This window comes from Apis laboriosa, unplaced genomic scaffold, assembly GCF_014066325.1.
Source record: "Apis laboriosa isolate Shangri-la unplaced genomic scaffold, ASM1406632v1 scaffold13_cov153, whole genome shotgun sequence".
NCBI lineage: Eukaryota > Metazoa > Arthropoda > Insecta > Hymenoptera > Apidae > Apis > Apis laboriosa.
This window is the reverse complement of record NW_025221370.1, coordinates 3,533,929-3,820,541: the sequence shown is the minus strand read 5'-3', so window position 1 is coordinate 3,820,541 and position 286,613 is coordinate 3,533,929. Positions and strand designations below refer to the sequence as shown.

Here is a 286,613-nt window from a genome sequence, read left to right as displayed (position 1 = left end):
ATAATTTATCAAATATATTTAAAAAATATTTAAAAAAACATTAACTTTACATACAAATAATTTTTAAATCAGTGAATTCTTAAAAATTCTTAATATTTTTAAATTATAATCATTAAAAAGTTAGAAAATATAAAAATTAACAACTTTTTGTATTCCAAAATAAAGTTTTATTTATTAGAATTATTTCGAAATTTATTGATATAATATATAATATATAATATCATATAATAAAATACATATATAATATATAAAAATTACTCCAATATTAATTGATATATTGATTATTTATTTTCATAAAAATAGAATATAATTTATGTTACATAGTTTAATATGAATTTTTATTTCAAAATCTATTTGAATTGATTCAATCTTTTTTTTTACTATACATATTTTTTACTATATAATTTTAAATACAACTCTATTTCCCCTAGATTTTGATTACGTATGATTTTATTTATATGATACATAGGATTATTTTTTCATAGTGAAAAAACATGTGTCACATTTTCTTTCTATTAACCTTATCTTAGAAAAGTTTAGATATCTTTTTATGCAATTTCTTTAAAATTAATAATGACAAAAAAGCAGTTAAAACGTAAAAGAATCGAAGATATTAATAAAGAGAATATACCAGATATGGAAGTTTTACCATTAAAAAGAATGTCAGATGAACCATTATCAAAAAAGGTTTGAAATTTTTATAATATAATAAATAATTTAGATAATAAATTTAAAAATAGTGTACGAAGTAAGTTTTTAAATGAAAAAAGAAAAAAAACTAAAATAAGAATTAGTCTTTTAAATTTATTATATAGATAAAAATATAGATATATTACAATTGATAATTTTTTTTTTATTATCAATTACAATTACAAATTTTCATTTTATAATGAAGGTAAAATGGATTAATAGGCAGAGAGTTCTAGTATTTGCTACTAGAGGTATTAGTTATAGACATCGTCATCTTATGAGTGATTTAAAAACTCTTATGCCTCATCATCGTTCTGAATCTAAAATGGAACGTACTAAAAACTTACAAATAGTTAATGAAATGTGTGAAATGAAAAATTGCAATAAAACAATATTATTTGAAGGTAGAAAAAAAAGAGATTTATATTTATGGTTTTCTAACATTCCTATAGGACCAAGTGTAAAATTTCTTGTTGAAAATAGTAAGTATTAATCATTTTATTTAATTTATAGATTAAACTTCATAAATTAAAGTTTTATTAGAAGTAATTTTAATAATATAAAAAACATAATGATTTTATACATACATATTACAGTTATTTATAGTTACAGATATTACAGTTTATAAAAAAAACTTATGTTACAGTTTATACTATGGCAGAATTAAAAATGACTGGAAATTGTTTAAAAGGTTCTAGACCATTATTATCATTTGATGAAAATTTTAACACAAAATTACATTATACTCTTTTAAAAGAATTGCTTATTCAAATTTTTGATGTTCCTAATCATCATCCTAAAACACAACCATTTTTCGATCATATATATACATTTACTATATTAGATAATAGAATATGGTTTAGAAATTTCCAAATTTTAACAGAAGATGGTGGTTTAGCTGAAATAGGTCCTCGCTTTGTATTAAATCCAATAAAAATATTTACTGATAGTTTTGGTGGAGAAGTACTTTGGAATAATCCAACTTATGTTTCTCCTGCTAAGGTATAAATATTATAATTATAATAATTTTAACATCATAAAATTAAAAATTCTAAATTCAATAACTTTTTAAATTATAGTTTCGACATTCTTTAAACAAAAATAATATTAGTAAATATATGAATAAAATGGACCAGAAAATAATACAAAAAGTTAATAAACCAAAAGAATCTTATTCATTGAATCCTATGGATGAGATATTTAAAGGTGATCCATTAGAAAAAGCAATAGAATTGCAACAAAAAGAAACAAAAGATATACAGACTAATGATAATAAGCAGAAAAAAGTAGAGAATAGAAATAAAAAGAATTTAGAAAGGAAGATAAAAAGGACTACACAAAAAAAGAATAAAAAAAAATCAATGTAATATTCAAAAATTTATATTATATTAAAATATTAATAAATTTTTTATAAAATATTTATATTTTTATTTCACATACATATTTAACATACATATTTTATAAAAATGAAGTTCAAAAATTTATCAATTTATATATTCAAAAATGTTAAAATTATATGAATTGTACAAATGAAATTTAATATTTTTTTTGTTCAAATTTTATATAATTTTTATATTCTTCATATATATTTTTTATAATATTTTTATAAAATTAAATATTTTAATTATATGACTACTTTATATATATCCATATTAAAAATGATTATTTATAAATAAAAAAATGTAATCATTTAATTTTTAATAATAAGGATATAATTTAGATTCATATAGTTGAATTATTTATGAATTATTAAAAAATTTACTTATATTTTTATAATATAATGAAAATAATATCAATTTGTGAGGTTTTTTTTTTTTAATTTATCAAAGTATTAGATTTAAATATAATAAATAAATTTAATAATTATCTCTATTTTTTTCTATATTTTTCTATCTTTTCTTTATTTGCGACACTCTGAAAATGACGCTAAATTCTTATCTATCTCTTCTATCTATATTCTCTTCTATCTTTCACTATTTATTTCTCTTATTTTTCTTAGTGAATGATTATAAAAGAGATATTGGATATCAATTAAAAACACTTTCATCATTTTAAAACTATAATATATTTTAATTTTTAATATAAAAAAATATTACATTTAAAATTATTTATAAGTCTTTACAGTATTATAAATTATGCCGATACATATTTGTACTTGATTTAGTTACATTAAAGTATATTTCATAAAATATTTTGTGTTAAAAAATTTAATAATATAAAAAATTTAGTATTTATTACATAATATTAAATTTCAAACTTACATTTATATTTTAATTAAGAATTATGTAAACAATAATGCTTATTTTATATTCAAATATAACGCTCAGATAATTTAATTTATATTTTGCAAGTTTAATCAATATCACAATCTTGTAATGTTTTAATTTTTTTCCCTCGACTTTATTAAATAATAATATTTATAAATCTTCGATATCAATTTTTAGATCTTTAGTTTTACTATTCATTCATTATTCATATTTATTTTTCATTGTATAGAAAATTGTATATTTTATATTTATAATATAATATTAATTCTGAAAATAAAAAACTATGTATCTTTCTTGAAAAAGATGAATGTAAATATTCATCGCGTTATTGATATATGTTGATATAATATAATAATATATTTTTTTATAAAAATATATGCTATTCTAAAGATCTAAAAAAAATGCATGATTTGTCTTTCTTACATTATTAAGTACCATAAAAATAAAAAAAAATTATATTCATTAATAATTTTTATAATATTATAAAATATTCTTCATAATTTATAAGTAATATGTTATAGAAATACTAAAAATAAAATTATGTTTATACATTTTTTAAAATTATATTAAATTGATAAAAAATTATTAGAAAGTCTATATTAAAAAAAAAAAATATTTTGTACAAACGGCAGTAGTTGTTAGATATATAAAAAAATGTTATTGTTATTTAATTTGATTGATTATTTAATTTGATTGATTACTCAATCTAAAAATAACTATTTAATAATTCATTCATAATCACATATACATGTATCATAATTTTATAAATGATTTAAAGCTATATAAAAATTATTTAGAAAAGAAAAATTTAGAAAAATTATATGATATACATAATAAACATCATTATAATAAAATATGTATAAACAAATATTGTTTTAGTATTTTTAATATTACTTATGTATTCATTGGTACTAATTCGTGTACTTGTTGACCATTTGCACTAGTATTAGATCCAATTTGTGCTAAGGCTGATTGACGCCATTTTCCATTTTCCCCATTTAAATTCTTATCTTCACAGATGCAAAGAAACAACGTGTCTATCACAGTCTAGAATAAATCATAAAAGTAATTAAATATAAAATAAAAAAATAATTTATATATAATCCATTTATATGGATTATATATATTATTATAATAAAATATAATATAATAATTATAAAATATAATATACCTCATAAAGAGAAATGATACAATGAGCAATAAAAAATGCAAACACACAGACAATAAATATTGGAGCTGCATAAAAATGTAATCTAGGATCTTGTTTCATAAATAATAATCCAATACTACCAGTCGCAGCCATAACAAAACATTTACCAAGAAATAAAATAAAATCACCTACTCCATTAATTACTGCTATTTGTAAAGCATTATTAATAAGAGCTGTAAATGCCTAAAAATTTAAAAATATAATTTATTATTTTTAATTCCATTATTTTATAAATATATAATAAATAAAATAAGATTGAAATTATAACACACAATTCTAGCTGCATTACAAAAGTGTGTTCCTTCAATAGCAACAACAGTATATGCATTATGGTTCATATATCGAATAAATTTTTCTAAACAATAAAAACAACATATGCAACATTTTAAACCACATTGTGCACAAGGAGATGTCTCTTTATTTTTTTCAAATCTGTGAAATATTTATATTACAAATTATAATAGAAAAAATATAATTTTATAAATAATATATATTTATAATATTAAAATTAATTAAACATACTTAGCATGAAGATATGTCAAAATTAAACGAGGTAATTTAAAAAGTGTTATCAAAAATGAGCCACAAGCTACAGAACCTAAGTGATAACTAACTAAATTTCCCATAGCAGCACATACAGGAGATGCACTAGCATCTTTTCCTCTAAAATAATAAATATAATTCTAATAAAATTGTATGTGTTACATAGATATGTATAAAATAATTATTCTTATAATATTACCTAAAATACCAATGAGCAACAGCTCCTGATATTACCATATCTTGACAAGAAATAATGAATTCAGATGTCCATATTAAACCTATGATATATACCCACCACATATATTTTATCCAAGTTGAATCCACATATTCCACAAGTGTAAAAGCTAAAACACTTCAAAGTAGTAACAAATACTAAATTAAAAAAAGAATGCATTATATATATTAATGTAAACTTACTTTTAAATGAATCAAGGGAAAAATCAAGTTTTTTCTCTTCAATAAATGTATTTTTTTCTCTAATTAAACTCAAATTTAAAGGATCAAATATATGATTTTTATACATCTGTACAGATCTTGTACCAGGATAATCTACAATTTTTTAAATATTAATTTTTTTTTTGTAAATATTAATTCTAATTTGAAATTGTATAAAAAATTAGAACACTTACTAGCTGTTGCAAGACAAAGAATTACAGTTATCCAAAATGTAAAAAATAATATCAAAGCAATAAATGTTAATAAAGGTTGAAACAATAAACCTGGTAATTCTGCTAAACATTTAGCACTTTCTTTAAATAATGCTGTCATAAATTCAATACGTTTACGTATTATACTTAGAAGCAACAATAAAATAATCTGAAATACATAAAAAATTCTGAAACAAAATTTTTAATAATTCATAAAAATAATAGTTAATCATAATAATTTACAGTTATTATTGTTGCAATAATAGAAAAAGCAAGAAATGCTCTTTCATTTCTAACAGATTCCTCTAAAAGTTGATTTGGATCAGTTTTATCTAAAGTTTTTTTAATTTCTATATATGTCCACCATAATAATATACTTCCACCTATAAAATCATATATAAATTTTATTGAATTATGTTTTTACTATTTTATATTTTAATAATTTACCTATAGTTGTTACAGTGACAAGAATCATCACAATCCATGTTACAATATTTGCTAATAAATGAAATATAGCAATCATAAAAAGAGATAAAACTGAAATTAAGTATTTCATTTAAATGCTTAAATAAAATTAGTAAAATAAAATTAAAAGATATTAAACTAGCAATATGATAAATCATACCAAAAGCTAAAAAGGACAATGATAATATTTCTCTCCATGTTTTATATAAATCTCCTAAAATTTGTTCAATAATATCCCATGAATTGATAAATCCATATAAATTAACAATTACAGTTTCTCCTACATCTTTAATAGCTTTAGGAATACAACGATTAAGAACTGGTATACTATTGTAAACTAATTCAGGGCAAGAACCTGTTACATTTTTTATATTTCCATTACAAGCACTTAAATTACTGCCTGGCTTATCATGACAAAGTTGAGATCCTGTTTCCTTATAAAATTTGCATATATCATTCATTGTTGTCATAGTTCGATCTGGACATTTTTTGACACAAATTTTTAAAGATTGTGTGACATTATGTACATCCAGAAAAAATAAATATCTAAAATTATATTGATGAAAGTTTATAATATGTTTATAGAAATATATTATAAGAAATAATAATTTTAATGTTAATACTTACGGTTTATCACTAGTATCTTGTCCAGACAATTCCATACTACCAAATTTTGGATTATTTTTCATACCACAAGTATTTCCAAAGCTGTCATATCCATTTATGAGTCGTAAAGGATTACCATAAACAAGAGCAAAAGCTGCTATTAAGATCTGTAAATAATATCTATATTAATGAAATTTATATTTTATTATATAATATACAATTCCTTAATAAATAACATTTAATAGTATTTTTTATATTATATACATATAATTTTAAAATACATTTTTTTTTAGTGAGAAATTTAATTACCATAAGAAACCAAAATATAATAAAACAACAAAGCCAAAAAATATCTGTACATCCTCGTACATGTGTTGGATTATGTCGTTGTTCATCATCATCATCTCCTGAACAACAAGACATTTTTTAAAATTTTAAATATTACGAAATACTATGTTAAAAACACTTGAGTGAGATATAGTGTTTAGTTTCAGAACTACTCCCTTCATTGAATCACCTTGAAGTTATCTTCAATTATTAATACATTATATATAGTATAATAATTTCTTTTTAATAATATATTTTTTACATATTTTTATATTATTTACAACAATTTAAAGAAAATGAAAAATTATCAGATTAAATATTGATTAATATTGATTAATATTGTAAAAAAAGATAGATATAGAGAAAATAAAAGATACAGGAGATTTAGTTTCGATATACGATCTTGCATTTTGCATAAAGTAAATCGTCTCCAAGGTAACAACAATATCTATTATTTTATCTAATACGTCATATGGATTACTACAATGAAGATTATAATAACTTAATTTCTTTATTTTAAGTATGAAATGATTAGTTTAATGTAAAATATTAAATCATTCAATAATAAAAAAGTTTAATATTTTAATTGTTGAATATGAGCACTTCATTTTCTAGCACGTTGTTTATTTTAACAAATAATATTTTGTTATAAATATGATTATTGATATTAAATTATATTACTTAGAAATATAACCTATATCATTAGATAAGTGCCAATCTCAATATAAATATTGAAATATAAAAATTAAAATTTAAAACTAAAATAGTTTATTTGTTTAATTTATAAAATAATAAATAACTTTTGTTTAAATATTACATTATTTTAATTTTTCTTTTTTTTTTATTTTATATTTTAATAGTATTTTTATTCTCAATTTAATGCAAATGAAAACTATTAAAGTTTCATTTTACAGATAATAAAATATAATTTTAATAATGGAAGAAGATAGTGGTAAGAGAATGAGAGGTAGAACTCGTGGTAGAGCTCGTGGCAGAACACGAGGACGAACTAGAGGTAGATCTAAGAAACAAGTAAAGGTGAATTTAAATAATTTTAAAATTTTTAATTATTTATTATATAATTTATTTTCTTAATACTTATATTTGATTATAACTTATACATAACTTACATATTTAGGTCATTGAAAGTGATGAAGAAGATAATCCTCAACAAGTAGAAGAACCTCCTGTGGAAACAACTGGTACAGAACTTGAAGAACATGAAGCTCCATCAACTCAACAGCTTCCTTTGGAACAACAGTTTGATTTGGAAGCTGATATATCACAATTAGAAGCTCCAACTTTTACAACCATTAATAGAGGTCCTCCAGAACCAATGTTACGTTTAAGATGGGATCATAGAGTAAATCTCATTGGAGAGAAAGTATTAAATCCTATGATACATTGTTGTGACAAGTGTTTAAAACCAATTCTTATTTATGGACGTATGGTAAGAGTTTTTTTTGTGTATATTAAAACAAATTATATTATAAATTATATATTTATTATAAAATCCAATTTGGTAAATTTTTAATGCTTAAAATTAATTATAAAAAATATGAGAGTTATAACATATAATCAATATATCTTTAAAATAAAATAAATTATTATAAAATAAATAAGATTTATTGCTGTGATTATTATTATTTCTTAGTTTAATATTTATAATAATATTTATAAATATCACATATTTTTATATATTTTAGATACCTTGCAAACATGTCTTTTGTTTATCTTGTGCTAAAAGAGAAGATAAAGTTTGTCCTCGTTGTATGGAAAAAGTTTCTAGGGTAGAACAAACAGGTTTAGGTACTGTGTTTATGTGCACACATGGTGGAACAAGATATGGAAATGCAGGTTGTAGAAGAACATATCTTAGTCAAAGAGATTTGCAGGTAATTTCTTTTTATTTTTAAATATTTTGATCATTGAAAAATATTGAAATATATTGTTTATAGGCTCACATAAATCATAGACATATATCAGCTCCACCACAAGTTCAAGGCATGCAAGTGGATCCTCCACAATATGTGCATTCTAAATCAGAAATAGAATCTCAATTAACAAAAGTTTCATCAGTTGCTATGCAAAATACTCGCATAAAATCAGTACAATCTCATATGGTTCAACCAATAATGGGAAATGATCCTAGAGTGAATTCAATGGTCAATCAAGCACCAGTGGAACATAGACAACAACATAGACCACAAGCATTACTATCAATGCAAAATTACAGTCAAAATTCTGCACCTCCACCACCAAATAATGCTCCATTAAGAACGAATCTTATAACTGTGCCTATTCAAGATACAGCTATAACAACACATGATATACATACCCAACAAAGTCATCATTATTATCCTCCTCCACCTCCACAAGTTAATTATGGAGGATATAATGTACCACCTCCTGTTTCTCAAACACAACAATATTATCCACAACCTCAGCATCCTGCCCAAGTATCTTATGTGCCACCACCACCACCACAGCAACAGCAATATGTATCTTCAACACCAACTTCGATAAGACCATCTCCAACAGGATATATACAGGACCCATCATATGGTCCTCCACCTCCACAACAACAAGCTCCACCACCACAAACTCAATGGTCACAGCATCAACAACAATTTTATAGGTAAAGAAAAAATGTATTATGGAGAATTGTATAATATAAATTGTGATAAAATTATTATGGAAGCAATGATAATTAAATATGATTGTAAATATCAATTTTTTAAATGTAATGTATCATTAAGAAATATTCAAAATATTTTATACTTTTCAAAGATATATAATCGCAACATTCAATGGCGAAAATTATATAATCTTATAGAAATAAAATTATTTCAATCATGTGCATAAATTTATTTATTTCCCATTTTTTAACTTTACAATAAGCTAAAAAAAAAGAAATAAAACTAATTTTAGATTTTGGGAGAATTTGTAACAAAGAATAAAACAATCTTATATAATATGAAAATGATATATACTTATTATTTATATACATATAACAAATTAATATAAATTAAATAGAATTTAATAGAATATTAAAATTTTAAATAAGTATTTCTATTACATATTGCATAATTCAATATTAATTTTTATAATAATTTTATCCTATATACGGAATAGGAAAATACGAAATATATATTTTTTTAGTAAAATTTAATATTGTACAGACTATAACGATTTTAACATATGTACAAAACTGATTATATATAACATGTACATATATAATGTGTAATTAGTACATTATATTTTTATAATGTATTTAATGAAATTAACAAAGATTCATTTATTCATACACTCAATTCTGGCCTTTCGCTTCTTAAATCTAGTCATATTTGTAATAATAAATATTAATTGAGACAGACTAAAAATCGTATATTAAGAGTACTTAAAAATTTATAAGTATATTTTTCAGTGGAAGGCCAAAATATAAATAACATACATTCTTAAAAGACAGTTTTGAATCATACATGAAAATAGTTTTTAATCTTAATCCATCACGCACATATTAATGTATTTATCTATGTATAATTACTGCATCATTATGGTGTCTTGTTCCCTTCACGTTTTACATCAATTCTTATATTTACAACCTATTATTATATCAAATATTATCCACATTGCTATATATATAAATGTATATTTATATATATATATTTATACGAACTACTTTCCATTTACCTTTTCATGTATATATTTTTAAATAATTATGTTTAAATTATAATAATCAATATTTAACAATTGCTTAAAAATATTAAGAGATGACAAAAAAAATCGCAACATATGTTTGTGGCACAGCAGTTGATTTTTTTAATATAATATAAAAAAGAATACTATTTATGAACAAAATATAAATAAAACATATAATAAAATGTATTTTAATTAAATGAATATCTGTACCTAAAATGCAACTGGAATATTAATTATTTTTTAATTATATTTGACAACATTAATAAAATAAATTAATATAACATGATGAAATAACATATCAAATGATATAAATTTATGTGTAAAGTAATTATACATGTATGAATATTAAAAATTTTATAATTTAGATAATAGATCAAATCTTATTTATAAATTTATGTTATGTACTTAGGTACAGATATAAAAATATATCTTTTTTAAAATAATATGAAAAGAATATATTGAAATTATTTCGTATGAAATAATTATTCTAAAAATTATAGATATAATGCAATGATACATATTTTTTTAAAAAGAAGTCTTTTGATACAAAAAATAAAATATACTTCATATTAAGATTCATATTAAGATTTTGTTAAAATATGATTTTAAAATAAGCTGAAAATGTTTGTATTTCACAACTGTTATCTGATTTCAACATGTATGTGTATTATATATTAACATTTTACACTATACATAATGTTTAATTGTAATTCTTTGATTGTATAAAATATTTTTCAAACATGTTAATGAAGTAATAATCTTTTCCAAATTTAAATCTGTTTCTAATAAAATTATTTTACAATATTATACTGGAAGCCAGTCTACTTTTATTCATTGTTATTAATAATTTTTATTATTCAGTTATCGCTGAATATTAAAGATGGACAATGCTGCAGTTATACAATATTTCAGGACTTTTAACATGTTTGTTAAAAAAATTTAAATTAATTTCTTATCATTCACAGTATTGAATTACATAAATAGAGTTTATAATTCTTAGTAACAAAGAACACGATTTTCTTGGAAAATATCATCACAAACTAGTAAAATCCTATATTTTTTTTGTTTAAGAATCTTTTAAAGATTACATGCACAATCGATAATATGGCATTATAATTAATATAGATAAATTAATTTATTATATTATATGCTAATTTAATAATATAAAAAAAGATTAATTTCATGTTTACAAATTTAAAAATATATTTGAAATTGAAAGTTAATTAAAAGCTACAAATGCCAAGGCACATTTTATATTTATTTATTTTTTGAATTTATCAAAAATTATTAACAAATGAATTTTTTTTATGATTTGATAATAAAGTTTAGAAGTATTTTTTTATATTTTCTTTTCTATTAGACTTTAAAATTGTTTCATAATAATATTTGGCTTATATGTTAAAAAAATTATTATTTTACTAAATATTGCCACATTATCAATATTGTTGCAAATTGTTAATATTTTTTTTAAAAGTTTTTTAATATATTTATACATAAATTTGAAATCAGTCTATCTGATGTGATCACGTATTATTAGTAGAAGCATGATTATGTATGTTAACACTAACTTGAGGAATGAGAGGAGATGCAAGTGGTTTAGGTGTAGTGGTATCAGGAATTGGGATTGAAACTGCAGGAGGTACTGGAGAATGTTTTTTAGTTCTTTCTTGTTGCCATGGTTTTGCATGATCCTTACTCAATCTTTCACTTAAGGCTTTTAATGCTATTTGCCTGTAAATTATTATTAAATAATTAAAATTATTAAATAATTTAAAATATTATTATTTAAAAAGTAATCTTTAAATTGTAGTTAAAATTTGCTTTTTATTTTATATTGTGTATGTATTTTTTAAGTAAATAATTAGAAAAAAAATCAAACCTTCTTCTTTCGCTATCATGTGGATCAATACCAGGAAGATTTATAATGAGACCAGGTGGAGCATTGGACATATCAAATCTTCTAACCACTTTTCTACAAATTCCAACTCGTACAAAAAAACCATGTATTGTATTACTTACAACTGCTATTGGTGGTTGTAAGACATTTGGAAAGAAACTATAATCAAATTCATATAATATTAAAAATATTTTGTCTCAACACACACACATATACACACATACACACATAATAAAATATAATTTACCTTGCAAATGTAAAATTATCAGCCATATCACCACGTGTACCATTATTATGTTTTTGATAAAATCTAAGATAAGTCCATGATATTAATAAACCACTAAGAAACATAGTTGGATGAGTGCCTTCTAATAGTCCAAAAAGCCATAATATCACTCCCATAATCCAAACCATTAATGGTATATTTCTATTTGTAATTTTACCAATTGGTGTTTTAACTAAAATATGATCTGGCATTATTTGTTTTACAGCTACTGTAACACCTATAATTTTTCTCTAATTAATTTATATATATTTTATATGATTAATGATATTATGATATTTTATTTTATTATATTTACAATGTAAAATATATAATAAAATATATTATATGATATGCATATAATGATGATAAATAATTGATAATAAAAATTTATTTTATACAAAGAATGTACCTGCAATATATCCAGTTAATCCATGGATATGTATATCAAATAATAGATCTGGATCATTGGTGCACATATAAAGAAATAAATAAAATAAAGCTGACAGGACAGCGACGCCAAAATTAACGATAGCAAAAAAAGTCATCATTTCCATTGCACCCCATAAAGGTTCAATCAATTTACCACAAAGCCCTACTGTAACGATATCCACACATACTTCCCAAAAATGTATTTCAAGAAAACAAAAAGTAAATGCTGTCCAGATCCAAAAAACTGGAGGTAGTAGATAACCTGGTGTCACACTTAACAGACGTACCGTCTCCGTAGAAAAAGAAAGGCAATAAGAAAACAAAACTACTACGCATATAAATTTCACACTGGTGCTGGTATTTCCCAAAAGGGCAGCAAATTGTTGTCTCAGATAGGGGATATTTCTACCCAGGCCCTTTATTGCTGCCATTTCTATTAAGCAGCTCTCTTAACCTCTTTGAATCAGAGAGCCACTTGTACTATGACTTGACGTTCGTTACATATAGATCAGCCACATTGACTTCTACTTTTATATATCTATCAATGTAAATAATATGAATTACAATTTCTCTATTTAGCAAACGTATTAATAGAAAGGTATATATTTTAAATATTAATAATAATAATAAATATAATAATAATTATAAATATATTTGTTTATTCTTATTACACAATAAATCAAATATTTTTAATATATATATACGTATATTAATATTATATACATATATATAATAATATAATAAAAAAGATTATAATTCATTAATAATTATATATTATATATATTATATGTTTAAATGATTATGTTTTGTTTTTCATTGATTAGTCATTGATGTTCGACATTTTTAAACACTTTTTGGAGAATTTGTACAAATTGTTTTTATATTAAAAATTTATTATTACAAATTTCGGTTCTAAGTATGTGTGAAATATGTACTGTTTTACATGATTATTTTGCGAGCGTTCACAAATGTTAAAACATATCATACAGGTAACCAGAAAAATTTCGGTAAAAAAAAAATATTAACTAATATATAAATTTTTAATTAATTCATATAAAAATTCTTATGATATATTATTTATTTATGTTATTATAACAAGATACAAATTTTCTTAATAAATGCCTGGAGTTTGTCCACGTTGTAATCGCGAGGTTTACTTCGCAGAGGAAAAATTAGCTCTTGGAAAAGTTTGGCATACGTTTTGTTTCTCTTGTCGTTAGTATCATAAATTATTATTATAAGATTGATCCAAGATAATTATTTTTTTCCCTGTAATGTTTTTTTCATTATTTAATTATAAATGAAAGTTGTTTGAATTTATAATTTATAGGTAGCTGTAGAAAATTACTCAATAGCTGTAACGTCGTGACACATCTTAGTGAATTATTTTGCAAGAATTGTTATATTCGTCTGTTTTTATCCACTGCGAATCATGCAATTAAAGCAATACCAAACTCGTCTGCAACTTTAGCACTTTCCAAGGAATTATTAAATTGTTACTGTTGCGACGCAGAAAACTCAATCGGTAACGCGTCATTAAACAGAAATCAACATTATCAATCCGACAAGTATAGACTTCGTGGTGGAGGAAGTGAAGTTGAGGAAACAAATATTTGTCTTGAGGAAGAAAAAAAACATTTCATAGAAAACGAGTGTGCAAATCTAGGTATTGTCAATTCGATGACAACAATTTGTGATCCGCCACCCAGTCCTACCGCAATAACTACGTGGTACAATCGACAACATTCTAGGTTTCGCAGGTTTAAATTTATTCTCGACATATATTTTCGTTTTTTTTTTGGTTATACCGTCTATATATAAATGCCAAAACATTAAAACATTCATTTTAAAACGTCTTGTTAATGATATCTTATTAAAATAGTACGTTGTCTCCGGAGTGGCAGAAGAATAACACTAACGCGAAAGATTGTCGATTTGAAGTGCAGAAACAAGATACAGATCAATTTGAGCCAAAGACTTCGTTTAGTAATAATGAAGTCAACATTACAGAGGCTCAGTTAAGGTATATAAAATTTTCTGAATTTTCTGTATCCCTATTCTTCCAGATTTTTGTAAACTATTTCTGAAGAAATGTTTAGCAGTAAGCGCAAAAATAATTGGATATATTAGACTAGCATTTACGTTGAATTCGTATTTACCACTTTTCATCGGAAACAGAATCCGTCGGTAAGATATCGGTAGTTTAAAATCTTTTTACCGTTATAGTTAATAGTTTAATTTTCATGTTGTGTGTCATTAATTTTAAACTTATATTTATTTCTATATATATTTTATATTTTTATTTTAAAACTCCAGTGCAATGGCAATTCGACAAAATAAGGCTTTCTAAGCGTAGATATTTCCAGCACAGATAAAACTCAAGTGACATCTATCAACTGGAATAATAAAATTAACAAATACGATCCCGTATACGAATTTAGTGCCAATAGCGTCACTATTCCGTCAAGACGAAAATTTGCGTATCCGCCGGTACCACCGCCTCGCAATCCGTTGCCTTCCCGACGACGAGTCTCGTTCTACGACGTCGTCTTCGGGGATATGCGCGGAAACGACCAGAATTGTATCTCGAAAATGCAAGATGATCATCATAGGCCCTGTTGCAATAATGATAATAAAAAGGAATACAATAATTCTTTCGACATTTGGCAAGCGGACGAATCGGTTGGTAAAAACGACGGCGGATACGAAAATATTAATGTAAATTATACCAAAGATAGTGGCAGAATGCATTTTGAAAAAAGCGCGTCGGACTGTGGTGAAGAAGACACGTTAAGTAAATGCAATGACATCGAGAAGAGTCGTGGACAAGATCATTGCATCGAAGGTAATTCAGAATCGCGCGCGTACAGAATAATGAACGAGAAAGATGATGCATCGTCGAAAGAAGACGCTATGACGTACGGTCATCAAAGTGGCCCGAATTCATCGAACGAACTTGATGATAATGAACGAATGCGGGGAGGATGCGGTGGACCGTGCGGACCTCGTGTTAGACTTCCATGTGGAACAGTGAAAGTTGAAACTGCTTGTCTTTGTAAAAGTAAAAACTATATTTCTGGAAAATACCAGTTTAAAATTATTCGTGCATAAAGAAGAAATATTAGGTGGAATTTTAATTTTTATATTTCAGGAGAGCCAGAACCATGTCGCGTTGTGACATCTTGTGCGACTTGTGCTACAACACCATGTGCCGATAGACGTAGTTGTTGCTCATCGTCAAGTGATCGGCCAGTTTGCAAAAAATCAATTATTAAATGTCGTCCACCGTGCATCGGAGAATCTCCAACTTGTGGAGGAGGTGGATGTTGCGGAGGTGGATGTCGTGGTGGTTGTGGAAAACCTGGACAAACGTGTTTACCGAATCCATCAAGACTTTGCACGACACCTTGCCGACCGTGTTCACCTTGTTCCCCACCAAAGCCATGCGCTCCACAAATAATTTGCTATTGCGGTCAAAAATGTGGAAATTGTTGTGGAAGTGGGAATCGTGCATGTTGTTGTCGGTAAGAATTTTTAATATTGACTCTTTATATCGATACTTTAATTATTAATTTTTTTTTCTATATATATATATATATATTCTATATATATATTTCTATATATATATATTCTATATATATATTTCTATATATATATATTCTATATATATATTTCTATATATATATTTTCTATATATATATATATATATATATATAGATCAAAAAGTCCAGTATGTCGAAATCGAAGCAGAAGATGTTGTAGTACCGAAAGGGCTGAACCAATAGTCATTGAGTCAGGATGTTGTCGACCGAAATCTGGTTGCGAATGTTTGGGTGGAGGAGTTGATTGTCAACGCTGTGGACGAAAAGTATATCAAGCTGAAATGCAGGTAATTTTGATTTTAATTTTAAAAATCAATAGTTTTTTTGTTAATTCACGTTGAAACACGTGAACGTTGAATACCGTTCAAGATTGTATCCGGTATGCCGTTTCATAATACATGCTTCAGCTGCTACTGCTGTAGAAAACCCTTGGAACCGTTAACATATCAAGAAAATTGTGGGGAAATTTATTGCAAACGTTAGTGTAAATTTCGAATTTTGTAAATTTACTTGTTCTTTATTATAATCAATAGAATTTATTGTAGATTTTATATTTTAACTTCATCTTCGCTATTTAGAATGTTATGTTCGAAATTTCGGACCTCAAGGATATGGATACGGCGTGGGACCAGGTACATTACAAACTCCTATGTGAAGTTATTATACAACATTAATTAACTTTATTATCTCAAAATTAGTTATAAATAACTTATACATGACAATTTTTACTTCATAGTTTGTATTTCTTTTTTATAATTCATTCATTAAAACATAATTTACAAAATATATAAATATTTCCTCTTGATATAATTTAACATTTATAAGAAAAAATTACTATTAATATGAAAACTTTTAGTTCATCAGAAATCTTATCTTACTATCAATCATTTTATAAAAATGATAAAAGGATTTAAATTAAAAGCATATAATATAAATAATATATATATATATATATATAATATATATAAAATAAAAGATATAAAAATATTAAATGAAAAGGAAAAAAAGAAAAATAAATCATAAAAATATTAGAAAACAAAATCATCGTCCACTGTTTGAAGATTCCATACATCTATATTTATAAAAAATAATACAAGTATATATACAAATTCGTAAACGGATAAAGCAGAACAACAAAATGATTATTTTTCCGTGGAAAATAAGAACACACGAGAAAGATCGTACACTTTGCAAAACGGGGAAGAAAAAGAAATAAGAGTATTTGTCGAGTAGTTTTATTGGTAAAAATAAAGATAGAAAGAATGGAAGAACGGAGTTGGATTCTGTGAAAGTACAGGGTATGAAACGAAAGCAAAGATATGAGAGAAAAAGAAAGAAAAAAGAAAAAAGAGAATAGGAAAGAGAAAAAGATGAAGGAAGAAAGAGTGAGTGGTTGGTTTATTGAGTCTCTCCTCTTAGTGGATTGTGGAACGCGGAATGTACGCGGCACTGCTGGCTAGAGGGGCGTTTATATAGCTTTCAAGCGCAGGAGCTTAATCTAATTTCAAATATAAATCTGTTCTCTCCTCGTTTTCCTTCTCTTTCTCTTTCCGCCTTCGTTTTCTTTCTTCGACCGATTCCTCATCCATATAGCAGCGTGCCCGCCCGCTTATATTATCCAGCTGGCTACGAATCTCTTTCGCTCTACCTATCAACGTTATAAGACACGCCGATTTACTTAACTTCGACGAATTATTAGCCAGATAGTAGAACATTCCTCGTCTTCTTGCAATAAGCAGATATACATTTATTTGGACATTTAATTCAATTAACTTAACACTTTTAATAAATAAGTAATTTCATTCATACGATGACGATGAATTGATTAAAAAGTGAAAAATAATAATTGTACAAATTGGAAATATCAAAACGATTTAAAGAATAATAAGAAAAAAATTGCTTATTAAGTTAAATTAGAATAAATATTTAAATACAAATCAAATATTTCTCTGATTTTTTAGAAAATTGTTTATAATTGTATAATAGAATTTTTACATAACAGTGCAAAAGTGTATAGAATTACATGAATAACGAGTCAAGTATTTTCTCGATGTAAAAGAAAATTCGCCTAAGGCTGGAATTTTTTGATACACAACACAGTAACGTGGATGCACCTGCGGTCAGGAAATCGAGAAAATATCTCCTCGGTTCGACGATCGGCTCGCTCAGTCTTTTGCGCGCGCCGCTTACTCTGAACGGTATGAAAATCAATTATTTCGTTAATTCGTGCGTTACATTGGCTGTCACGAAACCATCACTGTGAACGACAGCGGCCCAAGGCACTATTTTTCAATTCCCAATGTCGCCCTACCTTTTCGAACGTATTTCCGTCTGATACGTCCTCGCCATTTTGCGGCCTTATCTCTTTGCTTGGTTTTAAGTATGTTTTATATTCTAGGAAGAAATACTGTGCGATCAAGTACAAAAATTACAATGGGATCACTTGAAATTCATAAATGTATTCAAAAATTCGATTTTCTAAATTATTTCTTAATACATCGCGATTAAATAAATTAGGTTTCAGGTATGGAAAAAGATTGAATATTTAATATTTTAATGATTATTTATTTTATCTATTATATCGAATTTTTATAAATAGATAATTATAATAGATAATTGTTTAAGATGAAATTATTTAATTAAGATATTTAACTTGTTAATTGCAGAATGATCGAATGATGATTTATGGTATTTTTTTATTTAACATTTAGTTGCTTATTGATATTTGGATATATCTAGCAAATTTTGAGTGGAACATGGGAGAATGAACGCGACAATCGAGGGTAGTATCCCATGACGTGGATGTCATGTGAAATTCTGGTACGTTAAAATTAATATCTCCCATTTGTCAATGGCCGATACGTTTTCGTTGTACAATGAAAACTGGCTAAAAAGGGGAGCATACACAAATGTTAGACCCCAAAATGTTCCCTAAACATTGTCACAACATAGCTAGGTAACCTGGAAGGGTATCCATAGAAGTCACATTATAAGATATTATTCTTGTAACATGTTATAAATTGATTATTTAACACGAAACAAGCAGATAAAAATAATCTTTTCTTCCTTTTTTTCTTAATCGATAATAAACATTAATTACCGATTTCATAAATAATAATATTTTAAAATTCAAATTTTATAATAATTTTATATAATAATACTTTAATGAAACAATTCGTTCTTTATAAAATGATAACGAATAAAGATTATAGAATAAAGCGTTTTGTTGACGCGAAAAATGAATAATTGTTTGCAGACTATGGAGGATAATAGTGATTTTATCCAGCGTATCGAATTGCTGGACATGTGGACGCAACCGTGAAGAATCCATGCGTTTCAAATGGATCGCAGTTTATTCAGTATTCTGATTTAGAAAGGGTTCGAAATTATACACCCGACCACGTAAGTGTTTCAGTTCTTAACGATAATCGCCCATAAATACTAGATCAATGCAAAAACGTTCAATTGCAATTCTTCTTAATTCAAACGAATACCATAATTTTTGTATTATGTTCAATGTTCAATGATGATGAGAATGAGATGAGAAAATAACGAGATTGAAATAGGAAAGAATTTCATCTTCGATATCAGTAGCATAAATAAAATTCTCATTTCGTGTGCAAATTGAATCAGATCAGAAAGGATACGATTTAAGGAGCAAGTCGTAAGGATCAGGTAATGAAAACATTAAGAATAACAACAATAGATTCTGGTAAGGGATTTTTGATATGGACGAACGTTAGCTAGCCAGGCGCGTGTGTGTACCGTACACATTTAATTTGCATCGTATAAATCGTGTTTCCGGTCGAGCACGCAATGCAAACACGCGTTACGTTTACACCCTCGGTCCCTCACTGCGTTTTCGATCCACCATTTGGGAGGAACAGAGAGAAAAGGAACGCCGTAGAGACGCGCGCGCTTTTGCATGCTGCCACGTATTGTAACCCCGGTAATTTATGATTCGATAAATAAATCAGCCACGTTTTATCCGTTCTCATTCTCTCTTTTCGTTTTCTCTTATTCTCTCTTTCAACCCCTGGCGCCGATTTCTGCGCACACTTGTAAGATGATTTTGGGGGTTACGCCCAGTTTACCATCCGTGGATCTTCCTGGGGTGAAATCAACCCTTTTTTTTCCCTGCATCTCTCGACACGATCGTGTTGTACCTGTGAAGATTCTTTGGAAAAGATACTCACGATCTATTGTGGATTTATTAGGAAAAAAAAGTTGATTCTATCCAGCAAGAATTATATTTTATTTATAATTGGAATTTACAATTTAATGACCTGATTGTTATTTTTTATAGAGATCTCTTTTGGATAAATAATATAGGGAATTCTATAACGTTAGTTTTTATAAATATAATATTTTAAATATCATCATCAATCATGATGTCTTGAAATATCGTATAGTAAATTATTTATTAGCAAATCATTACCAAATGATTGAAATACATTAAGGTAAATTTTAGAAGATTTAGATAGAAACAATATCTAAAATTCTTTACAATTTTTAATGTAAAAATATATTAATGAAATTGCTCTTAAACGAGATTGCTCTTATGTTTCATGATTGTCCATCTCTCACCGATCATGAATATTCATACCATTATACATTTGTTTATCGCTCTATGCGTCGGTACACCGTGCATATATGCAAATAGTAACAAAATACATTCATTTTATAGTCATCAATACGTTATATACGAAAAACGTTCCTCTCGATAAATTCAAAACAATGACAATGATAACTTTGATAATTGGAAATTTTATTAAAATTCTAGAGGTACATAATTAATTGATCAACCAGAATATCGTGCGTTTGCCTATGCTGACAGGTAATTGTGGCGGAGAAGCGATCAAAGGCGTGTATATTGTGAGTTGCTCATACATAGGAACGTTTAATCTTTATTTAAGGAAAATTTAATCGACGATGTATTCAAAGCTTAATTTCCAAGGAGACGTATACTTAACAAATTATCTTCGATAATTAATATTGGTCAGATATAAAATAATCAATTTATAGTATTATTATATTACTGGATATTGAATTGAATGAATAATATATTGATATTCAATGTAATTAAATTGTTAGCAAATTTTTATACACGAATAATTCTTTCTCGTTTTATTTAATTGGCAATAATTTCATTTCAGTTAAGATGAAGAGATTCGATGAAAATGAATCCGGCTTAACGGCTTCTATCATTTTCTAATGTATCATTGATGGTATAAAAAATCTTTGGTTTTATACAACGTGGTCCGTCAAAGACCACGATTCGATTTTGATACCTGTGTTACACTCTGATCGATTTCTCGGAAAGGAGAAATAAATAGAAGAGTAAAACGCCGTCCAAAATTTACGAGCGGACCCCGGTCTGTTATGGCTCCCGTGTGGAATCAGACCGATTTCCCTTGGCGTTTTTATTATTTTCTGATAGCATGTTTACGAGGAAGGATGAATGGAAGCGTACTTTATGAGACATGTATGGGTTTTAGATTAGGTATGATGATGCTTTACAAAATTTATATATATATATATATATATATATTACTGTTTATAGGCTCAAAGATCATTCGTATATATTAATCCATTATTATTTTATGGGGATCGATCATGTTTCCGTTGAAATTATAAACTGTGAAAACATGATTTTAGCATGGAAAAATTAAAAGAATCTTCTCTTCATTTGTTACTTTTATATAAATTTTTTTCTTTTCTTTTCTTTTCTTTTTTTTTTTTTTTTTTTTTTTTTTTTTACTAATTAACATTATTAATTTGGTTTTTAAATTCTTAATTTATATTAATTTCATCTTCTTTCATATCTGTAACTCTTTCAGCAATATGCGATATGTACATAATTAAATTGAAACGTCTGTCAAGTTTCTGACGTCTGTCAGGGAAAAAAGTGGAAAATTACTTTTAGCAAGATGAAAAAAGGGAATGATCGAATTATATAATTAGTTCCAATTATTAAAAATATTCATTGCCGTGTTTAAAACTCGACACATCGATTAATCGTGTGTTACAATTCTTTTTTCGCCTATCCATTTTTCGAGCTCGCGCGGGCCAAGGAAAAAATATGGTTACAAGTTATTAGCGGATCGGTTTTTTCGAAAAACAGGGAACAACTCGCAACCAGTAGCCCATACGTTGTATCGGTTCCCGACGAGAGAGAAAGAGAAAGAGAGAGAGAGAGAAAGAGAGAGAGGGAGGGAGGGAGGAAGGGAGGGAGGGAGGGGGGAAGAGAGGAGAGGGAAAGAGAGACAGGGAGGAGAAAGGAAAAAAAAAGGGGTTGGAGCGTAGAGATGGAACGGAGGGGGAGAGGGAAGAAAGAGAAACAAAATAAAATCAGAACGGTGTCATATGCGCCTGCTTGCATGATAAATGTAGCGATTTAAAATCGAAATTTCTCTTTTCGTGTGCACGAGACCCGACGTTTGACTAATGGTCCCGCATTAACTATTGGAGCATTATAGAACCTGGCCACGTTGAAATTTTGAAAAATACATTCGCCCCGACAAGAGATTAATATTTTGTAGCTTTATCTATGCTCCGCTGGGCCGAGTTCTACGCGCCCGTGTCGACCGCGTTAATGATAATGATCGCGGGCATCCATCCAACCATTTTTCCCGCCCTCCATTGCCCGAAATTTCCGACCTAAGTGAAAGCAACTTGACCGTCGTGCCAACCTCTTCTTGGATCAGGATTGAACCAAGCGATAATTGTACTCCCTGGTGCGTGCTTCGAGCACGTTGAATTTTAATATTTTTAAAATTAAATGGAGATTGAAGATGGAAATGAAGTTGGATATTACAAATTTTTATCGTTAATAATATCGTATATAAAGGATATAACTTAATGATCTAAGTTTTATTTATATAATACATGGAAGAATTTTATGCGTTTACCTCGCGCAGAGAAACGTGATAAATCGAGTAAAATAATGCGTTACGCGTTAGCATGGTAGTATAAAACGCGTTAAACGCGTTCACGAAAGGTGGTAACCCTTTTCGAGCTCTACTCGACAAAAGTAGTGAAGAGGAATCGAAAGGAGACCACACGTACGAAAACGAGGTCGGGTTGACACTCGGGGGCACGTAACCACCCTGTCTATTGTGCACGGACAGGGGTGGATTTGCCCAATGAACTGTGTTTTACCGAGCGTAAAATATCCCCATTCTTTAACCCGTAATGCTTGCCGCGTTCCTCCGTGAATCGCTCCTTTATCCCATACAAAGTACGAAACCATGAAAGGTGGGCCTCCACGATCAATTCGAAGAGAAGAGAAAAAAGAAAAAGATATTTGCCGCTTTGGAGAATTAACGTTTAAGAGAACTCAGTCTTAATAAACATTGTACAATGATAAGATAAGAAAAATCGACGACGAATTTATATTCTCGAGGATTGAAATTCATCGTTTGTTGTTCCTTAAATCGTCTCCGCGTGTTTCGCGATGATCACTCGTCCCGGTGAAAGATAAATGGCGTAATGGTCGATAACAAAAAAATAAAAGGAATAAGAGGGTTGGCGGGTCTCGGTTCGTTACGACGATCACCGTGCGGACTGGAATCACGGGCGGAGGGTGTCCGCCCCGTCCCACGTTTTCAACCCCTCGCAGAAAGTTCGCGCTTAATATTATTAAATTGAAGGACAATGGCGGTGGCCCGTGGCACGCGACGTTTAAACGATTTTAATAACATTTCACGGAGATTTTTTTAATAATATGATAATAAAGGGAAATGAAAGAAAACGCTCAAGGGATTATTATCATTCTGTCACGGGGTGGGGGGAGGGGCTCGATCCGCGCTTCGCTTCTCTGCCTCCATCTGCCGTATCGTATCCCTCTCCCTTTTTCACCCGTCACCCAACCTGCCGCTTCGATTCTCATCGCCAGATATACCGGAACTTCTGTTTCGTTTTCGTTTTAATATTCTGGCCCAGAAAGGATCCAGTATCTTCACCTCATCGCTCCCACTCGTTCATCCACGATCCGCCTTTCGGCCCTTTTAATTTCTCATTCTCCCTCCCCCGCGCTTTATCCGCGATCCTCTTTTATTAAGAGGTGGATAAGTTAATATTGGCCACGCTCCATGTTCATTCCTGTGTTTAGCGTTTCAATTAAAAGCGTCTTAAACGTGTTTACGATGGAAAATGCGACGTGTTTCTTCTAATGATTCTTAAGAATAATTTAAATCGTTTAAAATAATTTCCATCGAACGATATAAAAGAGTCGTATCGAAAGATTATACGATATTTTTAGTCGATTTTTTTTAATTGTCCGTCCGTATCGAAATTATTATGCATACGTTTCAATTATTATGACACGAATATTTATTTATTTGTCAGGAGGAAGAAGTGTTTCGAGAATTGAATTGATTCGAAGATCAATGGTAAAGATTGCGGCGGAATTTCGGTGAACCAGGTGTCAGTACAGGGTGGCAAGTCGTTTACGAAACTGTTTGATCGAACGGTGCGAGGAAGTCAAAGAATGCTTACAGCGGCCGAAGTAGAACGAATCGACATCATTAGCGGCGGCCGATTTCTATCGTGATGGATGCGCATCGGGCCAGTTGCACATTTATCTAACGACAAATAGATCCTGCCTTCGAGACGTCTGCAGACTTGTTTTGCATGGAAAGGTGTATATATATATATATATTAAAATCGTATTACTATTGAAGGTAAAATTAATCTTACACCTATGAATTAAATTTTCAATTCAAAATTCTTTTCATTATATATTTTCTCGATATTTTATAGAAAATAAAATTACAATTGGAATGGAATCGAAGAAGGAAATGCGAGAAAAGTTTGCTGACTTAAAGTTTGCGAAGAGGAACATCGAAGAGAGGATGCGAGAGGATTGACAAATTCAGAGATATATAAGAAAAAAAAGAAAAAAGAGGATGCCAGGACGAAGTTGGACTAAATGGCCGAGGCAAGGACCGAAATGTTTCGAATAGAATGGACTGACGCAACGAAACGAAAGTGGATGACAGATCGTCTCTCGTCGTTCCGCGAATAGGCATGCGATGATGGATTATGGAGAAGCGACCTACGCCGTTGATTCGTACCTATAGACACATCGCACCTTTGCGTCCGTTCTCTCCACTGACATTCCTGCAATTGTTCTCGAATGGGGTGGTTTTTCCATGCCTCTGCCTTTAAATGCTTCGCAAATCATCGCCCAATTTTATGGGAAGTTTTTTTTCCTCCGTTTGCGGCACTGATCGACGGCTAACTGTGCTTTTCATCTCGCATCTTCGTTCTTTACTTTTTTCTTTTCTCTCATTCGCTAATCTAAATTCATTTTACTCTTCCTATTTATAAGATTAAATTCTTCTTATTATAAGATTATTTATAAGATTAAATTCAACATCAATTTATAATTTTATACGTAATTTTTCTAACGATTAACAAGTGAAATGTTATTTAGATGTTCCCCTGCGAAATATCCAACTTCTGAGATATTAAGAGCAACGAGACGGGGATGAACGATCGGGAAGAAATAATAAACGATTGTGAAAATCGACAAGTCACGTCCCGTCGCACGATCCACGATCACTTTCACAGCGTGATCCTCCCGATCTCCGGATGAATCGAAGGACCCATCGTGTGTAAGGGGTGCGCGCCTTCGATAAAGGGACGTTATTTTATGCCTCTCTATCCATTCCACTCTGTCTATACCTCTCTCCCTGAAACCCAACAATTAGTCGCCTGCTTATGTCCGTGATTAATGGACATCTACGAGTGCAGCAGGCGTGTTCCAATAGCGGACGATGAAGAAGAGATGAAGAGAGAAGGGTGAAAACCGAGATGGAGAAAGGGGGCGATAGAGTTAGTTGCCAGTGATGATAATATTCCATTAGGTCCTATTATATTCATGCGTGAGCCTTCTTGCGCAAATCTGTACACACCTTTCTTTTATTACTTCTCTCATTCGTTTCTTTGCCTCGTTCTTCTATTTTCGCTATATTTCTATTCTTCTTGGTTGAAGAGTATTCCATCTGTCATTTTTCTTTTTTTTCTTTTTTTTCTTTTTTTTTTTTTTCATATTCAAAATGTTGCACATCGAAATATTTTTAACTCTTTCAACTTCTAGAAAAGAGATAGAAAGTTTCGTGTGATTTTTCTAGGAATCTAATTTATTTTTAATCTAACAAAGAAAATGATGCGAATCATCTGTCTCTTGCTACGTTTTGAAATGCTAGAATAGGAAATTTTAATTGGAAAGAACGGTATTATTTTCGGTTAAATTCCTTTTCATCGAACGTTTTACGAATTTTATAAAAATCGCGCGGCCATATGCGGTGAAAAAAACGTTTCGATAACAAGCTACACACATTCGCCCTGCCTTCTTTTTTGCAATTTGTTGTATAAGTTGAGGAGACAAGTGGGAATCGGTGGAAAGGCAAATACGCGTCTGCATGCATATGCAGGAGATGAGCAAACTAACCAGCCGCCCATTCTGGATGCCACGATCACAAAAGAGCGCGTCACGAGCTCTGACACTATTGCCATTCTAAGCAAACACACAAACTGTCTTTTCCCTTTTTTTCTCCCTTTCTTTCCTTTTTTTTTTTTTTTTCTCTTTTTTATTTTTCTTTCTTATTTCTTTCGTTCAGCTCTCGTGAATTTACACAGCAGACACGCATGTAAGGATAATATTTTGAATGTATAATGAACGGCGCATCGCGAGCCGGTACGGCAAAAAATCGAGCAAGAACGATATTTGCGCCAAGATCCGCTCGGTTCATGCGCCGCGAATAAAGAGGTATAGTATATTCCTCTGTTTCTGATTTTTCTCTTCGCTAAAATTCTCCTTTCTGATGAGAAATAAATTAACTTTAGCAATGAAAGGAAAGCTTTGTTACGCGGAACGAATGTAAAATCGTTTAGGTAAATTGTATTATTATAAGGTAAAAGTAGAATTTCGTTTAAATATTAAAAAAAGAAAAAAAAAAAGGTATTGTAAAGTCGGATTATTGATCGATAACTAATAGATAAATAATTTAATTTGTTTCGCCTAGGAATAACATTCGATAGATCTGCACAGATCTGTCTGCAGATAAAGTTTGTGTAGATGGTAAGCGATGTTGTAAAATTGTTGTTTACGTGTGCGCTCGTCCGTATCTTCGTGGTGGAATAGCAATTAATTGGTGAAAATGAAGCATAAAATCAGCAAGGGGCGAAAGATATTATGAAATAAATTAGAGATAATAATAGGTAATTCGCTTTACAATTATTCTAACGCTGCGTAGATTTATTGAAGACATTTATTTTCCGATAGTTATTATCTTTATTCTGGAATTACGTTATTTTTTTTTTCACCACGATCTTTATTTTAGATATTTTGATGTAAATAAGAAAAATACACAAATTTCTATTCTACAAATAACAATTTTTCCGTATATAATAGAAAAATAAATTTCATTCTGAGAATATTTAATTCGTGATAATTTTCTAACATGCTTAAACGATCTCAAATATTTCAAATATTTCTTTCTAAAGATAATTTTTAATAAAGGGAAATTAATTTTCCTTATTCGAAATACATCGTTGAAGAACGTTAAATCACGCGGAGCCGACAACTCTATGACAGCTACTTAAAGTTTGCGGTTTCCCATAGGACTATTTGGCCAGATTAGTCCCGCTAAGTGTGTTCTAATCCTGTTAAAATGTTTGCCAACAGGGAGGCTTGGGAGAACATTCGAATCGTTTCTCCTCTTACACCGATCTACACGATGTTCGTTTATATTTGCACAGCTTGGTCAAACATTGGAGTGTGCCTTTTAGTAACCCCGACGCCTCTGGCAAAAAGAAGGGCACGACGTTATGGGGATTATATTAAACGTGCATTCGATCGAACCTATTGTGATCGAAGAATTTTTTTTTTTTTTTTTCATAAATTTTCTCGTAAAAAAAAATTTTCATAACAATTTCTCAACCGATTCCAATATTCACCTTGTATTATCTTTTGCATCCAAATTATCCAAGTTTCATCGATAAATACCATGCATAACCTTCTTAAGATAAAATCCTAGTGCCATCGACTTTTTTTTTCCAATGCTATCAGTAACCATTATTATTCGCATAGAGGAGAAATAATCGTAACATTTGGGATGCATTCTATAGAAAGTGTCTATGTATAATGTATTTCCCCCTTTTTTTTTTCCTCTCTGGCTGAAAAAGAGAAAATTCAGAGGAGATTAGGCGCAAACGTCAATTTATACATCATGAAACGATGGAAAACGCGCGACAGACGTAACTACGAGCGATGTGTCATAATAAAATTCTCGACTTCGTGTCAGGGCGTAAGGCGACTGGCATTATGCCGATTCTATTATATGCCATATTATTGTCGGTCACCCCGAAGAAAATGACTGATGACAGCGAGCTTTCGTACGTAATGGACGTTGGAAAACGTCCGTGTGTCGATCCTTACGTGCGGGAATCATCGAAAGGACAGAGAGAGGAGAAAAATGAAAAAAAAAAAAAAGAAAAAAGAAAAAAGGACCGGTGTGAAAGGAGGATCGAAAGGAGGGGGGAGGGAAAAAACAGAAGTAGGCGGCATAATTCGAATCGTTTTCCGAAAATGTGAAAAAAAAAAAAAAAAAAGAAAGAAAAGAAAGAACGCAGGGGTTACAAGCGATATAGGGATTTTTTCACCGAATTTTTTATATTTCTTTTTTCTCTCCTCGTTTTCAGGAAAAAATAGGGTAAACGTTGCTCACACCCAATCGACTTCATTGTCGACGACCTGACCTCATCGCCATTATTGGCCAGCCTATCCATGAACGTCTAACATCCCGCAAATGTACCGGATTAACTGACTCCTGTTACAAATGCCCTGACGATCAGTTGAAAGTAAGTCGATAGAATAATGTCTAGCGTGTTATTATATTGTAATTTCGATGGATTCACGATTTATTTATTCTATTTATATCTTTTAGATTTCTTTGGATATTGATCGATGTTGTGAATTTATTGTGAGCAATTCGGCAAGTATATGAAACGTATGTGAAATTGTGAAAGTTAAATGACACGCGTTAATAATCGAATAAAACACAATTGGCTAATAATAATTAATTTCAACATTGATTTAGACTTTTAATTAATCGATGCTTTTATTGGTATCTTTCCTTTTTTTTTCACTCTAATAATCGAGAAATTATCCCTTCTTTGTAGTCCACGTACGTGTACTAATGTGGAGGTATAATTATTTCATGTGGGCGTGTATAGTAATAATAACGAGCCAACTAAAGCTCCCTCTTTTGTACCTCCCCTATTGAGGAGGATCAGTCGGAGGAAGCGAGGTTGGGGAATAAGAGGCAGCAGTAGCGTATATTATAAAGGTGTTCTTAAACTCCAGATTTAATATTTTCTTACGCAATCAATTCGTTATCATTAAATTATACAATATTAAAATCAAACAAATCACAAAGATATCACAATCATAATTTTGTATGATCAAACAAAATCATAATTAAATCATAATTAATAATTATACATCCATATTTTTAAGAAAATCACTTTTCTTACAGACATCCTTTCAGATAACTTTCCTATCAAAGCTTTAAAATCTCTTATCCCCATTTTCTTAATCTCTTACTTTTAACTCCCTCGATCTATTCACCCTTCGAATTAACCCTTCGTACTACTATTCCTGAAATATTTCTCACGTACATCCTTGTACATTTTATATACCATTTAAATCTATTAACGTTGCATGCTCCCTGTCGTCGTTCGAACAGCAAATAAACCTTCTGTCAAATTTTCTGTCGTAGGTGTGCCGATGGAGCGCGGCCATTAATACACCACTGTGTTGTGAGAGGAGCACCGGAAGGTAGGAGGAGGAAGGGAAGGTGGTGGCGTCTGTTCGGAGAAGAGGCGACGAGAAGAGGGTCGTCGGTGCACGGTCGAGAGAGGGTGAGTACCAAAAGAGGACGAGAGTGAGAGAGGGGTGTGTCTCAACGCCTGGCCGCGACATCACCAATTAGTCACCGACGCTTAAAAACAGCGGGGGCGCTCCACCTACCTTGCAAGCGTGCGAGACTGCATCCACGAGGAAGCGCATTTTATCGCGACCGAATGGACTGACTTACCACTTGCGTATCGGCCGTGCACCGTGCATCCCTCTGCCGCTTCCCTTTTGTCTCTTTATCGGTGTAGCTAATCAACTGTCGTATGACGATCCGGGGATATCGTCTAATTGGATCTTATTGGATTATCCACGCGGAGCTACAGCTTTTATTAAGTTGTTTCATTTCTTTTTATGCAATTCTAAAGTAAATATCTGATACCTCGATTATATCCAATATTATATTATATTAATCCAATAATTGCATTTGATTTCTTTTCTGCATTTTTTAAGTAAGTAAATTTTCAAGTTTCTTTTTTTTCTCTTTATACATATAACGTGTATTAAAAGTTTTCTAAAGAGTTATTAAGAAGCGAAATAGTTGTAATGTTTAATATTAATATTGTAATATTTTTTGACGTTTGATTCGTTATATCGTCGTATATAGGTAGATGGTTGAAAATGTGAAGAGGAAAGGGAGAAGAGGGAGAAAGAAGAAAGAAGGAATCGGTCAGAAAAATTGTGGACATTGTCGAAGCTCGTTTACCGTCTGGACATGAATATGCCTCTAGTATCCAGGTCCAAACTGTAGATAAGGGTGAAGAAGTGAAGTGAATACAACAAGGGGGTGCCGTAGTCAGGGGTCTTGTGTGTAGCATAGCAGCTGCTATTGACACCTCGATACCCTGACTCAAATGGAACCAACCAACTCGCGTTGCAGGGCATAGCTTTGCTGTGTAAGGTCTAAGGCTGCTTCTATGTCCGTACCTTTCTCGCATGTACCGTTACCATTCGTGTATACGTGCGCAATATATACAGAAAGGGTGCAACAGACGATGCAATTGAACAAACTCTCAAGTCGGTCATCTTTGCGCCAACGAACAAAATTTATGCACGAATTTTGTATTCTCACTCGATACAATTAATATTATTGAAATATATATCTATATATATATATATACATGCTTTCCATAATAAGTTAACAATCTCTTTTAAACAAGTAAATTAGATTGTTCATTGCTTTGATCAGCGTATTTTTAAAATTTGTTAAAGAAGTTTAGAATTTAATTTAAAAAGATTGACACGCATATATTCAACTTTGAAAAACTGCTCATGAGTATCCGAAATATATTTCACTCGTGAATTAAAAATTATTCTAGAGATTAAAATATTATATAACGCAGATGCGCAAACTCCTATTAACAAGCAATTACACTGGTTCCCAGGTTACATTAATTATCCTTGATATAAAGGGTAGTCATTCGTCGCTAAGTATGATACCTCTTTGTCCACGATGATCCGCTCGATTGAACGATTAAGGTCCCGGCATTCTTCAGGATAGACGCAATAAACAGCCCGTGCCCGTTCGTTTCTGTCCCTTTCGGCATAATTCGGTAATTAAAACCAGGAAGCAGAGGACGAATCTGGAGCGGTCGTATTTTCGGGCAAATTTGCATAACCTGCTCCCGGTAACGCCAGGTAGTTGAGCGAAATAGAGACAAGGTAAGCTAATGTCGCGGAAACTTTTTATTGCCGGATCGAAAGAGGCTGGATAAGAGGCTTTGGTATCCAGTTGGGAAAAAACTTATTTCGTACCTATTAACGTCAACGTACCTTGTTATAATTTAGCTTGCTCCAACTTCTTTTAATAATAAGTCGTTCATCAAGTTTCTATTTTATGTTATAATAATATTTATCAAAATAATTTTGTTCCAATCATTTTTCATAATTTAACTTAATCTTGTAAAAAGACAATTGACGTAGTTTAATAATTAATATAGCATAGGATGATCTTGATGATTAAGATCTGTTATTTAGATTTACAGTAATAATATTCATAATATTAACATATGCTTGGGTAAGTGACAGTTTTCATACGACTTCTCTTTGCCTGAACTACTCCACTATATTCTTATTGATTATAGGAAGAAGATAGAGAATGAGGATTCTATATATCTTTTCATATTTGATCAATCTCTCGTTCGATAAATTAGAGTGACTCCTATTGACACGTTTCGACCATATGTTTATCCACTGTCCGGGGATCAGGATTCGGTATCGAAACGATCTTGCGGAAGAGATCGTAAAGGGGACTACTTACAACGGGCCAGGATGTAATCGTCGACAGATTAAATGCAGACAACGATTTCTACTTGCATATATAACTCGTCGTACCATATACTTGGTGGCACGCGACCGATCCATAGAAATCCTTTATAGAGGCGGCGTGCGGGTGACATTTCTGGACGAGTGTTCCTGACTGCCGAGCGACATACATACGCGAAGACAGATAGCAACTATAATACCGTACGTTTGACCTTCCCATGGAACATCATCGTGCGTGGGCCCTTTAAGGAGGTATGTAATACTCCAAGGACCATTTAGATCGATTATCGTCGGGTGTTACTCGTAACATCTTGCGAATCATTATTCTGTAACGATGAAGTCATTTCAATCATGAGACATTTTGACAATCGATTCAGCCCCTTCGTGTATCGCTATTAAGATAGTTTAATAGCGATTATTATTTCAGGAATGAACGTTGTTCTAATTAATCTTAGAACTCGATTAAAATTAAGAAAACTTTGAACCGTTATAACTTCCGGAAGATAGTAACTTCCGGTCAACGAAAGGAAAACCATTAGAAGCGCGAAACCTTCCTCTTTGAAATCCATTTTGATTTATCCCGATACGACTTCCGGTTACCGAGATATCGTCGTGTAAAGAAAAGGGTAATTATTAGTCGTTTATTATCTTTGTCCTTCTCGCTCCGTACCTCTTACTGACCTATCCCACGCTTCAAACAAGCGATAGACGCGATTCCTAGAAAAACATAGTACTCATTTCCAGGAAAAAATATAGGTCACTGTGTCGTGGGCCCATTCATAATCGCCTGCATCGTCTTAAGCAGCATGGACACTTTGAGTGTTTATATCTTGGCAACCAATTAAGATATCGGGATAAAACAAACAGCGACTTCAATGGCATGGTTTCCTCTACATTCTGAGTGGATTTTGATGACAAAATTTCTTTTTTTACAAATGAAGAAATCAAAGTTTCATTCGTCGCTTTACATTTTTTTTTTTAAGCATACGTTTTACGTATGTTATGACACGTTCTCTGTACCTTAATTGAACAGGTAAAAGTCCACAATTCACAAATTTCTTAACTTTTATATATTTTATAACTTTATTTCCACTTAGATCCGGAATTACACGAAATATGGCGAGAATTAAGACGGCCCCGAAAAAAATGGAAAGGAGTCGAAGAAAAGGGAGGGAGGTGAGCGATGGAAAGAGAAAGAGTAGGGGAAAGTCACGGGTAAATGGAAAACTAATAGGACGTCCCGACAATGGGTTTGGCTTGATTTTCAAGCCGCAATCAGCCGCGGTTCCACGTTTTCCTGGTTGGCGTTTGTTGTTCGGTCGCTCGTCAGCCGCAGGCTGCATCGATGTGTACGTCTCTCTTTTCTACGTTTCCGTACAGGTACACGACTCGATTTTATACGCGTGTGCATGCGTGCGTGGATGTGTGTCCGCGCGGAGGCCGCATTTTTCCACCGGCACCTGCAGTTTAAATAAACGGACCGCCCACGCTCTTTCTCGCTTCCACTTGGACCGATCGAATGAAAAACGAAGGAACGAAACGACACGGCAGCCAATCGGTGAAAACAGGTGAATCGCCGGATGTTAGGTATACGCGTAATTCTGCCAACAACCAGGTATATGACGCGCATGTTCGTATCCTCTGCCATTTTTCTTTCTTTCTTTTTTTTTTCTTTTTCCTTTTTTTTTTTCTTTTCGCCAGTATCGCCATTTACACACGTCCAAGATTCCTTTCGAACCGATCTTCCCCCTTTTTTTCCCCCCTTATCGCGATGCTCTTTTTATCCTTCCCTTTTTTTTTAAATTTTTATAAAATTATTTTAAGGAACAGGAAGCAAAGGGATGTTGGACAGTCAAGTAAATGGTAATAATTTTCCAAGAAGATTTCCATTTTCGATATTATTTCGTGGAAATAACGAGCTGGTTGACGTTAAGCTGGTATAACTTTCCTAAGAAAGTACTTGTACGAGGATGAATTACAATTCAACGATGAAGTGGGTAATAATTTCTATTATACCCACGCAAGTTCTAGTGAAACTTTATTGTCGGGATTATTTCATTGTCCTGGAAATCGCGAATCGGTTTTAAACATTCGTAATTAAATATCGTTATTTGATGATATTGATGATGTCTCGACCGTGTTTCAATAAGGGGAATATCTTAATTGGTGGATTCAGCCCGAAATGGGACTCGATCACAGATCGGTTTCCAAAGCTATTCGAGGGGGAGGGGGCTATCCCTCGGAGGGATTCGTATATCTCCCTCTCGATAAAGAGCAAATACCCGCGTCTGAAATATATATCGGGCCGTGTATCGGCACCGCATTACGTTATGCTTAGACGTGCGCAACAATACAGTCATATAGGTCGGATATAAGCTTCGAGGCTCTTTCATCTTATCGCGGTATCAACGTCAAACGCACCAGACGCTCGACTCGACTCGACTCGACTCGACTCGCCTCGCCTCGCTTCGCCTCGCTCTCTCACTGGTTTCCACCCATTCTCATTCTCCGTACGTATCCAGGCCGAGCCAGGAGTCAGTATACCTAAACCTAAACCCTGACTGCTTGTAACGTATCGCCTTTCATCGCGTACGCGTGCAGTTTCGATTTAACTTCTGGAAAAGCGGTGAAAAGATTTCAAGGTTTTTGCTCTCCGAGACAATTTGTATCTTTGCGACGAATATGCGATGCATAGTTAGAATTTCGATGGATCTTTCTTTTGTCGAAGTTTGCAAGGTTAGGAAAAGGAAATTCGACACGAAAGATGTAGCAATGGATCGATGAAGGAAACGATGGACGTATTATTTATAATCCTGTATGATTAAAGAAATTTTTCAGCAATTGGTACATAATTGGGATTGATACAAATGGATTCGTTAAATAAACACGTGTTAGGGACGATTTAGGGGCGGCGTAAAAGATATTGCCTCGAAGGTTATTCTCTTTTCTCGTCTTCCAATTGTACTTTGCATACGGATGGACTTCAAAGCGAATGGATTCGTTTCCGCGGTCCCCCACGCGCAATAAGAAATCGAACCCCACGTATTACGGGATCGAGATGCCCCCCTCCGTTGAGCACACGTTCGAAACAGAAGCGGTAAAAGTGAAGAGGCCACGTGCTAGTCAGACGCCGGCCGTGGCTTCCAAACTGTCGAACCGCGTAATTCGTGAATCTTCGTGTCGAGCGAATTAACGCGGATCCAATTTACTATCCGGTCTAATGCATAAATTATCCAATCGTTGTACACTACTGGTCAATATTTGGATATCAATTGCACATACATAAATATACGGATTTTCTGCTAATTTCGTTAATTCGAAATAATAATTTTGCGCCAATTGCTTAATTTTTAAAGATTTTCTAAACGACATTCCACGATTTCTTTTCGCTTGAACTCTTCGATTCCGGGTGAACAGTTCTAAACTTTCGATTAATATACGTAATCGGTCATCGTTTCTCGAATTTTTATTATTAATACCGACGTGTATCACCGACGATCGAGACAATGTGGTATCCGATGGAACGTCGTCGAAACGTCATTCGGCCTTTTTACCAAAAATCGCGTTTCAAAGCGTATCGTTCTGCTCTTTACTTTTTTTCCTCTCCCCTCCTCCCCCTCTTTCTATCGTTCTTATTATTGCGATATCGCGGTACCCAAAAGCTGCTTATACCGAGAGAAAATAGCAGGCATCGACAAGTTGAAACCGATCGACGAGAAACGTCAAAGTGTCCGCGCACGCAACGTCGGTACGCGATAATATCGTTAACCCTCGACTCCCCGGTTAGACTTGTTTCCGCAAACCTGATAATCCGTGATCAGGTTCGACGTATACGCTCTCCACCTACGCCTATTCAACCGCACCGAGGCGAGGCGCACGGGAGAGAGAGAGAGAGAGAGAGAAAGAGAGAGAGAGAGAGGAGAGAGGAGAGACCCGGTTTCCCCTGGTCATACAGATACAAGGGGCCACGTACGTATGTGGGTACCCTATATCTATAATCTGTCGACGTATTGGGCACTGAGATTTGGCGGACCCCCTCGACTCGACTTGCGATTATTCAATTCATCGGCCTGTCAAAAGCACCAGTGCACGCTGTGTTCCCCGATCGTTCTCCCTTTCTTCCTTCCACCTACGCCTCTTTCGCCTCTTCCTTTCTTTCTCCCGCTCTCCGCCCTCCCTCTTGGCCCACCCCCTTTGCGCGCTCCCTTTCGCTCTTTTCCTCTTTTCCCTGGCCTCCACCCCAACCCCCTCGACGCGCACTCCACGGCCCTCTTCCTTCCTTCTTCGCCCCGTCTCTCTTTCGCCCCGTGTACACACGCCACCCTCCCCCTCCCCGTCGTATATCGTACACCACCGCCAGGGTGGAGGAACGATTAGGAGCAATACGTTGCGATAACTGCCCCTAATATCTCGGCACCGCTGCCATACGCAATACAAATTAGGGAAGCGTACCGTGAAAGCACGCCGGATATTTGATTCTACGATTTTCTCGTGGCCCACCCGCTCGCCGGCGATTTGCCACGAATCTGCAACCGATTTCTCCTCCCCCCACCCTCCTCCTCCGTCTCTCGATGCGCGATCAATTTATTCGATTCGCGAACGGATCCGTGGCGAAAGGTATTACCTCTCCCCGTTATCGTGCTTCGCGTTTTTGCTTACGAAATATCTCCTCCCTCCTCCGATTTTTTATATACGAAATTTAACGTTGCGCAACCGTTGAGCAAAGATAGTGTTTAAGCGTCTCGTAGAAATTTCGAAGATCGTTTTTCATCATTCTTCCTGCATTCGACACGGTTTTTGTTTAAAGCTTTTTGAAAGGAGGTCTCACGGCCTCCGCAAATTGACAAAAGCAAAAATGGAGTGGGTCCTCGCGCGGAAGGAAGGAAGGAAGGAAGGAAGGAAGAAGGAGCGAAAGAGGAAAGGGAAAAGGGGGGAGAGGGAGGGAGGATTCGTATTTGACCGCCGTGAAAACAGCGGCGGTGGCGGGCCCTCACGGCGCATTAGCTGTCATCGCCTTCATCCGACGCTTTCATCGCCCGCCACGTAACAAATGATCAAAGCGTCAACGCGGATGCTGTGAATGGACCACAGAATATCCCGCCCCGATTTAAAGGCCTGGACACCGCGTCCATCCTAGCACTTGGCGCCCCCCCCTCCCCCCTCCCCCCTCCCGTCCGCCCCCCTCTCCTCCCTCCATCCAGTTTATCCATCCAGCGGTCGCTTCTCCATTCGATTCGCGTGTAATTGGCATAAAAACCACATTTTAAATTCTCCCATTGGATAACCGTGGCCCGTTACCGGGCGGGGTCCGATCTGTGTGTGTGTGTGTGTGTGTGTGTGTGTGTTGCTCGTTCTCTCGCCGTGTTTAATTAATTCCCTCCACCCCCCTCCCTCTCCCCCGCCCCTCCTCCGCCTCTCCTCCTCCCCGCCCTCCAATCCGGATTTTCAAACATAAAATGTTTGAACGAAACGAATGAGGTATCGGGGTTAATTAAACCGCGGCATAATACGATACGATATCGTTCTTCGGTTATAGTTTTATTAATTTATCAACCCCCTCTTTCCCCGGTTCCCCGAAAGAATCGCGCGAATTTATTAAATCTGTCCTTGATATAAAAATTAGTAGTAGTAGTAGAAGTAGTCACCGACGTCACTCGTTTAAGGGTGGAAAGAAGGAGGAAAGGGAAAGTTCGGCCTTTATTTAATTTTCAATCGGATTGAATAGAGAGAGAAAGAGAGAGAGAGAGAGAGAGAGAGAGAGAGAGAGGATAAGTAAAGCTATTTTTATTGGTCGCGCTAAGATTCTGATTACGCGTTTACTTTCACTTTACGAATCATAATTATAATAAGTGAATAATGAAAACAGTGAAGAAGTTGCAGAGTAGTTTACATCTTTCGACGTAACACCTTCGATAGTTTTATAAATCGGGTATTAATTATAGGAACGCGTAAGGCGCGCCGCAAAAAGGGGGGAGGTGGGAGGAGAGAGAAGGGGGCCACATCATCGATTAAACTCCCCGAACGTTTACAGCGTGTTTCCCCTTTGTAACGTCGTAAGTAGTGGAGTAACGGGGCGCGGACCGGTGACAGCGTAATTAATTTCACGTGCGGAAAGTTGCATAATGAAAACGCGCAAAGTGGGGTACGCGTATAATCCTTCCCGCGTGTGTCAAACGATGCCGAAACGGCAAGAACAATACCCGCGGTGGAGGAAGCGAACCCGCGATTATCGCTTATATTCCCCTTTATCCGTATGCGCCTTCCACGTACACGCATACACCATGCATACACGTATATTCGTATGCAAACTGTCGGCGAGCCCTGGAGGAACTGGGAAGGAACGCGAGGGGGTGGGGGGTGCGCAGGAGAGAGAGAAGTATTCCGACAAAGCAGAGGCGGAGACAGATTTTAACCGGGCAACGCGTGTGACGTGATATTAATTAACACGAACCCTTCGAGTCCTCTCTCTGTCCTCTCCTCTCTCTCTCTCTCTCTGTTTCATGACCTCTGTCACTTTTCTCCCTTTCCATTCCTGCTCCGCTCACCCTTCGAGGCGACGAAGAGGAAGGTGAAGAGAGAGAGAGAGAGAGAGAGAGAGAGTGTTCAAGTGTCATGCAAGTCGCACATATCCCGCAACGAGCGGGAAAGGTTCCTCTGGCACCCGAAACAATTTGCAACGCGACTTGATAGCTTGCCCTTGGACGATGGACAGCCTGTGTAATTTCGTCGTTCATTTTAGAGAGTGATTTTAGAGAGTGGATTAATAGAAGAAGAAATTGGGGAAACTCTGTCCTCTGATACGGATTCGGGATAATCGTCACCGCATATACGAATAATCGTAGCAGATGGAGGATTTAGTGGCGCGTTGATGAAACGATTCTATCTTTGCTATCTTTCCTTTTAATTTATTCGAGATGTAAAATTGCAAGAAAAATCTTTTCCAATTATTCCTTATTTCGTTTCACGATTTAAGTTTCACGAGTTAGTGAATACACGGGAGGAAGCTTCCGGCAATACCGATCCGTAACGTGAATCATGGCCGCGAACGCGCGAAGCTTTTTTAAAAAGCTCGGCTGGCTCTCGAGCTGGTGGACGCCAGGCAAAAACGGCGCGAACGTGTCTATGACGCGCTATAGAGATCGCCGTTTCGAAGGCTGAGCACGACCGGACTGGAAAATTGTTTTCTCACCCTTTCCTCGTCGATCTTTTCAGTACGGCCGGGGGGGGAGGGGTAAAACGGCGAAACGTCGCCTCTTTTTTTCCCCTCTCTCTCCCCCTTCCTCCCTCCTTTTTTTCTCCTCTTTCTTTCCATCACATTTTCCTTCGAACGACATACGTGACCGCCGTGTACACGACGCTTCTTTAACGTAGGTACGAGAATCACAGACCTGTAAACTTCTATTCTTCCTTCCCATTTTCTCTCTTCTCTCTTTCTCTCTCTCTTTCTCTGTTTTCTTTCTCTCTTTTTTTTTTCGGTTTCTGTTAACGAGAACGAATTAATTTTCGAGCTGTTGCTTCGGTGAAGTAACGCGGCCAGGCTTTTGAATTTAATTAAAATTTTGACAAATTAGTCCCTCCAGCTTACGCGGGGTTACGCTTGTACGTGTGTGGACGTTGCATTTGTTGGAAACAAATTCTCGCAAATAAATCGTACCACCGTTTACCGTTGATTATTTTTTTCTCTCTCTTTCTCTCTCTTTTTCTCTCTCTCTCTCTCTCTCTCTCTCCTTTCTTCTTTTCGCCGAATTTTATGTAATAACGCGGCATACAGCGGAATATAAGTTTGAAAATTAAATTTCCGTGTCGGTGGTGCGAGTTTTAGGGTATTACGAGTTGATGGTATATAATTAGGATTTATATTTCGCGCTTTGTGAACGAATAATGGTTCAACGATAGTTTTATAACGTTGTTAAATTCTACGATTATGCTTTCTTTTTTTTTTTTTTACTTTTCTCTTTTCTTCAGTCCAAAATTCAAAGTCCAAATGATAAAGATACATATTTTCGAGTCTTTCTTTCGAAAAGATTAGATTTTCGTGCCGATAATTTGTTTTAACAGAATAAATCTTCTTCAAACGTATACATGGAATCAATCCTAAGTTTACCAAAACTTTTCAACGTTTGATAAAAAAATAAATCCAATCTCTTCATATATTATCATACGAGTGATTCAAAAGTTGAAAGTTGAGACAAGTACGCTTTAATAATACATAAATTCAATTTGTTTTTCTTTCTTTCTTTCTTTCTCTTTCCCCCTCCTTTTTTTTTTTTTAAATTGCAAAATGAGAAAAACTCCGGATTTTCTTTCGTATGGATGTGTACGATACGATGTACATCGATATATAGCGAGAGTTCTCATTTCACCGAGATATCGGATTTTTCCCCGGCCACCCTACTTTCCCTCCACCGCTTTCTTCTTTATTATCCTTCTATACCGACTTCCTCTCTCCTACCGTTCTTTATCCCAAACAAAGCAATCTCGAACCCGTAGCGGCAGCCCCTACGTGCGACTGCTAGGTGACAATTTATATACCCGCCCACCTATATAACAACTTACTCACTCGATACGTCTTTCTCGCGCGCGAAACGTTTTCACAGTTCCGCGCTTTTCTTCCGTCTCTTGTAAAAAAAAAATATCGAGACGATATCGTAGCAAATGGATTAATTTCTTATCGAGAAATATCATTTTTTTTTTACAAGCATGATAAACAGCAATCGATAAATTAATTTGTCGATATATGAAGGTATCGCGTTGGGGACGATTGTGTTACACGATCACGTGTCGTGGAAATAATATTTTTTTTCAAATTTCGTAAAGTAATAAAATTTATTTTTCCCTCATTTTTATTCGAATGATCGAAATTCGAGATAGTTACGTTACGTAAAAATTATTGTTTATTTCGATATAAAACGTATATAAATGTTTGACACTTATTCATTTTTATAAATCGGATCGATCCCTCCGTAATGATACGTTATCGATAAAATTATGGTTATCGGTTATAATTCAAGGAGACATAAATTTTTCCATTTAGATTTTATTTGCATCGTTCCATTGAAGTCGTGAAAGATCGAATTTCCCCCCCTTTCAAAGATCGTATATGAAATTATGCCGTAATAACAAGTGATTAGAACAACGTATGGAAGTCGATACGTGTATGCACTTAATGCCACGTTATTGAGGAGGGAGTGAACGTATCCAATAAAGCCGATTTCACGCGCGATTCTTCGTATCCGATCCGCGTAACAATAACTGAGCGGCACATATACGCTTACGATTGTTCGTCTCGAATTGTATCGAGAGAGTCGGCACCACGATGGAAAGTGGCGTAAATACACGTACACGCGTGGATACACGGGGTTGTTACGGGATAAGAGACATAAGTCGGTGGCGTCATATGCTTATAACTGCCCCCTATCAGAATAATATTATTACTCGGGCCCACCCCACGATTATCCTCGTGACGCGAGATCGTTTACTCCTCTCCCTTCCGCGATATTCCGGAAAATTGTTACGTTCCTGTGAAAAGAAACGCTTCGAATCTATATATATTCGTTCGTCTTCACCTCCCCTTTTCTTTTTATGGAAATTCAAATTTCGCCGAGGCTGATGAAAAAAAGATTCGACATTTTGGAAAATTGCTGCGATGAGGTTTTCGTTCATTCGTACGTTCGTTTTTCACCTCCCCTCCTCCCTTATTTTTTTCTCTTCCAAATCAAATTTCACACCAGAAAAAGGGGAGAGCATCGAAGCTTTCGTGATATTTCTCGTGAAAATTAGGAATCGAATCGTAAGGGTGTTTCGAAGCTTTCGTTTCATTCTTCTCGTTTCATCGAGAAACTTTGAAAATTTTGGAAAATTTCGAACGAGATTTCATATAAATTCGTTTCGACCGAGGAAGAAGAAGAAGAAAACGAAAAGTTTTCGCATAGCGCGAAAATCCTCGGCACTTTACATGTTGACTGGAGGAATCTTGATTCCCGGTCCCGGTACAATTCATCGGTTGTAGAACTTACCGCTTAAATATCAATTTGTAAGAGGCGGTTGCCTGATTAGCATTAGCTAGAGGAGAGCAAAGAAGTTTCGACATCAGGAAAGTTCAAGGATGCAAATCGGGGTAATATCGCGGGGTGCCGGCAAATGTAGGGAATTCGTAGTTTCCCGTCTCGTTGACACCCCTCCCCTCCCCCTTCCCCTTTTTCCTCGCTCGATACAATTTATCGCAAAACTCATTAAATCATTAACTATATAATTACAATGAATAAACAACCATCTTTTTATCGTTCCTCGATAAATTTCATCAAATTAATCAAGATTAACGAAAGAAACCGATTAAGAATCCTATTATTAGAATTCGTTATAAACCTAAAAGTTGAACGATCAAGATGTAAAAGGAGGGGAGGAGGAGAGGGAAGGAAATTATTATCTCTTAGGAAATCCTAGAAAGAAAGAAAGAAAAAAAGAAGAAGAAGAAAAAGGAGGAAGAGAGGGAATGAGAGAGAGAGAGAGAGAGAGAAGGAGAAGCGAGCACTTCGCACCCAAAAACCGTATTATTCGCCCATTTTGAAACTTTGATATCCCATTCCGAGGTGGTTGGATGAATGAATAATTATCTGCCGCTGCTGGTACAAAACGAATCTTTTTCCCAGCCTCTCTCTTGCTGCAACCCCTTACCCCGGGAGACACTTTGCGGGGGGGAGAGAGGGAGGGGAGGGGGAGGGCGAACCATTTCCACGGAATCCACCTCCAATTTATATAAGCCGTGGCAACCTCAACCCCCCTTCCGGAACTCTTATAATAATTCCACGATTCCTCCCCCCTCCCCCTCCTCTCCCTTTCCATGCTTGGAAATCCGGGCGCGCGATGTTCATTTCATTATTTTTTTTTCCTTTCTCTCTCTCTCTCTCTCTCTCTCTCTCTCTCCTCCCTCCTTCTCCATCCCTCTCGGTTCCTCTTCCTTCGCGAGCATCGCGAACCCGTCGTATACCCGACGTCGGTATACCTCTCGTCACTACCAAACCACCACCCTGTCCACCACCACCCTCCCGCCACCCCCGGTGAGCCCGTTTCGCACACGAGGGAAGCCACCACCATCGAACGAGCTGAGAGGGTGATAAGTCGTGACGTCGACGAGGTAGAGGTGATTCCGAAGGGTAGGCGTGGCCGTGGCATCCCACCCTCTGCAAGGGGGTGCGAGGGGTCGAATGGAGAGGAAAGGGTGGCTCGCGGTACGCTCCCGTTGGCTGCACCACCCTCCACCACCACGTGGCGCGAGCAACGTCGCTGGTGGACGCCGGTATAGAGGTTGGAAAATCGGTGTAAGAAAAACGGCGGAGAGAACCATCGTCGATGGAACCACCCCTCCTGTTTTCAGGCCTCTTCTCCGCTAGACGATTCTACTTAAACCTCCACCTTCCTCCCCCCCCCCTCCCTTCCATTTCTCCTCGACGTGTTCACGACTACCCCACGCGTATTCCAAATCACGCTCGCCCTCCGCTCTTTCTCCGCTCTTCCTCGCTCCTCGTCCGCTTCTTTTCCATCCCGATTATTGTTATTTTCGGGTGTTTCGATGACCCGTTAAGGGAAGGAGACCGGTGCAAGGTGATGCTCGTCTTCGACGCGATCGTTCAAGATTTAGATCCTTTCTCTCCCTCTCTCTCTTTCTCTCTCTCTCTCTCTCTCTCTCTCTCTTCGTTCGGATGAACAATCGGACAACGAACACACGGACAATGTCGGTTATGCTCGTTAATTTGATTAACCACGCCGACATATCCGCCGGACGAAGGCGAGGATGGTTTCTACGCGTGTCGCGCGCAAGAGGAGCGACAATTGAATCGACACGTTTGATTCGAGATCAGGGGGAAAGAATAAAGAATTTCGACGTTATATATTTTCGTCTGTTTTGCCGCGATCCGTTTAATTACTATTCCCGTAAGGAAGCGAACCTGTGTTAACGGGGGTAAGGGTAGGTCAGATCGATCGTGGACGATTGCCAACTCGGAACTCTGATTATTATTAATACCATTATTGTTATTATTATTGTTATTATTATCGCGATTACTATAATCGTTATTATCACACGGCCGATGATAATCGTTAACGATAACGGTTTAAAGCTCGGGGAGGGGGAGGGAATGGTGGCCGGTACGAACGGGTCGCCGCTATATAATTATATACTTACAAGAAAATCACATTGCGCGAAACGATCTCGTCCGACACGTACGAGAATACGGGCGCGCACGTGTGCACGTGTGCGGCGGCAGTGTGTTACCCGGCAATAGACGGGCGGCAAGGTATCTAACCACACCGATGAAACGACACACACACACACACACACACACATATACACACACGCGTATATCCAAGAGCGTTGATAGTGGTGAGAGATAATAATGTTGATAAGGGTGTAGAGAGAACCGCTCTGCAACCCCTACCGGCTAAACCGAACGAATATATAAGAGCGAAAAGGACGTAACAAAAGTATGCGTGTATGTGTGTGTTTGTATCGCGGTGGGGGAGAGGGGGAGAGGCGAGAAGAAGAAGGACGGGCAGAGAGGGCGAGAGCGAGCAAGAGGGAGTAAGAACAGAGGGCGAAAGAAAGAGGGAGGGAGAAAGGCAGGCAGAGGAAGAGAGAGAGAGAGAGAGAGAGAGAGAGAGAGAGAGAGAGAGAGAGAGAGAGAGAGAAGACGCGTAGTCAGAGGGGTGAATAGGCGTGGCTACGGACTACCCTCGAAGCACCCGATTGGACGGACCGTTGGTCTGCTTCGTCAAATAAAATCCAATCGTTAGGACCAAAGGAATGCGAGTCTCCCTTGCTTTTTTCCACCCTTGCCACTTGGCGAGCCACCCCCTTGCTCCTACCCACTACGTGCCTCGGCTACGTGCGCCCTTCCTTCCTTCCTTGCGCTCCATTCCTTCGTCTCGGCCTCCGTCCTTTCCCTCCCGCCCCCCTTACTCGCTCTCCCTCTCCCTCTCCCTCCCCCTTCCTTCCTGTTACCTTTAAACGAGGGGGGTGCGCGCAGCGCCGTTTGATGGGAGTATGATTTTATTACGGCATTACCGAGCGAGCCAAACCCCGAATTGCTCGGCTTATAGTCTGTATTATCTCACCTAAGAGGGAACGAGGAGGGGCGAGTGTGTGTGTATGTGTGTGTGCACGCCGGCTTTTCCTTCCAAGGGGTGGAACGCGGTGTCGAGGAGGGAAGGGGGGAGGGAATGGGCGACCAAGGGTACAGAGTAACACACTCCTTCCTCCCTCCACCCTCTCCCTGTGTGTGTACACGTAAGCCACTGCCGCGTATACGTTAAAGGGGGCTGTTTCGAGAATCACGGCGGCGCACGGGGAGGGGGCAAGAGAGGTAGCTATATGCCTTTGTCGGCTTTCATTCGAGGGTTGCACGCTCTCACGTTGCGCTGCCACGCTCTCTCCCCGAGTACTCTATCACCCTTCTCTTTTTCTCTCTCTCTCTCTCTCTATCCCTCTTTCGGTGTCGGGTCCCTGCGCTCGCATGCACGCCAGTTGACATTCCGCTGCCGAAATCGCACGTTCCGCCACCACCACGGGATATAATCACCTCCGTGACAGTCGCTCCGCGCGCTTATACGTTACGCATCCTTGCGCGATATAACGACCGAGATGACCGAGGTGGTGTCACGCTCCGTTTCGTCCAATCGCTTTGTGATTTTCTTGAAGTGAGAAGATCCATGAGGTGATCTCGTGCGTTGATCGAGACGGGGGATCGATCCCTGGAGGCGAGGAGGACCATGGGAAGATCGTGCCGATGGATCGGGGCGAAGTGAAGTTTCGCCGTTTCCCCCTTCCGTTCTTCTCGTTCTTGCGTTCTACCGTGAAATGTGTAACGCCGATTCTGAAAGATCGTGAAAATTATCTTTGTTGTTTGTTCGTAATCCGTTGTTTTGGAAAGAAGGGAATCGGTGAAAAGGGCTCGTTCGTAGACATTTCTGTGCGATGAAATTTTTGTACGATAAATATCTCGTGAAACGGTAGAAATATACATCCGCGATACGTAGAGGATCGACTCGACTTCGTATATCCGAACCATTCGCGAGAAACAGAGTTTGGGAAACGATTAAGAGTTGTTACATAGAGTTCCGAGTGAGTTCCCGGGAAGAAGAAACGAGAGGACGAGAAGGCGCGTACATCGTGATCGAATTCGGCAAAGGGGGGGCAGGGAGGGTGGAAAAGCCAAGGGAGGCCGTGATATGTTTCCTTCGTCAGCGGCGATGCTGAAGAATCTGCAACAAAGTGCAATGACCTCGCCCTTTTTAATGGAGAACTTGCTCCAGAGCAAGGCGGCGCCCGGCGCCGATCTCACCAGCCTGACCTTGAACTGGGCGGCCAGCCTGGTAGCGAGACAACGGGAGCGCGAATGCGAGGCGAACTCGAGGCACTCGAGGGAGAAATTGTCTCCCTCGAGCGCGAGCCAGGATCAGCTGGATCAACGATCAACCTTGGGCGCACGTGGCACGGACAGAGGGAACCCGATGATCGAGTGCGGCATGAGGGAGCAGCAGAGAGGATCGTCGGGGAGGATGGTCGATCGGCAAAACGATCGGATGCACGTCATCCGGGAGAAGGAGGGGATGGAGAGGGGTCAGATCGCGTACGTGGACGTGGACAACGAGAGAATCGACGGCCACGTAATCGTGGATCGGCTGTGCGCGATGGAGAGGCTCTGCAACGAGAGGATCGAGAACCGATCGAGCTCCGCCGTTGACTCGTGCAACTCGAACGTGGACGAGGATCAGATCGGTATCGAGATGGACGGTGGCCTCCAAGCCGAGAGGGAAAAGGACGATGGCGGGATCCTAGGTGGCGAACGCGTGACGGCGTTGCAGGCGGACAGGCGGTACGACCTTGGATGCAGAAACGTCATGCACACGTCCGACGAGATGACGATTCAAGGGGAGAGAGAGGTGGCGGTCGAGCGTGTGGTCGACAGGATAGGCGAGAGAACGACCACCGCCTGTTCCTGCGGGGACGAGCAGTGCTTAGGACCCGCATGCAGGACCATCCAGGAGAAGGAGAAGCCGCAGCTCAAGTTCAGCGTCAACGCTATACTCGGCGGCAATCATGACAGGCGACCGCATTCGGGTAATTGTTCTAACTCGAGGCTAGTGGCTCCTGTTCTAGGTTTTAAGGTTTTCGTTCGCCTTCTGATCATCAACGTCAACGCGATTCTAGTAATTCCGTCGAAAATAATAATAAATCTTTCGTGGGTAAATGTTTAGAGGAACATGTAGAGGAATTTCGTTTTAACATATCTTATCGTCGATTATTACTCGACCATTATTATCGTTCGAATCTCAATTTTCGTTCGCGTTTCTTTGACGATCTCTGATTAAATTTTTCAAAGTTATCGTTTCAGTTAAGTTTCAGAGGATTAAGGGGATAGATAGATTTTAAGGGGATAGATTTCGGATTGATCGAGAAAGTGTCGGAAGAATCTTAGCGTCGTCCCTAAGCGTGTTGAAACAAAGCTCACCACAAATCAGTGTCGCCGGCAGATTTCTGTCGTCGGTCCCTAAATCTCATCCGCACACCCTCAAGACGAGACGCAGCGTGCGTGCAGGGTGGAGCAGGACGTCAGCTGGTCCGCCACTTACCTTCACCCCAATATTAAGCCCTTACGATTGGTGCCTATAATATTAGACAAGCGGCAGGATCAAATGATGTATTACCGTGCCTCTTATCGCGTTTCCTTATTCACAGTAATTCCGGCGACGTCGTCTCGAAATTGGCCGATCTATTACCGAATGGTGACGCAATCGTACCGTGAAAACGTCACTATATACGGGTGTGAATACATTTCTTCGAAGCGAAACTCTCAAGAATTACGTTCGACGAGGGTATTCTTTCTTTCGTGATATATTCTCTCTCTCTTTCGATCATCGGGTGGAAACAATTCGAAATTCGTTTTTTCACGAAAAAAAAAAAAAAAAAGAAAGAAAGAAAAGAAAGGGAACGAAAAAAAACGAGAAAACACGACACGGTGGTATTTCGAACCACTTCAGTGTACATCAACCGTACGATCTCTTGCATCTCTCCCCCGTCGTTCTTTTTTCCCTCCCTCCCTCCCTGCATCCTTCCCTACCACTAACGAGTGATTGACACGAGTCGATAAAGTTCATGCACATACGATAAATACATAAACGGGGAGGGGGAGGGGGAGGGGGGGAGGCACGGGAGCGGGATAGAATCAGTTAGGAAGGCAAGAAGTGGGAACGAGACGGAAAGAGAGGAACCGAGCGATGGTTCATCAGGAGGGGAGGAGGGGGAGGTTGGACGAATGTAGATAGATGGAGAGGCAAATGTTGCATTTAACATTGGCGGATTGCATGCATGCGCCTGGTAGAGGAGGAGGAGGAGGAGGAGAAGGTAACGTTGGCGAGATAGAGAAGAATAGTCGGGGAAATTTGGTGCGCTCGAAATAGCGGAGGGGAAGGGGGAGAGTTTCATGCATTTGTCGGATAGCGGATGCATTGACCGTGCCACGTGCATGTGTTACATCCCTTCCCCTCCCTCCCGCCTCCGGATCCATCGCCTCCGATAGACCCTCCAGCGTCCATGAGCTGTCCCTCCCCCCCCCCTCCCCTCCTCACCCCTTGATGCAACTCATCCCAAACAACCGTCCACCACCCACTTTCAACCACCCATCTCCTCCTCCTCCTCCTCCTCCTCCTCCTTCTCCTCCCCCCTTTCCACGAGCGGTGGTAGGGTACTATCGTTCGGTCCGCTCGGTTTGTACGTCATGTCGAAATGTTGTGAAATAATTGCGCGAAAAAGTGATTGGCAACAAACTCGAAATTCATCGACGGGACGCGAACGAATGCCGTGGCAACGTGCAGTTTATAGGGTTGGAAAGGGGTGAGGGCGGAGGAGGGAGGGGGCTCTCGCACGGTCTGGAGTGGATGGGCGTTTGACGGGAGAGCGACGTTAAATTTCGAATAGCATTTTCGCCAATCGTTGTGCGATTTACCAGGTCCTCGCACTCTTTCACGCTCCACGCTCCCTGTCTTTCTCTGTCCCGGTGCTCGTTCGCCCGACGCGTACGGATCTCCGTCTCTCTTCCACGGGGGGAGGGGGGGCTGCCACGCTTTCATTCCTCCTCCTCCTCCTCCTCCTCCTCCTCCTCCTCCACCTCGCTCCTCACTCCTCAGTTGCCGCCTGGCTCTCGTTGTTGTTTGTCGCTATTATTGATATTTTTCGATATCGAGCGTGACATGACCGGAGACTCGTGTAGATGGATGGCGAAATGCGTGTACCTCGCGTACCTCGTTTTTATTATTTTCCGTTCTTATCCATTTTCTCTTTTTTCGACCCCACTTTCTAAATGACGCTGCGCTGCTAGGAGACACGACATTATATCGTGGATGTCATTTTCAAATGACGTTGATTAATTTTTATAATATAGCATCGTATCCTTCTATCTTACTTTCCCGTGAGAAACATGAATTTTACACGAATATACGGAAGGGGAACTCCGTTTTAAATTGGGCCGGGGAACGGGACGAGAGGCTAGCTGTCGAAAACTCTCGATCGAGTTAGCACATCAGACGTAATAAGCCGGCATGGAACGTCAGAGGCCCGCTAACCATACGCCAAGGAAAACATCGTTTCTCTCTTCTCCTCGTAAATCGTTTCGTTTCCCTCCCATTCGGGGAACCTGCATCGGTGTCTACTTAATAATGCATCAAACGCCCTAATCCCAAAGAATAACCACCGATATGTTGTACCTAGGTCGCGGGGTGGATCGAGTTTGGGGTAGTAGAAACCAAGGGAGGATCTTTAAGCCCGGGCATTAAAGGGAAGAAGAGAGAGAAAGAGAGAGAGAGAGAGCGAGAGAGGAGAGGAAGAAAAGGGGGGAGGAAGGAAAAAAAAATAGCACAACTGTAACAACACTGTTCTCGGATCCATCCTCGACCACAGGGTTTCGAGGTTTAATCTTCTCGATTTGAACGGTCTCGTGAAACGAAGAAGGAGAGGGTGAGTCGAAAGGGAAAGAGATAAAGAGAGAGAGAGAGAGAGAGAGAGGGGGAGGGATAGGATTCGCGAAGGGTGTAATTCGAAGGAGGTGGAGCAGCTTAAAAAACGATTCCCATTCAATGTTTCCGTTGGAGGTTAAGCCGTTATTAGTTGGCCAGGGCTTGCGATCCTGGCAGGCGGGCTCCTCTTATTGGCCGGATAGGAAAACAACGATAAAAGGCGATGAGTATTTTATGGGGTACACCGACACAATAGGACGTGGTGTATGGGCCATTGTTAAACCATTGTCTGGCCGGAACGCAAGGCAAACCTCTCTTTCTCCGTTCGATTCCTGGCTTCTTGGTCCCCGTGAAAAACGTACCGTGTGCGCCTCCATTATTTTATTATTTTCAAACACGTCGCCTTCTCCTCCTCTCTCCTCTCTTGTTTTCTTTCTTCTCTTGGTTAAATTGGGCGTGGCGACTGAAAAAAAAAAAAAGAAAATATGTTACAAATACGTCGAACCTTCAATCCTCTTAGAATAACCAGAATTGAACGATTGATATTGAATGATTGTATATCTTCTCCTTTTTATATATATATATATATATTTTTGTGGTTTAAACAACTATTTGTTTATTTTTAATGCATCAGTCTTCTTCTTTTTCTTCTTCTTTTTTTTCTTTTTCTATCAGATAGACGATGATTCAAAATGAATTTTTGTTAATAATTTTGCGGGAATTTTCGTTGTATCGTAAGGATCTCTCGAGGGAGGATTAAATACATCCAAGGGATATATTCTCACGTACCAAATATTCGAGTATTTATACCGAAGGTGTTGAAGCGTGCGTCAACAAGAGGTTGGGCTCCGCCTGGAGCTGTTGAGGAGGGTTTTAGTCGGGGGTGTCAGCTCGAATTATGCATCGCAAGGAATACAACGACTTGAGCATTCCGTCGTGCGAAGATCCTGAACCTTGGGCGTTTCACTGGGTATTGGGCCGTGAAAAATACGCTTTTGCTTCCACGTGTAACGCTTCCAATTAAAAACCGATTTCCTACGACTAATTTTTATTACTCGTACATTTTACAACAAATCGACAATTTTGTTTGTGAAAACACAAGTTTTCGTTTATCTGTGCAGAGAATTTTCAAGGACTCCCACCGGAAGCGATACCAGCGTTCCTGCAGAATTTGCAAAATTCTGCGAGTTACAATATCGCGAAGCCAATCGCCAGACCCGCGGCTTATCATCCTTATCACAGGCCGAGTCATCAACCCCCCCAACGTCATCTACCGCCCAATGCTCATCACACGTTGCAACAATTATTCTACAGAGGACCATACCTGACAGGTAAATATTTCCCTCGATTTGCTCTTATAAAAAGATCCCTCTCGTCATCTTCTCCTTCTTTCATTTCCGTCTTTATTTAATCATCTAATAATTTCCTCCAATTTTCGATCAAATTAACATTAAATGTCCTAAATCCAAAGAAAAAAGTGCGAATAATTATTATTATTCTCCGTAATTACATCCATAATTAATCCGTTGCGAATGTTCACTGAGGAAAAAAAAAAGAAAAAAGAAAAGATGAAATAAACGAGGGAGAACGTTTGTTGTAAATTTGTTCGCAAAAATAATAAAAATAAAAAGTTTATTATATATATATATATCCTCGTTGATTCTGGAGGAAAAGTTAATAAACAAGCTGGACGCGAAGCGGAAACACAATCTCGATGAACATTTAAAACCGAAACTTCCGCACATGGCGCCAAAGCGTATAAACGCGGGCACGTGCACGGGCACGGGTTTATCGAATATCTTGTTATAGGTAGGCTCGTATGGGACATGGAGTGCATATGAAGTGCAGTGAAAGCACTACCATATTATGTACATGCACCGCCACAAGCAAAATGCACGCATGCAACAAGTGCGTGCAAATATCATCGGCGCAGATAATACTGTCATGCTCAGCTTGGCAATATTGTACAGATACGATCTGGAGATTCAATTGCCCGTTCGTTATTAGATGACTTTGATTCAATTATTATCGGGGGCCCAAAAATCTTTGATGATCTTTTCGACCAATCAATTTTTCCTATCGAATCCTATTTTTTTCCCAACTCCTTGATTAACCAGAGAAACGAGAAAGAAGAAGAGAGCATTTCTTTTTCTTTTCGTGTAATGTACAATTGTTTTAACGATAAAATTAATCCTTAATTTTTCCAAACACATTTTCCAATTCTTCCAAAAAATTATTATTTTATTATTATCGATCGAATTACTTTTTACTACAAAAAATATATAACGTATCACAATATAATATCACAATATGTATACAGGATACGAGTTATATCGTATGTGTCAATTTTTCGACGAAATTTAACACTGCCATGTCATCACTCGAATAGTGAATTGTGTATAATCGGTAGTTGCCGGTTCCGGAACTGGAGGTCATCATCCGGGTGCCCCAGGTGGCGGGACAGCGTTCCCAGGTGCGATTCAAGGTGGTCTGGGCGATTTTGCCAGCACTGGCCTGGTATTTCCATGGGCGACGAACGCCCGTGGAAAACCACGTCGAGGAATGATGAGAAGGGCGGTTTTCTCGGATCTTCAGAGGCGCGGGCTTGAGAAGAGGTTTCAAATTCAAAAATATATCAGCAAGCCGGATCGTAAGAAGCTGGCTGAGAAACTCGGTCTTAAGGATTCCCAGGTAAGGAAAAATGTAAAGATAATTTTAATTTTAGCGATTTTATTAATCGAACGATCGAGTAATTAAAGAGAGAGAGAGAAAAAAAAGGAAAGGAGGAAAAAAAGCAGATTATTTTGTAGATAATAACGATTACGAGATAATGGCATCAAATATGCCATTATCATATATTCAGGTAAACTTGCGTGTATTATAATGTGCACAGGCTTGTCATGATCAAGCGGTTGCCTTCGCAGCCGCATGAATGGGCAACGTGATGCTTAATACCGCGTTTAATGATCTTAATAGCGTACTAATTTACTGATCCAACTATCGAAGCGAACACTTATTTATCGATCGTTTCCACGATGAACAATTACACGTTATTAGAAGGCTAATTTGTTCGTATAAATTATTATACATATTATTAATGGAAATAGAAACTCTCGTTCAAAATTATATTTTCGAATTGGACAAATTTTTTAAGATAATTGATCGATCGATTTATATAATTATAACCAATTTAAATTCCGATATTTTGGACGAAAGTTATTCAATTTATCACGCTTTATTATTAGGAGATTCGACAATGGTTATTTACGTGTTTATAGTAAACGTGTGACGAACGATGCGATTCTCGAGATTAATAGGGAAACGCATGATTAAGAAATTAATCCGCACTAGGAAGGAAGGTTAGTCCGGAATATATGCCACTTAATGACCTTATTAGAGCACTAATCGTCGCTTTAACGAAGTACGAAACCCTCTGTTTCCAACGGAGAATTTAATTCACCGACGGAATTGCTCTCTCTCTCCTTTCAACAACTCCATTCACCGAATTGATAGAGACTAATGCTCAGATTTCGCCGAACAAACTCTCATACGTTGAATATACATCAATTTCTGAAAACTTCACCAAATAGGCTTCCATAAATTCTGATATGTTTAGAAACGGGACAGGATATGAAATAAACGAAAATAGCGACTCAATCCGAAAGAAATTTTATTTAACCGATCAAAGAGATCAGATATTTTACATAAAATAAAGGAAATTAGTTCCGTGCAACATGATTTTTTAAATAAGAAACAAATTCCAACAAACGTTTATAGCATCACCGTTTTCTTTTAAAAATCCAACTAACTTTTGAAATAACATTCTCGAAATTGCAAAGTTTTAAAGTCTTCGAATCGACCATCGAGTTGTAAAAATAATCAACGAGATTCAAATGGAAAATTTTTAATTCTCAAACGATCATCGGCCAAAGTATCATCAAATGCTCGCAATCGAAAACAATAAAGTATATATGAAGAATAAAGAATCATTTTCTGGACACATATTAGAAATCGCAGAAAGTTTGAAGTCGCAAAGTGACGATCATGGAGGTGATCACGCGAGATATCATCATCCGTATGTATATAGAGGAGAGAAAGAGCGGTGGCGTAGGTGCACATGGTGTTAGAAGCGTATAATAGCCCCGGTTTGGGGTTAATCGGGCGATGCCAGTTCATTAGCTGCACACGTACACCCCCACACGGGGTGCACTCGTGTGGCGCACACATCGACTCTCGTCGTCGCCGTCTCTAGCAGGCCGGTTCTGCTGCGGCGACGTTAATGAAACTAAACGATGCCCAGAAAACGGCACTGTAAGTTAGTTTCATTTGATTTCATGAGCGTAGTTTCCGCTCTGATACACTGGGATGCGTGTTCTCGTTAGTTTCGTTTCCTGGTAACCAACGTTCCAATTCCGCCATAGCCGTTCCCCTGTCCCCCCCTGAAATTATTTGTTGTTTCGTCGTTTGAACGATGTTCACTAATGTAAAAATAAAAGTAAAATTGTCGAGAGTAGACACTGTGATAAGAACCATTATACGATAATAAATCTCAATATTCGAAAGTTTCATTTATTTTTGATTACGCGTATATTATTACATGTATAATCGTATTGCCAATAGTTGTAAAGTCAAGATTAAAATTCCCTGCGAAAATTTGGCTTTCGTCCAACAGTACATATATATCAATCTAAACGGATAAAATGATTCGTGTTGGATTCTGGATTTCGAGAACTGTTTTTTACCGAACGTACGAATCTATTTAATCGTAACGGGACGTAATGAGAGCATTTAAGAGGAGAAGACGAATTAGGAGAAGAGATTTCTCTAAATCGATCGCTTCTTTAATTAAACTTCTTTATTTAAACTTGTTTCGATCGGTTGAATGAAAGAAAAGATCCATCGAAGGTTTGCATCAAACAATGGTCGGTTTTTTTTTTATTTTTTTTCTTCTTATTCGAAATTCGGATCTCTTCTCATCGTGTTCGTAACTGGAACGATACATTTTGCATAAGTACGAGCATAGGATCGTATGTAGATGAGGCGCAAATAAGGGTAAGAGATAACCATTGGTTAGGGAAGGGTCGAGTAGAGGGAGATGAGGTTAGGAATAGAGGAGAAAGAGGATATACAGAAGGAGAGGAAAGGGCATATATTCTCATGTATAATTCACACCTCGAGCGCCATGCCTTCACCGCCATTGGTTGAAGCCCACTCTGGCTGTGGTTTTACGAGAAAATCTAAGGACCACGCATACATGTGCATGGATATCTGTATATATACGTACATACGGAGAAATACTTATACATATATGTGTAAGAACCAACCGGTACTTTGGAGTTGAAGTAAATTGGCGGTTCTTGCGAATCCGAATAATGCAAAGAGTTTGTCTCCCTTCCTTCATCTTCTTCTTCTTCCTCTTCTTCACCCTCCGGTCCAATCGGTGGTGGAACAATTGATAATATCAACGTGGAGATATATATAAGGAACTCTTCTTCTTCTTCTTCTTTTTTTACGATTAAAGGCTGCCGCATTTTCGAACGAGATTTCACGAGCTGTCATAATAAAATGGTTATAGGGGTTGGAAGTTCATTGATCAGCAGAATATTTGATAATAATATTGTACGATGAAGAAAGATTGCTTGAAGAATATTGTTTTATTTCAATTTATATTATTTTTAATCAATCTCTAATCTTAAAATGTCACGGTTTTTTCTTAGCGTGAAATTGTGATACAATTTCAAAAGATACGTAATTGATTTTTTTTCAATCATTTTTATTTTCAATCCTTGATTCTTCGATTAAATTAAAAAGGGAATTGTGGGTTAAAAGTTGTCGAGAATTAGAGAGAGATCTTTCTTTCTCTCTTTCTTTTTCTCTCGCGATATTGAGAGTAACAATTTTATTTTTTGAAACGATGAACCGTTAATGTTTGTATCGTCACGTAGGAAACGGGACAAAAAGGAAAGGAAAGAACAATTTCGAAGTTGTTGGAGGGTATGTTGAGTGTTGTGCGATTTGAGGAGCATGGCCTGCGCACTTGGCTGCTATCTAATATCACGGTTCACCACACGAACACCCATAAAAGCGATTATTGTCCGATGATGGCTTTCTCTTCCCTCCGGAGTTCCTCTTTTCTGTTTCTCTTAATAATGTTCAGCTGCGAGCACCAGATGCCGAATTTTACCTATCTCCTCCAATAACTTCCTAGATGATTTTTCGATCTAATTTATTAATTAAATCCAAAATTCCATTAACTTTATCAAATAATATAGAGGAAGTAACAATTATTATTAATAAATCATGCGATGTAACGGCATTAGTTAAATTAAATACAATAGTAAAATGACGAAAAATAAATAAAAGAAAATTTTAAAGATCAAAGTTTCTAGAAAAATTTCTGCTTAAATAAATATATAACGAGAAAATAAGAAAATGGTTCTTTTTAAAAAAAAAAAAAAAGGAAAAATCATATAAAAAATCCCGTTCAATGGAGGAATCTTTTCCTATTAAGTTTCGTCTTTTATCGTATTTGTAATCATACCGGTTTTATGAATCTTTCGTGAGATTTAATTAAAGACTTGCGGTGTACGGGTGGATGATAATAATAAAGCTTTTCCAAGGGGTGGCCCGTACTTTGAGAAAAGGCGAGGGGGTGAAGAAGGGTTCGGGACAGGAGAGAAGAGAAGGCAAGGTGCCGTCGTTTCGCTCAGGTTCGAGTCTTCACTACAGTTTATGACGAGGGTGGGTCTAAGAGGGACGTCGAGGGTTAAAGGGGGATGACTAAAGTAATTAGTGATGGTGAGCGACCTCACCCTTCTCCGTACACCCTCCTCCGTCTTTGTTCCTCTTGATTTCTTTAACGAGAAGAAAACGTCCATCGCCAGTCTTTTTATATATATAAAAAAAAAAAAAATAAAAGAAAAATTAAATACTTAAGAAGTTACCTATCCCTTCTCGTTTTCATATATATCCCGTCAATCTTAATTCACCGTTCCTTTTTCGTGGTGAATATATATATTTTTAAAGGATATATTTCGACGAAAAAGAAGAAAGTTAATCGTTAAATAAAGATTCTCGATATATTCTTCCCTTTCCTCAATTCTTTGCAACATTTCGAAATTCGTATTCTTTGAAAATTCCGAGATGTTTGATCGAATCAAAGAAAAAAAAAAAATGTTTAATGTTCAACTTGTTGAAAGTAAATATCATCCCATACTTTTCACGTCGAATTTTTACGCTACGGGAAGAATATAAAATCGGGAGAAGTTTGTCAGATTCATCGTGGCACGGTGAATAAAAAAAGAAAGAAAGTTTCAAATCCTATCACGGAGGAGGAAGATCGGAGGCGTAGCCCATGTCAAAACCGTTCGTATCGCCCTTGGGCGGGATTCATCATCAACGCGTCGACCTTAAATTAACCGGAATTAAGAGCATCGAGCCACTTTTGTGCTTAAGACGTTTCCGTCGGGCAGGCGGAAGCGCAGGAAAAGGTAAAGAGAGGAACCGCGGGGCTTGTTATCTTTTTAATAATCAAAACCGACGGCACCACGACGCTCTTCTTCCTCTTCGCAAACCTTCAAACCTGCCAGAGTCACGTATCCGATGTTAATTCGTAAAGAATAATTTTTTAATCCCAACTTGTGCTATAATTAAAAAAAACACTTGCCTTGTTCATCTATATTTTACATTTTCTATAAATATATTTTTATTTCTTCTTCTTTTTTTTTTTTAACAATTATTATTATTCGAAATTATAATCTTTAACCACGATCCTTCGAAACGTAGATTTTTTTAATTCAAAGTTATATATTTAATTGAATATAAATTATGTAACAATAAATGATTATTTGAAATTTTTATTGAAACTTTTTTCACGTTATTGTCTTTTTTTTTATCATAAATTTCAAATAATCGTGATAAGGGATAAGGAGAATAGGGGACGATATCGTGTTAATTATAAAGATATCAGAACGGTGATGCCTCTTCGTGAGATCGAGTGGAGAATGCTAAATTAAAACGCACCCTCCATCCTTCCATCTTTTTCATTTCTTTATCTCGAAAATAAGGGACCTTCGATGATCGAAATGTCTTGAAGATTTAGCGAATTATAAAGGTCGCGCGAAGAATGGCTCGCATTCGGTGTTACTGACAGCCCTATTTAGTCTTCCAGCGAAAAGGAGGAGGCTTTAATTTTAAATCTGATTAAAAGGGACGTATACCGCTTATTGAATTTTTATTTTATAAAAATATAAGATTACGCGCGTGTCGTGGTATTTACATCTTAATACTGGGATGGATCCGCGGGCAAAAGAGGAACAGCTTGCTCTTTCCCATGAAACCGACACTGTTAGATAGATCGACCATTAGGGTTGCATTTCACCCGAATATCGAGTTTCCTGAATTCCGTCGGTCAAATCAATTTGTACCCATTAGGGCCGTGCTTCTTTTGGATCGGGTTTACTTTGACCAACCTTTCCCTAGAACAATCGGCCACTGTTCCCTGGTGACGAAGGATTTCACCATTTTACTATTTACTCGATAGTCGATCTTCTATCCCGATTGGAAAACACAACACGATCTTGTTTGTTTCATCACTTGTCCACTCGATACGGAATCTTTTTTCTTTTATTTTATCACGGATAAATTATAAATCAAAAAAAATGTAGATTTTCTTCTAAAATGGAATCAAAATCTAATGTAAATAGAATATGAAAATAGGATAATTTATATAATTTTTATCTATAAAAGATCTCAACGAATCTTTAAGAAATCATCAGAGGATTCTTTCTCGACAAGGAAGAAGGATCTGAAAGTTGGAACGAGTCATCGGTGAAGTTGGTTTAAACTTGCACCGGTACAGTCTGGGATGGATATTAAAAACAAAGGCCGCCTCTTACAGGGAATAACATGAATATAACGTCGCGCAATATCTTACAGCTTTAAGCTGTTCGGCTTAGCCCGTGGACCTTCATGCATTATGGATTTTACTTTGAGAAACCGCCACCAACCTCCTCCCCCTACCTCCCGCCAGAGACGTCAGACGAACTAAGAAACCATGAATATACAATATCGCGGTATGCATATAGATTCATCCTTTTGTGAATCAACTTTAATCACTTTCCACGAAACTAACGATGCCTCGAGAACGATGATGAGAAAGAAGATCGAATAAAATCTTCCTGGACTCGTTTTACACACTACTCGAAATTTCGTCCCTGTGTTGGGAGGAAATCGAGAGAAAAATATAATCCACTGCTCTTATCAGGATGAAGAATTATTGATAAGAATTGTTGATAAAAAACAATATCTAGTACGTCTCGTTCTTTGAAAAGTTTATAACCGAATATTATCAATAATTCTTTTTATTTTCTTTTTGCCAAGTTAATTAATCAGCAATTTTTATACGAATTTCCACGATCCTTCCCTCGATTTGTTAAAATTATGTTAAAAAAAGTTAGCAGGAAGATCGTTTGATTCCCCCTGTCACATATCCTTTAAATCGACGTTCAAACATCTTCACGTGTCGCGATCGAATGCGTTTAGCATCGTTGCCACGACATTTCGCCCGGAAATATCGGTTCCCATTCGTGCCAAATCGTAGCCAGTCACAGTTGTAGCTGTGTATGCACGTACCATTGGCACGCGGGCGAATTCCGGATTCGCGGATCGTGCTTCCAAGTAAAAGTCGCCGCGAGATCGACGCTTCGTTCCTTTCCCTCCTTTCGTAAAAATTGCCGAATCGTGTCTAATAAAATCGTGCGGGGTTTAGAGAGCGGGTTTCCCGATCGATGAAATTTTCGATTGGCGAAAAGGAAATTAATTTTCCTTTGATTCTTTATTGCACAAATGTTTAAGATTAAATGATCAAAAATCGAGAAATAACTTGATTAAATTAAAAAATACTATATATAATAATTTGTATATATTTCCAATTATTATTTCAAGATGGAACCTGTCACGTACAAGCGGAATATTAAAAAAGAGATGGGACATTTTAATGAAATGGATTATTACATAAATATATCATAACAAGCTGAGAAATTGGTCCAGAAAAATTGTGTCACTGTACTTTCGTCGTCACGAGGAATGGATTAATCGAACCTGATAGATCCAAGGATAAACGGATTAACACTATCGTTCTATAAGCGGAGGGCTCAATTAAAGCATCACCGATGGAACGTGGGCTCCTCCGATAAATCCCTCCCCACCAGTAAGAGTCGACTTCCTTTCCATACATCAGCCAACCCTTCGGCCGCAGAATCGCAGCTTTGCGCCGTACCTCTTCCTCCTCTTCCCCCCTTTCCTCCTTTTTTCTCCACCCCTCGCCCACTCGCCCCTCCGTTGACCGCACCCCTCTCTCCCTCGAAAAAAATAAAATAATCCCTCTCTGGCACCCTACTCGTGCCCGCTTCTCGCCCCTTTTCTCCGCCTCCGTGCCCTTCGATCTCCTCGCCCCACCGAACGATGCCACGGCCAGGTTGGAGGCGGCGGCGGTGGTGGTAGTGGTGGTGCTGATGGTGGTGGTGATGGTGCACCCTTCTTCTCTCTCTCTCTCTTTCTCTCTCTCTCTCCCTCCGATGCACCGCACCACTTGGGGCGAAACGAGAGAAAGAGAAAAGTCGGAAGAAGGAGGAGGAGGAGGAGGAGGAGGAGGAAAGAACGATGCACAGAGAGGGGCGAGAGGTTATCGAGAGGGGTGGAGAGACAAAGGAGAGGAGATTATATACGAAGGAAGAAGAGGAAGAGGGGAAGAAAGGAGTGGAATGGAGGGATGGCGAGCCGGAGGATCGTAGAGCGAGCGTGACTGAGGGGTAGTTCTGAGGCCGACGTCATAATCGATCGTCTTTTATTAAACTGCGCCAGATGGCGTCACCGCCGCGCACCGAACTACCTATCGTACTTTGTGTATATATGTATGTGTGTGTATGTATACGTATGCAGGGAGAGAGGACGAAAGAGGGTGAGTCGTAGGGAGATAAAGAGGGTGGCCCTCGTGGTTCTCGCGGAGGTGGGGCGGAAGTAAGGGCGGTCGCGCGTGGCCGCGAGGAGAAGGGAATGGAGGAGAAGACTCGGAGGTGGGAAGGAGCGAGGGTTAGAGGGTGGTCGAGGAAAGGAGAGACCGGTAGGCTGACTGCAGCCAATCGTTTAACGATTACCCACTCTATAGAACGCGTTTCGGATGTCGTTCGTTATTCCTGATCCTTTCGTATCCGGTCCCGATCCTTATCGCGTATCGCGTGAAACGTTTCCGGTTTTCCTTTCCTTTTCTTCCTCTCTCCCTCTCTCTCTCTCTCTCTCTCTCTCTCTCTCTCTCTCGTTTTTTTCTTTTTTATTTTAATGGGAATCGTGAAGGATTGGAGTTATATTCGCCTTATATTATCGGATCCTCAGGATGGTTTCGGGGGTGATGATTTAGAAGCAGAGGGGGGAAGTTTTTTTCTTTCTCAAAGGGGATGAGGAGAGAAATTTTACGACGATCGAGTGTTTTCTTTCCTGGTCTCTGAGGTGGGATATATCGGGGACGGGGTTGGTGTTTAATCGAGGAGAGGATAGGGGGGTGTTTAAGGATTTTGAATTGGGGAAAGGAGGGGGAGGGAAGAGGTGAGAGGGGCGCGCGAACGCGTGGCCTCTCCAGCCAATAAGTTAACGATTAAACGTGATTCCGGGGGCAGGGAGGTGGTGATGGAGAGGGAGAGAAATTGAATCGAGGGGCGGTGAAGCGATTCGAGTAATTATTGCATCGAGCGTGGCTGTTCGAGTGATCATTGATTATGATATTCGAATTATCCGTAGCTTTGTTATTGAAATAGCAATTATGGCCATTAATGGGTAATTTCAATTATGTCACGGTTCGATAAGGAGAGATCGGCGAGAATCTTGTTTCGGTTAAAATTTTGGATATAATTTTTTTTCTATCTCGCGAACGAGAGGGGATATTATTTTCGAAGGGAAAATTTGACAGAAAGAGATTGGAACTTGGATTTACAAAATGATCGAAAGTTGAGGAAAGGTACAGATATGTATATATATATATATATACGGGACAGAAGCAATGAAAAGCGTGAACAATGGAATGATTCGAATTCTACGAAAAGCTTGGCGTGTCTTTCACACCCAGGAACGGAGAACAGCTTTGTTACTTTTGTTATACAGTTCCCGAACCTGTCTGCCGCTGACGGGACAATCAATCACCGTCGCCACTTGCAAAACGTAAAACGGAAAGAAGGAGGAGAAGAAGAATCGGCCGGAACCGGAAGTACGGAAGTACGAATCCTTTGATTCCGTTGGAATACATTCCACAAAATTTCCGCTCGTTGAGAACTTATTGTACGATAATCGTAGAATTATCGATGAATTTCTCTTGCTTCTGAAATCATTCTTCTAAAATTTCCTGCAGTAAAAAGAAACGTTAAATAGCAGTGAATAAATATCGATATTATCTCGTTTTTCTTTTTCTCATTTCTTCTCTTTTCTTTTCTTTTCTTTTCTTTTTTTTTTTTTTTTTTTAATATGTACTCGCGTGGCAACTCGATCCCCTCCTGGTTTTCATTTTCAAGCATTCTCCTGGATGGAGTGTTCAACCCTAAGCGAGCAACGTCTTGAGCTCGATATTAATCCACCCTCTTATAATCTTTTTCGTTCGTCGAAAGCATCGGATTTCAAGGGATTTTTGCCTTTTAAACGGCTCGACGCTACTTTTATTTTATCCGATAGTTCGACACTTTCAAAAAAAAAAAAAGAAAAAAAGGAAAGAAAATTTCGTCGATATATTTTTCGGAAATCTATCATCCCAAGGTGATTCAAACACCAAATTACAAATCATTTTAATTAATCGGGCGTTAAAAGTGGAATTTTTAAACAGAATTTTTATGCAAAACGTCAAACCAGATCGACGTTTGTGAAATTTCGCGCAAAAATTGTAGATTGTACTCCTTTCAATCGATCATCGAGCAATAAATGACCGAATCAATAAAGAACAATTTATATCAATTATTGAGATATAAAAATATATAAGACTCTTTTTTAAATATTAAAAAAATTCCAAATTTACGCGCGTAATTATTTAAATATCGAATAAATAAAAAAAAATCAATCTTTCGATTAGTTTGAATTATATACAAATTATCTATATTTATTTCCACGAAATCGTTTATCGCAGAATCGTTTGATCACAAAAATTCGTTCGCTCCAAATCATATATATATATACATATATTTTTTTTTCACACTGTGTCGAGTTACATAATGATGATGCAATAGTATTTTCGTGTCAAAAACGATAATTTGGAATCATTCAAAAATCTATCTATCGAAATAGATGAAAGTACTGTTAATAGATCTGTAACGTTGATTTCAATTCGATGAAAAAATTGGATCGAACGACGAAACGAGAGAGAAAAATTGATTCCAAATTTTGGACCAGTATCTATTGAAGATACAACGCGGAATTTACCCCACTGCGTATTAACACGTCGAATCGTTAGGGTTCGTGCATCGTGTCAAGTGCACACACCCCGCCAAATGAAAATACGAAAACAATTTGGGTAAAATTAACCCTTGGCAGATCCAGATATAATTTTCTCACCTACGTACTTAAAATTTGTTTATCCACGTTTTCGAATTCAAAAATGATTAGAAAAAGTGTTCTATTTGGTTACTATATATAAAATTTAAATACGTTTCAATAAATTTGATGAGATTCAATCTAGAAATTGTAAATTGAAAACATGGATCAGATTTTTCGTGTAAATTTTGTTAAATCTGATATATATTATTTAAATTTAGCCACGTTTCTACTTAAAAAAAAAAAAAACGAAGGAAGAAAAAAAATTGATGAATAAAAATAAAAAAAAAAAATAAAAATTGAAGGAAATAAATGAAAACAATAAAAAGTATGTAACAAGAAGAAAGATGCATTGACGCATCAAGTTCGTTCACATTTCAACATGTCAGTTGCACGCAACACGTTCGCCAAGTTCCATAAAATGTTCGACGAGATATTAAAGAATAATAAACCTTTTTTATCAATTTCTCGCCCTTCCTACTACCAACAGGGTCAAGCAGTATTAATAACGAGGCAGCTGATGTCAAGCGCAGATAATGTTGTTGAAAAGATTTCAAAAGTTGTTAATAGTTCTGTTTAAAACCCTTTTTAAAACACAATATCGCGTCAAATAACGAATACGAATCGTACGAATATTAATGCCAATGAGTTTCCTTTTGTCTCTGAACGAATCCATCGACATTAAATCATTTTCACTCTCTCTAACTCTGCACAAACAACATCTCTGCATCGATCGATTTTAAACGATTTTTAATTTATCTCCGCCAGACTCTTTAAAATTCTTACCAAACCAAATCAAAAAATTCCAAAATTTAATCCTTCAAATTAAGGAAAAATCGTTATCGAATATTCTTTCATCTTCCTTAAACAAAATTTTGTAAACTTACCGAATCAAAAAATTCCAAAATTTAATCCTTCAAATTAAGGAAAAATCGGGAAGGTTATCGAATATTCTTTCATCTTTCTTAAACAAAATTTTGTAAACATCACATCTTAATTATTTTCTTACTTCTTAAAATCTTCGAGATCGGGGGGTGTGAAGTGCATCCGCGCGATTAATTAACGGATCATATCCATGGAACAAAGTGGGGGAGGGAGGAATGAAAAATTCGAAAAGTAGTTTAGATAAATCAATTCGCGGCCAACGCGGGGTCAACGTTTCGACGTTATTATAGCTCAAGGCTGTAATAAAGTGGCGAACGGGAACACAGGTATCGGGGAAGTGAAGGGTGGCACGAAGGAGAGGCGAAACTGGCTGGAAAAGGGATACAAAGGGTAGGGGTACGGAAAATTTTCAAAGTTCATGTGCGTTTGACGTTGGCTCGTTCGACCGTTCGGTAATATGTATTATGGTCTTTAATAGTGGATGAAAATGACTGAGAGAACTATGAGAACGACGCGTCCTTCCTCAATCTCCTAATTCCAGGAATTAGCGTTTGTGGAATTACAAAAGAAAAGAAAAGAAAAACTTACGCTTAAACAAATCATTTAAAAGAACGCCAATTAAATTTAATTTTTAAATAGAGCCATTTCAATGGAGTTGTTTGTCCTATATTATTTATAACATTTTTTACGTTTTATATATTCTTTAAATATAGTTTAAACCATCGTCAAGAATATTCCTAATAAAATTGTTCCTAATATTGATTCCAAGAAGGAATCGTCAAATCGTAGCTTTATCTTTATTACGATATATTTATTACTAAATTATTATAATTATAATTATAATATTATTATAATTTATTACTAAATTATTTAATTTATATTATATCACATAAAATGAACACGTTTCGAATTGTGTGTGTCCAGGTAAAGATCTGGTTCCAAAATCGGCGAATGAAGTGGAGGAACAGCAAAGAGAGGGAGTTGCTAGCAACCGGGGGTTCACGAGAGCAGACATTACCAAACAAGAACAATCCTAATCCTGACTTAAGCGACGCCGATGGAGATAGGCCTCGATTGGATTTAAGCGACGTGAGTCCTTTGACGAGTCCACAGCGGCCGGAAGAACAAACAGAGAACGAGGAGGACGAGGAGATCAATGTCACGTGATGAAATTCCAACGAATATCCTGATGCGAATGTGTTCGTTTGATGGGACATGATCCGAGCAATTCAGGATTATTATATGAGGAGGACAATTTGCATCGATCCGGTGAAATTCGAACTCGAGTTTCATATCCGGCTAAATCGTAATCGAAATATATCTTTTTGATGAAAAATAATAATGATTCTCATTACAGATTTGGACGGAATATTCCAAATGATTTATAATCGAGATGATAAAATTTACGATATCCGATTGTTTTACATTGTTGATAAAACGATTCGTATATTCGTACAATTTTAAAATTGATGTATTTTTCCGAATTGATCGAATGATTTTTAATCCTGCACCGTGATACGATCTTTGTATTTATAATGATATTGTCTTTTTTTAAACTGGTGAAACTGATCTTTATATAAAAAAAGGAATTTTATTTTTTACGATCAATCTCTTTTTTCGATAGGCATAACATTGATGGTGTTTCAATTGATGTTAATAATTATTTTGAAATTAATTCGTACAACAAAAAAATATTTACCAACAAGAACATACAAATTGAATTGAAATATATATTTCTGTTTATTGAAATTTTTCTCTCTTTTTTTTTTTTTTTCGAAACAATGGAATTTCCATTAAACTGAGAAATGTATTATATTGTAAGTAGAAATGGATGTAAGTTTGCGTAATTTTCTGTAAGGTATCGTATAAGGTTGTACTAGACGTAACGTTACGATTATTATTAAGATATGTACCTAAATTTTAAGCATCATGCTCTCGGGCATCGAAAAACCAAATGTAATTATTCATTGTGATGCATTATGATCTATGTAATATATTGCAATAAAACTGTCTATGCTAATTACTTCATATCTTTTGTGGTTCATAAATAAAAAAATTCATACGTAATTATATAAAAATTTTATATTTGCATATATAATAAAAATGTACATTAATCGAAAATATTATTTTATATAATTATATAATTTAAAATTTTAATACATTTACCATTGCACGAAAAAAAAATATATTTATTTTGTAGATAGATATAAAAATAATTAATAAACAAATCGCAATATTTTTTTTTTTTCTTCAAACTTGAACAATAGCTTTACCAATATTCTTTCCTTCTAACATTTCAACAAATGCATCAAACATATTATCGAAACCCTTTACAATGGTTTCGTGATAACGAATTTTTTTTTCGCGTATCCATTGAAGATTTTTTTCTATACCTTCGTTCCAACGATTGTCCCAACGAGTGGCCAAAAAACCTTCTACCTTTAATTCATTAAATACCATTGTTGGTTGAAGAATCGTCGCTTTTGGTAACGATGAAGCATCAGCGTGATACGAAGAAATAGATCCACAAACAGCTACGCGGCCATTGAGTTTCATTTGATACATAACAATGCTAGAAATATCTCCTCCCACCTATTATTATATAACATACGTAATAATAATAAAATAACAATAAAATTTAAACATTCATTACATTAAACATTTCATTATATTAAAGAAATACATTGTACTTACATTATCAAAATAGCAATCGATTCCCTTTGGTATAGCCTTCCTTAAAGCAATATCAAGATTTCCTTCTTTATAATTAATAGCATGATCAAAACCAAGCTCTTTCACAAGCCATTTACATTTTTCATCCGAACCAGCAATACCAACGACAGTAAGTCCAAGAATTTTTCCTATTTGACCAACATGAGAACCAACAGCTCCTCCAGCTCCACTTATAACAAGAGTTTCACCTTTCTTTGGCTTGCAAATTTCCAAAAGACCAAAATAAGCTGTATTCCTGGAATAACAAATATATATATATATATATATTAAACATAAATAATATCAATCTAGTTTATGAAAAGATATTAAAAAAAAATTCAATATTCAAATAATTAATACCCTGGCATTCCTAACATTCCTAAATATAACGACATTGGCAAATCTTCTAAATCAGGAAGTAGTCTTGGTTTTTTGAATTCATATTCTGCATTACAACGAAATGGATTTATAATTGTATGTGATCTCCAACCGACATCAGCGATAATCTTTTTCCCCACTGGAAAGTTTGAATTCTTTGACTCAATAATTTTGCCTATTTGCGAGCCAAGCATTATTGAACCCACTGGATATCTTAGCATATAAACTCGCATATAAGGATCCACAGAAAGATATTCCGCTTGAATAAGGAATTCTAAAAGTAAGCAAAATTAAATGTAAAATGTTATATAGTTTTTAATATATATTATATTATAAATACTTTATTTATTAAAGAATAATTATGATAATTTCAATTTTTTATTTTTACTTTATTTTATTTTATTTTTTTCTTAATAATCATCATATAAATTTTATTATATACTTAAAATCCTGAATTTCGAAAATTTAAGCGAAATCACTAAAATTCTTCATTTTTTTTTTAATTCATTCAAATTTTTTAAAATATGTTCAAATATGAAATTTATCAGATGTAAGATTTTATTCGATAAATTCGAAGAAAATTTGTATCATCACAACTTTGTAAGTTATCAATTATAATAACATTAATTTAAAATTTCTTTTTTTTTTAATTATTATTTTTAAAAATAACATTTTATTTAAATTTTCGATATGATTATTCCTACAATATTTAAAAAATACATAAAAGTATTAGTTAATGTAATAATGTACAATTTTGCATCAACATTATTACATAATTACAATGTATTCCATCAATATAGTGAGTTGATAAGTTTTTTATCGAGTTCATCTACGAAAAAAATTGAAGACATCGAAATATAGCCGTTACGAAACTATTCATTTTTTATTCGAAGCATTTTTTAATATTATGGAAAACAAACGAGATATTTAATAAGGAAGATCGAAATTTCCTGAACGAATAAAATTTTTGGTCAAAAATTCGATTTTGTATTAGGAGAACATGATAGAACAGGAGATCGCTTTTTCTAGGAATTTTTCGCAATTCTTAGAAATGATGTCAAATTCTCGGAATTTCTAAAATTCTTGGAAATGACGTCAAATTCTTGGAAATTTCCGAATGATCGAACGAACGAAACTTTTGGCCAAAAAGTCGATTTTATATTAGGAGAACATGATATTATAGAAGGTCACTCGAAAAATTTTTTCAGGAATTTTTGATAATTCTTGGAAATGACCTCGAATTCTAGGAATCATTAAAATTCTTGGAAAAAATTAAAATTCTTTCTATGAATTATAGATTGAGTGAACGAAATTTTTATCCAATTTTTCTTTATATGGGGAAAATATAATATATAAAAGAGGTTTTTATATATTTATTGTTCTTATAATTAATTTTTTATCATTCTTCTTAGTATTGTAATTTTTTTTAGAGTTAGTTAAAGTTTTAAAATATTTTTCTTACAATTTAAATAAACAAATTTAAACATTTACTTCTTGCATATTTATCTTCTATCATGAAAACTCCTAATATAAAACCATTTTTAATGCATTTTTCGTTTTCTTAATTTTTAAAGAATTCAAGAATACACTAAGCATTTGTATTGTATTTTTATTATTTGGAATATTAAAAAATATTTCAAATAAGAATTAAATAGTTTCAAAAATAATATTATGTAATTATTTTTCTCTTCAAATAATACACGAAGTATAAAAATTAACTTGCTATATTTAAATAGAATTATATATTTTTAATACATAAGTAAAAATAGTATATTATTTTTACTTATAAAAATAGAAACATAAAGATAAAATATAGAATAAATTTAAAATGTATTTTTTCTTTCATATCTTGAAAAAGGATATCTATAATATCTATATTTTTTTTTTACATTAAAGATTAAAATGCATTATAATTTTAAAAGAGAAATGATAAAAGGGGTTTAATTGATATCTCATACTTCGACTGTAATCATTATATGCTAAGAATTATAGACAAGGAGAGTAAATAATGAGAGAAAGATAGAGATAGGATAAAAATATTGATATCAGCGCCATCTTCAGAGTGCCGCAAATGAAACATAGAAAGAAAGGACAGAAAATTGTGGGAAAAGGATAGAGATATAGTAAGAATTGACCATTAGCGCCATCTCTCGAGTATTAAGGATATTTCTTTAAAGATAGGATAAGGTAGAACAAGAATTGAGAGTCAGCACCATCTTCAATATTTTTAGAAAAACAAAGTTTAAAGAAATATGCTTGACACTCAAGAGATGGCGTTGATAGTCAATTCTTATTTTATCTCTATCCTTTTCCCACAATTTTCTGTCCTTTCTTTACATGTTTCATTTGCGGCACTCTAGAGATGGCGCTGATTTCCTCATTTTTAACATATCTCTGTCCTTCTTTTACTATTTGCTCTCTTTGTTAATATTTATTCAAAAATTTGTACATTCAAAAGATATTTTCAATTATTATTTTCTAAAATTAAAAAAATTATAATAATAAATAGAATATAAAATATAAATATACAAAAGTGATATATACGTATATCATATATATAAGTGATATATATGTAAATACATATACTTGTAATAAATACTTGTAATAAAAATGTATTAATATATTAAAAATAAAAAATTATAAATTATTTATTATATGTGTATTTAGATACACATAAAATAATGCGTAAAATAGATACTTTTAATAAATAGGACTAATATGATCGAAATATAGTCAATAAGAATTAACATAATATTAACAGTTGATCTTCAAATGACCTTAAAGATATTCAACAAATAAAAAATAAATAGTATAGTTGTATTTTTTTTTTTAAATTTTATATTTTTTCTAAAAATACGTTATTTTATGAAATATTTAAATTAAAAATATCTCCATAAATATATATATATATTAAATATATTAATATGATACAATAATATTAAATTTTTACCTCCATTCTGAAGACTAGGTAATTCTTCTTCAATTAATTGTAAATCTGATTTTTTCGGTTTTCCGTTAAAATGTTTTAACACAATAAATTTTCTTGCTTTTATCATTTTACTTTAATATTTGTAATAAACAATAAAAAATGCAATTATTTTGTAAATTTATTTTTTACAATTTTATGCAATTCACAATATGATTTAGAAGAATATCACTTGAAGATAAATACGATTATTCATTATTACGAAAAGATAAAATGTATTAAAAGTCATGCACAGCTAACGAAATATTTTTTATATACGAATATATCAGTTGCTATCCTACTCTACTAAATGATAATTGGAACTGGAAATCATACGAGGAAATGACGATTGAAACTCGAATCATACCAACGAAATATTAAATTTTTTAATTTTAATTTTTTTTATATTTCATTAATGTAAATTTTATATTTCTTTAATATACAATTATAATATCATATCTTTCCCAATAATACAGTACAAATATACAACATATATATCAAAATGTAAATATTATAAGATTATATACTTATATACTTTATATATACTTGCTTTATATATATATATTCTAATTGTGAGATTAGTAAAAAATAACACGAGAATGCAATGTATAATTATATAATTATTACTTTATTTAATAATTTACATATTTTTAAAAGAATAAATATTTATATTTTTTAATATCTTTAATATTTAATATTTAATGTTTAATACATAACATTGATATATTGCTTTACATAGATAATACATATATATTATATAATATTTAATATGTACTTAATATTTAATAACATATATATAAGTTACTTTAGAATAAAGTAAATATAATATTTATAACATTTATATTTTTATAATTTAATATATTTAATATTAATTTTAAATTTATATATTATATTTAAATGAATATAAATATTATTTTAATTTCAACATACATTTTTTATTAAATAATTAAATATATTTAAATTTTTAATTAAATTACTATGATTTATTAAAAACATTTATAATAGATTATAATATTTATATATGCATAATTTTCTTAAATATTTTTAATGGATAAAAATCTATTTTTTTCTTTTTCTATTATATTTTAAGTTGATTATTCTAACAAATATCAAAATTAATATAATAATTATTATTATTATACATAATTATTATCATTATATTACAATATAATATATCTTCTATATTTTATTAACTAATGTTATATTAAAAAGAAGTACTTTATTAGATTTATTATTAGATTTAATAATTATGTTCTATTTTATTTATATATATTGCATGATATATATAAGAATTTCATTAATTTCATAATATATGATATTTTTCTTAGATTATGTTTATTTTATTTTACAATATATTTTTATAATATCTACTTTTTATAATCTATTTATTTTATAATATGTTATTTTAAATACTAATAAATTAGATTTTTAGAGAATAAGAATTTCCTATTCATTAACAAAAATCTAATCTATTTATTACATTTATTAAAAATAAATTATTATAAATATATTAAGTTAAAATTTATGTAAAATACAATCATTACACAAATAATCTTTATTTTGACTAAGTTTTAAAATATTTAAAAATTGTACTTAAAATGATTAATTATATAAAAAAAATTTCTTAAATTACACTATAATTAGTAACATTATAAATCTTAATTTATTAATAATAGAATATTGTATATTTTTATATTGTAATATTAACTATGCAAAATATATATTTATAATTTAAGAAAATATATTTAGTTACATAACATAAAATACTACTTCTTTCATTAATTTCCATAATTTTTTATTATGTCTTGATATAATAAATCTCAATTTTTATATTTATTTTAATATAATTAATATAAATAAACTTAAAAAAATTAATTTTTTCTACAAAATATACTATATATATATATATATATATATATAAGATTTACAATTTAAAATAAATATAATTATACATTTATAGTATATATACACATGTTCTAAATGTATAGCACTAATTTTTTTTATATGTTTATATAAAAAAGCAAAAATAATAATTTAACTTAAAAAATATAACTAAATAAAAAAAATTTTTTAATATTTTGCATATTAAATTTTGCTAATATTATCTTTTTAAATATTTTTATATTTAAATTCAATTCTTATTTATCTAAAAGACAAGAAAAACAAAAAACATTAGAAATGTGCAAGTACCTGAAATCATCCTATATTTGGATTCGAGTTTTTGGATTTAAAAAAATCAGACGAGTTCGAACAAATACCTGTAACATTAGAATGAACAGAATAATCCAATTTTTTTAAAAAATTATCGATACCTGCATATACCTAGATAATATACATATATAAATAAGTACCGGAAAACGAGATATAAGAATTTTCATATAACTTAAATATTTTGTTATACATAATATTGAATTATTTACTTTAATTATGTAATTTAATTGATGAATTAATATAATGCTATTATTAATATATTATAATAGATTTACAAAGACTATTTTTTAACATGTTGTATATTTATATTTCAGAATATTATTATGTGATATATGTTGTTATCTCATTTTTAATATCTCTAGTATAAAAGTATTCTGTGTTTGGTTATGAGAGTTTAATTTATAATAAAATTATATTATAACTTAAATTATAATTTATAATAAAATTATATTTTAAATATATTTTAAATAATTATACAACATGTTTAATGATACTATTATAATAATGATACTATATTAAAAAAGATTAATTAAAATTTGAAAAATCTGTTTTGAGCTTAATAGATGGTGTAGAGATTTTTATCTGTGGTTTTACAAGATCTACTGGTCTAGGGTGTTTTTGTGCTTGTTGATGAGAAGATCTAACTGCATTTTCTAATTTAGTTTTTAATTCTGTAGATTGTGACATTAACATTTTAAATTCCTAAAATAAAAAATTTTATTTAAATAATTATAATTTATATATATTTTAATTTCGAGATATATTATAATATACATTGTACATTATAATATAACTTAGATACCTGAGGATATTTTGGTCCTATTTTATTAAGCCATTGAAAACTTTGTTGATGAAGACTTAATTGATATTTGGAAGCATGTTGTAGTTGATCTCCTTCCAATAAATAATTAATTAGGATTGGCACAAGTAAAGTTAACATCTGTATGCCTAGATATTTATAAAAATAAAATATTAGAAATAATAAACTTACAAGAATTAATAATATATTTATATTTAATACATTTAAACAAATAAAATATATTTTATGATATAAAATATGATGAAAATATATTACATTGTATAATTATATTGTTTTTCCACACACCTTGTAAAAGATCTCCTGAATAGCATGTAACATACTTTTTATCAGCTTTTTAATATCTATATTAATATACTATTATATAACACTACTATATAACTATATATACTAATCTGATATTAATATACTATTATATATTGAATTTATAATAAATGAAATCAAAATAAAAATACAAATAAATATACATACGATGTGAAAGATCAGCAAGTCCTATAAGAGCTTCAACTGTATTAACACATTCTAAGGTGAAAGACAATCCCACATCAGTTGTGACTTGTTTACTTTTATCACTATATAAATATTCTACTAATCTTGGAGCTAATGCATGAATATAAGGAGTACTTATTATACGTTCTGGATGTAAAAATATTGTTCTCAATGTTTGAACGCATTTTAATTTAACCTGTAATATTTCAAGAAATAAGAATATATGTATATTAAATTATTAATGATACATAAAATATTTTTAAAATAATAACCATTATATTTTCTGATTGAAAAGCGTGTCTAAAATGATTTATACACGGAAACTGTAAGTTCGGTGCACTCACAACTTCAGGCGATGCATGAAGAACAAATACTGCAATTCCTAACATCATTGCCACTTCATCCATTTTTGTTTCATCATTTCCTATGAATATTTTTAAAAATTATTAATTAAAAAAACATCTTATCATGAAAATAAATCTTATGTAATTTTAATTTCCAATACCAGTTTTAGCGAGGTCGATAATTTTAGCAAGAGCGCTTTGTAAAAGACTTGTCCATTGTTCTTTACTTTTATGATCTTTTGCATATTTATTTGTAATAAGGTTTTTTATGCAATGCAAAGCTGCATGAACTGGTGCATCTGATGTTGTTTTATTGCATTCATTGTCAGTACGCACTGCAGTTTCTCTAATTACTCCAGTTGATAAATACAATAATGTTGGTAAAATTGCTATTGCTCCTAATATTCAAAAATATGTATTAAAAATAAATATTTAAAATTAAATATCTTATTTAAAATTAAATATTTACCTTGGGGAGAACAAAGAGTAGGAAGAGATTCCATTATATTAAGTGTAGCAGCTATAAGTTTCCCACTTTCTTCAGATGGCATATATCCCTTTTGAGATAAAATTGCTGTAGTTCCACCAGGATTAGGATTTAATGCTGGTATTTGTCGAACCAAAAGACACAAACACACTTCCAAAATAGCGAATACTAATGATTTTCCAGGAATAAGTTCACCACTTTCTTCTCCTTCCCCTAGTAAATCTACATTTTCAGTTTCATTGCTTTCTTCATGTATTGGTGCAATTTCTATTACAAAATAATATATATTAATAATAATTTATAATATGCTAATAATATATTTTATATAAAAAAAAATATTATTTCTTTTTACCTTTCAATTTAGATTTCTTTTTTTCTATTAAATCTTCGTGTGCTGCTTTCATTATTTGTTTTAAAACTTCCATTACTATCATTTGAATCATAAAATTTTCTCTTGTTAAAAGCATTCTACAACAAAATACCATAAATTGTTAATTATAATATAACATTTATATATTTATATCTATATATAATTAAAAAAAAGATACCTGTGAAGAACATTACATAATTCAATCGGTAATGAACGATCTGTAATTAAAACTTTACGAGCCCATGTAGAATCTAATAAAGTATATAATGCATTTAAACACGTTTCTATATTTTGAGTAGACTCTGAAATACGAGGACTGCACAAAGCTTCCATACATATACCTAAAATTTTTAATAAATATTAATAAATATTGAATAAATAAAAATGATATATAATATACATTCTACTATATTATATATTTTTATGATATATTATTATTATTTAATATAATAAGAAATAATAATGTAAAAAAATAAAGATTTTTAAAAAAAAAAATAAAATAGTTACCAAATAATAAATGAAAACGTTCAACATTTGTATTAGTATTAGTAGAAACATCATTATTATTATTATTATTATTGTTATTGTTATTGTTATTGTTATTAGTTGCATTTGATATTTTCACTTCATTTTTTGTTTCTTCCAATTCAAATCCTTTTGCATTGAGCCAAAGTGTTGCAGCATGTAAGATTGGGGCCCATGATTCAGCATAATGAGGTCGAGCAGATTCCATTGTATCTGTTGTATAAAAAGCTCCACCATCATGTGGTAATTGACTAGAAAATTCTAATAAAATATTGATTTATTATTATAAAAATATTACATAAAAACATATAATTTAAAAAATTATGATAATATAAAATAATATAAAATTATAATAATATAAATACTCGTCATACCTGAAGGTAATGAAAGTAATGCATGATCTTTTAGAGCAGCTAGCCAATATTGACTTAAACTTAATAATTCTGGTTGCACTAAACTTAATAAACTCTCAGTCTGAAATTCAAATTTTCCAAAATCTTCAGAATTATTATCATCAATTTGATTTGGATTTTGATTGAATGTATTTTTATTATTCAATGCAGAACCATCTTTTATCATAGCGACTACATATACCTAATAAAGAAAAAAAAGAAAGAAATAAATAAAAATTATTAAAAGAAAAATTTTGTCTCTTACCTCTGCCCATGCTTTTAAAATTGCTAATCTTTCAAGTGTTAACAAACTTTCATTATAAAGTTGTGGTCGTGTATGTCCCTCTCTTAATTTTTCTAAAGAAGATACAAGTAATTGATGTACTCTACGAAGATCATTGAGATCTCTAGCAACACCGCTTCCAATCCAAGCGCTACATGCTTCACATGCTGCAGCTGTAACATGTGATGCTGTTTCTGCTGAAAATGCCGGTCTCAACGCAGCTCCAACCTATAATAATTAAATAGTAAATAATAATATATATTATTATATAAAATATATTTAAAATTTCTATGTTTAATTACTTGTGCTTGGAATTGTTCAAGTAATAAATGTCCAGGAAATTCTGGTTCAGGAACTTTAGCAAATTTATCTATGATTTCTTGTAATGTTTTCAATCCTTCAAGCCGAAGAGGATCACAATCACTTGTTGCTGCCATAAATGCCATTCTTACTAAATCAGAAAGATGTAATACTAAAAAATCACCTGCAATTATCAAAATCTTAGTATATGATATTTGAAAATTTTAAAAATAATTTTAAAAATAAAGAATCGTACTTCTGCCTTTAGATATTTGCATTTCTTTAGCTAAGGCAAGATCAAAGTGTGCGTGCTTATTATTTATACAAGCAGCAACAATTTTCCTAACACATTGTGCTGCAAAAACTCTAGTTGGCCATCGTGGCGTAATAGTTGGCCGTTGTTTCGTAGATTCATCAGCATGGAATTCAGCTTGATCATCATCTCCTTCTACATCAGCATTATCAATATCTGTAGTACTATCTTCGACATCAATAGTATTTCCTTCTTCGTTATTACATGTATCTATTAATATATTTTATTAATATTATTTAATTTTGCAACGACTTAATATAAGTATTATAATATGTATCATACCTGATGCTATTGTAAGAACATCCTTACATAAGGATAACCATTGAGATAAATGATCTGCTGCTAGAATTTGCAGCATACTAGTTAACGTGTCATGAATATCTTTAATTAATTTGCCATCAGTTTCTGTATCTAACATACTAAATAAAACGCCCGGAAGACCAGTTTCTGTTATAACAAGACCTTCTACTATATTAGTATCTCGACTTTCATTAGCTAATGTCATTGCATGTTCACATACTTCTTTTGCTTCTCGCTGAGCTAATTGTCGAAGACAAGATATTGCAGCTTTACGTAAAAGTAGATGATTACTTGATAAAGTTCGCTGTAAAATAATTTATAATAGAAAATACGAAAATTTGCATCATTTATATAATGTAAATGAAAGAAAAATATAATATAAATCTTACACATAATGTAGGAACGAGAGAAGATAAATTAACATGTCTTGGCGCAAATAAATGTAATTGTTGAAGACATCCTGTAGCTTCTGCTTGTACAAGAGGATCTTGATGATCTTGCATAATTGCACAAGCACATAGAAATGATGAACGTGCCATACAAATTGTTGTTGTATTTCCTAAAAATATATATAATAAATAAGTTCATACATAAATTTTTAAATTTTCACAAATATCATGAAATTAACAATAACAATAATAAAATAAAAACCTTGTAATTCTGGACCTATTGTTGTGATAAGAGCTGATAATACTTTTCCTATACATTGATGTACATCAATATAAGAATGAGGAACATTAAGAAGAAGAGTTAAAGCTAAAGATAATGTAGGTTCGACATAGCCTCGAAACATTGGTCCACCAGAATCAGCTATAAGTGCAAGAGCATGTAATGCCCATACCTGAATAAATATAAATCATATTTAATTAATGCGTGACATTAAAGAACTACATATAAATATATATATTTCAATACTTACTTGTACTACAGGAGACGAATTATCTTGAGCAAGTGCAAGTAAAATACTGACACTTGTATTCAGATGTTGACTAGATCCCATTCCACCCACATATTTATGAAGACATCCTAATGCTAAAGAATGACCAGTTCTACTAGCAACATCACGAGCTGATTTTAAACGATCAAAACTTGTTTGTGCTAATTCTGCCGTAAATTTAGGATCAGAAATAACTTGAGCCATTCTTCCAACAGCTTCTCCTGCTGCCCATCTTAATATAGAATTGCTGCTTACCAAAGCACTCTATAATATAGAGTAAAATTTATATATATAAAATTAAATTATATTTTAATTATATTTTATAATAAATTTAAGAAAATAAAAATATTACAATATTAATATACGAAAATTATATTACAATAATGAGATTAGTAGCAGATTTCTTAACATCTTCTTGACCAAAACCAGTTTTTGCTTCATTAAGACCTTTTAATCCACTTAATACAGCCGTAAAAACATTCATTTGTATAGCTTCTTGTCTACCAGATTTTGTATGTTTTATACATTCACTGAAATGATCTAACATTTGTAATCTATGTTTATTTGCTACACGTGGAAAGATTTGACCAAATAAGGATACAGAGAGATCAATGACTGCAACTCCCAAAGGTAAAGGTCCAGGTATTATATCATCCTAAAAAGAAAGAAATAATTTGCAATCATTAAGATCTATTTTTATTATGTATTCTTAATAAAAAAAAATAAAATGTTTACTTGTGGCACAGGTCTATAAAGACAACATGGATTATGTTCCAAAGCTCCAGATCCTGCAGCACTGTTTGGTTGTAACTGGAACATAAGTACAAATATAAATAAATATAGATTGATTAAATTCCATTTTTATTTGTTTACTATAAACAATATGATTACAATACAAAATTAAAAATAAACAAATGTAACATATTTATATTGATAAAAATTATATGAAAATAATCATCATTATATTTTAAAACAAATTAAAATTAATATTTCGATTAACTTTTTAATGCTTAAAAAAATAAATAAAACTAAAACATGAATCAATGATCATGATTAAAAATAAAAAATGGAAAAAGAAAATTGTGCAGATGAACAGCAGATAACGAAAGGCTTCATAGGACATTACTCACATGTTCCAAATCTGCCCTTCTGTTTGGTTCCATCTGGACATGAGTGGAAATTTGAATGTTAATTTGAATTAATATAATATGTACTCAATATCTTTACAATTTTTCTGCTTTTGTTAATATGTTTTTATATTAATGAATATTAATAATAATGATAAATGAGAAATATCTTAAAAAACATATAAAGTATTATATTACATTTGTAACGTATCGAATTACATTAAAAATACAAAATCATAAAATAATATTTTAAGATATATACCTGATCTTCTATTGTACGATGATCAGTTTCTTGTAACCATGTACCAAGAATTACAGAATCATTAGCATGACAAACAGCACGCAACAATGAAGTTGTAGTATTTCCGGGATTTTCAGTTAATGTAAACTCCGATACCAACATTCTTAAAAGATGTGTATAAGAACCTGTTTAATTTGCAATATATATAATATACATTTACAATAATATAATACAATAATATAATATACATTTTTGTAAATATCATTTCTAAATAATAATTTTTTAAAAAATTAATTTCTAATTACCTTCAAAAGTTTGAGGTGGTAATAATAATAGTGTTTCATATAAACGTAAACGAACCATGGCAGCTGGAGCTTTTAATTGTTGACCATAATTTTTTAGTACAGGTGATAAACTAAAATATTATTTTAGAGTAAATAAAAGTGATTTAACATTACATTAAAATATTTTAAAAATATATTAAAAAATAACATACTTTGTTAACATTGCTAATGCAGATTCAATTGGTGTTAGAAGTCGTCTTGTAATATCATCATTTAAAAGTTCTGGGCAATGTAATAAGAAACTATGCATTGCAGATAATGCACCAGCTCGACCTTCTAAAGTTACTTGCCATGTGAAAGCATCACCTCTAGCTTTTTCACTTTCCAGTTCCTTATTTGAACGAGGAAAAGAATTTCTCCATAATAATAACATTCTAGGTAATAGTCCTTTTACTACTGCAGTTCCTGAATACAAAACATACAAAAAAACATATTAAATATAAAATATATTTATATTAAATATAAAATTTTAAATATTAAATATAACATTTCAAATATATTTAATATTTATTATTATATAATTAATTGATTTAAATTTATCATACCAAGAGTCATTATAGCTCCAATTAAAAGCCATCCAGCATGTGTTCTATTCAATGATAAACGACTGTTTTGACTTGCACTTCTTAAAAGTTCTTCTGCAGTATTAAAAATAATCTAAAATAAAATAGATAATTTTTATTTGATAAAATTTTTCGCTTTTATAAAATTACATAAAAAAATATAGATATCATTTAAAAATAATTACTTTTCCTTTTGTATGTGGAACGCCAAGTGGTGATAAATGAACACTACCGAGAACAGCAGCTAATGCACTGCTATATCCAGCTATTGCTTCTGGTGAACTACGCATATTTTCAATTCCATCAACACAACGATCAATCAGAGGTGTTATTTGACTTGGAACTGCTACACAAATACAACGTAGACACCAAGAAGCTGCAAGTCTTGCTGCTTGGCATGGATGAACCAAAACAGCCATAATTGTATCAATCAAATCTAAGAAAACATGCAAATTAATGCAATCAATTATTGAAAATTATTGAAATTAAAATTAAATAAATATAGATAAAATATATGTAAATAAAGTACATACTCAAAGATTGATCAGACAATAAATTACAAGCTGTTGTACCTAAACCCAAAATCAAGTTTCCCATTTCTTGTAATGCACATACTAATAAATGTTGACTAAATAATGTCTCTTGATTACAATCTTTTGCATTTTCTGGACTAAAATCTAATAATTCAAATATAAAAAAATAAAAAATAAATATATGTATTTTATTAAATAATTATTCAATAAAAATTTTAAACAATGAAATTTACCAATAGAATTCATTTGTTTCAAAATAATATGTGCTATTTCTTTACATGCAGCAGCTTGAGCTCCTTCACCTAATAATTTTCCTACAGTACCATGTAATATAAAGTTAACACATTTTCTAGAATAAACAGCATCAACATGTGAACTTGCTGCTTTTGGATTTGTTACAAGATCAAGTACATGTGCAATTAATGTACCAACATTACGTTCAAGCCATGATCCTCCTAACATTTGAACAAATACAACATATGCCTGGTAAAATAATAAATAATGGATTAAATTATTTTATAAAAAAAACAATGTTATTTTTTATATTTTTTCTTACATGTGTGACTCCAACTCGAACTTCTCTATTTACACTAGAATTTCCTTTTATTATCTCTCCAGTTCCTTTTAAAAAGCCTACTCCTCCTCTTAAAAATCCAGACATTAAAATATTCAATACTTCATCAAGTGAGATTTGTTTATTATTTTTATTTTGGGTAACTAAACATTGATAATAATTAATATAATTTTTGATCATTTATAAACAATTAAATATTTTTATTTAAAATACCTGAAGGATTCTTTCCTTTTGGAGTTGGTAATTGTGTCATTGCTACTAATGTGCCAAGTAATTTTGCAATAGCACATCTTACTTCATAATTTGAACCTTCAAATGCTCGAAAGCAGAGTGTAGCAACACTTTCTATTTCAGTTGTATATAAAAATGATGCATGATTCAACATTTCTAATAAACACTATAAATATTATATTAAATATATTTTAAGCAATATTTTCACAAACTGATAGAAAATGAACAATAAAATACCTTTGCAGCAGCACATCTTACAGCCATTACTCTATCTGTAAGATAATGTTTAGAAACTTTATATATTTCTTTATGTACATTTGTAATTGCAGATCCCATACCAGCACAAACCTAATAATTCAAGTTGTTTAAATATAAATGTAAAATTTCAAATAATTTTAACATCTGTATAACATTAAATATTACCTTCTCTAAAGTATACATAATTTCTATTCTTGTCTGTGATTCTGCAGAACGTAAAGATTTTATTAAAATCTGTACAGTTTCTTCATATGATCTACCCATCATTCTTCCTAATTTTTCGTACATACATCCCACACAACATATAGCAGCTCTAATAATGATAAATTTAAAAAATTACATAATATCTAAAGATTTTTAAATAATAAATGCATTTTAAAATTAAAATTTACTTACAACTTTGTCGGAAGAAAACTTGGTGAATCATCTTTATTTCTGAGAATATCATTACATTTATTAACAGTATCAAAAAGCAAAAATGTATCACCAACACTAAATAAAGTTGCAAGACATCTTGCAATAAGTCTTCTTGTAGGAGGTCCAGGAGATCCTTGCATATGTTTAGTTAATTGTTCCACTAATTTTTGTTGACATCCTTTAATGTCACTCTAAAAATGATGTATCATTATAGAAAAAAAATTTTATAATGAAAATATATTATGTATTTATTTCAGATTATAACATAGAACAAATATATTATAACAATTATTTAAATTAATAATACCTTCTGTGCAGCTATTAAAACTTTATCCAAGAAACGTAACCATTCAAATATAAAAATTGGTCTCTTAGCCTCTGGGATTTGATTAAGGGCATCCTCATTGAGAGTCAAACTATGACTCAACTCCATCATCATTTCAATAGAATAAATTTTAATATTTTTTATTTTTTTTCTATAAATATTTAATTATATATTATTAATGCTATTTGTAATTATAAAATTATATATATATATATGTATATATGTATATATATATATATATATATATTAAAAAAATATAAGAAATTAATTTTATAAAATATTTTTTTATTATTTATTTAATAAAGAAAAAATTATTTATTAAATTATAAAAAAAATAATAAAATTTAATGAAAACATAAATACCAGAAAATCTATATTTTATTAATAAAATAAAAAAAGTATCATAATTTTCTAATTATTTTATATATGTTCGAAATCGCTTGAATTAGTAACGTCAAACTATTAGTATTCGTATTTATTTATATTTTATATTAAAAAATATGATAAAATAGGAAATTATTTTATAAATTACATTTTGATATTTAATATGTGTTAACACTATAAACTATTACAATATGGAACAATTTATCCACGTAATTGACAAATCTTAACTTGATTTAGGTTAAGGTAGATCGGTAATCATCTGGTTCAGAAACATTGACAATGAACTATTAAGATTACCTATTCATTTTAATGTTATTGTATTTATACAAGTATTCGAATTTAATTATTTAAATAAACTAATTTAGTGTTAATTAATACTAATTAAAATTTTTTTTGTTTTTTTTGCTAGAATAAAAAATATCGAATCATTTTATAATATTAATATCTTAAAAATGTCTATTATATAAATCTAAACTCCTAAGTACTAGTAATAATGTATATAATTTTTAAACATAGTTTATACAATAATAAATTATATATAAATATCTTGTAAAAAAATTTTATTTTTTTGAAATAAAAAAAATTTTGTGTACCATATCATCTTGGTTTATATTCTCTTAATACAAAATTTCTGACAATAAGTTTAAAAGACAGAAATTTATATAAAATATGCATATGTATGAGATATAAAAATATATATAGAATTTGATTTTCCATATAAAAACATAAAATAGATTTTGATAATGATAAATTAAACAGTGATCAAAAAATTTCTGAGATCAACGCCATCTCGCGTTTGAATACTCAAAGTTTTGACTTATTATTAGCATAGTAGAATATATAAAGAGGTATTACTCTATAATGAGTAATAAACAATTAATTTTAATTAGTAATTTAAATAACAATATTATAAATAAAATTTAAACATAAATATAGTGAAGATAGCAATATTTCAAATATAATCAAAATATAATCATATTTAAAAATAAATTTATATGAAAATATGAAAATTCTTATGAAAATTAATAAAAAATCTATTGCTCATCAATGAAGTCAATTCGATATAACATACCAATCGTTAACAAATAATTAATTGTTTACAAATAATTTCATGTTAAAATTGATACAAGAAACTTCTTTGAAGTTCTATCTTCAAGATACAAACCTAAAAGTTTATAAATTTTTAATAGGAAACGAGTGATTAATTAATTTTCAATATAGCGATCTATTCTCAATCTATTATGTAATACGATGTGCTATTGTTAATAAATAATTAATGGAGAAGAATATCGCATTAAAATTGATATGAGAAATTTGTCTGAAATTCTATCTTCAAGATGCAAGTCTAAAAGTTTATAAATTTTGATTAGAAAACAAGTAATTATTTTTCAATATGGCGATTTATTCTCGATCTATTACGTAGTACGATGAGTTATTATTAATAAATAATTAATGGAAAAGAATATCATATTAAAATTGATATAAGAAACTTGTCTAAAGTTTTATCTTCAAGATACAAGCTTAAAAGTTTGTAAATTTTGATTATAAAATAAATAATTAATGAATTTTCAATATGGCATCCTCGATGTATTACATAATACGATGCGTTATTATTAATAAATAATTAATGGAGAAAAATATCGTATTAAAATTGATATGAGAAACTTGTTTGAAGTTCTAGCTTCAAAATGCGAGTTTAAAAGTTTATAAATTTTGATTAGAAAATAAGTAATTAATGAATTTTCAATATGGCATCCTCGATGTATTACATAACACGATGCGTTATTATTAATAAATAATTAATGAAGAAGAATATCGTATTAAAATTGATATGAGAAACTTGTTTGAAGTTCCAGCTTCAAAATGCGAGCTTAAAAGTTTATAAATTTTGATTAGAAAACGAATAATTAATGAATTTTCAATATGGTGTCTTTGAAATGGTGGGAGATATTTTTTGTCCTTCTCGCGCAATGTTGCTTTCCTTATCTATGACTTCAAATACCTCTTTGTATATTATGCTATGCTAATCACAAGTCAGAGCTTCGGATTTCCAAACGCGAGATGGCGCTGATTCTTGAAATTTTTTATCATTATCTAACTTATCAACTAAATGTATTTTTTTAAAAGTTTATAGAATCAAAGATAAAATCAATTTTATGATTATTATTATTTATTATTATTATCATAAATTACAAAAATAGGTAAATAAATTTAAATAGATAGATTCCAGTAATCTTTGAAAATTGATCTTTATATGATTTTCTGAAAGCAAAAAATTTTCAAAAATCTTTTATTATTATAATTATAATTGAAAATATATACTGCTATCATTAATTATACGTGTATCAGTTAAGAAATCGCAGTTCATATAAAAAATTAAAATTTATACTATGAATAATATATTATCATATAATAGCTATTGTAAATCTTAATCAATATATTTATGTATATAATTTATATACATGAATATTTCCATATTAATAAATTTTTTGCAAAAAGCACAATTCCGAAACTTCCACTATCGTAAATACTTATATAAATATAATTTAAATTTGTATAATTTTTTTAATAAATAAAAAATTTTATATGCAATTTTATTTAAATATTTTAATAATTTACTATACTATAACTCTAAATATTATATTATAATATTAAATTACTTAATTACTTAATTACAAAAAATATTTTTCTTAGAAATGTTTTTAAATGTTTCTTTACTTAAAATATAATTCTTAGAAATATGAAATATGGAAATGTCTACATTCCATATCTTGAGTAACTAAGAAGCTTACTTTTCATATTCGAAATATTATTCACTATTATAAATAATACTGCTATGCATTTTAAACAAATTTTTTCAAAAATCTATAAATCATTTCTTATAAAATTAAAATATTAAGGATTTTTGATTATGCATTATATATGTTATATATTTATATATTTTTAATTGAAAAAATATACAAAGTACTAAATATTTGTATTAAATATATATTAAATATATATTAAATATATATTATTACATACTAATTTTCTAATTTCTAAAAATAAATTTAATATTTCAATAAAAACAATTTTATTTTTAAAAAAATTAATTCATATCACTTATAAATAAGCATATTTCACCATTTAAAAAAAAAAGATATCTTTTATATTCTTATAAAACGAATCAAATATTATTAATAATAATATATTGATATCTGTTGTACATATAACGAAAGAAATCATGGACGTCTTTGGAGTCGAATGGGGGTTAGTGATCAGGAGACAGTATAAAACAGAGTGAACCACAAGATTCGTGTTCACTAATAACATAGAGAGAACATATATAGTGACAAGTAAAAATACAAAGTGTCTTGATGGAGCAAAAGTTGTGAATTTTTGAAACGTGTCAAAATTAAATATTATATTATCTATTTATCGAAATTTTAATTATATCAAAGTGTAAAAAGTATCACATAATATTGTGATATATATTTAATTATAAATTTTTAAAAAAATTTTATTTGTTGGAATTTTTTGACTCTTGTAAATATCTCAAAAATTTTTTCAGGTAAGATTTTTTTCTTGAATGATGTAGTTTTAAACTTATTTTTTCTTTGTTTTCAGAAATAATGTTAATTTCATAAGAACGATATTAATATATAATTAAATATATTTTGTGTTATCTTAAATACATTATCATGATATCTAAGAACTTAAATAAACGAATCGAAATAACAAAAATAATAAACAGTTAAATTATATAGTACATTATATTATATAATATTAATATTAAATTAAATACTAATTAAGTATGCCTTGTTATAATATATCAATAAATAATTTTTTTTTTCTAATTTTATAGAGATCCAACATATATTTTGTAAATAAAGATTAAAATTGCATTTAAATTTGATATAATTATTTTGCCAAATATTATTTTAATAGAGTTTATTAAAATTAAAATTTATTATTAATATTATTAAATAACTGACAATCATAATAATAATAATAATAAAATAATATCATTCCAATCATTTTCTATTAATTAAACTTACTATGATTTCTCAGTTCACTATGTATATTTTCAGAATATACATTTTTTCGGCTAATTAATAGCTGTAATTCTATTAAGAGATGGATATACGAGTCACGTATGATTTTGCATACGTATGCTCTTTGTTTCTTTTTGTGCATCGATATTGATGCAAGACGTGTTTCGAAAGATGATAAACTTGTTTTATTCAGATTATTTAACTTATTACACTTTCAACTTGTCATTTCTTTTTTATTTGAAATTTTATTATTAGAAAAAGGAATAAAACCATTGAATTCTAATTGTTTATTATTATAAACTAAAAATTTTAAGAAATGTAAAAATCTGTACAATTATATTTATAACACTTATGATTACAATAAATTATTTATTAATAATTATTTATTACATATTATAATTATTAATATCTATATAAATAATTAAAAGGAAAACAAATATATTTAGTTATTCAGCTTAATTATTTATTGAATACTTTATTTATTTACTTTATTTTATATAGATTTTTTTATTTATTTACTTATTTTATTTTTTATAGATTCAAAATAATTTTCAAATTTCATTGTATCTAAAGAAAATTAAAACAATATATTTTCAAATATATACGTATATATATTATGTATATACATTAAAATATATATATATATATATATATATATATATATATATATGTGTGTGTGTATTAATTGTTTAGGTTAATTTCATAGATATTTTTTCCCAAGATATTTTTTTCTAAGATATTTTTTCCCGAGAAAGTAAACAAAAATGTGTAAGATTTTAAAAATTTCATGTCATCATAATATATAATTTCAATGAAAATTAAATCGAATTATAAAAATCGTATAAAAAATTTTAAATTGTACCGTTCTGAGCTGGTTTCTAACATAACTGTCGCTTAACCAAGCGTTAAAGTCACTAAATGAATTGAATCAGGGATTTTAAAAGCAAAATATAAATCCAAATTCAATTATATAAATAATTAATAAATTAACAAGCATTGAATAATAATGTTAGTAAATAAATATTTAAAATATTATATTTTAATATAATATATATATAATATATATATAAGTTTCTTTTTTTAAAGTTATTTTATTTTGATCTTAAAAAATAAAACAAATTTTTATTATGAACAACAAAAAATGAAATATGTATAAAAATAAATAAGTTTTAAAAACACATTATATAATATATCTTTATTTTATATAATTAATTTTAAAGAACTTTAAATAACTTATGTCTTTTTTTTAATGATTTATTTATTAGCAAACATATATATGTTAAATCATTGAAATATTATCGTTTAAAAAAATGTATTAAGAAAAGATATTTATGATTCAGAATCAAATCTCAATATTCATTGCATATTAAAAACGTGTATATATTATATATAAGAATTAGAAATATAAAATTATAATTATAAAATGAAAAAAATGATGAAAGAAAGAAAAAATTAAAATTTAAATTATATTCAGTGACCTTTTAATTAATTCTATCGTATTTAAAGGAAAGATGCGAAACTTTGTTATGCTATTATGATATAATAGCATAAAATTTATCAAATTTTTAAAAGAAAAAAAAAAACCACGAAGAAATAAATAAAGATGAATAAACCGGTTCTTTCTAATCAACGATGTTTAAATCAAGCATTTTATTTAGACATATTAGAAAAAAACTATATTAAATATCGATTAATTTCTAATTATTGATAATAATTTTATGATATGTCACGTAGATTCATTGTAAAACACTCGTTATTTTTTTCAATTAGCATTATTGCTGCAATACCATTCAATTAACATTGCAAATTCTCGATACACATCGATGACAAAGATACATTAGCGCTATGTAAATGTAATCTTTGAATCATAACAATATTAATAAAAGATGTTGTTAAGTATATAATAAAACTATTAATAATACAATTTCAGAAAGATGTCAGAAATTTTAAGTGAAAGAAGTTATATATTTAGTCATAGCTATATAGACACACAATGGGAATGCAAATAATTTAAGTAAACTTTATGAAGTACCGTTTCAAATTTAAAGTAGGTATATTTTTCTTAAAAATGAAATTCTAATTATTGTCTTTCGTGTATTATGTTAGTCTATAGCTAATAAATTATTTATATATTTAAACAACTTTTTTCAAACTTCCTGTATTTTTGGAAATACTATTTGAAATATATATATATATATATTTTTACACCATATAATTCAACATAATTAATACACCATTCTTCAATCTTTTTTAGATTCATTTCAATATCTCGAAAATCTACATATTATATATAAGAATTAGAAATATAAAACTAACATAATACTAATTAAAAAAAAAAAATAAACATATTCTCAAAAAGTAATGTAATGTAAATACTTCAGATAAGAAAAGATAAAAACTATTTTTAATTTAACTTTCTTCAATAAATATAAATTTTATATTAAAATTTTGTATATTTTTGATTATTATATTATTATTATATTATTATTAAGATGTATTAAGATGACGAAAATAATTATTTCCTTCTCAACAAAAAAAAATTGCCACTCTGTGAAGAGTTTGTTCTTCAAATCGTATAAAAACATTTCAACTGTTTCAGAATAAAAGTAAAATCGAGGTAAAAGTAAAGAGATAAGTGCATGAAAACTGGGTTACAATCATGAAATTCGCAAATCCATTGCAACGATTCAAAAGTAAGTAAATATTGAATATAATAACTCAATATATTGAATATAAGTATTTTAAAAAAAAGTGTAATATACTCATGTAATAAATCAATGTAATTTTAATTAGTTATAATTACGTTTTTTATATGATGTTTTCTTCATTTTTTTTTTTAATGACGTATTAATTTATCATAAACATAACACTATTTGCATTAATTACGTAAAAAAATAATAATGATTTAATATTTTTTTTTTAAGATTAATTATGATAATTTGAATATAATTGTAATTATCAGATATAAGCTTATATATATATATATATATATACTTATAATTAATTACTCTTAAATATAATGTAAGAGCGGAAGATTGATTTTTACGAAAGTATAAAAAAATTCTATTACGTGATTATCATGTAATCAAAACCTTGAAAAAAATCCGATTAACGAGACGATGAAAACTAATACGAATAAGATGGAAAGAAGATGATTATCCCGTTATAACTTTCTTTTACCTCTAATTGTGTTTAATCAAGTAATACACTAGCAAAATCAAATATTTCTATCAAATAAATGGGTCTAAGGAATTCCCTGTTAGACATATTGCGAGATTCACGTATAATGACACCTATCTCGGTAGAATGTCGCATTAACATATTTTTGACATAAATTAACCGATGCGGCAACCGTTTAAAAAGCTTTGAAATCGAACAGCAAATCTGTTTGTAATTCAAAATTTATAACTATTTTATCTTAATGTTTGAATGAATATTTTATTGAATAAATATAAAATAAATACAAAATAATATTTTATTAAGTAATAAGTTATTATTATATCTTTTTTTTTGTTGGGAATTATATGTGATTAAAATGATAATTATTATAATTATTGTTATAATAATATATAAAGGTTGATAATGACTTGTTAAAAAAAAAATTTTAATTTACTAAACGCGCGTTGTCATGAATTTAATTTATTATTTCAATTATTTTTCATTCTGTTATTGCTGAATCAAAAAAAAAAAAAAAAAGAAATAATAATAAATGATATCTGTATATCGATGTAATTATTAATTCACATTATTAATTAATAATTATTAATTAACAATGATAATAACAATTTGAATATATTCTTATTTTGACAATAAAACATCAGTAAATCTTTTATATTGATTTATTTACACATATATGTATACGTTGTATATCTCCTTATATCGAAAAGATATCGATGATATTATATCAAGATAATATGCTAATTTCTTACAGAACATAAAAACAGTTATATTACTACGAAACAAATTCAATAATAAATTATCTGTAATATAACGATAACCGAAAATATTTAATTTACATTTAAAAATATGTCAATGAGACATTTATTATAATGAATAATATGAAATGCATATGAAATATCAAGACGGAATAAATCATTAATCATTTTAAATCAAATCTTTGATATGTATGAAAACATATCATAATTCTTTTAAAAGACATATAAATTGATTTAAATAATAAAACAGATAAAAAATCTTTGAACGAATGATTAAAAAAAAATATAAATATTTTAATTTTTTAAATAATATCGTACATTATATTTTAAAATTATATAACAATAATATTACGTTAAAAAAAATTTAAAACAGATATACTTTTAATATAACTTCGATATATTAAATTGTATACTTTTCTTAAGTAAAATAATTTATTTCTCTTATATTTTTCTTTATTATGTAAAATATAATTTAATTATTTAATTTTTTCAATTTTAAATATAATAATTAAAATTATATTATAAAATAATATAAATAATAATTATATTATTATATAAATATATAATTATATACATATATAATTATATAAATAATAATTAAAATTAAATATAATAATTATCTTAAAATTTTTGAATAGAAATGTATAGCTCATTATATAAAATATTATATCATATAGAATTAATTTAAATTTAATCAAATTATAATTTATTAAATTCTAATTTATAAATTAGAATCAAATAGATAAATATTATAAATAATCAAAAAAATTATTAGAGAAATTATAAATTTTTGATACTGATTTATTAAATATCCAATAAACTTGTATAAATTTTAATCAAATGAAATTGTGCGACTTTTTCATTCATTAAAAAAGTGATAAGAGGAATTTTTAAAAAATATCTTATATTTGGTCGATATATATCTGATTTTATAATCTTCGATACGCGTTTCTTATACATTTTAATGAATGTAAATCTATAAACCGGTTTTTCCACTGTTTTTGCAAGAATCAACTTTTAAAAAAAATTATAATTTTTCAAAGTTTTTAGAAGTGTTTTATATTTATACAGTCATTTAATTGCTCTCAACGCGAAATGATTGTGGGGACTTTCCCCAAACAAAATGATATTAAATAATTATTACATTATAAATATCCGAATATATTCTAAATAATGATAAAAGTTAAAACGACATTGAAAATACGCTCATTTTTTTAAAAAAATTAGCAGATTTAAAATATATCGAATTTATAAACTTACCATGTTTTACTTAATATGTTTTCTGTTATTTTCATAATATATGAAAATGATAGGCGATATGTGTAATGATTCATAACTTAATGATAATTCTTAATTTATTTCTGTTTAATTCTTTCAATTGAATTTTATAATGATTAATTTAATATGCTTGAAAAGATAAATGAATATCTATTTATAACATTATAAATGATAAGTAAAAAAGATATTATAATATCAATTGCATTATTATATTAATTCATTTATTTTCAAATGTAACAGTATACATGTTTTTAAGTAATAAACAATTATTAATTATAACATTCATAACTTTAATTCTATATATATATTTATACAATAAACTATATATATGTATTTCATATTAATCGAAAAAGCAATAAAATATATGAATAAGAATACTTGTTCAAAACTTAATTAACTTATTCGATATCCATATTCCTTCGCGTTATTATAGATAAATATTATAAATAATCAAAAAAATTATTAGAGAAATTACAAATTTTTGATACTGATTTATTAAATATCCAATAAACTTGTATAAATTTTAATCAAATGAAAAATGTCTTTTCATAATTAACACATATGATATTCGGAAAATTGTCATTTAAAATTATCATTTTGAAACGATATTATATATATATAATATTATTAATTTATTATACAATCATTTATGAAATTAAACACATGTAATTGAATATTTATTCAATAATTTATTAAATAATATATTTTCTTTTTAATATTTCGAAAAATTCGAGAATTCAACATAAATATCAAATTATAATAAATGATTGTAAAAGAAATCATAAAAATTTTTCTTTTATATCGAACATTTCGTTCTTACATAAATCCTCTTTCTTATGACTATTTAAATTAAATTTAAGTCAAGGTAAGCAAGATAGTATGGATCATATATGGTGTAGCATAGGGCATGATTGACGTTCATTAATAACATTTTTGTCTTGATGTCTCAAATATATATATATATATATATATATATGTTCCAAGAGTGATTCGTAAAGTCTTTGGCCCAAATACATATTCCACAAATGTCCTTCTGTAATGAAGAGTTTCTTGAAAATCATGCACTTATGATCAAATTGAATATACAAAGTATCCCATTTGAATCTTTGACCGCAATTAACTAATAACTTATGTATATTTCACATTATTCGAAAAAAAGAAGTTACTTTCAAGGTAGATATCGTATGATGATTATTAATTTTTCTTTAAGTAAATATTTTTCCGACAAGAGATTTTAAAAATAAAATAATCTTTATCTAATAATTTTTAAATAAAATTATAAAATTTTTAATGCATCAATCATTAATCAATGCAACTTCTATTTATATATGTAGAATAAAATCTCGTAGAAAAATTTATAAGATAATACTTTGTTATACTAATTTTTTATTAAAATTATATGATTTCACTTAAAAAATCAAAAGTCATTTATTTTAGAGAAGATTTATAATAATTGCAAGATATGCACATATATTGATTAAAATTTTATATAAGATATATTTTTTATATTACTATTAAACAATTAGTGCGTAGTTAAAAATTTGTTTTTATTAGATAAGATTGTCATGAAATAAGTTCATAATAAATTAAGGATTTTTAACATCGAAACAATCTCGAAAGTCAAAATAAGTGCATATCAATATATGAAAACGATAAAATTACATCTAATATAAAAATAATGATCATATAATTTTTTTGAATTTCTCTGAATCACAGAATTATCCATTTTATACAAGTTAGAATAAAATATAATTTTTATGATATGCATAAGATAATAAGCTGTATGCATAAAAACATATTATCTTTACTAATAATTTTTCAAATAAATATTCAGTTCATAATTTTAAATCTATGCATAATCCATATGCATAATTTTAAATCTATTTGTCACTTTATCTTAATTTCTTTTAACTTGTAATCATATTATTTATGCAAATTTGTGTCGCTCAGATTTGTAAAAATAAAAGAAAAACTATAATTTTTTAATTCTTTTTTTATAATCTTTAATGAGTCTAGACATCGCAGATATTTTAGTTATTTTTAACTATATAATTATTTATCGGTTCATCTTTTCATCTTTTAGTAAACATATATTTTATATGTTTTTTTCTTTTAAAATGTAATTTATTTAAATGATATGATGAAATCAATCAATATAGATAAATTAATTTTTATCGATAAGCGGATTTCGACTATTTAACATATAAATCGCAGTCGAAATATTTATATATTTTAAAAAAATTTCTGTTCATTAATATAAAACAGATAGTTAAATAATCAAATAATATTTATCTAAAATTTTCCATCATTTATCTATTATAATATTATATATTTAATATTTATAAGCATTTATTTATCTTTATTCTCTATCTATATATTTATTATCTGAATCATATTTTAAATAAATCAAAGTCTTCTGTTCTTTATTAATTCAATGTTTCTCATTTAATCTTTATCAAAGTATGTTTTCGAAATAAAATAATGATCTTTATATCAAATATTAAAAAAATAAATAAATAAACAAATGATTATATCAATACAAAAAAATAGTAATAAAATATAAAAAATAAAATATAAAAAAATTTTTTAAATTAAAAAATATTAATTATTTTTTCTTTTCTATTACAGAATGCATAATATTATTTTCATTGGGTATAAGTTGCAGCATTTTATCTTATTTAATATATATAATAAATCCATCAAAATTAATATTGGAATACGTAAGTATTTTATAATTATATTATAAAAATGTTAAATACAAATGTATACATATTTTAGTATATGATTATTAAATTTTAACACTAATTGCGAAAATATACTTTTAGAATCTGGAAATGAGACCGAATTCAATGGCTTTTGAATTATGGAAGAAACCTCCAATTCAGATTTACATAAAAGTATATATATTTAATATAACAAACATGGAAGAATTCCTCAAAGGCGGAGTAAAATTAAAAGTTGAAGAAATTGGACCTTACGTCTATCAGTAATCAATATATAATTAATAATTTCATAAATCAAATAAATTTTATTTACAATATTAATTGTATATTAATACTTCTTTCTTAGAGAAATAGTAGAAAACCATAATGTTACTTGGCATGAAAATATGATTTCATACATTCCAAAAAGAACAATAATATATGTTCCAGAAATGTCAATTAATGATCCAAAAAAAGATATAATTCATGTTCCAAATATACCGATGTTGGTAAGTATATATAAATATCTAATTTATAAATCAATCAATAATGATCTGTTATTTATTAATTAATAGAATTAATGTATCCATTATAAGCAAAAATTTCAATCATTTAATTGTGACTTATTAACAAAAAAAAATTATAAAAATATACATTACATGTCTCATTAAATGCAAAATTAATTACGAATATAATTAAACATTTAAAATAATTAATTAAAAGTTATAATTAATATTCAATAAAAATAGTTTAATCATAATATATAGAAATAAATTTAGTATAAATCATAATAATCATTATTTTTTTTTTTGAAAATATTTTATTTAACAATTTTTTACAATATGATCTATTGACATAATAAATAACATGTAACAAAATATATGTATTTTGACTACGATATCGACTCTATTCATTATAAATTTAAAGAATACATGATATGAATAATATATAGAGAACTTTCGAAATTCATACATAAAAATAATACATAAAAATAATTGTTTTTTTTTATATTATTTTTTTGATTTCTATTAATTGTGATTTTAAATATTATTCAATATATACGAATCAAATCTGTACAAGATTATTTCTCAAATAGTATAAGAAATTAATAATTATTAATAAAAGAAAATAGTTATATGTTTTTACGTTTTTTGTCTTTCGTAATTATGCCCTTATATTTAATAACACTCAGGGACTTTCTTCATCGTTGCACGACGCTGGATTTTTTGTTAACTATCCTTGGACGAGTTTGGTAAATATATTGGATAGTAAACCGATATTAAAACTGAACGTTCATGATTATCTTTGGGGCTACGAAGATAAACTGATTCGTTTTGCTAGTGGAATTATGCCAAATTTTATAGACTTCATTAAATTTGGATTACTCGACAGAGTGAGTAATTTAGTTAATTAATAATAAATAATAATAAAGCAATTTAATAAATAATTAATTTATTGTTCTAATAGAATTTATTTATCTTAAATGCATCTAAAATATTTGAAACTATATCAATTGATATCAATATTAAACAAATATTTTACAAAATTTGAAAAAATAATTTAATATAAAAGATATCATCGTTTAAAGTCTTTAGAATTAAGAAATCAAAGTTTTTAATTTATTACATTAAAATTTCTATTATCTATTAATAAGTCTGAACTAATAGTACAAGATTAATATTCACGATTAGAACTATCGAAAATATCTAATATAATCAAATTAAAATAAAAAAATATTGATAATTAACATAATATTTTCATGCTTAATTTAGCATGTTTTTTTTCAAGTACCGCTATATCATATTATTATCTAAAATTTCAAAAATTTATTTTATGGTACTTTTTATATACTTTTAACTTTTCTTAACGTATTATATACAAGTCAAAAAAATGTAAAATATTTTAATAATGAATTGGCATAAAGTAAATGAATTGATAATATATTTGTTATATAAAAAATTGATATATATCATATAGCAGCTAATGTGTTAATCATGTTTCGACATATTCAACGATTAATTCTTATTTTCAAGAAACTTGTATCATTAAATTGACGTAAATAAGCTAATTGCATAGTAACTATATTGCGCATAAGTTTAATTATTGGTTATAAAATTCAAGTATAAATTATATTGGTTGAATTAAAACAATCGACTTTGTCTGCGCATGAATAAATCGAATTATTTCAAGTTTTTATAATATTAAACTAGTATATTTATACCACGTGTAAACGTTTTCGAATAATGCATTCATATATATAATATATATTATAAGAAAAACAAAATATTACATATGCATTAATATACGAGCAAAACGCGATATTATGTTTAAATATTTTTACTATTTCAAATTAGCAATCATTTTCGCAATTGGTTCTACTTATTGATCCTTTCACTATTCACGTATACATGCATTTCAGAGTTCATGAGGTTAAAGTCAACAACTTTTTATCGTAAAAAAACGGTAATAGTCGTTCCTAGACTTGAATAAAGAGTTTTAGCTATGAATTAATTTGAACGAATTATTCTTTACTGGAAATTTCAACTTTTATGATTATTTATAAAGCAAAAATTTTGTTTTTTAGATTTTCGATTGTTGAAAATGTCGACATAATATGTATATCTAATCAACAATTAATAATATTTTGAATTTGTATTGTATTATGTAAGATTTATTGCTAAAGACTTCTGTGTATGTATTTGAGAAGCGGAAAAATAATTTATACATTGGAGCAGTATCTCATTAAAAGCATAATGACATATTATAACGAGTTCAATGCACTTGTAATCATTAATATACAATTAATTTAAAATATCTTTTATTAACTTCGGAATGTTTTTTATGAAAATATTCAATAAATTATGGTTTTATTTTTCTTATTGTTATAAAACATATAACAAACATCAGAAAGCTATAAATAAATTATAAACGAATATAATTTATTTGAAATGATAAATGCATTTCCGCTTATTATATATACGTTATTTTTATTATATTTGAATATTTATTATCGCTTTGTAATATTTGCTATCAAGATTCAATAAATATCATTTTTCATGAAAAAGTGCTTAATAATGTTATGAATAGTGTAATGAAAAAAAAATTTATTGATAATCTTTAGATGTACGACGAAGGGGAAAATATAGTATTGATGAATATTGCAAAAAATAAAAATATGACTGAGGAAGAAGGACGTTATTTAAGTATACAATTATACAATGGTAGTCCAGGAATGTCACAATGGGGTTATCGAGAAGAAGATGGGAACGAAACTTATCCAGAGTATGAAATCTAAATAAAATGAAAATATAATAAAAATTAAATGATAATTAAAATAATACAAATTATTACAAATTATTCATGTTATAGAAACACTATTTGCAATCGCATTAAAGGAACTACTGAAGGGGAATTATTTCCATCTTATCTAGACAAACATGCTGTATTCAGAATATTCCGAAAAGCATTCTGCAAAGCTATACCAATTGTTTTCAAAAAGGAAGTGATAATGGATAATGGTTTGAATGGTTATCTTTACAGCATGTCGGATGATTTTTTGGATACTCCTGAACAGAATCCGAATAATGCGTGTTATTGCCAGAAAAAAAAACGATGTTTGAAGAAAGGACTCTCTGACATAACACCATGTTATTATAGTAAGGATCTTTTACTAATTGAGAAATATAGTATCTAATTTATCTTCAATTCAAATTTGTAGCTTTATTACTAAAATTTAAAAAAAAAAGACTGACTTACCGTATTTTGATTTATTCAATGATATGAACTCTTACACGAGTTGTTGAATTATGAATATTATGATGGCAAATCATCTTCTATTCTGCAAGAATAACATCATTGTAATATCAAATATCAAAGTTTGAATTTTACATGAAGAATATAGTACAAAATGTTAGCTATTGTATTTAATTTGATATTTCATAAAATGATTTTAAATTAATTATCTTTTGAATATAATTAAAAATATGTAATTCTTTAATTGGAAGTGATAATCAACATTTTCTTTTTACTATTTTTTTTTTAAATTAAAATTTTTATATCAATAATAGAGAGAGAAAAAGAAAAAATATATTAAATGTATTATTTTCAAATAATATAAAATATGTAAATATTATTTTAGGAATACCTGCAGCGATGTCATTGCCGCATTTTCTTTATGCTGATTCTAGTATATACGATAATGTGGAAGGTCTTAATCCGGATTCTGAAAAACATACTTCGCAAATTATAATACAGCCGGTAAATAAGATATTAATAATAAATAAAGCTATATTAGAATTCCAATTATTTTAACAAAATTTTAATTAACCAATTAAATGAATTTCCATTGATTGAATTTATTTATCTGATAAACTATATTATTTAAATAAAAAATTATATGCAATAGGAAAAAATTGATAAAATTTTATTATCTACTTATATTATTCTGATGAATTTAAATGAATGAAATTTTATTTTATCTCATTGTATTTATAAGAAATTATTCTATTCAATATTCAAGATCGTTTTTTGCAATTTATTTTTTGATCTTATTATTTACTTAATGATTTATACATATAAAACAAAACTAATTTCTCTTAAATAATTTTTATCTGGAGCATATTTTCTATAATGAAGAATTGCTTGATATTTCACAAATAAAGACATAATATGTGAAACAATAATATATTCGAAAGTTATATTCAATGATTATCTAATACCATTAAAAATTAAATTAAATAATTAAGATAATTAATTTGAATCACTTTTAATATCAAAGTTAAAAATAATTGAATTTGATTATCAAAGACCAATGATCAACAAAATTATATTTTTCTTTTTTTTTTCCATAGACTATCGGTATTCCAATGAAAATTAATTCGAAAATACAGATTAATCTCGTTATGGAACGTACAATTTACAATTCCAAAATCAGGGCTTTTAATGATATGACGATACCATTATTCTGGACTGACTTGGTAAATATTTTTCTGTTTTTCAATATATAATATAACATATAAAATAAAATATATTCAATTCTATTCAATTGTTATTAAAGATATAAACATGCCACTAAACTCATTCAATGTATAAAATTTCTTTTATAATTTAAGTTTCTTAATATATTCTTAATATATCTTTAATCAAATTTATATAATTTTCATTGCCTTAAGATATTAAATTTTAAGAAATAATACGTTGTTAGCTATATCTCCTTTCTAAATATATATATATATATACTAAAAACTATAATCATATCAAATCCATTTTTTTATAAATTTATTTTCAGGTAATGGATTCGTTACCAAATGACCTGATATTCATTTTAAAATTAATGCTTCAAATATGCCCAATGGTACAAACAGTGATAATTTGGTTACTGGCTATCGCAGGAATGACAATGTTCATATTATCGTTATTAGCTATATTGTGGATTATTAATCAGCAACAAGAACCACTTCCATCGGAAAGGAGAGAAAGTTGCGATTTACGAATCCCATTGAATTACAACCAGTACACAACAATACGTATTTTGCCGAATATCAAAAAGATAAGATCCAAGTCAGATTTATTTAGTTAATCAGTTGTTATAGAAAAATTTTAGAAGTTCATACACTTAAATAATAATAAAGGGAAAAAAGAAAAAAACATTTTTATCTGTTTATAGATAATAGATATAGCAATCAATTTTTTTCTTCGTGAAAAAAAATGTATCGACGTGCTACCTACTATTTTAATTGACTCAGAATACAAAAAAAGGTATTCTACGTTACGATACACATTCAGGGTTTTGTACTAAAAATATTATGGATCGATATTATTCTATCGGAATATTATTATTATTTAATTTTTTTTTGTTCTTTTTTAATATATGATAAAATAATTTGAAATTTCATTATATACATATATTTATATATAATTATAATATATAATTATATACACAATTGAATGTATATTATACAATAATGAATTATTATTATTATTAATATTACAATGACATATCAATAATATCATCTATCTTGCATTAATTTTTATATGTATGCAAATGTTATTATGATATTATTTATTGTAATAATTTATATATTATATTATATATANTATATATATATATATATATATAATATTATTAATACGTAACATAACCAATAATATGAACAAATTGAAAATTTAAAAAAAATGAATACTTTCAAATAATGAAAACAAATATATAATTTTTTTTATATTTTTATATAAAGAATTACGTAACAAATACAATTGATGAAATTAATTTATAAAAAGATTTTAATTATATTAGTTATTATTAATACTTGAAAATAAAAAGCGAAAATTCAAAAATAATAAATGACTTACGTGTTTCTTAACATTAAATTTTTGTATTTTTATGTATATCTATATTTAATATTTTCATTGAAACAATCAGTGTAACGTTTCATTCTATTCAGATTCGCATCACCGGAAATATCTTTATTACTCGAAACATCTTATATATGTTTTAGTATAGAATTTCCTTTTAATAAAAAAATATTGTAATTATAATATAATTATAAATATAATTAAATTAATTACAATTTCTAATATAACAAATTAATGAAAATTTATCAGTTACTATAAATATTTATGATTATACCTTGTTTGAATATTTTTGTAGAAATTAAATTATATTATATAAATTTTATAAAATCACATTTAAATCTCATTTAGAATTATTCAATATATGAAACAGAAACAACAATTATTACATATTATGTACTTATATTTACTTATACCTTATACAAAAATTATTTTATCTATTATAATAAATTTTAATACTTTTATAATCAATTTTTTATTATAAAAATACTTAAGATAATATATCATTACCTATGATGTCATCTATTCTATTATAGAAATAATTAAAATAATAAACAATTTTCCTTTAAAAATATTTTTATTGCATATAAATTCTATATGAAAATATAAATATTCTTTATGGAATAAAAATATTAATATAATTATCTCTAAAATATTATAGCATACATAGCATACAATACAATAAAATTAAAAATTCCTTAGGAATTAGTAACAATTTTTTACGCATATACATGTTAACACATCGTACACATCGATAAATGTACATCGATATATATAATACAATTATAATTATAAAAATTATAATCGTATAAGAAAATTATATTCATAATTTAATATTTTTAACATTGCAATATATTTTTAAGATATACAATACAATATAAATTATATTACAATATATATATTATATATATTGTATATATAATATATATAATATATTACAAACTATATATAGTTTACATTATCTATAATGCATTTGCTATTAAGAAATGATCTATATACAAAACAATTTATAAAATATAAAATAGAATTTATATAAAAAATAAATCTTATTAAATTATAAATCATTTAATTTCTTGAATACATTATACATTTCGGGCCTATTTTGAGCCATATGATTACTACACCATTTTCCTAAGATCATAAAATTATCAAAAACCTGCTTATCTTTTTCACCTGCTTTTTTATCTGTTAACAAAACAAGATCTTCATTTTCTAGTGTATCAATTAAATCTTTTAAAAACTTATTTTCTAATCTAGATTCATCATAAGCTGGTAAACCAGTAGCTAGTTCAAATAAAACTATACCATAACTATATGTATCTACTTTTGTAGACAATTTTCGTTCATGTAAAAATTCTTCTGGAAGATATGGTCTAGTACCATGAATTTTGCTTACCTGAAATAATAATAAAAAAAATAAATCATAAAATAAATCAATATTTCATTAATCTTTCCAAATATGATTTTTTGAATTACTTACTTTCATAGAATCACTTTCAGGACCTTCTCTTGCTAAACCAAAGTCACCAATTCTAGGTTCAAAATTTTTGTCAAGTAGAATATTAGCACTCTTGATATCACCATGTATCAAAGGTTTTTCTCCAATTGTATGTAAATACTGTAATCCACAAGCAGTACCTCTAGCTATTTCATGTCGCTGAATCCAGGATAATGGTTGACTTTTCTGTCTCATTCGTAATCTGTCTTCTAAAGATCCATTTTTCATAAGTTGATAAATAAGACAAGGTACTTTATCTATACTATATGCATATAATGGTAAAATATTTTCATGCCGACAAAAATTTAAAATTTTAATTTCTCTAAGAGATTGTTGAAGTTGAAGTACAAAACTTTCATCAGAATCTGTTCCTCTTTTTTCTATTTTTTTGATAGCTACATTTGTATTTTTCCAAGTACCTATATAATAAATATATAAGAAATAATTTCAAATTCAAATACAATTAAGAAGTTTTTAATTAATGTATTTTATATTAATCACCTCTATACACAGTTCCAAAACCACCTCTTCCTAATATATTATTTTTATTCCATTCATTGGTAGCTATATTCAATTCATTATAAATAACACAAGGTATACTTGCTTCTGGTTTCAAAACATCATCTTTTTTTTTATTTGTTGAAACATGTGATAAAGAAACTGGTAAAGGATTTGCTGCTGCTAAAGAAGCAACAAGTAAATTATTAGAATTACTTGGACTAACTCCAATATGTATGGCTTGCATTGGTTTATTTAAAATTTTATAAGATTCTTCCTTAGTAATTTTTTCTACAGTAATTTTTGGTACATTTGGTTCTGGTGATGCAATATGATTAAAATTTTGCTTTCCTATTTTTAAATCTTTTGTATTTTTATTTAATTGTTTTCCAAGTAATCTATAAAAATTTCCTTCACCATTATAAAGTAACTTGTGAAACTTTTCTTCAACAAAAGGTATTAATGGTAACATAGATTGATAATGCTGCATTCTTGATAGTAAAACAAACAATTCCAATATAGTATGATTATGATGTCCCCATAATGTTAATAATTCATCTGTTGGATTTTTTTCTTTTCTTAAAGTTTGTATCGTTAATACATCATATTTCATATATATTCCTAAATAAATTTTTTATTTAATATTAATCTTTATATCAATGTATTATAAAAAGTAATCTCTTCTTGACAAATAAGATTTTAATTTTCTCATAAAAAATAACATTATTTCACCGTTTTTAAAAGCAAATATATTCTTTTTCGTGACAAATAAATGCTATTAATGTTATTATTTTTTGTATCATAATAATGAAAAGTATTGTTAAATAACATAAACACAATATTAGGTTCTTTTTATAACTTACCAGCAAGTTCTTCCCATTTGTCATTTTGATTGAGTATTTTACAAAATTCCGATCGCGTAAAAAATGGCAATTGATAAATATATTCAATTTTATCTCTACAGCTTGAGGATGTCATAATTAATATAATCTATTCATAAAAAATTATTAATTTTTGGAATTTCTCAAAATAAATATAAACATAACTAATAATAAAATTAATAAAATTAATAATACACGAATAAGTATTTCTCTTTCATTATCAATTTTAGATTGAATATAATTCTTATACTAAATACTCTAAATCAGAAGGCATACCAAATATGCAATTAGTAATTTAGAACATGCGTCATAAAATTCCATAAAATGGAAAATCTATTTTGTACTTTATCAGTGGTAAAATTAGTAATGCCCTCTAGAGATAAAATTTAAAATCAAGCAACCACAAACTTATTAAGTAAATTTTTTTCAATATTACGTTCGCCATTTTGGATCAGAGTTACATGCTAAAAGTTGTGTATGTTGTGGCAGAGCGATTGTGCATGTTCTAAAAACATTGCATCTATATAATTTTGAGCTATTAAAAAACGACAAAGAGATGGCAGAGTATTTGGCATCAATTTTTGGTACAGAGAAAGATAAGTAAGTTGAATTTCCAAATTAATATTTTATTTAAAAACATTCTCCAAATTAACATCAATAATATTTTTTTTTTATTTTTAGAGTAAATTGTTCGTTTTATTTTAAAATCGGTGCTTGTCGACATGGAGATCGGTGTTCACGAATTCATAACAAGCCAACTTTCAGTCAGGTAAAAATGTTTTTCTTAACCTTCAAAATTTATTAAATTTTTACATTTTTTATTAAATGATATTCTATTATTTTATAAACTTTTATACATAAAGATTTGTCAATTGTCAATTTTAATTTTTTTATAATAAATAAATTATATGAGAGGTTATAATTAATTATAAGTAAAAGTTATATAAATAAAATTAAATTATATAAATGTATTTATATCTATATCATTTTAAATTTTCTCATGCAGTATATTTTTCATATCAATATTAATTAAGAATTAAACTCTTTTAGACATGCTTATTGCAGAATCTTTATGTGAACCCTCAGAATTCAGCAAAAAGTGCAGATGGATCTCATTGTAAATATATTATAATAAATTATATTTTTATTAATATTTGATAATATTTTATTATTTGATTTCTATAAAATCATATAATTACTAAATATATTTCTATAGTGGTTGCAAATGTATCTGATGAAGAAATGCAAGAACATTATGACAACTTTTTTGAGGATGTCTTTGTTGAATGTGAAGATAAATATGGTGAAATAGAAGAAATGAATGTGTGTGATAATCTTGGGGATCATTTAGTTGGAAATGTTTATATTAAATTTCGAAGAGAAGAAGATGCAGAAAGAGCTGTTAATGACTTGAACAATAGATGGTTTGGTGGAAGACCAGTTTATGCTGAACTTTCTCCAGTTACTGATTTTAGAGAAGCATGTTGCCGTCAATATGAAATGGGGTATATTACCTACTATAATATGTGTACTACATAATAAAATAACATTCAAAATAATTTATAATAAAAAATAACTTTTATAAAATATAAATTAACATCTTTAAAATATTTTTGCAGAGAATGTACACGTTCAGGATTTTGTAATTTCATGCATTTGAAACCTATTTCACGGGAATTACGACGTTACTTATATAGTCGAAAAAAAGGTGGTAAGGGTCGATCAAGATCACGTTCGCGATCCCGTGGTCGTGATCGTAAACGAAGATCACGATCTCGTGACAGGAGATCCAGATCCAAAGATCGCCGAAAAGGTAGAGATGATAAAGGTAGAGATGGACGATCTGGAAGGTATTAATTATATTAATTTCCAATTGTAATAATTCTTCATAATAAAATGATTTAAATTTACTTATTACTTCTGTAACTGTTTGGTCAAAAATAATCTGCCAAGATATTTTTAAATTTTCATTTTTGAACATTTTTATCAATTATATTTCATTTTTAAATATATTGAATTTCTTTAAATAATTTAAAAAAAAATGAAAAATACACTTCTATTAAAACGAAATTTGACATTTACATAAGTACTTTTAAAATATGATTAAAAAATTAGATGAGATAAAAATACTCAAAATGATTGAGATGTACTATATTGAGAACTGTTTTTAAAATATTAAATATAATATTTAAAATATTCTTTTTAATAATTTGAATTTGTAAAATAGATATATCTGAATTTAAAATATATATATATACATACATATATATATATATATGTATGTATGTATATAAAATTTCTAAGAAATTGAATCTTTTCTCTTTTTCTCTTTTTATATATATGTAAACATTGTAACTTTATAAAATTATCGCAGTATAAAAAATTTTGCATGTGTAATAATAAAAATAAAAATTAGAAAACTATATATCCTTATTTTTAAATACACTGGTATAAATTTTAACTTAAAAAAGTTAATTTGTAATACTAGTTTGGTAATACTCAAATACAAAAAGCTTGCTTTTATGTACCTCAAACTATATTTAGTATTACTTCCAGCAGGAAGCAATAATTATTACAGTATGCAAAAAATTATGTTGAATGTTCATAATATAAAAATGAATAAAAAATACTTATTGATAAAGTATAATGGATTAAATTTAAAAAAAAATTTCTATTTTTGTCCAACATATAAAAAATTCTACAAATATTTCTTAAATTTCTTGTCATATACATTCATATGAAAATATAGGCCAAATTACATATACATATACTCTATTATTAAAATTTATAATAATTTTTTTATATTTTATGAGAAAAGTATAAATATATATACATTGAAATATACACGAAATAAAAACCAAGATTATTATAGATGATTAATATATAATATTTGTTAAAATATTTTAGAAAATTAATTTTTAAGAAATACTTATAGAGAAATTTTCTTTTTTTTAATAAAGCTTTTTTTTAATGGATATAGCTATGAAAAATAAGGTGAATAGCTGCAAACAAAATTTGATGAAAGAATATACTTTATACGACTTAAATAAATTATCCAAATTTTTTTTATAAATAATTCTAGAAATAATATATAGATTGAATTATTTTAACGTTGTAGCTGCATGTATAAAATTGTGATATGCGAATATTAATGAATAACGATGTAATGGGATGCACGCAATCGCCATTTAATACAGTAAATATTATAAATCTATCTATAAACTATTGCTTCCTACTTCGAAATGACACGAACTTCTTAACAACTTTGTTAACGTCATTGCAACGATGTACATGTATACATCACAATGTATTCGTGAATATCACGGATAAAATATATTATGTCAACGTACGTCTTTCAAAATGACTGGTGCTTTTTCTAAATGCCGCAATATTAAACACGCATCCATTTGATTTTACAACATTTCAATGTCTATTGAAATAGACAATACTTAAAAACATCTCAATAATTTTACAGGAATAAATGTATCATATTTTGTGGACATCAAGGTATAATACACAGTAGACGCATTTATATTTCCTTTTTCCAATGACTATTAACAGTTACCATTATATGATGTAAAAAGTATATTAAAGTAGTACAATTGAATCCGACGGAAAAGACGTATTTTGTAGTTTATTCTCATCAGAATTTCTCCAAAATATACTGTATACAATATTTTACTTTACGTATAAATATATACAGTTGTATTACGAGTGCGCACTAAGTATCATTTAGTGTGTCTCAAACATGAGATTGAGCAGTGCGCCATATTCTACTTTATATGTCTCAGAAGATATACTACCTTCTTTAGTGTAATTTTATTTTATTTTTTATAGGTAGGTAGTATAGTGCTTGTGATATCCATTTACTTTGCGTCTAAGCACAGAGGTATAAATTGATTAATTAATTTCTTCTCTTAAGATAACTAACAGCTTAGTAATGTCCTGCCCGCATCACTTATATCATGAAAATATTTACACTGTTTAGGTTACTAATTAATGATTACGATATTTCATAATAAGTTTATAGGATATGAGATCATTGTTTAGGGGGGCTAATCAGCATAAACAATGAACTGTTGATTATCCACATCTGCAACTTCAACTTGTACAAATTGAGGTTGTTGAAGTTGAATTTGTTGTACTTGTCTTCCAATAGCATTACGTGACCTATAAAAATCAAATAATTCATATTACTAAATAATAATTATTTGTTAATTAGTTTTCATTTAAAAAGTACATCTAAAAAAAAGAACAGGAATTAAATACTTACTTAGCCTTTGCATGTGTTAATATATGTGATTTTAAATTTGTTGATTGTGCAAATTTTTTGCTGCATCCATCAAATGGGCAAACATAAGGTCTGTCTCCTGTATGAATTCTAACATGTGTACGAAGATTAAAATCCAGACTAAACCTTTTACCACATCCTTCAAATGTACACTGGAAAGGTTTTTCTCCTGTATGAACTAATTGATGCCTTTTCAACTTAGAACTTTCAACAAAAGCTTTCCCACATTCTGCACATACATGCACTCTTGGCCCATGAGTATGTAAATGTTTACGCATTGCACTATTATCTCTGAACATTTTTGTGCATCCTTTATGTGGACAGGCTATAGTACGTTCAACACCATCTAGAACAGGTGGTTTGCGTACTTTCAATTTATGGCCCGGCCTAGCAAATTCTGCCAGTTGTTTGGGATCCGAAAGGTCAAGACCTGGCATTCCATCAGAAATGGAGCTTCCAGAATGATTGAATTTGGCATTGGATTTACCAGTCATGTATTCTGTGTAGTCTGGATCAGGCTCTGGATTTGAGCCTTCATCTGGAACATCCACCAGGTGAGGAGCTAATAGGACACTCCCTTTAACAACAACAAACAAGCAGTCCCAAACAAAAGCTACTGTATTTATTTTTTATTATTAAAATCACGTATTTTTATCTACATATAATAACAGAATAAATTTGTACAATGAATAAACTTTTTATAACTATTTAACTAAAAAAAATAAATATTTATATACATAAATTGAATAGCAAAAACTTTTTTTAATTGTATTTTTATATAAAAAAAGTATTTTTTTAAAAATTCATATTTATATATATTCTTATATATTCTTTAAAAAATTATTATATATTCAAATAATTTGTAAAGAATTTATATAGAATAATTAATTATGAATAAAAAAATAAAATACATTATATTTAATATAAAAGAATATATACGAATTTGATAACAAAAAAAATTAATATGAAAAATATTTATTCCATTAATATTTTGTTTCAATATATAAAATATAAATTCAATAGATATACATTATTTTTTTTCTTATATATAGATATAAAAATAATATATAAACTTGTATTTAAGAAAAAATCTCATAATTTTATTTCTTTTTATATCACATTCATTTTAAAATATATTTAATGAATTAATTTGATTATTGATTTAAATAATACAAATGTACGATTATATACTATTTGTCAACTTATTTTATTTTATTTTTTTAATATCTTTTTATTTTTTTATGATTTATTTGTTGATAGAATTTTTTAAAATGAAAATTAAAATTTTAATCTTCTAAATTAATTTAATAATTGCAAATATTTAAAGAGAAACAGGTATTACATCGAATGATGTAAGAAGTTAAAGTGTTTCATATTTAAAAGAATCTATCTTTTTTTAAATAATTTTAATACAAAAAACAAATTATTTTTTTTTCTAAATATACAAAAACAAATATAATAAAGAAAATTAAATATCAAATAATGCGTATTTAAAAAAAATAAAGATAATACAAGCATAGATCTTTGTCTATTCTGTTGTAAGTATATCTCCGCCATTATCATTCAACAAGACAGATCCACGTAAAAGAAGCCATTTTCAAAATATGGCTGCCCCCTGGTAGCATAATGGCGTTCCCTCGATCAAAACAAACAACGCAAACTGTCAACGAATTCATCAATAATAAAAAATTAGAGGACTCTATTAATTTCTTTGAGAAACGCATTTGGAAACTACAGTATTGATTCGACATCACCGGAAGTACGTATGAACAGTGTGCATGAAGAACTCGTTACAAAAAGTTTTCTAATTACCTCATTGTGTTTTATTTAAACTATCAAAAGGTTAGAAATAAATATAAAACTTACCGTCGTCAGTACCCGATGCCCACATCGTCACCGAAAATTCACCTTCGAGCGTCTTGATTTGCACTTGCTTCTGCTCCCACTTTCTAGCCTTCGTTTCTGAGCCCATTTCCCCAAAAATCGTATGATCAGACGATTTAAATTTCGACGAACCACCTTTTCTGGCCTTCTTAGGACCCTTCCTCGATGGACCAGGGCTTGACTCGACATAAATATCGTTCTCTGGAACTGGGATTTGATCATATACGCTTAGTGGATCACTACCGACGATTTCCTCTTGCGTCTGTAGTATGATTTCTTCGCGTCCTGGCTCTGGAAGAGTTTGAAGAGCTATCATCGGTTGCCCATCTTCTCCTTCGATTGTAGTTTCCACAGTCTCACAGGGTATTTCTACTGGTATTGTTTCTATTTCAACCTCTTGGATATCTGGTTGAATCTCCACTTCGGTTATTATGTCCGAGGACGCCATATTAATCTCCGCTGACGCCATGTTACTAATCAAAATGGCTGGCCACGGTTACTCGCGCGACAAGCGGAGCAGCAAGTTAACTGATCACGTGATGTGCTCCCACCATCATGATTAGTGATATGGTGCTCATTCAAAATTTCATCCATTTGTTTAAGTCAGATCTTTATTTAAAATTATTATTTTAATTTTTCTTATAAAATATAAAGTTCATGTACAATTAAGTGCACACAATATTCATTATAATGTTTCATACTATAATATATATTTTTGAAATGATTTCTTATATTTGATAAATTTCTTATGAGAACAACTAAAATATGCTTTTTTTCTTTTTTTTTATTATATGATTGCTCCATCTATTGAGAAAATAAAATAATACTTTTATTTAAAAGAAAATCTTAAATTTTGGTTAGACATGTAATAAGTATGGTTTTTGCATTATTCTTTCACATATCTTCTTGTTTTTGTTAGTATCTTTAATAGTTTTTTAAAACTCTGTAAATATATATTCTTAAGATATTTAAAGTAATATCAAGTGTATATTTATATATCTGATGTAACAAAGTTATAGGTTATAATTTTGAGATTATTAATACAATGGATTTATCAAAAATTCCAAATGATAAAAAATTATATCTTTGCAAATGGTATTTTAGAGGTAAATTATGCATATTTAATTGCTTTATTCTTCATTTATAAATATATATAAATGTTTCTTTATTTTTGAAGCTGGATTTGTTTTTCTACCATTTCTTTGGGCTGTGAATGCTATTTGGTTTGCAAAAGAAGCTTTCGTTGAACCACATTATGAGGAACAAAAACAAATTAAAAGATGTAAGTTACAAATAACTTAATACAAGTTATTATATCTGAATTTTGTAATTCTTTTTATGTAATGAAAATTTTCTATTATATTATAAGACATAATATTATATTAGTTAATTAATGTTATTGATTTTATTTTTATCAAATCTTATATTTTAATTTAGTTTAGTTTTTTTATTATATTAAAAATTTTTATTTAAGTAAATATATACATATATACATATATATATATATATATATATATATATATTTATTATATATATTGACATATTAATATTTTTATTAACTTTCAGATGTAATATTTTCTGCAATTGGAGCAGCTATATGGTCAGCTGCTCTTTTAGCATGGATTATTACATTTCAAACACAAAGAGCAGCATGGGGTGAATTTGCAGATTCTATTAGTTACATAATTCCAACTGGCATTCCTTGATGTTAAAATATATCTATCTTTGTATATTAATAAGTGATTATTATAATATAAATTTTTATTGTACAAATTAAAATGAAATAAGACTGTTCTTTTGTCTTGGTATTTAATTAAATAATTGTCTTTCAGATGTAAAAAATATATTATTTATTTAAATGTACTGATTTTAAATAAGATTAAAATTTGATAAAACATTCAAATTTTAATTAAATATAATTGAACATAAAATGTAACATTTTATACAATTTACATCATTTATAAAATGATTTAAGTTACAAATAAATATTTAAGAACTTATTTATTTGTACATATATACTCATTGTTTTTTAATAAGAATAAAATTAAATAGTTCTTCGTCGTCGTCTATATATTTGTACATCTCGATAAACTAATCTTGACAAAAGCTAAAAATTAAGCAAAACATTAAAATTAAAAATATTAATTATTTCTTAAGTATTTCTTAAATAAACTTACCAATAATGCCAACATGTCTGCAATCATAAGCATATAAAACACATTATGCCAACCAGTCCAACGTGCTACTACTCCTGCTAGTAATGGACCTACAGCAGCTCCAATACTTCCTGTGCCATCAATAATTGCAGTAACTGTAGCTAAAGCTTTAGAATTGTTTCCTAAACTAGGATGAGTTCCTAATTCAGCAGATACTGCAGTTGTTATTAAGGCATATGGTCCATTTACTAATAGACCTGCTATTAGTAATAATATAATGTTGAATGTCCATCCAGTGCTTCCAATGTAGTCATATATGAATAACTATACAAGTTATAAAAAAATTTTATAGAAGTAAATAATTATTAATTTAATGATATTTAAAACTTAAGTTACTAAAAATTATAAATATTTAAATTGTTATATATAAATTCTCAATATAAATTAAACATACAATAGGAACTGCAAATCCAAGCATGACTGCACATGTTAGAGCACTTGTACCACTATAATCAGATAAAATACCAGCTGCTATTGCGCCCACAATACCACCAACATCAAAAAAAGTAGATAAATCTGCACTTAATGTTGTGCCATATGTAGCTAAAAATAAAAAAAAATAATTATGGAAAATTTCAACATAAAATATACAATTTATAATTAAAATTTAAAGAATACTTACTTGAGGCTGCAATATATAATGGTAACCAATACAGGAATGTATAACTAACAAGTTTTGCGAAAAATAAGGAAAGAGAATATTCTATTACTCCAGGTATCATCATTGCTTTTGCAAATCCAATTGCATTTCCTCTATGAATTTCTTGTACATGTCTATGCCTTTGTAATATTGGACTAGTTTCAGATCGTGCAGTTTCTATATTCTTAGAAAATAAACTTTTCATAAATTTATAGAAGTATTGAAAAAATATAGATATACATATACACATGCAAATTCAAAAAAAATTTGAATATTAAAATGTTAGTAAACATTGAAACACAATATAATTTTATGTTAATATAATAATATATAAAGTAATTAATTACATAAAAAGAACAAAGCATGCACTTACATCAATATCAACCTGTTCGCGGTAGGCACAGCGATAAGTGAGACGCTAAGTATAATAAAGTAAATAGCTTTAATGAGCATACAATATGCGCAAAAAAGAAAAATAAATATAAAAATTTAATAAAAATATTTTTGCAACTAATTAGAATATTATTTAATATTATAAAATTAAAGAATTATCATTTAAAAATAGAAAGAAATTAGTATTAAACATCCAAAATTATTAAGATAAAAAAAAATTAATATAAGTAAAGAAATATACATTGCTAAATTTTTCTTTGCATATCATATTAATATAATGATATTATAATATATTATATTAATATATATGAAATATTTAAGAAAGATGTTATGTCTACATTCCAATAATAATAAAAACAACTAATAGTGCACAACATGCTGAAAATTAAATAAAAACATCACTAAAAATATATTTCTAACTTACATTATATGATTGATCATAATCCTCTGCACCACTATCCTCATCTGAACTATGAATAGTATCAAATTTTCTATATTTAGTTGGGACAGGTGGTATACATCCTATATCTATAGGATTTGGTGCAAGAAATAAAAATATTATAAATCCTGCAAGACCCATTATTATTCCAGGTACCATAAAACTTAAACCCCAATCAGATTCCACAAATTCAGCAGCTATTAAACTGCCTAAAATATTTCCTAATGATGTATGAGAATTCCATATTCCAAAAATTAATCCTCTTTTTCCTTTTCCAAACCAATTTCCTACAACTGTAACTACACCTGGCCAACCTGATGTTTGAAAAACACCACCTATTGCCTAATTGTAATAATATATGTTAATTTCATTCAAAAAAAATAATGAATAAAAAATTTTTTTTATATACATATACTTACTTGAATAAGAACAAAATACCATAAATTATGAATATTATATGGCCTAGCAATACCAAAGAGATAACAAGAAATACCAGATGCAAGCATGCCAAATGTAAGAAAATATCGTAGATTTACTCTTTCTGCTATAAAACCACTGTACATATAAATGCAAAATTATTATCAATATAATTTTTATAATCTCTGATTTCATAAATAAGCTCACTTCAATATGTCACCTGAGGAACATGGCTGCAGCATATGCAAACAGAAATGCTGAATCTAATATGCCAAGCAATGCTGGAGCATCAGCAGTGTCTAATTAAAATAAATAATATATAATAAATCTTATTTAAATTTTGAATTATTAAAATTATTAAAATAATATTATTCTTACCAAATGGAGCCCAATCACACCATGTATCTCGATTACTACTATTAATTAAAAAGTTTGGAGGAGGTGATAAAGTACTGCAATTAAAACTCAACACATTTTTTACAATAGACATAGGTTTTCGTGTCATATGGTAACATGTGTATGCTAAATATGTGAGTAACAAAATACCACCTTGATGCCATGTCATTCGATTGATTCGATGATGAGGACAACATTTGGAAATCATATATTCTATGATTTGTAAACCCCATGGTTGATCTCTTAATGGACCAGTCATATTTTTTAAAATATACTTTCTCCAATTATTAATTAACTTATTATAGATATTAAAAATATCTTGAGATTTATTATATGATTATTTTGTACTTTGTAATTTTTAATTTTAATTTTTATCTTATAAAAAATCACCAAATTAATTTTTATTTATATTGTTTAAAATCTTACAGAAAATATCTGTAAGCTATATGTTAATACTATTATAAAAAGACAATACTGTGCACATTTAGCTGTATATTAATACTTGCTACAATGAAAGATAATACTGTGCACGTTTTCTTCACTTACATAAAATTTTATTTAATAAAAATGATATATATTTATTTCAATAAATATAATGTAATAATATAATCTCCATAACATTCTTTAAATTTTAAATGATTTTTTTTTTATATTATAATAATTATAAATATAATTCACTATATAATACATCAATACTTATATTTTATTTTTCTTTTCAATATTTTTAATGTTATATTCTTTCTTATATTTTCTCTTTTCATTAATATTTTTATCATATTCAAAATTTCTTTCAATGACAGAATAATTATTTTATAGGAAGCACAAGTTAACGATAAATTCTATAAAGAAACTGGCTATGACTCATAACCTTTAACAAAGAAAACGTACCAGATGTAATAATATTATATAAATGTTTGAAAAAAATTATAATTTGTATATATTATAATTCACTATTATTACATTCTTATTGATTTTTAAGCAACACTACAAAAAATATAACTTTAAATTAAATGGAATGTTTACTATCAATAACGACAAATGATAACTATGTAACGTGTACATATGGTAAACTTAAAATATTACGTACACATGCACACACGCATACATGCATTTACTATCTTTATTGTGCATGTAGCAGACTGTTCAAGGTTATTCAAATACATAATTTTTACAATTTTTTATTATTTTATTATTTTACAAATTATATTGTTATTTTGCAATTATAATTTTAAATAAATTTTAAATATAATTTCTTTAATATATCCTTTCATAAATATTACTATGCATTATATGAATATCATTCATAGATTTCTCAATTATTATAAATTTTAGATACTTTATTATAAAAGTAGATAGACATAATTATTTATGAATTAAAATTTATACTTGTGTTTTTTATATGATAAAAATAATATCAAATTATGATTTTTTTATAAAAACTGATTTATAATATTATTATTAATATTAAAATATTATTAATAATAAATTAATTAATATAATAATATAATATATTAATTTATTAATTTATTATATACATATAAATTAAATTTATTTATACACATTATTAATAAATGTAATTATAAATATTGTGATAAATGTAAAAAATTCTTGCAGTAGATAATAGATAAGATATCGATGATTTGAAAAGAAAACAATAAATTAAAATTTAATCAAATATTAAAATATAAAGCAAATATTGATAAAAAAAAAATAAATGGTAGGAAAAGAACTAAGTTTAGTTAAAAATTAGGGAATCAACGACATTAAAATATCATAAATAAATAAAACAAAAGAAAAGATAAAAATATTGGGAAAAAGGATAGATAAAACCATCAATGCCATCTCTTGAGTGTTAAAAACATTTCAAAAGCAAAGTTAATCTATGTGTGCACAATCTATTTTTCTTCCATTATTTGTTTTTTTGTCTATGATTGTTTTTGACACGAGACCAGACATAGCAACGATGCAATAACAATGCAATTTTATTGTATGTTGATATATATTCATGATCATATCCAAATAACAAGTAAGAATTTTTACTTAAAATATATTAATTTTAAATATTATCATAATATTTGAAAAAAATAAAGTAAATTGACATATAAAGTTATACAAAATAATAAATATCGAAATTAATAAAACTATCAATTGTTTAAATATAATCATAAAGATAAGAAATAAAAATAAAAATATTTAATAATAAGAATTAAAATTTTGGAATTTAAAAATAAGTTTTAAATTATAATGGATGGAAATTCAGTTCTAAAGCGACCTAAACCAACTGATAGTGAAGAAGAATTATTTCGTATGCAAGAAGAATTTTTAAGAAATAAACAACAACCATCAGCTAAAGTAATTAATTTAAAGGAATCCACAAAATCTTTAAATACTACTTTTACTGCAATTCCTTACAAGCACAAGAGTTTTAATAAAGTCAAATCAAAATTTTCTGAATTAAAAAAATTAAAAACAGAAGATAGAATATGTACTTCGCAAGGAAGTGGTAATATTATAAATCCTTTAATTAAAGAAACTGAAAAAAACAAATTACAGGATTCTGTCCAAAATATAACATCTTCAAAAATAGTAATAGGAAATATTGTGGAAAAAAAATATGATACATATAAATTTGATAAAAAAAAATTCTTTTGTTATAATACAGGTTTTCCTGAAGTTTTTGTTTCTACAGATATGGTATATATAAATATATTTTTTAAAAATAAATAATATTAAAATATTTCAATATATTGATTCCAATTTATTTATTTATCTTTTTAGAAGAATGATAAAAGTCAAAGTTTATTTTGGCAACAAATTTCTCCTAAAAGTAATGCTTCAAATAATATAAAAGAATTCCAAAGTTCTGATTTTTTATGCATTAGTGATAAAAGTGTTATTATTGAAGGATCATGGGCAAATGAAATACATAAAGAAAATTTAGAACGATTAAACCAGATGAGTCAAGAAGATATATTAAAAGAAAAAAGTAAACTTGAAATAACTCTGAAACCAGAATTAATACAATTTTTAAGAGATAAAAGAATTAAAAAACAAAAAATAAATAAAATTCGAGAAAATAATGAAATATCAAATAATGAAGTTCAAGATCAAAATGTGAAATCTACATTTTTAAAAAAAACAATTATAGAAAAAATTTCTAATAAACATGATGATTCAATAAAAAATAATGATAATACTATGCAAATAGATGATCTTAAACAAAATATACCAAAATCTTCTAAAAAATTAATGGAACAAGCTAAAGAAAAAGGTTGGATACATATGGATTCTCTTGAATATGAAAAATTAAAATGGATGGAAGATATACCTGCAGAAAAAACAAATGAATCTGCTTCAGATGAACCATACAATGCTCGTTTTGACTTTAATGGTAAGTTTTTAAATATCAATCTATTTAAAAAAAAAAAATAAAAAATGCATTTCAATATTTTTAAAATATTTTTGTAATATTTTTAATAGGTGTATTATTAGCTTATAAAGATGACAATATATCTATGCAAAAAGGTTTACATCATCATGGAGAAGAACCTGAACGTCCTGGTTATTCTTTACAAGAATTATTGCAACTTACTCGATCGTCAACACAACAACAACGTTGTACAGCTCTTATAACTTTAGCAAATATTATAGAAAAAAGTCGTAAGGGTTGGTATGATAAAGTATTACAACCTCCACCCTTGATTGCATTAAGTCAAAGAAATCTTTTACTATTATTAAGATTTTCTTTGGATGATACATCAGTAGCTGTGATTACAGCAACTTTACAAGCACTTAGAGCTTTTTTATATAGTGAAGAGGATGAAATTTGTTTAGATAGATTATATGGTTTTAAAAATTATAAAGAACCTATTTTAACAACATCAAAAACTGATGTTGATGATATAAATAATTTAAAAGATCATGAACTAGTGCAATTGGATGCAATTGCTGGTTTATTAAGAACTGATATACTTTTAAGAATTCGGTATTTTCAATTATTTTATTTCTGAATAAATACTATGAAAAATTTATTAAAAAAACTAATTGAAATTATTTGTAGCTATATTTTGAATGAAGTGCGGCCATCACCAGTTGCTATAACTTGTGCATTGGAAATTTTAATTAGACTTGTACGACATTCGCCTATTACTACTATAAAAATTGCAAATACTTCACATTTATTGGAGATTATAATTGAACATTTTATACCGTTATCTACAAATGCATTAGGTTTTTATATGTTTTATATGTTTTATATAAATATTCGTATAAATATTATCATATTTAGAGATAATACAATATTTAGAAATAATGTAATCAAAATTTATATATTTTCATATTTATAGCAATAACAGATACTATAAATAATGTTTATGGAGTACCAGTAGTTGCTGCAGTTAGATTTTGTCGTGTTTTACTTTGTTATGGAGAAAAATCTGTTGCACAAAAATTAAATAATCTTAAAATTGTACAACGTATTATTTCGTACATCACTTGTGATGCAAGGTAATATTATATATTATTTACTTTAATTTAATTAATATCAATAATCAATTTTATAATTAATATATTAATAATCAATTTTTTTATATATAAATATTATATAAAACAAATTTTTTAATAGAAAAATAAGTTTTAATCTCAGCATTGAAAGTTTACGATTGTGGAAGACTTTATTGTTGTATGAAGAGGCAACAGATAGTTTAAGTGGGGCACAATTAATTCTTATATCCCAATTACAACTTTTGTTAAGTAATCACGATATTCAAAACATTTCTGAATTATTTTGTGAATATGCAGCAGCTTTAATTGCTGTTGCAAGTTGTTTAGAATCTCTAAAAGCAAATATATCAGTTTTATTATTTAAATGGAGTATACAACTTCTATCTTTAGATAATATCACGGTATGTTTAATTAAAATATGATATAAAATATGAGTATATATGCATTATAAAATACTATTATATTATATAATAATTATATTATATTATAGTGGGGTAATACAAAATTGATCGCAGAAACATTATTGGCAATAAAAGATAGTACTGTAATTAAAAAATTAAACATATCTCGATCAAAAGTATTTTCCAATCTCGGGTAAGTAAAAATTAAGAACTTAAAATTGTTATATTAAAATTTTTTACTACAATAATTTTCAATGTTCTAATTTTTATATTTTTACTTTTTAGTTCTACTTCAAATTTGTTAAGTAATTGTTCTTTAGCTATTGAACGCAATCCTTCTGCTTTACCTCATTTAAATGTGTTAACATATGATGGGCAATTACAACCTATTGTATCTCAACAATCTTGTATGCCTTTTCTTGCCACAGTTTTAAATATATTTATTGATCATTCTTTCATAGAAGAAATCCAGGCAATACTCAATCTTCCACAACTTTATAAGTATTTAAAAAAATTAGAAACAACAGACTGGTGTTTAGAAAGATCATGGTATACAAGATCAGAATTTTCTTTTTTGGTTGCTATAGTAAATGCAACTCTCTTTGTTGAAGATAAATTGGATGATAAGATGATGCATACTATTTGGAAAATTGCTATTAAACTTGTATCATCTTTACCTGCTGATTATTCATCTGATGTACAAAATATGCTTAGGATTTCATTAGCAAAAGAAAAATTAAATATAAAAATAATAACGAATGAATTAAAAAAATTAAATTTAAATTCAAATATAGAAGATATCAAATTAAATTTAAATCATGATGTTTCTAGTTTATACGAACAATATATAACATTAAATGATAAATGGGATCAAGCAGCAATGCCTAAAGATTGGTTTTATTTACCTATTGTACATATCTATACAAAATATAGAAATAATAATATATGTAATGATAATGACAAAACTATTGTCTTAACCGTATTGAGTTTAGAATTAATATTACCGGATTTAATTGAAAAATTATCGCAAACTTTGAGATTTAGTAGATTAATATTGATATACTTGTGCGATACATTATATTTGAATAATGATGTTTCTATTTTACTTACTAAAGTCATTACAATTTTAGTAAAAGATAACTACAAAAAATTTAATTTTACAATAGATCTGCCAGGACTTAATTCTTTTACAGATTTGTTTACTGCTATGTGTGAACATTTTTGTTCAACTTCCTATGGTGATTATGGTTTTTCAATGGCATTATTGATACCAATTTCACAAAGACATGATGTTCATTATAGAAAACTGTTATGGTCGGAACACGTAGGTTTACTTCGATATATTAGATTACCATTAGAACAATTAATTATTCCATTAAAAGAATATTTATATCCTTTTGAGGAAGATACATCTTTAATAGAAAGTTACATAACAGCACTTGTTAGGGGAATTGTGAATCAAAATTGGTGTCCTATTCCATATACAATTGCATTACATCATTCTGCTATGTATTTAAAAAAATCAAATAAATTAGCAGTACGAATGAGAACTCGGCTAGAAAAGATATCTAACAAAGTTCTAGCTGCTCTTTTATTAAATTATCAATTACCTATATTTTAAAATTTATGTGTAATTATAAACTTTATTAAGAGTTTATTTATTTATAATTAAACTATTAAACTATTATAATTAAATTGAATTGTACCAATAAATTTTTTATATGTTCAATATATTTTAGGATTAAAATATTTCATATATTATTGAAGGATTAAATAATTTATTTCAATTGATTGTAATAATACAGATACCAGTATTATTATAGATAAATAATTATGTCAATGAAGAATAGGAACAATCTGTGTTTGTAAAGCATAGAGGCACTGCTTGGTCATTTCGCTGATTACTAAGATTTTTAATAAATTAAGAAAGCATTGTAATAAAAATTGATTTATAAAGAATTTATGATGTGTGATATACATTTGTGTATGCATTTGCTCATACATATATAATTATACAAGAAAATGTATATATAAATTTATATTATTTGTTATATTATTATTTATCAATAATAAATTTTTATAAATTATGAATTTTATTTTATTTAAAAATTTTATTTATTTATTTCTTTATTATATTTGAATTTATAATATATGTATAATATTCACATATGTCAGAAAATGAATATTTGCATTTAATATTGTGCAAAAATATAAATATTTATAATTATAAATTATATATTATAATTAAATAAATAATAATAAAATTATTTTAATCATATAAATATAAAAATTTATAATATTAAACATTCAACAATTACATGACAAATAAAAGAACTATACATATAAATAGTAAAGAATAATAATTGTAAGAAATCATACATATAAATTATTTGGTTAAAATATGCTTTCATGGTATAAAAAAATAATTCCATTAATTTAAATAATCTTTTTAAAAGAAATCGTTTTTAAAAGAAATTTATATTAACTTTATTAAATAAAATAAAAAATTAGTGTAATAATATATAGTGTAAAAATAAGTGTATATGTCAATAAGTGTAAAAATATTATGTGAATATTATGACAATTTATAATATTAATATACTATTTATGCAATGATATTAATAGTTTAACATGTCTTGAATAGCATAATAATAATCATGTGCTTTTTTTATATTATTAAGTTTCATATTAAATTATATAATAATTTTTTACAATAAAATATAGTTAATTAATGAAAAATTTAATTTAAAAAAATAAATGCAGTTTCTTTAAAACTATTTTATATTAATCTATGATATAATTCATAAATTAACATATTTTTTAACAATTTATAAGTTAACATAAATTACGTTTAATTTTCATTTATGTTGACATTCATATAACAATACAACAAATAATTTTTAGTCGATGCATTTTTTATACATTTCAAATAATATAATGAATTTATGTTTAAATAATTTATGATTTACAATTTATTCCGATATAAATAATAATTTTTTTTTATGTATTTTCTTTTAGTATGATCTGTACTATAATATGTGTATTATATATAAAATGTGTGAATAGTAGAAATCTCCATATTTATTTTAATTTACAACTTTTTATTTATTAAGCCAAAAAAATATATATATATTTAGTCAGTGCATGAAATGTTTAATTGTCGAAATTGTGTATATTGCAAATATATTATAAGTAAATTTCGTTTTGATAATATTTTTAAATTATTAGTAGATCGATATATTTATATCTTTTAAATATTAAATAAATATTTTTTATTGATTTCTTAATGATTATAAATCATTAAAAAATGTATTCCTTAAAAAAATATTGAATGAATTATTACACATAATTCTAGAAATAGTATTTTGCATTTTGATTAAACAAGATATTCTTATAATTATATTATGATATTAATTCTATTTTCTATATCAATTTATAATAATTGCATTATATATACATGTATGTTCTAATATATGTATATACAAATATGTTTTTTGTTATAGAAAAATAGGAAAATGAAATTATATCTTAAATATGTTAATAAAATGATTTTGTTAACATTATTTGATTAATAGATATTTAGTCATTATTTCCTTTCTTTGATAGTAAATATTTTATTATATTATTTCTTTACTAGAAAAGTCGATTGATAAAAAGATTATTATTTTCAATTTTACGATAGTTTTCAAAAATATTCAAGTATTTTTTATATTTTCAAGTCTAAAAATTGAATGTATTTAAAATACCATTATATTATATTTTTTATCATATGATATACGACTCAAATTCCAAATGAAATTGCTATTTATGTTCTGATCCTTTCATTAGTTAACAAACAATTTTGATTCCAATTACAATTGATAAAAGTCATGTACCATTTTCACGAAAAAACAAATATTAGCTTTTTCGTTATGTGATGGCTTTCATAACATTAACACCCATCGATTGCTAGGATTCTATACCAAGTTTTCTATAAGTTTCCCGATCTACTGTAACCAATCTGCCTTCTACGCTTGAACAATCCAATTCGATACAGTGTAATCTGGCACCCCATTCACAATGGCTTTGATCATCTTGACGGTAGTATTTGATTTGCAGGCAAGTAGTAAGGTAACCGGAACCCAAGACACGCATAGCTATTGGCAATTCTTCACGATGTCCACGAGCACTTGCCGGTATACCTTTCGTGCTATGATAAGCACTGTAAGCGCAGGCTGTTCCGTCCCGTGCACGCTCGATTGTTTCCACTTGTTTACCTCCTATGCTGAGGGACCTATAAGTTCAAAGATTATTATTTAGGTAAGTTTCGTAGTATTATACTACTATAATAGAATAAAAATAATATAAAAGATATTTAAATATCAATATTAAAGATTTTGTTAAAATTTTCTTAATTTAAAAGTTTTATTAAATTTCTAATATTAATTTATTTATTCTATTTTAAATCTATGTTTTAAATTTTGATTTCTTATATTATTGTTTTTATTTTTCTAAAAATAATACTAAAAAAAAGGAAAAAATTGTTAGGTTCTATAAAAAAAGAAAAATAACGGATAATTTAAAAGCAAACTAAAAGGTTAATCGAATCGAACGTTTTTTAGTTTCAATTGTAAGCAAGCATCGAAGCGATTTATTGATCGCAAATCGATAGTCACGTCCGCGTCGACAGAATCGTGCTTCAAATGCATTTGCATCCTCGACCAGGTATTTGAGATTCTGAATCTCGTTTCTATTATGCATCATCTAGCACGTATATATTGTAGTCATTCACAAAATAGTTGCAAAATTTTAATATTTTATAAATTATTAAATTTTAATTTCATATCTTTCTTTATTATTATTATTATTATATTATTATTATTATTTTCATATTATACAGAAAATGTGTTATAGTGAAACAGAAAGTTATAGGTTAGTATTTTGAATATATAAATAATTATATATAAATAAATTGATTTTATAAAATGCATGTATTATAATAAGAAAGAAAATAATGAAATATCATAAAAGTATTTTTATATTTAATTAAAATACATTGATTTTATTGCAAATCTTCTAGTATTATAAATAATAAAAATTGTCTTTTCTATTTAAAAGTTTTCTATTAAATTTTTCTATTAAAAATTGTCTTTTGTATTTAAATATTTTTAAGATTGTTTCTGTTTTATATTTTTACTTATTCGATAAATAATTTTTTAATTATATGTATTTACAGGACTATTTATTATCATTATTTTTTATATTTTTAATTTGATTATATAATATATATATAATAAAATTTATGCGCATTTTAAATTAAAAATGAAAAACAAAATATATAAAGTTTTGAGCAATTAATAGAATGCGAAATCAATCTTACTAATATTGTATTCCAACTCTTATTATAATTATATAATATTCATATTTTAGAAAGAACTTCAAATCGAAAATAAAATATACAACATATCAATTTGTAAAAAAAAAAAAAATTATCATTGAAATCATAAAATTTAAAGAAGAAATTCAATTTTATTAAATTGAAATTATATTTTCTATCTTCAATCGTATAATATTTACAATAAATTTTATATTTTCGAACTCCAATAAAATTAGCTTTTATGTTGAAGAATTCGATTGCTTAAATCGATATATTTATCGATTAGATATTCAAAGACGCTCTTAAATATTTAAATGATAATATTATATAAATTCGAAACAAAATTGTGAAGTTGAAATTCATATTTGCGGCACATCACTTTCCAATACATACTATGTAACTTCTAAAAATAAAATACACGACCGATTGTAGTAAAAGTAAAAAGGAAATAAAAAATGAACAAAAGACGAGAATTTTTTAAGACAATGCATTTGGATCAATATCCTAATATCGATCAATTGCAATCATAGAATTGAAATAGTCAACGAATATATCGATTCAAATATCTGATATATACTTGTTCATAAATCTTAGAATATTTATAAAAATTGAAAATTATAAAAACCTTTAATAATTATAATCTCTTTTGAATTTTAAGGAAACTATATTATATTCAATATGCATGATAAAATTATCAACAATTAGGTATGTATAACTAAATTAAAATTATTTTGTTATATGATTTTTATTACATTTTTTTTTATTTTTAGTTTCATTAATAATGATATAAGACGAAGAATTCATATCCAGCAAATTTTTTTATGACTGTAAATAAAGACTAGATTTAAATGAAGACTGGATTAGAGATAGCAAATATATAATTATTCATTATTTTTTTATAATTACATAAATAATTTTTGTAAGAAAAACTAAAAATTTTATAATGTAAGTTATTTTCTATTTTATACTTCACAAAGATGATTACAACATTCTAATTTTAATAAGAATATTAAAATTATATCATTTTATACCAATCAAATCAGATATTCTCATACTTATAAGTGAAAATATACATATTGAAAAAAAACTTTTCAATAGTGAATTACGAATAATCTAAAAGCATATATATAATCGATTAATACAATTTTGTTACTATTCGTGAAAAATATAAAAAATTATGAATCGTAAGTATCAATTTTTCTTTTTTTTTTTTCGATAAGAATATTCGAAGAATCTTGAGACTTTTTTATTATGAAAACAGTAATCTTGTATCAAATGTTTACTAATATATGTTTACTAATATATCAAAATAATAATAATATGTTTAATAATATATCAAAAGGAATCAGATCTTTATGGTAAAAATTTTTATTAATTACAAAAATCCATAATATTATAGTATTTTTTGATATTAAAAAAAAAATTCTACAGGATACGAAGTTGATAAGATTTAAAGTGAACGATTAAGAACGATTGCGGTGAAAGTAGAAAAAGGAGTGCGATGCAAAAATGGATGTGATGGAGATATGTCCGATTGATAACAAATAATGGAATATAAAAAAATTCTTGATTTCGGAATATGCAAATGTGGAAAGTCATAATGTATTACAAAATAAAAATGCAAAATATTTTTGATTAATTTTCAATATCGAAATTCGTTCGTAATCAATTCGACAATTTAAAGTCAACTCTTATTGCTATGTAATTCAAAGTTTTACGCATCAAGTAAAAAATTGTTCATTTTAATAATCATAATATCATTCCAGATTTCATAGAATTATTTCTTCATGTTACAAATTTGTAGATGTAAGTTGCATTTGATACATCATGAAATCTAGATGTTAATACATAATATCGTAATATCTTTCAACATGTATGGGTCATTTTAAATATGTTGTTCGCAATGATGTTTCAGCGGACATGTTTCTTTTCTTTTCTTTCAATTGAATAAAAATGATGATAAAAAAGAAATATTCTTCTAATAAATAATTCTTTCAATAATTGAACAGTATAATTGAACAGTATAATCCTTCTATTTTTCACGAAACTTTATTCTATGTTTATCGTTTCTTTTCTAATATGGACCGATTTTTTATAGTTTGTAAAACAAAGTATTCATTTAATATATTTAAGTTTATATTGTGTTTTGTATAACTAGTAAATATAGAAGATTATAGAATATACACTTAGTGTTAGATAAGATTCATCATTTTTATAAATCTCCGATTTAAAATAGAAAGCTTTATCATCCTTGCGCTTACTCTATTCTTTTCTTAACAGTTTTCTTTATCACGATATTGCATAAGTGACAATAGCGAAATATCTTATTTATAGCATCATATAAGCAATATTATATATTTCTTTCAGAGAAAATCGAGTGATCTTATACTGTCTTTCATCTTTCTCCTCTTGGCTATTACGTATCTGAGTTATCAAGACTTCTTCTTCCGAACAGGTGAGATGATCACACTTGATAGATATAAGAAAAAAATTTTTATGCAAACTAGAACTTTACATGATCGACTTCCTCATAGGCTGATAAAGTCAATGATGAAGCCTAATATAATTGATTCTCATTGTGCCAATGAATATTTCATCATCTATTAGTATAATTGATATGATACTAACTAATTGATATGATACTCCTTAGTATATGATATGATACTCCATATTATAATAATTGAAAAATTTTATCTTAAAAAAACTATAGGAATCAATGTTATAATATGAAATATTTAGTATACGTATAATATCGTATGAACAAAATCATGATGGCAAAATGTCTTGTCTAATAGTAATGCATAAACGATGGTATCGTGGTATCGAGATATCTCATCCATAATCATGAAAGAGAAGGACAGAAATCGACTTCAATCGAATAAAGTGCAGGCACACTTTTTGGAGAAAAGAAAGGCGAGAGAGAGAGAGAGAGAGAGAGAGAGAGAGAGAGAGAGAGAGAGAGAGAGAGAGAGAGAGAGAGAGAGAGGAAGAGAGAGAGGAAGAGAGAGAGGAAGAGAGAGAGGAAGAGAGAGAGGAAGAGAAAACGAGTCCAGAAGCGATGACTTTGATAGATCACGCGCAATCTTGGAAGAAAATATATTTTCGTGTTGGTAGGCGAAAAATATCTTCCTTGTACATATGCCTCGATGTATCTTTCGAATACACATTCTAAACATTTTGAAAAGTTTCAAAATGAGACTTTAATTAATTCGTCGAACTGTTTCGCGGTTATGAGGTTTAGTTGCGACCTAAATCGTTGGCAAGCTATTATTCAACGATATTGGATCTCGAACAATTGACTCTGGTTTATGCTATTCTATCATGCAGTTCCATTATCTATTACTCTAGTTATTGCAGTTCCACTAATTACTTCTTATTTATTGTAAGAACCAATTAAATGAACATAGTAATGATAATTTTAATCATTATCCTAATATTTTTGACATCATTTAATTAAATGAATTCGATATTTTTTTTTTTTTTTAATAAAATTTTAAATTTGAATATACCTCGATATTCGGATATCAATACAAAGATTAAGTATTTTTATTATATCAATTTATTTCGATAATACATGTTGAAAATTGAATAACTTCTTAAATTAATTCTAATGCATATTATATTTTTTCCTCAGAATTTATGCAATTCAAAAAGTTAGAAAAAAAAAATTAGAGAAATTTTCCAATCTTATTTATAATATCTTTTTCTACTTTATTATTGTTTCAAAACATATTTTCTTGATTTGTTTTTATAGTTAGGCATGGTATTATCTAGCATATTATACTCATTTATAGTAAATCTGATTCGAAAAGTTATTTTTTACAAAATTATTTTTCAAATGATTAAAATTGCATCGAAATTCTGTTTTATATGCATAAATTTTTTAAGAATTTCAATAATTTTCTAATATTATTTCTCGAAAGAAAAAAGAAATCTGTAAAATAGTCAGTGTTAATTTTGCTTCATTTTTTTTTATTCTTTCCAACAAAATAAATATAGCAAAAATGTATACATTTCTTTTGAGTCTAACAAATTATATTCAGTTTAAATAATCCGCGGAATAATTGGCTGCATGTATTTACTTAAATCAACCAAACAATACAAACGAATCTCCGACAAAAGAGATTTCCAATTAGCAAATTTAACGGCCGCGCGGGAAATAAAGAGAAGATGAAGAGGGCAATGTAACATGAAGCATCCTCTTTTGAAAGGCAATCTCTCTTGAAACAAAAAGCTATTCACTATCTTGTATTTTTACTCCTTTTAATTTTTCTTTTTTTTTTTTCCTCTTTCTCATTCTTTTTCTCTGTTTTCGTTTCCTTCTTTTTTTTTCCTTGCACTTGCTATTCAAAAATAAAGAAAAAAAACATTTAACATTGAAACTAGAAATTTTTGAAAAATTCTGATTCATTCTTTTAAATGTGTATAATTTAAGCAAGATAGAAAGACAACTTCAATTTTTCTATTGTTAAATCTTGATAAGAAAAAAGATCTTGAAATCTTGAAAAGAAGATTGAGAAATATTATTTTAAGAGGTGTCGACAACCGCGTTTTACGAAGGTTTTCTAACAAAGACGTGAAAATTGCTGACTCGTGTCGCGATAAATAGATCTTCTTTGCGCAAACACTTGCACTCTGTATTTTATCGTGTTGAATAAATCGAAGATTTTGCAAACATTCTGAATACATACTAGGTTATTTCACGCATATCTCCATATATATATTTAGTACTTTAAATAAAATTTTAACGTTTAATAAAACGTCGAATAATTTTATTAATATCTCGAATAATTAATTTTCATGTAACCTTAAGATTACTTTAGCTATAAATGTATATTTGCATGCCATTTACGTGTCGCTTAATCAAGATTTTAAAAATTTTATTATTCATAATCTATTTTTATGTATTTATAAAAATTCATAATTTTGATAAATATTAAAAATTGGATATTCAATAATTTTTTTAAAGGATTAGATTTCAGATAAAATTCGAATGAATGAATAAGATTTTTTTTTATTTGTTTCTTTGATATTCTTTTTTTTTTTACTAATTATATTTTTTTTATTCGATGTTATAAACCACATGGAAATATGCTAGTTGTTCTAGTTCTACCAGTCTATAATACTTTTGAAAGTGGAATATTTTTTATTCCGTGACCTGGTTTCTTGCCTGTTATATGACGCTGTCGGGCCAATGTGTCTTTACACCACTGCACTGGAAGATTTTTTTTCATCTATGTTATTATTATAAGATACGCCATTTTGATAGATCTTTTCATTCAAATTGATTTAATATCAATAATAGAATATTTGTTGAGAAATAATCCAATTATAAGGTTAATAATTAAAATTGTAAGAAAATGGATTTTTATCTCATATTACAGCTGAAGTAGCTTTGTAATCGTATGACTTATCAGTCTTGTTACTACTGATTTTTCTTCATAGTTTAATTGCTCTAGAAAGAAATACGAGAATATCACGACATATGTCATTATATTTTTATGGAACAATGCGTGTACGTGACTCATTCGACTTTCTCAGAGTTAACTCGAAACTTTCGATCGTTAAAATGCATTAGCTAGTCATTCGTGAAATGAATTATTAAGGTTGCAATATATAGATTCTTATATGTCTATTAAAAATAATTAGAGAAACACCTGCATTTATAATACAATAATTAAATAACTGATTAGAATATTAATTTACCGATATCGTAATAATTTAATTTGTACAAATCTAATAATTAATTATTATCTATTTTAGTTTTCGAATAACTTGAACAATATAAAATATAATTTAATATATAATAATATATAATTTTATATTTATATATTATTTATATATTACTTTATAATTGCTATTATTAATAATAATTTTTAATGCATCAATTATTTCATGAAAATAAAAATAATGAATAAGTAATTTTAATAAAATAAAAAGAATAAATAAATAATTTTTGCGATTCAATATTTTATAAATAATGCATGCATCAATTGAAGGATAGGAAATATTATTTAATGAATGCAATAAATAGATCAAATGTTGTAATATGAAATTAAAAAAAGAAAAAAAAGAAATGAAATGAAATACATTTTCAAATTAAAATTAATAAAATAATATAAAATTATTTTCAAAGCGGTACTTTCGAGCGGTAAATTTAAATTTATCCATAGTTGAAAGTAACTTTACGTTACATAGATCGTAAAAAATAATTCGAGTAGATGTTTGAAGAAACAATTCACTCTTTCTAGTAGAAAATTTTATAAATAAGCTTTTTTGGCATGTATTCTTTTTATATCGTTCGCGCAACTAGTGCTTTCACAATAGCTACTGTTCGATATATATTGACGCAAATCACGAGCATTCAAAGATTTTCATTCAAATTGATTTAATCGACTTTTGCCAGATGTGAAGAAAAATTTGACGACTAATTTAAGTATATAGAAATTGAAGTTTTATTCGCGAAAAAACGCAGATAATTAATTATAAATATTGTAATATTTATAGAGAAAAAATATATTACATGTTTAAAATATGTAATTATAATTTCTGTTATTAACATTATAATAAAGATTTCATAGACACTTTAATTCTCGATGTTAAATCGATAATAAATTATAGTATAATAAATATAAATTGCAAAGAAGAAGTTTTTAAGTATTTAAATAATATATAATAATGTATAATATATATATTATATAATATATATATATATATATATATATATAAATAACATATTTTTTTTAATATCTATTGGTCATATTTCGAAAATATTAAAACACGTAAGCATATTATAATAATTAAAAAACGCGTTAATTAATATATTTCTTCAAGAAATGTAGGTTCAAGTGTCGCGTGATTTAAGTTAATTACATATTTTAAAATTCTAAAAATTCTACACGATTTTTAGAGCTGATAAAATTGAAATTTAAATACAATTTTCAACGAGATTTATTTATCTAAATAATATTCTTATTTTTCAAATTACAATTAATTCACGAATAACATTTTCAATTTTTAGGAACATTTTCCTATTACACCCGAAAAATAATCAATAAAAAAAATATGGTCATGACTACATATACATCTTAATCTGAAATGCTTTCTAGTGAATGACAAAACGAGCAATATATTTCGAAACAAAGGACAGGATATTTTTACAAATACTAGCGTGCAATGAGAGACAAGAGAAGGAAACCAATTTCACATTGATCGTCAAGCAATTTGCAGAATAATTTGTGAGATCGAATGTATCCATTTAAAACTTTATATTCAACAATATATTTCGATATTAATATTTTCCCCGAGAATGTTACATTCGAGAATGATATTATATATACTTTCAAAGCAATATCATCGGTAATAAAAAGAAACATCAAAAATTCACTGCTATTCATAAATTATCGATAAAAATACATAAATATTTGATTATTACTACTAAAAAATCACATTTCTATTTATCACAATAAACAGAATTTTGTTTGTAAATATTTCAAATCTTTTTATTACTATTTTTTCATAAATTGTCTATTTGATAACAATTTTATTTCTTTAATTTATAATTCTGTAATGAAAAATGTCTTTTTAATCTTTAGGGCTTTTAAAAATTTTAGAAAAATCTTTAGAAAACTTGAAGATATATTTTCGAAATTTTTAATGTTAAATTCGACTATTATTATTAATCTTTTGAAATAACTTCGTGTAAAAAAAAGGCTATTAAATCTCTTTGAAAACTCGATTTAATTGCATATATTTATTTTTATTCGTTGTTTAAATATTATCCACGCAAAATCACTGACCTATGCGCTAGCAACACTCTGCATATCGTAATTGCCAAGTAATTTTAGCCGCTATTCGTGTTACGAACACGATTTTGTTACTTACCACGCATTGAAAAACAGCGCAGTATAACACTAGTCGATATTTCAATCGTCATGTATGATTACCTTCATCTTTTCACGTATCTATTTCATCACATAAAGACATATTTTCGGTACTGAAACACGATATACGAAGCTCAATTGCAATTATTTATCGTTAGGCTTCTTTCAAATTCTACTTCTTCGATGAAATTTTTATTCGATTCTATCCTTGATTATAGAATATTCTAAATTCAATTATGAAATTGTGACATTAGTTTTAAAAAAAATTTCGAAATTTTGTATCTATTTCTTTCGAATTTGAAAAACGTAATCATTTATTTATGCCATGAATATACAATTTTTTCAATATATTTTAAAATGTATATCATTTTCATTTTCTATTGTTCATTTTCTAAGTTCTTGTTTTATGTTTTACAGCTTTCGTCAATGATAATCAAAAGCCAAGAATCAATTGTTTCGAGCATTGAACCGAATGAAGATCGTAATCGATTTGCAATTTTTACAATTCAAGGTGCTGATATCATTTTAGTAGATATGTAACACCTGGTCTGCTCTCACCTCTTCTTCGACTTGTATGTCGCATAGATATATATGTACAACGTTTTGTATCCCTTTCTTCTATATTCGGCACAGTAACCTCAATTTGATCTTAGATCCTAATTCGATACCTTTATTCTACAACTCTTCATAAACAAGAGTGTTCAAAATTATCAATAAATTGATATTTATTTTTTTAAACATTCTTCAGTTACGAATAGATACACCAAGTCGGTTATTCTGATGAAAAACTTAATAGTTTCTAGACATATTCCCAACCCTCTCGGGTACATGAATTTTTTATAACCATCCTTCTTAACCCTCGTACTGGGTAAAATTGATCTATACCTATACCAATAGATCTAAATCTAATATATTTTATTTTATCTTGTACTCTATATCCTATAATATATTTCATCAAAAAATATTATTGATGATGTTAATCGCATAAATCGCATAATCGCATAATATCTCTTTCTAATCTAATCAAAAATATATTTTTTTAAGAATAAATAGAATTATACTTATAATTCGATTATATTATGATTGAAAATTGAAATGTTGAATTTTTGACGATTACAAAAAACGAGCAGAAATGAGCAGAAGAAAACGAAACATTAATAAATTCCATCACATTTGTCATCAATTATGTTTTGTATTACGAGCAACGAAAGATTATTCAATATATAATATATGTGATATATTATATAATGATTACTTTCATAATCCTCGTTCCTCGAAGAATATCGTCTATGAATTAAGGTTTATCGATTCCCTTTATCCAGTTAAGCCGAGAAGATCGCCGTTTAGAAACTCTCCACTCTAATTATTCAAAATGGTGTCCAAGGAGATGATTCTTTCTCTTCTTTCTTTTTATCCTTTCTTCGATAAGGTATTTCAGGAGCACTAGATGGAAATCGATCTTTCTTAATGTCGTTTTTCTCTTTTAAAATTGCTCGTCGAGATCATAAAACACATGAAGTTTTATAAGATCGGAAGGATCGTATTTTACAATTCTTATTTTTCTCCATTAAGATGCCCTGGGCGTTAAGTTATATATTATATTATTATTGAAGACGAACGTCGAAAACTCGAAAGGAAAATATATGATAAAAATTTAAAAAATTTATTTTATTTATATTTGATTATTGATTTATTTTATCATTCCTTTTAAAAGTTTAAAATTTTGCAATTTCCCTATATTAATCTTTTTTCTATATTAATATTGTACAATATACGCTATTTTTCATATAAATCCTTTTATGAGGAAAGTATTATATTTCATGATTTTATCGTAAGACAATTATCATTGCGACAATTCAAATCTTATAATAGAATTAAAAAAAATTTATTAAAAATAAGAAAGAAAAATCAAAAGTTTACAATTTCTTTATTTATTAAAAAAGAAAAAATGGAGTTATTTTCATTAATGTTGTGCTTTTTCTTTATTTGTTTTTTATATAGTAATTATATAATTCAAAGTATGTATATTTCTTTTTTTTAAAAAAAACAAATCATTTCTTTAGGTTTTTTATTGGAAAATTTAACATTAGTGCACTTCTTTTTTTATGAGTGATGATACAACAAAATAATCATTTCTTGAATAATACATCAAATAAGTTATGAAATTTGCAATTTGTATTTAAGTATAAATTAATAATTCAATAATTTATACTTAAAAATTAATGATTTAATATTAAAACAGAAATTTAAAATAACTGAGATATATAAAAATGTTAAATTTATTTGAAAATTTTATATTGATATTTCTAAAAAAATAAAAATTTTAACAATTAAATATAATTAGTTAACAATCTAATAAATTATGTTGAAAAATAGTAAGAATAAATGTTTATTGAAAAGCATGAATATTTATTAAAAAATGAAAAATGTAAATAATGATCATATATATATTTAGCACTAGATCTCATTTATATAATTTATCTAATTGCAAATTTATGTAGCAAAATAAATATTTAGATCAAATAACGTAAAAATGAAATGGACAGCTCAAAATTATTAAATACAAAAAATAACAATCAATTATCTGTCAATTAAATGTTTAATCCTTTAAAGAAAGGATTTAAAAGAATTTCGTAGATATTTCTCTTCTATTATAATTACAATTATTATAATAAAAATTATGATTGAATATAAAGTTCTATAAAACAAGGTACAAAATCAGATAAAGAAAAAATAATGACACAAATACGAACGAAAATAATGAATAAAGAAATAATTGTTCTTAAAAAAAGAAAAATTAATGTATCATTTAATCGTGACATTTGTTGTACCCACTCTAATATTTGCGGCGGTTTGAAGCTGATGTCCAACCGATATGTGGCCTCACAGCTTAGTTTGACGGTTTTTAACTGTCGAAATCTCGCTGAAGTTTCCATTTTGCAATAAACTGGACCAGCAGTTGGTTCCCTTCTTAGGGATAAGGTCACACGAAAATGTCCATCAGCACCCATCTAGCTCCATAATTTAACTTTAAAGGAAATATAAAAAAGAAAATAGCGCAATATCTCTTTTGCAACTTTTTCAATATAAATTTGTTTAAATTACATGTTATATTTGTGCACGTGATATAACAAAAATGAATTTTTTTTATTTAAAGAACAATTTATAAAATTTGCACAATCCGAGGAACACCGTGACAAGACAAACGAACGTTGCAACGTGCGCGGTGGGCGTCGCGACGCTTACTGAACCGCAGCGTCGTAGAGGTAATGTGATTCCGGACACGCGACGACAACTTTTTCCGTTTTGTTTTTCATTCCCAATTAGCTTTTCCTTTCAATAACGAAAAAGATAATTATATGCTATAATTATATGCAAATAATTATATGCTCAATTATATATATTGTCAATTAATTATTGAAAATAACTATAAATAAATATTTATGTCAAACAAATGAATGATAATATAAACTATAAAATAATAAGATAATACAAAAAATAAGATATAAAGCGGACTATATATATAAATCACAATCAAACTTACTGAAAAATAATCGTAAGATATATAATAAGATCTGTTAGATTGCTAAGATAAGTTTCAAATTATTATTTTCATTTTAAATTTACGAATTCTTATTTTTATTATTATTTTTATTTTAACATTCTCAAAATCAAAAATATTCATTCCATCATATTTTAGAATAATTTCTTAAAAATACTTTGATATCGTAAAATATTTCGATCTCAATAATTTAAAAATGAAAAACTTCAATTTCTAATTCCACAATGAAAAAATTTTATAACATAAAGATGGTTCAATTCAATAAGAAAATATAAATCGAATGCTATATAAAATTTAAAATTTTTTTTCATAAATAATAAAATTATTTTATTATTATATATATTATAATTAAAATATTATAAATATAAATAAATGACTTTTACAAATTTAAGATATTTTATTGATATGCGAATATAATTATTAAAAAATTATACGATAAATATTTTTAATCACATTTATTCTTTAAATTTACAAATTTGAAATTATTTTTTATAAAATTATGAAAGATATTTAAAAAACATTTAGGATGATTAATATTTTTTATAATATAATATTATGATATTTTATTATATTTATAACACTACATATTTTTACTCAAAACAAAAATTTGCAAAAATTACAAAATTGAACACAAATATAAACATATAAATAACTGTACTATAAGTAAATATAATCAATTTAATATGATAATTTATAAGATAAATATATTAATATTTAATAAATATATTATATATTATAATATATTTTAATATATATTATATATTATAATATATTTTAATATATATTATATATTATAATATATTTATATATTATAATAAATATATATATATATATATATTAATATTTTAAAAATACAAGATATTTTATTAAGTATTTGATAATAAGTAACAAAAATAATTCAATTTTTTCAAATATTAAATAATATGAATTATTAATAATTTCTGTTATAGTTGCATTTTATTTATGAATTTATATATAGATGCATTTTATTTATAAATTTACTAAATAAAATTTTCTTAAATTTTAATTTTTAATAAAATGTTTAATATTTAAAATATTCATTATATTTCCATCTATAATCATATTTGCTTTATAGTTTATTTAAAATAACAATATCATAAAAAATAAAGATTCGTACAATGGATAAATTTTAGGTACCTATTCTCCAAACATATTTCCAATCAAGCGCTACGCGCATTATTAATTGTCATAATGAATGTTCATATTGTTTTATTTCAATTTCAGGAATGTATTCACTTAAAGCTTGACCCATTTTTATTGTTTGTCCAACATGTACACAAAATTTAAAATCTCTTGAAGCTTCAAATAATAATATAATAGTAGATCCCATTCTAAATTCACCAAACAATTCTCCTTTTTTTAAATATATACAATTTAAATTAGCATCTTTCCAGTGTTTGATTTCAGGCCATTTAATAGCATTTGTATATAAATCTTTATCGCAGTAAACTTTTATAGAACCTACATTTGTTGCACCAACTGCACTATAAGCCATAAAACCATCAGCCCATTTACCAATGTATATTACACGTTCATTTAATGAAAATAAATTTGGTAAATATTTTGCTACTTTAGGATTAACACTCAAAAGCTTTCCTGAAATATTTTATTAATTTTAATTGAAGTCATTATATCAATAAAACCTAATTTTTGAAATTAATAAAAATAATAAACCTTGAAAATGTCTACGAAATTTTATTTCCCAATGAGTTGAACTATGAAACCTATGATAATCTCCTGGAGCAAGATAAACTGTTAATTGATAAAGTTGATTCATTGGATTTGTTAAAAGAGATTTTATATAAGCATCATCATCTTCTTTTGTAAATTTATAATGATCAGAATCAAATGTACTTATATCACCTAAAAAATGTCTGAGATTATAAGTTACACCCTTCACTTGTTGTACAGAACATGAAGTGACTGGTCCACAATATAATACTTTTCCATCAGCAGGTGAAACCTATAACAAATTTATATATTATCATTAATATATTATTTAAATTAATAATCTTTATAATAAAAATTATATACATACTATACTCGTATTTTGATCAATAGGTCTTGCATCATATTTGAGTGGTCTAACAAAAAAATCAACAAGACTTGGAAAATCTGATAAATTTATATCAATTTCATTTAAATTAACATCAAAAGTTTTTGCATAAAATTCATATAAGGTTGGTCTTAAACTAACTGGTAATTCCAAACTGGCTATCCAACCCCATATTCTACTTATTATTCGAAGTGGCAAAAAATTATAACATTTTACCTGTAAAGTTTTTTATAAATATTTAAATTTAATTTAATTTATGAAATTTTCTTATTTGTATTATTTAAAATCTTTAATTTAAATTGCTAATATTATAATAAAAAATTATACCGCAAAGATATTGAATGGCTCATATACATTGTTGTCTTGAGTTATATAGTTTTTCAAATGTCTATATTGTAATGCTGCTAATAATGATATTCCAAATGCAATAGAAACAGTCCATTTTCGTTGCTTCATAAATGAGTAATATTTATATTGATTTGTATATATATTTGAATTATATACTTTTGAAAATTTCTCATTTATTATATTTCTAAAATTTCTTTTTGTATACACATTTATATAATATTTACAATAGTTTTTTCTAAAACATATTAATAATTTTAAATATTAAATTATTTAATTAAATTAATATTAAAGTTACAAACCTCACATCTTGAATTAAACGACAAATTCTGAAGAGACTCATCTAGAAAATAAATTTTATTAAATAAACGTTGTTATAAACGTTTGTATAAACAATATATAAACGTTTATATAATTTCCTTATATTTTTAGGTTATATTGAATTTTATATATATTTTTCTATAAAAATATACTTATAAATAACAAAATACAAACATATATGTTTAAATTTTCTAATATATTTTTATTTTAATTAGTTTTATACATAATAATAATAATTTTATACATGTAAATAAGTCAGCTAGAATATATTTACAAATTTAATAACATATAAAATATTATATTAATTTTAATTATTTTTTTATACGTACATTAAATTATACATCTAGAAATTGTTATATATATTTTTTAAGTTGTTACTAATTATTTTAAAAATTCGAAGAAAGAAAAAGAAATTAGAATAAAATAACTATAAACTCCTTAACCACAAATTCGTTCATTCAATAATATTTGTACATATATATATATAGAGCGTTTCAAAAATAGAAATTGGAAACTCCTAAAGACAATTTCAAGAAATATTTTTCTTTACAAAAACATTCATTATGGCTTTGTTAATAAGTTATGAACAAATAATAATAGCCAATCATGAAGTGCATAGACTAATCAAGCTATAACAGTAGTGTTGGATATATGTCATCAGTCAAGCATGAACAAGTACATGTATCAAAAAAAATTTGTTGAACATAAATATTTTTTTATCGGAAAAAAATTACATTCGGAATATATTTTCAAGAATAATGATAAATTAATTAATTATTATTCGTATAGAATATTCACATAGGATTCTTTCCTTTCCTTATCCTTTTTCTAAACATTTTCTTTGTCATCTTTCTGTCTTTTTTTTGTCATTTTCCTTCTCTGTTATTCTTCTGTACTTATACTTTATCTTCTTTGTCATTTTTCTTCTATCTTTTATCATTATCTTCTTTTGGCATTCTCCCCTTTTTTTTTATTGTTATCATTTTCCCTCCTATTTGTTATTTTACGTCCCCTTCTTTTGTCATGTTCATATTCAACAGATTTTCTTTGATACATGTTGCTTATATTTATTTTTGTATTCGACCAGCAGTATATATCCAACACTATAATATGCATATTTAACATTTTATATTATTTTATTTTATTTTAATTTTTATATGTGATATTTTTATGAATTTTAAAATCTAAAATATTAAAATATTTCTTTTGAAAAATAAGCTATAATTTTTTTTATTGTATAATTTGTTTTGAAACTATTATTTTGTAAAAATATGTGAATATATTTGTTATTGCATTGTTTACAAAAAAATTGTCTGCTAAAATATATTTTTTATGAGATAACTTTATATATATATGAATATGATTATTCAAATTATTCCATTTGATTGAAATATTTGAATAAATTTAGCTGTAAAATGTTTGTTCAAGACAATAGTGGAAGATCAAGATAAAAGCAATTTTTTATAGTTGTATAATGTATCAATGCCACCGGTTGTAATCACCGCAAGAAAAGCGTAATAACAGGTGGCTCCGCGTTGTGGCAGGTGGATCAGTTCCTTTTTTTTATCTTTTCTGGATATACATTCTCCCATTGTTTTCGAGTGATATACACAGTACCTGAAGTGTATAGAAAATTCCTTATCGGAAACTTAAAATTTGTAATCTTACAAATCACGAGTGTCAACGGAAAGAAAAAGAAATGATGATTCGAAAAAGAAACCTATTGTGATAGATACAACAATTGTATCGCTTTAATTTGCCCAAGTAGAGGTTATATATAAAATATTTTCAGAAATACACGCATGAAAGCTCGTGGTTGTAGTAAAGTAAAGAGCGAAATAATGCCACCGTCGTCACATACGAATTGGACTAAACCTCTTATTAAGAATGGTCAAACGATGCAACTGCAATCGAAACGAACAACTTGTTCAACACAAAATCAGAATTCAAATGGCAGTGGCACAGAACATAGTGGTATTCCACTTGACAGAAGAATCAAAGTTGTTCTGGTAGGTGATGGAGCCGTTGGAAAAACCAGCCTAGTTGTTTCTTATTCTACGAATGGTTTTCCGGGAGAATATGTACCTACTGCTTTTGATAATTATAATGGTTAGTTGAAAATCTAATAGTGGTAAGTGACATTTCAAATAGTGAGACAAGTTTAATTTGAAATAAAGTTTGAAATAAAAATGGTGAGTTTTTCTAATATATATTTTATAAATGAAGAAAAATTCAACGTAAATATTTTATATAATTAAATATGTAAAATATGTATTATACATAATAAATAATTGAAATTCATTTTATTATTATTTTTGCATATTTTTTTATTAAAATAATATTTATCAAATTAATAATGTTATAAAGTCAATCTTTCAATAATTTTAATATCTAATAATTCATTTTGACCTGTAATGTCTAAATATTAAAATTTTTCTAAATGGATTAATGTATATAAACAAATATTATCATTAATTTATATAATAATAAAGTTTATATAAAATAAATTAAATTGAAAATTACTTGCTTTTTGGAATTAATATATATAATATATTAAATATATATAATAATCTTTTCAAATATTTTAATTTCTTTTAGTGGTTGTCAATGTTGATGGTCAACCAGTAAATGTTCAGCTATGTGATACAGCAGGTCAAGATGATTTTGATCCTTTAAGATCATTATGTTATCCAGAAACAGATGTGTTTCTAGTTTGTTTTAGTGTTGTATGTCCTTCTTCTTATCATAATGTAACTTCTCGATGGATAAATGAAGTACGAAAATATTGTCCTAATGCACCAATTATTTTGGTAAAAATATATTTTGTTTTATAATTATAAATCAGCAAAATTATATGTATTCTAATCTTATTTTACAACAAGAACAATGATGACTTTAGGTAGGCACAAAGAGTGATTTACGATCAGATGTACATCTTATGTTACAATTAGCAAGATATGGTCAAACCCCAATTACAAGTACTCAAGGGCATCAATTGGCTCAAAAAGTTGGAGCTGTAAGTTATGTGGAAACATCTGCATTAACTCAACATGATCTTAAAGAAGCATTTGATCAAGCAATAGTTAGTGCTCTTAACACAAGGAGAGGTGGTGCTAGTTTGTTATGTAGACGTAGAAAACCTTTACCATTATGGCGCAGATGGTTATGTTGTTGTGAAAGACCTTCTAGTAGTGCATAAATAATGATTAGACTCTCTAGAATACTCTCTGTGATCAAGTACGACTATTTTGTTATCAGAATTTCTGAATTTATTAGTATTTTAATAATTCAAATATTTTATTTCATTAATATTCATTAAAAAAATATTTATGTATTTTTTATGTTTTTTAAATTACTATACTTAAGTATAGTTTAATAATTTTTTAAATTGAATAATAATTATATATATATATATATATATCTTATATTATTATTATTATTCAATAATTAAATCTTTTATATTTAAAAAATTTTTTTTGATTTTCTTATATAGATATAAATTCTGATAGCTAAGTCGTGAACTATTTGTAAAATTCCTGAAACCAGGTCTGGTATAATTTATTATAACATTAATCATATTTTTATTACTAGAATATAATTGGCTATTTGCCTATTGTGATTTTTTCTTTATTAATAGGATTATTAATTTTAGAACTTAAAAATATATTACATATTATCGCATTATTATCACTAATATTATTATATAATGTAAACTATATTTATAATTGTGCAGTTTTTCTTACTGCAATGTTTCGTAAAGTATGAATTATAATATACTTTTTTCAAATGCTAATTCTTTATGTCCTTATTTCTAATAATAAATTGCAATCAAAATATTATTTGAAAAATATATAACACATAAAAAATTATCATATGATATTAAAAAATTGTGCTTAGTATATTATAAATTAGTATATTTTTCATTAAAAGGACATAAGAATTAAGACAGGACATAAAGAATTAAAAATTTCATCAACATTATTAATATATAAAAATACATACATCACATTGAAGTATAATATTGCATTGTTATTATATGCATATAAATGAATTATTAGAAATTAATTATTTAATAATACATCTTTATATATACTTATATAAACAATTTATCTTTTACAAGCATATTTTTTTTTATATATGACTCAATATAATTATTATTTGAAATTTTTTCATAAATTATTAAGCAATATATTAAAAATGTTAATGTATGAGCGCTGTGATTATGAAATTTAAATTTTGTCAAATTTTATAATTTTTGTATATAAAATATAAAAAGATATAAGACTGTTAAAATGTCTTAAATCTGCTTCTAAATTATTCTAAAATACATTATAAATTAATTGAGTCAAATTTTAATTGAATTTATATTTAGTAAACACAATATTATCTATTTTGCAAAGTTTAAAAACAAAATAGTACTTTTAATATTTTTTAAAAAATAATAAAATTATAAAATATAATAACAATAGAATAACAATAAAAAGAGAAAAAATAAAGACTAATAATTTGAAGATAAAAGCATAATATTTATATTTAAATTAAATTATTAAAAAAATTTTCTTAAAGTTAGGCATTTTAATATATTTGATTTAATTTTATATATTTTATTACTTTGCAGAAAATTAGAAAATATTAAAATACACATTTTCTTCAATTAATTATTGTTAGAAAAATAATGTTATTTTTTATATTATAATATAATTATAAAATTTAATCAAATATTGTAATATATTATATGTTTTTCTTTATTGTAACTTCAACTTTTTTTTAATTTTTGTAATATGTTAAAAAATTGAATATATTTTTGCTCAAATTTTAAATTTTAATTTAGATGAATAAGAACTGATTTTTTTGTTTTTTAATGAAAATAATTTATATATATATTAAAAATTATATGAAATTATAATGTATATTCATGAAACATATATAATTATAGTTTGGCAAATTCCATATAAAATATGTTTAAGATATATGGAATTATTTGTAGTAATTCAATTTTTATGTTACTTCTAATAGAACTAATGTTCCTGGATTTTGATATTAATATTATAAATTTAATATATGTGCTTTAAATGAAAAAAAGATAATGTATGCTTATAATTAATGTCTACATTTAAATATAATATGCATATTACCTTTATATAACTTTTTACTATTAAAAAGTATATACAATATCCATTTTGCTATATTATGAGCAAAATATAAAAGTTATATAATCAAGTATTAGTTTTTTAAAGTATATTGACAAATATATGTCATTATAATTTTTAAAATTAATATTTTTATTATTCATTTTGTTTCTATATCTATATTAAAATGTATTATATTCGCAATATATTTTTTTTAATTGGTTACCATATAATTTAACAAACATACTTTTTGTACTATATTTTTTCATTTATTATAAATGAAAAAATAGAAAAGTACTTAAAATTATTCTACTATTACTAAATGTATATAAAATGATATCATTTTATCATATTATAAAAACAATATTTAAAAGAAATATTATATACATAGATAAATGTATATAAGAAAAAATAAAAAAACAAATAGATAATATTTTAGACTGAAGTGTCTCAATATTGTAATAAATAGTATTAATACTTGCTTGTTCTATATAAAAAGTCAATAATATTTTTGTAAACATTTTTCTATATAAATTTATGCTTTTTACTTATTAAATGTATGTTGATTGTATATTTGTATACCAATAATAAATTATTCATAAAAATCATATGTTTATTATAATATTATTAGAAATATATTATGATATTTAGATATTTCTTAATTTTAACAATAATACGATTTTAAAGTTTATGTAGTATATTCAACTTTGAAAAAAAATATTTTTTTTTTAATTGATAAATAATATCTTTTGTACATTAATAGATTTTATTTAGATATACATGAGAAAAAAAATATATATACATATATATATAGACACATATATAGACATATCTTAATCTCGACGAGAAAATAGTTTTATCATCTGATTTTAGATATCAGATTTCTAGAATAAGTTATATATTATTATTTTATATTTTTTAAAATTAATTTTAAACTTAAAAATTTTTTATCAAATTGATTTTATTCATATTTAATTATATATAAGTATAATTATATTATAATTCATAAACTTAATTACGTAAAAATAAAAATCTATTCTATTCAAAACATCTATTTTTTCTTTTAAATATTTTTTAAACTCATAAATGGGATTTCAAAATTTTAATATTATCATCAAAAATATTTATAAAGACAAAATTTTAAAAATTAATAAAATTATACAAGAAAAAATTATGTAAACAATACAAAAAGTCACTTCATTGATTAATAATTAATCAGTAAAAATAAATGACATTTGCTTTGATAATCAAGTAACCTAGATATACAATATATGTAAAACAAGAATAAAACAAGTTACTAGATCTTTATACAAAACAAGTTTTGTAAAATTTATGAAATTCTGCAATTACATAAAACATGAAGTCAGATATTACTGATCCATGGAGCGGAACAGATGTTCCACAAATCAGTAATAATAAGTGTGAAAACTTTTTCGAAGATTCTTTTGTAGTTAATCAGTCACAATATATCAAGCTGGCTGATTCAGAAGAATATTTGGAAAAACTTTGTAAGTTTTAATAAAAGTTTTATTATATTTTATTATTTCTCTTTTTGCATTATATGCAGTAACATATTAATGTTATATTAATTGATAATTTCACAAAAACGTTTTTTTTTATTTTTATATTCATTTTATTTTATTTTAAATATGTTATTTTATAGTAAAATAACAAAATAGATATAGAGTAAAATATTTCTATGCAAATTTTTAGAAATTATAAAATATAATTATATTAGATTCCAGACTTAAAATTCTTGAAAAAGGTACATCAAAAAAAGATCTTATAACATCTTTATATGTGGCAAAAGAAGATTCTATTGCACGTTTAATAACTTCTGGATGTAAGCTTGAAACAGAAGAAGACACTGAACTTGTTTCAAATCCTTTAATAAGACATATAGCACCTCATTTACAGGTACTATGTAAATATAAATAATTCATATTTATTGTTAAATTAATTAAAATTAATTTATGATAATTATTATATTATTATATTTACTTATATTTGAAATATATAATATGCATATTTTATTTTTTAGGCATTAACTGCTAGTGAATTAGTTCATCTTTTAAAAGCAGATATTCTTCAAATTATTAATGAATCTGAACAACAAAAAGAAATTGACTAAAAAATAAATAAATTATAAATTATCTATTTAAAGAATAAAATAATAATTAAAAATAAAAAAAAAATATGTCAATCAAAATATTATCTGGAAAAGTATTTTTAGTAATAACTGGTGCAAGTCGTGGAATTGGAAAACAACTTGCAATTTCATTTGGTTCAGTTTTAGAAGAAGGTTCACATATTCTTCTATTAGCAACAAATCTGAATGCTTTAAAAGAAACAGCAAAAAATATTCCATCAAGTATATTTGTTGATACTGTTAGTATTGATTTAGCTAAAGCAACAAAAGATAAATTGCATGGTAGGTATATTTTATACATATATTTTATAGATAAGTATAGAATAAAATAGAATATATATACAATAATAAAATAGAATATATATACAAATATATGATTTTAGATATTATTATACAATCTTTGAAAAATGAGATTTTGGATCAGTTTGATCGTATAGTTGTAATACACAATGTTGGTTCAATAGGAAATATTAATCAATATACAAATGATTTAACAGAATTAAATGTTTGGCATGATTATTATGATTTAAATGTGTTTGTTCCTGCTATATTAAATGGAGTTATTATGAAAATATTTAATGAAAATACAAATACTAAAAAGCTGGTTATAAACATTACATCATTGCTTGGTATAAAACCAGAAAAATCAATGGCCTATTATTGTAGTGGAAAAGCAGCCCGAGAAATGTTTTTTAAAGTAATATTTAATTTTATAATTTTACATTAATGTAAATAATTTAAATAATTTTTATTATATTTATTATTTATTATTTACATTATACAGGTATTTGCATTAGAAAATCCACAAGTGAACGTATTAAATTATTCACCAGGACCAGTTGAAACTGATATGTACTATGAAGTTTGCACCAAAATAGCTGATGAAAATGTTAAAACACGATTTAATGATTTGATAACAAAAAAAACAATTCTAACTTGTGAAAAAACAGTTAATCGTCTTTTAACAATTCTTGAAGAACAAAAATATAAATCTGGTGATCATGTTGATTATTATGATGAATTATAAATTATATAGATTTATCAATAGAAATAATTTACTTTTTATTATCTTTTATGAATTTCATAAAGAAATAAATTTCTAATAAAATTTAAATAGAATTAATTAAAATTGATTATATTTTGTTGACCATTATTATTATATTATAAAAATAAAACAATATAAAATATAAGTTCTTAAATATTTACATTAAATTCTTTCATTATAATATAATACAATATAATACATATGTTCATTTTAATTTTTTTTTAGAATAAATATTTATCAAAGTTTATGATGATTCATCATTTTGTATCAATGCTGTATATCTTGCAGAATTAATTTTTGCATTTTGAATTCGTATATTTATTAAAATAAATATTACAATAATATAAATTCCTCCAGACACTAACCAAACTGGTAATGGATATATAGGTGGCATAAAATGTAAATAAATCATATTATATAAAGAAGCTGCCACGAATGGAGTTAATGTTTCAATAGATATTGTCATAGAAAATATTTTACCTAAATATTTTTAAAAATATTATTTAATTTCATATATAAAAAAAAATTTTATTATTTTCTTTATCTAACAATATTTACCAGTATCTTCTGATGGTACTGATTTGGATAATATAGCACGAATCATAGGATTAGCAATACCACTAAACATTCCTACTACTGCAGATATATACATATGCCAAGGTTTCAGTGTAAAGCTTTGTACTAAACTACTACTCAAAGAAGACAATAACGAAAATATAGCTACAGTTTCTTCAGAAAATCCTATAAAAATATTATTTTTTTAATTAAATTTTTTTTTTATTAAATTTTTAAAAATTCTTAATATATAAAATTTAATTTATACCTCCATATGTTACCAACATTTTTACACCAAATGTTATTCCAAGAATTGTAAGTATTATATTTGTAGCCAAATAAATGGAATATTTATTTACATCCCAACCAAATCTAGCACTTACAAATAAAAAACCAATAGTCATTTCTCCTTGCATAGCAATGACTATTAAAATAATAGAAATTATACAACACCAAACTATATATCGATTGAAACCATCTCGTTTTTTGGTACATGTACTTATAAGTTTTCTAACCAAATGAATATTAAATAAGCTCTTTATAGTTATCTACAAATATTAAAAATATTATATTATAATAATAATATATTTATTGTAAAATACATACTGAATCTGTGATGTGTGTTGTTTCAGGAACTAAGAAGCAAATATGCAATCCTGCTAAAATGCAACATATAGTAGCAATAACAAATACAAGTGTATATCCATATATTTTAAAAATAATGGGTCCAGCTAATATACCAATTAAAATACCAACAGATATTAAAGCTTCCATCCAAGCTAATTGCCATCCTCTTTCTTGTTCATTTGATATATCAGAAAGATAACAAACAGTACCTAATAAAATTATACAAAATCCTCCACAACAAGCATATGGAATATATGCAATTAACAAAAACCATGGATTGATATCCCAAATAGTCATAGAAGAAAGAAGGAAATATGTTAAAGAAATACCTGTGACAAAAAAATCACAGATTGAATAAATTTAATTTAATTTTTTAAAACATACAATACCAACCAATATAGCCAGATAATATAATAGATTTTCTTCCATATATGTCACTCCATGGTCCCAAAAACAAAGATAATAAAGCAGGAATAATACTTTCAACAATTGACTTTGTTATTAAAATTAAACTTGCTTTAGGTTGAACTTGTGCATCTATTTTTAATGCTTCTGCAGAACTACTATTTTCATGTAACAGCAAACATTCTGTTTTATTTATATTTAATATTATACTACAAGTACGATATATTATTAAATCTGTTAAAATATTACCTAAAATTAAAAACATATAATACTCACTTTGTAATAAATTGACTCATTCAAATATGTTAATAAATCAATAAATTATATCATAAAAAATTTATTTTATCAATAAAATAAAAAATTACATATACTTATGTATAGTGAGAGTAATGATTTGATACTTTTTTTTTTTAATAAAAAAAAAAAGAATATATTGTTACATATTATTCAAATATCTTTCATATATCATAATATAATCTAATATTGTTATTTTGTTTTATTATTTTATTATTATTTCATAGTCTAAAATTCAAATTGTAATAAGTATTATATAACAATCATATATATTATAATTAAATTAAATTATATATACATTAAATATATTATGATATTTATATAAATATATTACTTGATATTGCTTGAGCAATTATTAGCATCATCATAGGTGGTTGTACCAATGCGTAACGTTTCCATTCTGTAATTGTTCTTTCCATTTTATATATATACGTTTTGAAAGTCTAGTTGTAAATTAAACTATATAAAATATTTTATTTATATAAAAATTTAATTATGTGTAAATCATATAAGTTTAAATTATGTAAAAATATTAATTATATTTGATAGTATAATATTAAATTATTAAAATATAATAAAATTCACTAGATCACGATTAACGATATCTTAACATTATTTTTTAACTCTGAGTGAATCATTTTGATACGCTACGTCATCCATTATAATTAATAGATAAATTTGTCTCATTATTATTTCGATATATTAAAACCTATAATTTATTTGAATAAATATTGTATTTTAAATATTTTATATATATATTCATAGTAAAAAAATAAGTTTAATACATATATATATATTAATGATAGATATTTATATGTATTTTCTATTTATGATATAGTGAGATTATAAAAATTATTTTACAAAAAATCATAAATATTTTGATTATAAAATATGAATAATATCAATAATCTCATCATATTATATAGTATTCATATAATAATTACAATTTAGAGAGACTACACTTTATAGATATAAATCTATTAATATATTTTTGACAGTTGATCAGCTGATTATCAGCAGTTTATAGATTGTTGCTAGACGATGTTGAATATACATATCTAATTATTTTAATATAAATTATAATATAATAATATAATAATTATACATTATTTTTAAAAATATTCTTAAATAATATTATTTATGTATTATTAATAGAATTTATTAATTCTTCTGTATTTAAAATGAAAAATTTTGAAAATAAATATTAATTTGAGATATATAAAAAAACATAATAAAGATTTTATTAAAAATATATAAAAAAACAACAAATTAATAATAAATATTATTTATTACATTTTTGGAAAATAAAAAATTATTATTTTAATTTTATGTTATAATATTTATTTTAATGTTATAGTTATTTTAATGTTATAATATTATAAAGAAAATTTCTATTACTTTCTTGTGAAATTTTTAAAAAATATTTATAAAAAATTTATTATATATTATATATACTTTTGTAATATTATTTTACTAATATATTTATTAATATTATTTCATAATATGTGTGCTGATAATAATGAAAATAGTAGACCAATAACACCATCAGAGGAAGACTGTTGCCATAATGCATGTGATCCTTGCATTTTTGATGTACATAAAAAATTACTCGAAGAATATGAAAGAAAAAAAAAACAGAATATAAAAATACAGAATAAACAAAACATACTTCATTTGTATAAATATAAAAATTTTGTAGTTTTTAATATAGAAGAAAGATCTGAATGTTATATTTTAATTGTTTTGAAATATTATGGTATATAAAGCAAATGAATATTTAAATGAATTTTATGAAAATTATATATTAATTTTAATTTTAATTTGTGATGCTGTTAATAATTATTAATTTTTTAGAAAATAACTACAAAAATAAAAAAATATTAATTGATCCTGGACAACATGTTATGTTACATTTACATGACATTACCAAACCATTTACACCAATTTTTTTCACAGATGACTGTATTGAATTTCTAATTAGACTTTATCCAAATGGAAAATTTAGTCAATATTTAAAGAACATAAAAATAGGTGATATAATTCATGTTAGAGGACCATATGGAAATTTTAAATATGAAAGTAATAGGTATATAAATTAATATGTATTTGTTTTATTACTTCTTTGTTTATAAATTAATAATAATACAATATATATTATAATTTAATAAAATATAAATTTAATAATAAAAAATATAAAATTATTTTAAAAATATTAAATACTTTTCAGTTTTCAGACAATTATTATGTTCTCTATGGGATCTGGAATAACTGCAGTTTATCACATAGCAAAATCAATTGTAGAAAATGAATTAGAAGAGACAAAAATTCATCTTATTGGAGGATTTAAAAATATATTGCAGATTCCTCTAAAAAAAGAATTACAAATCTTATCAGATTATTGGAATTTCAAATGTACTTTGCACATATCACAAATGCAAAGTAATTCAGATATTTTTATATTAATAAGTTTTTTTTAAATTTTTTTCTTTTCAAAATATTTTTTTACATTCTATATTTTAGATGTTTGTAATATCCATGGTATAAATATAAAATCTGGAAGATTGGATAAAAAATCAATTTTTGAAGTACTTAAAAATAAAATAGCTAATACTACATTAATTTTAATATGTGGCAGTAGTCAATTTAATAATAATGTTGAGCAGTGGATAAAATGCATGAATTATAGATATGTACATGTGTTTAAATAATAAATTAATATATTCCTATAATTTATACTTATATTATACCATTTAATATAGCACGATATGCTTTCTTGACAATTAGGACATGAACCATGAATATGATCAAATATAACATGATTCCCAACAATTGCTTGTAACCACTAAAAATAAAATAAATATAAATATAAATATTTGTAAATATAAATAGTTTAATAAATATTAAATAAAGATTTATATTTTAATTTAAAAGTTATGTAATATTCATACTTGTAATAGACAAGATGTATGGAAATGTCTTTTACATTTTTCATTACTACAAATTTTATCAGGTAGAGTTTCATTATCTAATTGTAGAGAAAAACAAATACAACATTCTTCATCAGCAACAATTGCATTATTATCTTCTGTAGATTCTTTATTTATTTCCTTTTTGAGAAATGTATCTATATCTAATAACATCTTTAAATTATTTAAAATATCATGATTTGGATTCCAATTCTGAAAAAATATTATAATGTTTAATATTGCTTTTATTATATATATTAATGTGTTTAAATATTAATTATAAATATTAATTAAATATTAATTAATGTGTTATTTTATAATATAAATAGAAATAATAATAATTATATGTCCCACACATGTAACTTCTTAGAAATCAATTCTTTTTTTGATTTAACTTCTGAATCACTACCCATAAATGTAATTTCTGGTAAATCCATAGGATTCAGAGGATCTATTTTAATGTACATTGATAAAGATGGTGTTAAATAAATTCGTCGATAAAGATGATATGGTTTTGGCTGTAATGGATCTATTATCCAACAATTCCTATTTGTTTAAAAGTAATATAATATATACATATATATATATTGTGCTAAGTATTGAAAAAAAAATAAAAAATAAATATTCATAATTATCTATATGTTTACTCATCAATTTGTTTTAAATTTGACCATGCTTTTTCAAGTATTTCTACTTGAAGTTTAAGTTTATTCCTTGCTATAACTAATGTTGATATATTTTTTCCAAAAGGTCCCAAGGCAGGTATTTCAGGTAAATCTGAATCAACAACTGTCCATGAACATGTCCTATGATTTATTCTTTGCAATTTTATAGCAATATTATTCAAAGATAATTTGATTGTACTCAAACTATTATTAGATAATATCTGAATTCCCTATAATAATAACATTTATAATTATTATAATTCAAATTGTCTAATAGTACTAATTGTCTAAAGTACTAATAATTAATAATTTTAAACAATATCAACTTTTCTTTAAACAATGAATGAAAACAATATCAATCTTTTTTATATTAATAATTAAAATTAAATTAAAATTATATATTTTTTTCACATACAGATGATGTATCAAGTACATCTTTTAATTCTTTTAACATTTCCATTGTTTGATTATCTATGGCTTCATATCTATTATCTTCAATAATATATCTGTTGTTAATGAAATTACTCTACAAAAAAATAATAATAATATTATTATATATATATATTAATATATATTATATTGAAAAAAAAGACAAATATATAAAATATATTATAATTAAAAAAAAGACAAATATATAAAAAATTATTACTCACAATTAATAATTGTAATTGTTTTAAAAAAGTTGATATTTTATTTACATTATGCATTAAATTTTTCACTTTTTCACTAAATTCTTTATTGCGTATGAATGCAATTTCTTTACCAAAATTAATTTCAGCATCACATAATGACGGATAATTATGTACAATTAATTTTAATTTAATTCGCATATTTCGTCCTGAATTATAAGAAACTTTTAAAAATCCTTTCCATGTTACTGGTTTTTCAGAAATTAATATCATTTCTGGATGCCATTGAATGATAGATTTGTAATCGTTAATCATAATAAATTAATTATTTTTTATTATATAGTCCTATGTATATAATATGTATGTATATATATATATATATATTATTTATGAAATATAACATTAAGAAATTATAATATTGAAGATAAATACTTAATAAACATAAAATTTGAAATCATTTACAAATCTACAAATCTCTTTATTCTTTACTTTTATGCAAGTTTATCATAAACTATAAATAGATTTAATATTCAATGCATTTTTATATGATAATAATTACAATTTTCTTATCATATTCATATCATTTCCAATATTATCGGCTTAGCATTATTAGTTTTTTTAGTTTATTTAGTTTTTTTTAATAAAGATAAAGAACAGAATAGATACATTTAATATTTAATATTCAATATTTTTGAATTGAGTCAACTTAAAATAAGATTTCAATATTACAATTTAATGTTAGTTTAGTTGAAATTAAAATTAAATTCAATAAAATTACAAATATAATAATAATAATGAATTATTAAATATAGAATATTTTATAAATATATAAAATAATTTTATATTTATTATATGCTTTAGATAAAAAAATAGATTATAAAGAGACCAAATATTGAAAAAAAGAACAAAAATATATAAAAATTAGAATGCCGCAAATAAAACTTAAATGAATTAAGAAAGCAAATACAAGGAAAGGACAGAAATAGAATTAACTATTAACGCCATCTTTTGAAATCTTTTTAAAAGTAGATAAATATTTAAATAGAAAATCATTATCTATATATGTTTCATTTATAGTATTCTTAAGATGATTTCAAACTGATTTCAAAATTTATGTAATCAAGAGTTCTGATATATTTATCTTCATTACCTAATTTATTAAATAAAAACCAAAGTTGATAGATTAATAATAGCATATATTTAAAATATATAAATAAAAAAAACACAATAAATGATAATATATATTGTTATTATTAATATTTTAATAGTACAAAGTTTTTGAACAAAATTTTTTGTTAAATTGTTTTAGAATATTAAATTAAAAATAAATTTGTATTTTTTTTTCATTTACTTGTACATAATATAATTTTATTTAATTTAAAAAAAAATGTATTTTATATCTTTTTTTATATTAACTCATTGATTTATCATGATGAAATTAATTATTTTTTTTGTTTATTTATATTCTATGTAGTAAATTATACTTCCTCTCTTTAAAAATGGTAAGCCAATGAGTTAATAAAGCTATACGAATAAAACTTATAAATGGATCAATCAATGCAAAATTTCCAAACCTAATATTAAAGTGTAAGAATCTCAGACGCTCTAGACTCTAATAAACGTTCCATTGAACTAACATCCTTACACCATCCATCGAGTCGTTGAACCATTCCAGCTATTTGCGTACGATCTAATACGCGAGGTTGTACCCATGTCATATTTACTGTCCCTGCTACTTGATCAATAGCACCACGAACTAAACCTTGAGCTAAAGCTTTCATTACCAATAATTCTACTTCACCCAATGGTAAACGAGTTTCTTGAGAAATTTCCGCAAATGTCAATTGTCTATAATAAAAAAATAATCTATTTAATAAATTAATTTATTAAATTAGTTTATTTTGTATGATATTTTAATATTTTTATAATAAAACAATATAAGAACCTGTTATTAGCTTGCCGTTTGAAAGTCATTTCCATGAGACATAGAAGAGATATTTTTTGCCTTAATTTTAATTCTTGTGCAGCTAAATCAGCAACTTTGCTCCATTGTGGCTTTAATTTTTCAAGAGCAACAATATCACCAGCATTGAAAGCTTGTAATAAATCAACTAACCAAGAGTTTGGAGTACCTTTCAAGGATTGTAAAACTGGATGAGCTAATAATTCCCCAAGATTATAGACTCCTTCACCTAAAAGTGCAGCTAATCCAAGGAAAAATGCATGTTGTTCTTGTTCTTGTCTATTTAAACTATTTAAATCAATACAACCCAAATATCTAAAATGCAAAATCTAATTGAAATTTTTCATTGTTTAAAACTTATAAGTATAATATTACCTTAAAGCAGTACGATAATATTCAGCATGTTTTCCTTGAAGACGATAAAGACGACTGGCTAATAAATAAAATCTACCATGGACTGTTGTAACACCATCAGCATTATCTAACATAACTTCTACTTCTTCTATAATTTGTTTTGCTTGTTCTTGATTATTTAACTTTTCAAGCAAAATCTGTCCAGTAAGAACTTTACATAAAGCAACAGCTTCATTATTGCTTTTAACTTTAGATTCTGTTTTTTCCAAGAATTTAATTGCTTCTTGTTTATCTTGAAATTGTTGTATTACATATGCTAATATTTCTACCAATGATAAAGGATTTATCCTAAATATAAAAAATATGTATTTTTGAATAACTATAATAATAAAATAATACTCTAATTATTATAATCATTATATGAATCAAATAAGTGAGGTTATAAATTAACATTTCAAAGAAATAAATATATTATGCTTACTTGTTCTCAAAAGTTGATAAAAAGTTTACATATAACTCTACTAATTTATCACCTTTCTGAAGTACTGGATTTTTTACGAATGTTTCTAATTTAAGTGTCAATTGATGCCAAAGCCTGCAAGTCACCGGACAATGAAACTTGAATACTTTAAAATTTTTTCCTATTGAAATATATATGTAATATAAAATATTTTATAAAAAATACCTTTTATTATATAATTCTTCAAGTTGCGCCCATTCTGCAGCCAATTCTTTGTCTGCAACATTTTGATTTTGACTTAAATATGTATTAACATCCTTTGGTGCCACGGATACCGCCATCTTTAATAACAATGACTAAAGTGAATCAGCTTGTAATGTAATTTTTCAAGATTTATTCTAGAAAAAAATAATTTAATATTTATTATTATAAATATTAAATATTAAATTTACTTTTATGATATTTAAAAATATATATTGAAAAAAAAAATATTTTTAACTAATTATAATTAACATTTATTTAAAATAAATTCAAAAAATATAAATAATAATAAATTTATTACTTTTAAAAAATATAAAATGTTGAAGATAAAATATTTATTAAAAATTTAAATTATGTAAATAGTTTTACAGGAAAAACATATACAATTTCTATTTTAATTATATCTTTAAATTTTTATTAAAATAATTAAATGTAATTGTTATGTATAATTATTTTTGATCGTATAATAATATCATTTATGAATAAATAATTCATTTGTTGATTTAATATTATTTTAAAGTAATAAAATTAAATTATGTTCCAAAAATAATATAGTAATATAGTACAACTTTTAAATTCATAATCTTTTGGAATAAAATATTGAAAATAAAAAAGAGATTAAAAAATTAATAAAACACAATATAAAAAATATAGATATTAGTAATAATAAAAATAATTAGTATTAAAATATTTTATTTATTTATTAAATTAATAATCTTATTTTATTTATTAAATCATGATACAATATATATTTGTTTTATAATATATAATAGATTTTGATTTTTTATTCGCTAAATAATATTCGATGTAGAATTTGAAGATTTTATTCATAGAAAAATATGAATTAATATGAAAAATAATATAATGTTAACATAATTAAGTAACTATATCATAGTTGTAAATATGCAACATTCATATATTCATGCAATTATATTTGCATAACTAATTTTCTTTAAAAAATTATTTATGAAAGTATTTATAATTCATATTTAAATAATTTTTTTCACAAATACATATTTTTATTTTTATAGATTATAGATCTATCAGAAATAACCAATCAAATTTGCATTCTTTTCGAATGTTTTGGGCTCTAACAGTTATATCGTTTAAGCAAGTTTAATCATTTTGTGACTGTCAATATCAATATTATTTCTATTATATCTAAAAAATATGTACTTGCATACTAGAATATCAAATTTTATATTTGATTTTCGTAAATGAAAAAATTAATTTTCTAAATTAATACTTTTTTAGTACAAATATTAGTTAGAATTGAATATATTTATGTATATATTTACGTATTTTATAAAAATTTTGGTTAATATAATTATATATCAATATTTAAGATGTTAATTATGCAGAAGATTTTAATGGTGATTACTTTATTATTATTTAATTTTCACGAAGTTATTCCTTTGCAATCTCAATCATTTTCTTCTATTGTTATTATGGCAAATTATACAGTATATCAATTTGCCATAAATATTAATGTTGAATATGTATTTTTATATCCTATTAATAATGTAAGTATAAACATTTTTATACAAATTATAATTTTTATATAATATAACATATATATAACATAATTATAAGTTTTATTTTTAGGTAACTTCAATGGAAACTGTAAGAATAGAAGTTGAAAGCAATGCTACAAGTAATCTACCTCTTATAGTAGTTGTTCGTCAAAAAAAAGAATTCTTATCATGGCAAATCCCTCTTATAGTGAAGAGTATGTATTTTAATAATTCAGAATATAATAAAACAAGTAGAACTCTATGTTCAACCAATTATAATCTCAATGGATTAAAACAGGAAAAAGAATTTATGATTATTAGTATATCCACTACTAATCACCAAAATATTTCATTTATACTTAATGTGACAAAAGAACATAATTTTTATTTAAGGTATATATTTTAATAAATATAGATAAGCAATAGAAATTTATTGTTATATCTTGGAATTGAATTATAAAATAAAATAAAGGAAATTAATAATAATTATTTTCATTTTCTTCAGTACTGGAGAAAACAAAACTGTAGAAATTTCACCATCTCAACCTATTTATTATGGTTATACTTTCTCAGGACAAGTAGAAAATTCTTCTGTAATTGTTCATGTCAAGTCTGATAGTGATATTTGTATGACTGTTTCAATACAAAATATATCAGTAAGTCTAAATTTTATATCTAATTGTCATATTCATACATGTTATATATATATTTATATATAATATATTTTATATATAATGTCATATTTTATGATCTTTTTTTAGTGTCCTGTGTTTGATTTAGAGAGGAATATTGAATTTTCTGGATATTGGCAAACTATAATTCGACAGGGTGGTATAACTGTGCCAGTAAATATTTTTTATATTAAAATGTATCTTTTAATATATTTTATATATTACATAGAGCTAGTTATTTTAATTAAATTTAATTAAAGTTTAATTATTATTTTTTAGAAAGAAGAATTTCCATTAGGCTTCTTTGTGGTACTTGTAGTAAAAAGTGATGATACTGATTGTTATGGAACTCCTACTATGATTCCTTCACGGAATAAACAAGTGATATTAACAATAAATGCTAGTATTACCAAAAGAGATTATATTATTGCTTCAGGAATAGTTGTATGTGTTATTTTTAGTTTTTGTATTACCTATGTTGTGAGCACTGTGATATCAAAAATTAAAAGAGATAGACAAATGAAAGAAGAGATATTAAATCAAGAATCAGAACATATTAATGAACCTATACCAAGTCCTTCAACAATAGAAGAGGTAAAACAAAAACTTATTTTTTTTTTTTAAATACTATTTTTTAATCAATTGTATTAATTATATTACAGTCAGGACCAGTATCTATAGATGATGATTCTTCACTGGATGAGGATGATATTGATATGATGGAAGATGCTCTTTCTGATAAGGAAATAATACGAACAAAACTTGTACTTTCTGTTTGTGATTTGGCTCGTAAAGATCCAAAAATTCTTAGGCATAAATCTAGATTATATTTATATTATTTGATAACGGTCGCTATTTTTTATACTTTACCTGCAGTACAGCTGTTAATTACATATCAGCATGTACTTCATGTTACTGGCAATCAAGATATGTGTTATTATAATTTTTTATGTGCTCATCCATTTCAAGCATTATCAGATTTTAATCATGTATTTTCAAATATTGGATATATTATGTTAGGTTTTCTATTTATATTTTTAACATCTTTCCGAGAACATAATGAATTTGATAAAGAAAAAAATAAATGTTATGGCATACCACAACATTATGGATTATTTTATGCAATGGGTACTGCACTTATTATGGAAGGAATACTTTCAGGAAGTTATCATGTATGTCCAAATCGAAGTAATTTTCAATTTGGTAAGATAATAATTATTTTATATTAAAATATTGTGATTTTTTTTGTATTATTAATGACAAAGATTAATCATTTAGATTCAAGTTTTATGTACATCATAACAGTATTATGCATGATTAAAATTTATCAAACTCGTCATCCTGATATAAATGCTCGGGCATCAGTTACATTTGCAATGTTGGCATTCATTATTTTCATAAACTTGATGGGAGTTTTGAATGGCTCAATATATTTTTGGATTTTATTTACAATCACACATCTATTAACTTGTCTTTTTATGACCATTCAAATTTATTATATGGGACGATGGAAATTTAGAGCTTTGTTAACAAGAGTACTACAGGTAATTTTATATTTAATGAATCTAATATTTTTAATTTTGACCTGATTATTTGTTAGGCACAATTTATCACTAATTTTATAATTTTTTAGAACTGTAAACATGACGCCCGTTCTGGAATTAGATATTTATTTCGACCTTTGTATATAGGACGCTTTTTTATGCTTGTTATAGCAAATTTATGGAACATTGCTCTCGCAGTAATTGGAAATATATATCAAGAAAAAAATTTTGCCACGTTTCTATTAGCCATATTAATGTCTAATTTAATTTTATATACTACTTTTTATATTATTATGAAGGTATATATATACATATATATATATATATATATATATATACGAATAATTATATTTATATTTATTATTCTTATATTACGAATTAATATATTTTTAACATTTCAGATTTGTCATAAAGAACGAATTCTACTTCAACCATGTATTTATATTGTTTTATCAATTATATTTTGGGCCGCTGCTTTATATTTTTTTATAAACAAAACCATTTCATGGGAACTTACTCCAGCTCAATCACGTCATTATAATAAACCCTGCGAATTCTTACACTTTTTTGATAGTCATGACATTTGGCATTTTTTATCTGCTTTAGCAATGTTTTTTTCATTTATGGTACTGCTTACTCTAGATGATGATTTAATAGATGTACATCGAAGTCAGATACCAGTCTTTTAAGGACAATGACGATAATAAACGAAGAGAATATTGAGAATTTTTTTTATGTCTCTAACGATATGACTGCATGTAATATACATTTGAACTTGATATCAATGAATTAAAAATAGTATAAAATATATGTGTATAAAGATCATTTAGCAACTATTTTATATTAAATGCCTTATTTTCGTTAAATATTCAAGTTCATAAAATTTTTTATTATCTATCCCTTTATTTATATTAAATTATTCCTAGAGAGTAAAGAATTTTTGATATTTTTTATCACGATTGAAAAAATAGTACTTAATACTTTAAAATTACTTATCGAGTTTTTTTTATCGACAAACATGAAAAATATCGATGTACACATTAGTCGTTCGATAAAAATAAACGTAATGAACAAACTTTTTCCTAAAAAGAAATATATATATAATAATTATATATATTTTTATATAACATATAAAAATATATATATATATATATACACATATATATATACATAAAATATATATATGTATATATGAAATATAATTTCTATATTCATGAATATACTTATTATAAACAAAGGGCACATTTTGCCATGGTTTAGGAGATGGCAGTGATACTGTCTGATACACGATAGCATCACTATTGAACTTTAATAAGACACAAGTTCTTTTACTTTCTATCATCACGTAACGCTATCGATAGAAACAATTATTAACTTTCCAAAAATTATACTACTCCCGTACAATTTGCTATTAACAAGAATAACGAGTGTCTGTACAATTAATTCTAATACATACTACATACAGCAGGTACGCAAATAGACAAGAGTTTCTTTTTAATTCAAAGAAACATTAGGATGAACCACTTGAATCATTATGATGCTCCTGTGCAGTCATTTCTATTTGTGACAAAGTTCTTTGCAATTCCGTGCGTTCTGCTGGATGTAGTCTGTGCGCAATTTCTAAAATTGCATTTAATCTCACTTCTGGACAAGCTTCTAGAGCTTCTTTGATTCGAGAAACAATTGCATCTTGTTTGACACAAGTGATATTACGCGAAACAACACTATTTTCATCTTGTCGTTGATTTTCCAACCAATTTGTCGCTACTTCATCTTGATCCCATAAATATGATTCCGTGGCACCTTTATCCTCTATGAACCATCTACGCAACATCGCACCTACTTGTCTAAAATCAACATCTAAATTTCGTTGCGTTGAAAGAACTTCCTCTTTTATTTCATCCTCCAGAAGTCTTCTTCTAAGTCGCCAGTAAAGTAATCTTCGCGCTTTTCGCCATGGAATAATATCATGAATAACATTTTTCTCATACATTCTTTCTGGTGTATCGTGAAGATCCGCGAAATGAATTGCAACTTGATGATACATAGGTTCTAAAGTTTGTTCTCTCTTACGTATTTGACTTTCGATTTCTTTTCGTTCTTCAGGTGAATTTACATTGGATAAGTTTTCCTAAAATGAAATAATAAATAAAATAATAATTTTATAATAAATATCATTAATAAAATATGATTTTAGTATTATATATTATATATATCATTTATAAATAATAATATTTAAAAATAATATTTATAGATATTTATAATCATATTTATAATTACTTTAAGTTTCTGTATTATTGTATCAATCCTATGCATAGTTTTAATTAAATCTTTATTTCTAAATTTTATTTCTACTATTCCACTAGGTTCTAAAACTCCAGCACGACTTGTATTGTCAGCAAACATTTCCATGTAACGAGGATTTATTGTTGGATCAACGACTGCCCAAGCACCACCTCTTAATTCACCATTTGGTGGAATATATATAAATATTGGTTTAGTATATTTTCTTAATCCATCCACAATGTAAGCACCAAATTTGATAATTTGTTCATACATATCTATAAAAAATATATTGTTAATAATTTCATTAAAAAATAATTATTAAGAATTATTAAGAATTATTAAGAATTAATGAAAACCTTTCATTCCACCAGAGAATCCTCTCCAATTAGCGAAGATAAAAAGTGGAAGTTCTTCTTTTCCAAAATCTTGAATAGCTTGAGCAGTTTTATATGCACTATCAGGGAACCATACTTGTCCTGCTTGAGAGATTGTTTTAGCTTCTGAATCGAGATTAGCAGGATCAGCAGGTAAATGCAATTCAACAGTTCTTGTTTCTACTGCAATAACACCACAAGGGATTCCTCCTAATCTAGCTCGTCCAGTTACCACAGTTTGAGCCCAAGGTCTCATTATTTCCTACAAATATTATTATATTATTAATACTTTATTAATAGAAAATATTACGACTATTTTATCAAATAATTAATATAAAATAAAATATACCTGCCAAGAGCCACGATCAAAGAATCCACTCTCCCAATAATTTGTTCCATTTTGTATTCTACCTTCAAGCATTAATCTTGGATCATAGGCTGTCTTTGTAGGAACATAAGTAATCTCTCTATCAATTGGATCAGGAAGAAGTGATGATAATATAGGAAGAGGCGCTCCTTTATATTTCGGACAATAACTTAACCATCTTAAAGCAGTGGCAATACCCTCTATATCTCTTACATCAGTTGCATGTGATATTCCATTATTATGCATGATTTGTATACCACCTAATTGATTGTTACTAGCATATACTTCACGACCTAATACAACATTCAATGCTTTATATCCAGTTAAAATGATGTGAGAATTTTCTATTTGAATCACTCTTTGTCCAAGACGTAATAAATAAGAACCGATACCAATAGCACGACAAGAAACAATAGAAATTGTAACTATTTCATCATAAGCTTTTGATGTTTCTCCAGCAATCATACCAGCATATTTCAAATTTTCTACACCAAGACCGTCCTCTTTACCGATAATATCAGTAATTTTGTAACGAGATTCTCCCTTATCTTCAATCAATGAAGTTTTTACTGAATTAAATGGTGCTAAGCGTGCGTAATCATCTGGAGTTAGATATATATATTTGAATCCTTTTTCTGGTTCATCGTCATCCTCCCAAGCGATTCTGAATAATCCTTTTACTTCTTCTGCTAAACCAATACGAGCTCCAGAATTTGCGGAAAAATATATTCGAGGGATTCCAAGTTGTCTAGCTCTTTCAGATGCTTTGAAAAATACTAAATCTTCCTTTGGGCCAAAGGAACCAATTAAATGTGTTAAATCGTTCGCAATTAATATAATGTCTCTACCAGTTATAGGATATTCTGGTGTATAAAGTCTTAATCTCCAAGCGACCATACCGATATTATTTTCACCAGGAAGACGTTTTTGTTCTACTAAATTTTCACCCTCTAATACTAATTCCACGCAATCCATTACAGTATTCGGAATCGTTATATCAGATTGTTCCCTTTCTTCTATGTATTTATGCCATAGTTTCTCGGTTTGTTGTCTAAACATGTCTGGTAAATCATATACATATGTTGTACCAGCACTTTGTGCTTGAAACCGTTTTGCTTGAAGATAATCTTTGGTTAGATATGGCGTAGAAATCGGTAAACCATGCATAGGTCCGGGTCTCCAAGTACCATTTGCCTTTGCAGAAGGATAAGATTCAAAACGAATGATACCAGTCTTTGGATCAGTTATTTCTGTGTAAAGGTGTAAATCTATGCTATATCCGCTATCATTAGCAATACATAAACGTATAATAGATGTTGGTTTTCCTGGTGCTGGACGAATCGTCATTTTAATCTCAGCATGACGAACTCGTAATTTCCATAATCTTGGACCATATCTCAATACCATACTTGTTACACTTTCTTCTATTCTTGCTGGATCCATAATAACTGTAGGTACAAAGTTCAGAAAAATATGATTGCATTCCGTACGTTTTGCAAGAGGGTGTGAAAACGCAACTTCCAATTCATCCATAGCTTCTAATAAGACACGTTCACCTTCGTTATGCAGATAATCAAAACTAGCTTCTTTTGTGATAAGATCAGAATGTCTTATAATAGAACGAATAAAGAAACGATAATCTGTAACTTGTTGTCCTTTAGCAACTTTCGCTTGACCAAGATAAAGATGCATTTTTTGATTCGAAGTTGGTAAAGCTTCAAGATCATAAGTTCTCATTCTATTTAATTCTAATTGAAAAGCGCAACCAGGTTCAAGATGTCGATAAATTTTATCTTCAACAAAACCATCTCTTTGACGAAATGTAAAAAATTTAGGAAACTGTCTTTTCTTTAAAGCAGCGAACGTGATTCTCTTTATACCTCGCAAGATTAATTCTTCTTTGTTTGCAGCACACCAATCTCCAAAAATTTTTGCCATTATAATATCATCATGATTTTCCTTTTCTTGGACGGCAATACTTAAAATATGTACCGGTTCTGTTGGTCGTTCACCAACTTCCACTGGACCAGCAGTTTCTGCAGTACTTAGAGATACATTTATGGATGTACTATGTCTCGATTCGCTTCCAGCTGCATCTACTGCTTCTAAAACTTTGGCTGAAACTGTGGTAACCGAAGATAAGTCTTCTAAGAGATCGAAAACTTCATCAGAATATCGAACGAATTGATCCATATCTTGGAAAGCTGCCATAGCTCCAATTCTATGATTAACTGAAGATTGATTTTGTATATTGGGATGATTGTTAGGTAACAAGAATTGGAAATGTACAAGTGGTACTTCACCTGATAGTTCTAAATGTTGTAAACACGTTAACTCATAACTGATATAAGCTCTGCGGACATAAACTTCTAAAGCAGCATTACAAACTGCACGATTGGAATGGTAAAAGAAATCATGTAAAATATCGAAAATAGATGTTTCAGAAAGGATCAATTTTTGTAAATTTTCTGGGTGGAAATCATGGCCGTACATATCTACTGCTGACAAAAATATAGATTCCATTTGGTTATGTCTTAACTCATATGCAGGTTGGTGAGCAGCAATTAGAATTTGTCTTGCACGTAATGCCACACGACTATGTTCCGTACGATTCAAACTAGTTAGTTCTGTCAATGTACTCGACAATTCATCCGTGAGGCCAGGTTCATTTGCCCAAAGATGATCAATGAGCATAGTTACTAAAACATTCTTCTTTGTGACTTGATTGTGACTAAAGATCATAGCTGTTACTGTTGCTACATCATCTTTGTACTGTTCTATTAAAGCTGAAACACATTTATCGTAATGCCCTTGTTGAAACTGGCTTTCAACTGTATAATATTGTCGAAGAAGTTCATGAACAGCAGTTTTCATTCTTCCGCGTATTCCATTTCTATATCTTTGTACTAATTGTACAATAGCTTGAGTAGTTAAAAAGAATACGTCACGTTCAGATCGCTTTGAAAGAGTTGCTGCATGTCCATCAATTACAGCAGCAATCTGTTGACTAGGAAATTGAGCTAAAACAGAAGTTATGTTTCTTTCATATAACGACATTAATTTTCTGATTTTTTTCTCGACAGAAATTGGAATTCTTCCTGATATTGTTGCGATTACTTCTTGTAGTTCGAGTAGAGGTAAACTAGGATCACGAAGTGAATTCATAAATTTCTCAAGAAGTTCTCGTACTCGAGGTAAATGATATGGATCTGGCAAACAATATCCTGCTAAAGTGTTTTCTAAAGCGATTCTATATTTAGCATGTAAATGATTTAATTTTTCTGGTATTGCTGGTGCTGCAGTTTCTGGAAATTGACCAGTATAATCTTGGGCTTTCGTTACCAAAGACGGATCGTCCAACTCTAATTGAGCAATCAAAGTACCAGCCTCAAGAATAGCACCCGGTCTTTTAACATAGAAGACACGACCAGCTTCGCTCGCTGTTATTGTCATTACCATTTTCATAACTTCAATTTCTGCATAGGCTTGTCCAGCATTCACATGTCCACCATCTTCCACCAAATAACTGATCAACTTTCCGGCTGATGGTGATCTTAATAAAGAAGGATCGTTATCCTTTTCAAAGATGCAAGTTTGATTTCCAATGATAATTCTATAACGATCAACTTCTTCCCTCATATAAGTAGTAAAACTTGCACCATCTAAAGAGAGTAGCAATCCTCCATCTGATAGTCGGTGTACTTCTACTTCTTTGTAGGAACCGTTCATAACAAGAAAATAACTATTAGGACCTGACTTAGCAGTCTGTACTTTATATTTATATCCATCGTTAATAAGTTCAACCTGAAAGATTTTGTTAGATTTCATAATATTTATAAAAAAATTAAATTACATTAAATTATTAAACTAACAATATAAAACTTAACATAAAAACTTACATCGATAATATTATCTAAATCATTACTAGCTTGTATTTGTCCTTTTTCCAATGCTGTTTGGAATCCAGTGAAAGCGGCCGTGATTGTCCTATCAGCGATATGAAGCGCACCACATGTTACAGCTAATAATACATCCGGTTTATCACTTCTAACGCGTTCGGCAATTAACAAATCAAGCCAAGCAGTATCTATATTGTTTTGTTGAAAAGATTCAGTTTCTAATAATGTGATCAAATATTCGACAGTGGTTCTGAAATCACCCCTAATGCTCAATTCTTTTAAAGCTATGACTAAATTTTCTCGAGCCTGATTACGATCCTCTCCCCAAGAAAAACAATGACCAAACTGAGAATCTGCGAATTCGTGAAGACCTCCAGAAGCTCCTACTGAGAAATAACCCCAAACATTTTTTGAAGATCGAAAATTCAATTCTTGAACAGTACCCGAACTTGGTTTAAAACCTAAATATATAATTATTATAATATAATTCTTTTTAACTTGATTAAAAATAAAACGATTTTTTAATGAAATTCAATTTATTACCTTCATCAGGATTTTCACTAGTAATTCTTGCTGCTATCACATGACCCCATGGTTGAGGTTTATGTCGTGGTTGATCGAAATCAATGACGCTATCTCCCCATGGACTTTCACCATAAAGAAGACGAATGTCTTTAATATGATGTAAGGGCAATCCCATAGCAATCTGAAGTTGAGCCGCAGGTAAATTAACATCAGATACCATTTCGGTACATGGATGTTCTACTTGAAGACGTGGATTCAATTCCAAAAAGTAATATCGTCCAGAAGTGTCGTAAAGATATTCAACAGTACCTGCACTGACATATCCAACCATTTTGGCTAATCTTACAGCAGCCTATTATAAGACAACATATAAAAAAGAAAATTTTTCGTTGTATTATTTATTGATTAGTTTATATTTATATTATATTATATTTGAAAAATCAAAAAATATTTTTATAATTCACAAATATAACTTTTAATTACTTTTTCCATTTCTTCAAAGACTTCAGGTTTAGCAATTACGGCTGGTGCTTCTTCGATAATTTTTTGATGTCTTCTCTGAATAGAACAGTCACGACCGAACAACGATATTGCATTTCCATAATTATCAGCTAGTAATTGAACCTCTAAGTGACGTGCACATTTTGCTAACTTCATAATGAATATTGGAGATCCAGGTATCTCAGTTTGTACCTGCCTGAGAAAATCGTTAAGGATTATTAATGTAATGTTCACAATATTTTGTTACATAATTTATTTTTATAAAACATTAATGAAATTTTTCTAAATCTAACAATTTTATTCTTACCTAAATAACGTAGGTAATTCTTCAGCGTTTTCAACTTTTCTAATACCTTTGCCACCACCTCCTTCGCTAGCTTTTACCATTATAGGAAAGCCTATTTTATTGGCTGCTGCCAAGCATTCCTCTACCGTCGAAACGCATCCTTTTTTGAAAAGTTCTGAAGATATTTTTATCTTTTTTCCACTATATTGCGCCGTCAATTCTGAACCTGACCAAGGAAGTGTCGGCACATCTGCAGTTTGTGCTACAATACTAGATGCAATTTTATCTCCAAGAGCCCACATTGCTCTTTCGGATGGTCCTAAAAAATATAATATATAATTCATCTTTTCCTTTTGTCTTTTTTTTTATTTAAAATTTATTGATCAAAAATATTTTCTCAACTACAATTTACCAATGAAACACATGTTATTTTTATGAAGTAATTCTGGCAACTTTGGATTTTCTGATGCATGACCCCATCCTGCCCATACAGCCTGGACTTGTGTACGTATAGCGATGTCTACGATCAGCTCGACGTTTGCATAATTGTTGTTGTTGGTTCCACCTGGTACAGGTACGTATTGGTCTGCCATTTTGATGTATTCTGCGTTCGCTTTCAAATCTTCCGGAGTTACCATTACAACAAAGCGCACAGCACGTTCGTTCTTGAACATTTCGTAGGACCATCGACGGATCGAACGCATACATTTCACTGCTGCTATTCCATTGTTGGCAATTAGAACCTATAATTGATATTTAATCACTACATATTAAATTTGATTTCTATATTGATATTATTTTTTATATATAATTTAATATTGATATATTGATGATTGAAATATTGATGACATTAGCATCTAAAATATAAGATATTATTGAACGAGTAATAATAGTTGATGAATCATTTTTTTTTTTTAATAATTACCTTTCTCTTTCTTTTTTTGTTTAATTCAATTCATTGTTGAATAATAGAATTTCGATTTATCTCGGAGTTTACCTCGGAGTTTACCAAGGAATTTGAATAAATCGAGACATAATAAATATTTGATATGCGAGAAAAAAAAACTAGAAATTATATTATACACAAAATATAATCAATTTATGATTTAAAATTTATATAAAATTTATAGAAAATATATTTTTTTTTTATTATATTGAAATATATATATACGATTTTGAACTTCATTACATACACACAAATAATAATTGTTTTATCTATAAAAATTTTTGATAAAAAAATATAATAATTAAATAATTAACAGAAAATTTAAGTTAAAACAAATAAATGGAATCCAAATTATAATGAATTTACGATGATAAAAAATATTTTAAATTAAAATTATTTAAATGAAGTGAATATTACGATAAAACTGTCCTATTTGCAGAAAGAACTCTCAAGGACATATCAAAGATGGAATAATGTGTGTTTTATATTGGTATTGCGCCAGAGTATCGTGGAATAGGCATAGTAACCCGTATAACTCAAGATCATTCAAGGTCGTTCGAGGTCAACTATGAAGGTCGTTTAGCGATTGTTATAACAGTGCGGAACAATACAAACATCTACACATGACCTTCTTTTGTATTGTTTTCTAACACAAATGTTTTTAAATTTTTGAATATAATGCAATTCATAAATACAGTGAGTATATTTAATAATAATATAAAAATCATTTGCAAGTAATAAAATAATATATAAATAATATGTGAAAAAAAAGAACAGAGAATTATTTTTTATTTAAAATTCAACAAGTATAAAATAAAAAAAAAAATATTATTGGAAATCGATATTACTTTGTTAATGACTCTTGTACCGCCGAAACGATGAACAAATTCCTCAGGTGTGGCAATAGTAAAGTCCTTTTCATGTAGTCGGCTTTGCGTCTGGATCATCACCGTACCCTGCGACATGCTGGGCCTATAAAATCAGACAAAACACACACATTATTTCACTAAATATATTCCTATTATTAACAACTCAAATTTTTCTTTTCCAAATAATTCTGTAATTATCTTCTTCTAATAATGTTCACAATATCATTTAAAGTTTTACCATTATTTGCCTATTCTTCATTAAAATAATCATTAGGCATGTTTTCTTTTATAATATTTGTTTTACAACTAACTATTAGTCAAATTTGACGAATAAATACCGATTATGAAAAAATAACGAAAAGAAAGTTTAAAAAATCGAGTCAAATTTTTTCCTAGAATTTTCAAGATAATTTTATCATCCATTAACGGGGCAATATGTGAATGACACCGGAGAAAGTACCAAACCGTTAATTTAAGCGGCTCACGCAATGCCATTCCTTCGTAACGCTTTCGGAACCTTCTATGTATCTCGCCTAGATACGTTTTTCTTATATATGCCGCGTCTACATTAACCAAAATTCTTTGTGATCTGGCAATTTTATGTACAGATTATAAACGAAAAACGATATCGTTTTTCGGTATTTATATTGAAACAATTCGCAAACAATTCGCGAATAAAATAATCATAAAATAAGGAAATTTTAGAATGTGTTTAAACAAATTCTAAGTTTGTTTGATAGATTTTCTGACGAAAAATGATACGTCTTTTTTCATTAAAATCTATTTGATGTTCGTTGATAAACTTGTTGCTAGCAAAGATAAACGAATCGATCGCGAACATCAATGTGAACGCAGTATTTCTTTTCTTCCTTATTCATTTCTCTTCTTCATCTGCAACGCGTGTTAAAAGTAAACTCGTCGGCTATGAATAAGAATTCAAAACTCAAAAGATTTATATGAATTCACATGATTATTCTATAATAATTTATGAATATTTTTATATTGATAAACGTTCGTTTTATCATGAATATATAAATAAATGTGCATAAATTTAAAGATATATAATAAAATAGTTTTTATATAATACTTTTATATTTTTATATCTTTAGATAATATAAATAAATTGAAATTAATAAAAAATGTGAATAAAACAAGAAATTTTTTTTTATTTATATTCATTAATTTTAAACACTGAATCACTGCAAAACACAATACTTCGTTCACAACATTCAAATTTCATTTTAAAGATTGGAAATATTCCACTAGAATTTTGCTGACATATAATATTTTTTTCTCTGTGAATTTTGATTCGCTTATCAATTTATATCCTTGAAACTGCTTTAAAAGTAAAAATTCTATGAAAAATTTGATCATATCATTGTTACGTTGAAAATTTTATTTATTGGGTTTTGCAATTTTCTTAATTCTTATTCATATTCTTATAAAATTATTTCAAACTATTCCTTTGCATTTGACGCAATATCTTTGTAGATTTCAAGCTAAAAATACAATTATTAGTAATTTATTCATAATTATTCGTATTTAGATACTATACATTAGATAGATATTACGTCGATAGAAAATAGATTGTAAAAAATAGATAATTCCAATACGAACATTATTAATATATACAATATGCTTTTCTGATTAATTTTTTATTAAATAAAATACCTATTTATATATGATTTGAATTTAAAATAATTGAAGTTAATAAAGATTCTTTTATATTGATAATAAAATTGTAATTATTATCATATCAAAAATTATATTTAAAATCTAAATTCAAGATCGTATTATTTTTGAAAGATTTTACTTTAATAATTATTATTAATTTTAATGATTTAAATACAAACAAAGTCTATTACGTCAAATTACACGACGATTGTAGTTGCTTTTTCGTGGGCATATCCGATAAAGCGACTGGTTCCTTTGATGTTTCCGGTGTAGCGGCCAATTCCTTCAATACTTCCTCATGCATTTTCGATATACCGGCCATTAAGTTGTCCGAACTTTTCCATATAGGGTCTTTCTCTGTATTTTCAGCCAAAATGAATCTTTTTAATCGTCTCATTTCGTAACTCTACTACTCGATCTTTTTCGCGCCAAGAACATTAATATATTTTACTTATTATGACATATTGTGGTATCTGAACGATTTACACAAAACACCCGTATACATTCTTCATTACCTTCAATTAAAATTGGAATTCCAAATTTTTTAAGCGTTTTATCCTATATTTCCTTGAAGTTTCATTCTTCTGTTATTCCTTAATTTTTCTATTCGTTTCCCTCTCTTATTTTTAACTTACGAGCAAACTAGTTTTCCCTTCTCCAAAAGTATTTCACACAGTGATTTAATTATTCCACGGAGGAAAGTTGCAGAAAACTTTATTTCCGGTCTGAATACCGGTTCAGAAGAACAGTAAAAGTTGATTTCTTCTTTTAAACACATTGATTATTGATCTCTTTTCATCCAATGCAAACACATCTTGTGGAATTTTTTCAACTGTATCAGTGGAAGAAAAACAGGTGATTATTTTCCAAGAGATTAGCGTGATTTATCAGGAATTGTAAACTTTTGTTTTCACGATAGGAAAAATCACTGATGATAGGAGATACACGTGGTCTCACAAACACGATCTTTTGGCGCACGATCGACGATACATTTCATTTTTTCCATCACATTATTGATCGCCATTGTTCAATTTAAACTCAATATCACAATATCACTTTACAGAAAAGTTTCTTTTTTTTTTTTTCTTTTTTTTTTTTGCTTTTCATAAATATATATTTGTGACATAGATCCATTAATTTTCAATTCTCAATTACAATATTTATTCACGCCATTGCCAATTATCATAATTCACTTAACTCGTGTACTTTCGAGTGTACTCGGATCGAATTAAAATTGATTTCAATTATATTTGATTGATATTTATTTATTTCTTCTGATTAATCATCTATCTTTCGTAAATTACACAGATTATTATTAATATCTTCAATATGATGAAAGCATCCATGGAAAAAGTGATTGAATTGCATTTTTCTTCAAAATGTATATTATTACTCGATTAAACAGGAAAAAGATAAGTTTGAATTCATAAGGGTTCTGTCTATGCTTCGATCACCGTGTTCCACGTCATCCAAAAGTATTCCAAGAATTAAAAGCGTTTGCAAATTTAGTGCATACAAATTTTCTATTCAAGTTATTAACTTTACCGTATCGGATCCTGAAATGAAAAGTCTTATCACTTGTACCACTTTTCTTCTGTTCGCCCTATTTTAAATGTATTTTTAAATGTCGATGACAATTAAATATAATTAAATATAGAATTTGACACAGATTTAACGAGCCATATCAACGAAATCGAAGAATGGTATGTAGTTTTGAAGCAACTTGAATACTTGTCCAACATTCTAAGAAGTCTCATGGTCACTGACAACCATCATCGTACGGTATATACCTTTCAATCCAGTGTTTCCCCTACCTTGCAATACGTTAGATATACTCGAGGAAGTAACTCGAAACGAAGTTACTGACCAATTGGAAACGATTGATTTTCAAAATTGTTTGTTTGTTTTTTTTTTTTTTTTTTTTTTTCCCGTTTCGATCATCCTTACGTGAATTATCTTCGTTCAATTTTTGACGAGATATACACGTACGAAAATATGTCATTTTTCATAAGACGGTTTTTGAAGAAAGATAATTAAATTTATCGATTAACACGGAAAGAAGGAAACACATTTCTTTGCGCGTTATAAATAACGTTGAATCGAAATTCTATAGCGATGAAATTATATTATTTTTAATTATATCTCAATAGAAAACTCGTATCTGTAAATCAGATATTTATTATATTTTGAAATATATTTCTTTCGTGTGTCGTATTATACGATATACGTAAGTCCAGCTCATTATGGACTCAAATTACGTGGATTATTTGTTTCATGTGGTTTCCTTTACGTGGATAAATATGTAAATGAAAAAAATGTGTCCATAGAAAAAGTATTCATAAGTAAAAAATAAAATGAAAATTCAAATACGCTAGATAATTCATATATATATATATATATATCGAGATTAATTTTAATTTTAATAAAATAGTAAATATTTTTTTTTTTTTTATTGACTCGAAGAAAAAATTTACGTATGTCATCGTATAAAGTGCGACTTCACGATTAAATTCCAATTATTTTTTTTTATTAAAGAATCGATAAGAAGAATTAAAATTTTAATCGAAATTTTGGACCGTCGAAAAATTTATTTATCGATAAAGTAGTATCAATCTTATTTAAAAACATTGTCTGTGCAAATGTGAGTATATTTATATATATATATATTTAAATCAGGTGATCGATGTTTTTTTTATAAAAGAACTATCATGACTTGTCAACACAAAAAAAAGCAGCGAATGATTGCTCTTACATCAATGAAATAAAAAAAAAAAAAAAAGAAAAAAAGGAAAATAATTCTTTATCTATTAACTTAGAAAACAAGTTTTCTAAAGTCGAATTTAATTTACATTCTATTTATATCAAATATCGAAATTTTCCATCAACGATGGAAAACACAACTGAATAAATTATTAAATATTTTACTTTTTCTGAAAGATCGTCACACGTTATATAATTTTTTGTAACGAATTTCAGATTAGCGTTTATCGATGAAAGATTTTCTTATTTAAAATTTAAACCACCAGGATGTGTAAATGTCGTTGAGTTCAAAGTCTTTTATGCTGTAATTGTTATTCATTTCGATTTCTCAGAATATCTTGAAATACATTTATCATTCTCGAAGTATTATTTTTTATTTTATATAATAATTAAACAAATATATTTTTGCAAAATATAATGAAAATATTTATATTATGTTCATATGTATATAAAACTATGTGTTATATAAAGAAGATGATGTTTAAATTATTACATTATAGAAATATATAATTTATAAATGGAAATAACTTGATTATCAAAATGTATATCGATATAAAATAAGTAGATGAAATGATTCTGTTTAAAATCTTACTTTTAAATCATTTTTACAATTGGATCCAACATAATTATAAAAATAAATAATTTATAAAATATAACGATTAGAATTTCTGTGATTTGTTTCGAAAAAAAAATGATTAGATTATCAATTGTTCTTTAAATTTCTTCCAATTTTATAGAACTTCAAATTAAACAAACATGAAAATAATAATACAAAAGAAAAAAGTTTGTAATATAATTTTTTTTTCAATTTGAATATTTTTTTTATAACTTTGTAATTTTGAATATTTATTAAAATTCAGATATTCATAATTGCTTGAAAATTTTTTACATTTGTGTATTTTTATAATTATAAAAACGATATAAAATAATTATAAAAATAAAATTTTTATGCAAGATATAATTAAAATAAAAAAAAAAAAAAAGAAGACAAAAATAATGAAATACTAAAAAAAATTACAAAAGCTTCATATTAAATAATTATAAATATTCAATATAGGATGATTGCAGTTTATCATTCAAGTAAATAAAAACTTATTAATTGTAAATTTACTATATTTTTCTTTTAACTCTAATTACTTTTAACTCTTATATTTCTATTAAAGATGTATTTAAAAATGGGTTAATTGTCAACGGTATAAAAAGTTATTTCGTTCATTCATAATGAATGAAGTATCATGAAATATGATTTCAAGATTATGGTAAATAACTGTGTTTTAAAAATGAGCAAACGTAATGCTATAATTAACAGCAACTTAATAGTAATTATTCTTCTTATTATTCAACACTTTCCAACATCGTCACAATTGTTAATGCCTCCGTTTAAAATGACATAACCTCTAAAAAAAAATTTAACTTATCCACGGTACTATCTTCCCTAAAGTTAAAAATCCTCTAACAATTTTCTCTTTTCATTCACTTTTCTTTCATCTTTCCCCCTCCCCCTCCCCCAAACTTTCGAACGAATCGTAAAAATTTACCGATTGAAGATCAACATTTATCACATATGTATATATAAGTACATTAGATATATATACCAAAAGAAATCCTCGTGGATCTTTTTCAAGTTCGACAAGAACGATCCAATTCTCGATCATCTCTGTTTCTCTGTTACAATGTCTTTTTAATTCCTTTATTATTACTTCCTTGCATTTTTTTTTTCAATTTTAAAAGGGAAACAAAAATAAATAGAAGAAAAAAAAAAAAAGGAAGAAAATAAATCACCTGAGCCGCTTGCGGCGCTCGATCAAGCCTGCCATGGCATTCTGCGTCTCGAAATCGTTTGTTTCGGATGGAAAGGTATCCTCCACTTCCGACTCTTCGGCGGGATCGTTGTCTGGTCCACCAACGACGAAGCTCACCGGATTTTCCGCCATAGTGTCACTGATGTCGAAGGATTTGTTCACGTTCTCTGTCGACCTCCTCTCGTCGCCTTCCTCTCTTCTGTTATCGTTACCTTCAAAATTCGATCGTGTGAAGATTGGCCATATTTCTTTTTTTTTTCTTTTTTTTTTTTTTTTTTTTTTTTTTTTTTAAATACAATCCAACATCCTTTTCCTTTGTTAATCCCATTTGGTTAGCGTTCTCTATGATATTTTAAATTCATTGTCGCGTTCTCCCCACAGCAGTTCGCGAATCTCGTTCCTTGGTTTAGCACCAAGGGCCACTCGTTAATTATTTTTAAATTAGTTTTAATTCGTGTTAATATATTAATTTATAACACATCGAAGGGTTCTTATGCCTTTCTTCGTGGATGCTTCGAGGAAGACTGATGCGGTAAGTGACGTGATTTGATCCTCGAGAATCTTTCGTGAGAATCTTTCAAACTGTCGAAACTTTTTGAGCAAAATTCCTTAGAGTGGCCCTCAATTCTCGCGCCGTGTAAATTTCGTGGGCAAAAGTTCCAAGTGATGTAGTCGAAATGATGGTTTTCATGCCAAATAAGCTGCATGCAGTTTTTTCCAAAAAAAAAAAAAAAAAAAAAAAAAAAAAGAAAAAAGGGAAAAATATTTCGTTACCAAACAATCCTTCGTGTTATGAGTCCTCCTGATATGATATTGTTGTCAATACGTATAAAAATATCGATCAAGATCGAAATTAAATAAGCCCAAAAATGAAATGCAGTACATGCAAACGAATAATATGAAGATATGAATTTCATGAGAAGCAATCATGGATATGATTAATTTATATTACTAGTTATTATATAAATTTAACGCATACAAGATTTATTATTCATAAAGTTATCATTTTACAAATAGTTTTATTTATGTTAAATATATATATATATATAATAGACATACGTAATCTATAAGATAAGATAATAACGAAATAAGTAATTTAAATAATCAATTTTATATTTATATATATATATTTTAAAAAAATTTATAAACTTTTAAAAAATATCTAATAATGAATTTTAGAAAATAATTATTTAAAATTATCATCAATTAATGACGTCAAAAAGACATCATTAATGTAAATTTTTTAAATAATTGTTAAAATAAAACATTAATTTAATCAGTTTAATTAATTCAGTTAAATTGGACATTCAGAATAATAGTAGATAAACTTTTAAAATTTTATATTTCAAAAGAGATTCATAAAATACATCGTTTTCTATACTTATTTGAAAAGAATGCGCTTTACACCACTTTTTCACTGAATCATTTTAAATAGAAGAAATGTTTACAACTTGTTTTATTAACTAACGAGATTTTTTTTTCTTGAAAGGAAAAATTTCATATAACAAACTCAATCGCATATCTTCTTTTACGAAATTTAAATTAAACGATGAAAATAACTTTTTTTTTTTTTTAAGATCATATAATTACAATGAAAAATGATCCACGCAAGTTAATAACAACACCAGCATCACCAAAAAAACACATTATTTTTCAAAAAATAGCCGCGCTTGTCAACTCTATTAAAGCTTGTAATTATAATTTCTTTTTTCGCATATTTGATCAAAGTTTTAAATCCTTCTCAGGGTAAATATAACAACTTGTTAATTGTTGAATGGAAATTAGTGACGTAAAACCTTTCCAGAAAAATCTACGTTTCGTAAATGTTATACAACGAAACGATGAATAAAAGACGAACAATAATGAAAGTAGAATGAAAACATATGTTTTTTCAAGAATGCAAATCTATTTGAGAATAAAACTCTTGAGAATTACTTTCGACAATTATTTGTCATTAATGAAAACTGCATTGAAAATGAAAGTCATTGTTGGATAGTCAATAAAGTATTTATTTTGCTTGAAAAATATTATCAAGAGCAATTGAGTAGAGAATTTTATTCTTAAATCTAATTGGCACGTTGAAAAAGGGATAAATCAATCACGATTCCACCAATGATGATGATAATGATGATGAAGAAGAATTGTAGAAGAAAATAAGCGAGCATGAGGAGAATCGAAATTCGAAAAGCCTGGTTACTACTCACCCTCGATTCTTCTACCAAATAGCGAATGAATTGCTCGATAAACGTAAACCACCCACCACTCTTGTTGTAGCCGATCCGTGAAAATGTATCCAATGTGAAAGTATCGGTGTGCTATTGCAGCGAATGTGAACCCAGCGAGAACAGGGGTAAAAAGAAGAACGACGGAAGAAACACTTCGTGATTCACTTAGTAGATGTTGAATGAGACCTTGAAAGAATTCCGAATGATCAAGCAGGATCCTTTTCCCGAATTCGCCTTTTTCTTACTACACTGTTTCGACATGAAACACGAATAAAATATGTCCTCTGTATTATATTGTTACAATGATAACAAAACTGCTTGTAATGTTTCTATTAATGTTGTTGCAAACGCAAAAAAGAATGGAAAATAAAATGTTACTCGAACCGACCTCGATGACTTTTAATATTCCTGAGTAGTTAATTACAATAAAAATAATTTAACATTGGACAAATAATAAAAAATTGAACAAATTGTTGATTAACTTTGCTTCAAAAAATATCTAATTAAAATTAATGTTAGCCAACAACAACAGGAAAAGAAATTCTAATTCGTATAAGTGCGCGTGAGAAAATCACATTAAAATTTTAAATTGGAATTTTAAAAGTCATTTAAATATAAAATTCTATTTGTAAGAAATATGAATAAATTTAATAATTTTTTAAATTTCTTTTTTACATCAATAAGTTAAAATTTACAAATTTTAAATTATTATGTTATTTGTTGATAATTTTGAATGATAATATCAAAATAGGTTAGATAAAATTCTATAAAAAATATTAGTTATCAAAGTTTGAATAACATTCGAAGTGAATAATGAAGAAATTTTCCAAAAAAAACTTGTTAGAACGCTTCAGGGAGAACGCAATAGAGTTTGCTATGAATTAATGTGTTCCAACGATTTAGGAAATTCATCAATACCGAAAAAAGTATCCAGAAGACCTCGAAGCATACCAGAAGATACAGATTGATGCCTGGATATCTGCGTTCTTCTGTTGACAATTGTTCTTTTCACTGTTTCTATTTAAATATTATGTTCCTCTTCCTTATTTTTGGTATTTTCACACACATACACAAAAAAAAAAAGAAAAAAAAAACTAAACGAAGAAATATACAATTTAAGGAAATAAAAAAGAAAAAACAAGAAAAAGAAAAAACTGAATATGAGGGAAAAACAGTAATCGTTGCGAAAGTAATAATCAACTATTAGTTTTGTCTTTTATTTGTAATATGAAATTTCCTTTTAAAGAACACATAAAAGTTTATTATATCTTTGTCCTTTTATCTTTTTTATCTTTAATGCGTGATCAAACATCCGTACGACAAATCCTCGTCATCATCGCTCTTCTATTACTACACTTCACGTTTCACGACGACGAGCACGAAAGAAGATACGACAACGCACTGACATGCACGCTGTTCTTGCCGATACCGCGCTCTTTTGTGAACACGCGCGACTTTACACGGAGAAAAGGAAATCGGCTGGCGTCAAAATGAAACGAATTGAAGGAGACGCGCATGGACAAATGACCGAACGATAGAAGAAAAAGTGAACGAAAAAAAAAAAAAAAATAAAACCGGACGATAGGGTTCAGAGGGCACCGATGACACTGTGTCTGTTCCACTTTTCAGCGTAGCACTACCGACCGATTCATGACCGATATCGCATTATGATACGAACGGTGGAACTTTTGTTTTGTGACACGGAGCCACAATATACGACACGTGTTAAATTTATTTTGTGAAATTTATGTTTCTATGTTTGTTAAGATACTTTTAATTAAAATAAGAAGTCTCTTGTTAAATATGTTTATGTTATACACCATTTAATCGTAATTTTTTTATTTCTTTATCGGAAATCGTTCGTATTTTTTTATTCGTTTCTCTTTTCGTATTCTTCGGGTATGCTTGATCAACTGGTGTCAAATTTCCACCTACTAAAGATTTCGAGAATCTTTGTTATGTAAGATTATTATTATTATTATTATTATTAAGTTTTTTAAAAATTTTTAGTATATTATAGTATTATTGATAAATAGTATTATTAATAATATTATTAATAATATAATAGTATTATTAATAAAATAATTTTAACGCGTTTCTTTCTTTTCGATTTAGTATTATTTTTATATAAATTTTTTTTTCGTATATATATAAATATTATAATAACTATAAAATAAATAAATAATAACTATAAAATATTATATAATATAATATTAAATTTATTATTCTTGAAAAATAAGGAAATAAATAATTTTATGTCTTACTCATTTCTTATGTCTTTTTCGAATAATTTTATTCTTACATCTCTTTCAACATTATCAATTTCTATCTCAATTTTGTTTATGATTACTACATTAACTATTATAAAAATCTTAAATATTTTTTACAATAAATTAAATGCTTTTCAATTCAATTCAATGCTGTTGTCTTCGAATCATATTCTCTATATCACCTTAATGAATTCCAATCATCATAAACATGTTGATAGCTTCGTAATACAGTGTACAAGAACCGAAGTGGGCATTATTAAAAGAAGGATAGAGGTAAGTGTATCTTTATTCACACATTCTAGTGACGTCCATGAGTGTATGCATACATATAAGTGTAAACACGCGATGTACGCATTACACATATATGTATATATATACTTGTTCAGCCTATGGATATTCTGCATGAATATTGTTATGTAATTGTATATCAAATATAGTATTATTTTACATTACACAATATAAGAAAAAAAAATATTTATAATCATTATATGTATAAGAAATTGTTGTTAATTAATTTTCATACAATATCAAATTCAAATAATGATCACTTTGAAGTTTAATCTTCAGATATCATTATTTATAGTAACATATTTTTCTGAAATGATATATAAAATTAATTTTTTTATCTTTTACAATAAAAAGAATATTTTTTATTTACTTACAATTTTTATCTTATGAATTTGTTATATTAGATTTTTATGTCTTTAATTATATATTCAATAATTTTCTGATTTTCTAACAAATTTTGAAAATATCCGTGAATTTTTAATTGAAAATAATGAGATTTCCGTTCCGTTTTCAATATGTTAAAATCTTTTAAGTTTAAAGGTCAACTTTATTTCTATTCTACATTAAAATAAATGCTTTGTTTGAAATTATTCATACTATTGAAGATAAATCTAGTTCATACTAAGTTTATATTAATTGAAGATAAATAATGCGATTTGCTAATAATGGAAAGAAAGAGATTAATTATCAATTGAAATGAAAAATATCTTCATGATGTATCGTATTTGAGAAGATTTCGATTTAATGATGAAAATTTTGACCATCAGTGCTGCGTGTTTGATTCGTGACTTTTACGAAAAATAGTATGACATTGAATCACGAAACTAAACTAGCTGAGAACATAGGTTACTGGTTATCAGTAATATAAAATGTATTTAACGAAATCCATTGTGATAATAGTTAAACGTAAATAGATCTTCTCTTTATAGTTTTTACTATTATTACTAACTACAATAATTTTTAAACAAGTATTTTTTTTCTCTTAGTTTATTTTTTATCTTTACATTTTTGTTGAGTTTTTTTTATTCATTGTAATATTATCACTTGTAATGTTCAGTTATATCAATATTAAAAATGGTGAATTAAAATATTGAACAAAATATTAAGAGTATTTAAAATTAAATTAAGAATATTATTTATTTTATTCTCTTTCGAATTGCAAAAAATCATACAAAAAAAAAAAATAATGAGATGCAATCAAATACGTTGAATAATTAAATTTAATCAATAATATTATTTATATTATTTATATTATTTATATCAATAATATTATTTTACGTTCAAGATTATAAGATGAGTTGGTAATAAGACGTTATTTATTAACAATAAATAAATATTTTCAATATATATATATTTATTTTGAGAATACCGTTTAGAGAAACTTTTTATTATTTTTATTTATAATGTAAATAAGAAAATTCTTTTAATAATATTATTTCATATGAATAGAAAGAAAAAGGATTTTTTACTATTTCGAAACTTATAAAAATATACAATCTATCTAATTGTTATGTGAAATTGATAAATATAATGTATTGTATGCATTATCAATTTTTTAACTTCGATAAAATTATTAACACAAATATAATTAATATGATGATTAACAATAATATACTATTTGATATAATTTTTTTTTATAAATTTTCGTAAATATTTACGTATTTAATGAGATATTTAATATGTATACATTTTGAATTTATAAATTAATCTATTTTCTTTAAAATAACTAATTTCATTTAAATATTTTTGATTTAAAATATATTGTTCTTTGATATTAATAATTTTCAAGTTTTTAAAAATAAAATTTAAATTTATGTATAATTTATTATTTAACCTATATTGTATAATATATAGGTATAATATACAGGTTATATATATATTGTAAGAAATTAAAAATATAATTAGTAAAAATTTGATATCGAGTTTAATGATGTAACAAAAAGAATGATTATCAGGGTCATCGATCACGTGAATATGAAATTTCATAAAAATGGTATGATTTGTATAATATCGTTCATTGATAAGTATAATATCACTTATTGCATAATTGACGACATAGTTTTATCGTGTTTCAGACAGTACGCATTTAGTATATGTATGTAGCAACATACATTCTTACTTTTCTATAATATAATATATATTAAAACAACTTAATCTATTTGAATTAAGCAAAATATTTTAATAATTTGTTCCATATAGTTACATATAAATTCCAAAAATATCTCATATTTTGTAATTTGTTTTGGTTAGCCTACTTTTAAAAATTAAGAAGATTATACGCGACTGTTATAAGATTATACGTATATAAGTATATACGAAGCTTTATCGAACATTTTTTAATGTTTCGTTATATTCGTTATATTTATGTATTTCATGTAAACTATAAAATATCATACGAGTGAAATATCTCGCAAAGACAGAATACAAATCTATTTTAATATTTATTTTTAAAATTTGTCTAATTAAACATACATAATTATATATAAATTGAATTTTTCTATTGATAACATGTAATCAAAATTATAGAATAATAGATATAAATGAAAGAATGCAAACAAAAGATATTATCAAGCTAAAAAAATAATTTTTAAAAGTCGTTCCTTTATCGCGGGAAACAATATCAATAGATATAATTTTTTACAAATTACAGAAAACAGATAAATTCAATGATATTTGATAACATACTACATATCTATAAGTAGTAAAAAATTTTAAACGTAATTAAATATAGTTATAAAAATATTACTTTATAAATTTGTCATCAGTGAATTCATGTTAGCTATTAGCGTATTTTAATTTTGTGAAGTACTACATAGCTATGAAAATAAATATATGTTTTCTTATTTAATAAACGTATTAATTTACTATAATTTATTAAAAAATTACATATATTCAACGGTAACAAATTCTATAGATTTTCACACAAGGCAATCAAAAAATTGACAGACTATTCCGATTGGTTGATTGAGTCAGGCGACGTATGCTGTATTTTGATTGGCTATAAAGCGTAACCAAGTAACACGCGTTATGATGTATACTAAATAGAACTTTAATGCTACTGTACATGGAAATTTCATTTGCGTAATCTTTGGGTAATCTTCAATGAGAAAAATCAAAGCTGATATGAAAATGAAAATAAACTTACCGGTGACGAATCTTTCGCGGTGGAGTAGCACGTTCCTCATTGAGGTTAAGTTCATCTCCGTTCTCTGTCATTCGATATGATTTTGTTCACAATTTGTCACGAAAAAATATTACACGGCACTGTTTATGCCTGGTTATAATTTGTAAACGACCGAACAATGTCGATCACAGTATAGGAAATTATTGTCACCTTCTAAACATGGATTTTTTTACTTCCGCTAAGGCACGTACACCGTGGAGCAACATAAAGAATTCATATACCGACACTTTTGGTGGTTCCACTGTTGATTTCCACGGTGATTTATTTATCGATAGAGAAAAATCTTTTAGTATTACATTTTATATCTAGAGGTCAGGATCTCACAGTACAGTAGTTTCAAATTAATCTACTCTGTGACTAGAAAAGTAATTGTTTGTGGTATGAATTTCTTTGTATATATTAAAAAAGTACGATTTATATTATGATAAATATAAAAATAATATTTATAAAATTAATGGTTATAATATTTTTTATTTCTTAATTAAATTTTTTTATTCGAATTATTATATAAAATTATAGAATTTTTTGTTCATCATTAAACGAAACTTTTATTGATTTTTTCCTTTTTTTTTTGTGTTTCATTATGATGTTCGAAAAACTTCATTTAAAAAAGTAAAGTATAATTATATAGATATCACGTTATTAAAAAATAATATAATATAATATAAAGTATTATATGATACAGATCACAATTTATAGACAATCTACAAACAATATTTTATTGTTTTCACATAAAATATTTTGGGATCTCGTTTTTACAAACACTCTTTTTAAAAATTCATTAATCGTTACGGTATTTATTCAGATTATCAAAAAATTCTAGATTTATTAAAAATACGTAACAATATATAAAATATTTATTTTCACTAACACTATTAATTTTGTTAGATATATATATGGATTTTTATTTTTACAGAATAAACTCATTTTTTCTGATCAAGATAAATTTACCAATATTATATTAAATGAAATAATTTTATTACAATAATCAAATTCTCATATAAAATTATGATTTATATTAATCAAAACATGTACAATAATTATATTGCATTTGCAAACGATCACAAATCAAGTCAAGTACTTGTTATTGCTTTAACAAATGTAATTAAACACAGTTTAAATGTTAAATTCAAAGAAAATTGTTTTTCTATGTTAAATGTGGAAAATTCACATGAGATGGAAAATGCACTTATGATTAAATTAATACAATGGATTAAATTAATCCATGAAAATTATATATTTTCCAAAGATAATGAAATATTTAATAATTGAATAATATTAAATTAAAAAAAAAATTATTTTTATTTATTTTACAATATTCTTTCTAAAAAAATAATAACTATTAATACAATAAGTTTTTTTTATCATATAATGAAAAAATTATAATTTCATAATATATTTAATTTCATAATATATTTCATAAAATATTAAATAAATTTTAATATTATATTGTATATATCAATAATAAAAATAAAATTTATTTTATTCAGATTTAATTATTCCCGCCAAAGATTAGTATAACCGATAGAATCCTGCGCAAGTGCAGTTGCGCATAACAAGCGTAGTATTCATTCTTCTTCCAGTCAAGACGCGAGGATCAGGTTAGGCAGGTCGGATTGACAGTAGAGAGCGGAAACGGCATTTTGTTGGAACTTGTAAATGAAGGTTAACTTTGTCGCGAACTTAGTGAAGTCTGTGGACAAGATCGAAGGCAATGCCACAGCAAAACTGTCAACAAGATCTCCGTATTGGTTTACAAGTCTCGCGGTGAATTAACCAGGGACAAACATGGCTCGCGTTCCGGCAGACGTGTGTTTTTCTTCGTGGTGAACCTACCTCTTTCTCTCTCGTTCCTTGTCCCTGCCTCTGTTTCGCCAGGCAGGGATTCTCAACTTCGGGAGTGGTAATATTCATGCAAGTACGTAATGCATACACCTATTGTAATGTGCGTATCATACGGCTTAACGTATATTAATATACACACGGTAAGGGAAGAGGAGCTTCCCTCTTGTTAGTATGCAAGTGCCGTTTCGATGCCCCTTACGTGGCCTTATTTGCACTCGTGTACAATCGGCGCGCGAAACGAATCAAAATGACCGTTCTCCTTTTCGCATGATTTTTTTTGGAATATATGCTTAACCTATGTAAGTACGTTTTAATTTTCAACTATTCGCAGTAAAATTATGTGTCCTTGTGTATTTCTCTTACTCTTGTTCATCGTGAATGCGTGTGTGCGTGTAACGGTGCAGTAAATGGCGGAGGATGTAAAAGGGCTTTCCTAGTCTACGATGTGCCAGCAAAGAATTATCGGTATTGTCGTTTCCCTGACATAACCGCCGTTACTTCCCCTCGTTCGTAGTTTCAGGTGAGAGTCGATAATCCAGCTGTTTCTGAACTTTTTATGTGCTACATATTTAATATTTCCTTGTTCTATATTATCGAATTGTATGATGTAAATATATTTTGTATTTTATTTATGTGATCCATTACGACGATGCAATTTCGTATGCGAGGTTCATTGCACTTAACCCTGTATTGCATAGTACCGCATGAGTTGAATTTCCGAAAAACTTTTCGGCGTATTTTATAACCTCAAAATTTAGTAATCATTCTCGTAGATATTTGTTCCAATAATCAACAAGAAAAATTCAGGATGTATAACAAAACTTTATTATGCTATTATTAAATTCAAAAAGATTTTAAATACTATACCATCAAAATAACATTTATTTCTATGTTTATTTTTATTTATCATATGTGTATATTTATCAAAAATTATATTTTAAGATTATATAATCACAATTTTTATATTTTCGTAATCATTTATGGTCAATCATGAAGTATCAATGAAAATATCTTCCAAATTGTCTAAGTGTATACAAATCATAATAATTTTTTGTAAATTCCGATTAAGAGCTGGTATATGCAAGGTATATGAAAGAAACGTGTTGACAAAGTGTAAATGATAGCGAGTTGGCGCGCACGAACGTAAAAATGAGAATTTAGTTACTATATAGGAATTGAAGTGCGTGTAACGCGATAAGGGCTTCTCGTGTGTACGATGCTTAATTAAGTTCTCATTGTATGTATGTTGCACAACCGGAATAAGAGAAAAACAATCCGTGCGGCTTGTAATTAAGCAATGGATGTGGTTGCGCGTGTTGGAACATCACAATGAGAATAACAATACGCAGAAGGCGGGAGAATTCGTGAAAGAAAAAGATTCGAATACATTACATTCACATTCCAGTTGCAATGCGCGCATTGAAGATAGTAACCTTGGCATAGTAAAGTTATCAGAATGGCGTAATCTTCTCCCTATTGAAAAACTCCACCTTGACTTGTCTCTATCAAGCTCGTTAAGCTTTATCAAGCGACATGTCAACGACTTCGTAAAATTTAGTTCGATCGCATAGTTCTCGAGCGCAGTTTGATTATCCATATTACCGCAATATCTTAACTATCGCAATCATGTAAATTGATGTTAAAATTGCAAAGTTATTTTAGAGATGAATATTTTTATAATCGTAAGTTTTTTAATTTTAATTGGTGTAGTTATAATATATTTAATATGAAAATAAAAATATATAATTTTTTTTTAATTATTAAAGATATTATTGTGCTATATTTGATATGTTTTTATTATTATTATTATTATTATTATTATTTTAATAAAGATAATAGGGGACACTTACCAGTTTTGACTTGCACGACACCGAAGCCCAAACACATATGGATCGAATTAACTTCTACGGATTCGAATTTATCGATCAAATTTACTATTAAAGAAACGCGAAAACTTTCTTATGGCTTATACTATACAAAAATTGAATTTTGAAAATTGATTACGATAAATATTACAATCGAGATCATTTTTGCGGGGAATTTTTTTTTTTAAGTGTTTAACTATAAATTCTGTGTCCGTGAATATTTAAGATCTCGATATATGGTAACGGATGTGGCATAGACTTTTTATTTGTGGCTTTGTTACACTTTTATCTTTGTCGTTTCTGCTATACATTCTTCGCCAAAGAAACGAGGGAGAAAAAGAAAAAAGGAAAAAGTAAAAATAAAAAAAGGAAAGAAAGCAACATCAGTTTTGAATACAACCGGATATTCTCTTTAGCACGAAAAACATTATTCCATGAAAGAATATTTATTAATTAGATATTAATTATATATTTTACAAATTTTTGTGTAAAAAGACGATTAATTATTAAAATTATAAAATATTCTAATTTCAATTCAAGTTAAACTTTATTCATTTTACAATTACAATTTCTTAGTACTTAACCTAACTTAGTTGTAACTTTTTAATCTCCTTGAAAAAAATAAAATCTTAATAAAAAAAAAAAAAAAAAAGAAACAAATATCACAATTTAGTATCATGATTACCAAATTTTTATTATACAGTATATATACATATTAAAATCTCACAAAAGCATAAAAAAACAAAAAAAGAGAATAAAATTTTTGCCCGCCTCAAGGAACAATCGATTAGGTTGGCCGTCGATCAGAGTAATACTTTCGCTTGATTAAAGTTCACGACAATTGTTAGATATATCTACATTATATCTACAGATCGTAGGCCGCGGCAAGGCCGTCAGATTTAAAACAGCAAATTCACCTGACCGCCTTCGGTAAACATGGCGTTTTACTCGCGTTCGAAACTTTCATCCGTCTCGTGTTCTCGATTCGTGGATAAGAATCGCCACGGGACCGTACCAACCGTAAAAATTAATTACCAACTCTATTTTCACTTTTCTTTGTTCGTTCGTTCCTTCGAATCTTTCAATCTTCATATTCAAGTCTTTATTTTTTTTTTTTTTTTTCGTTCTTTATGCGATTCGATTTCTTTTCTTTGGATTACGAAAAAGATTACAAATAGATTATGATTGTAACGTAAAAATATGTTATTATACGTATATTATATTATATTATATTATATTTTATGAATTATAAATATAGAAACAGTTAAATTGCTCGTTTATTCAAATGGTCTCGAATGTTATTCGACAGGATATTTAATATTTCACGAGCAATAAATAAATTATTTAATTCATTGCTTCTTTTAACGAGAGAACTTTGAATTATTAGAATTTAATTTAAATGTATAATCCTTCTATATTAAAATACTTATAATATTTCTATGAGTAAAATTTTTAAAAAAGATAATTAATGGAAGTTTCATCTTCTTTAGATATATTCATTCAAAATTCCACAAAATATTTAAAATTCGATAAAATTTGAATCGAGATTCTGAAATAATTACAAAATGGCAAACGAATCTAAATTTTTCCCTTTCATTGTCTTTTTATTATTGAAAGAAATATCTCGCGGATCATTTTTTCTTCGTTCATCAATAATAATTTAATTCTTATTTTGGATCTTTAATGTCTCGCGCGAGAAGAAACACGAGTTAATGTTCGAAGAAGGCGTCGATACGACCCGAGTATAAGTTGATTCGAGTGAAATTTACGAGTATCCACGGTTGTTAGCCGCTATGATATATCCGTATGTACATGTATATATACGCGAGTTTATATTTCGTCCGCTATAATAAACGTATGGCTATAAAGACGTCTGAGTATCCAACGGAAATTGTTTGCGCAGAAGAACGTGAAAGAGGAATAATGGTTCAATCGAGAGGAAAGTAAAATCCTGCCGTCATCCTGGCGCGTGGCAAACCAGGCCAAAGGCCTGGATCCTCATCCTCCTCGTCCTCGTCCACGGAGAGGTTGCAAAGGATGCCAGGACCGGCACAAGAGAGGCCCCGTGCGCAACGACTCACCGATATCGAGCCTCAAACTGCAAAAGTGAGTAAATTAATTTCTTTCCTTATATATCTTATTTTTCGATTATTTTCTTTACGCTGTTAAACGAAAGAGAGAGAGAGAGAGAGAGAGAGAGAGAGAGAGAGAGAGAATGTCGTAAAAATAAAATTATGGGAGCATGCATTAGGTAGTGAAATTTTATAAAAGTATAACGAAATGATTTCCTGGAAAAATGAGTCAGGATTAGATAATAATTATTGTTTCGACGACGATAGAACGGTATATTGCTAAATATTGATTAAAAAGAAACATATAAGAAATAATTGTTTGCGATATATCCGTTGAAATCATAATTTATAATTCGATTATCATAATTCGATCAATCCAATAATTTTCTCAAATAATTAGCAAATTAGCACGATGATTTTTTTCCCTTCTCGATGGAAATTGATCTTCCTTATTATTCTTATGCGATAAAAATTTACTTAGTCACATCTATATTTACTCACAGTTTGCGATTATGTTTGCACGTATGATCGTAAGATCAACTCTTGTTTATAGCGTGGTTATAGCGCGATAACAATCTGAACGTAAGACGTTTTCAGTTTTTTCTCTACAATCGTATATTTATTACCGCTCACGCAGAAAGGTGAGAAACATTTACCTTGATCTTCCTTTCATTCTCGTTTTACATCTCGATGATATCAGACTCAGCTTTCTGTTAATTACACACGCGACCCTCGCTTGGTATAGGTCGGAAACCGCATATCGACGCGTCTTCCGACTCTTACGACTTTAATATTAAATCTTCTTCCTTTTTTTTTTCTTCTTCTTTTCTCTCTCTCTCTCTCTCTCTCTCTCTCTCTCTCTTCAAATTATTTCTTCATTCAGCTTTCTCCCCGATTCCATTTACTTTCTCTTTTTACGGAGGATACAATTTCTTCCAGTCACGATACGCAGAGTGACTCGTTTCAACATCCTCTTTTCAAAGATTTTTTTCCCCCCTTTCGAATACTCGCCATTCGTGAAACGAAATAACAATAACACTCGCAATTTGTCATTTTCGACACGATTCATTTATTTATTATTAAATTACACATACGCGTATTTCGATCTACTTCTAATACGGGTCACTTTTCATCCCTTAGTGAGGTTCGAGGTTGAATCCTGTCTATTACGTTCCTCGTTATTTCCGCTCGTTCTTTACTCGTACGATGATACCACGATACTTTACCATACTCGACGGCCAGGCAGGAAATAGTAGAAATGTTTCATAAAGCTGCTCGATAGCTCCCAATGTGCCAACCAAGCAAATAAAAGCGGTTATTCAACGGAGACAACGGATTTCCAGCTTTCTCTATCATTTTTTACCTTTTTCTTTTTTTCCCCTCTCCTCTTCCATCTCCTTTTCCCCTCGATAGAAGATGGTCTCGCTCAAACTTTTTGGCCTCGTACTAAAGATTCTTCTGCATATTCATGAAATAACGAGAAGATAAAAATTGCGATATAAAAATACCGGTTAAAGCTTATTATATTATAAATTGCATGCAATGTGACAACACCTCATTCTTATAGGCTGTTCCTATTTCATCCAATTTCTTAATTTCTGTACATTTTGTACAATTTCCCCTCTTCTCCTTCGATATCTAGAATCAAAAATATCCCGTGAATTTATCAACACCCTGTGTAAAGTCGGTTCTCCGCGGGAGAATGCGGAAGTTGCTTCTATTTCGCTCCGGTCTCTCTCTCGTTCGTCCATCTCGGTGGCGTGAGAGCAAATCGATAAGAGCTTTTGCCGGCGTGTATACGTAAGTGTAGACGTTATAACACGGGGACGTGCGTAACCAACATCCTCCTCTGGAACACCACCTCGGCGGAAGCCTTCCATTTCCCTGGGCCGAAGCGTTAACCCTTCGACTGGCGACGCAAATTAAGTTGCCTCGCGAGGGAGTGAGAAAAAGAGAAAAAGAAGAGGAATCCATCGGAGATCCCTTCACAGACTTGTCAGCTGTTATTCACACCTAGGCTCCCCTGTGGCTACACCACACAACAGTCTTGTCGTGGAAATAATTAGAAGATTGATCTTACGATAGATTTATCGTTTCGTTGATTTAATCATGCAAATGTATATCTTTTTTTTTTTTTTTCTTTCTTTCTTTTAATGATGTTCGAATAGAAATTTGTGTTTTATCATTTTTGGAAGATTGGAAGATACGGTGTTTACACTTCTTATCGCGTAGAATTTTAATCTTCTTCGATTCTCTAACGTTGAAGTGGTTTTTAAATCATTGATTTAAACATCTTAACGTATATCACATGTATTTCAAGTATTTAGATATCGGGAATGGAATAAAAATTCACGTGAAATTCGAGAAAATAAAATAGTTTTTCCATCGTATCGTATCTGTTCTACGATAAGATCGGATTTATTATTATAAAAAAATTTCTTCGTGGAGGAATTATCGGAGACGCATGGTGCGTGATTCATTGAAAATTCGTCTCTGAATGAAAGATAAAGTGAAGATCGGAGAAAGATCGGAGAAAGATGATGAGTCACGGTGAAAGCGATCGGATTTTTAATCAAAATTCGTCTATTCGTGTGGTGGTAATTTGCCAGTTGTAAAATTGTCAACCGTGGCGAAAGAGCGAAACGCGTAGAAAAGTTTAATGATTAAAACGACTGTTAAATTGGAATTTAATTCGACTTGACGTTAAATCACACTTTTTCGCTCGTTAACCGATAAATTTTTCTTTCTTTTTTTTTTTTTTTTTTTTTTATTGCTCGAGCGTACGTATTGACGCGTAAAGAAAGAAAAGCAAAGGAAACAATAAATAACACGTTATTTTTACCATCTTAAATTGCAGTAGAAAAATTAAAATTATATTCGAAATATAAACGAATGAATTTAATTGTGAAGATTATTATTTATATTCTTATACCATTTGTGTAAACTAAATGTTAATAGAATTTAGCGCAAATTTATTTTATTTAATTGACCGCCAATTATTTAACCAACGACCGTTCCACATGGTACGCCTTGATAAAATTAATTTACCAGAGAGTTAAGCTGTGGAACGCGTTCATCTGCTCTGTACACTCGGTGTTTTCTTTTGCAGACGTTCTTTTTTTCTTTCTTTCTCTCTTCCTTTCTTTCTTCCTTCTTTTTTCTTTTTTTCTCTTTTTCCTCTTCATCAACGACCGCTTCTCTATCCGGACGAATACATACATATGTCGGCTGGTTTCTTGCTGCCTCGATGCTGAAACTCCTCTGCATACTTGTTATTTTAACGGGAGCCAGAGGCTGGCTACGTTTCAACCAAGTTCACGCGTTTGCATCGAATGTGCGCGACACGCGGTTCTATTAATTAAACCTTATTATATCCGTTAAAAACCTTGTTTCATTATGTTTATGAATCGAATGGAATGAGATCTAATTTAATTAATAATAATAACGTATAATATTAATTAATAATAATAATAATAATTAATAAAAATAAATAAACAAGTCAATGAAACGAGTGTAATTTTTCGATTATTTAGAGGAGATAGGAATATAAGATTTTTCATATAAGATTAAAACTTAAGTAAAACGACGAGATGTTGTTTATTAGTATGTTTTTTTGGTCAATTGAATTTCTCGTTTTCTCGTCGCGTGGAAAAATTTTTACGTTTTATTTTTATATACGTGTATCTTTATTCGAAATTTTTCGCATAGTTCAACATTTGATTTCAATGGTTTTCCAAATAATAAAATTTCGTACGACCGTGGAAAATCTCTGAATCGATGATATTATAATTATAATGTAATGACAACGAGAGATAAAATTTCGAAATTGATAATAATTAAGAGACACTTGAAATTTTTTAATCAATAACAAGATAACGTGTCGATCACTCGTTCGTATGCCAACGACGAAGTTGAAGAAAGGAAAAGTTGCATGGACGTTCTCTAATAAGGAATACGGTATTCGTTGGACTAGTTTTTCCTTATAGCTAATCGTGTTACGTATCTTCGTCAATGACGTAGTAGGGGCAAAGTCTCCCTTCTCTGTAACGTTTCCTTTTTTGTTCGTCACCTGTCTTCTGTCGCCACATCTTTTTCTCTTCTCTGGCAAGAAATGATAAAAACAAATAAACGGAGGAGAATTGAATATGCAAAAGGAGCGCAAAAAACTCTAATTTCAACTCACCCGATTTACAAGTTGAAAAAAAAAGAGTTGATCCATAAATGCAATTATCTTCAATTTATTATTTATTTACGTAAAACAAAAAGATAATTGAGAGCGTAAAATAAAACTTGAATGTTTCTTCTTCTAATTCTAAATCATTCGAAACTTATAAATTATTCAGGATAAGTAAAGTAAAAATTTATCACAACTTCTTCACGAATTTTTTCCAAAGGTTTTTTCAAAGTTTGATTAATGAAAATTCACAGAAGAGACGGTTCAACGATTAATTTTATTTCCTTACGAATTTTTCCGATCCATTTCAATTCTTCGAATTTGTGTTACGTCAAATTAATCGCAATTCGATCGCAATGCGAATCGAAGAGGGCGAAGAAGAATCGTGGACTCTTTCTCCAACTAATCTAACCCTAGTTGGATCGATTAATGGAATGATTGACGATCCTTTTCATCGAAACGGATCCACGGCAATAGAATTATTTTACAACGGGGATATTCCCCCATTGTCAGAGTAGCACGCGCGCGTGCACACGTTCGTGTTTATTCCGCTTTGGTTGGTCGTTGTTAGTAACAACGAGTAAAATATATTGGCGGGGATGGGTTTTCACGCTTGACAGGATATTCCAATCGTTCGCGGTGATCGGAAGAGAAGAAGAGTAGACGTAAATAATGGTGTGCGAAATTTTATGTTCGAACCAGAAATAGAACTTTTCTTGCGAGATCTTGGATCTGGTGAACCAGCATTCTGGTTGGTCTAAAAGCTGAAAGAAGATAAAAAAGATATATTGTTTGGAGGGAAAGAAGAGTTCGAGTCGAGTTGAAATAAAAAAATCGATTTTTCATGGATTTTTTTACGTTTCGATTAAAATGAATTCATCCAGAAGATGTAAAAAATAATTAACGGAGTCGAAATTTCGTCGCAATTATTTTTTTTTTTTTTTTTCCAAATAAATTTATCGAGGATGATAGTTTTTTTTTCTTCTTTTTGAAAAATATAATATTTGCACACACACGTGATGTACAAGGTTAAACAAGCATAAAGATGCCAGTTGAGATTTATTTATTTATTAAGTTACAAGGATATTAGAAATGAGATAGACCAGAGACAGCTCTATTTCCATCCTCATCTAATGCAAATTTAGAATCGAAAATTGTTTCATGAATATGAACTAACACTGCATTCTTTTTCCTCTTTTTTTTCAACTTTAACGTTGATTAGAATTAATATTACAGCCTCATGAATATATAATCACGCACAATAATTAAATATTCTATTCAAAAAGCAATTAATCATTTCGAAAATATCTGCTTTTTAATAATAATAATAATAATAATAAATGGAATTGACTGGTTTCATCATCACTTTTTGAATGTTAAAATTCACATTTACTGAAAAATGATCGATGTATCCGGATACTTGTAGGTTCAGCTTCCACGTATTTTTAGATTTTCGTTGATCATAAATCGTAAATCACGATTCCCTCCTCGAAATTAAAAACGAGGGGAGGGGAGGGAGAGAGAGAGGGGAGGGAGAGAGAGAGAGAGAGAGAGAGAGAGAGAGAGAGAGAATTTCAAGGTTCCACGAAGCGGAGTTGAAGCGAGATGAAGTTTGCCAAGGAAGGAGGGAGAAGAGGGAGAAGAGGAGGGGGAGAGGCGTGTTCGGTATAAGCAAACAGAAACTTTGTGCAAAGGGTGCAAAATGCGAAGCTCGGCCAGTTGTTGAACGCAACTGGAAACTTACGTCGGTTTATCGCCAATCTCTTGGATTGTTTCGAGAAACGACGACGAGTCCTTGCTCCATCCTTGGCCAATCGAATCTTTTCTTTTTCCTGAGAAGCGAGGAAAACAAGAATAGTATACGCAGAATTGGAAAGAAAGATACGATCTCGAGGGTGACTTTCACCCTTATTACCCATTACGCATTCGTAAAATGTCTGTCACTGTGATGTGCGATAAAACCATAAAGGGGATGAATTTTGAAAAAAAAATACGCGAGGTAATTACGCGTGTAAAATCAATTTTTGAATATATTTATTCATCTTAGAAATATTAGTTTCTGAGAAACTAAGGGTAACAGTCGGTCAGTTGATGATATCTGTCTATACGTAATACGATTTCGATGCGTGAATATTATTTACCTCGTGTCATGCATTTATTCGTGTCATCGCGTTATAAAACGGAAGAGGATGGAAACGACTCTGTGGATACGACTCTTTGCCGGAGCATGGAATGCAGACAAAAGGGTGGCCTTTGAATTCCTACGATCAAAGAAAGAGGCTAGTCCTTGTTCAGGATTATTGATTCGAAAGCACGGGGACGAGAAAAGGAGGAAGGGAGGGAAAGGAAAAAAGAAAAAAAAAAAAAGAAGGAAGGAAGGAAGAAAGAGAGAGAGGAGGGAGGGAAGAGAGAGAGAGGAGGCATGATCATATAGTTTTTTCCGAGACGTCGTTCTAACGAAGATGGGCGCGGTTCGAGGCGCATTTCGACGCAGCTTTCGCAGATTGAATCCTAGCACTTAGGCCATGTGACTCATCACTTGGTCGGATAGGGTTTCTCGCGGAATCCCGAAAGCATCCTTCTGACGCGACGAAATTACACGTGGAATACTTCCATTCCACTCCGCTTCCATTCTTCTTCCCATCTCTTTGATTGGAAAAGATATTTAATGAAAAATAATCGTGTATTCAAAAGGAAAAAAAAAAGAAGAAAGAAAGAAAGAAAAAAAGAAAAGCGAAAGAAGATTCTCATTGATCCCATTATTGAAATTAATTTCTCTAAATTTTGTTTGCTCGTTCATTTTGATCATTGAGAATTTTCTCTTCTACTCGTCCCTGAACGTGTACACGGAGAACCGTTCTACCGTATCGATATTAATGCGTTTATTCGAGATAAGTAGGTGCAAATCGAATGGATAATGAAGTGTAAAAATATGTAACGAGGGAATCGGGATCGAGAAAAAGATTGGATCGTGTTCTTTTTTTTCACCTTTTAGATGTCGTATCCGAGTCCTAATTTTCATATCCCGAATTCCTTCGCGCCGCCGGCACCGCCCTAGTTTAATTCCCCAAGGTTGGCATTATTATTGTTTGATTGGATGTGTTACTCGAACGACCCACTTTTTGCTCGAAACTATTATTTCCATCAGGCGTTATTGTAAGCCCTTGTGAAAAAGGCGGAAGGCAGTTGCCTTTTAGCATTAACGATGATACACACAATGTACGTACACCTCTTTCCTTTTAGCATTGGCGAACTTACTTTTACGGCACGGTACGATTGACGTACGACGCGATATCTGTTTTCGAAATGATTTTCGAAATTGGGATCGATTAGAGATTATCGTTTGTTCACGTACGATAAAATATCGAAAATTTAAGTTAATTTAATCTTCCGTGTTAATTTCGAAAGATATTATATTTTCGTAAATTCTAACCTCAAAACTTCTAACAGTTTTCTTTCTTGATGATCGAGTGTTCGAATGCCAATCATATTGCTTCGTATAGTCACGTGATCATGTAAAGGAGCAATAGTAATTTTGTTCGTAACTTTTCGATTTTTATCGAAAACTTCATAAGCTTTTCAATTTATAAAACGAATCATCGGAAATCGAAGTTATAAATCTATTCCAATCAAAAAAAGTGAAATATTTAGATTGAAGTTACGTTAAATATTAGATATCGCTGTAAAAGTGAGATATTTTAGAGATATTAGGAAGCGCTGTATCGATGAATAATCGAGTTCCATTAAGTTCGAATTACAAAGTTGAGCAAGCTCCCGACCCAATTTATGTTCGATCAAGTTTTTATTTCGGACGAAGTTGCGGCACGTATGGGTATCGTCCGGATAGAAAAATAACGTCGTTCATAGGAAATTATCCAATGTTACTTAGTTGCAAATAAGCACTTATGGCAACGCGAGAATAGTCGCATAGTGATGAAAGTAATCGGCTATTCTACGGGCTTAACGTTGCGTGAAGAAAATAGAAAGTTTTCTTGGAAGATGATTTAGAGGAATCATACGCTATTCAAATAATTTGTTATATTATCGTGTGATTTCCTATGATTGGATGAACCGCGTTATAACCCATTATTCGTTACGAAAGTATACATTCTAACTGTGAGCAGCTTTTAAAAGTTTTTAATACGAGAAAATTAACATTTAATCGAGAATTCCTCAGGGATTGTCTCGATAAAAACTCTTCGTAATCATCGATCCACCTTTTCCAATAATTTCCAAAATTACATTACCTTTATACATTCGCTTTACCGCATTGCGTAGCGGTCAAAACACAGATGCAACGAATCAACGAGTGAAATTTCCACCCCTCCACCACGCAACGAATGGTTACCCCTCCGCAGCCAGTTTCGGAGAGGAGCAATGAAAAATCCATTCGTAATCCATTAAATCGTGCGCGCAGCAACGGGATTAGGAGAAGATGGTGCAGGGCGGTTGCTTCGGATCCTTGGCATCCCGGTGTGCGATGCGGAGGCTGGCTGGTGACTCCGTGACCCAATTTCCCCCGTTTCCTCCCCGCTTTCGATTCGTATACGCGTATTCGTATTCCACACGTTCGTCGTCGTGTCCTTCGCCGTTCACCGTGGTATCGTCGCTCTCGGTATCCAGCCAATATTCCTTAATACATTCGACTCGATCGGTATCATCAATATCGTTAGTATCCTTCACCAGTATCGTATCCACCAACGTCGCCACCCTCGTCACCGTCATTTTTACCTCCGTCGGCCCGATCTTCGTCGATTTTCCCTCGACCACCAATATCACCACCACCACAGTATCCAATCACCAGTCATTTTTCCCTCGGCCGGTACCGCCACCCCTTTGGCATATCGGTTGCTATCGCCACCGCGCCGCCAGTATATCCCCGAGGAGAGCGGCATTGCCGCCGTGGCCGCCGCCAGAATCACCGCCGCCGCGTCGACTCGAGTCGGCTCGAGTCGAGCGACGGTGGTGGTATCCGGCGTCGAGCCGCGTCTCGACGTCGTCGTCCGTTCACGCTTGCCCTGGCTCGCGACGCTATGCGTCGCGTCCTTCTCGCCACCTGTGCCAGCTGTTCCACCCGACTCGAGGTAGTTGTCTCGTCTCGTCTCGCCGACCAAATCGCTTCTCCGTTTTCCACGTTCGTCGTCCACTTTCTTCCGTCTGTCAAGCCTAGGATCGCTTTATCCCAAAGTAACGAGTTATACGTATATGTATATATATATTATATGTATACATATATATATACAGACACGCACGCAAGCACGCACACTTTTATGAGGTTCATTTGCTCGAATTGAATTTCCGGATGGAGGAGAGCGGCCGGTAGTGGAGGAAAGGGAGACGTTCGAGACGTCATTGTGCCCGATTTCTATGGATAATCGTCATCGGTAGATTCCTGCAGGATTTCCGATGTGTTTGAGGATCTCGTATCGGTTTATCGAAATTTTCTTGGGCAGCGTTCAGGTAGTGTTTCACAATTCGTTTTCTTACTTCGCTTTCTTCGTTTTTTCCCCCCTTTGTCGTCTCTTACTTTTACCCTCTATTTTTTTATTCTTGTCGTTACTGGTTTTTCAGACTCTTTGTATCTCTTTGCGATCTTGATCAAGTAGACCTTTTCATCGCACGACCCTGTCTCCCCTCCCTCCCTCCTCCTTTTCCCTTCGGCAAAGTGGTTCCAAGGACGAAGTTTTTCTTTTTTTTTTTTTTTTATTAATTTCTTTTGTTTTTTTTTTTTTGATTCGTTCGTTGTTGTTACACGACTCGATTATTCGTCGCGTCGATACGATTCTCGATATTGGTTGCTTGTGCAGACGCGTTTAAATGGACTCGTCCTGTGCGACCGTCCTTGTCACGTTTCTGCCCCATTTCGATTGTCCTGATTCGAACAGATAATCGAATCACGGCAAGTTCACTTCGACTTTCCTCACCCGTTCCCGCATGGCCTAATAATTTTCTCTCTCTGATAGCGTTTCGCTTTCGAACAACGTCCAACCCAGACCTCTTATCCATCCACAGCTCGTCTTTTTTCTTTTTTTTTTTTTCTGGCATCCAATGTCGATCCCAAGTATTATTCGATCCAAGTATTTTTCCAATTACATTACAGCTTGTTGAGAATGTTAGCCCAGTTTCTGAGAACGTTGATAATCCATTACATATGTTACTCGAGTAGATTGTGCATCTTTTATACAGGCATTTCTAGTTTTTACATTTTGTCAATTTTGATCGTTATAAAGACACGGATCTTGTTATATGACATGCATTTTTTAACGTTCTAAATACGGTTCCATTCTCCAAACGTTGTAACGAGCATTTTACCTTGAATGTTCTTTGTACTTGTTCATATTTTTCATGTATTTAGACATTTCTCGCAATTGCGCTCCAACTTTGCAACTTTTTAATAAAGTTTCAAATCTAAAACAATATTTTCATACAATTTCTCTCCTTTCGTAGAATATGTATCCACAATGTTTAAAAAAAAGAGAAAGCCGATCCGATTCCACTAACCCTCTAAAAAAAAAAAAAAAAACTGTCTTCTAATTCCGTTTTCTACGATGATCGAAGATAAAATTTATGCTTCGATTCGCATGGCTACTCCACGATCGATTGTTTCCAACGATAACGTTTTCCAAATAAATTTTCCCGCGGTCCCGCGCTTGGCCGGAATCGGTGACCTCGCACGATTTAACCGCGCATCGATCCCATCCCTACCTAAACTGTCTCCTTTCGTCGCCCCACCCCCGCGAAACCATTTTCAAATTTTCGCGTTCGAGTTTCACTGCCGATCGTTCTTTCTATTCTGCCTTGAAATATACCTCATCACCCGTAGAAAGTAGAAAATTTGGAATTTGGAAAATGGAAGAAGTAACTGTTTTTTTTTCTTTATACGTGTAGAGATTTTAAAATCATCTCCTTGCGTTATACTCTACTTATGAAAGGTGTTAATGTATCAGTGGGAACATGTTTGAGTCGATTTTAAACTTAGAAGCGTAAAAGTTGGCGTGGTATAATAAAATATCGAAATTGCTTATTTTATTAGATTACAAACGTTTTAAATTTGCGCAGAACGAGATCCATCCTCGTTTTCCTTGTTATTAATAAATAAATCGATATTTTTACAATGATAATAAATTTTGCGCTTGTTTTAATAATACTTTTTCTAAGTATCGGATTGGAAAGAATATATCGACACCGTGTATATGAGAAAATAATTTTAATCGCCGTTTCCTTGAACTCTCTTTATCAAATTATTATTACAAAGGATCGCGATTGTTTCGCACCGTCGAGCAGAAGAGATAAATCGTTTATTTATTTATTTATGCGAAAATAAGAAACGTTTGAATACATATATCGTTAGATAATCGTAGATAAAGCTGATTATATCCGGTTACTTGCTCGAATAAAACATGATCTTGCACATTGTACATTAATTTTACTTCGTAGCAAAAATATATATATTCTTTTGTTGAGATAAAATGTTTTAAGAAATGCTAATCTAAAGCGAGCAAGAAAAAGAGAGAGAAAAAAAAAAGAGAAAGAGAGAGAGAGAAAAAAATTAAGACAACGCAGAGAAGGAGAAGGAATTTCGTTCCCTGGTTAATTTCTTTCGCGATTTATCGAAAGAAGATCGGCCAGTGGAAGTAGGAGTATACTTCCAACATTCGTAATGGTTTGCCTCGTGTTGCCAAAAAGTTCGTCGACCTACTAACAGGAAAAGAGAAGCTGCAGCTGTTTCGATATTTCGCGTTAACAAATTCCACGATTCTTTTTTTTTTTTTTTTCCTCCGCGCAATTATCGAAATTTCCATAAGAATATTAAATATTCTTCCTTTTCTTTTCCCTCTCTATATCTTATTATCCCTTATTTTTATCTATATAAATCCCTGTATTTAAAATGATTAAAATGGATTGATACGAGAAGATATATTTTTTTATCGTATATCAATAATATGTGGTTTTCGTGATCAACGGTATTTAATTATTAAATTAAATTATTTCGAGGCGAAGGAACGAGAGAAGGAATATGAGAGGAAATGCGAGACGGTATCGATAGACGACGATAGATGGATCGGAGGATGAGCGTAACCGTTCCCAATTACATAGATTTACGAACGAGGCTCGAAGTCGGATTGGCAACGAGATCAGGTTTAAAGAAGCGTAAAGGAGGAGGTAGCGCGGAACGATCGTTTCCGAGCGATTGCCAGCCTTCCCAGGGAAGGGACGAGTAGAGGAGAACAGTGCTCGCTTATACGTATATAGAGAAGAGGTTTGATGTTTGCCTCGACGTTGCCAAAAAATACAATGACCCAAATAAGACAAGTTGCACTCGTTCGTCGATACTCTCCGCGATCTCTTTCCCTCCTTCTGAAACTGTTCAAGTGCACGAGCCGCGTGCTTCGCGACACGGATACTTGTATTCCATTTGCGGGAAGAGGGAGGGAGGAGTGGGGAGAGAAAAAAGAGGAAAGGTTTGGTTGGGATAAAAGTGTACAGTTTTTTATCTCTTATTGCCAAGGATTTTCTCAACCTCTTTTATCTCTTATTCGACGTCGAAAATGTGGAGCATTTTCGATCGATTTGCAAAAGGATATTCGTGGATATTATGTTAAAGTAATTTTTTGAAAAATCTTTTCGATCAAGGGGAAAATTATTTTGCGATACGATTAGAAAACGTATTTCGATTGAATAATTTTTTTGTCAAGTAATAATAAACAAAATTTTTAATAAACAGACAGAAGAATATTGTTAAAGGGATAAACACATTAATGTATATATTCGTAGGTCAGGATGTTAGTCAGCAACGAGATGTAAGTTCGTTGGACAAACGAAATAATTGATCAGTGCTCTTATAATTGAAAGCCTACTCTATTGCTTCTCTCAACGGTTAAAGAGGAAGTCCCTTGTATCAAGCTGAAAGACTGGACTGACTTCCGATTCTTTTTTTTTTTTTTTTTTTTTTTTTTTTTTTTTAATCTTTCGAAAGCTGTATATATATATATATATATGACTTGATCATGTCATAAATGACGCATTTAAACTTCTTAAGATTTGATTAATTTTATCGAACTATTTTAAGATTGATTTCATCGAAGCGATATTACTTAAAAAGTTGGAATTTGTGGAATTGGAAATCTAATACGATACGGCAATAAGATACAGCGGAAGTTAAATATTTCTTGGGAGGAACGATATCTTTTCGACGTTAAAATTACTTGAAACTTTCGTTGTAATTAAACGTTTAAGAACGTGGAACCTTCTGACCTGTTTTTCAAGGCAAATTCTATACAATGATCGCGTTAATTGCGTCTAACCGTTAAACTCGTAACCGGTTAAAAAAAAGTACCATCATATTGTCGACGAGTTTGAACATTTTAAAACGAAATATTTCGACGATAAAAGCGAAAAAAATTTACGAATTTTTAACGTTCGAAAGAATCGAAAGATTAAGAATCGTAGAAGTTGAACAATTTTAAAATTAAAAGAAAAAAAACTACGTAAGAGTAGAAAAAAAATTCAAAATTTTCACCAAGAAACTCGAACATAGAGAACATTGATATTATATACGCAAGTTTGTCACTTAGAAGGGCAGTGTGCCATACTCGGTTTATCGATTTGGGCCAAATTTGGCGTCTACTTAGGACACACCCTGAACGATGATTTCACCAAAACGATAAACGCTACACGAGCATTTAAACCTAATTTATTACGAAGCGTTCCATTCCTTGGACAAAAATTTGAACGAGATCACCCGATGTCGGTCCTCTCCCCTCGTTAGTTAACGACGTTACGATGATTCATCTTCAACCGTCTTCCTTCAATTGCCTTCACAGACTGCCTTCATATTCTTCTGCTAACGTTAAACGCGATGCAGCGAAACCCGTTTAAACCGTTCGTACATACTTACATAATAAGTTTATTCGAACATAACACTGTTTCACGGTTCTCATTTCTCTCTAGCAACAGCATATTATTTTTGACATTATCCTAAGATAATATTTTGCCACCGCTTTGGCAACGAATCTCGTTTCGCGTTCTTTTAAATTTAGAACGTTCTCTCTCGTACGTAAGATCGCGTTAAAAATATAATTATTTATACATCGCACGTCGATGCGAAACGTTTAATACGAGAAATATTTCAATGAGATTTTATATTTAAAAATTTCTTTTTATATTTCTTACACGTATTATTATGAAATTGGTGTAAATACATTTTTGTAAAAAAATTGAGCAAACGAATAATTTATATAAAATTTTACAATTTATTTTCTTTAAAATATTCGTATATTTTAAGAATGGATTTACTCTACTTTCATAAATACTTTCATAGATATACATTCTGTACATTGATTGGATCGAGAATAGAGTAAATAGATAGATGTTATTTTTTTAACAAGAAATTTTGAGAAACGTTTTTTATATTATTAATATTACTCAAATTATTATTCTGCTTGATCGTAATTATTAATCTTCAACGTGTTGTCAAAGACACGGTTTGATTTGTGATAAAATTGATAGAAAAATCGTAACAATTTTTATTGAACGCAGGGATTAGGATGTAATCGAACGGACGATTTCAGTACACCAATCAGCTCTGGCAGCAACATGAGCAGTATAGCAAGGTTTCCAAAATTGGACGAGTGTGCCCACTTTCATTACGAACATGTTGAACTCAGTTCTTTGGAGGTCAGTTACATTCAAACGATTTTAAACTATTTTTAACCTCGCTTTAATAATTATCATCTTACATACAACAATTAAAAAAAAAAAATACTATAAACCTAAACACTTTCTTTTCTTAATTACAATATCGTTTCTTTTGCCATTATTTTAAATCATCTCTCTTTTTTTTTTTTTTTTAATCTTTCTTAACTTCCTTCCTCTTCTTATTTTCTACAATCTTTTTAACCCTTACGATCACAAGGATTTTTTTTCGAAAATCTTACTAATTTTCATTTCAAAGATTTTTTTTCGAAAATCTTCTTAATATTCATTTCGAAGATTTTTTTTCGAAAATCTTTCTAATGTTCATTTTGAAGATTTTTTTTCGAAAATCTCACTAATTTTCATTTCAAAGATTTTTTTTCGAAAATCTTTCTAATGTTCATTTCGAAGATTTTTTTTTCGAAAACCTTCCTCTAAATCTTTCTAATGTTCATTACGAAATGTTTCCTACGAAAGAAAAAATAATTCTATTAAAAAAAAAAAAAAGAAAAAAAGAAAAAAAATAAAAATCGTCGATTTTCCAGGTTTCGCTTAGCGAGGGTACCAATGATTCAGACAGCTACGCGGTCAGAGTAACATCCGGGGACGCATGCTGGACGTTGCAGCGATCGTACGACAATTTTGTTATGTTCGACAAGCAATTGCATCGGTGCATATTCGACAGGAAGTTTTCTTCCTTAACCAAGCTTCCAGATACACGGCCAAAAAACACCTGTGATATACTGAGGGACTATTTGAACAGGTTCTCCCAGTTAAATCATGAAGGCCTAAATTGCGGTCCTGTGTTAAATTGGTTGCAGCTAGACAATAGGGGAAGAAGAATCCTCGTCCCAGAGTCAGATTCATGCCCCATTAATACTCCTGCAGTAGCCGCGGCTTATGCTGTTAGACCTTACGTAGCTCAGGCGCCGGATGAAATCTCGTTTCAGGTATGACTTTTCCATCTTTTAAAAAGTAATCTAACGTGGCGTCAAAGTGATTTTTTTCAACGAAAAAAAAAAAAAAAGCAAAGAGAGAGAAAGAGAGAGAGAAAGGAAGAAGTTAATTAGTGGATGGATTTAACGAGAAAAATTAATCTATTTCAGGTTGGAGATATGATTTCGGTGATAGATATGCCCCCTCCAGGGGAGAGTACATGGTGGCGTGGGAAGCACGGATTTGCAGTCGGTTTTTTCCCGGCCGAATGTGTGGCTGTGATCGGGGATAAAGTGCCACGGCATCTCACCGTGTCGACGACAGTTAGATCAAAGTTACCCGTGAAACCGGTGCTCAGAAAGCACGGGAAGCTAATCGCCTTTTTCAGATCGTTTATATTGAATAGACCGTCTAGAAGACGATTGAAGCAGTCAGGAATTCTGAAGGAACGTGTATTTGGTTGTGATTTAGGGGAACATCTTTTAAATTCTGGTCAAGATGGTATATATATATATATATATCTATAAATATGTATATATTAATATTAATATTTTAAATTCCAATTGATTTTCTAACGATCCACTATGCTTACAGTGCCTACTGTTTTAACGTGCTGCGCTGAATTCATCGAGAATCATGGCCTGGTGGATGGTATATATCGTCTAAGCGGCGTGACATCGAACATTCAGAGATTACGAAACGCGTTCGACGAGGATCGTGTTCCTGCATTGCATTCCGATGAAAGTATTCTACAAGATATTCATTCTGTCGCTTCGTTGTTGAAAATGTACTTCAGAGAGCTACCGAATCCGCTCTGTACGTACCAGCTTTATTCCACTTTCGTTAGCGCGGTTCAAGCTAGTACCGACGCGGAAAGATTGAGGCGGATGAGGGATACCGTTAGAAAATTACCACCACCGCACTACAGGTAAATTGGGGAAAAAAGGAAAATTTGTTTTCATTCATTTATTTTTCTCTCTATTTGAAAATAAATCTTTAGGAAGATAATAATAGAGAAAATAATCATATAATTTATATTTTCAGAACGTTAGAATATCTCATGCGACATTTAGTGAGAGTCGCAGCTCGAGGAGCGGAGACTGGTATGACGCCGCGTAACGTTGCGATTGTTTGGGCTCCGAATCTCTTAAGATGCAAGGAATTGGAGGTTGGAGGCGTAGCCGCGTTGCAAGGCGTCGGTGTGCAGGCTGTGGTCACGGAATTTTTGGTCTGTTACGCCGAATTGATTTTCGGAGACGGCCCAGTCGGAAGGCCGAAATCATTGGCCATTACAACACCGGCGAGATTGCTTAGTTTGGAAGAGGCTCGAAATCGTAGCCTGAGAGGTGAGCCTGATTACGTGGAAGTGGGCGCTGGTCCAGCCGGGTTACCATTACATTACCATACGGTCATAGAATTACCGCGAAAGAGAAATGGCTCGAAACGTTCACCCTCGTTGAACTGGAGAGCTTTGTTCGGTCGAGGTGGTTTGGGTGCCAGAGGAAAAACAAGACAAGTTGGCACGCCACCTCAAACAGAAACGGTGCCAAGTTCCTTAAACTCCTTACGACGATTAAGACCAGTGAAAAGCGCAGACAGTTTGGATGGTGAGGACAGTTTAGGTCCTCTGCTGGGACCGCCACCAGCTAGACCTTGCGGGCATAGTCGATCAGTTTCGCATGATTCCTATTTCGATCATTTAGCAGACGCACCGAATACCGCGTCGCCGTTGGATTTGTCGGAAATACAGCTTAACTTCGACTTGGAGGAACGAGAAATGCGAATGTTCTCGGAGGAGGAGAGTGGGGGAGTTGCATCGGTGGAAGCATCTCCTCGACGACAAAGAACGGAAGGAACGCAGAATATAGCCGCTACCGGTGGATCCAAGAGGAAGAGATCGCGATTAGAGGAAAGACTGCAATGCGACGTTGAGTTGCGCTTCATTGATAGCCAAAGTCCTGATCAGGTATATGATATCGTGTGTTTTATGTATAATTTTCTTGAATTTTGTTTTTTGTAAAAACGAGTTAAAATCGTTATTAACAAATTTAATATTTTTTTTTACAGGTGATGGTATCTGCAGATATTCATAGCATGGATACTCCATCTCCTTTGCCAACACCAGGGTACCTACCGTTATTATCCGAAGCTTCAACCCCACTCACACCCGCTACACTACATGGAACACCGCATTCTACGTCACCTGTACCAGCTAACAGTCCTAGGATAAGTTTCCGAAGTTTCACTTTACCTTTAGAAATCGATGACGAACAAAGTAACGCGAATAAACTGAACAGAACTAGCGTGTCTTCCGATAAATCATCCGACCCTAGTCATAGGTTATCTGTAAACTTAGAAGGGCAGAGTAATGCTAAATCCTGTGAGAGAATAATGACATACGACAAGCACATAGATTTGTACGATGATAAAGAGCCTTCCAAGACTCAAAAGACTTCGAAGGAAACAAACTTAGTTGTATCAGATGTAGTCGACCAAGAAATGATGCCTTGCGAGAGGCTAATGTCTCATCCTAGCGAGATAGATTCTAGTAAAGTAACAACGTCTATTTGTAAGGATATAGAAAATAGATCAAGCTCGTGTCCCGTTGAAGATAATAAATCTCGTAGCGGGGACACCAGAGATACGTTGGACGTGCGAAAACACGATGTACCGATGAACAAATCGATCGTTTCGCAAAACGACGATGCTGCTATGGCGGGAAATTCAAACGCACATAGGAACGAATTACCAGGACTGCCATTATCCAGCGCAACAGATCTCGATTCTCCGATGTCATGCGAACAAACGATTGAGGATTTGCCTGATTCCGGTTTTGTGATTTGTGATAACTCCGACAAGATATTTACAAACACAGAAACATCACAGATGATATCCAACACTAACGATTCTGGTGAGTGGGTGATAGTAGAGACAACCGGTTCGATTACGACACCTACGAGCGAATCAAGTAGCTCTAAGGATCCTTTAGAAGGCACCGTGAATAATGCGATTGCAACGGATGCACCGCAACTAAGATCAATATCGGAAAATGTTTCCAGAACTTCTTTGGATCTCACTATGGGTTCAACTGTGGATACTGATACGTCTTGCATCGGCGTCAGTGACTTGACTGAAAGTCCCGTTCTTCCTCAGGAAACGGCTGAAATGACATTCGACGTTGCTGATAATAGAGAACTCGAGGAACATGATGTTAACACGGTACAAAGAACTTCTAGAGTTTTCGATGATCAAACAAATTTTGGAGTGGTTGATTCTGGGAATAATTTTTCAAATATCGTACATTCGCCTGTACAAGATCAAGATAATGGAAATCAGAAGATACGTACCGTTAGTATGGCAGATATTCATTTAAATCAAAAATCTAATGAAATGGAGCATGAAAACAACGCTTGTTACACGCAATTAGATAACACTAAAACGTTCAATAGAAATGAGAATCCAGTGAAGGAACAGATTCTCGTAGAAGAAGAAACTTTTGGAAATTCTCAACGATCCTCAAAAAGTCTCGATTTTCAACAACAAGAAATTCGACGTTCCTTGCAGTTACATCAGAAACCGCAATTTCAGGCAAGTGATCGCTGCTCGTTCCCCAATCAATCAAAGAAGAGTCAAAATCTTGATTTATCTTTAACTAATGTCGATAACAACAAGCAACGTTGTCAAAATCAAAAATCAGAAAAGTGCCAAAGTTTTGAATATGTTTCGCCAAAGGAATCGACTCAGAACAGTCAACAGCACAAACAATTTTCCTCGCGTGCTGAAGAATCATTGAAATGCAATAACGTGAAGAACAGCCAATTACAAGAGCACATTGAAGTGGTAATACCATCAGAGAATGCGGCAGAACCTAGTGAGATAGCTCATCCTCCAGAAGGTGCATCCGAGACAACATCCTTAAACTCATCGTGTACTTTTTCAAATACATCTTCTCCAGTGGATGATTCTATCGTTCTTCGAGACACGGCTGCTATACTTCAAGAATTAGCATTGCAAAGGTTATCTGGAGGTATTGTGGGAGATTTATCCGTCCCACCAAGAAGAAGATACGAAGCGGAAAGTAACAAGGATCGAAGAAGCTTTGATTCTGAAATCGGTAGGGAAATTGTACGTGAGCGAAAAATGAAGCAAGAATTGGATTCTGCTCGGGGAAAGTCGGAAGAACCACCGGTAAATAATACTCAACACTTGCCACCATGTTTGAGAGCTCGTCACGCGAGGGCGACACGAGCATCGCTCAGTCGATCTTTAGACGAAGCAAAATTCAATAAGATGACGGAGGAAGCATCTTTACCAGTAAAACAGGTTACAGAGGACGTGCAGCACAGTTCTACGCCTAATGTTGGAACAGGTTCGAACGCTACGTCGAGTAGTTCTGATAAAACGCATTTAAAGAATCTTGGGTTAGATCTTGGCGATCCTCAGTGTAGAGAAAGGATAGAAAAGTACAAAGAAGAAAGGAGGACATTCTTAAGGGATAAATACAGATCGGAAAGCTTTCGAGGAATGTTATCGAAGACGGAAGATGATGGGGAACAAGCGCTTTTGGCTAGGTTAAAGCAGAGAGCTTCTAGACCCTCCCTTCATTGATATTAAAGTAATATTTATGGAAATGTTCTGTCAAGTTTTTCCTGCGTTGAATAAACGGCTCTGCAATCGCGTCGCATGATGAACTATGATATATACTATTCCAGTGATCTATTCGTTGTACCGATCATCGCATTTAACCCTTTGTTCTCAACGACGTTCAAATTTTATTGAGGTATGTTTATTTCTTTTTGTTTTTTTTTTTTTATTATTATTATTTTTCTTTTACATTCGAATGTTAGATATAAAAACGTGTATTTTTTTCGTTTGAATAATTTCATATGATATTAAAAAAAATGGATATCAGTATTTTACGATATTTATCGAAAATGATAGTTAATCGACTTATATCGACTTGTATCAACTAAATCGATTTATATCGACTAAATCGATTTGTATCGACTATCGTAATTTTAAATGGAAGACATATTGATTCTAACGTCCAATTTCAAGAAACATACGTACGATTGATTTTTTAAGTGATTAAAAACTTTTTGCTGTTTTTCCTTTTTTTTTTTAAGTATTTAATTAATATTTTATTTAATATTTATCTTTTTCTGCGTGTTAGATTAATCGAGTACAAAGGATTAAAGTGTGAAACTCAATAAAGTTAAATTAAAGATGAGTGGTATAACGAAAAAAGAAAAAGATGGTCTGATGATTGATGCTTTTAGAAAGAAAATCGATGGAAAATGTTCGGTTTTTTATCGCTGTTGTTAACAGAACAGTTCGATGATATAAACTGTATCTTTTAATTTATTATATAAACGATATTATACATAAATATTATTAGATTATTTCTGTTATTGTTACGAGTCGTGTAAGAAATCAATTTTTGTCATTATTGTTATCGTTCCCAAAGATGTCCCATTTTATTAATGCTTTTCGCGCTGTTCTGTTAATCGACCATTAATTTAATCGATATGTACCAGAGTGTATTGGGTTCGTGGACTGATTTGTTGTCGACCCTTTGCACACGAAACTGCATTTTTTAACGTGAGTTGAAGTAAGTATGTAAGCTTGTTTGATAAATTTTACGCAAAGTTAAATGTTTTCACGTACGAATTTATATATAAATACTCCTCTTGTGATGGTTGAATTAGAAATCTTCGAATAATTATATGTTCGTAACGCGTAGTGCTTTATAAATACATGTTTTCTCATATTTTATTGTCGTCCTGTTTGTTTGAGAAAAATAACGAAAAAAGATGACAAAAAAGAAAAAAATAAAAAAAAGACCAAAAAAAAAGAGAGAAAGAAAAAACAAGAAAAATGACCAAATTAATGAATTCTATTAATACATATATAAAAAATATTTGAAATATTCGTTCTGTTTAGATTTAAAGTACGGGTGCAAAGGGATTAATATTTTTTAAGTGAAAGCGTATGTGTCTTCGTATCGATTAATGTAATCGAGTTATAAGATATAATCGAAACGCTTCCCTTTTTTTTTTTTTTTTTATGAATTTTGTTGTTGCTCATTGATCTAAATATTTTTATACGGTATTGCATTTTAACGAAAGGAAAGTTTGTTCGTTATAATAATCGGAAGTGTGTGTTAAGTATCCTAGCATTTTATCACTTCCTTTTTTTTCTTTTTTTTTTTCTTGTTTCGAATATTGTTCGAATTTTTTCCCTCTTTTAAAATTAATATTGTTAATTTTTTTATTTTATTATTATTTTTTCATTTTTACGTTTTACGTGTTCGTTTTCACGCCAATCGCTTATCACGTGTAAAAGAAATAGCACGTAGTTACAGATTTTATAAAATATGTTACACCCTATTAGTGTTATATCGATGTCGAGAATATGAAATTAGAATATTCGTTGATATTCGTGTTCAATTTTATGTTAAGAGCTCTGGTACATTTGATGGATTTTTGTTCATACTTTATTGAAAGTTAACAAAAAATTTTTTCTTTCTATACATATTATACATAAATATACGAAAAAAAAAAAAATAATTGAAATTACTATATTAAATTAAGTATTCTATGCACACGTTGATATATTTTCTTTTTTTTTTTTTTGCCATGGACTGGTCCATGGCTTTGTAACACCTCTTTTGTATATTCTTAATTACTATTATTTAATCAATACATGTAATATATTAATTTATACTTTTTAGTTTGTGCATTCGATGTAAAGAAGAGCCTAACTTGAAATCAAGATTACTAGAGGACCGAATATTTTTTTAAGGATAACATTGAAAAATTTTATCTCTTAAATAGGAAAGTATAATTTATTAAACTGATAGAGTTTTATAAATTGCATCACGTACAATATCCTTTAGTTTATATTTCCTTTTGCATTTACTTCTTTTTTTTCTTTCATTTTTTTCATCATAATTTTTACCATTTTTTTTAGGAATTGCCGTTCTTGCAAATGATGATCTATTATGGATTTACACTTTTTATTCTCAGTGTTCGCATTTATCTTTGATTAGCAGTTTTATCATATTTTTCTTCTCTCGAATAACTTGTATTATTACTATAATTTACTATTTAAGAATTTAGCATTTATTAAGATTTATTTACAAACTGAAAAGTATCCAGTCATATCGTAGACCGGATGTAGAAACGTTGGAAGATCGTTAAGTCTTTTTTCTGAAGTCACACGATCATGGTTCCCTCTTTTTCCAACAAATAAGGATAATCCAAACACCAGAATAAATTGTCTCTCTTAGACATTACGATAATAATTTATAATAATTCATCCAACATCATCGTCATGAATCAATGAATTTAGTAACAAATCTATAGAAGTCACAAGTCATCTTTTTAATATTTCGATCTCTGCCCGAATCAAAATAGTCTCGGGGAATCATCAATTTGTGATCCTGAAAATGCTCAAAAAAAGAGGAAAGAAAATATTCATTAGCAAAAGAACGTTCAAATATGGATATCAACAGAACCTTTTTTAATACAATTAACATTGCACGCGTAATACGCGTTGTGTTCCAAGATAAATCGACCCTCATGCGACCCGAATATTTTATGTATTTTTTTATGCTACATGTAAAGTAGTATAAAATGATGTAACACGATTTTTTTGTAAAGCAAACGACAAACCAAGCGACGACCAAGCACACATACTCGAAATCATCGAGATACATACTTAAATCCATTAGTTAACGATTTGTATTTGAATGTTTATGAAAAAAGAAAAAGAGAAAAAAAAAAAGAAGAAAAAAGAAAGATTAATACTATATAAGGAGAAAATTTAAAGAGTACTTGTGAAAGGATGAAGGATATTTTTTTCTTGTTTATTTTTTTTTTAATTGTTATTTTTTTATTAGATTTTTTTTTTTTTTTACTAGATATTACGATAATTATGGCTATGACGAGTGAGAGCAAGATATGTAACGAGAAAATATTGCGTCAATAGGACGCGTTTAGGATTTAACGCGACAGGATTTTCGAATTAATAAAAGTTAGCGATCGAGTAGCGGTGATAATAATTGGAACAGTTGATTATTCCTCAAATCCAATCTTTTTTGCTACAATTTTTCCTGTTTGATGTACACGTGACTCGCGTGATAAACTTGTTAAAGCGTTCACGAACTATTAAAAAACCTATACGAAGTATAAACATTTCTATAGCGCGTGTTGAAAAAGACTGTAACAATTTGCATTTAAACATTGCAAATTGTTCCAGTAGTATCGTTATATTTTTTACATTTTGTTTCTATTTTTGAATCGTGATAAATTTTTAAACGAGCATTGATCATTCGAAAGGTTAAAAATTATTTCTTGAATATTTCAATTGAAGTTCTAATTTTGAATTTCTTTTTAATATTTAATTATTGAAAATTTAATGTTATTAATTTGTTTGATTGACTTGTTTGAGTAAAGTTAAATATTAGATGAATAATTAGATATATAGTAGAATGAAATAAAACTAAGAATAAAGTCGATATAATTATCAAAGAATCGAATATTCAGTGCTCGATTTTTTATTTTCACTATAACTGTTATTTTTGATTAATTTTTATCGAAAACAAGAAGAAAAGGAAAAAGTCGTGAGCGCGTAAATTTCATAAAAAATATGCATGCACAAGTAGCTTGTCCCAATGAGAAAATAAGAAGAAATTTATTTAGAAATTAAAAAAAAAAGAAGTATTTAAAGTGAACTTTAATAGCTGCTTCCCTGGGTACCAAGTGTAATAGGAAAGGCCTAGTTAGCTATATTTAAAATAATGCCTAAAATAATAAAAAAAAAAAGGAAGAAAACTCGAGGATACATCTATTTACGAGTATACTTCTGCACAATGTAATGCGCAATAACGATACATCCGTAGGATGTATATTTTTAATAATTTGAGATTCTTGCGGTTATACCGGATATAATAGATATTATAGTCGTAGGATTCTGAGAATGAAAGAGAGAAAAGGTACGCCTATTAGAAATTAATATTTCTTATGAGAAATGACGCAAAGATAATTCATAGTCGCAGAAAAAAAGGCTAATAGTAATCTTGTTTTTGAGCGTCAAATACCCACCGTTTGTCAACTTGGACACTATTATTCTGTTTCCCACTCTTTCGATTTCTTCTTCTTTCTTATTTCTTAGTTGTATTTCTCGTCGTATGACTGTTCTGTTATTAAACGATACTACTGTTTTTTGCCTACTACGATTATAATTATAATATATGGAAAATTATATGTAACAAATATAAATACTATAAATATTGGAGAAATCATATATCATTCTTATATTTCCTTTTAACCTATTTTAACACTGTTCAATATGAAATTTTAACTGCTTTTAAATGAAATCGTTTCATCTTTTAATTCTAGTAATAAAAAAATACAAAGTATTTTATCATTGAAATATTTAATTTATAACGATACGATGATAATTGTTTCGATATTGTTGTTTCTCTAAAACAATATATCGAAATATTCATTATTCCATCTTTGATCGTATGTATTTCGATTGCAAATTGAATTAATTATCGAGAATTTTGCTAGGGGGCGGGGCGAGCGTCTGTCACTCGTTGCGCACTGATTGTTCTTTCATCATATCTACGCGCATATAGTTATAACGAAAATCCCGCCAATTTAACGGATCGTGATCGCGTCATATTATATCAATCCGGTGTGAATCAGTTTAAAGCCGAAAGAAACCTTTGGTCTTTAGTTCTTTATCGTATCCTTGTCGGTCTATTCAGTGACTACTCGATATTCGTCTCGTGATACGAGTTGGGCTAGTGTATCGTCAATTTAATAAGGCATCCGGAGCATCGCGTCACATTGTCATCTCGAATAAACTTCTTTCAAGCCGGTCTAACCTCTTAAAACGGTAAAGGACCTTTGGTCTTTACTTCTTTAAACGCGGTGATAGAGTGGTTGAAAGGTGAGGACCACTTGAACGGTGCCGGAAGAGACGCGAGGACGTACAGAAGGGGTTGGCTGGGCTGCCTTTATGCCGTAACAACGAGGGCCCACTTCAGAGGGCAGGAAGCACAAAGGTGAGGGCGACTCCGTGACTATCGCTGAATCTTCCACGGTAATTATTTTTAAACACGTCCTGGAGATACGAATCTTTAGTGGTTCTAGCACCGAACGGCCGAGTAAACTTCTCGCATCTCGCATGGCCTAACTAAATAACCGGACTAATTAGACCGTAGCCGTGTTTTCCAGCACGTTGTATTGTATCACGTTGATAATTATTTTTTCTTTCTTTTCTTTTGAACAAGAACTCGTTGTCACTCATTCTCAGCCTATGTATCGTTAAAGTTTGTTATATTTAATTACGATAAATGAAATAATTTGTTTTTCGAAGAAATATCTTCAAAAGAAGTTTAACCTCTAAACTATTGAATTTGAGGTTAAGTTATACTTGATATATTTATTTGATTTTTTGATTTATCGATAATTGATTTATTGAAAATTTATAGTCTTTTTTCTATAAGTTTTATAATTTTGATAAATACAAAACTTTTTTTGCAAAAAGCTTAAAACTCTATCTAAAGATCAATTAAAAATTTGAAAAAATTTTCATATAAATTCGTATTTTTTAAAAATTTAAATTAAAATGTAAATTATATTTTTATTTCGATACCTCAGCAGAATTAATTAATCTTATAATTCGTGAAATTCTGTGAAATATCAATAATATACAATTGTTCGATCCTATCGGTGTCTGTTTCTTTTACTCGTTTCAAATCATTTCTTCGTTCATCTTTCTCTGTCGATCTTCCGATCATCAAGCTTTCCCTATCCTGGTGCCAGCTCCCCAGCAGTACGCTTTTATAGTGTAGCAAATCGAATCAGAACGCCCCCGCAGGGTCGTCAACAATATTATTTGTTAGCGGAAGTGCCGTAGTAACTGGAGGTTGAAATGAGGCCAGATTGCCCAGGGTGATCAAGTTAAACGGCACGTGGACAGTAATACTGTTCCCTCCACCACGAATATCCTTCTCTCGTAGATCCTTTCTCCTGTTCTCGAGATTCAACGGGTATATAGCACTGAATATATTTAATTCCTTTCCTTTCTCTGTGAACCTTCGTTACAAGAATAAACATTTTTATAAATACCTATATCAAACAATTTTTTTTATTGAAATGGGAATAGAAATTTTTTGTTGAATAAAAAAATAATCTTATAATATTGTGATATTCATTACACGAATTGGCATTACCGCGATTTAAGGAATCGTGAGATTCGTGATTCCAAAGTGATTTAAATTCGGAATAAAAGTTATTATTAAATGATTATTTAAATCAAGGACAATCATGATTCAGAGATCGTAAAATCTTTAACAAATCTAAACATTTATCACAGTGTTCAAAGTACTTAATTATTATATATATCGAAATTATTCAAAGTTAAGATTCTAGAATTCATAACCTCAATATAACCTCACATATCTCAGAAATCATTCAAAGATTGAAAGTTCATTAATTATATTTCGTGATGTTTGTGAAAAATCTTATTAATTTCGCTATAAAACAATTGGTTTTATAGTTTAAAGTTAAAAATAAAATCATCAAAAAAGATATTCACGTTTCCAATATAAGAGAACAATGCAATTACAATTATTGAAAGCGAATATTAAGATACAATAATATCTTGACAAAAAAATCTCTCTCTCTTTCTCTCTCGAATCGTAATGCAAGGGAAACAAGGAGCAGACAATGGTATAACGTTTTAGATCAGAGACGAAATGTCAAGGTAAAGAGCAGTAAAGAGGCTCAAGCGCATCGTGTTCGATGAACAGCACGCAACCGTTAGCCTAACAAGCTGTCAAGACGTCGCCGCGTGTCAATCCAATAGCCTGTACGAACCCTTGGAATAAATCTACTGGGAGTCTGTTTCCATCCCCTTTCTCTATCCCCGCAGCGACCAGAACCACCATTTCCTCTAAACCACTGCTTGTAAACTTTTAGTCCTGTGAATGCTTTAACTTCTGTGATTGCGCTTCTCTTGTATTTGCTTTTGTATTTCGAATCAATAATTCCTTAAATTCCAGAGATATTATTTATAAAATTATTATTAAAACGCATTATTCAGAGTTAATTAATTTTCATTTAATTTTTAAATTGAAAATATTTGAAAACTGAGAGAGAAAGAGAGGGAGAGAGAGAGAGAGAGATTTATTTTTGAAAATAATTAATTAAATTATATTTGATCGAATTTTTAATATTCTTTGTTGATTCTTCTACGATACGATCGGTTATAAATCCTTTTATTAATCCTGTGTGGAATCTTTCATAGATCTTATCCGCTTGTGCCAAAGTAATTTGATTTCCTCGAATTATGGTGTGCGTATGGGGTACCGTACGTTGCACGTACGATAATCTTCTCCTCTTTGATCTACCTATGACGTACTGTTCCAGATTAAACACTTTGTAATCCGTAATGCACTCAATTTAGTGTACGATCTAAGTTTGTTACTCGCGCGTAATTAATATAAATTTTCTCGTGTGATTTTGCACAAATATTCTCAAAAATTATCAAAATTACAACTGTTTCTATAATAATATTTTTTTAATTCTCAATGTCGATCAATATTAAATTATATAAAATTATATGAAAATCGAACAAGTACGTCCACTTTTATCGAAATAACAATTCTTTTTCTGTATCTCTTTTCGATGGATGATAACAAACAAGCATTTATCAATTTCATTTTACCTCTAGAAGGACACGCTTAAGTGGCCTTTGATCTTAACCCTCCATTAAGCGGCATTCTGCACCTTATGCACACTAATTATACATATATATATATATAATAAATTCCTAAAAATATTTTTTGTTACGCAATAATAATAGTTTATACAATAATACAATAATTGTAGATGAAAGTGAGATACCTCGCTTCCTAAGATGTCGGGCAAAATTACAGAGCTCTGTTATAAATCCAGTTATCGAGTGTAGCGGTTCAGTCGACCTTTGAGCGGCGTGCGAGTAACACGTTTTGAAATTCAGTTCGGCAAAATTGCGCGATTTTCTCATCACCATCTCGACCGCGTGAAATCGGATTAACGTTAAACGAACTCCCTTCGTTACATCGTTCACGTTACGATATATCAGTTTGTAATGAGAGACATGTTAAATACGTAAAAAATACGAAATATAAATTTAATGTTTAGAAATCATTCTCGATACGACGAAGAAACACCATAATCGAATCACTACCGCGATATTTTATTTCAACTAAACGTTAAAACGTCTTAATTATTTTACAACCTATAATTAAAAAAAAAGAAAAAAAAAAGAACGATAGAAATTATTCATTCGTTCAAACTCGTAATCTCATCAATAAACAACCTTCAAACCTTCGTCGAGTCGTATCAAAAACTAACGCAAAACAATCTCTCTACCCTAAATCACGCTTACTTCTTCCTACACCTTCCACGATCCAAATCTCGCATGAATCAACCATAAATTAAACCTCGATTAATACACTCGACTATCTTACACCTGCATCGAGCTGAACCCTTAACCCTCAACACAATTAAAAAATTAATATCGACGGAATAACACGTACAAGAAGAGTATTTCAATCGTACACGAGCATTATAAAATGATATACGCGTATACGTGTACGAACACACGTCACACGGTCGGAGAAAAAGACAGAGAAACGATAAGAGAGCGCGAACAATAGAGATACAGGTAGCAGCAGGCTATTCCAACCTCGTGGCTCGCGGACTGCAGCATCCTGTGCTGCGCATATCGGTGCCGAACCCCTATGAAGGAAAATAATGAAAGTAATGGGGAACCCGCCCACTGCATTTAGTACGCGCAGCTACCAACCCCTCCCCCTCCCTCTTTAACCCCTCATCGCGGCCACCCTGTCCACGGCCCCAACGGGGTTCCCCTCTGTACTTGCCGCCTTGTTCATTCTCATCCATCCTAGGCCCTCCCCATTGTCTATTGTACCTGCCATTTCATTGTCCTTTATTTCATTATTTTTGCCGCATTCCAGTCTCCCTTTTGCGCGAAGGCAAGAGCCCCAGGGAGGGGGCGAGAAAGAGGAGAGGCGAACCCCCCTCCTTTATTTACGGCCCCTGTAACAACAGACGTCTTAACGGAATTTAAACGTCGTAAATGGCATCCCATGATCTCGTTATTTTTTCTCCAGATCCTACTATCGAGAGATCAGAATATATATATATATCAAAAGAATTCAAAAGAAAATATTTAAATTTGCTTTGCCCTTATATATCTTCGCGTTGTCGAGGCAAGATATTCTACATAGAACAATAAAGAAAGTTTCGAAGGATTCGATAACGAATTTGAAAAATCTTTTTAATCTTTCGAATTTCTCGCTCGATATCCAACGATCGAAGGTATATATCTCCTTGAGCGAAAACACGGCGGTGATCCCATCCGTGGATCCGTATTTGAGAATGTGCACCGTGATTTTGCCACGGTAACGTGATTATAGGCCCCCACGTCTCTCTCTCTCTCTCTCTCTCTCTCGCGCGCGTTGCCTTCTCCACGCTTCTCTCTCTCCGTCTCTCCCTCTCCTCCTCCTTTCCCTTCTCACCCTCCACGGATGTGTGTGCGTGCGCGCGTCCGTTGGACCGTCCTTTTCATCCACCCCCACGAATCTCCACGGCGCCACAAGGGGGATGAGAACGCCGACACCTCCACCCTCTCTCTATACACGACTCCTGAACCGAGGGAGAAAGAGAGAAAGAGAGGGAGGAAGAGAGAGAGAGAGAGAGGAAGCATGGAGTAGCTACGCCGGGCTCTGATCCCTCGCAATTACTTCCCATTATCCGGGTATTAGGATTCACCCCAACTGGGAGCACGACGTGTTCCACAGACTCCGCCTATGCCTTCGTGCTCGACCGGAAACGCTCTCAGGCCTCCGTCAGCTCGCGATATCCCCCTTTCTTCCACCGGCCAGACAGGGATCGTGGCCTCTCTAACGTTTCGGCAACAGGTAGCAAAAGACGTTAGGCTCGGTCGTCCTTCTCGATATCGATCCCTCGATCCGATCTCTGCGCGTAGAGGTCCTGCAAATTTTCTAGTTTCTTCTTTNTCTCTCTCTCTCTCTCTCTCTCTCTCTCTCTCTCTCTCTCTCTCTCTCTCTCTCTCTCTCTCTCTCTCTCTCTCTCTCTCGGCTAACGTAGTAACAGTCCTGTGGAGGATGTTCTCTTTCGCTTTTTTCTCCTTTTTCATTTTTCTCAGGAATCTTTTCGAGATGGATGGATTGTTGATTATTGGGATAATTTGAAATAAAAAAGGGAAAAAAGGAAAGGTTAAGTGAAATCCTTTACGGGTAGCCAATTGTGCGTGGAAATTTTGCAAGGAAGTTCGTCGAGGAGGGGGGATGATTCACGGTTTAATTCGGTGGAATTAAGCGGGGATTAATTGGTTCTTTGGCTGTTTGGTGGAGCGCGTTAAGCCTCGAAAATGTTCGAAACGACGGGCGGGAAATGTCAGGGTGTCAATTAGCGGAATGATAATGTTGCAGGAAAGGCGGCCTCGTCATTCTTGACCCGCGACAAGTTGTAAATGTCACTCGTGATACGTATTCTTTCGTGAAACTCTATTGCACTCTAAAATTTGATAATCACGATAAATTCTTGGTAATAGATAAGAAAATATAACGATTCGATTGACGATATATTGATCATCGACTAAAAACTGGAAAAGTGCAAATATATATATATATATATATATATATATATATATTGAAAGTGAAATGTATGAGAGTTACTCTAAAAAAGATTATCTTTTTATAAAGCGTCTAAGATTATTTATTTAGAAATTTTACTCTCAACACCGCGTTCCATTAACGAAATATAACAACGCAGTAATTCACGCTTTAAATTTCCGTGAAATTTTTACTCCACTATTTTAAACATAAACAATAATACTTAACTGTTTAAAAGTTGAGGAAAGGGAAGAAGTCATACAATCTGGTCGTACATTATGACATTTTTAATCCCAACTTGAAGCTAACTTTCTACTTCGCTATAAAAAGTAACTCGAAAACAGACTAGTTTTATTACGGCATCTCGCTATAAAAAGTGTCGCAAGAGATCGACTAGACTCTAAATCACTAGAGAGAGTCATTTACAAGTCGTTTACACTTTCTACATCGTCTCGCCTTTCGAGTTCTTGTCCTTTCTTTCTCCCTTCCTTTTCCTTTTTTTTTTTCTTCTTCTTTTCTTTCTACCAACTTTTTCATCTTACACAGCTTCACACCTGACCCGTACATTACGATATCCTCGCGATCACAAACTCTTCTTTACCTCGCACCAAATCTTGCTCGTCAATCCCTCGTCGATCAAAGATTTCTCGAAAGGAGAAACGTTTCTCCCCTTGTTATCCTATCTTATTAAACATAGAACTCACTATGAAGTGTCATTTTACGAGATAATTCTCCACAGTTTTATTACATTCTTTAACTTGGTTCGTCTCACAATTACATCTCTCAAAATAAATAAATAAATAAATAAATAAATAAATAAATAAAATAACGAATCTTACGAAAACAAAATTTACAAAAAGAGTCAAACCGCACCGTTTCCACGTCGAATTGCACTATTTCTCGTAATAAACGGACACAGATCTGTCGTTCGAAAACTCGTTTAAAAACAGCGATTGCACGAAGAACGACGAATCCAACTAGACAAGATTCGCATAATCATAACACTTTCGAGTCTCCTCTCTTCCACCTCCTGTGCGACATCATCATCATCATCATCACCACCACCATCCTTCCGCCATCTCGTTTCAGCGATGTTGAGCACGTTGAATGGGTTGTTGGGTCGGTTGATGAGACAAAGTGACGGAATGGCGATAAGTGAGCTGATGAAAACCGGTCGGTGAACCGGTGGTGCGTCTGGAAACGTGGATGTTGGTCGTTCGCGTAGGTGATGGCGTCTCGTCACCCAGCACATCGATTTCGTCGTCGTCCGAATCCACTGGCGCGTCACTGCTCGCCCGCGATTCTCGGCCGCCGCTCAGAGAAAAATCCACCGGCCGTTCTGCAACAACAATTCCATCGAGAAACGAGATCTTTATTTTTATAATCATTCCTTTCTTTGACTTACTTTTTTTTCTACAATTTTACGCTTTTGATACGATAAGAGATGCACCTCTTTCCTGGAGAATTGATCGTCAAGAACGATCTTTTCGTTTATCGTTGCAAAAATGTAAATGTGTTTTTGAATTTATATTAATTATTGAATTGTCTAATTGGCAAACGAAGAATATGGAAAAATTAGAATTTGAACGAACGAGGCGCGTGTAAAATACAGTTCGAAAATGTTATCACACCACAGGCTCACTGGAAATTGTAAATTCTCCCCCCTCCTCCTTGTAGAATTTACTAGTTCGAAAACCTAAACTTTAAATTAAATTTCCCATAGTAAAATTATAGTGTAAAATATCTATAAAACGAATTGCTAGGAATTCCAAGAGTCAAGAGTAGCTATTAAAATACTTCCTACTAACTCATTTCTAATTTAAACCGAACCAACAATTCCAATTTCTCGTTCGATTCCAAGTCGAGCAATAACTCGTGACACCTTATGAATTCAATAAGAAAATAAAGAAACCAACAAACAAAAAAAAAAAAAAAAAAAAGAACCGAAAAGAAACGCGCGAAACTCCGCGAGAAGAAAATTTTCTTTCGGTTCTTATCTTATCAGTGGTCAGAAGAGGATGGAGCGATCAAATTGGGTCAGATATGTGGGTGTACACAAGTAAAGTCGTCCGGGCAATGGCGAATGTAGGTCTGGCCAAGCACTTAGCCGATAATTGACTAATTTTCTCGAAGACCGAGAATCGAGAAGGCACAAGAGGTAAGAAAACGGAGGCCGTGGAAGACGTGACGGAGGTTGAGACGCCGTAGACGGTGGGAAACACACGAATAAAAGGGAGGGAGGGAGGGGGAGAAGGAGGAGGAGACACGAAGAGGGATGTCGTAACTCTGCCCCAGCTTCCTTAGACCTTCGGGTTCGTGTCTCTAGACGACGACGACGACGACGACGACGACGACAAGGCGGTCTCGTCTTCTACGCTAGCTTTCCACCCCTCCCCTCCTCCTTGCTGCCAAGGAGACGTCTACTAACTTCGTTAGCCCTTCCTATCGAACGAAGCCATCTTGGCTACTGAGACCAGCAACTTGACGAAGGTTATGAGCAGATGCGGTCCAAGTTGCGTATAGAGGGGGGAGAAGGGGGAGGGGAAGAGGAGGAGAGTTTGATTCCTATTCCGAAGGCCGATTATTATTTGGCGGAAAAAAAAAAAAAAAGAAGGAAGAGGATTGTCGAGAGGAAAATATAATATTTTTTTTTCTTATCCTATCATTTCGTCAACTTACAGGAGTTAATTGGCGGAGGAGTTTGAACGAGGTGATTGAAGCGACGAGAGCGTCTCTCTCATTCTGGAATATATTATTTACATCGAATTATCAGAGTAACGCGTTTCTTTAAACTTTCCATTTTTTTTCTCTTGTTTCAAGTTTTTATTATTCGTTGATATATATATATATATGGATATAGTGTTTATAGAGTGGTAATTAATCATCTAGTTTTATGTACAAAGTATTTTTTGGACAGGGGAGGGATGGTATTAGAGAGGAGAGCAATACACGTATTTTCGTCCGCGAACGTGAACGTTACAGGTTTAAATCGATTCATGCGAGCGATCCGATTTAATTATTCCCAGATCGCGGCATTTACTACATTATAACAGCGCCGATCGTGCGCCATTGTGTGTTCACAAAGCGGTACAGTTATCGGGAATTATTACTCGATCTATTATTTGAACGACGCTGTTGTTCCGTCTTGCGCGTGTTGTTTACTGCATCGTGATACTCGCGAGAATAAATTATGCATAGTTGTACGAATGTAAACAGTTTTTTTTTTTTTTGCATGCAAATTAATTTTTTTTTTCATCCTTTTCAATAAATTCGAAATCAATATTCCAATGAATATATAGATCCGGTTTTTTTCCCCACCATCTTTCTTGACTCTTCGCGTTTCGAAAATAAAGATAAATTTTTCCTCTGTTAAGTCGCGATTCGACTCGAATCGAATTTTTTTTTTCTCGAATATTTTTTTTTTTCGAATATTCTTTTAAAATTATCGTCGATGATATTTNTTTTTTTTTCCTCGGCCGAAGAAGGACACGAAAATGATATAATCGCGAAAGAAAGTTGTAACGAAGGGAAATGTTTAAACGAGGGGGGAGGGGAGGATACGGAATTACTGCGGAGGATCGTGCAGTAATAAAAAGCGATCATTATCCATCCGACGTTAGTTAATCATTATAGTTACTGTGACCTCGGTCACGGTATGGTTAGTTAACTAAAGTTGCGTAATTTATTGCCAGCCGAATTTTGGTTGCATTATATGGTCCATTAGCATGGATAACAGGGAACTATTTGACGTACACGGAAATTCCGACGCGCTTGCCCGCGCTCGAATGCAAATTGATAATCACAATTACGAAGTTTATACTAATAACGATTTAATTGCGATACACAAGCCACGATCTACTTTCAGCCGCGATTATTATTTTTCCTTGCTCTGGTTACGAGGCGATTACGGGGGCCAATTACACGAAATCGTTGACGATAATTCTCAAAATCGCGAGAGAGAAATAATATTTTTCCTTCCCCCTCTTCTTTTCTCCCCTTTGTACTTGAAAATTTTATACCTCTCGATCAGTCGAAATTTATTTTTCAACCGATCTTGAGATCGAGAATGTTTAATGCAAAAACTCGTGGAAAAAAGGATGAAACTTGATCTTTCATCAAATTTTTTTTAGATCTTATCTGTTTCGTTCCAAGTACAATTTTTTCCCAAGAATCGAAATTATATTCGTAATATATATATATTTTCAATAAGTTTGAATCTTTTTTTAGGAGGGGATTCTTTTTTTTTTTTTCGTTGCAGAATTACGTTAAATATGATTAATGAGCAACTGATTATGTAGGACACATGGTGTTGTTAATCCGAGCTAATTGATGCGAAGCAACGCGAGCAGCAGCAGGCGGCGCGTGTTTATCGAAAAGTCGATGCATGTGTTTAGCGGTAATTACGCATTGTTAGGCGGATACGAAATTGCATAGGTTCTCCTCCAATTGCAATTAAACGCTTGCATTAGCTACGTGATGCGATGAAAATTTTAAGCGTTCATCCAGTTTATAATAAGTAGCTAACTTTCCATTTTATCAGATATAACTTTCGCCTGATGTCGCCATTCCCATTCGTCCGTTCCAAGGATCGCGATTAATTTCGAAATCTTTCCCTCAGAAATACATTTTTCTTATTCATTCCTTATTCAATTGATTCCCATCGAGAAAGGAAGGACGGCTTATCTATTCGCCCTTCGAATTTTAAATCGAAAAACGAAGAATAATTCTTAGTTCTTAATTCTCCTTTCGATTTTATTAGAAAGAAGTAACTTTTCTAGAAGAGTATATATATATATATGTATATATATATGTATATATAGAATGGCTTACCGGCGGGTGATGTAACGGAAACCGATTGGCCGGTGCACTGCTGATTGGAATTCTGATTTCCATTGCTTCCCGCGCTGGTGTTCAATTTCCTCAATTGTTTCTTATGCTTCATCCGCCTGTTTTGAAACCACGTTTTCACTTGGGTCTCGGAGAGGTGAAGAGCCGCCGCGAGCTCGACCCTTTCAGGCGTGCTCAGATACCTCTGCACCTCGAATCTAGCTTCCAAACCCGCTAATTGTTGGTCGCTGAACACCTAAATACGACGCAAACAATCCCGTCATACGTTTTATTCCTTCCCTATAGCCGTGACAATTTTCAACGACATTTAACCGAACATTTAACAACAACTGTTTCGAACGAGCAACTACCAGTTCGAATTTTTGTTTACCAAAAAAATTGTGCAAACTTGGACGATAAAAAGGAAAACTTTTATTTTTCGCGCAAGGAATGAAATACGTACGATTTAAAATTGCAATTAATCTCGTAATATTTTACAATTGATTTTTTGAAAAGCTTCTGTCTAAAAGAATTCTAGCCTCACTCACTGTTCTTGCCTTTCGTCGGCGGCAGTGCTTCAAGGCCGCGAGTTCGGTAACTCCCGGCACCACTCCAACCCCCATTGCGGTGTTACCGAAAAGCGGTCCGAGGAAGAAAGTGGCCGTGGGTGGTGCGGAAGGGTAACCGGGCAACAAGCTGGCGAATTGTTGGTATTGTTGATGCTGCACCCCGTGGGCGGACGTCAGGTGTTGGTGGTGAAGCTGGTGATGGGAATGCGGGGGTGCTGTGCCACGGCTCAAAATGTCTTCGATCAAGAACGAGGTTCTGCTCGCTGATGTCCCGTTCTGACCTGGCTGGGCCTGTTGCTGCTGGCAAGTCGACTGCATCTTCTTCTCTTTCGCGAAAATATGTTATTCTCGATCCTTTGATTACGTTCCAGCACCCTTACATAGTTCACACAACCGATTATTCTTTCTAAACACTCGACTCTCTCTTTTTCTCCATCTTGTTCACTTTGGATGGACGAATTCTTGAAACCCTTTAAAATTTCTCACATAGCTCGCCTCTTTCAATTCTTCTCGCTTTATCCTTCGAAATAAACTTTGGTAAACGCGCACCTCGAAAAACTCCTCCACAAGTTCCAATTTCTTTTAATTGCACTCTATGCGTATATATATATATCTTATAAATCTCTAGCACGTCCAACAACCACCTATCAATTAATTACCTCTCTCTTCATCCAATTGCACTCGACCTCTCACCCGTCCGATCTTCTTATTCTTCGCGAATAAATCTTCACGAATAATCGTGAACGGGGGAAAAGAGAAACACACCTCGAAGAAAAAAAAGCCCTCGCCTCGTCCAGTTTCACATCCGCGCGACACAACTCTTCTCACTTCGCCTTCCTTCCCGCAACGACGAACCCGCGTGATCTCGAAGATCGATCTTTCGACGCCTCCTTCTCCCTCCCCCGTACAAAATTTCCAAAATCACAAATTTCTTCTTCGCGTATCCGCACGTATCTTAAAAGAAAAACTTCACGGTCCGCGCGCACACGAAAGGGGAGAGGTTGTGTTGCCCCCCTTTTTTCCCGGAGGTGGCGGAATTTTGGCGGAATCGCGGATCCCTTGGGCGAAGGGAGGTCGGCAAGGGGGAGGCGAGAGGGAAGAAAAGAGGAAGGAAAGAAGGAAGGAAGGAAGGAAGGAAGGAAGGAAGGAAGGAAGAAAGAGGAAAGGAAAGAAAGAGAATTGTAATTGAATTGAAAAAAAGGTAGTCCGCCAATCTGCGGGAAAGAAAAGTGGTCTCGCTCGAGGTAGGCACGATAGATGGGTAGGCAGGCACGACGGAGCGTCGCCTCGTCTCGACGTGGACGTTTAGGGAGTATCGGTGCGCGATTCAAGGCGATTCAACTTGCCTCACCCCCCTCCGCGATCATCTCCACCCTCAGCCGCTCTAACTGGCCAAGATAAGTAAAGCTCGGAAGCGGATATCGCGAGGGGGGGAGGGTTGGAGGCGACATCCAGGCATTGGTCGGCGTCGCGGCGCCTGTCGTCGCCACGGTTGGCCCCGCGGTGAACGCGGGGCGGTACCAACGGCGCCGTTTCCATGGACACGCGCCGCTCGTCGAGGCCAACGCCGCTCTATCTCTCACCCTTGCAACCCCGGAGCAACCCCGGATCTGAAAGGGAAAGGGTGGAGGAGGAGGAGGAGGAGGAGGAGGAGGAGGAGGAAGGTGAGGTGCTCTCTGTATTCGTGGTTCCCCCGTGTCGTTGTGCATTCACATCGACTGCGCGATGACGATGTTCACGCGTGCACCTTTGAGGTAACTTTACCTACCGCTTAAATTGTATTTCTTTCGCCTTTATCTTTTCTCTCCTTTCTTTCTCCCTTCTCCCTTGTCTTCCCTCTTCTTTCCTCTTCTTTCTTTTTTTTTTACGTTTGATCGTCTCGATTTAGGGGAGAGATCGTGGGAGAAGATCGTTTCGAAGGGAGAATCGGACTTAGGAGGTTAGGTTAGGTTCGTTTTTTTCTTGAATTTCAATTGTGTATATCAATATCGCGATCGTGTCGAGTGAAATGATTTAAAAATTCGATTGAAACTCGAGATTTTTCGATGATCAAGGGTGAATAACAGGGTGCGTGATTTTAGGTATTAATACGAGGATTAAGACATTAAGAGGTTTCCTTTATAATTTCACCCTCACTTCTCTTTATTCGAGAGAATTTCATTTTGCGAAATTTAATAATTGCATTTCGAATGAGATATGGGGGAATGGAAATATACGATAGATGGTATTTGGTTTATGAATCGTGCGAATGAGGAGACGCGATATCGAACAATTTCCAACGTTTTCTCTCTCTCTCTCTCTCTCTCTCTCGTTCTTTCTCTCTCTCTCTGAAATTCGTGAACCGTGTTTAATGTTTATTTTTCCAAGAGCCCGTAGGAGGCCTTTTTCGTGAAAAACTAATAATTTTTTCTATTAAAAAGTTTCTCCGAATGAAAAGGGAGAAAAAGAGAGAGGGCATTTTTCATTTGTCCACTGTTTGCCGCGTTTCATCACGCTTTTCCTCTCCCTTCTCTCCTCTTTCTTTCCTCCTTTTTGCTTTTTCCCTTTCTTTCTTTCTTTCTTTCTTTTTTTCCTTTTCCCTATATCATAAGTATTGATCCTCCATCTGCATTGAAGCATATAAAGGCTTTTTTCACGAGTCAATACGTCTGTATTGAGTCTTGAAAGGATGGAGGATGCGTATCGGGGAGGAGGGAGTATCAAATTAGATTTACTCGTTGGACGATGTGTACGCGAAGCACCATGTATATATATTTGGAATGCGCGTCCAAAATAAACGGTACGCTCTCTGTACGCTCTCCTCCTCCTTGTATCATCCTCCTTGTATCTTGCAGTCTAAGAGTACATCTCGATCGATCGAGTTATTATGGCATTACGTCGTAGTCGCTAATGCGATTTTTCCATCCATCAGACATAACCGCCAATTGCCGTTGAACTGAAATAGAATAGTTTAACGAATTTCTCCAACATCTCCTCCTCCTTTTTACACGCGATAAATAAATCTAAATGATTCCTTTTTAATTCCTCGAACCTTATATTTTACTTTCCCTTCCATTCTCAATCATCCAAAAAATTACTCCAACGTCTCCTCCTTATAATTCCTTATAATTTCAAAACAAACCATAACCTCCCCCCCCATCTTCCTTCTCTCGATTCCATGAATTATCCAATTCGGTTATATTATTCCAACAACAATGTTTGCTTTATTATTATTATTATTATTATTATATCAACCTGGATCCATCCTCGAACATTTTCCAAACGCTTCCTTTCCCGCCCGACCTGTTTGGCAAAACGTTCGCGTAACGACGTCGACAATCGTCCGTAAAACCCCCGCATTTCTCCCCCCCCCCCCTCGATCCCATACCCCCTCCCCCTCCCCCGGATATATCCTCTCTATTTTAGGCGGCGACGGAAGGGGAAGTGGCGCGTGCCGGCATTTAGACGGGGGGAGGGTTGCTTCCGCGATTATTGGGTAAATTAACATCCCGGTAATTGTGTTACAGGCGAGTGTCCATTCAACCGTTCCGTCGATCCCTCGCCAACACTCGCCTCGACAACTCCCTCCTCTTCCCCCTACTCCCCCTTTCCTCGACGTCGACGTTAAAGCCAGAAATCCCAAGCTTCGACCTAGGTTTTGTCGAAACCGGAAACTGCGGCTAGCTGCGTTCTAAACCGATCCTCCGGGGACTTGTTAGAGCGAAAAATGTGCCTTGCTCGAGGGATCGTTCGGGCGATGATCGGATCTATCTATCGGCTATCGTTCGCCCGTCGTCGTTTCGTCGTTCGTTGTTGAGAGAATTTTTTTTTTGGAAGGGAGGGAGAGGTGGATACTTTTCTTTCCCTCGCGGATGAATGGAAGGGAAGCGATTGTTTAGGGATTATTACGTGGAATTAAAAACGTGGAAACGCGATATTTTTATGTTAGGTCAAGTTTTATATGTATTTCTGTAGTTTTATATTTTTATTATTTATATTTTTATCAGGTTAAGTTGCTTTGTAGGAATTCTTTACACGAGATCGAGATCGAGAAGGAAGTTGTTAATTGTTAAGTTTATTTGTGTCCGTTTAATTTTTGTGGAATCAGATTTTTTTCTTCGTTCTTGAGAGAACGAACAGTGAAGGAAAACACTTTGAAGATCGATCGAAGTATGATGTATGCACAGATTCGAGATTAATTCGTGATTTTATAATTTCTAAATCTAATTTATTGATATTACATTTTTATAAAAATATACGTATAATTACATTCACTTAACGCGAATCAATAAGAATTACGCTAACTTATTTTATAACTCGCGGTTAATATAAATTAAAATCCACAAAACGTACAAAATAGAAAATTTTCTTCTAGAACTTGCCCTCCCATCCAAGTCTCGAACATTTATATCCACTCTATATCAATTGATATATATAATTTTTCTCATCAATCTGATGATAAAATGTTATTCATATTATGTTACTCTTTTCAATTACCTCCATTCAAAACCTCCTCCAATCTCTATATATTATATACATCGTTCGAAATCGATCTCTTCTCGTCATCGATCGGATCGAATTTCGTCGAAGCGAAGAAAGAAAGAAAGAAAGAGAGAGAGAGAGAAAGAAAGAAAGAAAGAAAGAAAGAGAGAGAGAGAGAAAGAAAGAAAGAAAGAAAGAAAGAAAGAGAGAGAGAAAGAAAGAAAGAAAGAAAGAAAGAAAGAAAGAGAGAGAGAGAGAAACTTTAAAATTCTTCGTTGTTCATGGTCCTTTTGTAAAAGGCTCGCGAGAAACTGGCCGGGCCCGAATTGCCGCAGAAGAAGAAACCACGGCGCCAGAAGACGAAGGCGGTGAGGCAGACGGGAATTGCGAACAATATACCGATCAATATGCCTACGAGGATCATCGCGTCTTTTTCCGGTCTTGCGTTATACAGATCCAGGCAACGCAGGCTTCGATTGAACAACGACGTCAGATTTTCACCCTCGTGCTCGGGCGGTGCCGCGCATACAAGGGTGTTCATTTCTTCGCCCATCAACCTTTTCCCGTACGTTGGCAGCAAAACGTTGATCTGGAAGAGAGACGAAGAGAGGTGAGAATCTGTTGGAAATCTTTCTTCTTGATTTCACAAATTTTTTTCAACTCCAAAGAGTTGAGAGACGATGATATGTCGAGATGATATGAGGAGAGAGTTGCGATGGTATATGAAACGGAATATTACATTTTTGGATACGGTTGTTCTCGATGCACGATGACAATGATGAGTGATAAATTCGATTGGTAATTCCGTTCCGTGACAATTTTGGTTAAGAAGAGGTTGGTCAATGCAAGGGTTTGGGAAATTTGGGAATTCGACGAAGCGAATAAATAAGGTTAAAAACGATCTAGTTTTGTACTCGAAGATGGTGGAGTGACGTCAATAGCGAAAAGGCAGCAGATATTGTGGAGCGCGGACAGCACAGATTGCTTAACTTTTTCAATTTCATATTTGGGAATGAATTATCAATATAATTTGAATACTTTCGACTAAAAGTTCGCAGATTTTTCTTTTTTTTTTCTCTCTCTCTTTCTCTTTTTTCGAAACAAGATCAAATATACGAAGCAAGCTAGCTCATAGCTTTCGTGACGTTATTAAAAAAAAGAAAAAAAAGGAGAAAAGAAATATTGTTTTGTTTTGTTTGATTCGATTCGAAAGGATATTACGAAAATATTTTTTCGATTTAATTTATGAAAGAACTCTTTTGCCGATATGAATTGGAACGGAAATTCCAATATCATATTTTTGATTAAATTATTATAATTAAAATCGATGATCGAAGAGACTAGTGTCGAGGGTAAAAAAGAATCGATCTGGATCGATCTGGAAATCGGTATCGCTGGTTGAACAGTAGGGAGACACGTATTGTAGATTTACCAGAACTTACGAGATATTCATTATCGCAATCGCAGCTCCATTTGTTGTTCGTCAGATCCAATTTTTCGAGCCAATCCCACCTTGATATCAATAGCTGAGGCAAATATCGCAGGGCGTTATCCGATAAATCGAGTCTCTTTAGTGGCGGCCACACAGGTTCCGTAGAATTATTATCCTACGATAATTTCGTATAGTAAATATATATTATAATATTTCTTTTCTTTTTTATTTTATTTAATTCTTCTTCACCTTAACTCTAAAGAAAGAATAAATATCGATCGATATTACGAATTCTAGGATATATTATTATTAACAATTTTCACAATTTTACAGAAATCTTTTCAGAGAATTATTTATTACTCCCTTCTCCTCTTTATTGTCTCTCCTCCCTCTTTATCTATCTATCTTTCTCATTCTTTCTTTAATAATAATTCAAACGAGTATTAGAAATCCAGGAACAGTATTTTCCAACATATAATATATACAAGAAATAATCGAATCTATGTTAGAAACTATGTTAGAAAGATTTTGACCAATCTTTTTTTGCTTTGTCTAACTTTACTTAAGCCACGAAAAAGGATAATATTATGCTAAAGTCAAAGTATGAAGAATTGTACAATTACCCATGATGCAAGAGCGTTGTCGTGGATCGATTCCAACTTTGGACAATTTTGTATTCGAAGATGCTCGAGCGATGTCAATCCTGAGAAGGAGCCCGATCCAACTATTGTCAAATGTGGCATGCAGCAGAGGCTTAACTCTTTCAATTTAATCATATTTGGGAACGAGTGCTCCTTATCGATAATTTGAATCGGATTTTCATCCATGTAGAGGATCTCCAGGGACGTTGCTTCTTTGAGAGCGTTCGGCACAGTTGTGAGCTGATTCCCGCTCAAGTTCAACTTCTTAAGATTCCTAATCGACGGTTTAATTTAATTAGATTAATAGTGAAGTGTATCGAAGCCAATAAGATGGTATATTTGTTCATATTAAGTCAAGTTATAAATATGAAGAAAGAGTCTTAAAAAATGTTTGATCGAAAGAAGTTGAAGGACGAGAGTTGAATAAAAATGTTCATACGCGTATTTCTTATTTCACGCGTAATCTATTATTGCTCGAAATCAAATCAATCTCTATTGGCGTGCCATTGTTTCCTATATGAAATTGTATATCTATATGAAATTGTATATTATAAAATATAATATTTACTTGCACGTGTAGAATGATGTTTCCGGAATTGTCTTTAACCCGCAATAACTCAAATTTAACTCTTCCAAATTCGAAAGAGAGCTGATCGCTATGATCGAGCGGCTGTCGAGAATCGAGAATAAATTACCGGAAAGATCCAATATTTTTATGTTCGTCGTATGCTCGAAGAGGTCGTGATGCAACGAATGAAGCATGTTATGAGCCAAATTTAAAATTACCAGTTTCTCCAACGGTTCGTAAATATCCGGTGAAAATTTACCCTAAAAAAAGTATTACGATATTCAAATAAATATTGTCATAATTATATATCGAAGTAATGATAATAATAAAAATAACGTAATGATTCTTGAGGAAAATTAAATCCCCCATTTTTGAGCCAAAATAAAAATAATACTTGTCGCTATAATCGAAGAAACGTGATTCAAGATATAATCGTTTAAAAGATATTTTTAATTTTTAATTGGAGTTTCAGTTAATGTAATACTGTAATTTTACATATAAAATAAAATAAAATACATATAAAAAAAATATTAGATTGTATATCAGATCAACGTCAATATTGATAATTGATTTATCTTGTCGCTGTAATTTTTCAAGAATTAAACGTTTCCACGTAATGGTCGAATGAGTAATGAAAGATTGCGCCAATGAAATTTCGATTAGACGATGAAATATAAATTATTAAAAAAAAAAAAAAAAAAAAAAGAATCGTTTGTACAAAAAAGTGAATGTATTACCTCAAATACTTGAGGTTGCAAATTTTCTGCCGTAAGTTGATTGTGGCTTAGATCCAATTCGGTCAGATTAATTATCTTCTTAAAGGCGCTATTATCGATCTTCGTGATTTTGTTCTTCCTTAATATTAATTTCCTGATCTCTAATGCCGGGAACGGTTTCACGTGAACCAACGAATTCTCCTCGAACGATACCACTTTCATAGTTTTGTTTGGCCATTGGGAATCTTCGAAGTGGTACGTTAAATTTCTTTTATCGCAATTTATGATGTCATCTGATAGGAAAACATTTTTTCTGTACATTATTATTGCTTACATTCGTAATAATTGTTCTTCTTTTTTTTTCGAACGAATTTATTATTTTTTTTTTTTTTATATAAATACGATTAATAATCAACATACGCGATGTCGAGCATTATTTGGTTACAAATTACCTGTACATTTGCATATGGTGCACAAATTTGGAAGTTTAATCGTAGGTATTTTCTCCTCTACTTGTACATTTTCAATTTCTTTTGTTGCATCATTATTATTATCGGTGATTTTGATATCTTCGGAGGTTGATTTTTGACACTTAATATTTGTCGCAAAGATGAAAATAAAAATAATTAAAAATCGGTAATCCATAATTTCTCACAAGATCCGTGCCGGTAGAATTTTACACTGTGAATGTGACGCCTTTTCTGTATCAAGTATTCTGATAAGAAAACCAATGATAAGATATCGTTGATCGTTACTCATCGTTTCAATCCTTTTAATTCGCTTTTCTAATTTATTTTTATTATATACACGTTATAATTTTAATTTAACAAAGGTAATCGAGTATTTTGATTACTTTTTCTTTGAATATCAAATGTTTTTATTTTGTCAATATGTAAAAGAGAGAAAAATTGAAGTAAAAGATGAAATATTTTATCATAAAATAATTATAACGATATTCGTAAATGTAATTATTATTAATAATTATTTCTTTGTTTTTTCTTATTTTAATAACGTCATTAATGAAATTATAAATTAATATATGAAATGTACATATATTCGATAAATTAGTGTATATAATTTTTTTCACAATAAATTTAAATATCGCGCTTTAATTGAGCGACACTTGAATGAACCGATAATCGCATTAGTGTCGCCATCTGCTGCGGAGTTAGTGTATCAATGAAGAGGAGAAACCTTCGCGAAAAGTATTGAATCGATGACGTCATAAAAGACGTGTCAGTGGAAGGAGTAGACAGGATTGTGGAGGAGCATGTTGAAAAATGTCCGATTACTTTAATTTATTGTACGGCGTGAATAGTAGTAAACAGAAGGATTTGTGTTGACGCGCATGTGATTGTTAGATCGGCATCGATATACGATTATCATCGAGCCAGGAAGTATCACGTGGACGAAAAGGAAATTAGTTTTCGACTAGTCAGACACGCCGACCGAAATATCTTCGAAAAATAAAAGTGGTGGACGGTGTTGTTTTGTTCCTGTAAATTTTATCTGGACGAGATTTTTTTGTACGGTAAGTGGCTAAGAAATAAATCTTTTCTTAAATACTGTCATGCAAACAGCTGTTTCGATACATCGTTCGATCAACCTAATTCCCGCTGGACCGTGCACCTGTGAATTGTGAGGTTAGGTTCGTTTATTCATTCCTGGTGCGCCGATACAAGCGAAAAACTTGTTTTGTGCGCAATGCCCTCCAGTGAACGCCCATTCCTCGCGGTCTGCCTTGACAGAATTGCGGATTGATACGATCGATATTGTTAAGAGTCTTTCAAAGAGCGACTTTTTCAAATGACATCATGCACACCATGCGACTGAAGCCCACTATCAACTGGTTCTCAGTTGATATTCGTTATCTATTACAGTAGTGCATATTATAAACACTTTCTTTTTTCTCTATTGTTTTGAAATGTACAATGAACAATCGCTGCATAAATTTATGTTTTCAAAAACATATTTATTTAAGCGATAATTTAAATAAATTGTAATAAATTTATTTAAAAGAATTAATTATTTAATAATGAATGTAACTCAATAAATATATTTATGTAACTCATATAATTGATATACGTAACATCACGTTTTAAAAAGAATTTAGCCAATTATGATAAGATCGTTTATTAGTATTGTCAATTGTAAAATAAGAGGCGGGAATTTTAACATGAAGATGTATTATTATTTTTATTATTGTATGATATTTTTTATAAATATTTTTAACCAAATCATCAATTATCAATCAATTATTAATCATCAAATTAGTCATCAATTAAATATTTGTTTAAGGAAATCAATTTAACTATACATTTTCGTTATTTAAATATATAATAATATATAATATATAATTTATGACAGAACTAGAATGAAAATCAAAATATACTTAGAAATAAATACAAATGATATTTGATTTATATACTATTACCAAACTATTTAACTTCATATTGGTAATAGCGATATGTTGCATAGTCAAGCTGTTTGCGTTTCCATTTAGAATGGAATAATTCGTCCTAAGCGAATTACGTCAAACGATAAACTCCGAGCTTTGCAACGTAAGCGTATCCCTGGTGAAACGAGAAAATCGGTGTTTACATCGTATTAAGAAAACCGGTTGAAATCGTTCAAAGAATTTGTTATGAAAAAAAAGAGTGACAAAGATGCTGCAATGAGGTATCATCATTATCTTATAGCGTGTGCTATATATTCGATGAATCAAATTATACTATAATATTGTGATTCAATTTTTATTTAAGTGAAAAAAGTACAATAGATTAATTATATTTTTTGAAAAATTAATTTAATAAAAAATTTGTAGTCAAATGAATTAAATAATATTATAAATTTTAAATATATAATAATATATTTAAAAGAAAAAGAAAAAAAAATATGCAGTGAAGTTCTTTATGTTAAAAATAATTTAATTATCATTTAATGTAAAAGAAATATAAATTCCAAAGGAATAATTTCTTTTGCATAGCAATTGTGAAAATTATAAGAATAAAATTGATCGTTTATGATTACTTTACAAAAATTATTATAAACTTTCAAAAATAAAATTAACAAATTTAAATTTCTCTTTCATCACACGCAAGATATACTCGTTTCAAATTTTTATCTTAAATATATAATTGTAAAAAAAGAAAAATAATTATTTAAAAATTATTATGCAGATAATTTTCTTATATAAACTAATATTTATAAGTTAAAGTAGTATTTTAAAAAATTTATTAAATATCAAAAAATATTTTATATTATTATCTAATCGTATTATCTTTAATTCGTTTATATATACTTTTTAAAATAAACAAATTATATTTTAATATTTTATGCATTAAAATATAAAGTTATTAAATATAGAATTTGATTAATTTTTCTTCTATATTTTTCTTCGATATTATTTATTTTATGTACATTATTCTTATAAATGTAACTTTTTTACATTTTGAAATATCACAGTGTCAAAATGAATTTTCACAACAAAAATTTTTATAACAAAAAATAAAAAGATAAAAATATTTTCAACTTCATTTTATATATCATATTAAATTAAATATATCAATAAGAATTTTGTTTTAGCAATATTCCCATATAAATTACAGGATTCTCTAAAATACATGCCACGAAAGAAGTAGTAAAACAAACTCGAATTTCCCGCAGAAATTTTATCGAGCACCCTATAGGTAGAGCGTTGCGCAGCAGTGAGGCATCGGCGCCGTCGGCAGCGGTGGCCTCTTGTAGTTTTTGCTACGCCCTCTTCGCATGAAAATGATTCTTCCTCGGCGTGCTGTAGTAGGGATCGTCGACCATTGGTTATCGAACGTTTGACTGACAGTTCGACTATCTCGTGTTAGGCTCGCGATGAAAGGGAGAAAGAAAAACGACTTCTGGCTCCATATTAACGCCCACTACCGATTCCGTGCCGTTCTTTAACTCACATCTCTTTCTACTACGGTGTTGTTGCCCGTCACGACGCCGGTTTTAATACGCCGATGACTGACAGGTAGTAAACAAGTTCGCTTGCCCACGGGATACCATCTTTGTCATAATTAACTCTTTCGGTGCCAGACCGGTATGTGTGCACGTTAAACGTTTCTTATAACGAAATGTTTTTGCCGATGCTTTCTGATGTCTACATACAATAAACAAGAAGAAAAATAAGATTATATAAATTTATTAAAAAAAAGTTCTTAATATACGTATATATAAATGAGTTTTAAAGTAAATTTTCTAATTAAAAATATTTTTTTAATCCAAAATTAAAAATATTAAAAATAATGTTTTGTACTCTATTAGTATAAATATTTAGTATTGGATTTACGAATAAATATGGTTTTGTTTGATTCAAAATAATTTTTTCATAAAAAATAGTTTTTATTTATTTATTTATTTATTTATTTTTTTTAATTTTAATTCATAGGTTAATGGTGATAATAAAAAATATATAATAATATATAATAAAATATATATAATAATATTATAAATTAAGATGTCAAAAGTGAGAAACAGTAAAATAAGTTTATACAAATATTTGGCCACGGATGTATATACTTAATAGAATTTAAGTATTCTCTTATGTTCGAAAATGATCACTATGTTCTAACCAACTACTATAGCTCTGGCACTTAAGGGTTAAAGATTTGTTTCTCCTCTTATTTACGCTCGTAAAGACACGTTTCATTGCTGCTATGTCATTACTTTGTTCTATAGGGATGAAATGTGAACTTTAAGATATATAGTTTCCAAATTTTTCTATTTAATATATAGAAAAAAAATAATTTTTTTATTCATTTATAATTTTAACAATATTATTTCATTATTTAAATCTTTATGACTTCCAATTTACATTTAATTTTTCAAAAATATTAAAAAAATAAATAAAAATAAATAAATAAAAAAAAGAAGAACAATTTTTAAATAATTATCGTTTTTTGTCATTATATTTAAATAAAAGTAAATTCTTTTAACAAATTAACACGTCAATTTCATGCTTCTTTACCAGGTTAAATTATAATCTTTCATTCTTTGATTACTTCTAATTATATGTTACTTATAGCTTCAGTGTCACAGTAATTATTAGGTCGGTACAAAAAATCAACACGTTGAACGAGTTATACAGCAAATCGCGTGAGCAAAATACATGTACGCCATTACGTAGTTTCCGCCAATCCATTTCATTTGAATTAATAACGGTCTCATTTTGATTCACAACACGTGACTTCAAAATAGTTTTAAATTCTTACTCGATTTTTTTTTATTGATATTTCAATCAAAAAATATGCTTTCATTTCTTATATTTTCTTTTTTTTATTTTTTGTTATTCATTTTGTTAATATTTTTTATATATATTATTTACATTACATACATTATATTCATATTTAATATTTATTAGCTTTTAATTTTAATCGATATTAATTAATATAGTTATAAACAAACTATTTTTAGAAATTTTTTAAATTTTTGCAAAAAGTATAAAAAAAAATATTTATATTTAAAATAAATTTTTCTTATATTAAAAGTTATATTAAATAAATTTAAAATATATATTTTTAATTTCTATAAATTTTATATTAATATTAAAGTAACTAAAATTCAGTAGCATAAATAAAAATATTAAATCTTATTAATCAGTTATAATGTATAGAATTTAAAAAGTTATATATATATGTAAAATAAAAAAATAATGTAACTATCAATAATCGAATCACTTTTATTCACAATATTTCAGTTGATACGAAGTACTCGAAATATTTTTTTTGACGTTTAATTTTGTTTGTTAAAATTTTTTTTAATGACATTTGATTAATTTAATTTTTTAATAAAATGTTGATAGCTCTGTTTATTTCTTGCAATATAAGAAATATTTTACTAATTATTAATGTATATATTCTTTTAGTATCCAAGTATAAAATTAAAATAATTAAAAAATTAATTAAAGAAATAACAAAACGATAGTTAAAATTCCTGATGAACGATAAATACGGTTGGTAGAACACAATATTATTATCATGGAAAATATTTAAAAGAATAATAATATATAATTTTATTTTCTAGTATTAGCAATAATAGTATAAATATATATCTATAAAAAAATTATAATTATTATAAATATTTAAATAAAAGTTCAAATTCGTTATATGAATGAAATAGAAAAAATATATGAAGAAGGAAAGGAAAAAACAAGTTTAAATGCATTAAGGCTGTTTCGATGTGTAGATACTGTCGTGAAAATGAACCATACTGACCATTCACCGTCAGCGATAATATTTTTAAATGAAAGCGATGAGAGAGGCGACTGGCACAATAAATATCGGGTTTAACGGAAAGACGCGAGTGTGTTCAAAGCACCACTTGCAAGTAATGGTACCTCTGTTCAGCTCCTTTTTCTATCGCTTCAGACGCCACCTCGTGGTATTCCCTTTAATATATCTAACTCTTCTTGTATATCGATACTTTCGCTCACTCATCTTCTGATACACTATTCCATCACAAGAAGTTTTGATAAAATGTCACGAGTACGATTTTTTTCATTACTTGAAAAAGAATGCAATTCTTTTGTTGCGTATATTCTTTGCGTATTCTTTTTATTAGTTTTAGATTTAAAAATTATATACTAAGTAAATTTTTATAAAACAAATATTACATATTTCTGTGTAAGACTAAAGTGTATATAAAATATTTAATTTTTTATTTTTATTATCTATAATTGTTGTCTATTAATAGAAAATTTATTTTTTCTTTGTTAGAAAAATTAAAAACAATTTTTTTTATATCATACTTCTTAAACTATAAACAAAAATTATTACAAATATGATATATATTAGTTTTATTATATAAAGTACAATTTCAATATCATTTTATATAACATATAATTAATCTTATCTTAAAATAATTACTGTTCCTGCTATAAAATCCAGATATAACCTTCTCAAAATATTTTTCTTAAAAAGAAAAAAAAAAGATTATTTTTCAAGAATTCCTTTGAATAAGACAATATATATATATATAAATGATATAACCATGACTTTTTACAGTAAAAGTTGACCCGGATAATTATATTATCCTAATTCAATTATTAGCACTTTTTTTTTCCCCCGCATTGCTCGTAACTACGATTTTTCGACTATCGTCTTGTCAGCCTGTGGTGTGTTGCAGTATTTTATTTATTCATACCGAGGGAACGTGTATGGGGATTGGGGGAAATTCAAAAGGAACGTTCGGAATGGGAAGCAGAACTAGTGCCAGCAACAGTGCTGATGGTGTTGAGACCGTCTAACGATGACATTTAAATGCAGTGCCGCGCATCGTTTGGTTCTTCGTGCCACGACGATTCCCTCCTTCCCCGTCTCTTTCTTTTTTTCCCTTCGCTCTCTGGCTCATCTCTACTCGAAATACGCAAGAATATTTTATAAAATATACGATATTTTTATCCTATTATTTTTATAATATATTTTATTTTCAAATTAGAAACAGAAATTTAATTTTATAATATAAATTTTTCATTTCTTTCTTGTTTTAGTATAATTTTGTAAATTATCGGAAGATCGAAAATAAATCAAAGAGCATTCAAATATAAGAGACTTCGGAGGGGCTGAGCAACGATGGAAGCTGCTAGACAGGAATGATAGGTATACAAGTTTTATGAAGTTTTCTATATAGAAAAATTTAATTTTGATAACGGAAAGAAAAAGATAATAATTTGATTATATTAATGCAGAATGCAAGAGGGTAGCACCGCCGTGGCGCTAGCAATGGTGACTCCTGGCTACGATCAGGACCCTGCAAGTGGGGTTGCCGATTACACAACTCATCAAGATCAGGCTCAATTCGAAGCAGACAAGAGGGCAGTATACAAACATCCCCTCTTTCCATTGCTCGCGTTACTTTTCGAAAGATGCGAACAAGCTACTCAGAGCTCGGACAATTCAACGTCCGAAAGTTTCAACATGGACATACAGGCCTTCGTCCAACACCAAGAAAGAGACCGAAAGCCATTTCTGATCAATGACCCCGAAATTGACGGTTTAGTGAGTCTTTTAAATAATTTAATTTTAAAATATTTATATTATAATTTGCATTTGTATTGCAACTGTATAACTCAATGAAATTTTTTTAAAAACTGAATTTAAAGCAATAACAACAATAAAGTTTTTTAAAAGAAAAATAGAAAATAGAGTAAAAAGATCATTAGATATTAAGATATTAATAACAAATTATTTATCATTAAAAATTCAATTTATTACATACAAAATATATATATTTATTTATATTTATATTTTTGGAAAAAAATTTATTATATATATATCCAATTCAGAATTATGTGCAAAAATTAAAAATTTTTTAAAATTAAAGACGTTAAGAAAATTATTTAAATTTAAAAAAAAGAATCGAATTTTTGTAAAACAAAGAAAAGGTAATAAGCGATGCTACGCAGTTCGATATGAAAAGAAAATCGTTCACTCGTCTATATTGTTTTGTGCCCCTGCCAACGTAGATGATCAAGGCGATACAGGTGCTACGAATTCATCTACTCGAACTGGAAAAGGTGCAGGAACTGTGCAAGGACTTTTGCAACAGATATATCACATGCCTGAAGGGCAAGATGCAAAGCGAGAATCTGCTACGCAGCGATTACAGTCACCATGGACACGACATGGGTCCATCGAGTGGCAGCAACGGGAGCAGTCCTTTGCAGGTTAGATATTATTTTGAACGTGTAAAACGGCCTAGCCTGTTTCCCCCTTTACCTAAGTAGTTATCCTTTTTTTAGTAATGCGCAAGAATCGCGAATATAATCTCGAAACGCTATCTTTGCCTCTGTTTTAATTCTTTAAGTTGAAACTGTAACTAAATCTAAGTTTTCTTTTTATTAACATTACTACCTTGTATAGAAGTTACATTTTTAAAATAACAAGATGGAGTATCAAATTATAAAATAAGAATAGAAATATTGCTTGAATTAGTTATTGATTAACTCTTGTAAATATTCTGATCTAAGTTTTGTGTTTAATGGTAGTTAATAAAATATTAATTGAGGGGGAAATTTTGATGATTCTAATGATAACAAGTAGTAAAAAAAAAATATTTAGTTTTTATATATTAGTATTTGTGTAAATACATAACTGTTATATGCCATATATAATAGGTTTATAAATTCTCAAATTGTTCAATACCTATGTAAAAAACTAAATGTTTTCCAACTCTTTTCTGTCTCTTAAAATTTCACTAAATTATTTCAAAATTAACAGCATGTTGTAAATTTAGATAAGAACAGTTTCTAAGTGATTTATATATATATATATATATATATATATATATATAAATCATTAATCAAAACAATGCTAATAGTAAATTTGACATGTACTTGGATCAGACAATTAATTTTAAAATATTTACTTTTAAAATAATTATTTTAAAAGAAAAAAAAATGAGTGATACTTGCGCATCGCTCAAAATATTATAGAACCCCACCCCTGCTCTCTGACGGCTAGTTGCGACATATATTTCCCAGGTGCTGTCTTCTACAGGCAATGATGTTGAGTCGGGAGCTAACGGATTCAGAGTGAGCAGAGGTGATATCCTGTCGGAGAACGGTGGTGCGAGTCAGTTGGCTGCGCAAGAGGAAACCGGTAACGACAGGCCGTCGTCGGTGCGATCATCTTCCACTGCTCAACGCTCGAACAGATCCTCCAGTCAAGACCATGACGATCCTCTATCACCTTCTACGGTGCATGGAAGTACACCCCTTTCGCAGATCGGTGCTCATTCCTGTGCGCCAGTCAACGATATGTATCTTGGTCAAGGTAGGTTTATTAATACTTTTGATTTTTTACAATTAATAAGTAATTTTTTTAAACTGTTGATTCTTCTTTTTATTAATTTTTTCTTTATTCTTTCTTCAGTGTTTGGAATTATTCTTGATCTTACATTAGATGTTGGATGATTGGAAATTCCTTTAGTTATTTTGCATAGTTTGTTCAAATAAGATTTTACAATTAGGGACGCTTCAGAAAAAGGTCAATACAGATTATTTGATAATTAATTATAACATTTTTGAATAATTTTTTGAATAAATTTTTGAATAATTTTTGATTGTAACGCCAAAAATTGTTGAGCTTAAAAAAGAAAATTAAAGATGTTGATTTAAACGTAAGAATTATCAACTTACGATTATAGATGATATGGACTATGTGAATATTGGCGACAGAATATATTTAGAAGAGGCTGGCTATTGGGGCCTTCTTGCTTTACAAGAGCGTGAAAATGAATACGTCGATGTCGGAGATGCGAATGATGAAAAGTATTTTGGTTAGATGAACTTGGTTCTTCCTTACCAATGACTAATGTTTTCACTTGAATATTAATTACTAATTAAAAATGTGAATTAAACTAATAATCTAAAATTAATGAGAGAAATATCATTTTTGTGTGAAATATGTTCTTTTACCATAATAAATATATCGTGTTTATTATGCTTAGATATCACTGTGGCGGGTTCTCCTTCACCTGCACCAAGCGAAGATGAAGACGAAGTATGTGGCACTGGTACTGCTACTTCCAATCACAGTAGTAGTCATGGAGGTAATCATAGTAGCGTTAAAAAAGGAAGACAAAAACGAGGTGTCTTACCTAAACAAGCTACGAGCATTATGCGAACTTGGCTTTTTGAACATTTAGTTGTAAGTATAATTTTTATTTAATCATTAATTCAATTTATAATTGTATCTTTACAATTTATAATCATATCTTCTCCAACTAATATAACGAAATTGTGCTATACTAGTTACTTCTGTTACATTGTAGAATAAAATAAAAAAAAAAAAATATTTACATTCATTATTCCATATAGCATCCATATCCCACGGAGGATGAGAAACGTCAAATTGCAAGTCAAACGAACTTAACGTTATTACAAGTTAACAACTGGTTCATCAATGCTCGTCGACGAATTCTTCAGCCAATGCTCGATGGTGCCGGGGCAGATTCGGTGCAACGTGCTGGAAAACGTCACAAAGTATCAAAGCACGTGGTGCAACATCAACATGTACAACAACAGCAAGGAGGCGGCTGGCAATCTGAAGACTCTGGGAGCGATTCAGGCTCCAGCGACGGTGAGGGAGGTGCCGATAGATCGAAAGATGGTAATGATAGCGATGAAGATGATCTTCACTGACCTCTGTCGATCATCGAAACATCAATCTCTTTACGGTACCTTCAAATCCAGTTGCTCATTACAGTATTAAGGTATTCGAGAATAGATTTCGCTTTAACTGTCAAATACGTAATTATTCTCGCGAAAATCAAGGGTATTATTGGTCGAGGTTATCACGCTCTCTTGTCGGATCCGATAGTTTCGATCTCCTTTTCTATCCATGGAGTATCTTAGCGTTTTTAAGCGTCATTATTCATTAACTACGGTCCGAGAAAGATTGAAAAGAAATATTGTATAATTCGATTATGAAATATGTTCTCTTCTTTTTTCCTTTTCTTTTTCTCCTACTATCCGTAAGAACAATATGATCATGATATGAAAAAGAAATTCATTAATCGATTTAGAAAGCAAATTTTGAATATAATGAAACTTAGGATTGTTATTTAATCAGTTTTATTGAGTCGTTGATGAATAAGCTACATTGTAGCAATTTTTCCCCTAAAATAGTTCTTTGTTTTTCGCGATTGTTTCTTTTTAACGATTGTTAATTTGCATAATATAATTTAGGATAACGAATGAAAATACTACATGTGTAGTATAAGTTATCATTTGTATCATTTATTAAACCATAGATCTACGATATTTGTTGAACATCTTTTAATTAATTAATTTTAATTAAAGCGTGGTTCTTATATCAATAATTTATAGGAACAAATTATTTTTCGAAAAGAACTTGAATATTTGCACTATGAGAGATTGTTAGAGGTCGTAACAAACATATTTGCCTGTAATATGTACATTCTTTTCTATGGTGTAGAGTATGAACAAATGTTTCACTCATTTAATGATAAAAAAAAAAGTTAAATCTAAGGTGACAACAAAAAACTCAACGTTAATGTTTATATATTTTTATATCAAGACTTTATTTCTTTCGAAATGCGTTTTCTTGACAGCAAACGTCTTTCAATGTTTAACAATAATAAAAAAAAAACAGAACAAGAGCAGTACATGATTACAAACCATAATTTCTACAAAAAAAAAAGAAAATAACAATTTTTATTAATTAACATTTATTTTATAAATTCTGGATGGATTTATGAACGGAAGACTAATAGAATTTTAAGTAAAAAATGAAGATCATCGTCTGACTATTTATTGGTTCAATGAGCCTCATATAGTTAACTTAACTTTTGAATAGTTCTGACAGAAATAAAAATATTTCTGTATATACTTAGTACTTTCTATAGCGTTATCGAAATCGTCCATATGAGACTATGTATAATATAGAAATCTTAATAACGACAATGAACGGTCGTTCTCAACCCTTCCTAATTAAAATAAGCTATGATGATATTGTGCTACTACATTTAAAATAGACGAGATATGTTTTTGTGATCGATCGCCAATTATCAAAAAACGAAAGAAAAATTTAACTTCAAAAAATCATAATGAATAAATAAATGATTATGATGATCGGTCAATAAGACGGTAACAATCTCAGTCTTGTACTCTTCGTGCCATTAAAGAGCGTGGTAACTTCCGCGTTTAGTCTTTGTTCAGCTCTGCAGTGTCGTGACATAGCGAAGTGCTATCCCTCCAAGATAATAATAATAATAATAATAATAATAATAATAATAATAATAATAATAATAATAACAATAACAATAATATTATTATTAATAATAATACTATTACGACTAATAACGATAACAACAACAATGATAATATAATGCTACTTTAAATATATGATGATTATATTTTTAAACTCTAAGTGTCGTCTTTAAAAAAAATGCGTGTATCGCAGTTGAACAAGTGTGGTACTGCTGTATATATACAATATACAAGAACTATTAGAAATAAAGGAAAATGACATTAGTGCGATTGTCCAAGAAGAAAACAAGAGGAAAAAATGAAGAAGAATATGATTAATAATAACTCTCTTATAACAGCAGAGAAAAAAGTCTAAAGCTCCTCGACACATGCCACCTTAGGGATGTAAGTGTTCATACATTCGCTGTCTGCATATGATTGGTTGCGTTTTACTGACAGTGTCCTCCAGATCGCGAGTGCTGAATACTTAGCAAGATGTAATTTTTAATTAAAAAATCAATGGAAATTGTTTTAAATTTCATGATAATTAATCATGTATATATATATATGCTCTTCCTATATACTTGTCTTCGATTGTTCTTTAATTATTTCCAAGCGTTCCGTCCATCACATTTTCAACATTGTTCAAATATGCTTCTCAGATCTTTGACTGCCTTCGAAGTACTATTCTAAAAAAAAGCAAGCATTTTTTAAATAATCATAATAATTTAAACATATAAAAATGTAATTGCCTAAGAAAACGATTAACAATAATTTTCACATTTCTTTTACTGTTCTTTCAATCTATTTAAAAATGATCGTTATTGTACTTTTATTGTTTACAGCCACAATGAAAACTATATTTGTATATTTAATTATATTCTACAAATTTATAAAATATGTTAAGACGAAATCAATAAGTGTTATTTAAATTCAAGAATTTAAAGAAAAAGAAAATATTATTCGTTTGCAATGAATTCAGAATATTTTAATAAACTATATCGATATCAGTGTTAGTATACAGCACTCTCTTGATTTCTAACGTGACCATTACATGTATCTAAGAAATTTATAATCTATAGTCAAATTTATAATCTATAGTCATATGGCTAATAAATGAACGCTAATCCATTGATTGAAACAATTAGAGAATTGTCTGCATACATAGTAGATTTTTGATCATTGATCTCTTATTAAAAGAATATAACAAAATAATAAAATTAAATTTTACGGATGCAATGATGAGAAAATAGCAAATATATACTTAATTACAAATATATAAAAATTTAAATGATTTTTGATCGGTTAAGAAGAAAAAAAAGTTATAAGTTCTATTATTTAAATCAGATTTATTTTGCTATTAATTGGAATTTTATATTTATTCCGAAATGTAATTGATGTATATAGCCGAACAGGCACAAGGTGCTTCCATTAGTAGCTTACGAGCTTTTTCTGAGCATTGTACGATACAAATCGATTTCTACTCTGATAGTTGAAACTGCTTGAAACTGTTAAAAAAGTTTTAGAAGAAAGAAACAAGTTGATCGAGGCTTAGTAAAACGATATCATCAATTGAAGACAGCTTTCATTATACAGTATAGCTCCTTATACGGTGTAGTGATGTAAGTAAAAAAAAAAAAAGTAGGTCGAACGATTGTAGATAAAGTTATGAAAAAAAGAAAACAAAAAAATCAATGAAAAAATTAATTTGAAAGAATATTATTTAATGTTATTTTCTACTTTGTTTTCATCTTTAATAGGAGCAACAATTAATGAAAAAATCTACAATTGCTCGTACTCGATTAGGTCGTTTGTATTTACAAGTACCAGCAATAAATTCACACTCTACGTAAAAGAATAGAACTAAGGATCAGTTCGTATCGCGTCAATCACCTAGTACGGGGACTATACTGTACACTCTTAACTAAGTATAATTATAAAATAATGATAGATTAAGAGGTAGGTTATAAGGCTGAACCACGTATACGTATGTGCTGCGGCACCAGACGACTGTGATAATTCGGTGGGCGGTGCCCAGCCTCCTACTTCATACTTGTATACCGAAAATTATGAATTAATTCAAAAAAATAAACACGGACACACAATACAAAAAAACTCTTAAACAAATACATAGATAAATACATTTGCCAGAAATAATTAAATAAAAAAATTAGAGCTTGCATTGAAAAAACTTAGTGCTCGATCCGTAAACTTATTTAAAATATTGTTTTTTTATCTTTTATGAATTTTTGCGCAATCTATACTTCTTATTGAATATACTTATGATTTAAAAACTTTAATATTATGAAAAAAAAATTAATATTCCATATATTTTTTTAAGTAGTCAGAAAGTAGTAAAAGATGTAAATTTACCAATTTAATTAACAATTTCAAAAATACTGGATAAATTATATACTTATAATATAAATAAAAATATAGAAATTCAAAACATGTGAATATTTTCACTGTTTTAATATATGAGAATAGACCTCAAAATCTATTGCATCAATTGATTGAAATGCAAGCTCTAAAATAATTAAAAAAGTAGGAATGGACCAAAAATAATAATAATAAAAATCTTTTGATATAAAATTAAGTTCAATATTTGATTGTCTTAAATTATTTGCTTATCTTCTATAAATTTTTATAATTAATATACTAAGAATATAATGTATATTTTATATATTATATTTCGCATATTGTCTCATGATTTGTTATATCATTAATATTTCATTTTTATTTTGCAATATTATAACTTAAAAAAAATTTCTATTTTAAAAGAAAATTTTTAAAATTTATTATATACATGTATTATCCATGTATTAAGATGCAATGCGTAAAATATTAAAAAAATTTTATTATTTTATTATATATATGCAAAGAGCAAGATTATTATATTTTTTCTTCTTATTTTACAAATTTGTTAAAACAAATTTTTCAAACAAATTTTAGATTTTCTTTTTGTTAATTGCATTATAAACTATCAGTTTCTTTTTTTTGTTTATCAATATTTCTTTTTTCTCATTATATTTTATTATTTAATTAATACCAATGAAATGTTTATAAGAAATATGTTATAGCTTATATATTTTACAAATATTCGAAAAATCTAAAAGAAATATAAATTAATAAATGTTTATACAATATTACAAAATCTATATGCAAATATATAACAAAAAATTATAGAACATTGAAAGGTTCATTCCTAACTTGAAATTTTAAATCGTAAATTAAACATATTACATATTTACATACATATTAAAAAAAAAGCATAAATAAACAACGTGAATACTTCTTTCTCGTGTACATCAAGGTCCTGTTAAATAAATTGTTTATTAATAATAAACGCCATCACGCTTGCAAAATGTGTTTCTAATTTTTAAAGTAACCTTCAGATATTAATAATTTCCAACAAATAATTATATCTTAGATTTAATTATAATGTACTAATAAAAATATTTAATAAAAGAAATATATCTTCATAAAATAAAGTAAGTTATAATTTAGAAAAATAGGAAAATTTGAATAAAATTTAAATTGGTTTACATTTATCATATAAAATATTTTATTATTATTAATAAGACTATGTATTCATATTTAACAAAATACCAGTCAATTACATTGTTTATTGTACTTATATATTTTTAAAAAAGTATGAAATTGCAAGAAGTTATAAGTATATAAGTATTTATAAATAGTCCTATGATAATGAAGAAAAAGATTAAAAAAAAATTTAGTAAATAATATTCTTTTTATAACATATTTACATTGTTTTTATAAAATGCGCTCAAATTAGATTACATATTTACAAATATTTCTAAAAAAAATATTTTTTTTTACAATGATTTATTTTAATTTTTGACAAAAAAATTCTAATTTTTTTTACTTGCTTCTACATAATTTTAGTATAAATTTCTAGACCAAATAATCTTATTTTTTTATTTATTTCTTATATTAAGAAAAATTACTAATTAATTAATAAAATATTGTAAATATGCAAAATATGAAAAGCTGAAAAAATACAATTTCAAATTGCTTTTTAATCAAAAAAATTCTTTGCAATTTAAATTTAAATTTTTTATATGATAGTGATTAGAAAAAAATTTATGTATATTATATATATATATATATTACATTACTATTGCATTTAAGTATTTCATATAATTAATCATCTATTTTTTAGCTATCATGAACAAAAACCACGTTTTAAACAAATTAAATATCCTGCATTAACATCATTCATTTCTAAACAAGATAACTATAATAAATAAACAGAGAAATATAAAATTAATTAAAATTATTACCACTATTACATTTCGATAGATATACCACAAATTGTCAACTATTTACTATATATAATAATATGAATCAAATACATGCATGACATTTATAATAAATGTTCATGAATAAGAAAAAATCAATGTAGAATTAAATAATCCTCGAAAATACTATATATATCGTATTATCTATAAATGTTATACGTATTTATATAAATAAAATACATATGTTTAATCGTTTACAAAAGAATTCTAATGAACTATGAATTTAATAAATTTTTTAATGTTAATATACCCTGATTATCTTGAGATGCGGATGTAATACTCTCATATTAATTTTTTATGGAATTTAAAAAATTCTATGAATTCATTGAGTACACATATTATACATTTATGCATATACATGAAAATATAAAGGGATGTGATAAATTAAGCGAACGTGTGAATACTTCCATTATACTATAACAACAGGTGCAAAAATTTGATTAAATTGTTATCAACAATGATAACATAATAATTAGAAGTCGGTGGCATCGAAATATATTGAGGTATAAAAATTGTCCGAGAGCGTACCATACATTCAAAGGCTAGTTACTGGAACATTTTCGTTTTCCCGATGATCCAATCTGGCCATTGATATGTGGTCCGCAGCGTATCCCTAACAGTTTAGAGTTCTTCTAAAACAAATTTCTTTAATACTTAACATAGTAATCAATTAACTCAATATTATTCATTTTTCATATTAAAATTATTAAATTACCTTGAATTAAACAATATATCAGCCCGCGAATTAATGAACCATACAAGGACGAATGATATACTAGCTACTGAAGTTCCTAAAATCATAGTAAGTTGTTCTGTAGCTACTGAAGGCTTCAGAAACATTCTTACACTTAAAGTTTGCCATATAGATTCTGTCCATGTTGAATAAACTCCTGATTTCATATCATATCCTATTCAAAATATAAAAATTTAATGCTTTATTTCAAAAAATAGTTTATAATAACTTAATTAACTTACCATCAATTATAAATGCAGGACTCATAGCTGTACTATAATTTACAGAAGAATTTATACATAAACCTGTAGAATTATAATCATCCATCCAAATAAGATGATTTTCGTAACATGTCGCTTCTGTCATATGTGGAACTTCTTCTCTAGTCAAATATGCAAGAAGTTGACCAGTTAATGTAGTAGCAGTATTCGGTACTCTATGTACACCAACATATAATGATAAAACTTGATTAATTAATTTGGCATTTGGAGGTGAAACAGCATGAAATAAAGGGCAGTTAGCACTTTCTAAGTAACAAATTAACATTTCCGAAATCTGATATTCAACAGAAGAATCATCTATGGATGGAGGCTCATTACCAGATACTTTTTTATAAAGAATTTTAGCGACATCAACTGCTATTTTTGCTAAAACAGTTGCAAGCTCATTTATGCCACTCCTAGCGAAAAATATTTTATATAATAAAAAATTAAGATAAAAATATACTTATATATAAAATTTAAATTATTAAAAAAATCTTAATATTAATACCTATTAAAATTAAGACTTTCTGCATCATCCAAAATTCCATTATAATATTTATTTTCAAATTGTTTACCGTGATTGCTTATAACAATGGCAGTTAAATTTGGTTTTTCTTCTAAGAAACTCTGTATAGATGTAGGTGGAACACTATTTTCCATAATATCTGCATGTAAGACTGTACTGATTTTATTTATTATTTCGTCATTTTGTGCATTATTAGAATGTACATATAATTTTCCTTTAGTCAGCTGACCAAATTCAATCACACTTTTAATATCATCAAATTTTAAATTTACTCCACCTAATGCATTAAAATTACCTTCTTTCAAATCATAAATTAGTCTACTAGATCCTATATAGTCAAAAGCTTCGCCATTTAATAAAGCAAAGACAACATTAGTGTCTGGAAAGAAAAAAATATAAAGACAATTAATTATAAAAACTATTTACACAGATTATATTGTACATTGTCATACTTACTATTCAGTACAATATCTTTAGCTAAGATATTCAAATAATAAGCAGTTGCAAGTAGAGTTACTAATCCTGTAACTACATTGCCTGCTCCAGGTGATATTCCATCAAATAAAGAAGAGGCATCTAATCTGGCTATTACTAATATTATAGAATTGTTATCTTTATTTATGGGAGCTAAAGGCCAATATATATTTCTATCTCCCAATGGATCACAAAATTGTGTTGGATTGAAATTTAACTTAAAATCACTACGTTTAATGCAAGATTCAGAATTAATTGCAGCAAACATGAATGATTTCATTTCTAATGCACATAGTGGTCTATATTTTTGATTTTTTAAATCATGTGCATTATGTGTCAAAAAGCAAGATCTTATAGCTTCTATCAGTGTTTGATTCTAAAATTAAAATTAAAATAGATAATTTAGAGATACTGTGATAAGTAAAAATAAAAGAAAAAAATATATAAATTTTAAGAATAAATGATATAAGAAATTTAAAACCAACCTCTGTATAAAACATTGGGAAAGGCCAATCTTCCATAAGTAATGAAGATCCACTAGGATTCCATGGAGAAGCATCATTGCACTTTTTATATCCTGAATATCTATTAGGACAAGTATCTTCAGGAGAATAAAAATCAGGACGTGGTTGACTAACATTTCTAGCTAATAAAACTCCATTTATCTTATGTGTATTTCTTAATCTAAATAATGTATTTCTGGTAAACATAGAAAATGTAAGAACTACAGTATATTCTCCAGCAGTTGCATTGTATTCTAGCCACCTAATATCACTTTCACCTTCAATTAAATGAATAATGCCAACACTTCCTGACCTATTTGCTATAACAAACAACATAATATTTTATATAAATTAACTTTATTATGAATAATAAATATATTTAAAATAAAACCAAAATTATTGTATAGAAGAAATTGAAAATTAAATTTTTTGCATAAAACTAAATAATGTAAAAAAGAATAATGCAATGTAACATTATACTTACAAGAACATCCAAATTGATGTGTTCCATTGTGTCTACGAAAACAAGCAGCAACCCCTTCAAAATTCATGTAAATCATATCTTTTATTCGTTCTGCAGCCGCTATAAATAAGAATTTTATATTTATTAATTTTATTACACAAATCTAATAATTTTCTTTTATATATATAATAAAAAAAATTGTCGCTGTTTCTAAGTGATAAAAATTTGAAAAAATGAAATAAATATAATTTTTCCTAAATTTATTATTTAAAATAAATAAAAATTTTATAATTTTATAACTTTGTATTTTATTGAATTACTTGCTCGTTAAAAATTACTTAATTCCTTAATATGATAATTTTATTTATTATATTTTTAAAATAAAATTTCACGCTCTTTTTATCTTACCTAAATTTAGGATAAAAAATATTAAAAAGAATCCACAATTTAAATATTTTGCCATTTTTCCTTTCGTGAGACACCTGTCAAGAGTTTGTTTTATTTCGATAAGTACCGTGGATTCTCTTTGTAAAGGTTAGACCTCAAACAAGAGATAGAATAGACCTAACATTCAATGTATTTTTGTTCCATGCTTGAAAATTTCAGAATATCTTTTATCTTTTCTTATCATTTTTATGTCATTTTCAATATTACCGATTCAACAAAAATATTGCAGATATAAAATAGATTAATATTTAATAGAATATTATATTTCATGTTCAAAAATATTCTCTAATATGTTTAATACAGTGAATATAAAAATTATATAAAGTTTAATCACAAAAATTAGTAAAATCAATAGATTTTAAAAATAATTTTTTTAATATATTCTTTTATAAATTATTTATTAATTTATATTACATGTATTAAGTTATATTTATAGATTTTTTTATTGTTACTGATAGTAAACAAATTCATATGAATTCAATTCTGTTCAATCAACTCATAAATTAAAAATTATATTCATATTTTTTATTATATAAAAAAAATATCAATTTTTTTATAAAATGAAAATTTTATAAAATGAAATTTTTTTATAAAAAATGTAAATATTAATATTTATATAATACAAATAAAAAAAAGATCAATAATTTCATAAAAAGAATAATAAAATCAAATATCGAAATTTTATCTATGAATTTCACAAAGCAAAAAGCAAGAAAAGTAATAAAATAATGAGAGAAAGATAAAGATAGATTAAAAATTAGGGAATCAGCGCCATCTTCAGAATGCCGCAAATGAAACACATAAAAAAGGACAAAAAATAATAAGAAAAGGATAGATAGAGTAGGAATTAACTTTTAACGCCATCTCTTATATAATAAAAATATCTCTTTAAAAGCAGGATAAAGTTAAGAATTAACTTCTAACGCCATCTCTTGAATATTTTAAGAAAGATATTTGATGAAATTCTTTTATCAATCAAAAGATGGCACTAAAAGTCAATTCTTATTTTATATTCGTTTTTATCTCATTATTTTTTTTTATATGTTTCATTTGCGGCATTCTAAAGATGGCGCTGATTCTCTAATTTTTAGTTTATTCTTATTTTTCTCTCATTATTTATTTTTCTTGTTTATCGTATTGTTTATTGTTGACGTGTGATCACGAAATAAACAAATTGTAAACATATTTTTATTATTTGTTTTACAAGATTATAGTGTTCTAATTTTTATTGTAAATATAATATTACAAAATATATTCTGATATATTACACAAAGAATTATTTCATAAATGGGAATTAAAAAAAACGAATGCCTATGACAACAAAAAAAGTAGGAAAAAATTTCGAAACATTCTATTGAAAAATAATAGTTTTCATATCTTTCATGAAATTCAAAAAAGCTTTTAATAGTGAAAAATTTAATAATTTTTAATGAACGATGAAAATACTTATATATTTGTTTACAATGAACAATTTTTTTACAATTACAAAAAATATTGACTAATTAAAGATAATTATTTAATAATTTTTAATACTAATTATAAAAAGATACTATTAATATGTATAGTAAACTTGAAGTATTTAAAAAATTATTCTGACTTCTTACATATAATTTATCTTTTGTCTTTTTTAACTTATTTTCTCTATTGAAAACATTCAAATATAAAAGATAAAATTTGAAATTAAATCAAATTATTTCATCATTTCAAAGAAATATATAATATTTATAATAATAAGTCCTGCTAAAAGATAAGTATACTTTTTTTTTATTAAATCAAAATTTATTTTCAATTTTTTTTTAATTATATATTAATTGGTAACTTTTAGTTTTTAAAAATATTCATTAAATATTCAATATTTTTCTAATAGAAATTAAAACGCAATTATGATGACGCATATTGTTTAAATAATCATGTATATATAAATATATACATATATATATATATATATACATAATTGTTCACACGCATAATATATGTATATATATATAATCATTATACATAATATATATATATATATACATATGATATCTATAGACAAATGCTTGTAAAGCTCATACAGGTGTCAATAGGCATGGTACACGTGAGCTTCGCAACACGTGTATCAGTGTCTATACAAACAGCAGTGTTGGCGCGTCAGAAACATTATAGCAAGCACAGTATTGAGACCAAATCAAGTTTGCACGAACTTATAATGAAAAATATTTATTAAAATAGAAAATCCGTGTTTGATTTCGAAAGTGACATATGAAATAAGATTTTTCAACAATAGAAATAAGGATAGTAAATTAAAAAAATATAAAGTGTTATTTCGTTTCGATCTGCAATAAAATGAATAGCGTTTAATAACTGTGAATAATCATTGAGCAGTGATTCAGAAAGAAGAAACATGTAATATGATATTAAAGTTTAATAAATTATAAAATTTATGTTGCATAAAATATTTCCTGATAAAGAAACTAGTAATTTAAAACAGTAATTTAAAACAGTTAATTTTTTAGATATAAAGCGATATTAATGGTTATATTAAATAATGCATTAAAATAATAATTTGATAACAATTATTGTTGTAACAAATATTGTTTGATAACAATGTATCATTGTTTTAGATAATGACGAATTGAATGCTAACAGCGGACTACTGCAGAAGTAAATGGATTTCACTTTTAAAGAACACAAATTATCTTATCCTCAAAAAGCTTTTACCGTTTTTGAGACACGTAAAATTTAATCGTAACCGGGATAATAGGTAATATTTTTTTACGTATGAATTTTCTTATGCTTCAACATATATTATTTGAAGTTTCTGTGTTAAGTAGAACTTTGTTGATAGGATTGTGTTATGTAAGTTTCTTTTTTATGAATTTCTTAAATGAAAATTTTATAATATTACTTAAAAATATTGATTAAATTAAAATAAATAAAACATTATAGCTATGTTTCAAAAAATTAGATTAAAGTTAATAAGTACTTATTAATAGATAAGTCATTGATATCATTAATATCTTCATGACTGTATTGTGTATATAGAGTATCTCAAAAATATAGGAATACCAGGTACAGATTTCTAAGATAATTTCAAGCAACATTTTCTTTTAAAATTTTTCATTTTTGGGATATTCTATATATGTGTATAGACATATAAGTATCATATATGATAAAATATGATATTTATGTTAAGTGAAGTTTAATTTTTATGATTATTCTTTTTTACTTACGATTTCGGCTATTATATTTATATTTTTGACTCAAATAGATTTGTAAAATATAGTTGAATTTTTTTCAGCTTTGTTTTTTTTTTATAATTTTAATATTATATTTAATATATTGTTAATATATTATATATTTATATCGAAGAATATATATTTAATAATAATAAATATATATATATTTAATAATAATATATATTATATTATTTAATAATAATATAATAATAATATTTAATAATTATATTAATTTCATTTCTCTGCGATGTACATAAATCGTAAAGGAAATACGTGAATGATTTACTGGAAATTAGCAATAAGCTTCATGATTTCTTTTTATTCATATTTTGTTAAACATAATATTAAAATATTAAAATATTTATATCATTTCGTTAATATATTATCGTTAATATATTTATCAGATTTTTTTTTAAATACATTTATAATTTCTTTTATACGTTTTATATCACATCATTTAAATTTATTTTATAATCTATATATATGTATTTATAAATAATATAAAATATAATAGACTTATGTTAGAAATATAATATTATTTTATAATATTATTATATGGATTTATAATATTATTTTTCAAATTTTAGATCTTTCTAATGCAGAGATTTAAAGTGATTATAATTCTCTTATATCACTTTCAAAAGTTTCAAAAAGATTTTTTTTTTAATAAGTTATTAATTAAACTATAAAAATAATATAAAATTAACGTTTAGCATAAATTGGACCATATTGAGAAAGAATAAGAATAACTGAATTCGGGAGGAATAGATTTCTATGCAAAGAGTGAAAATTTAAGCTATGGTCACCTTAAGAAATTACACGTGATCTACAAATGCAAACACGTGAATAGTTAGTTAGCTAAGGAACATTTTATTGAAGTCCATGACCGCTTTCTGTGGGTAACGATCCTTTTACTGGATATACGATGAAAGCGTACTGCACATATACTTTTAAAGTATGCAACGGATCGGTGCAACATCGATGCATGCCTAGCACGTGTATGTCCTAGTCACTAGACTCTCGGCCCAATTCGATCAATGTTGTCTCTTGCACAATAATTTTATAACAGCCTTTCCAATCGTCCTTTCGCTTTTTCTCACTGTCTCCTTAGGGGAACACGATAACCACGATCTTGCTTCGAGTCTTGCTCTGAGTCTTGGTGTTGCGTTTCTCGACGTTATACTCCCTTCGATTCGCAAGTTTTTGAGAAGTTATTAAAAGTTATTTATTGTCGAGATTACTCTGCACGCTAATTCTAACGCTGGTTACATTTTGAGAAATCTTTTATGGTTTGCAATTTCTACGGCTGTTTTTACACCCAATTATGTAAATTGTTGGAATAGATAAGATATTTAAATAGTGAATTTTTCTGTGAAAACTTTAAATCGCATGTGAATATAAAAATTTAACATATTATAAACCGGCATGGAATCATTAAGGAATTCATTTGATACAAAGGGGTATCAGAGATTATCTCATGATTAGAATCATTATTAAAATACATAAAGATATTTTGTCATTATATTTTGAATAATTTATTATTTATTTTTTTATAAATCAGTATATTAAAAATCAATTAAATTAAATTGAATTAAAATTTCACTAATAAAGGAGAAAATTTAATGAAGTTATATTTTTTTAAAATAAAAAGCTTGAAAATAAAACTTAATAAAACTTAATTTTTCATTGTAATTTAAAAGATAAAAACTCTTATAAAATTGCTATAAATAATTAGTATAAATAATATTTAATAGATGTTGGCATTAATGAATACTGCAAAACTTGACTTTTTGGATATCGCCAATGATAAATTTAAAACCATTATGAAAATATCAAACAATGACTCGATTGAACAAAAGAAAAATCGTGCTGAAAGTGATGAGGATTCTTCGAAAACTTTACAACTTTTACGTATTAAAGGATTTCCCCGATTGTTACCTGAAGGTTTGATTTTTTAAGAGATAATTTAATATTTCATTTCTTTTTAAATAAATTTAATTAATTTAACATTAGTAATAATTACGAATAATATTATATTAACAAATTATTTTTCCAGGAATTGAAGCATTAGTTAATTACTGCTGTTATCTGCAAGAATTATCATTGTCTTATTCATTGCTTAGTGACGAATTACTATTAGCTTTGAGTTCCGAAAAACAAGTGCAATTGGAAACTCTACGATTGGAAGTACATCCAGAAACAAAACCACTTCCACGAGTGAGCGATAAAGCTTGGTTTTCATTTTCCAATCATTTACCGAATATAAATCTTGTGTTGTGAGTGCACATTATATTAATTTAATTATATTAATTATAAATTCATTGTTACTTCACTATTTTTATTTTCTAAAAAGATTATAATATTTGAACAAACTAAAATGTAAACTATATTATCAATTAGAATTCTTATTGTTATCCAAATGGATATTCATATACAAAAAATACATTTAATTAATTTAATCGATATGTGTATATTGCAATATATTATATTATTTAAAATGTATTAAAAAATATAATTCTTTGATTTCTCTTTTTTAATTTGATTTCTCTTTTAATATATTATACAATATCAATTTATGCATGTAATAAAACATTTCATCTTATAATAAAAATAGATTATCTTATATGACGAATGAAGATGATCAAAGTCCGTTATTCGCACCGTATGTTCCTATAACGCACTTGTATTTTGGAGAAACTCCATCGGAAACAATGATACTACATATCGGATATCAATGCCCCCGTTTGGTTGAACTAGTGATTGCAGCTTATGGTTCCGGTTTACTTGATCGTGCATTACTCTTTGTCGCTGAACATTGTCCACGTTTAAGTGCTGTGGCTTTGGGTGATTGTGAAATCACGTATGTAATATGATCTAAATTTAAATTAAATTTTGCCAATAAAAATTCAAATTTTAATTTTTTTTTCTTTAAATTAATATAAATAATTTCTTTAAATTAAAATAAAATGATAATAATTTACTTTTTTGTTTTTTTTAATATATTTAGTTGCTCAGGATTATTGGAATTTGTTACACTCTGTGCAAAACGTTTGCAAATACTGTATATTTGGGAAACATCATTAATAGAAGATTCTGAACTAGACATCACAACACTATCGAAGAATGTATCATTGCTTCTTGGTCGTACTTGGGTACCTGAATACATACCACTATGTTGAAATTTTAAAAAATGATGTAAGCAATTAAAATAATAATTGATGGTAATTTGCGCATATATTAAAAATATTTGCATAAGTGATTAAACTTTACGAATATATGTATATTATTTATCTTCTGCCAATTTTTACATACAAACAAATGTAAGAAATTATAATTTAATATTGATTAATAATATTGATTAATATTATTTAATTATAGATTTTTAATAACTTTAAGATAGATTTTTCAAAAAAAAATTTTTTTTAATATAAAAATGCATAATTTAGATAAAAAATGTCTATATTTTTTAATAGATGTATTATTGAAACAATATAATGATTGTAACAAGAAGAACGTAAGAAAATTATAATTAGTAGTAATAAGTTTTATTTGTTTTGTTATATCGATTCAACGTTACTTGATGAATCGGATACGAACTATATGTATGAAAAAAAAAATGCAAAAAGCCTCGTATTGTAAAAATTGCTCGTGTCTATTAATACCAAAAATATAAACTTTATTAGATTATAATGATATATCTTGTATGTGATATATATAAAATAAAATAATACCACTATGTATTTACCTTCGCTCATGATAGATATGTATAATATACAATAATTGATATAGTCTATAATTGTAATACAACAGAGTATGTACATTATTTCTACATAACACAATAAATGATTGGATATACTTAATAATTATAATTATCTACTAATGTTAACAATTACGATGTCCTTAATATTTATTTGTTCTTTAATTCACGCAATTTTTTTTCTTATACATCTTAATGATGCTATTCTAAGGATGCGAGGCGCTCAGTCTTATATCCCAGCCGATATATCCAATCTCTTATTTTATTAAGGCCGATAGAAAACCTATACTCGAACATACAAACTATGTTCACAATAAACTATATGTTAATTGTAAACAAAAATTTATATCATTTTTTATTATAAAAATATTTAATGTTATTAAACATAACATATAGATCATGCCAAACAAATGTCCTTATACTTTTATAAACATCATAATATATTCATTTTCCATTGAAAGGAATATTAATGTTTTAAAAAAATATAATGAAATTTAAATCGTTCAATATTTTATAAAAGCATATGTTTTTTACATTATCATTTACAAAATGTATTATTCATAGCATTTATTAAGCAACTAATGAATAGTTAAATGTATACAAAATTAACTTAAACACTTAAAGTAACAGAGCCCTTTGAACACGTTTATTAAAATGCTTATCTCTTCATTAATATACATATAAGAATTTTTAATGACAAAATATTGCAAAATATTTTTAGGAACATTTAGAACAAAAATTATTCTAATATAAATATAACTTTTGTTTTTTATTATATATTACCATACTTATTATAAATATATGTTTAAAATGTTATTAAAAAAAAATTAAATTTATAATATATAATTAAAAAAGATTTATGTATACATAGAACATTTTTATGAAAATAAAATGTAATAAGTAAGAAATTTTATTATTCAGATTTTGTTAGGGTTTTTGTTCATTAATTAATCTTTTCAAATTCACTAATTTAAGAATAAAATCAAGTCTTACTTATTAGAAAAATTTAGATTATTAAATAATAAAAACGAAAATTTTTAAAAAGAAATGTAAAATATAATGTCAAATGGCAATTACTTTAACTGTTCACAGCTTTACTTATACTTTTTGTTTTTTGTCTATATATATATATATATATATATATAATATAATATAATATAATATATATTATATTTATATAAATATTTTTTTTATAAATGATTCAATATTGATAAATTTCGTATTAACTAAAAATCAAACCAGACAACCACACCAGAATCTAACTATATACATAATAAATTTTTCGGGCATGATCTGTACAATACTAAGAAATTCTAAAACTTGGAGTCTATTTACATTAAAGATTTTCCTTCATAACAAGCTTCAAATTTACATTTATTACATTCTGCAGGAAAATCTATTTAAAAAATAAGTATACATTACAAATTAAGCTTAACTTTGTACAGATCATGATACCGAGGTTTAGTTTAAATTTTAAACAACATAGTTTATAGCATACAAAACATGTCTAAGATAATTTTTTTAGCACCAACTTAGGCATGTTTATCATTCCACTATTCACTACTTTTGGCAAAGTAATAATAATGTTATCGTTACGTAACAAGTGTAATCGAATAACAGGCTTAATAAAATAGGTCGGCAATTATTCTATATCATTATAAAGGAGCAATCAAATAAGTGGACGGGTTGGTTGCTTATTCTACACATAATTTAAGTGTTTGGATACAGAAAAAATGAATGCAGCTTTAAGAAATATAATATTTTTGAGCACTGCAACTGCTAAATTTGCTCGTGGGACCTTTTTATATTTATATTTTTATATAGATATAGATATTTAATATTTAACTTTATTGTAATTATTTATTTAAAAAAAATTTTTAACGCTTTTTCTACTAAAATTTTCACAATAATTGTGAAAAGCTTAAGCCCCATGAACAAAATAGGTAATATAATTATTATGATTGCCTTGGCGCATAATATATTTAACAATAACAAGATTTTCATTACGATATATCGTATTGAAAATAATAATTTTATTTCCTTCTTTATAATAGATTTCGCTATTATTTACGCACCTGTCCATTACTCGTTAAGATATGATATCTGGTATTAACCAATCATATCGATAAAAATATTTTATATACCCGAATAGGGCCTGCAACATAAAGTATTTTTTAAATTGATATGAATTTTATTATTTATAATTATTTATGTATATTATATGTATTTGTATAATACCGAAATTATACAATCAATCCGGCATATCAATAGATATTATAGGTACAACAGGTTTTGTCAGATCAATTTTTTTAACATGTTTTTCATTTTTTTCTGATACCATTGGTTCTGATGGTGGTTGGTCCTGTTCACTTCTTGGTTGATAAGAAATATTACCATATTCTTGAAGTAATGGGCACAAACTCAATAAAAAATGACAAAAATCTTTTCTAATACCAAACCACCCTAAAATTAATAAAAATTTTTTATTTTTAATAATTTTGTTATTATAAAATATCTAACTATATTTAACATTTAAATATAATTTTTTTACATCTATTTCCTCCTTTTGCATCAAATGACATAAAAATAAGTGTTATGTGAGATATTAAAAGTGGCATTGCTACTGTTGTATAATTCAATGAAATATCTCCATCCAATTTATTTGCTAACAATACCTAATAAATAAAATCTTGATTAAAAAAAATTTATAAGAAAAGATTAATTTTAAAATTATTGCTTAATTCTTACTTGAAACACTAAAATTGGAACTACAAGAAATGTATATGCCAATGCTGAATTCAAAGATGTCCGCCTTTGCCTGGCATTAATCTGTGGGGTTCTTAATAAAACAGCAGCAAATACTATAGCATATAGAACTGCAACTAAAGATAAAGATAAAAGTGCCCAAAGAGGAGCAAACACTACTTCCCAACTCCATGTTATAAAACCATCTAATCTTAATGCCAAGAAAATAAATTGTAAAATATTTACTGCACAAAATAATTCAAGTTCAAATGATCGATCATGTTTGGCAGCCCATATACACACCTATAAAAAAGAAAATATTTATATTTTCTGTAAAATTAATTTATATCACTCTGCTACATAATTAAAAATTACTTACAACTATTGATACTGCAGAGATAAAAATAAGAGGTATAAATACAAGCATCCAAAGATGTCTTTCAGATTCTAATTTATCACATACTAACAATTCAAACATTAACAGAATTAAATGTAAAGCTAATGTAATTAACATTGCTTTATAATGTACATAAGCATCTCCTTCCAATCTTGCATGTGGATGCCTCCACCAAATATAACTTCCAATAGTAGCACCTAATATTACCATGCTTTTCCAAAACCATATTGGAGTAAATACAGTCCAATAACTCCATTCTATGAAACCATCCAAACGAAGTGCAAATAATGTTGTAAATATCATCAAACAGGTGTGTACTAAAAATTTACTAAAATATAAATTAAAAAATAATTAATATTTATTGTTTTGATTATATATATTTTTTATTATTTATTATTTTAATTTATTTTTATATAGACAAATATTATTAATATATATTATTATATATTTATAATTCATTTTAGAAGATTCACAATTATATATACACATATATTCACTTAATTAAATTTGATAATAAAAATATATTACGAATTTCATAATAAATTATTATCAATTGAATTTATTATTAATCTTATTTATTTTTTAAATAATTACAAAATAATTATATATGAAAAAATTGATAAATTGATTTTTGAGAATTTATAATAAAAGCTAACAACAATCCCGTAATAATGATAAAACGTGATAAATAAAATAGTAGTTATTTATAATTTTCTGATTTTTTTTCTCGTGAATACATATCAAATTAAAATTAAAAATATTAATAAATATTTGATTAAATTATCAAATATTAAATCCATATTAAATATTAATTTTAAGAAAGATTATATTAAAAATTAAACACAAGTATATCTTATAATAAAATTTATATAATTTCATTATTAATATATTCTATTTCATTATATCATAAAATTTTATTATGAAAATCAATAAAAAAAATTTTTTAAATTCATGTACGAAGATTTTTACCTTGGATTGAAATCTTGGAACAGTGTTTGAAGATTCATGATTATCAGAACAATTTTATAGGCCAACTACTTGATGTATATCTTTGTAATGACCACCGCGTAAACATATATTCTACTAAAAATTGTTTCATTTATCGCAAAATTTATCGCGGAAGAATATAAACGGTGAGTTCTGCATTTGCATTTGATGAAAAAAATAAATCCCACCGTCTTACATGCAAAAATCCGAATTGCACTGAAATTAGTCAAAAGTATACAGCTGTCGACATTCGATATATCAAGTAACTTAAATGTTAGTAGAAAACTTCGTACTTATGCAAATTGCAATTTATAAATTGTAAACGTTTAAGATATTCATTCTTACATAATAAAATTGTATACATGTATACATAATAAAATTTTTATTTAAAATTATTTTAATTGAATTTTGAATTGAAAATAATAATTTATTTTTTAACATATTAATATTTTTAAAATTATTAATATCATTTAACATATTTAAAATAAGCTTATAATTAAATACATAGTCATTATAACTATGAATATATATTTTTTTAAATAATGTTATTTAATTCGGTTTTTTATTTATAATATAACTTTTTAAATTGTATAATATAACAATTTTAACTATTAATAATAAATAATTTATTTATTAATAATAGAGATTCAGATAATATATATTTAAAAATTTAATTTTCAAATAATTGCAAATAAAATGTTAGTTTTTAAAAAGATTATTTAAAATAAACTGAAAAACAAAATAGAAATAATTAAAATGTTTCAACCAATCCGCGCTTATTTGTTGATAACTAAGTTATAGATTGCTCTGCCAGTTTCCGTTCCAGCGTAAACGTGTTTCTTTTCGTGCGTGACTTCAATTATGGCGGTGGGTAAAAATAAGGGACTTTCGAAAGGAGGTAAAAAAGGTGTTAAAAAGAAGATGTAAGTAAATCATAATATTTCCTTGATGTACTTTAAATATTTCTTATAAAAAATATTTAATTTTCTTTTTGAAATTATTAAAGATGCTTCATATTATAATAGATTCTCTACGTCTGACATTCAAATTTCATATGTATATTTTATGTTTAATATATTGTTTTTATCAATATCTATTAATTCATATAATTTTAGAATATATCATGTTTTTTTAGATATAAAAAAGATTAATTCAAAAGTTTTTATTTTAATTATAGATTTTTATTCATTCTTTATTGATTTCTTTTAAATAGTATTAATATAAATTGAAATATATCGAATCTGATGCAATACATTAACATAATTAAATTTTGAGTTGAAATTATTAATTATGATTAAATTGTGTATGCGTATTAAAATATGAATATTTCTTAATCATTGAAATCCTAACCTAATTTTTCATTTGATACAGCGTCGATCCCTTTACTCGTAAGGATTGGTATGATGTTAAGGCACCATCTATGTTTACCAACCGTCATGTTGGCAAAACATTGGTCAATAGAACTCAAGGAACAAGTAAGATAATTATTTTTTAACTTTATGTTAAAAAATATTTGCAACTCCAGCTCCATCAAAGTTTTATTGTTACTTTATGGCGTTTTATGTTGCATAGAGAATAGCAGACAGTTACCATAATATTATTTTTTATGTGATAATATTAAAACTAATTACTGCTACAAATTTATGTAAAAAGTACAATTTAATATATATTAATAATAATTACTTATAATTTTATTGTAATATTTTAAATTATTTTTCATATTAATTTTATATTCATTATATTGCAGAAATTGCTTCTGAGGGATTAAAATACAGAGTATTTGAAGTATCCTTAGCAGATTTACAAAATGATGGAGATGCAGAAAGATCTTTTCGTAAATTTAGATTGATTGCTGAAGATGTACAACATCGTAATGTATTGACAAACTTCCATGGTATGGATTTAACTACAGATAAATTAAGATCCATGGTTAAAAAATGGCAAACTCTGATAGAAGCTAATGTTGATGTAAAAACTACTGATGGATATTTGCTTAGAGTTTTCTGCATTGGTTTTACTAACAAAGATCAATTAAGCACAAGAAAAACATGTTATGCTCAACATGCACAGGTTGATATTTATATAAAAAATTTATACAAATTTATAAATATATTATTTTCATTTTTAATATTTGCAACTTAAAATGCATAAAGGTAAAATAAACACTTTTATGTTTTATGAAGTTGCATAAATTAATAGACAGTCGCTTACCACACTATTTTTGGACTAGAAAATAGTGATATTTGATGTTGCAACATTTTTTATTAAAATATATTATGGGATATCTTTGAAAGTTGATTCTAGAAGCCAAAATAAATAGAAATAAAGTCAAAAAATATCAATTAAAACTTATTTGTAATTTATTTTAAATTAAAAATAACTTAGAATTGTGTTGAATAAAGCAACAAAATGGAATGCAATAATGAAATAACAAAGATAGAATGATCTTCATTCTATCTTCCACTTTGCTTTGTCCAATACAAATTTCAATTGCTTATAACTTAAGTAAATATTTTTGTATACCAATTTTTATGTTTATTTTGATTTCTAGAATTGATCTTTCAATATCTAATAAATATATTAATACTGTATGAATTTATTATTCATATAGTACATATATAAAGTTATTTATGTAGAGTTTTTATATTTAGGTCAAAAAAATCAGGCAGAAAATGGTAGATACAATTACGAATGATGTTACAAAAAGTGATTTAAAGGGTGTAGTCAGTAAGCTTTTACCAGATGCTACTGCAAAAGACATTGAAAAAGCTTCACAAGGAATTTATCCACTACATGATGTTTATATTCGCAAGGTATATAAGTAAAAACAATTGTTTCTATAATTTTAGTATCTTTTAAAAAAAATTCGATAAATAAAAATACATAATATCATAGGTTAAAGTATTAAAGAAGCCACGTTTCGAATTGAGCAAATTACTGGAGCTCCACGGTGACGGTGCGGGTAGTAAGAGTGAAGAAGTAGGCGAAAGTGGTTCAAAAGTCGATAGACCAGAAGGCTATGAACCACCTGTACAGGAATCCGTTTAAGAGAATAATTCTCTTTCATAATTTGATATAAATAAAAACCACGTTTCACTGTGAATATCATTCTCTATTTTATTTTTCTTTTATTTACCTATTTATTGTTTCCTAAAAAAGGAATATAAGATAAAATTCAAAATTTGATTTTATTTGTAAATATTTATTATTGAAAAAATAAATTTATTATATTAATTATTTTACTAATTAAAAAAAAACTATAAATCAATAAAAAAAGAAGATCCATAGTTTATTTCGTCGCATTAAAGTTCAACATTAAAACATTAAAAACTTTATAATGTGAATAGTTAATGTAGTAAGGTTCGAGTGACAAACAACCAACTTCCTATTAATAGTGCTTTGAAACTCTCATTCCAGGATGCAAATACATAAATTAATAATATCAAGAAAAATATTTTTGTTATGACATCAATCCAATACATGCTGCAATAAAAATTATATATATTAGTAATTAATAACATTTTATAAAACTTTCAAAATTTAATTTTTCTAAATAGATTTTTCTAAATAGATTTTACATTCTTAAATGTCTTCGAGCAGCTGGTAAAGTTTCTGGCGGTTCGTTCAATATATAAATTCTTGCTGCTCTTATACATGTTTCAAAATATGCGTCTATATCCATATCTTCTCCATGTAATTGATATTTTTCATATTCCACAGGATTAAGTTTATTTCGTACTTCCAAGAGATTTGAATTATCGAAGTCCCACTGATTGTTGGCATAATATTCAAAAACTTCGAAACCTTTTTGTATCCGACGTTGTACACGGCACATACTATTCATAGTAAGAGTTTTATATCCTTTAATGTCGTTAAAATGATTTGATTTGGAAATAATTGATCATCTATAAATGAAAAATTATAATTTTAAAATATACTTACATTGGCTTATAACCTGCAAGGAAAATAAGTGCATCTATGAAATAAGCAGGTATCATATGAAAGAATAAAACACATATATTATGCATGAGTCTTGATCTTTTCATACTTCCACCTGGATACCAAACAACCCCGTTCAAAGGAACTTTTTCTGTTATTTTTCGACCCCTGGCAATGATTTCTGCCCATGATACCTAAAATTTTCATGTTGAGATACATTGAACGCTTATTGTATATATAAATTATTATTACTAATTAAAGATAATTTACCTTAAATTCACTACTGCTTGTAAGATTATAAACTCTCTTTTCATGATCCTTACAATAGATGAAATTCCAAGAAATAGCAAGAATTGCATTTACTGCAATATCAACAGGAAGATAATCAGCATAACCACTGTCATTACAATACATCGTTCGAATAACACCTTTTCCAGCACCAATCAAGAGTCCTGTTGGACCGTTAATATTATCTGTCCATCCTGGAATTGGTTCTTTCCATATTGGTATAACTATGCTTGGTCTAAGATTTAAAATAATTTCCAATTAAAAATATTTATTATTTCTATAAGTATTTATTTTTATTTATACCTTAATATAATTGCTGGAATATATGGCATTGCTTCTTCAACAAGGCTTTCTGACAAAGCTTTAGTAAAGGCATATGTATTAGGAAGATGTGCTAAAATTTTATCTGTCATAGCTTCAACTACATCATCATCCATCCATTCTACGCATTTAATTATTTTATGAGGATCTCCAGGTGGTGGATACGGTTTTTCTCCTAAAACCTGAGAAACAAATTTTGAAAAAATTATGAAAAAAATGTAAGTATTCGTATTTAATTTTAAATATTATTAGAGATATAATACTTTTTCTTCAAGATGACAATATGCTGTACTGATATGAGCAAATAATTTTAAATGCTTCATCTCTTTGGCTAATTCCAACATTTGTTTTGTACCACGCGTATTTAATAATACTGCTTTTTTCAACATTTCGTCAAATCTATAATAATTTAATGATCAAATTCAATATTATTTTTGATATTATAAATATATGTTTTTAATACATTCGTTTTATACTACCGTACTGTAGCAGCTGCATGATATACAATATTAATCTTTTCACAAAGCATTTTTCTATCTTCTGAAGAAAGACCAAGTCCAGGTAGCGATACATCTCCGTTTATAACAGTTACAGATTTTTTAAGTATTTCTTCACCTCTTTGTTTTTTAACTTTTTCAAATAGCTGAAATAATTTTTCAATTATAGTTTTTTGTTAATTATTCATTAGTTTTATATAATATTTATAAATATAATATAAATTGATGTATTAAATTCGAATTAGAAATCGTTCGTTTTAAGAAATTCTTTTTAAATATGATTTTATTTGTTTTATTTTTATTTTTGTTGTTGTTTATTTATTTAATTAATTGATATTGTAAAACCATTAAAAATTTTTTAAGTTTAGTTAGATAGTTATCATAAATAATTAAATATAAAATCTGAAATACTATTATGCATTTATATGAAATAATTTTTAGAATTGCTATTACGAATGATGTGATTAATAATTTCTTCATTAAATAATATATATATAATTACATATATAATTATTTTCTTTTATAGAAAAGCAATCAACTAATTATAAGAACATTTTTACATATAATTATAATTAATATAATATGATCAAATTCTTCAATCTTCATTGTATGTATATGAAATGTGATTTGTATACGTATATATTACGTGAGAGAATGAGGTCCAGAAGTCAGCAGTACAGAAGATATGACATAACAGACCAGTTGAAAAATAAGAACTTTCACTGAGTATGAGACTTGATAATAATAGAGGTAATAACCTTTGCCATCCTTTTCTCTATGATACGGCCTTGACTTCGTTCCTTTTTGTTGTAATATAGGAATCATATCTTTTACCGTGCAAATCGTAGATTTCATTTTTAATAAATTCGAAGAAATAAGCAAGAGTTGTGTAAATCATCGGAAGTATTTCAAAACGTATTGCATTCTATCAAAGATGAAGATGACACTTTAACTATTAAATAACTCTTTTTTATTTGATTCATGACATCATATATTATATGTTAGCTAGAATATTCCTCATTATATTGATTACTACCTGTTAATATATGTCTTTTTTTTAATTATATAGAAATGTGATGTAATATTCTATTTAATTGCTTTTGCTAATTTTAATAAATAAATTTTTTTTAGATTTAAATAAAATATATAAGTTAATAATAATTTGAAAATTATAGTTAAATCAATTATAATGAATTATAATTTGATGTATATGTATTTTTTTATCATAAAATATTCTAATAGAAACGATCAAACCTAAGTTGATTAAAATTTACGATATTTGCATTATGCCAGTCACTTTTATTTTTTATTTAGATCAAATTTGGTCTTTGAAAAATTTTTTTTATTTTTTTCAATTGTATTTGATTTTAATCAATGTAATATATTTTCTTTTTATTGGATAAAATTTATCGTTAAATAATATTTTCTTGTTTAACAATAGATTCAACAAAATATGAAATCGTTATTACATCAAAATGTATTTGTATAACTAACGTTATTTTTGTACAACTAGTTTTGAAAAATTTCTTTTCTTTTCGACAGTGAAAATAAATTTTTCAATAAAAATGAGTATCAAGGTGCTTTTCTTGCACAATTTAATCTTTACATAATTAAACTTTCTCCATGTGTTTTACAAGATACGTGTTGCAATACCTTACGCATTAAAAAATCTACTCTTACTATAACACTATTATAATAGTTTCTAATATAAATTTAATAGAAATTATTTTTCATAAAATGTTTTTTAATAATATATATATTTATTTATTTTTTCAATTTATTCGTTTAAATAATGCAATTATCTCAAATATTTTTCTCAGAAATTAGTTTAGAAAAAATTACTTCAAACAATAATATATACAAGAAACTTGTTTACGTGTTCATAAATGGTTGAATTGCTTTCTTACGTAATATCATCAAGACATATTAGATTAATGGAATTTTTTTATGACAATAGTTTAAAATCTATATCAGATCTATATTATTTATATTTTTATGCTAATATTTATTTTGTTCAAAAATTGAATAATCACATAAAATTCCAATAAGATTATATATTTACCGGTGAATTAAAAATTTCCTCTAAGCGATGTTTTGGATTTTTTTCTTTTTTCGTTCTGATCAACATATAAATTTGTTTTATGTCCGGTAAACATCTGAGAAATTTTTCAACAACGACTTTTCCTAAAAATCCAGTGCCACCAGTGATTAAGATGTTCTGATTTTTGAAAGATTCTGCTATTCTATCAGATATCTCTTCCACTTTTGATTCTGCCATCGTATCTAATCAAAAAATAATCATGATTATAATATGTAAATTTTTTATATAGATAAATACCTTTAAAAAATAATTATATTTATGCTAAATTCTAAGAATTAAATGTAATTTCAATGTATAAAAAAGGTATTATCGTTGGCATTATACTTAATGAAAATTACAGTGTAAATTTCAAAAATTGCAACATATAAATATTTCGCAATTTTGCAATTTTTATTTGTATGCATACAAGATTTCAGTTTTCCAAACAGTATTACATATGCAAATGAATTTTTTCAATTAAACATTATTTATAAAGCAATACGTAAAATAAACATGCATTTTGAAAACTATTTTTTGTAAGAATTTAAGTGACAATAAGTTTTCAATAGTAGTAATCNTATATATTATATATATTATATATATATTATACATATTATATATATATATAAAATATCATATTATATATATATAATATTATACGTAATATTATAATTTCGCAATAATGACTAATTGTCAGTCAAGTGATTAAAGCAAATATAGCAAAAATTGAACAATTTAAATCTTAAACATTAATGGTTGCAATTATCAAGATAATGATTGTAAATTATCTATGATGAAATAATGGAAATGATGAAATAAGTGGAAATAACACTAATATTTTAGAATTATATTATTATATCCCGCAAGGGGGACCGACGAGTTTCAAGACTTGTTTTATTTTGTCCTGAACTCGTTGAGTCTTTTGGGTGGTGGCGTACCCACGGACCTGAGCCAAATATGAATTTTTCTTTTTCAATTAAGTTACTTATAACTTTTTCTGAATTCGGTAGCGATGAAATCTTGAATATTTCAAATTATTTTGACATATACTATGATGTAAAAATATTTTGAATATTTTTAAAAATTTAAAAAAATATAAATTGAAATTTGAAAACTAAATTAGATAGATATTGATTTAGAAAGAAAATAGAGCACGAAAATGATGAAATTATAAAGCATTAAAATTAAGTACCAAAGAAATATACAAATTGTTTTATGAAATGAAATTTGCATAAAAGAACAAACATTATGGTTATGCAAACATCATGAGATGGCGTAATAATTTTTACAGTGATGTAAAAACATCATCTGTGTTGACAAAGAAGCTTGGATACTTTGGAAAAAATCTTTATACTAAAAGATTCTTATCGGTTTTTTATTGAAAAATTTTTTTTTTATTTCTATTTCTTGTTGATTTTTGAATAAGCGTTACATAATAAAAGTCTGAATTATTAATTTTTAAATGTATTTGTTATATAAGTGATGCAACCAAGATTAAATAGTTTTTTATGATTTTATAAAAACATTTTAAAAACTTAATAGGAAATTGTTATTATTTTAATCTTTTGTTATTGAATTATATATTGAAATTTAATTTCATTGATAATCGCATATTAAAATATTATATTAAATTTGATACATTAAATATTTTGTAATTATGTAATTTAGAACATTGAATAATTAAATGCGCAATGATACTCAACAATGTTATCTAATATTGAGTATTTGATATCTAATATTTTATATTAGAATATATAATATTATGAATATATAATGACATAGTTTTTAATTTAAGAAATCATAAATTCTTTAAAATAAACCATAAATAACTTTAAAATAAATTTGAAATAAATTTAAATAACTTCAAAATAAGTTGAATCATTCTATTATTCATTAGAAAATTTCGATCACTATTACTTTTGAATATTGCTTCACTTATAATGTTTTCATATTCGTTGGTTTTCAATAATTATATTTAATCATATTGTTACAGATTTAAGAAAATTTAATGTTGTAAAGACTGATAAATTATTATATATTTATTATAATATAAATATAATATTATAATTATTATATTTATTATATATTTAGCATATTTACATTTTTTTATTCATATAAAAGATTTATAAAAAATAAATCTAAATAAATCTAAAACAATAAACAAACGAAGAAACAAAATTAAATTTTACTTTATTATCTAAAAAACAAAATTTAATTAAATTGTATATGTTTCAAAAATAAGATGAAAAAAGAAAGAAATTATATACTTTCAATGAACACTTACTTTTAAAAATAAAAAAAATTTCTCAAGCTTATTCCTCAAAGTTCACAGGTGAATAATGGTGAACAAAATGAAACACGACTGTTACTTTACAAGTGACCGGCTTTAGTCAATCGGTGTTACTTGGACGGTGAGCACGATACAGACTGAGAAAGTATAATGTTGGCCCAATATTTTCTTAGATGATCTCAATGTATTCCCTATTTACTTTCGTATGGTCGTTCGGTTGCTCCCACCCTTATTCAAGAGAATAACTCAATATTTAAACTATATAATTGCTTATATATGTATATATATATATATATATATATATATTCAGTCATATTTCATAATTGAGATTTTCATAATTTTATTGAAATTATATTTCATTATTATGACAATTTTTTGAAAAATATGTGAATTATAAAGATATATTTATATATATATATAGATATATATAGATTAATATGATTCATTTTAAGATTAAACTTTGAATATATTAGAATAAATGTAAATAAATTCTTATAAATATCAATATTCACATTAGAACAGTTAATTTTAATTTCGATTTTTTTTTTTCTCTTGATAAAGATTTAAAACTTTATAGATAGTTTAAAATTAATGTAACATAATTTAAATTGTAATGCGATTAATGTAATTCAAATTTAATGCAATCTTTAATCTATTAAAGATACATAACATTTAATGCTATTTAAAAGTTAATGATGTATATGTATGTATATATATTTACTTTAACTTGGAAAATTATTTTAACAAAAAAAATAATTTTACGAATTTGAAAATTTAAGGATTTAAAATAACATAAAAATATTAAGTCTTGATTAATTGATAATATAATTAATTTAAAATATTGATCTTGAAATCAATGAAATTATCATAGATAACATTTTGATATGCAATTCGTATAATTTTTTTTTTTACAGTCCTTTTTCTTCAATTAAAAAAGGAATTATTAAAAAAAAAATAAATTAATATAAAACAAAAAATTATGAAATATGAAACAAAACTAAAAATATTCTTGTTTAAAATATATATATATATATATATATATACGTCTATGTGTAATGTATACATCTGCAATGATAGTTAAAGAGTGAGAGTTGAAATGAAAAAGTGAGAGTGAAAATGTAAGTATTGGGGAAAAAAAGAGAACATGTACACGAGTGAGAACGAAAACGGATGAGCAAGACGAGTATAAGATTTCGACACTCTTTGGGTACTACCGGATTCATGTGCTTTCATGATTTTTCATTACATTTTCATATAAATCGTTCGTTGACTAAAAATTCATAGTACAAGTGTTCAATTAATCAATATTTTTTTTTATATTTTTCTTTCGATATTTGACTACAAATTTTTGTTGGCAATTCTTTTGTAATTTATATATATATAAATCATTCTTATATAATCCTGTATAGTCGCTGAATAATTTTATTCTTTACGTTTTTTATATAACGCGCAAAAAAATAATATAAAAAATACATGAAAAATAGATAAATTAAAATTTATTTTATTCATTAATATTTAGAATGTTAATAATGTTGATCTAAACTATAAATTATAAAACAATAACTTTGGTCTAATATTAATATTTCCAAACATTTCTATAATCTAAAATCATTTTTATAATCTTATAATTCATGGAACATTTTATTTAAAAAAATATTCGTTCTTTGAAAAATAAATTTGAAGAAACTTTCTGATCTTTCAGAATGTAAGAATAGTATGAAAATTAAATCCAAATATAATTTTATTTAATATTTGTAAAAACGCTTGTTTTTTAGATTAACATAATATTGTAATATACTATAGATTATTATTAGTCATGTATAGTAGATATTTCATAACAAATAGCGAAAACTTTTCTATTTCAAATATTACTTCAAATATTTGCATGACTAAGAAATGACGAGAAAAGAATATTTCACCTGAGAGATTGTACGAACAGACATGTCGCGTGAGAGCAAGAATTTCGAAATTTCAAAATGTCATGACTTGATCAGATATGTAATTGCGTCAAGAATTTGAAAATCTAAATAATCATATTATAGAAACTTTTTTATACTGATTTAAATTGTATTAATCCAAAATTTTTCTCTAATAGGAAATATACTATGAGATTATTTTAATTAAAAAGGAAGAATTAATCTTTGAAAGTAATTTTGTATTATGTTATTGATAATGATATCAAATATAATGGTTGATATTATTTCTTTATTATATTTTATTTACTGGCACATTCTTTACAAATTAAATAAAATCTTTATTTATTTTATTCAAGCACTTAAGTCAAATTTTTATAAATATTCTAATATATATTTTAAAATTTAATTATTAAAACAGTCTTTTTACGTCTTTTAAGAAATAAATATATTTATTATTATAATAAGTATCTTAAAAATATCATAATTGCAAATGCATGTTCTATGATAAAGCAATAAACAATATTATATTGAATTATATCTTATTAAAGAATCATTATCTCATTGTATACAATAAAATAAAATAGTTAATTAATAATAATTGTGAATATAATGTAAAACATAATTTTTAGCATTTGAGAATAAAATAAAATAAAAATAAAGAAATATATTATCATTTTCAGATAAAATCAATTATTATAATATATCTATAATCAATATATCTATAATTTGTTAAGTTCAAATATGATCGTAATATGTTTAGATGAATTTATCCAAGAATAGAAACCATATAAAGAAGATTGTAAATCCGATCTTAACAAACCAATCAGCAAAATATAAATATCTAATAACTTTCCGTGCACGAGGTATGGTAGAAAGATCATCTTTTAAACAATATTGTCTAACGCCTAATATATATTTCAACATGTAACTATCCCAAGATATAGCTTTTGTATCCATAAAGAATTTTTCTCTATCAGATGAATTTAATTCAAGTTGCAATTTTTTCATGCGGTCATTTCTGAAAATCGAAATTAAATTAGAATAAAATTTTAGTTTTAATATAATGTATCATAATTTATCATTAATTAAAATTTTTTTATATAATAATTTATCAGAAATTAAAATTTTCAATAACACTGAAAAATCCGAAGATTTACAACTTAGAAAATAACTTATTGAAAATTTTAAAAAATATTTCTGCATAATTACCGAAATTCCCATTCTTTAGTAGTATAATATTGTATCAATCCTATACCATTATTAACTTTTTGATGCACTCTTATTAAAAATGGTTTATTTCCAGTTAGAAAAATAATAATATCTATGAAAATTGCAGGTATATAATGGAATAAGATCACGCGTATCCAATGGTAAAATTTTAATGTTGTAATACTTCCACCTGGATACCATAGTAAACCTTAAAATAAAATTTATAGATTAATTTTGGTTAAATAGATTAAAACATTAATTGTTTTTTATACATAGAATTATTATTAACTTGCTTTATAAATATTATTATTTTATTTATTTCATTAATATAGAAAATTAATTCGTTTCATTAATTATATTATAGAAATATATATTATAATTCTTTTATTAACCTGTGAATGGATACATTATGGTATATTTCTTTCCAGTTTCTACAGCATAACCCCAAGAAATCGGGTTTTCAAGTCCAGAAGTAATGTTCATAAATATTGGTTTTTCAGGTTTTTCTCTTCCTACTTTCCATGCCAATCCAATCATTGCATTAATCGCCATGTCACAGGGAATTAGATTCAATAAATAATTATAATTACAGAGAACAGTTCGTATTACTCCTTTTCCAGCACCTACCATTAAACCTGTTGGTCCATTCATGTTGTCAATCCAACCAGGCATTGGTTCTTTCCATGATGCGACCACTAAAATTTAAATTAATTAATAATTTATAACAAATTATATTAAATATTCATAAATTTTAAAATCATATTGCACTTTTATTATAAAAAATATATAGTTCAAAAAACTAAAAATAATAAAAATCATTTTTCAAAAAATATTTAATTAGTTAATATTTTTGAATCTTTTGAAATAAAGATGCAATATATACATAAAGAAAATTTATATATTCTTATTTAAAATACCTATAGAAGGTCTTGCAACACCTGCAGGTAAACCACTCTTCTGCACCAAATCTTCAGCAAGTGCTTTACTAAAGGCATAAGTGTTTGGTAATCCTTGTAATATTTTTGGTGTCATGATTTTTTGAAAATCATCTGTCGTATCATTTACTATTTTTACAATTTTTTCAAGTTCTATAGGAGCAGGATAATTTCTTTCTTCAAGTACAGATTCATTACAGTGACAGTACGAAGTAGAAACATGAATGAAGGATTTTAAATGCTCCATCTATGTTAAAAATCAAAACATAATGTCAAAATATCGAAAAAAATGTTTTAAGAAAAAATGGTAATTATTTTACTCAGAAAAAATCAGAAATAATTAAAATAAATATTCTTAATTTAAGTAATTTTATATTCTTAATTTCATAAAATTAATAAATATGTACCTCTTTTGCAAGATTTATAACATTCTTAGTACCCAGAGTATTTATTGTTATTGCCTGTTTTAATGTCAAATCGAATTTAACATTTGCCGCCATGTGAAAAACTATGGAAACTTCTTTTAATAATTTTTGTTTATCGGCAGTCGATAAAGCAAGATGTTCGTCAGTAGTATCACCTTGTATTAATTTAATTTTTTCTATTTTTTCAGGATATTTTTCTTTAATTATTTTAAGTGGATTTTCCTGAAAAATTAATCAATTTATCATATATTTATATAACAAAAATCTTTTATATATGTAATGAAATTAAAATTTTTATACAATCATTCCAATGCGCAATTCTCATTCAAAGCAGTAACAGAAAAAAAAATACTTGAATTGAGAACGGAAGCGATTTCTTCATATAAAAATGCAGTTTAATTATTTATGTGCATATATTTCTGTTACATTGAATATATATTCTTAGTGATTTTCTAGGACATCTTAAAATCATATATAGTGAAATTACTGCATACCATAAGCTTAGGTATCCCTTTCACTTTCGTTCATGTATTATTACAAATATATCTTATTAAATTATTAATATAAATAAATATTTTTAAGTTATTGAAATATCAATTATAAGTAATAACAAATAATATAAACGATATATTTAATGCGAAATTTATAATAATAATATCTATAATAATAGTATTATATCTATAATAATTAATAATTTTTCATGAAAAATATCGTAAGATAAAATCTCTAAATAATTTTCTTGAATATAAATTGATTGATATTCTTTTGATTATTGGCAAGAATTATATTTTAAAATATAATTCATAATCAATAATTGACCAAATCATAATAAATTTTTTGCATTGTTCAGTTCCGGATAATAGTATTTGAAATAAGAAATACAAAAATTTATCTCAAATTACTTCAACTGATAATTAATTTGCTAATAATTTATTTCTATATTAATAAAAACAGCTTTAATACTTTATTAATAAATTTTAATTAATAAATTTATTTAATATATTTTAAATAAATATTTTCTTTTGTATGCAATTTGTATATTTATTGCCATAAAATAAGTGAAATACATGAAATCTTTAAATATTACTTTAATTTAACAAAATTACCTCAATAATTTCCCATACTTTTTACATGAAATGTACACAATAGTAGCATTGATGCTTTTTCTTTTAATTTTTTTGTGAGCATTACTCATGACACATATTTGTATATGGTATATATCTTATATTCATTATGGCATATACCAATCTAGTATTAAAATAGTTAAAGTAATTAAGAAGGACTAGAAATAAATGAATTTTAAAAAATTTTTCATTCGAATTGAAAAATTCAATTTTTTTCAAAATAAAAATTTTAAACGAAAACTTCCAATTTTATTTTTTTAAATGAAACTGTATATCTATATATATTTCCATATTTTAAAAATTAACGTTTACATTAATTTAAAAAAAAAATAAAAATACATGAACGAATACATGAAAAAAATAAAAATACATGAATCTGGATAATATTTTACAAAATTAAAGTTAAAGACACAAACAATCTTAATTTGTTAAGATGAGTTATTTCTTAATTAAAAACTCGTTTTTGTATAAAATTTAATAACAAGGTTAAATTTTAGTTAGATCAATTTTTAATTCGTGCAAAATAACAAAATATTAAATAATAAAATAATAAGTAAATGATAAGTAAAAAGTTAAATATTTAGAACATTGATAAGTTGAACGAAAAGTTAATCTTTTCTTAATAATGCCATTTTGTAAAGAAAATAACAAACAAATAATAATAAATAAGATATTTTAGCTTGTTTCTAAAAAAAAAAAAGAAAAGATGGAATTAAACTTGAAATCTCTAAAATTTCACTACCTCCATATATATATATGACGTACCACTCGAAATCATTTAATGTTTGTTGCCTTTGCGAAATTTTCAAATTTCTGGAAACATTAGAAAGATTTTAAAAGAAATGTTGTTTTGATATAACCTGTTCCTAAAATTTATTTTAAAGCACTATGAGTTATAATAATTTTTTAATTTAATTTTAATATAATGTAAAATATCTCATACTTTTATCATATATTGCAGTCTAGATTGCGGATCGACATCTTTCTTTTTTCTAATTAATACAAAAATATTTTCAAGATGATCACAGCTGATCAACAGTTTATAGATTAAAACCTTTCCCATAAAACCAGAACCGCCAGTGATGAAAACGTTTCGACCTTGAAGCCATTCCGAAATAGATGGTATGTCTGATGCCATTTTTAGAAAAGCTGTAAGAGGAAGAGAATGACCTTGAAAAAATATCTCCAAAGAGTGGTTAAACCTGTTTATAGAAGATAAATGCGTATTTAAACACGTGTTTTTAATTAGATATTATAAATTTGTAAATGTAAATTTTTCTCATTCTTTTCCTTATTTTAATATAAATTATAATTTCATTTACTTATTATCAGATAAAATTTGAATACAATTACAATAATTATTTTTCCATTCTTATATTGAAAATATAAAAATATAATTATATAATATAATATATACATTTCTTATTATATATATATTGTAGTTTTCGTTTTCTTTTTGGATATCGAATAACATGGAAAGATTCATAATTAAATAAATTGAAAATTTGTAGAGCAGAATGAAACAAAAAAATCTAAGCATAAAAAAAATAATACTATTAATTTTATATTAAACACAAGAAATATAATAATAATATAATAATATAATAATATAATATAATAATATAATAATATAATATAATAATATAATAATATAATAATATAATAATATAAACATAATAATAAAAAATTTTTCATAATGAAAATTTTTAATATATTTATATGGGAATGCAATAAATCACTTTATATCAGGATAATTGATAAAAGAGAGAGAAAATATAATTTAATCAGAGAAAATATAAAATATTATTTTATTAGTATTAAAACAAGCATCTGTTTACATTATTAATAATTCAAAGTATTTTGTAATCTATTACGGATATTTTTTGATCTTTAGAAATTTTGCTATCGTGCTTAGAATATCATTAAAAATAAAAAAGATTGCATGAATATTGTTTTAAATTTTATAGAATATATTGTATAATATACATGATATTTGTTTCTCAAATCTTAAAAATTATTTATAACAAATCGATGATATTTTGATCAATTTTCTATATATAATTTTTTAATATATTTTATCAAAATTGTATAATATATTCATGACTGAAAAAAAATTAGATCTAAAAATGCGAATTTAATTAATTGATTTTCAAAAAATCCAATACATTCATAGAAATAAACATGCATAATAACAAAATGTTATTTCTATAATTAAATTTATTTTCAATTATATTATAAATAAATATTTTTTAATGATATATTTATATATCATATTATAATAATGAAATATTGATGAACAAGCGAGTAAAATATCTCTTGTGCTTCTTACGCACATATATTTTTTCCTGCTGCAAGATTTCTTCCATCATATAATATATTTCTTTTTCTAGAAAATTAATTTTTTATATATTATATAATTAGGTTTTAATGAAAATAAAATGTTCAAATTTTTTAATTTTTTTTTTCATTTTGGTCATGTATAATCGTTTCTTATTGTTACTTTTTTTTATTATTTTATGACAGAAAAACAGGAAAAAATTTTTTGTTTATGCGATAACATTGATTGCCAATTATGGTAAAAATCGCTTTGTTACAGTATTATTTTAATTATATTTTATAGTTATTTTTAATTATATAAAGATATATTTGAAAGATCCAAATTTTTTTTTTATTTTTCTATATTAATATTTTTATTTAATTTTAATCAAATTTCGATAAAAGTGCACTGTACTTTTTTTAATTTATATTTATATTTTTTAAATTTATATAAGATTAATCACATATAATATAGATTATCGAATTAGTTTATTTTAAATTAAAGTATAACACAAATTAATTATACTTTAAAATCAAACAATTCAATTATATCAATTTTTTTAAAAATGATGAATCAATCATATTATCCAATCAGGAAATTAATAAAATTAAATGAAAATTTTCATTATGTATAAACTTATTGTTTATTATAAATTAAATCACTAATTAATCTATACAATGTAAATGATATTCCATAGTCTTACTAATATATATTACTAATTAATCCATTAGTAATATATATTATTCTCCATAATTTATGCAACTTTATACTGTTGATTCTAATTTTATATCATATTGCAATACATACCTTATGAAAGGTGATAAATAAATGAATAAATAAAAATCAATCACGAAAAATTCTCAATATGCACAATTTTATCACTTTTCACAATTCTAAAAAAATTGCATCAAATAATTAATAATATATAAATCAAAAAGAAGAAAGAAAACGAAATTAACTATTTTTTCAATTTAAGTAGTGATCGATGAATAACAGAAACGAAGAAAAAGATCCTCGATCATAAGAAAGCAACGAGAGGTTCTGACAAAATGGCTAGTACGTTCGCTATAAATATCTGTGTGGTGGGAATTTATAGGATAGAAGGTATCAAGAGATTGGTAATTCTTTGACTTAATAAAAATATAGGAAATATCAATTGATCATATTTATTCATTTTATTTCATTCGATACATATCATTTTGTTTATCATGATTGGATGTTGGTTGAAATAAGATGAATTAGATATTGTAGAAATCGATT

The 286,613-nt window shown here is 28.5% G+C and overlaps 37 protein-coding genes and 1 long non-coding RNA gene across 86 annotated transcripts; 18 read left to right on the top strand and 20 right to left on the bottom strand.

Moving 5' to 3' along the window:
* The first annotated feature begins 493 nt into the window (after positions 1–493).
* Positions 494–2,057, top strand: LOC122720983 (ribosome biogenesis protein BRX1 homolog). Its single transcript, XM_043948145.1, has 4 exons — positions 494–687; positions 896–1,172; positions 1,337–1,692; positions 1,770–2,057. Exons 1-4 carry the CDS (start codon positions 574–576, stop codon positions 2,055–2,057), a joined length of 1,035 nt encoding a protein of 344 aa, XP_043804080.1. The 5' UTR covers positions 494–573.
* Positions 2,058–3,733: 1,676 nt separating this feature from the next.
* On the bottom strand, positions 3,734–6,941 carry LOC122720962 (choline transporter-like 1). Its single transcript, XM_043948114.1, has 12 exons — positions 6,738–6,941; positions 6,450–6,595; positions 5,983–6,368; positions 5,805–5,894; positions 5,601–5,740; positions 5,340–5,526; positions 5,128–5,259; positions 4,910–5,054; positions 4,690–4,830; positions 4,440–4,599; positions 4,129–4,350; positions 3,734–4,004 (listed from the first exon to the last, which is right to left on the bottom strand). Exons 1-12 carry the CDS (start codon positions 6,849–6,851, stop codon positions 3,852–3,854), a joined length of 2,016 nt encoding a protein of 671 aa, XP_043804049.1. The 5' UTR covers positions 6,852–6,941; the 3' UTR covers positions 3,734–3,851.
* Positions 6,942–7,053: 112 nt separating this feature from the next.
* Positions 7,054–9,518, top strand: LOC122720963 (E3 ubiquitin-protein ligase Hakai). 3 transcript variants are annotated; one of them, XM_043948117.1, is made up of 5 exons: positions 7,054–7,190; positions 7,670–7,793; positions 7,894–8,205; positions 8,462–8,650; positions 8,714–9,518. In XM_043948117.1, the coding sequence occupies exons 2-5, from the start codon at positions 7,692–7,694 to the stop codon at positions 9,395–9,397; spliced, it is 1,287 nt and encodes a 428-aa protein (XP_043804052.1). In that variant the 5' UTR covers positions 7,054–7,190; positions 7,670–7,691; the 3' UTR covers positions 9,398–9,518. The 3 variants fall into 3 exon arrangements, with proteins under 3 accessions (XP_043804052.1, XP_043804050.1, XP_043804051.1); XM_043948115.1 differs by lacking the exon at positions 7,054–7,190 and adding an exon at positions 7,253–7,461 and having other exon boundaries at positions 7,668–7,793; XM_043948116.1 differs by lacking the exon at positions 7,054–7,190 and having other exon boundaries at positions 7,614–7,793.
* A 2,331-nt stretch (positions 9,519–11,849) lies between these two features.
* On the bottom strand, positions 11,850–13,555 carry LOC122720964 (transmembrane protein 115). 2 transcript variants are annotated; one of them, XM_043948119.1, is made up of 4 exons: positions 13,029–13,555; positions 12,602–12,812; positions 12,337–12,513; positions 11,850–12,188 (listed from the first exon to the last, which is right to left on the bottom strand). In XM_043948119.1, exons 1-4 carry the CDS (start codon positions 13,477–13,479, stop codon positions 11,981–11,983), a joined length of 1,047 nt encoding a protein of 348 aa, XP_043804054.1. In that variant the 5' UTR covers positions 13,480–13,555; the 3' UTR covers positions 11,850–11,980. The 2 variants fall into 2 exon arrangements, with proteins under 2 accessions (XP_043804054.1, XP_043804053.1); XM_043948118.1 differs by having other exon boundaries at positions 12,602–12,857; positions 13,029–13,552.
* A 342-nt stretch (positions 13,556–13,897) lies between these two features.
* Positions 13,898–15,124, top strand: LOC122721026. Its single transcript, XM_043948207.1, has 4 exons — positions 13,898–14,263; positions 14,379–14,778; positions 14,931–15,071; positions 15,115–15,124. Exons 1-4 carry the CDS (start codon positions 14,167–14,169, stop codon positions 15,122–15,124), a joined length of 648 nt encoding a protein of 215 aa, XP_043804142.1. The 5' UTR covers positions 13,898–14,166.
* Positions 15,041–17,341, top strand: LOC122721009 (keratin-associated protein 5-5-like). 4 transcript variants are annotated; one of them, XM_043948182.1, is made up of 6 exons: positions 15,041–15,235; positions 15,420–16,109; positions 16,200–16,572; positions 16,766–16,937; positions 17,020–17,128; positions 17,229–17,341. In XM_043948182.1, exons 2-6 carry the CDS (start codon positions 15,608–15,610, stop codon positions 17,303–17,305), a joined length of 1,233 nt encoding a protein of 410 aa, XP_043804117.1. In that variant the 5' UTR covers positions 15,041–15,235; positions 15,420–15,607; the 3' UTR covers positions 17,306–17,341. The 4 variants fall into 4 exon arrangements, with proteins under 4 accessions (XP_043804117.1, XP_043804118.1, XP_043804114.1 ...); XM_043948183.1 differs by having other exon boundaries at positions 15,415–16,109; positions 16,811–16,937; XM_043948179.1 differs by having other exon boundaries at positions 15,415–16,109.
* Positions 17,342–47,062: 29,721 nt separating this feature from the next.
* On the top strand, positions 47,063–66,460 carry LOC122721004. The gene is made up of 4 exons (XM_043948173.1): positions 47,063–47,954; positions 51,967–52,176; positions 53,256–53,536; positions 66,218–66,460. The coding sequence occupies exons 1-4, from the start codon at positions 47,063–47,065 to the stop codon at positions 66,458–66,460; spliced, it is 1,626 nt and encodes a 541-aa protein (XP_043804108.1).
* A 969-nt stretch (positions 66,461–67,429) lies between these two features.
* On the bottom strand, positions 67,430–71,644 carry LOC122720854 (prostaglandin reductase 1-like). Its single transcript, XM_043947889.1, has 4 exons — positions 71,334–71,644; positions 68,366–68,657; positions 67,988–68,261; positions 67,430–67,885 (listed from the first exon to the last, which is right to left on the bottom strand). The coding sequence occupies exons 1-4, from the start codon at positions 71,437–71,439 to the stop codon at positions 67,544–67,546; spliced, it is 1,014 nt and encodes a 337-aa protein (XP_043803824.1). The 5' UTR covers positions 71,440–71,644; the 3' UTR covers positions 67,430–67,543.
* A 2,221-nt stretch (positions 71,645–73,865) lies between these two features.
* On the bottom strand, positions 73,866–84,367 carry LOC122720831 (HEAT repeat-containing protein 5B). 5 transcript variants are annotated; one of them, XM_043947848.1, is made up of 35 exons: positions 84,262–84,367; positions 83,712–83,880; positions 83,384–83,595; positions 83,153–83,300; positions 82,967–83,077; positions 82,712–82,895; positions 82,481–82,641; positions 82,158–82,407; positions 81,925–82,068; positions 81,577–81,827; positions 81,374–81,485; positions 80,981–81,233; positions 80,790–80,899; positions 80,506–80,669; positions 80,247–80,279; positions 79,852–79,926; positions 79,496–79,771; positions 79,099–79,380; positions 78,831–79,020; positions 78,569–78,738; positions 78,162–78,483; positions 77,823–78,089; positions 77,569–77,750; positions 77,249–77,494; positions 76,966–77,185; positions 76,574–76,852; positions 76,245–76,407; positions 76,049–76,164; positions 75,679–75,963; positions 75,371–75,607; positions 75,138–75,289; positions 74,848–75,061; positions 74,665–74,679; positions 74,362–74,507; positions 73,866–74,261 (listed from the first exon to the last, which is right to left on the bottom strand). In XM_043947848.1, the coding sequence occupies exons 2-35, from the start codon at positions 83,841–83,843 to the stop codon at positions 74,085–74,087; spliced, it is 6,279 nt and encodes a 2,092-aa protein (XP_043803783.1). In that variant the 5' UTR covers positions 83,844–83,880; positions 84,262–84,367; the 3' UTR covers positions 73,866–74,084. The 5 variants fall into 5 exon arrangements, with proteins under 5 accessions (XP_043803783.1, XP_043803785.1, XP_043803787.1 ...); XM_043947850.1 differs by lacking the exon at positions 80,247–80,279; XM_043947849.1 differs by lacking the exon at positions 74,665–74,679 and having other exon boundaries at positions 73,867–74,261.
* Positions 84,368–87,435: 3,068 nt separating this feature from the next.
* LOC122720832 (scavenger receptor class B member 1) lies at positions 87,436–101,976 on the top strand. Of its 2 annotated transcripts, XM_043947853.1 has the most exons (12): positions 87,436–87,663; positions 90,078–90,194; positions 90,747–90,840; positions 95,989–96,080; positions 96,186–96,346; positions 96,430–96,571; positions 97,255–97,455; positions 99,184–99,344; positions 99,432–99,718; positions 100,201–100,319; positions 100,913–101,038; positions 101,350–101,976. In XM_043947853.1, exons 3-12 carry the CDS (start codon positions 90,807–90,809, stop codon positions 101,638–101,640), a joined length of 1,614 nt encoding a protein of 537 aa, XP_043803788.1. In that variant the 5' UTR covers positions 87,436–87,663; positions 90,078–90,194; positions 90,747–90,806; the 3' UTR covers positions 101,641–101,976. The 2 variants fall into 2 exon arrangements, with proteins under 2 accessions (XP_043803788.1, XP_043803789.1); XM_043947854.1 differs by lacking the exon at positions 90,078–90,194.
* A 1,483-nt stretch (positions 101,977–103,459) lies between these two features.
* Positions 103,460–105,757, bottom strand: LOC122720893 (serine/threonine-protein kinase pelle). Its single transcript, XM_043947964.1, has 5 exons — positions 105,564–105,757; positions 105,270–105,396; positions 104,410–105,027; positions 103,891–104,327; positions 103,460–103,806 (listed from the first exon to the last, which is right to left on the bottom strand). Exons 1-5 carry the CDS (start codon positions 105,606–105,608, stop codon positions 103,465–103,467), a joined length of 1,569 nt encoding a protein of 522 aa, XP_043803899.1. The 5' UTR covers positions 105,609–105,757; the 3' UTR covers positions 103,460–103,464.
* LOC122720895 (splicing factor U2af 38 kDa subunit) lies at positions 105,734–107,197 on the top strand. The gene is made up of 5 exons (XM_043947968.1): positions 105,734–105,887; positions 105,969–106,056; positions 106,338–106,404; positions 106,504–106,792; positions 106,907–107,197. Exons 1-5 carry the CDS (start codon positions 105,844–105,846, stop codon positions 107,142–107,144), a joined length of 726 nt encoding a protein of 241 aa, XP_043803903.1. The 5' UTR covers positions 105,734–105,843; the 3' UTR covers positions 107,145–107,197.
* A 1,697-nt stretch (positions 107,198–108,894) lies between these two features.
* On the bottom strand, positions 108,895–112,154 carry LOC122720894 (transcriptional repressor protein YY1-like). 2 transcript variants are annotated; one of them, XM_043947966.1, is made up of 3 exons: positions 111,445–112,154; positions 109,561–110,155; positions 108,895–109,457 (listed from the first exon to the last, which is right to left on the bottom strand). In XM_043947966.1, exons 1-3 carry the CDS (start codon positions 111,929–111,931, stop codon positions 109,343–109,345), a joined length of 1,197 nt encoding a protein of 398 aa, XP_043803901.1. In that variant the 5' UTR covers positions 111,932–112,154; the 3' UTR covers positions 108,895–109,342. The 2 variants fall into 2 exon arrangements, with proteins under 2 accessions (XP_043803901.1, XP_043803902.1); XM_043947967.1 differs by having other exon boundaries at positions 109,561–110,116; positions 111,445–112,152.
* Positions 112,155–112,296: 142 nt separating this feature from the next.
* Positions 112,297–113,256, top strand: LOC122720896 (gamma-secretase subunit pen-2). Its single transcript, XM_043947969.1, has 3 exons — positions 112,297–112,568; positions 112,640–112,744; positions 113,029–113,256. The coding sequence occupies exons 1-3, from the start codon at positions 112,508–112,510 to the stop codon at positions 113,166–113,168; spliced, it is 306 nt and encodes a 101-aa protein (XP_043803904.1). The 5' UTR covers positions 112,297–112,507; the 3' UTR covers positions 113,169–113,256.
* Positions 113,257–113,419: 163 nt separating this feature from the next.
* LOC122720907 (glucose-6-phosphate exchanger SLC37A2) lies at positions 113,420–116,497 on the bottom strand. 3 transcript variants are annotated; one of them, XM_043947983.1, is made up of 9 exons: positions 115,946–116,497; positions 115,788–115,866; positions 115,570–115,705; positions 115,136–115,492; positions 114,692–114,736; positions 114,301–114,502; positions 114,073–114,221; positions 113,640–113,942; positions 113,420–113,569 (listed from the first exon to the last, which is right to left on the bottom strand). In XM_043947983.1, the coding sequence occupies exons 1-9, from the start codon at positions 116,220–116,222 to the stop codon at positions 113,507–113,509; spliced, it is 1,611 nt and encodes a 536-aa protein (XP_043803918.1). In that variant the 5' UTR covers positions 116,223–116,497; the 3' UTR covers positions 113,420–113,506. The 3 variants fall into 3 exon arrangements, with proteins under 3 accessions (XP_043803918.1, XP_043803920.1, XP_043803919.1); XM_043947985.1 differs by having other exon boundaries at positions 115,775–115,866; positions 115,946–116,087; XM_043947984.1 differs by lacking the exon at positions 114,692–114,736.
* A 1,431-nt stretch (positions 116,498–117,928) lies between these two features.
* LOC122720867 (RNA polymerase II-associated protein 1) lies at positions 117,929–122,933 on the top strand. The gene is made up of 8 exons (XM_043947905.1): positions 117,929–118,657; positions 118,742–119,354; positions 119,444–119,948; positions 120,024–120,193; positions 120,310–120,469; positions 120,588–120,867; positions 120,957–121,060; positions 121,153–122,933. The coding sequence occupies exons 1-8, from the start codon at positions 118,208–118,210 to the stop codon at positions 122,486–122,488; spliced, it is 3,618 nt and encodes a 1,205-aa protein (XP_043803840.1). The 5' UTR covers positions 117,929–118,207; the 3' UTR covers positions 122,489–122,933.
* Positions 122,934–124,562: 1,629 nt separating this feature from the next.
* Positions 124,563–137,357, bottom strand: LOC122721006 (CB1 cannabinoid receptor-interacting protein 1-like). Its single transcript, XM_043948176.1, has 2 exons — positions 136,942–137,357; positions 124,563–125,140 (listed from the first exon to the last, which is right to left on the bottom strand). The coding sequence occupies exons 1-2, from the start codon at positions 137,115–137,117 to the stop codon at positions 124,816–124,818; spliced, it is 501 nt and encodes a 166-aa protein (XP_043804111.1). The 5' UTR covers positions 137,118–137,357; the 3' UTR covers positions 124,563–124,815.
* A 1,326-nt stretch (positions 137,358–138,683) lies between these two features.
* On the bottom strand, positions 138,684–140,318 carry LOC122720981 (phosphatidylserine decarboxylase proenzyme, mitochondrial; the record flags this gene model as incomplete). The annotated part of the gene is made up of 4 exons (XM_043948144.1): positions 138,684–139,285; positions 139,364–139,652; positions 139,728–139,961; positions 140,073–140,318. Coding segments are annotated over 4 exons (1,179 nt in total), but the record flags the coding sequence as incomplete, so codon positions are not given.
* Positions 140,319–141,740: 1,422 nt separating this feature from the next.
* LOC122720903 (ras-related C3 botulinum toxin substrate 1-like) lies at positions 141,741–143,785 on the top strand. The gene is made up of 3 exons (XM_043947977.1): positions 141,741–142,520; positions 143,010–143,221; positions 143,311–143,785. The coding sequence occupies exons 1-3, from the start codon at positions 142,214–142,216 to the stop codon at positions 143,608–143,610; spliced, it is 819 nt and encodes a 272-aa protein (XP_043803912.1). The 5' UTR covers positions 141,741–142,213; the 3' UTR covers positions 143,611–143,785.
* Positions 143,786–146,767: 2,982 nt separating this feature from the next.
* Positions 146,768–147,723, top strand: LOC122720956. The gene is made up of 3 exons (XM_043948099.1): positions 146,768–147,048; positions 147,279–147,457; positions 147,582–147,723. Exons 1-3 carry the CDS (start codon positions 146,898–146,900, stop codon positions 147,669–147,671), a joined length of 420 nt encoding a protein of 139 aa, XP_043804034.1. The 5' UTR covers positions 146,768–146,897; the 3' UTR covers positions 147,672–147,723.
* A 13-nt stretch (positions 147,724–147,736) lies between these two features.
* Positions 147,737–148,808, top strand: LOC122720955 (sepiapterin reductase). Its single transcript, XM_043948098.1, has 3 exons — positions 147,737–147,971; positions 148,073–148,386; positions 148,474–148,808. Exons 1-3 carry the CDS (start codon positions 147,737–147,739, stop codon positions 148,714–148,716), a joined length of 792 nt encoding a protein of 263 aa, XP_043804033.1. The 3' UTR covers positions 148,717–148,808.
* Positions 148,809–148,866: 58 nt separating this feature from the next.
* On the bottom strand, positions 148,867–151,244 carry LOC122720914 (uncharacterized transporter BU466-like). 5 transcript variants are annotated; one of them, XM_043947998.1, is made up of 7 exons: positions 150,950–151,244; positions 150,310–150,570; positions 150,030–150,245; positions 149,896–149,948; positions 149,558–149,837; positions 149,293–149,475; positions 148,867–149,214 (listed from the first exon to the last, which is right to left on the bottom strand). In XM_043947998.1, exons 1-7 carry the CDS (start codon positions 151,032–151,034, stop codon positions 148,979–148,981), a joined length of 1,314 nt encoding a protein of 437 aa, XP_043803933.1. In that variant the 5' UTR covers positions 151,035–151,244; the 3' UTR covers positions 148,867–148,978. The 5 variants fall into 5 exon arrangements, with proteins under 5 accessions (XP_043803933.1, XP_043803934.1, XP_043803932.1 ...); XM_043947999.1 differs by having other exon boundaries at positions 149,896–149,945; XM_043947997.1 differs by having other exon boundaries at positions 149,896–150,245.
* Positions 151,245–152,027: 783 nt separating this feature from the next.
* LOC122720886 (NADH-cytochrome b5 reductase-like) lies at positions 152,028–153,323 on the top strand. Its single transcript, XM_043947940.1, has 4 exons — positions 152,028–152,371; positions 152,470–152,701; positions 152,843–153,054; positions 153,136–153,323. Exons 1-4 carry the CDS (start codon positions 152,119–152,121, stop codon positions 153,321–153,323), a joined length of 885 nt encoding a protein of 294 aa, XP_043803875.1. The 5' UTR covers positions 152,028–152,118.
* LOC122720885 (E3 ubiquitin-protein ligase FANCL) lies at positions 153,027–155,371 on the bottom strand. 3 transcript variants are annotated; one of them, XM_043947939.1, is made up of 7 exons: positions 154,900–155,365; positions 154,662–154,772; positions 154,229–154,476; positions 153,938–154,127; positions 153,564–153,794; positions 153,363–153,457; positions 153,027–153,168 (listed from the first exon to the last, which is right to left on the bottom strand). In XM_043947939.1, coding segments are annotated over exons 1-7 (1,167 nt in total). In that variant the 5' UTR covers positions 155,191–155,365; the 3' UTR covers positions 153,027–153,167. The 3 variants fall into 3 exon arrangements, with proteins under 3 accessions (XP_043803874.1, XP_043803873.1, XP_043803872.1); XM_043947938.1 differs by lacking the exon at positions 153,027–153,168 and having other exon boundaries at positions 153,296–153,457; positions 154,900–155,220; positions 155,308–155,371; XM_043947937.1 differs by lacking the exon at positions 153,027–153,168 and having other exon boundaries at positions 153,296–153,457; positions 154,900–155,367.
* Positions 155,372–156,235: 864 nt separating this feature from the next.
* On the bottom strand, positions 156,236–157,994 carry LOC122720954 (26S proteasome non-ATPase regulatory subunit 13). Its single transcript, XM_043948096.1, has 5 exons — positions 157,878–157,994; positions 157,674–157,787; positions 157,214–157,540; positions 156,821–157,153; positions 156,236–156,723 (listed from the first exon to the last, which is right to left on the bottom strand). Exons 1-5 carry the CDS (start codon positions 157,991–157,993, stop codon positions 156,456–156,458), a joined length of 1,158 nt encoding a protein of 385 aa, XP_043804031.1. The 5' UTR covers position 157,994; the 3' UTR covers positions 156,236–156,455.
* A 1,173-nt stretch (positions 157,995–159,167) lies between these two features.
* LOC122721080 (SID1 transmembrane family member 1-like) lies at positions 159,168–162,548 on the top strand. 2 transcript variants are annotated; one of them, XM_043948330.1, is made up of 9 exons: positions 159,168–159,436; positions 159,519–159,820; positions 159,933–160,083; positions 160,189–160,272; positions 160,378–160,692; positions 160,761–161,301; positions 161,377–161,642; positions 161,732–161,941; positions 162,044–162,548. In XM_043948330.1, the coding sequence occupies exons 1-9, from the start codon at positions 159,260–159,262 to the stop codon at positions 162,329–162,331; spliced, it is 2,334 nt and encodes a 777-aa protein (XP_043804265.1). In that variant the 5' UTR covers positions 159,168–159,259; the 3' UTR covers positions 162,332–162,548. The 2 variants fall into 2 exon arrangements, with proteins under 2 accessions (XP_043804265.1, XP_043804264.1); XM_043948329.1 differs by having other exon boundaries at positions 159,169–159,436; positions 161,732–162,548.
* A 212-nt stretch (positions 162,549–162,760) lies between these two features.
* On the bottom strand, positions 162,761–186,086 carry LOC122721078 (acetyl-CoA carboxylase). 12 transcript variants are annotated; one of them, XM_043948315.1, is made up of 13 exons: positions 185,860–186,044; positions 180,136–180,342; positions 177,912–178,143; positions 171,675–171,798; positions 170,293–170,623; positions 169,902–170,199; positions 169,577–169,790; positions 169,112–169,445; positions 168,569–169,029; positions 164,652–168,473; positions 164,285–164,564; positions 163,923–164,203; positions 162,761–163,773 (listed from the first exon to the last, which is right to left on the bottom strand). In XM_043948315.1, the coding sequence occupies exons 1-13, from the start codon at positions 185,912–185,914 to the stop codon at positions 163,153–163,155; spliced, it is 7,260 nt and encodes a 2,419-aa protein (XP_043804250.1). In that variant the 5' UTR covers positions 185,915–186,044; the 3' UTR covers positions 162,761–163,152. The 12 variants fall into 12 exon arrangements, with proteins under 12 accessions (XP_043804250.1, XP_043804251.1, XP_043804256.1 ...); XM_043948316.1 differs by lacking the exon at positions 185,860–186,044 and adding an exon at positions 181,075–182,172; XM_043948321.1 differs by lacking the exon at positions 185,860–186,044 and adding an exon at positions 181,075–182,171 and having other exon boundaries at positions 180,192–180,405.
* A 1,353-nt stretch (positions 186,087–187,439) lies between these two features.
* LOC122721068 (rho GTPase-activating protein 32) lies at positions 187,440–215,303 on the top strand. 10 transcript variants are annotated; one of them, XR_006347859.1, is made up of 10 exons: positions 187,440–187,816; positions 191,512–191,714; positions 206,394–206,531; positions 207,095–207,499; positions 207,656–207,986; positions 208,080–208,413; positions 208,530–209,451; positions 209,553–212,100; positions 212,198–212,265; positions 214,219–215,303. XR_006347859.1 is itself a non-coding variant. In XM_043948294.1 (9 exons), the coding sequence occupies exons 2-8, from the start codon at positions 191,646–191,648 to the stop codon at positions 212,091–212,093; spliced, it is 4,740 nt and encodes a 1,579-aa protein (XP_043804229.1). In that variant the 5' UTR covers positions 187,440–187,816; positions 191,512–191,645; the 3' UTR covers positions 212,094–212,100; positions 214,219–215,303. The 10 variants fall into 10 exon arrangements, 6 of the variants coding, with proteins under 6 accessions (XP_043804229.1, XP_043804231.1, XP_043804226.1 ...); XR_006347858.1 differs by having other exon boundaries at positions 209,553–212,265; XR_006347857.1 differs by having other exon boundaries at positions 209,553–213,096.
* On the bottom strand, positions 196,066–198,817 carry LOC122721069. Its single transcript, XR_006347860.1, has 3 exons — positions 197,996–198,817; positions 197,599–197,686; positions 196,066–196,618 (listed from the first exon to the last, which is right to left on the bottom strand). It is a non-coding gene; the product is annotated as an uncharacterized LOC122721069 (long non-coding RNA).
* An 8,212-nt stretch (positions 215,304–223,515) lies between the features above and the next one.
* On the bottom strand, positions 223,516–232,409 carry LOC122720931 (brain-specific homeobox protein homolog). The gene is made up of 3 exons (XM_043948040.1): positions 228,588–232,409; positions 228,043–228,295; positions 223,516–224,551 (listed from the first exon to the last, which is right to left on the bottom strand). Exons 1-3 carry the CDS (start codon positions 228,924–228,926, stop codon positions 224,298–224,300), a joined length of 846 nt encoding a protein of 281 aa, XP_043803975.1. The 5' UTR covers positions 228,927–232,409; the 3' UTR covers positions 223,516–224,297.
* Positions 232,410–232,790: 381 nt separating this feature from the next.
* On the bottom strand, positions 232,791–237,117 carry LOC122720930 (leucine-rich repeat neuronal protein 3-like). 2 transcript variants are annotated; one of them, XM_043948039.1, is made up of 7 exons: positions 236,879–237,117; positions 236,448–236,719; positions 235,711–235,970; positions 235,125–235,416; positions 234,512–234,676; positions 233,308–233,658; positions 232,791–233,235 (listed from the first exon to the last, which is right to left on the bottom strand). In XM_043948039.1, exons 1-6 carry the CDS (start codon positions 237,069–237,071, stop codon positions 233,332–233,334), a joined length of 1,509 nt encoding a protein of 502 aa, XP_043803974.1. In that variant the 5' UTR covers positions 237,072–237,117; the 3' UTR covers positions 232,791–233,235; positions 233,308–233,331. The 2 variants fall into 2 exon arrangements, with proteins under 2 accessions (XP_043803974.1, XP_043803973.1); XM_043948038.1 differs by having other exon boundaries at positions 232,791–233,658.
* Positions 237,118–237,707: 590 nt separating this feature from the next.
* Positions 237,708–248,585, top strand: LOC122720967 (homeobox protein PKNOX2-like). 4 transcript variants are annotated; one of them, XM_043948124.1, is made up of 8 exons: positions 237,708–237,957; positions 243,952–244,060; positions 244,150–244,459; positions 244,927–245,127; positions 245,944–246,235; positions 246,609–246,740; positions 246,912–247,111; positions 247,282–248,585. In XM_043948124.1, the coding sequence occupies exons 3-8, from the start codon at positions 244,151–244,153 to the stop codon at positions 247,603–247,605; spliced, it is 1,458 nt and encodes a 485-aa protein (XP_043804059.1). In that variant the 5' UTR covers positions 237,708–237,957; positions 243,952–244,060; position 244,150; the 3' UTR covers positions 247,606–248,585. The 4 variants fall into 4 exon arrangements, with proteins under 4 accessions (XP_043804059.1, XP_043804056.1, XP_043804058.1 ...); XM_043948121.1 differs by lacking the exon at positions 246,609–246,740; XM_043948123.1 differs by lacking the exons at positions 237,708–237,957; positions 246,609–246,740 and adding an exon at positions 239,986–240,435.
* Positions 248,586–253,653: 5,068 nt separating this feature from the next.
* LOC122720906 (nicastrin) lies at positions 253,654–257,004 on the bottom strand. Of its 3 annotated transcripts, none has more exons than XM_043947981.1 (8): positions 256,867–257,004; positions 256,480–256,578; positions 255,978–256,315; positions 255,475–255,868; positions 255,001–255,397; positions 254,472–254,908; positions 254,212–254,404; positions 253,654–254,125 (listed from the first exon to the last, which is right to left on the bottom strand). In XM_043947981.1, exons 1-8 carry the CDS (start codon positions 256,919–256,921, stop codon positions 254,110–254,112), a joined length of 1,929 nt encoding a protein of 642 aa, XP_043803916.1. In that variant the 5' UTR covers positions 256,922–257,004; the 3' UTR covers positions 253,654–254,109. The 3 variants fall into 3 exon arrangements, with proteins under 3 accessions (XP_043803916.1, XP_043803917.1, XP_043803915.1); XM_043947982.1 differs by having other exon boundaries at positions 253,655–254,141; XM_043947980.1 differs by having other exon boundaries at positions 253,655–254,128.
* A 2,017-nt stretch (positions 257,005–259,021) lies between these two features.
* Positions 259,022–263,426, top strand: LOC122720965 (F-box/LRR-repeat protein 3-like). The gene is made up of 6 exons (XM_043948120.1): positions 259,022–259,293; positions 259,512–259,651; positions 261,881–262,070; positions 262,183–262,402; positions 262,741–262,986; positions 263,134–263,426. The coding sequence occupies exons 3-6, from the start codon at positions 261,881–261,883 to the stop codon at positions 263,303–263,305; spliced, it is 828 nt and encodes a 275-aa protein (XP_043804055.1). The 5' UTR covers positions 259,022–259,293; positions 259,512–259,651; the 3' UTR covers positions 263,306–263,426.
* Positions 263,427–264,965: 1,539 nt separating this feature from the next.
* Positions 264,966–268,213, bottom strand: LOC122721049 (transmembrane protein 185A). Its single transcript, XM_043948264.1, has 6 exons — positions 267,995–268,213; positions 267,008–267,353; positions 266,632–266,931; positions 266,435–266,558; positions 266,122–266,346; positions 264,966–266,038 (listed from the first exon to the last, which is right to left on the bottom strand). The coding sequence occupies exons 1-5, from the start codon at positions 268,030–268,032 to the stop codon at positions 266,135–266,137; spliced, it is 1,020 nt and encodes a 339-aa protein (XP_043804199.1). The 5' UTR covers positions 268,033–268,213; the 3' UTR covers positions 264,966–266,038; positions 266,122–266,134.
* A 594-nt stretch (positions 268,214–268,807) lies between these two features.
* LOC122721051 (40S ribosomal protein S3a) lies at positions 268,808–272,037 on the top strand. 2 transcript variants are annotated; one of them, XR_006347852.1, is made up of 6 exons: positions 268,808–268,935; positions 269,384–269,487; positions 269,760–270,082; positions 270,664–270,825; positions 270,908–271,110; positions 271,733–272,037. XR_006347852.1 is itself a non-coding variant. In XM_043948267.1 (5 exons), the coding sequence occupies exons 1-5, from the start codon at positions 268,874–268,876 to the stop codon at positions 271,058–271,060; spliced, it is 804 nt and encodes a 267-aa protein (XP_043804202.1). In that variant the 5' UTR covers positions 268,808–268,873; the 3' UTR covers positions 271,061–271,115. The 2 variants fall into 2 exon arrangements, 1 of the variants encoding a protein (XP_043804202.1); XM_043948267.1 differs by lacking the exon at positions 271,733–272,037 and having other exon boundaries at positions 270,908–271,115.
* LOC122721044 (putative fatty acyl-CoA reductase CG5065) lies at positions 271,199–277,634 on the bottom strand. Its single transcript, XM_043948254.1, is given in 10 exon segments — positions 271,199–271,376; positions 271,378–271,495; positions 271,591–271,848; positions 271,955–272,145; positions 272,222–272,474; positions 272,543–272,742; positions 272,824–272,959; positions 273,040–273,203; positions 275,120–275,340; positions 277,422–277,634. Coding segments are annotated over 9 exon segments (1,611 nt in total). The 5' UTR covers positions 275,336–275,340; positions 277,422–277,634; the 3' UTR covers positions 271,199–271,301.
* A 2,333-nt stretch (positions 277,635–279,967) lies between these two features.
* LOC122721047 (putative fatty acyl-CoA reductase CG5065) lies at positions 279,968–286,219 on the bottom strand. Its single transcript, XM_043948262.1, has 7 exons — positions 286,161–286,219; positions 283,980–284,185; positions 281,895–282,134; positions 281,470–281,734; positions 280,945–281,247; positions 280,553–280,760; positions 279,968–280,361 (listed from the first exon to the last, which is right to left on the bottom strand). The coding sequence occupies exons 2-7, from the start codon at positions 284,172–284,174 to the stop codon at positions 280,100–280,102; spliced, it is 1,473 nt and encodes a 490-aa protein (XP_043804197.1). The 5' UTR covers positions 284,175–284,185; positions 286,161–286,219; the 3' UTR covers positions 279,968–280,099.
* Positions 286,220–286,613: the final 394 nt, after the last annotated feature.

Bases quoted from the DNA above. Each gene is read 5' to 3' on its own strand.
- LOC122720963 (XM_043948117.1), top strand. From the start codon at position 7,692: ATGGAAGAAGATAGTGGTAAGAGAATGAGAGGTAGAACTCGTGGTAGA. The intron at 7,794-7,893 runs GTGAATTTAAAT...TTACATATTTAG, and splicing joins GATCTAAGAAACAAGTAAAG to GTCATTGAAAGTGATGAAGA. The intron at 8,206-8,461 runs GTAAGAGTTTTT...TATATATTTTAG, and splicing joins TTCTTATTTATGGACGTATG to ATACCTTGCAAACATGTCTT.
- LOC122720831 (XM_043947848.1), bottom strand. From the start codon at position 83,843: ATGATGATGGAGTTGAGTCATAGTTTGACTCTCAATGAGGATGCCCTT. The intron at 83,301-83,383 runs GTAAGTAAATTT...TATCATTATTAG, and splicing joins AGTTTTCTTCCGACAAAGTT to AGCTGCTATATGTTGTGTGG. The intron at 75,964-76,048 runs GTAAAAAGAAAT...ATTTTGTAATAG, and splicing joins AAAGAAATCTAAATTGAAAG to AAATTGCACCAATACATGAA.
- LOC122720893 (XM_043947964.1), bottom strand. From the start codon at position 105,608: ATGGAATTTTATGACGCATGTTCTAAATTACTAATTGCATATTTG. The intron at 105,028-105,269 runs GTAAGTTATAAA...AAATTTATTTAG, and splicing joins CAAATGGGAAGAACTTGCTG to GAATATATATGAAATATGAT. The intron at 103,807-103,890 runs GTAAGTAATTCA...TTATTATTTCAG, and splicing joins CTGAAAGTGATTCTATGAAA to GTAAGCAAAATTCATGGTAC.
- LOC122720885 (XM_043947938.1), bottom strand. From the start codon at position 155,190: ATGATTAACGATTACAAATCTATCATTCAATGGCATCCAGAAATGATA. The intron at 153,795-153,937 runs GTGTGGGACATA...ATATTTTTTCAG, and splicing joins TGATTTCTAAGAAGTTACAT to AATTGGAATCCAAATCATGA. The intron at 153,458-153,563 runs GTATGAATATTA...TTTTATTTTTAG, and splicing joins ATACATCTTGTCTATTACAA to TGGTTACAAGCAATTGTTGG.
- LOC122721078 (XM_043948315.1), bottom strand. From the start codon at position 185,914: ATGAACTTAACCTCAATGAGGAACGTGCTACTCCACCGCGAAAGATTC. The intron at 170,200-170,292 runs GTAAATTGTAGT...TATATTTTTTAG, and splicing joins AAATAACATGTGTTTCATTG to GACCATCCGAAAGAGCAATG. The intron at 163,774-163,922 runs GTAATTATAAAT...ATTTCATTTTAG, and splicing joins CAATAATACAGAAACTTAAA to GAAAACTTATCCAATGTAAA.
- LOC122721068 (XM_043948294.1), top strand. From the start codon at position 191,646: ATGCCAGGACCGGCACAAGAGAGGCCCCGTGCGCAACGACTCACCGAT. The intron at 191,715-206,393 runs GTGAGTAAATTA...TATTGAACGCAG, and splicing joins TCGAGCCTCAAACTGCAAAA to GGATTAGGATGTAATCGAAC. The intron at 206,532-207,094 runs GTCAGTTACATT...TCGATTTTCCAG, and splicing joins TTGAACTCAGTTCTTTGGAG to GTTTCGCTTAGCGAGGGTAC.
- LOC122721004 (XM_043948173.1), top strand. From the start codon at position 47,063: ATGTTTCCTTCGTCAGCGGCGATGCTGAAGAATCTGCAACAAAGTGCA. The intron at 47,955-51,966 runs GTAATTGTTCTA...TTATCTGTGCAG, and splicing joins TGACAGGCGACCGCATTCGG to AGAATTTTCAAGGACTCCCA. The intron at 53,537-66,217 runs GTAAGGAAAAAT...GTGTGTGTCCAG, and splicing joins TCGGTCTTAAGGATTCCCAG to GTAAAGATCTGGTTCCAAAA.
- LOC122720967 (XM_043948124.1), top strand. From the start codon at position 244,151: ATGCAAGAGGGTAGCACCGCCGTGGCGCTAGCAATGGTGACTCCTGGC. The intron at 245,128-245,943 runs GTTAGATATTAT...TATATTTCCCAG, and splicing joins ACGGGAGCAGTCCTTTGCAG to GTGCTGTCTTCTACAGGCAA. The intron at 247,112-247,281 runs GTAAGTATAATT...TATTCCATATAG, and splicing joins GGCTTTTTGAACATTTAGTT to CATCCATATCCCACGGAGGA.
- LOC122721080 (XM_043948329.1), top strand. From the start codon at position 159,260: ATGTTAATTATGCAGAAGATTTTAATGGTGATTACTTTATTATTATTT. The intron at 160,084-160,188 runs GTAAGTCTAAAT...ATCTTTTTTTAG, and splicing joins TTTCAATACAAAATATATCA to TGTCCTGTGTTTGATTTAGA. The intron at 161,643-161,731 runs GTAATTTTATAT...ATAATTTTTTAG, and splicing joins TGTTAACAAGAGTACTACAG to AACTGTAAACATGACGCCCG.
- LOC122720983 (XM_043948145.1), top strand. From the start codon at position 574: ATGACAAAAAAGCAGTTAAAACGTAAAAGAATCGAAGATATTAATAAA. The intron at 1,173-1,336 runs GTAAGTATTAAT...CTTATGTTACAG, and splicing joins AAAATTTCTTGTTGAAAATA to TTTATACTATGGCAGAATTA. The intron at 1,693-1,769 runs GTATAAATATTA...TTTAAATTATAG, and splicing joins CTTATGTTTCTCCTGCTAAG to TTTCGACATTCTTTAAACAA.
- LOC122721049 (XM_043948264.1), bottom strand. From the start codon at position 268,032: ATGAATCTTCAAACACTGTTCCAAGATTTCAATCCAAG. The intron at 267,354-267,994 runs GTAAAAATCTTC...TTTATATTTTAG, and splicing joins TTCCAAGATTTCAATCCAAG to TAAATTTTTAGTACACACCT. The intron at 266,347-266,434 runs GTAAAAAAATTA...TATTAATTTTAG, and splicing joins TGCAAAAGGAGGAAATAGAT to GGTGGTTTGGTATTAGAAAA.
- LOC122720832 (XM_043947854.1), top strand. From the start codon at position 90,807: ATGAAATTCGCAAATCCATTGCAACGATTCAAAA. The intron at 96,347-96,429 runs GTAATCAATATA...CTTCTTTCTTAG, and splicing joins ATTGGACCTTACGTCTATCA to AGAAATAGTAGAAAACCATA. The intron at 99,345-99,431 runs GTATGAAATCTA...TTCATGTTATAG, and splicing joins GGGAACGAAACTTATCCAGA to AAACACTATTTGCAATCGCA.
- LOC122720895 (XM_043947968.1), top strand. From the start codon at position 105,844: ATGGCAGAGTATTTGGCATCAATTTTTGGTACAGAGAAAGATAA. The intron at 106,405-106,503 runs GTAAATATATTA...ATATTTCTATAG, and splicing joins AAGTGCAGATGGATCTCATT to TGGTTGCAAATGTATCTGAT. The intron at 106,793-106,906 runs GTATATTACCTA...ATATTTTTGCAG, and splicing joins TGCCGTCAATATGAAATGGG to AGAATGTACACGTTCAGGAT.
- LOC122720914 (XM_043947997.1), bottom strand. From the start codon at position 151,034: ATGGAAAGAACAATTACAGAATGGAAACGTTACGCATTGGTACAACCA. The intron at 150,246-150,309 runs GTTGGTATTGTA...TTTTTGTCACAG, and splicing joins TATATTATCTGGCTATATTG to GTATTTCTTTAACATATTTC. The intron at 149,215-149,292 runs GTAAATATTGTT...AAAAATATTTAG, and splicing joins AGTACCATCAGAAGATACTG to GTAAAATATTTTCTATGACA.
- LOC122720954 (XM_043948096.1), bottom strand. From the start codon at position 157,993: ATGGCGGTATCCGTGGCACCAAAGGATGTTAATACATATTTAAGTCAA. The intron at 157,788-157,877 runs GTATTTTTTATA...GGTGACTTGCAG, and splicing joins GAAGAATTATATAATAAAAG to GCTTTGGCATCAATTGACAC. The intron at 157,541-157,673 runs GTAAGCATAATA...TTTTATATTTAG, and splicing joins TTATCAACTTTTGAGAACAA to GATAAATCCTTTATCATTGG.
- LOC122721051 (XM_043948267.1), top strand. From the start codon at position 268,874: ATGGCGGTGGGTAAAAATAAGGGACTTTCGAAAGGAGGTAAAAAAGGT. The intron at 268,936-269,383 runs GTAAGTAAATCA...CATTTGATACAG, and splicing joins AAAGGTGTTAAAAAGAAGAT to CGTCGATCCCTTTACTCGTA. The intron at 269,488-269,759 runs GTAAGATAATTA...ATTATATTGCAG, and splicing joins CAATAGAACTCAAGGAACAA to AAATTGCTTCTGAGGGATTA.
- LOC122721026 (XM_043948207.1), top strand. From the start codon at position 14,167: ATGCCTGGAGTTTGTCCACGTTGTAATCGCGAGGTTTACTTCGCAGAG. The intron at 14,264-14,378 runs GTTAGTATCATA...TATAATTTATAG, and splicing joins TACGTTTTGTTTCTCTTGTC to GTAGCTGTAGAAAATTACTC. The intron at 14,779-14,930 runs GTACAATCGACA...TTATTAAAATAG, and splicing joins CCTACCGCAATAACTACGTG to TACGTTGTCTCCGGAGTGGC.
- LOC122720894 (XM_043947966.1), bottom strand. From the start codon at position 111,931: ATGGCGTCAGCGGAGATTAATATGGCGTCCTCGGACATAATAACCGAA. The intron at 110,156-111,444 runs GTAAGTTTTATA...TTGTTGTTAAAG, and splicing joins GGCATCGGGTACTGACGACG to GGAGTGTCCTATTAGCTCCT. The intron at 109,458-109,560 runs GTAAGTATTTAA...TGATTTTTATAG, and splicing joins TTAACACATGCAAAGGCTAA to GTCACGTAATGCTATTGGAA.
- LOC122721009 (XM_043948182.1), top strand. From the start codon at position 15,608: ATGCGCGGAAACGACCAGAATTGTATCTCGAAAATGCAAGATGATCAT. The intron at 16,110-16,199 runs GTAAAAACTATA...TTTATATTTCAG, and splicing joins AACTGCTTGTCTTTGTAAAA to GAGAGCCAGAACCATGTCGC. The intron at 16,938-17,019 runs GTAATTTTGATT...ATACCGTTCAAG, and splicing joins TATATCAAGCTGAAATGCAG to ATTGTATCCGGTATGCCGTT.
- LOC122720854 (XM_043947889.1), bottom strand. From the start codon at position 71,439: ATGATAAAAGCAAGAAAATTTATTGTGTTAAAACATTTTAACGGAAAA. The intron at 68,262-68,365 runs GTATTAATTATT...TTGTTATTCCAG, and splicing joins GGAATGTTAGGAATGCCAGG to GAATACAGCTTATTTTGGTC. The intron at 67,886-67,987 runs GTAAGTACAATG...ATATAATAATAG, and splicing joins TCGATTGCTATTTTGATAAT to GTGGGAGGAGATATTTCTAG.
- LOC122720956 (XM_043948099.1), top strand. From the start codon at position 146,898: ATGAAGTCAGATATTACTGATCCATGGAGCGGAACAGATGTTCCACAA. The intron at 147,049-147,278 runs GTAAGTTTTAAT...TAATTATATTAG, and splicing joins AGAATATTTGGAAAAACTTT to ATTCCAGACTTAAAATTCTT. The intron at 147,458-147,581 runs GTACTATGTAAA...TTTATTTTTTAG, and splicing joins ATATAGCACCTCATTTACAG to GCATTAACTGCTAGTGAATT.
- LOC122720930 (XM_043948038.1), bottom strand. From the start codon at position 237,071: ATGGATTACCGATTTTTAATTATTTTTATTTTCATCTTTGCGACAAAT. The intron at 235,971-236,447 runs GTAATACATTCA...TACTTTTTTTAG, and splicing joins TGCAACCTCAAGTATTTGAG to GGTAAATTTTCACCGGATAT. The intron at 233,659-234,511 runs GTAAGTTCTGGT...TCTCTCTTCCAG, and splicing joins ATTGCGATAATGAATATCTC to ATCAACGTTTTGCTGCCAAC.
- LOC122720867 (XM_043947905.1), top strand. From the start codon at position 118,208: ATGGATGGAAATTCAGTTCTAAAGCGACCTAAACCAACTGATAGTGAA. The intron at 119,949-120,023 runs GTATTTTCAATT...AATTATTTGTAG, and splicing joins GATATACTTTTAAGAATTCG to CTATATTTTGAATGAAGTGC. The intron at 120,194-120,309 runs GTTTTTATATGT...TCATATTTATAG, and splicing joins GTTATCTACAAATGCATTAG to CAATAACAGATACTATAAAT.
- LOC122720907 (XM_043947983.1), bottom strand. From the start codon at position 116,222: ATGACTGGTCCATTAAGAGATCAACCATGGGGTTTACAAATCATAGAA. The intron at 115,493-115,569 runs GTAAGTATATGT...TATTACAATTAG, and splicing joins GGTATTTTGTTCTTATTCAA to GCAATAGGTGGTGTTTTTCA. The intron at 114,503-114,691 runs GTAAGTGCATGC...TTATTTTCTAAG, and splicing joins GCGAACAGGTTGATATTGAT to AATATAGAAACTGCACGATC.
- LOC122720903 (XM_043947977.1), top strand. From the start codon at position 142,214: ATGAAAGCTCGTGGTTGTAGTAAAGTAAAGAGCGAAATAATGCCACCG. The intron at 142,521-143,009 runs GTTAGTTGAAAA...AATTTCTTTTAG, and splicing joins TGCTTTTGATAATTATAATG to TGGTTGTCAATGTTGATGGT. The intron at 143,222-143,310 runs GTAAAAATATAT...TGATGACTTTAG, and splicing joins CTAATGCACCAATTATTTTG to GTAGGCACAAAGAGTGATTT.
- LOC122720886 (XM_043947940.1), top strand. From the start codon at position 152,119: ATGTGTGCTGATAATAATGAAAATAGTAGACCAATAACACCATCAGAG. The intron at 152,372-152,469 runs GTATATAAAGCA...TTAATTTTTTAG, and splicing joins AATTGTTTTGAAATATTATG to AAAATAACTACAAAAATAAA. The intron at 152,702-152,842 runs GTATATAAATTA...AATACTTTTCAG, and splicing joins TTTAAATATGAAAGTAATAG to TTTTCAGACAATTATTATGT.
- LOC122721006 (XM_043948176.1), bottom strand. From the start codon at position 137,117: ATGGGTGCTGATGGACATTTTCGTGTGACCTTATCCCTAAGAAGGGAA. The intron at 125,141-136,941 runs GTGGGTACAACA...TTGAACTTATAG, and splicing joins AAACCGCCGCAAATATTAGA to GTCCCTCAGCATAGGAGGTA.
- LOC122720955 (XM_043948098.1), top strand. From the start codon at position 147,737: ATGTCAATCAAAATATTATCTGGAAAAGTATTTTTAGTAATAACTGGT. The intron at 147,972-148,072 runs GTAGGTATATTT...ATATGATTTTAG, and splicing joins AACAAAAGATAAATTGCATG to ATATTATTATACAATCTTTG. The intron at 148,387-148,473 runs GTAATATTTAAT...TACATTATACAG, and splicing joins CCCGAGAAATGTTTTTTAAA to GTATTTGCATTAGAAAATCC.
- LOC122720931 (XM_043948040.1), bottom strand. From the start codon at position 228,926: ATGCAGTCGACTTGCCAGCAGCAACAGGCCCAGCCAGGTCAGAACGGG. The intron at 228,296-228,587 runs GTGAGTGAGGCT...CGTCGTATTTAG, and splicing joins GCCGACGAAAGGCAAGAACA to GTGTTCAGCGACCAACAATT. The intron at 224,552-228,042 runs GTAAGCCATTCT...TTGTTGTTGCAG, and splicing joins TTCCGTTACATCACCCGCCG to AACGGCCGGTGGATTTTTCT.
- LOC122721047 (XM_043948262.1), bottom strand. From the start codon at position 284,174: ATGGCATCAGACATACCATCTATTTCGGAATGGCTTCAAGGTCGAAAC. The intron at 281,248-281,469 runs GTATTTTAAATA...TTTAAATTTTAG, and splicing joins TGTTGCAAGACCTTCTATAG to TGGTCGCATCATGGAAAGAA. The intron at 280,362-280,552 runs GTAATTATGCAG...TTCGATTTTCAG, and splicing joins ACTAAAGAATGGGAATTTCG to AAATGACCGCATGAAAAAAT.
- LOC122720965 (XM_043948120.1), top strand. From the start codon at position 261,881: ATGTTGGCATTAATGAATACTGCAAAACTTGACTTTTTGGATATCGCC. The intron at 262,071-262,182 runs GTTTGATTTTTT...TTATTTTTCCAG, and splicing joins TCCCCGATTGTTACCTGAAG to GAATTGAAGCATTAGTTAAT. The intron at 262,987-263,133 runs GTATGTAATATG...TAATATATTTAG, and splicing joins TTGGGTGATTGTGAAATCAC to TTGCTCAGGATTATTGGAAT.
- LOC122720896 (XM_043947969.1), top strand. From the start codon at position 112,508: ATGGATTTATCAAAAATTCCAAATGATAAAAAATTATATCTTTGCAAA. The intron at 112,569-112,639 runs GTAAATTATGCA...TTATTTTTGAAG, and splicing joins TTGCAAATGGTATTTTAGAG to CTGGATTTGTTTTTCTACCA. The intron at 112,745-113,028 runs GTAAGTTACAAA...ATTAACTTTCAG, and splicing joins ACAAAAACAAATTAAAAGAT to ATGTAATATTTTCTGCAATT.
- LOC122720964 (XM_043948118.1), bottom strand. From the start codon at position 13,479: ATGGCAGCAATAAAGGGCCTGGGTAGAAATATCCCCTATCTGAGACAA. The intron at 12,514-12,601 runs GTAAATTATATT...ATTTGATTATAG, and splicing joins GATAATTTTACATTTGCAAG to TTTCTTTCCAAATGTCTTAC. The intron at 12,189-12,336 runs GTTTGATTTTTT...AATAATTTACAG, and splicing joins CATGATAGCGAAAGAAGAAG to GCAAATAGCATTAAAAGCCT.
- LOC122720906 (XM_043947980.1), bottom strand. From the start codon at position 256,921: ATGGCAAAATATTTAAATTGTGGATTCTTTTTAATATTTTTTATCCTA. The intron at 255,398-255,474 runs GTAAGTATGACA...TTTTCTTTCCAG, and splicing joins TAAAGATATTGTACTGAATA to ACACTAATGTTGTCTTTGCT. The intron at 254,405-254,471 runs GTAAGTTAATTA...TATTTTGAATAG, and splicing joins TCCTGCATTTATAATTGATG to GATATGATATGAAATCAGGA.
- LOC122720962 (XM_043948114.1), bottom strand. From the start codon at position 6,851: ATGTCTTGTTGTTCAGGAGATGATGATGATGAACAACGACATAATCCA. The intron at 4,831-4,909 runs GTAATATTATAA...TTATTATTTTAG, and splicing joins GTTGCTCATTGGTATTTTAG to AGGAAAAGATGCTAGTGCAT. The intron at 4,005-4,128 runs GTATATTATATT...GATTTATTCTAG, and splicing joins GTATCATTTCTCTTTATGAG to ACTGTGATAGACACGTTGTT.